General features: G+C 39.6%; 30 protein-coding genes and 1 long non-coding RNA gene across 63 annotated transcripts; 11 read left to right on the forward strand and 20 right to left on the reverse strand.

The window, feature by feature from the left end:
* Nucleotides 1-7,875: 7,875 nt before the first annotated feature.
* LOC135430982 (leukocyte receptor cluster member 8 homolog) lies at nt 7,876-13,487 on the reverse strand. Its single transcript, XM_064685842.1, has 6 exons — nt 13,273-13,487; nt 11,619-13,137; nt 10,499-11,240; nt 10,226-10,427; nt 9,405-9,612; nt 7,876-9,335 (listed from the first exon to the last, which is right to left on the reverse strand). Exons 2-6 carry the CDS (start codon nt 13,043-13,045, stop codon nt 9,182-9,184), a joined length of 2,733 nt encoding a protein of 910 aa, XP_064541912.1. The 5' UTR covers nt 13,046-13,137; nt 13,273-13,487; the 3' UTR covers nt 7,876-9,181.
* Nucleotides 13,488-13,782: 295 nt separating this feature from the next.
* aurB (aurora B) lies at nt 13,783-15,479 on the forward strand. Its single transcript, XM_064685843.1, has 3 exons — nt 13,783-14,093; nt 14,155-14,872; nt 15,258-15,479. Exons 1-3 carry the CDS (start codon nt 13,960-13,962, stop codon nt 15,399-15,401), a joined length of 996 nt encoding a protein of 331 aa, XP_064541913.1. The 5' UTR covers nt 13,783-13,959; the 3' UTR covers nt 15,402-15,479.
* On the reverse strand, nt 15,190-16,997 carry LOC135430984 (voltage-dependent anion-selective channel-like). Its single transcript, XM_064685844.1, has 3 exons — nt 16,489-16,997; nt 15,832-16,062; nt 15,190-15,773 (listed from the first exon to the last, which is right to left on the reverse strand). The coding sequence occupies exons 1-3, from the start codon at nt 16,938-16,940 to the stop codon at nt 15,476-15,478; spliced, it is 981 nt and encodes a 326-aa protein (XP_064541914.1). The 5' UTR covers nt 16,941-16,997; the 3' UTR covers nt 15,190-15,475.
* Nucleotides 16,998-17,582: 585 nt separating this feature from the next.
* Nucleotides 17,583-19,529, reverse strand: LOC135431046 (voltage-dependent anion-selective channel protein 2-like). The gene is made up of 3 exons (XM_064685952.1): nt 18,980-19,529; nt 18,144-18,374; nt 17,583-18,085 (listed from the first exon to the last, which is right to left on the reverse strand). Exons 1-3 carry the CDS (start codon nt 19,429-19,431, stop codon nt 17,788-17,790), a joined length of 981 nt encoding a protein of 326 aa, XP_064542022.1. The 5' UTR covers nt 19,432-19,529; the 3' UTR covers nt 17,583-17,787.
* A 1,612-nt stretch (nt 19,530-21,141) lies between these two features.
* On the reverse strand, nt 21,142-22,732 carry LOC135431021 (voltage-dependent anion-selective channel-like). The gene is made up of 3 exons (XM_064685902.1): nt 22,240-22,732; nt 21,692-21,922; nt 21,142-21,633 (listed from the first exon to the last, which is right to left on the reverse strand). Exons 1-3 carry the CDS (start codon nt 22,623-22,625, stop codon nt 21,336-21,338), a joined length of 915 nt encoding a protein of 304 aa, XP_064541972.1. The 5' UTR covers nt 22,626-22,732; the 3' UTR covers nt 21,142-21,335.
* Nucleotides 22,733-23,444: 712 nt separating this feature from the next.
* LOC135431053 (uncharacterized) lies at nt 23,445-25,074 on the reverse strand. Its single transcript, XM_064685962.1, has 3 exons — nt 24,531-25,074; nt 23,884-24,114; nt 23,445-23,824 (listed from the first exon to the last, which is right to left on the reverse strand). Exons 1-3 carry the CDS (start codon nt 24,965-24,967, stop codon nt 23,527-23,529), a joined length of 966 nt encoding a protein of 321 aa, XP_064542032.1. The 5' UTR covers nt 24,968-25,074; the 3' UTR covers nt 23,445-23,526.
* A 57-nt stretch (nt 25,075-25,131) lies between these two features.
* LOC135431057 (uncharacterized) lies at nt 25,132-25,932 on the forward strand. Its single transcript, XM_064685968.1, has 3 exons — nt 25,132-25,237; nt 25,370-25,640; nt 25,748-25,932. The coding sequence occupies exons 1-2, from the start codon at nt 25,197-25,199 to the stop codon at nt 25,590-25,592; spliced, it is 264 nt and encodes an 87-aa protein (XP_064542038.1). The 5' UTR covers nt 25,132-25,196; the 3' UTR covers nt 25,593-25,640; nt 25,748-25,932.
* Porin2 lies at nt 25,929-27,506 on the reverse strand. Its single transcript, XM_064685961.1, has 3 exons — nt 27,048-27,506; nt 26,765-26,986; nt 25,929-26,712 (listed from the first exon to the last, which is right to left on the reverse strand). Exons 1-3 carry the CDS (start codon nt 27,365-27,367, stop codon nt 26,379-26,381), a joined length of 876 nt encoding a protein of 291 aa, XP_064542031.1. The 5' UTR covers nt 27,368-27,506; the 3' UTR covers nt 25,929-26,378.
* Nucleotides 27,507-27,905: 399 nt separating this feature from the next.
* Nucleotides 27,906-31,456, reverse strand: porin. 2 transcript variants are annotated; one of them, XM_064685964.1, is made up of 3 exons: nt 31,311-31,456; nt 28,629-29,176; nt 27,906-28,554 (listed from the first exon to the last, which is right to left on the reverse strand). In XM_064685964.1, exons 2-3 carry the CDS (start codon nt 29,174-29,176, stop codon nt 28,254-28,256), a joined length of 849 nt encoding a protein of 282 aa, XP_064542034.1. In that variant the 5' UTR covers nt 31,311-31,456; the 3' UTR covers nt 27,906-28,253. The 2 variants fall into 2 exon arrangements, with proteins under 2 accessions (XP_064542034.1, XP_064542033.1); XM_064685963.1 differs by lacking the exon at nt 31,311-31,456 and adding an exon at nt 29,829-29,958.
* On the forward strand, nt 30,747-34,792 carry SmydA-3 (SET and MYND domain containing, arthropod-specific, member 3). 3 transcript variants are annotated; one of them, XM_064685960.1, is made up of 4 exons: nt 30,747-30,888; nt 33,354-33,683; nt 33,741-33,967; nt 34,112-34,792. In XM_064685960.1, exons 2-4 carry the CDS (start codon nt 33,409-33,411, stop codon nt 34,708-34,710), a joined length of 1,101 nt encoding a protein of 366 aa, XP_064542030.1. In that variant the 5' UTR covers nt 30,747-30,888; nt 33,354-33,408; the 3' UTR covers nt 34,711-34,792. The 3 variants fall into 3 exon arrangements, with proteins under 3 accessions (XP_064542030.1, XP_064542028.1, XP_064542027.1); XM_064685958.1 differs by lacking the exon at nt 30,747-30,888 and adding an exon at nt 31,946-32,413; XM_064685957.1 differs by lacking the exon at nt 30,747-30,888 and adding an exon at nt 32,625-33,002.
* On the reverse strand, nt 34,727-37,045 carry Dnz1 (DNZDHHC/NEW1 zinc finger protein 11). 3 transcript variants are annotated; one of them, XM_064685967.1, is made up of 4 exons: nt 36,626-37,045; nt 36,117-36,563; nt 35,750-36,047; nt 34,727-34,836 (listed from the first exon to the last, which is right to left on the reverse strand). In XM_064685967.1, the coding sequence occupies exons 1-3, from the start codon at nt 36,739-36,741 to the stop codon at nt 35,777-35,779; spliced, it is 834 nt and encodes a 277-aa protein (XP_064542037.1). In that variant the 5' UTR covers nt 36,742-37,045; the 3' UTR covers nt 34,727-34,836; nt 35,750-35,776. The 3 variants fall into 3 exon arrangements, with proteins under 3 accessions (XP_064542037.1, XP_064542036.1, XP_064542035.1); XM_064685966.1 differs by having other exon boundaries at nt 34,727-35,625; XM_064685965.1 differs by lacking the exon at nt 34,727-34,836 and having other exon boundaries at nt 35,659-36,047; nt 36,626-37,044.
* Nucleotides 37,046-37,332: 287 nt separating this feature from the next.
* Nucleotides 37,333-40,922, forward strand: Stam (signal transducing adaptor molecule). Its single transcript, XM_064685956.1, has 4 exons — nt 37,333-37,749; nt 38,583-38,860; nt 38,916-40,110; nt 40,172-40,922. Exons 1-4 carry the CDS (start codon nt 37,707-37,709, stop codon nt 40,810-40,812), a joined length of 2,157 nt encoding a protein of 718 aa, XP_064542026.1. The 5' UTR covers nt 37,333-37,706; the 3' UTR covers nt 40,813-40,922.
* Nucleotides 40,923-42,460: 1,538 nt separating this feature from the next.
* On the forward strand, nt 42,461-44,384 carry jet (jetlag). 2 transcript variants are annotated; one of them, XM_064685879.1, is made up of 2 exons: nt 42,461-43,466; nt 43,814-44,038. In XM_064685879.1, exons 1-2 carry the CDS (start codon nt 42,697-42,699, stop codon nt 43,995-43,997), a joined length of 954 nt encoding a protein of 317 aa, XP_064541949.1. In that variant the 5' UTR covers nt 42,461-42,696; the 3' UTR covers nt 43,998-44,038. The 2 variants fall into 2 exon arrangements, with proteins under 2 accessions (XP_064541949.1, XP_064541950.1); XM_064685880.1 differs by lacking the exon at nt 43,814-44,038 and adding an exon at nt 44,045-44,384 and having other exon boundaries at nt 42,476-43,466.
* betaggt-I (geranylgeranyl transferase type-1 subunit beta) lies at nt 44,263-46,896 on the reverse strand. 2 transcript variants are annotated; one of them, XM_064685878.1, is made up of 4 exons: nt 46,775-46,896; nt 46,468-46,579; nt 46,247-46,397; nt 44,263-45,537 (listed from the first exon to the last, which is right to left on the reverse strand). In XM_064685878.1, exons 2-4 carry the CDS (start codon nt 46,575-46,577, stop codon nt 44,629-44,631), a joined length of 1,170 nt encoding a protein of 389 aa, XP_064541948.1. In that variant the 5' UTR covers nt 46,578-46,579; nt 46,775-46,896; the 3' UTR covers nt 44,263-44,628. The 2 variants fall into 2 exon arrangements, with proteins under 2 accessions (XP_064541948.1, XP_064541947.1); XM_064685877.1 differs by lacking the exon at nt 46,775-46,896 and having other exon boundaries at nt 46,468-46,693.
* Nucleotides 46,897-46,961: 65 nt separating this feature from the next.
* Nucleotides 46,962-48,009, forward strand: mRpL24 (mitochondrial ribosomal protein L24). Its single transcript, XM_064685881.1, has 3 exons — nt 46,962-47,130; nt 47,243-47,396; nt 47,463-48,009. Exons 1-3 carry the CDS (start codon nt 47,047-47,049, stop codon nt 47,966-47,968), a joined length of 744 nt encoding a protein of 247 aa, XP_064541951.1. The 5' UTR covers nt 46,962-47,046; the 3' UTR covers nt 47,969-48,009.
* A 209-nt stretch (nt 48,010-48,218) lies between these two features.
* On the reverse strand, nt 48,219-50,055 carry synr (sayonara). The gene is made up of 5 exons (XM_064685882.1): nt 49,864-50,055; nt 49,502-49,798; nt 48,985-49,385; nt 48,531-48,716; nt 48,219-48,474 (listed from the first exon to the last, which is right to left on the reverse strand). The coding sequence occupies exons 1-5, from the start codon at nt 49,945-49,947 to the stop codon at nt 48,288-48,290; spliced, it is 1,155 nt and encodes a 384-aa protein (XP_064541952.1). The 5' UTR covers nt 49,948-50,055; the 3' UTR covers nt 48,219-48,287.
* A 2,207-nt stretch (nt 50,056-52,262) lies between these two features.
* On the forward strand, nt 52,263-53,330 carry LOC135431026 (beta-1,3-galactosyltransferase 5-like). Its single transcript, XM_064685911.1, has one exon. It carries the CDS (start codon nt 52,302-52,304, stop codon nt 53,328-53,330), a length of 1,029 nt encoding a protein of 342 aa, XP_064541981.1. The 5' UTR covers nt 52,263-52,301.
* Nucleotides 53,331-53,853: 523 nt separating this feature from the next.
* On the reverse strand, nt 53,854-54,606 carry LOC135431031 (uncharacterized). Its single transcript, XM_064685917.1, has 2 exons — nt 54,468-54,606; nt 53,854-54,405 (listed from the first exon to the last, which is right to left on the reverse strand). The coding sequence occupies exons 1-2, from the start codon at nt 54,469-54,471 to the stop codon at nt 54,050-54,052; spliced, it is 360 nt and encodes a 119-aa protein (XP_064541987.1). The 5' UTR covers nt 54,472-54,606; the 3' UTR covers nt 53,854-54,049.
* Nucleotides 54,607-54,669: 63 nt separating this feature from the next.
* MICU1 (Mitochondrial calcium uptake 1) lies at nt 54,670-58,076 on the forward strand. 3 transcript variants are annotated; one of them, XM_064685914.1, is made up of 8 exons: nt 54,670-55,019; nt 55,080-55,251; nt 55,794-55,956; nt 56,063-56,100; nt 56,161-56,275; nt 56,334-56,494; nt 56,929-57,388; nt 57,453-58,076. In XM_064685914.1, exons 1-8 carry the CDS (start codon nt 54,730-54,732, stop codon nt 57,605-57,607), a joined length of 1,554 nt encoding a protein of 517 aa, XP_064541984.1. In that variant the 5' UTR covers nt 54,670-54,729; the 3' UTR covers nt 57,608-58,076. The 3 variants fall into 3 exon arrangements, with proteins under 3 accessions (XP_064541984.1, XP_064541985.1, XP_064541986.1); XM_064685915.1 differs by lacking the exon at nt 55,794-55,956 and adding an exon at nt 55,429-55,588 and having other exon boundaries at nt 54,676-55,019; XM_064685916.1 differs by lacking the exons at nt 54,670-55,019; nt 55,080-55,251 and adding an exon at nt 55,571-55,588.
* Nucleotides 58,077-59,213: 1,137 nt separating this feature from the next.
* On the reverse strand, nt 59,214-62,514 carry LOC135431044 (zinc finger protein Xfin). Of its 2 annotated transcripts, none has more exons than XM_064685949.1 (3): nt 61,692-62,514; nt 60,761-61,520; nt 59,214-60,448 (listed from the first exon to the last, which is right to left on the reverse strand). In XM_064685949.1, the coding sequence occupies exons 1-3, from the start codon at nt 61,704-61,706 to the stop codon at nt 59,427-59,429; spliced, it is 1,797 nt and encodes a 598-aa protein (XP_064542019.1). In that variant the 5' UTR covers nt 61,707-62,514; the 3' UTR covers nt 59,214-59,426. The 2 variants fall into 2 exon arrangements, with proteins under 2 accessions (XP_064542019.1, XP_064542020.1); XM_064685950.1 differs by having other exon boundaries at nt 62,356-62,512.
* Nucleotides 62,515-64,002: 1,488 nt separating this feature from the next.
* On the reverse strand, nt 64,003-67,605 carry LOC135431010 (uncharacterized). Of its 2 annotated transcripts, none has more exons than XM_064685883.1 (3): nt 67,452-67,605; nt 65,914-66,873; nt 64,003-65,453 (listed from the first exon to the last, which is right to left on the reverse strand). In XM_064685883.1, the coding sequence occupies exons 2-3, from the start codon at nt 66,861-66,863 to the stop codon at nt 64,790-64,792; spliced, it is 1,614 nt and encodes a 537-aa protein (XP_064541953.1). In that variant the 5' UTR covers nt 66,864-66,873; nt 67,452-67,605; the 3' UTR covers nt 64,003-64,789. The 2 variants fall into 2 exon arrangements, with proteins under 2 accessions (XP_064541953.1, XP_064541954.1); XM_064685884.1 differs by lacking the exon at nt 67,452-67,605 and adding an exon at nt 66,939-67,081.
* A 505-nt stretch (nt 67,606-68,110) lies between these two features.
* Nucleotides 68,111-78,577, reverse strand: LOC135431011 (ubiquitin-conjugating enzyme E2Q-like protein CG4502). Of its 2 annotated transcripts, none has more exons than XM_064685886.1 (5): nt 78,264-78,577; nt 69,361-69,912; nt 69,170-69,293; nt 68,701-68,967; nt 68,111-68,544 (listed from the first exon to the last, which is right to left on the reverse strand). In XM_064685886.1, the coding sequence occupies exons 2-5, from the start codon at nt 69,768-69,770 to the stop codon at nt 68,509-68,511; spliced, it is 837 nt and encodes a 278-aa protein (XP_064541956.1). In that variant the 5' UTR covers nt 69,771-69,912; nt 78,264-78,577; the 3' UTR covers nt 68,111-68,508. The 2 variants fall into 2 exon arrangements, with proteins under 2 accessions (XP_064541956.1, XP_064541955.1); XM_064685885.1 differs by having other exon boundaries at nt 68,618-68,967; nt 78,264-78,570.
* A 1,955-nt stretch (nt 78,578-80,532) lies between these two features.
* LOC135431027 (uncharacterized) lies at nt 80,533-82,677 on the reverse strand (the record flags this gene model as incomplete). Its single annotated transcript, XM_064685912.1, is given in 1 exon segment — nt 80,533-82,677. A coding segment is annotated over 1 exon segment (2,145 nt), but the record flags the coding sequence as incomplete, so codon positions are not given.
* Nucleotides 82,678-82,689: 12 nt separating this feature from the next.
* On the reverse strand, nt 82,690-107,573 carry LOC135431038 (solute carrier family 66 member 2-like). The gene is made up of 6 exons (XM_064685944.1): nt 106,326-107,573; nt 86,046-86,176; nt 85,870-85,977; nt 84,407-84,571; nt 84,185-84,339; nt 82,690-82,842 (listed from the first exon to the last, which is right to left on the reverse strand). Exons 1-6 carry the CDS (start codon nt 106,526-106,528, stop codon nt 82,759-82,761), a joined length of 846 nt encoding a protein of 281 aa, XP_064542014.1. The 5' UTR covers nt 106,529-107,573; the 3' UTR covers nt 82,690-82,758.
* A 457-nt stretch (nt 107,574-108,030) lies between these two features.
* On the reverse strand, nt 108,031-110,646 carry mEFG1 (mitochondrial translation elongation factor G 1). Its single transcript, XM_064685942.1, has 3 exons — nt 110,483-110,646; nt 108,371-110,397; nt 108,031-108,310 (listed from the first exon to the last, which is right to left on the reverse strand). Exons 1-3 carry the CDS (start codon nt 110,552-110,554, stop codon nt 108,166-108,168), a joined length of 2,244 nt encoding a protein of 747 aa, XP_064542012.1. The 5' UTR covers nt 110,555-110,646; the 3' UTR covers nt 108,031-108,165.
* Nucleotides 110,647-111,035: 389 nt separating this feature from the next.
* Nucleotides 111,036-145,011, reverse strand: Ndae1 (Na[+]-driven anion exchanger 1). 20 transcript variants are annotated; one of them, XM_064685927.1, is made up of 13 exons: nt 144,325-145,011; nt 123,801-123,904; nt 121,562-121,753; nt 119,559-120,032; nt 118,119-118,292; nt 117,137-117,431; nt 115,933-116,878; nt 115,366-115,868; nt 114,993-115,305; nt 114,679-114,921; nt 113,007-113,263; nt 111,470-112,812; nt 111,036-111,394 (listed from the first exon to the last, which is right to left on the reverse strand). In XM_064685927.1, exons 2-12 carry the CDS (start codon nt 123,892-123,894, stop codon nt 112,611-112,613), a joined length of 3,693 nt encoding a protein of 1,230 aa, XP_064541997.1. In that variant the 5' UTR covers nt 123,895-123,904; nt 144,325-145,011; the 3' UTR covers nt 111,036-111,394; nt 111,470-112,610. The 20 variants fall into 20 exon arrangements, with proteins under 20 accessions (XP_064541997.1, XP_064541992.1, XP_064541991.1 ...); XM_064685922.1 differs by lacking the exon at nt 144,325-145,011 and adding an exon at nt 137,421-137,866 and having other exon boundaries at nt 117,137-117,374; XM_064685921.1 differs by lacking the exon at nt 144,325-145,011 and adding an exon at nt 137,421-137,866.
* On the forward strand, nt 135,056-137,063 carry LOC135431037 (probable cytochrome P450 313a4). Its single transcript, XM_064685943.1, has 7 exons — nt 135,056-135,254; nt 135,316-135,516; nt 135,578-135,763; nt 135,830-135,902; nt 135,966-136,092; nt 136,145-136,712; nt 136,808-137,063. Exons 1-7 carry the CDS (start codon nt 135,101-135,103, stop codon nt 136,966-136,968), a joined length of 1,470 nt encoding a protein of 489 aa, XP_064542013.1. The 5' UTR covers nt 135,056-135,100; the 3' UTR covers nt 136,969-137,063.
* Nucleotides 145,012-146,893: 1,882 nt separating the features above from the next.
* Nucleotides 146,894-149,682, reverse strand: LOC135431028 (eukaryotic translation initiation factor 4 gamma). The gene is made up of 4 exons (XM_064685913.1): nt 149,597-149,682; nt 148,431-149,539; nt 147,655-147,729; nt 146,894-147,585 (listed from the first exon to the last, which is right to left on the reverse strand). The coding sequence occupies exons 1-4, from the start codon at nt 149,680-149,682 to the stop codon at nt 146,894-146,896; spliced, it is 1,962 nt and encodes a 653-aa protein (XP_064541983.1).
* A 5,987-nt stretch (nt 149,683-155,669) lies between these two features.
* Nucleotides 155,670-185,267, reverse strand: Wnt4 (Wnt oncogene analog 4). 2 transcript variants are annotated; one of them, XM_064685945.1, is made up of 5 exons: nt 185,185-185,267; nt 182,378-183,048; nt 157,328-157,826; nt 157,029-157,256; nt 155,670-156,561 (listed from the first exon to the last, which is right to left on the reverse strand). In XM_064685945.1, exons 1-5 carry the CDS (start codon nt 185,194-185,196, stop codon nt 156,325-156,327), a joined length of 1,647 nt encoding a protein of 548 aa, XP_064542015.1. In that variant the 5' UTR covers nt 185,197-185,267; the 3' UTR covers nt 155,670-156,324. The 2 variants fall into 2 exon arrangements, with proteins under 2 accessions (XP_064542015.1, XP_064542016.1); XM_064685946.1 differs by lacking the exon at nt 182,378-183,048 and having other exon boundaries at nt 185,185-185,239.
* LOC135431042 (uncharacterized) lies at nt 175,425-184,685 on the forward strand. The gene is made up of 4 exons (XR_010436721.1): nt 175,425-175,515; nt 176,147-176,486; nt 183,763-183,956; nt 184,008-184,685. It is a non-coding gene; the product is annotated as an uncharacterized LOC135431042 (long non-coding RNA).
* Nucleotides 185,268-246,356: 61,089 nt separating the features above from the next.
* On the forward strand, nt 246,357-258,601 carry wg (wingless). Its single transcript, XM_064685845.1, has 5 exons — nt 246,357-247,137; nt 249,055-249,317; nt 254,178-254,479; nt 256,437-256,885; nt 257,006-258,601. The coding sequence occupies exons 1-5, from the start codon at nt 247,037-247,039 to the stop codon at nt 257,310-257,312; spliced, it is 1,422 nt and encodes a 473-aa protein (XP_064541915.1). The 5' UTR covers nt 246,357-247,036; the 3' UTR covers nt 257,313-258,601.
* The last annotated feature ends 8,823 nt before the right edge of the window (nt 258,602-267,424 follow it).

Genomic DNA, 267,424 nt, shown 5'->3' on the forward strand with positions numbered 1-267,424 from the left:
AATGAAGCGAACTAGTGAAAGATACAACCACTTACGCTTCAACACGTATTCCAAACCACTTAACACACAAGTGCAATGGCAGATTTTCTCAATCATCGTTTCAAATCCAATCAATTGCTTTAAAATAAACTTGAATACAATCAAAGGCGAAACGCAACAAAAGGACAAATGCTGCAAAGCCTGAATGCTTTTCATATTATCGCAAATGACAACACAGAAGCGACGAAAAATAAAAAAACAAAAAAAAAAAAAGCCACCAACTACATAACAAGAAATCGCAGCAATGGAAAGAGTCGCACAATTGGAAGACAAAAGCAGAGGCAATGCCGAAACAGAAGCTGGCAAAAAAAAAATACAGAAAAAAGTATCACAACCGGAATGCAAAAAAAAAAGAAACGAACAGAAAGTACAAATCTGTTAAGAAAATCCATTTAAATGTTTGGGCCAGAGCCAAACAGCGGTAGCGGTTGAATAAAAAAGTGTAGCATACTTTTGCGGGCGGGCCAGCAATAAACTGTTGCCTCCTCACACACACACACACACACCGACGCACACAAATTTATAATGCACGCCTGTCATAAGTTTAACTCCGGCCAGAGATCGTTTTCAGTTCATTTTTCCTTATGCAAATACACAAATTGAAAAAACAGCTAAAAAAAATGTTTCTTGCACATGTGGAGTGCGGCCGTCAAAAAATAAATAATAAAATTGTAAAGCGCTCTAGTGCTGGACTTTGAGTGGAAAGATATACACACATATATATATATAGATGGATAGATAGAGAGACAAGCTGGACAGCATGCCTTTGCCTGCGGCTTGCCCTTTTTTTCGCGCCCAGGTACACCGAGCTGGGCGACTAACTGACTAACTGGGTAATCCGCTGCACAGCTGGTTCAGCTCTCTGTGGGATTAACATATGAAAGGATGGCGCGCCAAAAGGTTTTATCCTTTGAAGGAGCACCGGCGGCTGCTGCTGCTGCTGCTGCTGCTGTGTGTTATTCACAAACAGCATCAAGTATGCATACTTGGCGCTGTAAAAAAGTTATACAAAATAAATATTCACACTTTGGCTTCGCATTCACATGGAAAATTCATATTTGCTTCGCAGTCTTGGATCATGTCAGTAGCAGCTGCGCCTGTTTTGCTTGCCCTTGTCAATATTTATATATTGTTATTATTCGAAATTGATATGTAAAAGCTGACTGGAAACATTCATTATACCCGTCACTTTACATGCTGCAAATACGGGCCGGTTTTTAGCCGGGCTAGGGCAGCTTGTTCGAGTCGAAATGTATTACCAGAAAAATCGCACAATATTGTGTAAATTATGCTTTTAAAAACCCATTAATAAATGGACACTAATTAACTTGGACATGATTTTATAAAATTAAAATTTTGTTTTTTTTTAATCATTCGGAATCCGAAATAAAAATCGGAAAAGTCGCCAAAATCAGCATTAAATAATAATAATATTAATAATAGTAATATTAATAAAATTGCTAAAAATATTAATACTAATAAAATCTCTATCATGCGTGTCATATCTCTTATCTCAGATCTCTTTTCCACTTGGCTTAACTGTTGACAGCTTAATATAATATTCAACCCTCTGTATATATTGAAAATAAATGAGAAAAAAACAAAACAAAACTCTGTTTCTTTTTGAAAAGATTCTTCAGTTCAATAAAAAATATATTATTTATTTTCCCTAATCTATTGAAAAAACACTAGAGACTTAAAGGCAACGCACAAATTTCTGTGGCACCTAATTATTAAATTTCCTTTAAAGAATATTGGAAGAGCTTTTCGTAAAATGGTATTAAAAACAAGATATGTATTTAATAACGCTTGCAACTCCAAGGGATCTATTCGACTGCGGAAAATCTTTAAAACTTTGCCCGAAAAACTTTCAGGTATTCCGATTTTGAGCTTGTTTTAGCCGACTAGGGGATACCCTGAACTTTCTTCTATCAACTTTAATAGTTAAAAAAAAAATAGAAGATACTTGATCTGTTCTTACCTCTTACACAACGGACGGACGGACGGACGGACAGATATACGGACATGGCTAGATCGCCTCGGCTATTGATGCTGATGAAGAATATATATACTTTATGCATGCTTCCATTTTAAACCATTTTTAATATAACCATAATAAACACAAACACCTTGTGCCGCAAATATGACTGCCAGCCAAATGCCTTTGAAATTTAAACTAAATTAAATCTAATGTCGACCACATTTTTGGTTTACTCACATGTAAATAACAAAATAATTTTCATTAAATATTGCAAACTATTTTTGTCTTTGTGGTTGACTACAATGAATAGGTTGAGCTTTTAAAGAATTTCAATTTTTTATGGGAAAATACAGAGGAAAATAAGTTTATTGTCAGTTAATGTTAAGGAGCTGTCTCTGGCATTTCGACGAACTGCGTAAGAACTATTTTTAATTTTAACTTAAATATACAACTGACATGCTCACATTGAAAGAAAGCATTTTTCATTTAAATAGAATAATAATCAAAAGACATGAGAGCGTCAAAGAGAGGCGCACATTTGGCACACACACACACGCACACACACACACACAGACAGCTGCCGTTGCGACAAAGTGAAGACAGACAGCGTGCCGCAAGGATGCGGAAGTGGGGGGCAGCTGCTGCTCTAAAAGTGGAGCAAACTTTGCTGAGTTGTCTCAAAAATGTAATGTGTTCTAATTGTTTTTCAATTTATTCACTGGCACTGGGCGCAGGGGGGAGGGGGGGTGGAAATCGAGTTATGAACAGCGCTCGGCGCGCTTCAAAGTTAATTATTGTTTTCATTAATGCTTCAACTCTTTGCTAAATGTTTTTGCTGATGCTAATTTTGCAATTCAATCAAAGGCCCATTGCGGCCAACAGTTAAGTGCTTGCCCCAGTCTGAGGCGCCCTGACATCATAATAAATGATTTATTTTAAACGTAATTAATTTGATTTGAAGAACAAAAAGTTAATTTGCATTCATTTGACAGTCACAGCCCTTTTAAAGCCCAATTCACAGTCTGGCCAAATTTCTATTCATTTCGTGATTTATTTAATTGGCATTGGCAACATTAATCAATTGCCTTTGAGGCTTAGTTGCACAGTTTGCGTAATTATTGCGGCTCAACAATTGGGCAATATTTATGCAATTATTATTAAATGTTGCACAATTTCGGGCTGCTTTACAGAAGCTTACATTTAATTGCTAGATCTTGTTAATTATTTCAACTATTTCTGCGAAGAAAATGAACATTAAGTAAACAAAGCTGGACAACCGGACGTATACTTAATTTATATATAACTTGGCAAACTTTAGCTTAAAACTGACTTGGCAGCTAAATTAACATTAAATAAACAGAAAACTCATTTAATGCTCAAACGATTTCTAAAATTGTTAAAATGCAAATGTTTTAATTTTATTTTCAATTGCAAGCAAAAAGGACTCAAATCAAAAGTCCAAAAGGATTTTTGAAACTTTAAAATAAATATGACATTTCGATTTTAACGGAATAAATGATTTATTTTATATATTTACTTAAATCTGTTTAAATTTGCCCTTAAAGTAACAAGAAGAATCACAAAATGTGCATTGAATGAAGATTATTTCTTGTTTATATTCTTATTTCTTCACTACAAAAAAATGTAGGTGTTATAGAAATTAAGATGTTTAAATATTTTTTTAGTTTTCCAGCTAAGTCGGCTTTTATGTATTTTAAGTTATTTAGCTTGATTTTATTTTCACTTGCTTTATCTTTCTTCAATTGTGTTTTTATTAAATGATATACTAGTTTCGCAAGTGCTTTTTTGTACCACTAGATAAGAGGATAAAAATATCGCCATAAAATAATATGTAATTGTGTTTTATACTGAACTTAATTGAAAAGTAATTTAAATTTTTTTTAAATTTTGAAATGTTTTAATGGTTTTTGAAAGTAGTGCATATTTTTGGCATTAATTTTATAATTACCTTTTAAGTTGAAAGAGTTAAACGAATAACCTTTTACGGACTCTATGCATCAAATATATTTTTTTTACATTTGCATATTTATTTCTAATCGTTATTTTTATAAATTTTTTTTTTTTAATATTTGTATTATATTGTTTATATTTGTTGGTTTTTTATCCCTTTTTTATATATGTTTTGATTTTCGATTTGTATCACTGCACTTACAAAGTTTTTGTTATAATCTATTATCTTTTGATTATCATGTTGGTCCAAATTGAATTTGAGCAGGAATTTGTATTATTAGACTTTTAAGCTCGATCCAACGAACTCAAGCGCCGCGCGTTAACTGAAGCTAAGGCAGCAACGCAGCATCCTTAAATAGTAGTCGCTCCCCCAGCACTGGCACACGGTCGTCTTCAAAGTCAACAACCACACACAGCATCCGTTCACCATTGGTGAAAGCTTTGCACCAACCCGACAACCACACGCACGAATCGGGAAAATCAACAATGGTTTGCGTCTAGGCTAAAGCTCTAGACTGGAATGTGCCTTTTGACGGCAACGTTAGCAACAGGTTATAGTCCCGTTGTTGAGGCCAATGCAACAGGTTGTAGAGGGGCTACTGTCCAAATCTAAGTCTTAACAGGGCCAGCAAGTTACAAGACATTTGTTAGTTTTCTGGGATAGAGGGTTCGAGGGGGGAGGGAAGCGCTTCGAACAGCTTAAACGTTGTACTACTTTTACAGGGTGTCGCTACCCTGTCGTTAGATGGACATACGCATCCACTCCTCGCCCAAGTTCGCCTTCAGCGATCGATGGACATCGCGGGCGTTACCTGCATGAGGTCTTATCAGAAGATTTTGTACACATTATTATTCGCATGTTTCATAGAGAAACTTTGCAATCATATGAAAATCATGTGAAAAGATCAAAGGTTCAAAAACTGTTCCAGTAAAGGGAGTATTTAGAGCAAAGGTTAAGTGCTTTATGCTCATGGAAGGATGAGGAGAAAAAGCGAAAGTTAATAAGTACCTTTCGGAAATTTGCCCAGTTTGCAAGGTAGCAGGACATTATGCATTACAATGCCTTACATTTAAAGGCATGAGCCAATAAAAAGGGCAGAAGCCGCTAGAAAGGCACAATTATGTGCAAATTTCTTAAAGCATTCGATTGCCAAGAGGAGCACACGTGAAATTTTATGTACAAAGTGCAAAGTACAAATCCCACCACACAAGCTAGTGAACAAGCCAGAGCAAGGAATATTATCGATCAGATCTGACTGTACAGCTAGAACGTAAGACAAAGTGTTAATTGACCACCATAAGATGCAATCGGAAAGACAAGAAGACATAGGAGAGGTAAAGAGATACACAACGTTATGTGGGATCCATTAACAGCAACCAAGATTTGTACTTCTTAATTAAGTAAGGAATCGTTAATGTTTATATTCATTTTAGTCGTAACTATTATTGTATATCTGATAAGAAAAATAACTGTAACTCTCGCTAAGACCCTCGGTAAAATGATATCACACCATCTTGTACTAAAGTGCAGGTAGCTGCATACAAGTCAAGATTGTATCGTGACCTACGCTAAAAAAATGTCATGTTGCAAGGCTAATTAAAAACAATAGTTTATGATCGCTGAGAGCACATTTGTTCACCGGGATTGTTCTCACCGGCGACGGGGCGAAGCCTCGTACCACAAAACTCCACACTTTAGGTTAGGGAAGGGGGTTATGTTAAACACAGATTATCTATGTAAAGGTCCTGCCACACTGTCTGGAGCCCTAGCGCTCCGCCGCCAATTAGGATTATGTCTACCACTTTGCCCCCCTTGACACACGTCTACTCACTCTGATGTTCGCTCCAGAAGTGCCGGCGCGCTGGCAGTCCAGCCGTGAGCTTGCCTCGCCCGCTTAACTTCGCCTCATTGAGTAATAAAGAGACAGAAGAGGCTTTTGGATCAAAAGCTCTTTTTCGAAACACTTCACGAGCGATAGCGAGGTTGCAAACACCATTGAGTATTACTCAATGAAAAATTGCAAACACAACACCCGGCTGTCTACAGCTACTTCTGCCGTTGCCCAAAAATCAAATACAACTTCAGAACATTTCCCATATGAACCAACAACAACCATAATCAAAACAAACGACTCGACAATGAAAAAAGCACACCCCAAATTCTGTCCCTGCTATCCCTTTTTGGTTTGAAGCTACAGCCTATGATCTAAGCTTCTACACTCTTCTAACTCATTGTTGTGGTTTCTAAGCACTGCTATGCCTTTAATTCGCAAAGTCATGTCTTCTTCTTCTCCACTCGCTTTCAACTTGCAAGCAGCCCGGCAGATTTTATAATTTTTCATTTTTCGATCAGCAAAATAGGGTATTTTAACTATTCATAAGTTCTGTAACCAAATAGCACTAACCTTCTCATATACACATTTTTATCTAATCTCTGAGAAACATATAATATCGTATTTAGTGTGCAACTATTAGTGCAATCAATAATAATTGTTTTCCTTACACATTCTATACCATTTCTATAAAAAAGGGTATCAATGCCTCGACGCGCCAAATAGTTGTTTGTGTGTGTGTCTCATCTCACACACATTGGCAAAAAATATGCATGCACGTGTTTTCCAAGCCAAGGGATTAAATGAATTTGAGAAGATTGCAACATTCTGTTGCGCATGTGACGTCACATGCTAGGGCTCGCAGCTCGGAGCCATTGAGTAATACTCTTTATTACTCAATGCTCAATGAGTAATACTCAATGGTGTTTGCAACCTCGCTATCGCTCGTGAAGTGTTTCGAAAAAGAGCTTTTGATCCAAAAGCCTCCTCTGTCTCTTTATTACTCAATGGATGTTGAGTAACCGATCAGTAACACACGGTTGCCGCGGCGGACGGCGGTTAAATTCAAATTTACATTATAACTTTATACCTTAACTTCATGCTTATTTTATTGCGATTCTATATATATGTATCTAACTATATATAGTGATCTAACGGCTCCTTGCCTTACTAATTACTTATACTGGGAACTCTGGACTCTGGGGTGGCTGATCCAGGTAGCCACCTGACAAGGTGTCCGGCAGAGAGTAGCGCTGAGGAAATCCGCTTCAAAATAAAAGTCAATCCGGTTTTTTTTTTTAATAGATTTTAAAAGCGCGTTTTTATTTCACTTTTTGCATGCAAAGGACGCATTTTTTGTGATAAGCTGCTGAAAAATGCGTTGAAATCCTCAATTGATTTCGATTTGGTTTTTTCAACATTCATCAAAATTAAAAGAAACTACAACAATTAACCTTAGCATAAATGAACAACAAAAAAGTTGTGCTTAAAACTAACCTAATCTATGTGAATAAATATATGTATATATACCCTACATGGCCCCCCACTAAACACAAATTAACTAATATAGCCAATTGTTATTGCTTTTTATAAATTTGTGATATCCATTTGGAATCTTCAATAATCTCACTTAACATACATATTATATTGAGGTTTTTTTTTGTTTTTGTTTTTGTTTGACAGGTTAAAATTGGAAGAGCTTACAAGTCCCGAGCAGTTGCGATTATTGCTGACGTCGACGTGATGATAGACTTTGGAATCCGCCGTATGATAGCCGGATAGTTGGGAGGTTGTTTTTTCGGCGCTTGACTCCATGCTGTAGCGATTATTGTTCTTGTTGTTGATGATGTTGGTTGGATGATGGTGTTGGTGATGTTGTATATATACAGGTATACAATAGAGAGACAAGACATTAGTGGAAACCTTTTTTCAATAATTTAAACAAATAAACGTTAAAGCTAAGGCTTAAAAATAATTCATTTAAATATGTTAAAAGGGGTATAAAAAAAAAAAAAAAACAATTGAAAACAAATATCGGCTTAGGAGCCAGCCGTAATTGTTTAGACTCTGTTTTGAGCCTGCATTTTTGTTTCTTGTGTTAATTGTTATTTGTTGCTGCTGCTTGTTTTTTTTTTTCTTTGTTAATATTATGGTTAATAGACTTTAGTTCACTTTTGCTTTGTTCTGTTCAGTTTTTAGATAGGTAAGGTTCACATTTTTATAACTTGCACTTGAAATTTTCATTGTTTCTTTTTATCTGAGAAACCCATTTAAAAGTTTTGTTCAACTAGGACGTTGATTATTATGATGGATTTCAATTTAGTTTTTTATTTTTGCTGTTTTACGGACGTTAGACTTTGGTAGGAACCACTCCAAAAACCTGAAAAGATGTTCCAGCGTTGTGCTGGACTTCAGTTATGAGAGCCAAACGGATGCCGCATTGCTAAATTGTTATTTAAAACGGATGAAGACGAATCGGCTAAGGCGTCGTTCAAATAATTGCTTGAAGCTCAACAACGCCCTTAACTGGACTGTTGATCGCGGCCTTCCTGATTAATACATAATCTATTTGTGGATATCAGCGTGCAGCGTTTATTGCATTGATCCATTTGTTGATCCTTTCTATGTATTTCAGACATATCCTGAGAATCTCTTCTGCTGATCCCAGGAGCCACGATCCTGTTGCCGTTTACTACTTTGAGTGCCGAGTCCCTGTTGACTTTGAGCATTTCCAGCATCAGCCGTTTAGCATTCACCTTAATCGCTATAAAACCGACGCGAAGTTCCAGGATGCTATCCATATGAAGATCATTAGATAATCCATGCGAGGTACTCGACGATGTTCAGCGAAAGCAGATTGTTGAGGCTGGACGTGGAATTTTGATGAAACGTTTAAGCGCAGAGAAGACATTAATTGAAAATCCATGAGAATGTGAACCGACGACGAATTGGGTGTGGTGTAAGAGTTTGCAGACACATTTGAGTTGGATTAAGGGGAGGGAAAACCGAACTGAGATACATTTTCAATCTAGAATGATGCATACATATAAAAAAAAACTTCCTAACATTAACGCAAGGCCACACGCACTAATAGATCGAATATATACAATGGTGCAAAAGGGGCCAGGCTAAAAGATAGATAGAGAGGGAGAGAGAGACAGGGAGGTAGCCGCGTCGATACCGTGAAAAATGCTCGTTCTGCTAATTAACAGTTGAAGAGCTTTTCAAACGGATATCGAGTATGGATCTTTTGTTGAATATTGTCTTTGATGGTGCGCTCGCTGCCAGCCCAAGCCGTCACGCTCCACACCTGTTTGTAGTTTAGTTTAAAAACGCCCAACACACTTTGTTAGTGGCTTCAAATGGCAATAGCAGCTGCATTTTTGCAATCAATTTGAGCGCCGTCTGCGGCATAGGGTAAACTGAAGGTGTCGAGCCATTCTTTGCACTTCTCAGTGCTATCAAAGGCCAAAACATTTGACACATATTCGACGCTAATGTTGGGACGATAACTGCAAGTAAACGGAAAAAGCATAACTTAAACACAAATAGCTCAAACATTTAGTTTATAGTTCACTTACGATTTAATAATTATGCGCAGTGCCGCCTTGCGCTCGCGCTCCAAAAACCATTCAATCATATGGCCCGACATGAGCGGCGCCCTTTTATACAGATCGAATAGTTTGCAATAGTTGCCCAGCGACCATGCGGAACGAAACTCTAGAGCGTGCGCAATGGCAGGATTCTCGTGCTGATCAGCTGTTATCGAACGCAAAACAGTTGTGATGTCTACAAACAAAAAAATTAAGCGTAGAATACAAAGAAAACATTAGTTGTGGGTAAAAAAAAATGTAATTAAGCTACAAATATATGAAATGCTTTTCTGATTCACTTTTTTGACGGACTATAAGTGGCTTATGGAAATATATAATGATTTGCAATTCAAGTTGAAACAAGTAGACAATTTTCTATAGTATTACAGATAAATTGACGAAACTAGTTTATAGATATTATTGCGCTACACAGATTTTCTAATTTAGCAATACAAATTAAAAATGAAATTTAATTGAATACATGGAGGAAATTGGTAAACTTGTGTTACTGATATTTAATATATACGCAGTTTTTAAATATTTATGTTCTCTAGTTTAGGCTCTAGTTAAACTCGACACAATCTTGTTTTAATGGTTCATTTACGCATTTCAAATTAATTTAAAGGGAGTCAAAATATAATGCATTACGGAGTCATCAAAATTGACAAAAACATAACATTTTGTAAATATTCTAATTAAATGAATATATCTTATAAAGAAATTTAAGCTTTCTAACCTGAAACTAAAATTCCTAATCTTGTTTTTTTTTTCTCTATTTTTGAACTCATATAAAATATATAAAAACTTACCCAAGGTATTTTTAGTAAAGATGTAATAGATAATGCGATAGGCCGTAAACTCGAGCGAATTGCTGCTGTTGCCCAATTCCAAGTAAAGCATCTTAAGCTGTGTCTGGCACTGATTGAACTCTTCATGATCGCCCTTCTCCATGGCAATGCGCGCATGCGTCTCATATACCTCAACGGTGAACTTATCGCGTATACCTTGGACCTAGGAAAAACAAAGGAATACCTGTTGAAACGAGTTTTTAAATGATAAAGGGGTTTAAATCCTGGACTTACAGTCAGATCCTGGCGTATGGACTTCAACTGATCACACGCATAATGATAATCCTGATTGGCTCGCCATTTGCCTTTCACATTAGCCAGCGAATGAGTGAGCACCTCAACGGGACGCACTTCGGATGGTGATGGCGCTTTGGTAAGGCGCAAGAATGACTTTTCTAAATCCCTACATGAGCCTACAATATGCAAATTGAGTAAATCTAAGCCCGCCGCACCCGCATCATCCTCGTAGAACATGGACGACGACGCTGAACGGGAAGCCGCCGCCGCGGCCTGCAATCTCTTCTTATGCTTGGCCGTGGTGAGACCAAACGGTGAGCTTGCAATTGCGACGACAGATTTCTTAGTCGAGCCACTGCTCGACTGTGAGAAACGTGCCGCACGCTGTTGCAAGCGCGCTGTGTCATCATCAACGGCACCGCCCACCGACGACGAATGCGTGGCATAAAAATGTGGCGTCTTCTTTTTGCCACCGACGGCGGCAGCGGCTGCACGCTTATTCCTCTTCATCAGCATTTTCTGCTGTTTCCTCGACAGATTCGAATTGATTGGTATAAAATCGCTGCCCAGTGAATCATTTAAGCCAGTCTTGCGGAGCACCTTACGAGCTGGTGGACTGCTGGCGCTGCTGCTGCGCGAACGCGAATGGGAACGGGAACGGGAACGCGAACGTGGCGAACGAGAATAACGTTTCCTATTGTTATATTTTGATGCCGAGGACGTGGACGACGTGGGCGAACTGCAAAATGCAAGCACATGTTAAAAATTGTTCTTTTTTTTATATATAACTATAATAAAAATAAAAAACTATAGCTGTATCTATTTCGAAGATAAATCGATATAAATAGATAAGTCCAATTTTAACAACTAAGCACTCTCCTCAAATAATCAAAATTTAACAATATTTTTTGATGAAATGGTAACTAGCAGTTCGGGTCTTACTACGCTTTTTAGTCATTCTACAATTTTGAGACCATTTCGACCATTTCATATATTTACATTTATGTGTTCTAACCTACCTAACTACCATTGATAATATAAAGTCGGAATAAAATCATGTATTCCGTATATATATTGTAATATGAGATATCTTTTTAGTTATTTCTTTATAACTTACCGTGAACGACTCCTAGAGTAGCGGGAAGACTGCTGCTGCTGCTGCTGTCCGTAGCCGCCATTGGCAAACTTGTTAAAGGCATTGCCCTTCTGTTTAAATTGATTTACATTTGGTGTCTTTTGACTAGGCTTTGGGGTTGTCTGTTGCAGCTGCTGTGGTTGCTGCTGCTGCTGCTGCTGTTCTTGCTGTTTTTTGTTAAAGTAGTTGCTACGTTGTGGTTGTGGAGGCGTTACATTACTTAGCACCACGTCTATGGCATCGCGCTCGCTGTGCACCGTCGGCATGGGCTCATTGTCCCAGTCGCGCGTCCAGAGTTCATTACGATTGGCGGCGGCAATAATTTTACCCTTTAGACAGATATCGATTTGATCCTTGTCCAAGTCGGTTGTACACTTGGAATAGCAACGGGCCACATACTGATTCAGAGAATCAGGCCACGAATCATTCGAGCCCATTTGGAAGCAGCTATTGGGACGTTTAAATGCTGCTGCTGCTGCTGGTTGCGGCAGTGCCTGCGACTGATTTGGCTGCTGCGGCTCCAAAACAGCTACCGGCGGCTGCGGCGGAGGCGACTGCTGCTGCTGTTGTTGTGGGGCAACAACGGCAGCTGCTAGTGCTGGTGTTTGTATTAAGGGTAAGGGGGGTGGTGGCTTGCTTAAATCCGGTGTGGACGGCACTGCTGGCGTAGAAAATGGATTTAGAGAAATGCCAGAGAATCCAGCAGACGACGGTTCATAGGCAGCAGTCAGCTGCTGCTGTTGTTGTTTGTTCATGTTGTTGTTGTTATTATTATTATTATTATTATTATTGTTTTTGTTATTGCGCTTGCGCTTCTTTTTGTTAGAATTGTTGTTGTTGTTGTTCATGTTATTATAGAGATTAAGCTGCTGCATAGCGTGCTGTTGTTGCTGCTGCTGCAGCTGCTGTTGTTGTTGTTGCTGCAGCGGATTTGGCGCATTTGCCAAACGTTTTTGATTCAAATTTAAATTAAAACGTATGCCACCAAAATTTTTCTGTTGCTGCTGCTGTTGTTGTTGTTGTTGATTTTTATTACCCGACTGTGCAGGTGGTGGTGGCGGCGGTGGCGGAGCCGTAGGTAGCGGCGGTGCCGCCAGCGCATTGCTAAAACCAGGCGGCGCATTTGACGAACTGATGGTCGATGTTACCTGCTGTTGTTGTTGTTGTTGCTGCTGCTGCTGGTAGCGCATATAATATTGATAATATTGTTGATATTGCTGTTGATAGGCAGCTGCGTTACTGCCATGATGATGCCACCAGGCGTAGTTACTCCATTGCTGCGCAGTAGCAGAGTTTGCCGCCTGTTGTTGCTGCTGTTGTTGTTGTTGGTGATGCTGTTGTTGTTGCTGCTGCTGCATCTCTTGCAGCTGGGGTATTAATGGCGGCGGTGCGCTCATCGCATCAGACATTTTTGTTGTACCGTTTCGTATGGTATTTACGTGTTATGTGTGAGCACCTTTACCTTTTGGAACTTACCTTTACATCAAATTGAGTGCCGCACCTTTTTGCGTTGCAAAAAAGAAAACCAAGAGAATGTGAAAATGCCATATATGGTACAATGTGCAACGTTCGTGAGTGTGTGTATGAGTCTGTGCTGGCATGTGTGCGAGTTTACGCCATTTTGTTTTTTGCTTACCCAAGAATCTTTCCGTGGCCTATATAATTGCAGTTTCACAATTACCGCAAGAAGTAGTTGAATTAGTTAATACACTTGCACAAAGTAACGCGCAAACTTTTTTGCTTGCTACACGTAGGAGAAAATATTGTTTTTTGCTCTTGAACACACAAAAATTAGATTTTCTAAATCATGTCTACACAATGTGAGCTCATTATTTGTGACAGAGACAGAGGTGTCCGACATACAACTTCGATAACATCTGAATGTCGATATCACAGAGTTGATTTAGAGGACTGTCGAATTATTAATATCGTTTAAAACATCTGCGATATGGCGCAATCAACTTTAATAAAATGTTAACAAGCCATTTTGTATTTAACGCATTATTCTAAATTTTCTACAAAATCTAATACATCCTAATATAGTTTGTAAAGTTTGTAGCATATCCGCACACTTACAATTACTCGAAGAATCAGCTGTAATGGCACAAGCACCAATAAAAGTGAACAGTCATCGATTGTTGGCGTGCTCTCAGAATTTCCTTTATCAAAATATCGAGTACAAATTAAAATGCAGCGAGTAGTATCGAAACAAATAAGTTGACATTCGAAAAAAACGCGCAAATAGCTGTGACGCTACATTGATAGTCGCAAAAAATATTATAATTTCACTGCTTTTAGAATATTAGTGAACCAGGAATCTGCAATGGCGTTTGTTCGCACGAAGCACGCAACACGAGACCATTTGCCGCATTTGATGAGCAATGTGCCAGAGGAACATCAAGACCCAATCAAACAAATGTGCCTCAAAATGATGTCGCATGATGCCTATGGGAAACCGTAAGTTTTTTGTTGAAAAATGTGGGAGGTGTTTATACGTATATTTGATGCCACATAACAGCTATCAGTGGAGCACTCGCGATTTCGAGTTGGGCGCGCCCTTGGGACGCGGCAAGTTCGGACGCGTCTACTTGGCACGCGAGCGTCACTCCCACTACATGGTTGCCATGAAGGTGATGTTTAAGGAGGAGCTGCGCAAGGGTAACGTGCAGCGGCAGGTGCTCCGCGAAATCGAAATACAGTCGCGTCTCAAGCATCCTAATATACTGCGCCTGCTAACATGGTTCTATGATGATTCCCGCATTTACTTGGCACTGGAAATAGCGTCCGAGGGCGAACTATTCAAGCACTTGCGTAATGCGCCCAAACATCGGTTCGACGAGCCACGGTCAGCGAAATACACCTACCAGGTGGCCAATGCGCTCAACTATTGCCATCTCAATAATGTCATACATCGCGATCTTAAGCCAGAAAATATCCTGCTGACGGGCACAGATGATCTGAAGTTGGCGGACTTTGGCTGGTCTGCGCATACGCCCAACAACAAGCGCAAAACCCTGTGCGGCACCTTGGATTATCTGCCGCCCGAAATGGTCGACGGTCGCTCCTATGATGACAGCGTTGATCAGTGGTGCTTGGGCATTTTATGCTATGAATTTCTGGTAGGCAATCCGCCCTTTGAATCCAACAGCTCTGATAATACGTATGAGAAAATCAAGCGGTTAGATATTCATTATCCATCGCATATGTCATCCGGCGCAAAGGAAGTTATTTCAGGAGTAAGTTGATTATTAAATATATCTTTAAAACAAGCCACATTGACCATGTCCATTATGTGAGATCCGTTTATAAATTATATAAACAGATGCTTATTCCTAATCAGTATGTCGCCTTGTTTGTCTGCTTTCGACCGGTTCGTTTGATCGTAAATTGACTTAAATGAATCCCAACTATGCTCCTAGCGCATAGCAGCATTTAATTCACGTTGTAAAACGAACCATTATAATCGTGCGAAGAGCCGAAAAAATATCGCACAGCCGGTTTATGCCTGCTCAGCTTTCTTCGGTTTTCCGAAGAAATTCGACTTATTAAAATATTTAAAAAATTATAGATGTTTTATTTTGCCGAAGACTTTAATATACAATTCTGTCACTCCCATAAAAGCTTTTGCGTCGACAGAGTCAGGGTCGCATCAGCCTGGTGGAGGTGATGACTCATCCATGGGTGAAGGATGGCATGGCCAAACGTGCTGCTCAGCTTCAACAGAGGAACAACGAACGGGGCAAGGAAAATCTGGTTAAAAATTAATCCAGCTCCACAACACTTCATTTAGATAACATATGAATTTTTTCTCTTGTATAAATTAATAAAAATGTTTCAAATTAAGCCTTTAGACTACACGAAATACCAACTCTATGCTCCCCCTTGATAGGATCTTTGAGCTCTAAGCCCACGTGATACGTAATTCCAATGTTTTCTGTGAGGTTTAACTGGTAGACTAGACCCAGAAAACCAGTGTCGCGCACCGTTGCCTTAATCAGCGAGTTATCATTGATTTGGTACTGGCCGCCAACTGCAAATTTTTTTGGCTGCTCAGTGTAAAGGTCCGCCTTGAAGGCAACAGCCCAGCGCTTTCCTAATCTCTGGAATATGGAGCCTCGCCAATCCTTGAAGTCCTCGCTGCATACGCACAACATTAAAGCTACTATTGGAAAACAATTGAAAAAAAGAATCTTACAACTTAAGGCCCAATTCGGTGCTTCCATTATAATAGCCCCCACATATTGCATGCTTATCAAAGGCCCTTTCTCTAAAGTTATAATCCATTCGAAATGCCAACAGATAATTCTTGGCGATATGTAAAAGCGCATAGCCCAAAAATCTTGGAACATTCAAAACTGGAATAATCAAATCAAACTTGATAGGCGAATGCTCGTAGCCGGAATACACTTGAAGCTTGACACCAGAGCTAAATAAGAAAAAACATGTTAGAGCCTTGCAATCGGATGCACCTGACTGACTATACTCTGTTCACAGCGTAATGTCACAAAGCGGCTAGTTAAGTTGGTTAAAGGATAAAAAATTGGTGGCTAGCTGAATAACTGAGGGTAATATTAATTTTCAACATTTTACTAATAACTGTAAACTTAAATATCAGTAAGATCTCTAATTATACTTATATTTATTTATCTTAGATATAAATTTATATATATAGGAATATATATTTGTTATTATGCAAGAACTTTTCCCTAAAAATTGCGTATTATATACGAGAACCTCAACTTAATCCCTCCTCCTATAGCTCCTATAGCCTCGGAATGACAAATTGAAGGACTTGGCTATATCAACTCAGGCCGTATTCCTGCTCTGGAATTTTATAAACATTTTTACTTACCCGTCGCGTGGATTATATATGGCCCACAACATAGCATTCGCCGTACCGCCAACTAATTTAGAGCGTCCACCAACCGCTCCCATTATGTTATCGGTCTGCCAAACCTGAAACATGTCGAAGATACCCCATTTCTGGCGCATGCCAACGCCGCCCCAAACATTGCGAAAAGCGGGCTTACCAGACCCATAACTAAATAAAGTAACTTTATCTTTAACATTAGTAGTGCAATCGATATGCCAAGTGCCAATTTTATAGCCAGATATCAGGCATTGCTTGGCCAATGAGCCGATGTGAAAAAACGTTGGCATATCGCCCTCCGCCGGAGGGCCTGGTATTATCTCCTCATCGTTTAAATATTTGGTCGTTTCTGATGCACTACTACCACCTTCCTCGGTTTGTGCACCAAGACCACTTTTCCTTTTTTTAAAGCTTAACCTTTGCTTTAAAGACATTACGATAAAAGAGAAAACGTTAATAAATTTAAAAAAAAAAATTTAAAAATTAATATCTAAACAACCAAATAAAGGAATTTTACATTTTTGTTTTTATTTAACAAAACAATTTTTTTTGAAATATTGTTCATGGTTTGCTAGAAGGCAAAATGGAAACAAGAGTCTCTAGTCGGGAGTTCCCGTCTAGATGATACCCTCGACGAGAGCATAAAGCGATCTGCTTCAGGTTATCTCCTAGTCGGGCAGGCCCGACTATATCACAGCGACCTTAATTAGTTCCAATGTATAACGATCATCCAATTAATGTCTGCATCGACGTTTAATCTTCGATAATACTAGGAAACCCTTGAACACCTCTCCAAATATTAAAATACTAGCGGGTATACCCCGGCCTTGCCCGTAATACGGGTATGTGTCTATATAGGATAGTTGAGGGTAACATTATGACATGAATTTTGACTAAAAATAATGTTGCCAGACTTAGATGCCAATTGGATCTAGAGGTGACCAATGGACAAAAAGCCAAGCCTTATAAAAATCGGATGAGATTTGACCGAGCTAGTTTAATACAGTTTTTCGCGATTTTTCCACACATGCGGTTTGGGCTGCATTTTATATATATAGAGATTAAAGAAAAACAACTTTGTTTTGCTGGCCAAAACAGTTTTAATGAACAATTTATCTTTCTTTAAAAAAGTTTCAGCACCGGCACAGTCGAAGCTGCATCAATCTGGTGGAGGCTATGGACCATCCATAAGTATCTGAAAACATTACAAAACGATCTGATACATAGCTACAACAACATGGTACACAAAATTTCTGATCTGAATTTAGTACACAAAAGGTTTCAACCCTTTATACTCCACGATACACCAACTTTATGGTCGCCTTTGATAGGCGAGCCGACTTCTAAACCAACGTGATACATAATCCCAATTGTCTCGCTGACATTAACCTGGTAGACCATCCCCAGAAAGCCATCGTCGCGCACCTTGGCCTTCAACAATGCATTTTCGTGGATCTGAAACTGGCCTCCAATGGCAATTTGCCTTTCATCGTCTCCGTAAATATTTGCCTTCAAGGCAACCGCCCAGCGTTCGCCAATGCGCTGGAATATCGAGCCTCGAAGTTCCTTGAAGTTCTCTCTGCGTGCGCACAGCATTTAAGCTAATGTTAGCAGTTAATATTGAAAAGAAATCTTACAATTTTAGGCTCAATTCGGAGCTACCGTTATTGTATCCCACACATAATGCGTGCACGTCAAAGCCCATATTGTCAAAGTCGTAGACCGTCCGATAGCCTAATAGATAGTTCTGGACCGGTTGCAGAACCACGTAGCCCATTAGTTTCGGTGACTTCAAAATTGGTACGATAACATCTAACTTGATCGGCGATCGCTCGATGCCCGTATGTAGATCAAGCTTTACTTCAGGTCTAGAGCAGAATAAAACAAATAAGAATGTTGAAGTCGGATGCAACCGACTGTGCTATACTCTGTTCACAGTGCGAAGGAATAAGGAGTAAAAGTAACGACTCGTTGGAAAGATCTACTTAGGCCGAAAAGATTGTGGGTAGACTTGGACGAAAGTAAGAATTTGTGATAGTATCTGAGGGGTATATTCGAGATATACTAAATTAAAGGCTTGCATATTAATTCATATTGCTCTTATAGAGAAAGTGAGAATCCTTTTTTACTTATAGCGTAATAGAGCATTGATTCCAAATGGGAAATCTTTAGTTCCAATAGGGGCTCATTCTAACGGACGGACTTGGCTTGATTTGGAATATAAATATGACCAATATACCTCCTCCAAAAACAATTTAAACACTAAGATGAGTAACGCCCACATACATTTCAATGCGACGCAAAATTTCCAGCCTGGCTTCTCATCTGGCTTTTCCCACTTCACACGAAATGCCAGCCGGACTGGCTGTTCGCTCTCCAAAAGCCAGACGAACGAATGCCGAAGTCGCGGCTTGCTGATGTCTTTGCCTCCTCCTTATGCCTTTGATATTCTTTTGCTTAGCAATCTACTTACTCGTCATGGGGACCGTATGTGCCCCGCAGCATGGCATTGGCTAAACAGCCGACGACGTTGGAACGCACTCCGAGCGCACCGACGTAGGCATTGGTATGATAGGCCTGACACATGTGGAAAATGCCCAACTTCTCGCGAAGACCGACTCCGCCCGAGATACCGTAATAGTTTGGCTTGCCGTTCCCAAAACTATATATCCCAAGCTTGTCGGTCAGTTGTGTGGTACAATCAAAATGCCAGGCACCAATTTTATAGCCGGTTATCAAACATTCCTTGGCCCATCCACCGATGTGAAAATATGTTGGCATTTCCCCCTCTAACGGGGGCGGAGGTATTACCTCCTCCGCTTTACTGTCATCATCTGATTTGGAGTCCTTTTTTTTTTTATCATCTGTCTCTTCGATCACTGGTTCCTCCTTCTTCTTTTTCTTGTAACATTTTCTTTTCCACATTTTGTATAATCTATTAACTGTTAATTTTTATAAAATATAAAAAACCAAAAGTATACTAAAATTTTTGTCCACGTTCTGAATTTATCACTACAAAGTCTATGAAATACTGAACATTGCTTGCTTAAAAGCAAAGCGATATCACTTTTTTTTCTCGAAAAATTCAAACTAAAATAAAGGTCAAGCTGAAAAGGTGACAGGTGCCTGTCATAGAAATGTCAAAAGTCGGGGCGATTTAGGTTTCGGAACGTGATGAAAAACTCAATACTAATATAATACAAAACAATAATTATTTTTAGCAAGTACTCCATTGGGCAATGCCCGACTTGGAGGTATGCCGAACCAGAGACAGGCGTCAGGCTAAGCCCATGAGCACGACGGACTTTGTGCGCGGGTTCGAGTCCAATCTCATAAGCACCAAGAATAAAGCAACGATCAGCTCCGCAAGGGCCAATAATTGGTCATCCCTTTCCAAAACTGTTAATAGATATAATTCAAAGATACGCCTCATTTGCATTCTATATAAGCAATGCACTTCGAGAAACAGCCCATCGCAAATTTATACAAAAAAAAAATATGATAACTGTCGAAAAAATGAAATGCGTGATATAAAAAATAATGATGTAATTACAAGGGAAATTGATTGTAAAATTCGCGTAAACATCAAATATATACAAGACTTCTCTTCTCTCTTATGGTCACGATGGATCCACATATTCATCATACTTCCGACTCCCAATTGTAAGCATGGAAAATGTCATGTACTCTGAGATACTATCCCGCTTCTTCACATCGCATTTAACAGTCCAAATGGGACCTTTTGCACTCTTTAAAAAAGCTCACATATTTTGTTAATTTCTTTTCCCGTGTGAGTTAAGAACCTAGAACATTTTGCTTACTTTGCTCGCAACAAACCAATCAAAAGAAAATATTTTACTACTATTGCTACTTATTTTTTTTGTTATTGCATATAATTTTCTTTTTTTATTAGTATTACTTTCTTCTTTGTAAAAAATATAAAAATAAATAAACAAAAATGTACAATTTCTGCTGAATTTGAACCAATTTCTGCTCTCTTGTCCGACGCTCGGACAGGTGTCAGAAGCGATTGATTTCACGTTTGTAAAGCACCATTCTTTTTTTTATGGTGTTCTTGAGGTTTTCAAGCAAAGTTTGAGCCACGTCCCGGAACAGTCGAATGAGCATGGAGTTAACGTACCCCCAGCACATTATGGACTCGATTTGGGGTTGGGGCATGCGAGCAGCCGGAAGACGGGAATATTAAGAAACTATGAGTGCTTCAATGAATTTTAACAGAAGTCTTTTCTATTGTCCAATTGATTCGAGAAAATTAAATCTGAGCCTCGAGGGGAAAAATAAGTTCCATTTTGTAATGGATTGGTATTTAATATATTGCTTTGGGAACAGGAGAAATTCTTATATATGTATATATTTTATGCTATTTTCATAAGAAAGCGAAAATGGGGGCGTTGTTTTATGTTATTAACAAATATGACGGCTTTTATCGGGAAGGGTGGTGAGGGGGGGGGGGGGGGAGATGTTGGGTATAAATGATGCCGGCGGCGTCAGATATTTTTAGCTTTATACATTTAAAAGTCTGTCTCATATATTTAGCATAAGAAACGGACCCTCACTCAAAGACAACTCGTCTTTACCTAATCATTTGATCAAATATTAATAACAATTAAACAATTTGTATGCCAGAAACACTTTAATGAACAATTTTATACTCCTTAACTCCTTACACACGAGCCTGGCGGGGACGACTCCTTCCATGCCCAGACTAGATGCTTGGCTACAGTAGAAGAACATCGTGCGGGGCAAGATAACTCTGGCCAGAACTCGATCCAGCCCATTTACAACACATTATCGTTTTGCGTTTAAATCTAACACCTAAGAAGCCAGGAAAGGCCAATTTTGTGGTCGCCTTTGATGGGATCTGAGACGTTCAAGCCAGCGTGGTACCTAATCGCAATATTCTCGCTGAGATGTACTTGGTAGGCCAACCCCAGGAAGCCGTCGTAGCGCACCTTCATCTTGAGCAGTGCATTTTCATGGACCTCGTACTGGCCTCCAATGGCAATTTCCATATCGTCTTCACTGTAAATATCCGCCTTCAGGGCAACCGCCCAGCGCTCGCCTATGCGCTGGAATATGGAGACACGCCAATCCTTGAAGTCCTCGCTGCATAAGCACAACATTAAAGCAACTATCGGAAAAGATATTTAAAAACGAATCTTACAACTTGAGGCTCAATTCGGTTTTGTCATTATTGAAACCCGCGCACAAGGCGTGCTTCTCAAATGCCGAGTCGTCGAAGTTATAGACCGTCCGGTAGGCCAACAGATAGTTTTCGGCCAGCTGGAGCAGCACATAGCCCATCAATCTTGGCACATTCAAAATGGGTATGATCATATCAAACTTGACGGGCGAATGCTCGTAGCCGGAATAGAGTTCAATCTTTGCACCATCCCTAGATAGTAATAAGACAGGTAAGAAAGGTGCAACCGACTGTGCTTTACCAAAGACAATATAAGTTTAAAGCTTTTTCGCTCAATGTACTTCTTTGCTGAAGGCAGGCTGGCGACTAACTTCGTTGCTCGTGTCAGCATTAGCAAGCCGCTACTACGGCATTCGTTCGTCTGGCTTTTGGAGAGCGAACAGCCAGTCGGCTGACATGCCGTGTGAAGTGGGAAAAGCCAGATGAGAAGCCAGGCTAGATGTTACTCATCTTAGTGTTTATATTGTCTTTGGCTATACTTTGTTCGCAGTCATATAACGTATACTTACTCGCCTTGTATATCATATATGCCACGTAACATGGCATTCGCCACGCCGTCAACTAATGGAGAGCGTAGACCAAGCGTACCCAAAATGCCGCCAGATTGCCAACCCTGCGACATATTGAAGATACCCACCTTCTCGCGAATACCCACACCGCCGGAAACATCTTTAAATTCAGGTCTGCCCGCACCAAAGCTATAAAGGCCAATGTTGTCTCCAGCACCAGTGGAGCAATCGAAGTGCCAAGCGCCAAATTCGTAGCCGGATACCAAGCACTGTTTGGCCCATCCACCGATGTGGAAAAATGTCGGCATTTCTGCCTCCAACGGGGGCGGAGGAATTGTCTCCTCTGGATTTGGAGGTTTTTCTTCGGCCTTATTAGAATCTGCCATTTTGACAAATTATGAACCGTTAATTTATATAGAAAATAGCTGGAGGACCACAAAACTGCAATTTAAATCTGTATTTACATTTGACATTACAATCTAACTGAAATTTGGTTCAACGTTTACTAGAAAGGAAAGCACAACCCAAGACCATAAAAATTGAGACATTCTTGTTGGTCAAATATACAATATTTTTATATACAAATATTTTTAAATGTTCTTATAAGAGCACTTTCTGCTATCAGCAATCAGACATGGTATAAACAATTATATATAATTTCATAGACCCTTTCAAGAAATCCTTTTTCATTGGATCAGAATAAATATGGAAGAGCATTGATTTATCATCATTCAGATTTATCAATAAGTTTTTTTTATCGGTGGTAGCCAACGTGGCTGACTTAAGCCCCATTAATCACAGACAATAGAAAATTGAAAAACTAGACACAACACACATTTATTTAAGAAGTTTACTAGAATAAATTACCCAGCATTGCTCGGTTCAAACTTTTAATCAATGGAGTCCGTAGGAACCATCTCTCCTTTGTACTTGCCCGATCTTTATGTGTACAGACCGATCTTTCAAAATGTTCAGAGCTTAAATATGACAAACAAGACTAGAAGACTAAGGGGATCGGGTCAGGTATTACATATATAATATAAATATAATACAATATAAATTTATTTTAATCCGAAAATGGTCAAAAAATGAATCTTATAATCTTCTATCGATTTCGTGAAAACAAGAGTTAAGGGAATAAAAGTATATATCCACAAAAATATAATTGAATGCAAATTTTAATTTCTTAAAAAAAAAATCATTCATTGAAAAATTGAGCCTTGCAATGCACTTTTATTTAAATTACAAAATTTCGAGCATATAAATCGATAAAAAAAAGTTATTTGATTAACACTTTAGACTCCAAGAAACACCAAATTTATGGCTGCCATCGAGAGGTGATTTGGCATTTACGCCAACGTGATACATAATGTCAATGTTTTCGCTGAGTACCGCCTGGTAGACCAGCCCCAAGAAGCCATCATCGCGTATCCGCATCTTGAACAGTCCATCATCGTGGATCTTGTACTGGCCGCCAACGGAAAAATGCCTGCCCTGCTCCCTATAAAGATGCGCCTTCAGGGCGAATGCCCAGCGCTCGCCTACGCGCAGGAACATGGAGCCGCGCAGTTCCTTAAAGTCTTCCCTACATGGCGACAACTTGAATTCTACTGTTGGTATTCAATTTGGAAAAGCAAAGCTTACAGTTTAAGGCCATATTCGTAGTTCTCATCTTGATAGCCCAAACATAAAACATGCTTCTCGAATTCCAGGTCGTTTATGTTAAAGACACTTCGGTAAGCGAACATGTACTTATCGGCCAGGTGGAGCAGCACATAGCCCATGAATTTTGGCACATTCCAAATTGGTATGATCACATCAAACTTGACCGGCGGACGCTCGTAGCCGGAATAAAGTTCAACGTTGACACCATCACTAGATGGGATTGAAACAAGTAAGAAAGTTGCAACCGACTGTGCTATACCAAAGACAATATAAGTTTAAAACTTTTTCACTCAATGTATTTCGAAAACGAAGCGACGCAAAGTACCATCGACCAGCTTTGCTGAAGGCAGGCTAGCGACTAACTTCGTGGCTCGTGTCAGCATCAGCATGCGTTCGTCTGGCTTTTGGTGGGCGAACAGCCAGTCGGCTGGCATTGGTGTGAGGTGGGAAAAGCCAGATAAGAAGCCAGGCTAGAAATTTTGCATCGCATCGCATTCTAATGTATGGGCGTTGCTCATCTTAGTGTTTATATTGTCTTTGGTTGCGTGCGCTCCGAGATGGATAGACATACTGGTGGACATAGCCAGATCGACATAGATCTCTGTCCCGATCTGGCATCTACTCACTTGTTCTGTGGAATATATGTAGCCCGCAGCATGGCATTTGCCAGGCCACCAGCTGCTTCGGTTCGTACTCCAATCGTGCTCAACCAGCCCTGAGTCTGCCATGTCTGGTACAGATTGAATATGCCCAGTTTCTCTCGAATGCCTACACCACCGGCAACATTATAGAAGTCAGGCTTGGCGGACCCAAAGCTATATAGGCCGAGCTTTTCGCTAACATTGGTAGTGCAATCGATATGCCAGGCACCGATTCCATAGCCGGTTGTCAGGCATTGTTTGGCCCATCTGCCGACATGGAAGAATGTTGGCATTTCGCCCTCCAGCGACTGCTTTGGTATTATCTCACCATCAACTGTGGTGTTTCGAGGTTCTTCTCCTTCTTCTGCATCGCTGCCTTCCCTCTTTTTTTTCTTGAGTGTAAATCTCTTATATACAGACATTGTGGTTAAAACAAATCCGTTAATTTATATAAAACGTCTAAAGGATACATAAAAATTTTGCTTTATTTCTTTTGTTTTCTTGTTTTTTAGAAATAATCTGAGTAAAAACTATTTGAAACTTGGTTCATGGTTTGCTAGCAGTAAAGCGAGGCACCAACTATCCCCAAACTATCAGAAACAAAAAAGTATAGAAGTCCGTACCGAAGATCAAAAAAATAAAAGATGTTCGATGGAACTGATCGTTATACAAATTTTAGTATTGAGGATTATGTTAGCTGTTATATATATTCATATAAATATAATATGCAGGACCAACTTTTTCACAAGCTGCGCTGCAAATTAAAAAAAAAAAAGGATTCTTAACACATTCCCTTCTACGCGATTCTCATGAATTCAATTTAGTCTCATAGGCGTCACTTCAAGTAGAGAAGGAGGCGGTTTCAACTATGCAGGAGACGATGGCTATAGAGGAGGCGGTTTCAACTATGCAGGAAACGGCGGCTTCAGTAATGGAGGAGGCGACAGCCTTATCATTGGAGGAAACGATAACGTGAGCAAAGGAGGAGGTGGTTTTGATATTAGAGAAGACGTCGGCGGTCTCAACCACGAAGCAAACGGAGAATAGGACAGTAGAGAAGGCAAATTCAAAGAGGAGGCCGTGGCGATGGCTTTGGTACGTATCATTAAAATAACTAAGACTTTTCATATTTAAAAAAATAGGTAAAACTAATACAATCGTATGCATGCCTGGTGTATGTATTTTTTAATAATTGCTCAAAGAATTTGTGGGCTTATTTTTAAGTTGCCTCCGATTGGCTACAAAGAACTATGTTTCGGCGATTTTGGAAATTCAACCCGCAATTGTGGAAAATTGGCGGAAAACGGTTGCATGAAAGATTCACCTTATACATGTTTCACACGTCGACCCCTCTGGGATAAAGTATACGTGTCAACACTGAAATAAATTTAGCGGGAAGCGTTTATTTCAGCTTTTGGTTTTTTAATTTATGGATTAAGTATTTTTTTTTTAACATTTTGTAAAATATAACTTTAAACGTGGAGTGCGGTTGATTCAAATTGAAAATAGCGGCAAGTTACTATAATTTGGTTTTAAGAGTCGGGCCAAAGTGCCAGAAATACCAGAAACACGGCCTTTGCAATATTTTCCATAAAGATATAACTTCAAAAATCGATTGATAAAAGAATGATTCTTCAATTGTTCAACCTGAAAATTATGCAATTTGACTGATTCCAATAATGAGGGAAGACGTCCATTTTTCAGAAGTATCTTTGACTTGTTTTAGTTGCCACATTCGCAGATATGCAGCACTATAACAGGACATCAATTTAAAACCGCGAAATGGTAACAGAATAAAAATAGTAACTAATTTAGTGGCGATAGGGACAACTGTTAACACTCCAAGGAAAGGCCAACGCCAAACTTGTGATTTCCTTCGGTGATATTTTTGCAATCGAGAACAGTTGATATTGACATGGTGATGCCTTCGCGTAGCTTCTGCTGGTATCCCAGGCCCAGTTCGGCATTGTTGTTAATTTTGGCACGTATCAGAGCGTCACCTTCCAAATGATAGATCATGCCCACACCTATGTTCAACTCACTCTCTACCGGTTCCTGGCCCTCCTCGGTTGCTTCCGCTGCAACTGGCTTGCCGATCTCAACAGCGGCATCTATTTGTTGGTTAGCCTTGTGGAATAGCGAGAGTAGCCAGCCCTCAGCATTTATTCTGCAAAAAGTTCAGATTAGCCGCATAATAGAATAGTTTTACATACACTTACAGTTCTGCGTGCAGCGTAGTTGTTTCATTGGTCCAGCCCAGCGCAACCTTCCAGGCTACATTGCCACCGTTTATATCGCAGTCAACGGCAGCTCCGCCCAAAAACTCTTTGTGACCAAGCACTAATGACAGACCCACTAATGGGTCTGACTTGATATCTATTTTGCCTAAAATGTTATAGCTCTCCTGGGCATAACGAGCCATAAATTTGCCCTCCTTGTCTCTGCGTAACAAAGACATTTACTAGATCAGCATGGGTGGGAATATATTGCAAATATACTTACCCCGATGATGGCTGAAAACGTCCCTCCAATGCCAGCAATAGGCCCTCGGCTAACTTATCCTTTTGCGCAATCTCGCCATAGAGTAGATTATCCGTGTTCCAGCGTTCAGTAAGCGTTATGCCATAATCCTCTATATTGTATTTGCTCTGCAGGGAGCCCATCACCTTGCTGGCATCTTGACTGGCAAAGCCAGTCGTGAAAAACTCGATGCCAGAGCTGGTCATAGTCTTGCAGTCCAACTGCCATAGACCAGGATGGTAGCCTCGCCTAAATAAGTCGCGGGCTAATTTGCCTAAATCAGTATAAACAGGCGGCCCCATTTTTAGCCAAATAAATAATTTGTAGAGCTGAGGCGAATTATATCGTTTCGGAATTTTATAAATTAACAGTTGTGTTGTATCACCAGAATTTCTTTGAATATGAAAACAATTCAGCTCTGTTTGTAACTCGTCGTAGGCTATCATCTATTGAAATGTGAGGCAACGTATGCTATGCTGACAGCAGCACTCTTTATCCACCTAAATAAATCTGATTAAATTTGAAAACTCTGGAAGCTTGCCTTTTAACGCCATAATCAAACATGACTTCAAATCTGGTTAAGCTGTTGAACTCAATTACCGCTCCCCCTCTCCTGAATCGTTTAGATCGCGTAGATCGATAGCCAGACGATAATATCCGAGACGTTGCTTCGATGGGCTAGCAGGACCGCAGTTCGAAATAAATGTTCTCCTGATTTGAATTTTAAATGCACACCGCAACAGTGTAAATGTATTTATTTGAAAAAAGTTTGCCTTCTATCTGGTGCTTTCTTTACTCACTTAACTTCTGTGCAAAAATAACGCAGAGCTTGTTTAACACTTTGTGTTTTTTTTTCGTTTTGTTTTAATAGGTAAATTATGTATTTCACTGTTTGCCAACAATAAATATGTATTTAGCTATGTACTAAACAAGACTACGTCCAACGATCGATATCAAGCTCCGATCCCGGGCCGATTTGTTGGCAAATGCTTTGCTAAACATGAAGATTCTTTTGTGTTTTGTGTATTAATTTTTGTTGTGTTTTATTGTTGTTACACTTTTAATTTGTTTCTTTTTTGTTGCTTGTTGTTCTTGCTGTTATATTTGTTGTTAATTTTTGTTGTTGGGTGTATTTAGTACTGTATGCATATTGCTGGCAGCGCATTCAGCTATTTATCTTGAACTAACTTAGGCTTCCAATTCGAGGCCAACGCCGATTTTGTGGCCACCGGCATTGAAGTTCTTGCCATCGACAAGCGTGGAGAGCGTCAAAGTGATGCCATCACGCAACTTCTGTTGATAGCCCAAGCCAACCTGGCTGGCATTGTTAACCTTGGCGCGCACGCTGGCATCATCGTCCAATTGATATTTGGCGCCAATGGCGAACTTGGTGTTGCTGGTGCCGCTGGCCCACGACAGCTGAACGCCCACATCCAGTTTGTCGGAAGTGCGTTGGAAGATTGAGCCGCTGAACTCCTGGCCATCATTCCTGCAACACAAAGTAAATAGCCAACATATAAACAATCGTAGCTAATTAAATCAAATGGCTAATAGTTTACTTACACGGCTGTGTGCAGGACAAAGTCCTTGGTGGAGTAGCCGAGGGCAAAGTTGTTGGTGGTCAACTTGGACTGTTGTGTATCGAATGCGGTCTGATAACCGGCCAACCAGCCCTGGTAGCCCAGCACGGCAGAGGCATTGATCAAGGGACCCTTCAGGTCAATATTGACATCCGAATCGGCCTTGACATTCTCATGACCGTACGCAACCTTGAACTTGCCGTTCTTGTTGCCCGACTGTGGCGCGAAGTTGCCTTCCAGCGACAGCTTGAGGCCCTCGAGCAACTGATCCTGTACAGCCACCTCAGTGAAGAGAGTGTTGTCTGTGTTCCATTTCTCCGTCAGGGTTAAGCCATAATCCTTGACCTTGTACTTCGTCTCCAAAGAGCCGAAGACCTTGCCTGATTCCTGGTTCGAATGGCCCGCTGTGTTGAATTCAATGCCCGACGACGTCTTGGTCTTCAGATCCAGCTTCCACAGGCCAAAGTTGTAGCCTTTGCTGAAGATGTCGCGAGCCTGTTTGCCCAAATCGCTGTATGATGGAGGTGCCATCTGTTAATAGTCAAATAACATTAATAAATAAAATGTACAAATGTCTGCACGTACATATAATAATGAACAATTTCATATGTTTAGTCTGCAATTGCGTGAAACTGAAGATTAGATTAGCAGGTCTTATCTTATCTCACACAATTGGGCAACAAACATTTCATAAAAGCAAATATTTGCACAGTAATAAACACCATTAAACAACTATTTGAGTAGTGCGAATTTGCGGCTTTCTCTCTTCCGTTGCATTTTTAAAAATAAACATAAAAGTGAAAGAACTTTTAAGATATTTTTACTGTACTTTGGCTAAATGTCAATTTCTTCAGCAAAACCAAACAGAAATCAAACGAAATTGGTTTTCAAGGTGAAAAGTGTATTCACTTGTTAAGTGTGCCCAAATTTGGCAAAGAAACTGCACAACTATCTCTACTCTCTATCGCATAATGCATGAGTGTTGTGTCTGTGTGAATGGGGGTCAACGCACGTCTTCGGTGATTGGATGAGTAAAATCGAGAGCGTGCGAGGCAAATGCTAGTGATCGTGCAATTGATGACGCACCGTGCGCCACAGTCGATTGAAAAAGATTGCAAGTAATTTCAACAGCCACAAAATTGTGTATGTATAGAAAGTGTATGTAACTGCGGTCTCAGCCTACCTCCTTGCGCCTAAGTTTCTCCTTCAAAACATTATAAGTCCAATACTTCTTGCCGTGATCATTCATTTTTCAAAAAAATAATTTTCGCAAATAGTTCTTAAAAAATTCAATTAAACCTAGTATGTTATCACTTGGCCTACTGTGCAGCATATTTTTGTATCTCTGTTTACACTTTGTTGTTGCTGCCGTTCCGTTAATTACTGTCAGCAAAACGTTCAATGACCACTTGACGTGCACACAAACATACATATATATGTACATACGTATGTACATATAGCTAGACAGTACATCGCTGCTTTGGTCTCATAGCTACTTGACGTCACATATGCAAGCATTCGCTAACAGCTCACAGGCATGGCGTAAATAATGATACATGTTCTAAGACAGCGGCAAAATATGAAAGGCAGGCAAAAGCGAAATCTTTTATTATTGGCGAGATTGGACAGCGGCCAAACGGCACGGAAATGACCAACAACATAAGAAATACAGACGGCGTGTGAAATCATGCGCTTTCCCGGCTAAGAGAAGACAAAGAATTTTAGCAAAAACTATGAACGCGGAAAAAATACATATGTACATGTGTCGTGATGTAATGGGTCAAAAGGATGGAAAGCAGAGTAGTTAAAGGTGTGTTCGGTTTGATTTCGCTTTGGGTACTTGTATTTCATCAGCGCGACCTTGACACGGTAGATAACATAAACAATTTATTCGCCTAAGTAGATTGCTTCTGCGTGCCATGGCTGAGTTTTCATCTTTGATTGTGGGCGTGTGCTGTTACGCAACACTCTCCAGAAAAAACAAGTTTATATCCGAGCATAAACCCACTGCACCAGCTAAAAGGTGTCACAAATAAAAAGCGATTTATCGATTTTCCATGATGTCACAATCACCCCTAACTCAAATTAAATAAAATGTAAAGTTGCTCCTCTCGCTGCTCACATGACCAGCGGCCAAAAAGCAAACAAAACAATAATAAAGCAAATAGCAAAAGTTTAACAAGCTAAAATTGATAAAACTGCTCAGACAGATGCATGTGATAAAGCAAGAAAGAAACCAAAAGGTAGGTTCCGAATTAATCAAAACAAATTTCAGCACAACGCAGGCAACATGTTACGTAACAGGAAAGTACTCTTTGCCGGCAGCTGCCATCGTTTAAATCAAATGTAAAACTCTATGGTCGCTTGGTGTTTCCATGTGTTTGTCTGCCGGTTGCTTTATTTATTTGAATGGACACAAAATCATTATCAATTAATTGATATTAAGAACAGTTCGCACAACCGCATAAACACGATGGAAACCCTTTGGGTGTATGTGTGTGTGCGTATATGTGTGAGGGCTTCGTGTCTGCTTGCAAAATTTTCATTTCGAGGTTATGAAATCACTTGTAACGAAAAACCATTTACACATACGGATATTCATGCACAGTTGATCTGTATGAAACCGGGACAGATTATTTTGATGTCCTGGATAAGTTTTACTTACTTTTTATGAGTTTAGTTAGATTTTAAAGTAATGCGAAACGCAGGAACAAGACGACCACGACCACACAACGTACACCACAAAATTGATTTGCAACTGAATGTCAGTGTGACCAGCATAAAAAATGGCGAAAATACGATTTCTCTTTGGGGGCGAATATACTGAACCAAGAAGAAACGAAATGGAGCACATTCACATTACTTGTTGTGTGTTTACCATGAGCCCATAAAATCAAAATAATTTTTAAATATTTTTTGTTTATTTTAACTTTATGCTATTTGCTCTTATGGGGTTATATACTAAGCCACTGTTAAAATGCATTATGAACGCCCATATTCATTAATTTAATATACATTTTTACGTTTACAATATAGTGTTTCTGATTTGCATACTATCCGTACGCGAAAAACGCAACGTTGTGGCGAAAGCATCGATACTTTTTTATCTATATGGTTTTAGCGCCAAACTGACTGTCCACGATTATTAAACCGTTAATTAAAAAATTTGAAGGCGTTAAATGCAGATAATAATATCAAATTAAAAAATTACAACTATGATTTGTTTAAAATAAATACATTATTTAAAGTAAAAATGCATATGCATCAAGTCAGTGAGCAGAATGCTTGTGTTGTGTATTATTTTTAGCTACGCCAGAAGCTCGCTGAAAACGTGAGAGCTCACGTTCTCTGTATTTAGATTCGAATCTCAATTGCATTTAATGAAAATCTCGCATTTGGGAGCGGCAGCGGCGACGTCATGTTGAAAGCGCGCTTGGAACACGACCCAGTCTACGGCCGTTGCCTGGCCACATCAGAGGCAGTGGAGAGTGGCGACATTGTTGTGGAGGAACTGCCTTTTGCATATGGCCCTAAGCGAGAGAGTGGAATTGTTTGCCTGGGCTGCTATCGGTTCCTGCAGTTTGGCGAGGACGGCGACTCGCTGGACCGCTGCGAGCTGTGCGACTGGCCTATATGCGGCAGCTGCATGGATGATGCTGATGATCATCGGGGCGAGTGCGAGGTCTTTGCCGCGGCACGTGTCACATTTGCCGGCAACGTCAGCGAGGATGGCGTCTGTCCACAATTAGATTGCATAACACCATTGAGGTTAGTTTGTGGGTGCCAACGGGGCAAGTGGTGAGCGGTTCACACAACTCAAAATCGCACAGAAATGTTGACAGTCGCAAATGGCCCAGCTGAACGACGGCCAACAATTTGGCCAGCTGGCCGACTAATGTACGCAAGTCAGCGGCCGTTCATCTTTGAGGTTTTGCCAAAATTTATTCGAATGATGACGAGCTGTGTGCGCATCGTGCCGGCCCATGTCAGTGAGCGATATGACAGCGACGCCGGCGCTCGAAGTCAATCGCACGGCAGTCGAATGGAGCCGCATTTATGGGCGCTATCTGGTTGCCAGCGAGCCAGTGCAGCGCGGCGAGCTGTTGCTGCAGGAGCAACCCCTTGCCATTGGCCCCAAGTGCAATGGATATGTACTATGCCTCGCCTGCTATCGCCCAGATGTTCAGGAGCGCTGCTCCCTTTGTGGCTGGCCCCTGTGCAGCATCTGTGATGGAAATGCGTCCAACCTACATCTGGAGCTGGAGTGCTCCGTGCTGCAGTTGGCCAAAGCGCGTTTCTATGAGATGCCCGCCGGCAGCCTGCATTGGCCCCAGCTGGACTGCATCATGCCACTGAGGTGTTAGACAGACGCATAAAAATAGATACACATTACTCAAGAATTGTGCCAACTTTTGTCATGCATACATCAAAAATGAATGTGCATACCAGCGAATGTTAAAGTGACGCTAACATTTGTGCATATGTTAGTGCATGACGCTAACATGAAGACAAAACCTTAAATGAATAACAGCTGTTATAAATTAACAACAATCCACTTTAATAATTAATTTATATGTTCTTTAAACTGCAATGTAAACAATTATGTCTATCTGAAATCTCTTGAAATCATATACGATTCATCTTTTCCAATACAAGGAACTGTATATCATGCCTTTATCTAATCCTGTTTTCCTTTTCTCCGCTATAGAGTGTTGCTGGCAAAGGAAGCACAGCCGGAGCGTTGGATCAACGAGGTGGCGCCCATGGAGCACCATGAGCAGGCACGCCGCGAGAATGCAGATGTTTGGCATGCGGATCGGGTAAACATAGCCCAATATTTGCGCGGTCCCTGCAAGCTGGCGGAACGTTTCAGCGAGGAGCTCATCATGCAAGTGGTGGGCGTGCTGGAAGTCAATGCTTTCGAGGCACGCACCAGCCAGGGCTATCCGTTGCGTTGCCTGTATCCATACACGGGAATTCTGGCCCACAATTGTGTGCCCAATACGGCGCGAAGCATTCATCCCAGCGAGGGCTACAAGTGAGTTGGAATTTACTCAGGGAAACGGGAGCCAAGACTAAGATTTTTTCTTTACAGGATTCGCTTGCGTGCTATGGTTGCTCTGGAAGCAGGCCAACAGCTCCAGCACAGCTATACCTACACCTTGGATGGCACCGCCCAAAGGCAGGCGCATCTGCGCGAGGGCAAATACTTCGCATGCAGCTGTGAGCGCTGTTTGGATGCCAGCGAACTGCAGACACACTTCTCCAGCATGAAGTGTGGCCAGTGCACGGAGGGCTGGCTGCTGCCCAAGCATCCCACGGGTAATTGGCTACGTTCCGCTTTCTATTACGTCCCGTATCAACTAAATGCAATTAATATTACTTTAAGGTCAAAGCTCAAACAATTAGCCACAATTTAATACTATGCTTAACTCATTTCGGCATCATTCCATTGTTTTTTTGCAGCTATGAACAGCAGCTGGAACTGCCGCGCCTGCGACCACAGCACAAGCAGCGAGGAGGTACGGCAAATTGTTGCCGCGCTGCAGGCCGAGGTGAATGCTGTACAAGCCCTCGAAATGGGTCCAAAGCGCCTGGAGGAATCGGAACGTTTGCTGCGCAAATACAAATCGCTGCTGCATCCATCGCATTACATAGCCACCAGTTTGCGGCAGTTGCTCATCGAGATGTACGGCCGCGTGCAGGGCTATGAGATGGTCCAGCTGACGGATCAGCTGCTGGAGCGAAAGGCGTCGCTATGCCGAGAGGTGTTACGTGTGCTGAACATCTTTGAGCCGGGCCTGAGTCGCGCGCGTGCTATGAATCTTTATGAGCTGCATGTGCCGCTGGTGCTGCTAGCCAAGAGCGGCTTCATAGCCAGCAAACTAAGTGGCGGCGAGCTGCGTGCCCGTCTAGTGGATGCCATTGATCTACTCAAGGAGTGCGTAGAGATACTGCAGCATGAGGATCAACGGTCACAGGAGGGCATCCTGTGCGGTGTGGCCAAGCAGGCGCTCCAACAGCTCACAATAAGCGTAGAGGGCTTGGGCAGCGAACTGGACTAAGTGGAAACGAAATCAATTTGTACTTATTCATATGTATATCATTAAATTTATTGCAAACTATACACATAGTTGAGGATACGCATATGTATTGGCTTTGTGGCTTCTTGAGACCATCGAGAGAGTTGCCTGTTCAATAGAAACAATTCGCTTAATTCTCAAATTGGATTCTTTGCTTTTTACATAATTGCATATTAAGGCGTTCTTTAGATCAGTTTCAGTTGGATAAGCTGCAATGACACTTGCTAGTTTTCAAATTCAATGGACAATTGAAAAAGTTAACATATTGTTCGAAATGTGGTATCAAAAAATTTGTAAAATTTATAAACGTATAATTGTTGTAGCACGACTCTTTTTGGGTTACTATTATTATTTCAATATGCATTTTTCGTACAGGCTAGTGTTCACACTTAATTGCGAGTGTCATTCCAGCATAAATCGAACTGTTATTAAAATATGTTGAACTTGACCGATATAAAATTAAGCGAATAAACAAAAATTACAATAGTTAAAACAACATATTTTGCATTGTTTACAATCAAACTAATTACGCCTTATAAATAATACGAGCTATTACCGCATACACAATTGCCTGGCATTAATGTTTATGTTTTTGGTATATGAATTTGTTTGCTCTTAAATGCTTGAATGTTAGTTTGTTATCTGTTTTTTTTTTACACACATTTATATATTTATATATAGCTAATTATCTGATCTACGTATGTTTATGAAAAAACTAGTTTCTTTTAAAAAAATATTGAGTTTCTGTTGAGTATGTTTTGGCTCGCCTGGTGCAATAATTAATTATTAACTAAAGTGTTAATTAGCCATTGGAATTTGCATATAATACACACAAGCAATTTTGTAGCTTGGAGTCAAGGTAAGAGTTATGGGGACAGCTGGGTGGGAGCTTCAGAACTTTGTAGATAAAAAAGAAATCACACGAAGATATAAATATAAAACAAAAAAGAAAATGATTTTGTGGGACTGTCACAAGTACGCACACGCGCTCGCGTACATAAAATACATTTATAATACATACAAAATAATAGTATTTATCACACGCCTTCTAAACATCGTGGCTGAGCAGCGGGGTGTCGTGATAGCGTGCGGCGTGATTTAGACTAGCGCAGGGCAGCAGCCAAAGCGCCGGATGGCCGCGGCCAAATACATCTGCCAACAGTTGATATTTACGTCGGTTCGGCCGATAGGCACCCTTCTGCTGTATCGCCTCAACGGCCGTCTCATCGTACAAAATGGCATGCAGCTGATCTACCATTATTGCTGTCACAAACAGTCCAAACAGCGCCGATTCCAGCAGCAATATGACGGAGTGAATCCTAAGTATAGGAAGAGTTTTTCAATCAGCAATTCACCCATCAATTGTGAAAGCGAGACTAAGAACTTACATGCGTAGCTGCGAATCAATTACATTTTGACTGCATTCCGTGCAGGGCGATACCCAAGAGCCGAGTATCAGCGCCATGGAATAAAGGGAAAGAATACCCACATAGACGAGAAATTGCAGAAAATACTTTTGATTGCGTTCGCCCACACAATTGTTGATCCACGGACAATGATGGTCCATACGGCGTATGCAGCGCTTGCATATGCGACAATGATGGGCCCGTGGTGGCCTGTAGGTCTCGCAACGGGTGCACACAGTCCATTCGTTGCCATGGCCATTGCCGGATATCTGTTTTGTACCGTTGTTCGTAGTATGTAGATCGGAGAAGTCCAAGCGATTGGCGGGCAGCGGCACAATACCCGGATCTGAGAAAACTGCCTTCAAATGCGACATGCCAAGCAGGAAGATGATCGTGTTAAAGAGCACAACGTGGAAGGGCGCCCAGATACTATAACCCAAATATTAAACTTCAGTATATAGTCGTCATCACAAGACAAGACAGGTACTCACCTCAGTGGCATGGTTGTCAGTATAATCCAGCGCATGACCACATAATCCGCATAGATAACAGCGCCATAGGTGAAAATCAGGCAGACAATGCCACAGGGATCGCGTATGAAAACCATGTCCAATATCGGCTTTTTATTTTATGTGTGTGTGCCCGTAATTGAATTACAAATCGAAGCTATCTCAGCCCTTGCCCCTTTCCATCTAACGTACCCAGTAACACTAAAGTTGCTACACTGCAGCTCAGCTGCTGGCAGCAACTCTTAACACTTCACACTTAGTAATTTTCACTTGCGATGGCTATGTGACGGTCAGTATAATTTAGTATCTCATTTTAATGCTTCCAAAAAGTTTCATTCATTTATTTGTTGCTATTTTTCGATTACAAATTTTTCACCCTAAGCCTCATAGTGGGCATACACGATACGACTGGTTGACAGACATAGTTGATCGGTCCTACACACGTCACAGATTGTTAGGTTCTCGCCCAGCATAGCTTGTAAGCAAATCAATTGGAAAAAAAAACTGAATGGGTCTAATATAAAAACGCTATATTTTCTTTTATTGCCATTGTTGTCCAATAAATCGCGAAAAACGTGTGAGGTCTGCATGATAGGCTAATTGTACATACGATAGACTGCAAAAGCAATACGATATTTGTAAAACATTTTTAATCGGATGTCTGAAACTGACACTACACATCGATAGCTGCCAAACATCGATATATTCATTAGTCATTTTTTACACAAAAGCAAAAGAAAAAAGGTGCAAGTGATTATTCAGCAATTTTATTGCAGTATTTCGATTTAACTAATGCAAATTACAAAAATTTCGAGTCACATTAAATCGTCAGCATCGTGTTGGCAGCTGCCTAATTAGGGAAAATATAAGAATATACGGGATTCTGTATGTGTGTTGTTGTGACGCATGAAAATCGATTGCGTAGCAGACGAAAACACCACACAAAAGTGCAAGTGCAACTACAATAACAACGAAAAGCATAAAATAAGCGAAATAATTAAACAGAATTACAACAATTACCCAAATAATTAATAGGCAGCTAAGTGCGCTTTTGGTGAAAGAGATGGGCATATTTGGGCAATCGTCGCCGTTTGACGCCGATGTGGGTAAGTTTCTATCCCTTCCTCCGGCCCCCAATTTCTCCCCTCTGCCATGACCCAACAATGACAAGTCCAATTGGTCGCAATACTGCCCGCTTGTAATTAGCAGCTGCTGCTATTTTGCTTTATCTTATCTGTTTGCCTTCGAACCACCCCCTGTCATCTCGTTAAGCGCTCAGCAGACACAAAGAAAACTGAATTCAAAACCGAGTCACATGCGTCGCTCTGTTGGGAAGCTGCGCAGCTGCTGCGTCTGTTTATTGAACTTCTTAAGAATTTTGTCTGCAGTCGCTGACCTTGAAGTCGGCGACACCACCCAACCCCCCACCTCCGGACACCCCTTGTAGTTCAGAAAATTTGTGCATTCTAATTCTCTTCACGGGGGGTCTGTTAATAGAGTTATTCCAGATACATATATGTATGTATGTACGGCTTCTTATTCTTATAAATGCGATCTCTATTCTGTTTATGCACAATAATTACGCAAACATACCTATAATTATTTAAATTAAACCAATCTAAGCGCAAAGTTCAACCCATTTTGCGAAATGAATTGCTGCATGATAAGCTTGTAAAGCGTATACATTATTCGTTGTTGGGTTTTCTCTTTTGCTCCACATTTTAATGCAATTTGCTGTATATTCTATTGATTTTGCTTTGCTTCTTTGCCACGCTTATCACACTGAGTCAGCATGCTGATTCTTTCCCTGCCAATGATAAGCAAATAGAACCGTATTTCAACCGAAGTCGTTGCTCTATTTGTTGTTTTAACTAGTTGATAGCGTGGCTAGGGCCGATAATTGTCATACAACTTATGAATGTTTGCGGTCACTCCACAGAAAAGGCCACGAGCGAGACGAATACGAATGATAACTGGTCCTTTATAATGGATGTATGCGACAAGGTGACAACCAATCCTCGTCTAGCCAAAGACTGCCTCAAGGCGGTGATGCGGCGCATGGGCCATGCCGATCCCCATGTCGTCATGCAGGCTATTACATTGCTGGATGCGTGCGCCAACAACTGCGGCAAGCCGTTCCACCTGGAGGTGGCGTCCCGTGACTTTGAGACAGAGTTTAGGCGCCTGCTGACCAAAGCACAGCCCAAAGTCTCATTGGTAAATGGCAAGCAAGGAACTAGAAATTCGAAATTTCATCGATTTTGTTTTGCAGAAAATGCGTCAAGTGCTGAAGAACTGGGCTGAGAATGATTTCAAGAATGATCCCGAACTAAATCTGATACCTTCGCTGTATGCCAAGCTGCGCAGCGAGGGCTACGATTTTAGCAATCTGAACGATAAAAGCAGCGCCAAGTCAGCAGCGGCCAAAGCGGCGGCCGCTACTTTGGCCAAGGATCCAAATGTAGTCAGCAGCCAGCAGGAAGAGGATGATATAGCGAAAGCCATAGAGCTGTCGCTCAAGGAAAACAAAAGCAGCCCCAAGCAGCAGCAACAAAGCGGTGCAGCAGCTGCTCCAACAACCAGCAGTGCCTATCCCTCGTTATATCCCTCGTTTGGTAGCAGCTCTGCCCCCACGCAAAGCAACGGGAATGGAAATCCCAGCAGTGGCAGCGCCGCCGTCGCCTCATCTCGCACTGTACGCGCCTTGTACGACTTTGAAGCAGCCGAGGAGAATGAGCTGACCTTCTTTTCTGGAGAAATCATACACGTGCTGGATGACAGCGATGCCAATTGGTGGAAGGGCTACAATGAGCGCGGCGAGGGTCTCTTTCCCTCCAATTTTGTCACTGCCGATTTGTCTGTAGATCCCGAACGCTTGGACATCAATCAGCAGCACAAAAACAATGCCCAGAAACAGGCAGCCGTCGAGGAGGAGGAGGCGCTGCTGCAACAAAAGACTGAAGCGGCTGCCGCACAGCCCGTCGAAATTGATGAGGCCAAAATTGATCGTTTGCTGCATCTATTGCATGAGGCCAATCCCGAGGATCCCTCGCAGGATAGTGACGAAATGTTGCGCTTGGAGCAGCAGGTTCATCAAATGGGACCGCTCATTGATGCCGAGCTGGAGCGTGTCGATCGCAAGCATGCACAGCTAACACAGCTCTCCAGTGATCTGGTGGATGCCATTAATCTATATCATACGCTCATGCGTGATGATCGTGCAGCTGCTGCACAGTTTGGCGGCGTCGCTGCATATATGCCTGGGAGCTTTCCGGGAGCTGCGGTCTACGGCGCACCTGGTTATCCCAGTGCTGCTGGCTTCCCGCCAGGCCAAACCTATCCGGGCATGCACTCAATGCCGTACACACCGCCACAGCCTAATAATGCAGCTCCACCCACGACAACTACGGCTTATCCGGGACAAGTGCCCATGCCATACCAAAACGGGCATGCGCCGCAGTTAAATTGTAATATAATTAATTTAATTATCATTGAATCATTTACCAATGCTATAACGATCTATTGCAGCTTTGCCGCCTCATATGTCCCAGTCGCCTGCAGTTGCTGTGGCTCCGCAGCCATCCCATCCAAGTCACCCACAGCCCATCTACAATGCCCAGCCCACTCCAGTCACCACTCAGCAGCAGCAGCAACCAACGCCTTCTAATTATCACATGCCAATGCCTGTTGAGCAGCAGCAGCAGCAGCAGATGCCGCCCTCGACGCTTCCGCCGCAATTTGCTGCCGCACCACCACCAGCCACACAAATTCAGCAACATCAACCACCGCCACATGCCTACATGTCGCCACAGCATCAACAGCCACATCCACAGCAGCAACAGACGGCGCCACCGCAGGCCTATTTACCGGCGGGCGCTACAGCGCAGCCGCCACAGTTCTTTGCACCAAACGGAGCTCCACCAGTTACACAGAGCTACATGGTGCCACAGCAACAGCAACAAGCGCAACATCCCCAACAGCAGCCACCACAACAGCAGCAACAACACAATCACAACGATCATTTCAGTCAGCTACATCAGCAAATGGCCGCCATGTCGATGGCGCATCTTGGTGGCATGCCACCAGCCGCAACAGCAGCGGCGCCAGCGTATCATATGCAAAACGATGCCGTCAAGAATAACATTCCTATCTATCAGCAGCAGCGGTAAAACCGTTAACTAATAAGCCCGCTGTCGTTTCCTTTACTTGGTTTTGATTAATTTGCCAACAAGTCTTTGTTTTCCAATTCTATTCTAATATAAACCCCATTGCAAACTTGTTTGAACTGGAATATTTATTTTTATTTTGAGTTTTTTTAACCGATGCATCAGAATTTATCTATTAACTTCCAGCCTTTATACTAAAGTTGATTGTTTGTTTATCTTTTGTTTTATTTTTGTTATTCGATAAGCTTTGTTTGTAATCTCTAAGAAAATGTCGGGCAAATGTTTGCATTAGCGCCAAAAACTAAGTTTTTAAATAAGTGAAAGGAAATCTATTTATATACCATATACCCTATAAATATTATATTATTATGTATAACTCTATATTGAGCGTGGAACGAAGACGGAAAATCAATCAGAATTCACTATCACTATTATGTATTATGTTTATTTTACTATTATAATTATGCGATGATAAAAATAACAAGCAAAACGAAAAAAAAAAAATCACATTTATTATGCAAACATTAAAAAGTTTGTCGGCCGCAAATGCTGATTAAACAATATAATATATAAAAAGTAATAATAATATAATTATAAAGAATTTGTTGTTTTAAATGCTTTTGGCTCAGCGCGTGCGTAGTTTTATATAGCGCCTAATGTAATACTCCTCATCGATCTTGTCCAGCATTAGCAGACGCAACTGGAGCATCTCTCTGCGATGTTGAGACTCCACTGCGCTTAGATTAGGCGCATTAAGCCAGGCTTGTACCTCCGTATATAAGTCAATATATTTGCGCCGAGCTTGTATGGCATATGCAGGTACTTCGTTCATGTTGTTTATTGACCGCGAGTCGTTTACGAACTGTTTTGACCACCTGTTCATTTTGTTTAAAAATCCACTTAACTAACTTTGCTACAAATTTGGCGTCTTGAAGTTTTATCGCAGAAAAAGTTTATTGTAATAGTTGACCACCTGTCAAACGTAACTTCCAAATGTAATGGAGTATAGTATTCATTAAAAATTAACTTCACAGAAAGCTCTCGACAAGCGAAGGACCGTAGACTTCCATGAAATATATAAAAACGGTTGGCGGCAAAGTTTGACATTTTGATAGTTATGTTATATGATTGCAATACGCATTCTAAATTTGCCGACGCGTCAAAACTTTTCTTTAATATGTGTTTTTTTCCCATAAACAAAATAACGAAGCTGGCATCGTAGAAAGTGCGCTCGCATTTTATGTCTTCGTCAATGTAACCACTGCGTATACGTAATGCATGGGTTTGCGGTATTGTGCTCTCACTCTTTAGTTCTCGTTGTAAAGCCGTGCAAATGCATTCAAGAAAATATTCATGCTGCTCAGTTATTTAATTGGACTGAGCTCCCCAGGTCTTAAATAGACATTATTAAAACATTAAACGCAAATACAAATATGTGGCACCACACAAGTGTAAAAAATAAATAATAATTATAATAATATTAATAAGAAAAGTGTCGCTGAAATATGAAAAATAACTAATTGAAAAGTTGACAACAAATATGCAAGCATTGTTTGCATTTGATATAATAATCTATTTCTTTGTTTGGCAGTTGCAAAATTAACGTATTCAATATTTCTTTTGACGATGTTTCGTTTTTTTTGTTCATTCATGGAAATATATCGATATTTTTACTAGTCGTTCCTTTGTGTTGCGTGTGACGTCACTGAACAATATTCAAGGTTTCTGTCGCTGCAGCTGCGTAATCTTCCAATTGCCATTGCTCTTGTGGCGGCTGCGGAATCAGCTGTTTGCATGTAAACAACATTCATTGACTGCTTGGTGGTTGTTGCGTAGAATTGTTAATCAGGCCATTGGCAAGATTGCTATCACGTAATCGAACACAAAATGTGCACGCTTCACATCGAGGAGGAGACTCATTTGGCTGCCATGGGCAGTAGCATCCGAACGCGAACGCCTAGCCCAATGCCAATGCTAAGGCCAAACGATGGAGAGCTTACATTATTTGACATTAGCTGGGATGATGTGCTCATACCAAAAATGTGCATCTACCTGTCAGTCAAGGACCTCTTCAATTTGCGAAGTTGTTCGCGCACAGCATTGCGCTTGGCGGAGGCAGCATTGGAAAAGCACCAGGAGTTGCATTTGTCGGGCAACAATACATGCAATATTGAGCTGGGTTTTAAGGTCCTGGCGCGCTGCTGTCGTCGCTTGGAACAACTGCATTTGGCCAGGTGCAAATGGCTAACAGATGAGCTGCTTCTGCCGCTGCTGGCGAACAACAAACAGCGACTGTTCGCCGTCAACCTGAACGAATGCGTCAACATAACGGCACTGTCCCTGCAGCCCATCATTGTCCAGTGCAAGGAGCTGCGCATCTTAAAGCTCTCCAAATGTCAGTGGCTGACCACAGGTGCTGTCGACGCTCTGACGCTGCATCAGAGCAAACTGGTGGAATTTGATATCTCAAATTGCGGCGCCATTGGCGAACGTTGTCTGATAATCTTCTTTCGCAAGCTCAACAAACTGACCGTCCTGTCGCTGGCCAACACGCCCAGCGTTACGGATCAGGTGCTCATACAGATTGGCAACTTCTGTCGCGAGCTGGAGCACATTAATCTGATTGGCTGTGCCGCCATCTCCGACTATGGTGTCCAGTAAGTACCGTTTTTTCATTGGCTATGAATTAGTGCATGCGTGTGTGTCAGTGTTGCCAATTCAGCTATTTTCTAGCTATGTGACGATTTTCAAAAGCCGTCAGCTGGACATAATTGGCATTTTGCACTGAGTTAGCTACTTTAATTAGCTATATTAACGTATTCAAACACTTAAGAACAGTATGTGCTTGTTTTATTGCATAACATTTTTAAATCTCTGGGCTGTGTTTAACGGCCTTTTTAACATTCGATTCAGTTGGCAACACTGGTGTTTGTGTGTCTTGTGTGTGGCGTCTCTTGGCTGCGACTCAACTGCACACAATACTCTGCATTTGCATCTCTTTCAGCGCACTCAGCGTGCACTGCAAACGTTTGCAATCGCTCCGAATCCAACGCTGCCATCGTATCACGGAGCGATCGTTGGCGCCTTTGCGTCAGCGGGTGCACATTGATCGACCACGTCCACGCCAGGATGCGCACAATGCCTACAACTTAAACGATTTCTATCCCAGTGATTTTCTTGTTTACTAGTTCCATGCCACTCTTTCTCTCTCTCTCTCTCCTCCTGTCGACTGCAGTGCACTGACCAAGAGCTGCCCACAGCTGCAGTCCTTGATGGTGCAGCGTTGTCCATTGGTCACCGAACGCGTGCTGGCGCCCCTGCGCGGACGCATGCACATCGATCGGCCGAGCATGGGCTACAATCTGCCCGCGCTGCAGCATCGCTTGTACCTGCAGGTATGAGATAACTAAATAACTCAGAGGCTGTTGAGGCTATCGTCAAGCGAGTGACATCTTTGTAAATATGGACGTAGTTTAATACAATTGTTTAGCTTAAGCTTACAGTTGTTAAAATTAATTTAAGCTATACAAGTACAATATAGAAACTAGTATTTTCTGGCTGAAAAGAAAGAATGATCCTTAATTGGTGTAACAAGCAGAATTGTATTTAAATATTGAAAATCATTAGTTAAAGTTGCTGATGCCATAAAAACAAGCTGCTTGTTGTTAAAGGTACAAGTTTGCGTTACCGGTCAATCTGCTTATACACGTTAAAATCCAGCTTATGTTTCCAACTTTTTACTTAAATACCAGATTTAAAAAGCGTTTTCAAAAAATAGCCACCAATAAGCGTACAAATACAAATTGTGTGCAGTTCCCATCATTGTGCTGATATCAGAGACGAGCTCGAGGTAGTCTTTGTGGCCGCTTCCGCGTTGCTGCCCACGGACAGCTTTAACTGGGTAAGGTCATGGGTAAGGCCGCTGCTGTTGGCTCGCCAGCGTTCGTGCAGTTGATTGAGATGCACATAGGCGGCCATGGAGATGTTCAGGCTGGGCATGACAGCGTTCAAGCCCGGCTCACCGATGAAGGCAAGACCGCATAGGCCCAGGTACGTGTGGAAAGGATCTGGCGTGGACTTTGGCCATTTGGCAAAGCCGCCAATTAGTTCATCCTGTGTGCTCAGTATGTATTCACGATTCTGAGCATAGTCGGTCAGCTCAAAGCCGTTTAAAATGCGCAACGCGGCGCCAATCCAAAAGGAATAACACGTATCCACCGGCTTGTTGGGTCGCCCCTGAAAGCCATCCATTTGCCGAAAGACAAGCCATCGCTTAATGCGCTCCACCGTCGTCTCGTCCAGGCGATGCAGCTGTCCGCTCAGCTCCAGTGCGGCCAGCGCACAAAATGTGGTGCCGCCGTGCGATTCGCCCTCCAGCTCCTGACTGAAGCCGTAGTCGTAGCGTAGGCTGCGCATTATAAACTGAAACATGGCCTCCTTGTTCACTCCGTCCCAGCAGTCGAGCATGTGGCAAATGGTGGCTGCACAGTACACAAAGCGCATATCATTCTCGCTGCCATCGATGGAGGCACTGAAGCTGCCATCCGCATGCTGTACCGCCGCCACGCCCTCCACGATGCTCTGTCGATTCAATCGCGACAGATCATCGCCCAGTGTCACCAACACTGCGATGCTGGTATATGTCATGGCAAGATGACCCCATTGATACTGGCGCATGCACTCCAGCAGCTCAGCGTCCTCCGTTTTCGGTAACATGGCGCGGCAGCCCTGTAAAAGATAGCCCACAATTAATTGTTATTGTCAATATATATGTGCTTGTAGCGCACACTAAAAGTGGTTATGCATGTTGCGCTGATAAAAGCACTTGACGTGATAAAAATGTGATAAGGGTTACGTTTCAGCCTGCCCCGCTTCCAGCCCATGAGATGCTGCTGGGCCAAAGCATGACCATGTAATTATAGAAACAGCGAACAATGTAAAACCAAACAGACCAGTTCCCGGTTTTCATTTTTGCGAGCATGAATTGGTAAATGGAAATTCATTTTATACCCTGTAGTCAAAAAAGCTGGTTAAGAAGGATTTAATTAAGTGTGCTAAAGGTTGTAATAATAGAAGGAATTTCTTTAACCACAACTCAAATCCGCCTCGGATCCGGATTGGACAATAAGCAAAATCTACATCGACTAATAATAAACACTAGTTGAATTCTCAGAATTCTAACTGATTTACAAAAGCTACAACTACTAAGAAACTTGTGCAGCTTACTTGGCAATTGTTGTTGTTATTTATATCTGTGTAATTTATAACATCAGCATTTGAGATGGGAAACGGAGCGTTTGTCGCAGTGGCTGCTGCAGCGCCACGTAAATAGATAAAGGCAGAGACAGAGACGTTTGTGTTTATTTGGCATTGCCTGGCTAGTTTGTTTATCAATCGTATCTGACTGACTGACTGACTGACAAGTATTTATGCTCACCATGAATCCACCGCGTCGCTTTTCGTTTTCGCGTGGCACCACAAGGCCGCCGTAGGTCCAGTCGATGATATCCTTGCGCAACTGTGGGGATATCAAGTGCAGCGAGTTGAGCACATCGAGGCCACAGACGGCAAAAAACACAATAGTGCTCCTGTTTCAAAAATTAAAAGCCAGTATAAGTAATTGTATTAGCTAAGTAAACAAATATTGAAGGTCCTTACCTGGTGTTGTCGTGCGAGGACATTCGCGCAGGCAACAAGTGCAGAAAGCGCAGCAGATTCTTTGCATGCTTGGAGTGCAGCACGGGCTCTAGCTCGGAGGGATCCGTCATATCTACAACATGGTAGGACATTTTATATTTATTTTGTTTCCCTCTTGCTATTGTTTATCTTTATCAGTGTTTGTCTGAGTGTGTTGGTTATGACTAAGCGTCGTCGTCTTTTCATTAAGAGTTGGTGTCCGCGCAACGGTGCGCTGGGTAATGACTGTGCACTGGCACGTGTATGCATTTAAATAGCCTAGCATTACCTTATTTTTATTATAAGCCGGTTTTTTGCATCGCTCTCAGGTAAATAGCACAAGAAAAATCCCAGTGCCGATGCTTCTTTGCGTATTTTATGGACGCGGAATATCGATAACTTCTCTGAATAATAAAATTATGCAACGATAGTTTGTTATTGTCACACCCATCTCCAATGTCGCCGAGTCACTGTGACTGTCAATGGCCAAACATCTGTTTTGATCCGCATTGCTTAGTTATTTTTCTGTGTAAATAAATTGCAATTATAAATAAAAGAAACATGCGTATAACACAATATTTAGCTAGTAAATTAAAAAACTTTTCAAATCTGCCCAAGGAATATATAGAGCGCAGTAAAAAGCAGGCAAGTAAAATGTTTTTCTTTAATCAACAACATTTGGCAGCTCACGTAACAGCTGAAGCTTCGGTGGCAAGTGCATGTTTTAATTCCCGTATTAATGTTTAAATCTTCTCAGGTATATTGGCAAACACCACGCGAAAAAAATTATCTACCAAGTACGGTTGAACGAAAGCGTTATCGCTATACCACAAATCGGTCATGGACAGGCCAATTCCGGCAACAGAATATGCCGGGCACGATGCGACGAAAAGTTTTTATGGAGCCAGTTGGTAAGTGAAATAGTATCTTGTGGATGCTGCCCCATTATTCATACATTTGTGTGCGTGTGTGTGCAGAGGATTGGAGCTTCTTCCGCGGCGATCGTATTGAAGTGCTTGTCGGCAAGGATAAGGGTAAGCAGGGCATTGTCACTCAGGTAATACCCGAACGAAATTGGGTTATTGTGGAGGGCATCAATTGGCATTATAGGCGCGTGGGAGCTGAGAAGGAATTCCCCGGCATAATCATAAAGTCCGAGTCGCCCCTTAATGTTACCAAAGACATACGCCTAGTGGATCCATCCGATCTGCAGGGCACCGAGTTTGAGTGGCGCTTCACGGAGGAGGGTGAGAAGGTACGCGTCTCGATGCGTTCGGGCCGCATCATACCCATTCCGGAGACAAATAACCAAACGCATGACTACAAAACACCCAAAGCCTACATTGAGCGCGAAAAGGATACACCAGCTGCCGTTGTGAGCGAGATTACCTTTCAGCCAAAGTTATCCACATTCGAAATGGATATCATGGAGGAAATGGACATAAAGGAGGACCGCATCCCGGCCAAGAGCTACTGGTACTAGACATACCTTGTTTGTTCAATAAAATTTACAATAATATGAAATGTGTGCATTTAATTTGCTGTTAGTTTAACATTGTGTTAATAACAGCGCGATTAATTCTGTTGCTTTGAAACCGTCTACGATTGGAGAAATAATTCAAATAAATGTTATCGATTTAATCGGCGCGTAATTCTGAAAATCAAATTTCCGTTAACATATCGATTTTGATCAAGTTTCAAAACTTTTTATTTTTAAACAAAGTTTAGTGTAAGCAATATTAAAAAAAAAATATTTTGTAAATTTTTAAAGCTAGAAAAATAGATGGTCTTTTAAAATTTGTTCATTTGCGTGCCGCACTAAAAATCTCCTCGCGATGCTCGCGCAGTGTTCGGGCCAAGCGTCGCACCGTCTCCTCCGCCTTGTCAAGGTCGCCGCGCAGTGTTTTATTAAATGTATCATAGAGCCAGGTACATGTCTTGGAAATATTCGATTCATAGCTGCTGAAGACGCGGCTCGTGTGCTCATAACTGTCGGGGAAATGGTATAAATGGGAAATTGAGAAAAATCGGCTCAGGGAACTTACCGCGCTGCATTGGCTATGTCTGTAATTAAATAGGTATTGCAATGATTAACCGCCAACACCTGGCGATGACTCATGTACTTGAGCTCCACATGCGGCAGTGCCAATTGCGCGGCCTCCAGGGACGTCAGCGATGCATGCAACAGACTGCGACAGTCCAAAGCTGCTTGCAGCTTTTGCTTGGGATCGCTGAAAAATACATTCTCTTAATTAAAAGAAAATCTATGCTAAATTAACATTTGTGCCATTTCCGCTTTGGAGTAATAACAAAATCAAAATGGCTGCCCGCCTATCGTTAATCGAACTTGTTGAATGTTCATCGAAGTTATCGGAACAAATGGAATTGAAATGTTAACTGAATTTAAGAAAATTACATTTTAATTAAAATAGAGTCAAAAGCAAATAATAATAATGCGAAATGGAAAATGAATGGTTTGTCCTTTGCGGACTTACTCACATGTGCCTGTTCAGATGCCGCCACTGCTTTAGGGCCTGCGTGGAGGAGTTGGCCGCGGCCCGTAGTAGTAGCCCACAGATGCGCCACTGCTCCAGGGCGCTGCCCAGCTTGTCCCGGGTATCGCGCGCCACCTCCAGCTGCTCGTCTATGCTCTCCTCCAGGCGCGTCATATAGGTGCCGCCGCTGATGTAAGCAATAATGCCATCCTGATTCACATAGAGCTCATTCAGCTCCGCATAGCTGGCGGCCAGTGTCTTGAGGCGTTGCTTGGTGTGCTCCAGGAGTTCGCCATAATAACGTATGCTTAGTAAGTAGAGCGCCGATTCGCTCAGGTTGGCAAAAAAGTCCTCGTGCATGGAAGCCTTGCGTGGATCAGCAATGACGCCTAGATTATGCGCCAGCTAAGGGTCGTACGGGTAATTATAGAACGAGGTCACAGCCATTATAATTCCAATGGCAAGCACAAATTAGGGCCTCAAGCATGGTGCCAAGCGTCTAATTGTCGGCTGCTACTCACCTGAGCCAAGTCCTTGGTGGGCGTATTGGCCACAATTTCGTTGCCCGCGCGCTCCCCACTCCCCAACGTCAAGGGGTAGCTGTTTAATTGTGGCGCCTCCGGTTCGCCCTCTGCATTTGTTTCCGTTTCCGTTGTTGGGCGTGCCGTGTGCTCCATGCCTTCGAGACCCAGCATGGCGTCGCGCCTGGCCTGCACATGCTCAATCCATGCCTCGACGGTGGCCATGCGCGGACCCGGGCAACTGCCCTCCAATTTGCTGATCTGCTCGTCCAGACGCACATATTGCTGCGTTACATGCTGGAAACATAAAAAAAAAAGAAGCAATTGACTCGGCTATCGAGGTCTATTGATTGGAAAATTACCGTTAGGTTGGGGCCGCCATTTTCTTGTAGACGCTGCGCGGCAGCACTTGTCGGTGTCTCCAGGGACGAACCGCAGCCCATCATTCAGCCCAACAACAATGATGACATTCTCGTCAGACCTTGCAATTTCATATACTCGACGTCGAAATTTGACGGAACGCCTAAACAATGTGTTATAAGTATATTTACGTCCGTAACGCTCGCCTGCCACATGCCGAATGCGCGCCATTGTCCGTCCGTTTCGCCTGCTCCACTTATGGAGGGAAACAACAACATTTTTGCGTGGACAAAAAATGCCACCCCCCCGGGCAGAAACCCGCCCATGCAGGCACCCAATCGTTCCTATACTCATTTGACCATTAATGCTTATTAGTGGGCAGCAGGCCCCAGGAGAAGGAGCAGGAGGAGAAGGAGCAGGAGGAGGAGAAGGAGGCGGAGTCAACAGCTTGTATTTGCTTTTTGTTGTCCGTGCATGTCTGTCCGGCGTGTTGTTATTGTAAATTGGCGCACATACTCAGCTGTTTATATAGTAAACAACAACAAGGAATAACAATAACAAAACCCAATTTATGACAGCTGCTTTTTAAGCTGGCCACCAAATTTATTGGGCACCCATTTATTCGGAATTATGCTGCAACAGCATGGTCATGGCATAATCTATCAACAGGATAAGCATCTTGATTTTGATAAATGAATGGTAAGTTTATTGACTAGTAAACACCCTGAAGTAGCGCTCAAAGCCCGCGTGCATGATATGGCTCACTTAGGTTTTCGTATAAATACGTATTCATTATTTTAATATTCATATTTAATGGATAAATAAACCAGTTTTATGCACCTCAAACATGTCATTACAACAATTTTTGTAATTCCACAATCGAAATAATTCCACAGATTGGAATTACTGTTAAAATTTAATGCCAAGAAGCAAGTTTCCATCTGTGTTTCCAATTTCACGATTGGAATAATTCCACGCAATGGAATTACTATTAAAATTTAATTACAACAACTTTTGCCAGAAGCAAGTTTCCATCCGTGTTTTCAATTCCACGATCGAAATAATTTCACAGAATGGAATTACTGTTAAAATTGAATTACAACAACTTTTGCAAAGAGGCAAGAAATAATTCCACAGAATGGAATTACTGTTAAAATTTAATTACAACAACTTTTGCCAAGAAGCAAGTTTCCATCCGTTTTTTAAATTTCCCGATCGGAATAATTCCACATTTGCCTAGTGAAATGTTTCTTAAACACTCGAACGTAATAAAATATTGAAGAGCACTTGTTTATTCCGTGGAGGGTTCAAGGTATTTGAACCTAAAAACATTTTCAGCGATTCATATTTAATTAAACCAGATGTCTGTTTGTTTAGTTGTGACCTGCTTCGCCAATAATTTGGCTGGGCGCTGGAAATAGGTAATTCTTTTCAGCATATTGATGGGGCTCATTAAAACCACCTGTCGTTCGCAGGTAATTGCTTGATTGAGCTGCGACAAGGCCATTTGGCAAATCCCTGAAGACAGCACATGTGCTCCAAGGCCTACGTTGTGCGGCCCGAATTTATATACTGTGGAGTCTAATCACTTTTTTTTGTTCTAAAATGATAACAATATATTTAATTGTCTTTTTGGTAAGTGGTTGAATATAACTGATTGCATAATTTGAATTTTTTACTGTGCGTGATTGTGGAAACAAAATAGATACTAATTTAAAAAAAAAAGAAGTTAAAAAATTGACAAAAAGTTAATAAAAATAAATGTTTTATATAACATATTAATTATTTGAAAAAAGAAGTTAAAAAATTAAAAAAAAATTAATACAAATAAAATTTAATATATAAAACATATTAAAACTTGCAGAGTTGATTAAATTCATGGGCTTTATTTATTTGAAAAAAGAAGTGAAAAAATTTAAAAAAAAATTAATAAAAATTAAATTGAATTAAAACATATGGATACTTGCAGACTTGGTTAAATTCCAATTATTTAAAAAAATAAGTTAAAAATTGGAAAAAAATATTAATAAAAATAAACTTTAATATATAACAAATATTATTGTGTAAATTACAGATCTCTGACGTTTGCTCGCAACAAAAAAATAAAAATTAACCAATAGAAACGAAATACAAATTTAATGCTTATCTGCTTAATTATATCAACACCTTTTTATATTCACAAATAAAACGAATTACATTAACCCAAGTAGCAACAAGTATTTGTAGCTTACATTAATTTTGAGCAATATTTTGGAATTCTGACATATGTACCTCATCTTATCAGCTCTTATCAAATATAAAAATGAGTTTATGTTATCTGAAGCATATGAGAACTGGACAGATAAGCCGGGGATTCAACCAAAATTTCTGGCAGTTATCATTTAACATATATAACGTTCAGATCACCGGACAATAAAAAACTCCAGCGAATTTTCTCCACATGTACCGGAAAATTAAACAGCTATTGGCAGCCAGTTCGAACATTTCATTATTTCTATGGGCAATATTTTGCCTGTTGATATACCTGTTCATGCCGGATAGTCCTCGCATTGTGCCACAGCAGCTAACCACAGTGGAGCTTTCCGCTGCGTACAGTGAAAACCCGCAGCAGTTGATCGATTTACACGATTTTGATTATGTCATTAAGCAGCCGCCCTGCAAGCCTCACACCCGGGCGCTCATCATGGTCCACTCGGCGCCGCTCAACATTGACAAACGGTCCGTGATACGTCGGACATGGGGCAGCCCGTCCGTTATATCAACCAGTTCTCCGCTGCGCCTCTTCTTTCTGATCGGCGCCGTCGGAGATGATGCGATGCAATCAATGCTGCTGGCGGAGCACACACGTCATGGCGACTTGTTGCAGGGCAACTTTCTGGATGGATACTTTAACCTGACCTACAAGCATGTGATGGCTCTCAAATGGTTCCATACGCGCTGCGAACAGGCCCAGCTGCTGGTCAAAGTGGATGATGACATTTACCTCAATACGCCGCAGCTGCTGGAGCATTTAAGATCTCCATTCCCAACAGACTCAATTTTAGAACAGACTCCATCGGAGAACCTGCTGCTATGTGCCATTAGGAACAGAGACCGTGTGATCCGTTCCTATTCCTCCAAATGGCGCGTAAGCTTCTGGGAATACTCCGGTCGTTACTACCCGCCCTTCTGTCCAGGCTTTGCAGTTTTCTATTCCTCGGATGTCGTCAGGCGGCTCTACTTGGCCGCCCAACGCTCCAGCTTTTTTAAACTGGATGATGTGTTCGTTACCGGCTTGCTGTCCAAGCGCAGCAATATTACCATAACAGACCTGACGCCGTATGTGTTGAGCCCAGAAGAACTTAACTTCCTGCTCAGCAGAGGCACTGAATCGGATCAGTTAAAGTTTTTAGTGTCCTGGCACGAAATGTCAGCGCAGCAAATTAATGGCCTTTGGCAACTGTATGACATTGATAATACAAGTTACTGACTACATATTGTTATAAATGTTAGGTAAAAGGCTAAAAGCAAAGCTCCGGTTGGAGCTGCGGCACCGTTCCATCATTATTTGGAAAGTAAACTGAACTGAAGTGTACAAATTACCGACGACTGATAGCGTGTGGCAGACATTATTCAACTGGCCATGTAAGTTCTCTAATACTGAGACAAAAAAGAAATATATCTCAGGCCCAAGAAAAAATTAAAATTTGTTGAACTGCCTCTTAAGGAATTTTTTTTATTTACAAAATCTAAATTGACATATATTTAAGCGTTTAAATATTAAATAATATTCTGTAGTTTAAAAAATGAAAACATTGGTTATACCCATTAAAGCAATATTTGTAATAAATAACGTATAATTTAAAAAAAAAAAGTTGCTGCCTTCTTTTTGCATGTAGTTTGTGAAAACTGTGTTGCCATATTGTTGTCTTACCAACTGTGCTGCCATACTGTTGCCATATCGCTTCGATATGGCAGCGTAGTTCAGAAACTGCATGCGAAATGCGGACAAATATTTTTCAACATATATTTTTTCCTTATTACCATACGCTTTAATAACAGTGTACAAGTTGGAAGGTGATCTGGGATTATTGCTATTTTTAGGAAATAGACGTCGTATATATGGGGAATATTTTGTACATTTACTTTAGCTATTGATTATTGATTTTTATTGATTATTTCTACTGATAGCGCTACTTGAACTTGAACTCACGGCAGTTCAATGATCTGGTCTGATTTCCTCAGGTCGCACCCAGAAGTAGCCAAAGGCAAATTCTTATCAATGTTGTCGATGGGTGCCTCCTCCTCTCCATTCTCGGATTCACTGTCGCTTATCTCAATCCTAGCTATAACTCGATAGTGCCTTTCCTTCAGTTTCTTAGCAATTAGTTGTTTTATCGTCAATGGCCGTTTCGCTGGCTTCAAGCTATACACTGCGCTAATAACCATCAGCGGCGGCTCTTCTGCACTCGCCTCCTCTGTGTCCACAAGCTTGACACTCTGTTGCTGCTCACAGCGCAATTCCTGTTGATGCTGGCCTTGCAGCTCAATCTGTTGCTGCTCTCCTATTTAAATATACACACATAAATATCGCAGCAAAACTCAACTAGATTTTAGATCAAATTACCCATTGCTTAGAATAATTTAAATAACTATGGGAAGACAATGTTTGCTTAGCAAACATTTTACCCAGTTCGCTGTTTTCCAAACAATAGACGCATTGTGGCATCAGCTGTGTTTAAGTTCAGTGTTGTTTAGCGTTCGAATTTTATTGCTCAAATTGAACTGGTTTGATTCATTTACAATTAACTAGTTCTCGAACGAATGCGAATATCCGCATAAAGTAAAAGTGCAAAAACGCAATAAACTAGAATAAGAACATTGGAAAAATGTCTGTTCTGCGCTTTCTGGTAACGCGGCAGGCGCTGGCGGTGCTAGCAAAGCGTCCAGCAGTGCCTACGCTACAGTATTGTCGCACAATTTCATCCTTGGTCAAAAACAACAAATACCAACCGATTTTGGCAATAAAAGCAGATGGTGCTGCGTCCCAGATCCAAGTGCAGCAGACGCGCGGTCACAAGCGTTTTGGTCACGGCGAGGAGAAAACTCCCCAGGTTACCAAATATTTTCACTTTTTGGTGCTCAGTTTGTTTGTCATCTCGGTGCTGGACTGGGGCAAGTGAGTAGCTTGGTCTAACCAACAAAAATCAATCGATATGTAAAATGCATCTATTTTTAGAGTGAAACGCTTGCTCATTCCCAAAGTGGACGCGGATGCTGGTCAGCGTCCATCCGATGCGGCCGGAGTAAATGGCGACAGCAGCTCCGATGAGTCGGACGACGATGAGGCACGCCTGAATCCGCATGATAGTAAAAAGATTAAGGAAAAAGTTGGTTTCCGCGAGCGCAAGGTACGCGAAACATAAATCGATGCCACTGAAAAACTTTTGTGACTCTACAATGCTGTACATATAAATATTTACCTATTTACTTAAGTTTTCTTATGACTTTCGTTTCTCTTTATGTTGCCCGTCACATTTTCTGTTGCCATTACACACATCACAACATCAATATACAAAACATCTTAGATAATCGAGTATGAGAATCGTATCAGGCAATTCTCAACGCCAGATAAAATCTTTCGCTACTTTGCCACGGTGCGTCTACAGGATGCCACACAGACAGTTGTATGCATGACACCCGAGGACTTTTTGCGCTCTATCTATCCGGGCATTAAACAACCAGATGGTAATTGAGTTATAGGCTTATCTAGACTAAATACTAACACGAACTGCTCATAACTGCGTCCTAGTTTTATGTTGGCGTCAGCGCTTAGTTTTTCAATTTCTGTTCCATTTCCAATCTTCTTCTGCACTGCCTGCGTTTTGATCGCACTTAGCTAGAACCAAACAAACAAAAGTAATTGTAATCTTCCTAAACGCTTATTGCTTAGATCATTGAGTATGAGAATCGCATCAGGCAATTCTCGACGCCAGACAAAGTATTTCGCTACTTTGCCACCATCCAAGTGCCGGTCGCCGATGATCGCCATGAGGTCTACATGACACCAACCGATTTTTTGACTAGCATGACGCCAGGCATGAAACAACCCGATGGTATGTGGCTTAAAACCTCCGACCCCAATTCCACATCGCTCTCCAAACTAACTACTCGCCAATTACATCTAAACACAGTCTGCCTAACGAAATTTGATTTTTACAGGTTTGGGTCTGGATCAGTATCGTCGCTATGATCCCAAGGTAACTACATTTAAATTGCTTTAAATGGCATCACTTGTTCTTACAACTCTTTACTTACAGTCTGTGGGGGAGCAGTTAAACTTGCAACTGGAAAAGAACAGCATATTCTACAAGCTGGGCTCCTATGGACTCATAACCTTTTCCGACTACATATTTCTGCTCACCGTACTCTCCAGTAAGTCAATAATGTAACTAAGTCAATTATTATAGTAAGGTATTTTTGCATCTTACAGTTTCCCGTCGCCACTTCGAGATTGCATTTCGCATGTTCGACTTAAATGGCGATGGGGATGTTGACTGCGAGGAGTTTGAAATGGTGGCGACTCTGGTGCGCCAGCAGACCAGCATGGGTACACGGCATCGGGATCATGCGAATACAGGGAACACATTCAAGGTAATTATCGTTTGAATGGACTGTGCGCTCCGTCAAGAGATCTGTGCAGCGAGCGGGCGAGCGAGTATTGAGAATGCCATACTAAACGATCTTTTGTATTGTATATTCTCTATGTCTTTTGGCTTTAATCCTTTTGAATACGCGTGTACGTTAAATGCGTGTCTAACTGTGTATATACATACTTCTCTTCCTTTATTTGACTACTACTTACAGTCCTTGAAGGTACTTTATGTGAAAACAACAAACGCTTTTAAGCTTTCATTTTGCTACCACACCCCTCTCACCCACACATTTACTCAACTAATAATTGCACATACTTTGCATCCAATCGAAACTACCTGCAAATGCACACACTTTTTTCTATTTGTTACAAACATAACATACCTTTGATTGTTGTATAGATTTCCACTAAAAGTATTTTCCGCATTTGCCAGGGTGTAAATTCGGCCCTGATAACATACTTCTTTGGGCCCAACATGGACGAGAAGCTGACAATCGAAAAGTTCTTGGACTTTCAGGAGCAGCTGCAACGCGAAATACTTTCTCTAGAGTTTGAACGCAAGGAGCCCAATGATGATGGCAATATAACCGAGGCAGACTTTGCCGAGCTGCTGCTCGCATATGCCGGCTATCCGCCCAAGAAGAAGCAAAAGAAACTGAAGCGCGTTAAGCGTCGTTTTCGTGACCATGGCACGGGCATATCCAAGGAGGACTATCTCGACTTCTTTCACTTCCTGAACAACATCAATGACGTGGACACGGCGCTGACTTTCTATCACATTGCTGGCGCCTCGATTGATCAGCAAACGCTGCAGCATGTGGCCAAAACTGTGGCCATGGTCAACCTCTCCGATCACGTGGTGGATGTGGTCTTTACCATATTCGATGAGAACAGTATGTTTTGCCATTATATTCAGTTTATTGAGAACTGAATTCTAAACTTTTTTGTACCTCGCAGACGATAATCAGCTGAGCAACAAGGAATTCATCTCGGTCATGAAAAATCGCGTGCAACGCGGCCTGGAAAAGCCTAAGGATACGGGCTTTCTCAAAATGATGCGTTCGGTCTTCAAATGTGCCAAAGAAACAAAGCCCGTACTTTTGGATATCTAGTTAGCTGCCTTCCACGTTATAATGGATTCTCGTTTGTTCAGTGCTCAAAGCACGCTTGTTAGTCATTTTTCTTACGCTTGCTCCTATTTATGTTTAGTTAAACTTTACTTTTAACGCTTTAGCGCAATTTAAAACGAACTTTTGGGCTGGTCAACTGCGCAATTTATTTGAGAATTTGATCCAACCAGTGTAAAGCCTCGGCTGTCTTCTAAAGACCATTATTAACTTAATGGATTAACTTATTGATAGTTTCTTAAAACGTTTTAAAAGTTCTACAAACTTTTTAAAGAAACTTTTAAAAACTACTCGACGAACTGCAAATAATTGCTTGAGGTATTATCCGTAGATTTCGCTTTGACTATCCCAAATGTAGATTTAACAAAACACTTTTCTTGTAAATTATAAACAAATTTCTTAAACATGTATTGTGCTCTTAAAACGTTTATAAAATACAATTATTTTATACGAAGGCGTATAAGTGTCATATATATGTGTGTGTGTTTGTGTGCGTGTGTATGTATGTATGTGTGTGTGGGTGGTCGTGTGTGTGTTAGTGTATGCATGCATTTATGTATATATGTATGCATGCATGTTTTTTTTCTAATATCAAACGCAGACCAAGCCTATTTGTCGCTGTGGTGCAAATTTAAATAAAACGAATTTCTACCAAGTGCTCTACTCCTCGATTCTCAAGAATTCAAGTAGGCTCTGAAGTTTTTTATGCTTAGCTAGTAGTGTAGTGCTTTTTGTTTTGGTTTATTTGTTGTTTTTTTTGTTTTTGTTGTTTCTTTTTTGTTGTTTTTTTTTTGCATATCTGTGTGTACATTTATATGTATGTACATATATTTGTATGTATGTATGTACACATATATGCATGTATGTACAGATGTATGTATGCATGTACATATATATTTATGTGGGTATGTACATATGTATGTTTGCATGAACATATGTATGTATGTATGGCTGTACGCATATATACAAACAAACATGCATACATACATATATATACAAACATGCATACATACATATATATACAAACATGCATACATACATATATATACAAACATGCATACATACATATACATATATAAAAACATACATGCATGTGTATTTTCCAACGAGGAAGCTTGGATTCTGCGAAAAGTGGGAAACACGTAGAAAGTGATTTTATACATGCATATGTATATACATACATAGATCCTTGGAAATGAATTTGAGCGCGAAACATCCCCCACCAAATTTTTGATTTTGCATTTTTTGAGAAGATCTTTAAAAGTGGTCGCTCACCTGATTGTTGGTAAGATAAATAATATGCTGACTTTGGTAAGTAAGTAAAAAAAATCACTTTAGAAATAACACTACCGTTGTAATATATGTTGCCTACGATCAGTTGATCGATAAATTTTAAGCTCGTTGATTTAAAGACACGACTGTTGCACAATTGAAACTTTGACCTGTGTTCTCCCCCTGTTCTCAGCAATATATTAAGTCAGAAAGGACACCATTTTCAGTTTGATTATGCGTGATGTACAACTAGAGCATATAGCATATATATAGAGCATAGTCGGGTAGTTTTGGGTTTGATAAAATCTTCTTTGCAGTACAAAAATATATTTCATGGGGCCTTAAAGCTACGCATTCTGCGTAGACATCTTATATAACAAATATGTATAATTTATATTCTTAATTAAGTTATTCCAGCATAGGGAAGTTCCTTTTCAGTACAATTTTTTCAGCTCTTAAGGAAAATGTAGGGCCAAGTTTGGAATGCAACAAGTTTAACAAATGGAATGTGTATATCTATAACTGATCAATATTAGGCCACATCTACATCCTGATCCTCATCGTCCAGATCGTCGACACTCAGGCCATACAGCTCCAGGTCGTGCTTCTTCAGATGCTCCGTATAGGCATCCAGTTGGGTGAAACGCAGCTGGCACTCGCAGCACTCCAGCCAGTCATCCACAGAGCTGTCGCCATCGCCATCCTCGCTCTCAGATGAACGCTGTCTGTGGCGATTATTTGTGTCCGTCTCCAGCTGCGTGTCCTGGCCATGCGTCGCCTTGTGCTCCGTGTAGTGCAAATAATCCTGATACTTGGCGGGACACCTGAGGCACTTGTACCAGCGTTCGCGCACATGGGTCACCATATGCTTCTTGAGGGTGGAGCACTCGCGGAACGGCTTGCGGCACTTGCTGCAGCTGAATGGCTTCTCGCCGGTGTGGATCATGTAGTGGCGCTTGAGATTGTGGCGCGTGCCAAACGGACGTTGGCACAACGGGCAGGGATAGGAGCGCCGATTGCGCGAATTTCGCGCCAACCTCCGTGGCGCCACATCGTTGCTAAGCGAGGATGAGGAGTTGGCGCTGCTGCAGCTGCGCGGCAGTGGTGGACGTGACGGCGGGGCGGGTGTGGGCGTGGCTACAGGTGCACTAACTGGTAGGGGTGGGGCTGGCGTGGGTGCGGGCACCAGCGTTACCAGCAGCGTGGGCGGCCGTGAAGCCATTACGGTTGCCACGGGTAAGGACGTAAATTCATTTACGTTCTGCTCCTCCACGACAAATTCCTGGTCCTGGTCCGATTCCTGATCGATCTCTTGATCCGGCTCTTCGTCCGGCCCCTTTTCAGTCTCCACATCATCACAGTCCTGCGGACCCAAGAGCAGATTCTTGCCCTCGCAATCCACACAGCGCGTAGAGTCCTGCTCCATGGGCGGATGCAAGCGACAGATCATGCATATATAGCGCGGATCGTTCATGTGTCGTCGGCGATGCTTCTTGAGGTCGCTGAACTCGCGAAAGCGACGTTCGCACAAATCACAGGGAAAGGGTCGCTCACCTGGTTGATAAAATAAAATACAAAATAACAGATTAGGTGGCTGGCAAGGAATATTTCTGAATATTTCTAGTCTCACAATATCGACATCTTTCGATATTGAATTGTACATTAAGGCGAAAGTAGTCCTTAAGGTCTGGCTTTAAACTAATCTATAAAGATTACAAAGATTCAATACATTCTGCAAGAATTCCTTTAAGAGTCAAAAATCCTATATACAATTATAGGAACTGTACCGAACATTTAAGGATATTTAGTGCAAAAGGAAGATTGGTTCCTTCAGTTAAAGACACGCTTGTTGCACCTGCGGCTCACCTGTGTGGATCATCATGTGGCGACGCAGATTGTAATTGGACTGCACCTTTTTGCCGCATGCCTGGCACTGGTAAAAGTGCCGACCGCGTCTCTTTATATAGGGTCTCGGTGGTCGCTTGCGGGGCGCAGCTTTAGTTGACTGTTTCTGCGGCTGGAGCTGCTCCTCCTCGTCCGACGGCAGCTCAATGATCTGCGGTGGTTCCACTAGCTCGCAGCTGACAGTAGCCAAAGGCAAATTCTCTTCGCTGTTTCTGCTCGGCGCTGGCTCTGTCGGTTCATTCTCGGATTCACTGTCGCTTAGCTCAATCCTGGCCACAATTCGATGTTGTCTCTGCTTCAGTTTCTTGGTAATTTGTTGTTTATCTGTCCAAAGGCGTTTCCCTGGATTTAAGCTTTGCGCTGCACTAATTAGCAAAGGCGGCGGCTGCTCCACGCTAGCCTCATCATCGTCCAAAAGCTCGATAATCTGTTGTTGCTGTTGCTGCTGGCGTCGCAGCTGCTGCTGCTGCTGGCGTCGCAGCTCCTGCTGCTGCTGCTGTCCAATCTGGAGCAGCAGGCTCTTTATCTTGGCATCGTCAATGGACACAAAGTTCTCTTCCGGCTCGTGGTATTCATAGTTATTGGGATCTGGCGGCAGCAGCTGGCAATTGACGTCGCAGCAGGCAGAATCGCAGCAGCCCGTAGCAGTGCAGCAAGTGGGCGCCGCGCTGACGCAGTCGCTGCAGCAGTCAGCGCAGCCAGCGGACGCAAGCTCCATACCCTAAAATGGAGTAACAAAGGAAGCGAAAAGAGAGAGCATGCTAAGTATTAAAAAAGAGAGAGACTGTAAATGAGAGAGTAAAGAGAGCTTTGCGCCTGTGCATATGCTATGCTTATTAAGCTAATTGCCATTCACATCCTTACGCAAGCATCAACAACAATAATAACTTACCTTGCCGCAATACATTAACAATCGAGGAACAATTTGCAACAAAAAAAAAGAAGAAATTAAAAAGAGGGAAAAGTAATTTGTGACTGGCGCTGATTTTTTGCCGTGGCTGTTTCGCGTTGTTAGCCGAGGCCGAGTGAAGAAGAAACTGGATTCGCAGCTCGCTTGCCCGGGCTCAGCAACCTCGACAAACGCCAAAAGTCGAGTTTCTGTCGGCCCGCTGCCTCAGTCGCTGCTCAGTCCGAATCAGCGAAGCGAGGCAACAACAACAAGCAGAGCAGCACAGCAGCAGCAGCAACAAAACAGCGGGCGCAACAGGCAAGACGGCATCGACGTCGACGCCAACGTTGAAGCGGGCTGCAGGCTTTTTATTTTTAATGTACGCGCATATTGAAAACAACAAAAACTAGCGTTCGCGACCCGGCAAACTGCTCCTCTTTGCTGCTGCCCCTGTCCCTGCCCACACCCTGTACCGTTGCGTGCGTTGGCTGTTAACTTGATTTTTCTTCAGGCGCGCACAGCACCAAACCCAAAACGAAAAACAAAGAAAATGCGCAGGGCGAACCAAAAGCAAGGCCCCAAACACACACAACACAACAACAACAACAACGATCGCGCATGGTGAGAGAAAAAGAAACCAGCGAGCGTCGCGCAAAACTCAACTCACGATTTTCAAGATTACTTCGAGCAGCAAACGGCGAGCAGTGAAGCAGACGCCGACAATAGGGGGGAGCGAAGGAGGCAAGCTCCATTAAAGCACGACCGAAACGAAGCGAATCGCGGCCCCAACAACAATGCGAACAAGAACAACAACAATAACAGTAACAGCAGAAGTGGCTGCCGAGCAGCGTGAGCTCCGTGCGCAACCATTTCTTGTCGCTCTTTTTCCTTTTTTGCCCAACAACAACCACAGACTTTAATTATTTGCCATGTTGTGTTTTGTTGTTGTTGTATATTCGTTTTATTGTTAGGTCGCTGGCGTCAGCGTCAACGTTGGCAGCAAAAAGCTACGCACATGCACATACATATGTATGTATTATGTACGTAGTGGCTGCGTCAGCCTTTTGACAGTGTTGAGCAACGGCACAAAAAGGGGGCCCTTTTACAATGGTTGTATGTATTTGGGTTGGCATGCCAATCATTCATTTGTATGTATTTAGCGTAGGTGGTTGATTCTGAGCTGATCGCACGTCGTACCAAACACGACAACATCGTTTGCTATTCTTTCTTTTTCTCCTCCTCTCGCCATACGACCGAGCGAGATGCGATCGTGACTCCAAGTACGAATCGACTTTAAGCGCAGCTATAAAACTTGTTTTAAATCAGCGCACGCCCACTCGGCCCCAGCCTGGGCGCCTCGTGCGCTTCTGCATCGGCACAAATAGACTCCATGAGTGTGTGCCTGCCTGCCTGCCGCTGGCTAAGTGGGGAGCAATGCTCGGCCAGTTGTTCGAACTTTTACTGAGCCAGACGGACGTGTATGCATAAACACAAACACACATACATACATATGCATATCTACAGTGCTCGGTGCTGTAATTATATCAGAGTTTTATATTACTAAAAATAAACATTAACCTGAAATGGGATGGTTTAGTATTACTGAGAATAATTAACCTATAGCCGATATATATTTATATTCTATATACACATGTGAGCGCAAATTAACTATCAAGTATTGCACAGTCCGCCGAAGATTAAATACCCTTGTATATCAGAACAGTGAAGCTCGTCAATGCTGAGATTGATTGAGGTAAGATCTCCTACTCTTCGACCGATCGCTCCTATGGAGCTTATGATATAGTGGTCCGATCCGGCCGGTTGCCAATTGACTTAGGCAAAGTTCAAAGGCGATAGCTTTTATAGAAATAGAAATAGACAGAAGGACATGGGTATATCAAGTCGGCTATTGATGCTGATTTAGAATATATATTCTTTATGGGGTCGGAGAAGTCTCCTTCTATGCGTTACACATTTCATGATAAAACTAGAATAACCCTTACAAGAGTATAAAAATAGGTTCCATTAAATTGTTCCCCTACAATAGGCGTGTTCTGCATAAAAATTAATCTATGATTCTAAAGAATTAAAGGCACGCGAGGTTTACGAACAGCACATACTCTGTCCCTTACGACTTTTTAGTATTTCTTCGAAAATCTTAACCCTTCAATTTTTTAAGAAACCTAAAACGGAAATACCCAAGTAGTGGGGATATTAAAAGGAATCAATCGTTTAAAATAAATATTAGAAATAAGGATTTCAATTAAAAATAAAATATCATACTTTAAACAACAATTGAAAAACCTCTTGACAATTGATATAAGCAAATAACAGACATAACACTTGTCTTTAATCTATTGAAAAAAACTTGTTTATTATGTTTTTGTGTTCATTTTAAAGTAACATCTTGAAGCTAAATATTTAAATTCGCATACGATGCTTGACTGGATCGTAAGACAAACATTTTATAATGTCGGATACACGCAGATATCCGTTTTAAATCGATCGAATTTCAAACGTGTCATATACATACGTACATATACATATAAGAAACATATTTGGCAAAATTGGATTGGTACTATAATCTAAGCGGGCTAACAACTAGGTGTACCGTAAATAGGGCTAAATATAGCAATGTATATATATATTAATATATATATATATAAAAAAAAGTGGTTTCTATTTCATAAGTATCATATGTCATCTATAGAAACGGCATTGGTAAAGAAAACGGCCTAATGAGACATATACATAAGATATCGGGTTATCGGTTCGCGCAATAAACATATTAAAAACACATGTTGCTAATTATATAAAGAATTACAGGGTATAGAAGAGAGGGTAAGTTATACAGATGATATGCAATGTATAAAAGATCTGGCGTTAAACAACTTAATTATGTACAGTACTTAATGCTAAGGCAAACTAAGTAAAGCTCGGGACATTGGGTGGGTGTTGGGTGTTGGGTTAGAATAACGCTCGATTGATGCCATGATTAGAGCTACGTATATAACTATGGCGCAGCAGCATATACAAATTATATAAGGCATACGCGGCTGCATTTTATATTCTATTGTACAATGCGCGATGCTTGCGATCGCTTAAAGCTTTTGCTGCACATCCTGCTTGTTGGCCTTGCTGGGGTCCAGAGATGTGCTCAGTTTCTCGTGGTTAACAATGAACTTCTTGGCCCCCGAAAAGCCCTGCTTATTAATATAGAAACTTTTCTGGGCCAGCGGCGAGCCGCCATCATCAACGGCCAGGCGATTTAAAAATGTGGCCGCCGCCCTGGCGCCACTGTCGCAGGAGGAGGATTCAATGCTGATTGTGGAACAGCCGCCAATCGATGACGTCTCGCTCTTGGCATCATCCATTAGCGTAGCATCGTCAACCATATCGTTGACCAGCAGCTGGGGACCACCCAACGCACTGCTCGACGAGGCCGTCGACAATATGGAAGAGGTGCGACTGCGACAAGTGTTTGGCTCACTTTCCGGTATGGAGATGCCTTCATCGATGCTCTGACTTTGACTGCCGCTCGTCAGGCACATGCCCTCCAGGCCATTGCCAGGTAGAATGCTGCTGGGTGAAGCAGACACGGGCGAGGGGCAGCCACTGCTACTGCTGTTATTATTACCGCCGGCATTGTTGTTGGTACACAGTTTCGATATGAAGAGCTTGGGCGTAATGCGTCCATCGTAGGTACCCGAGTCGGGACTGGGACACACGGATGAAGGCGATTGGCATACAGGTGATGAGCCACGGCTGCAATAGGCAAAAATTAAATGTTGGTCATTTATGTGGAAAAAGAAGGCTTTTCCGAGAGATTATAAGCTAAAGCTAAATCCATCGATAGTTTGTTCCATCGACTTGCAGCCCAGGCTTTTGACTACAACTATTTTGCTATTTGGGTATCTCTCCCTACTTCCACAATACAGAACATGTCACGGTCTTTGGTTTTGAGCCAATCAAACTCCACTAACTGACATTACCCGACATTATCCCCTTGAGATCTAAACTAACAGCTTTAAACCAATTAGACCATGCAAACCGGAGCCTCATTTTTAGAAATCGAATCTAGTTTACACCATTTCTTGTGAATCTCTCAGTTAATCTTTGGGTAATTTGGTAATATCACGGGCTGTTTCTAGTTCTTATACGTGAGCTTCTACATCCATAAGTAAAACTTTCTAATGATAATTACAGTACTGATTCCTGCACTCACCTATCTGTAAAGATCTTCTTGGGGGGCGGTGGCGAGTAGACGCTCCAGTTGCTGACGCCTGGATTGTTGTCATCCAGCTCGAATTTGCGTTTGACGGGGCCCAGAGAGGAGGGTCGCATTGCGATGGGCGACATGGAGCGCCGTGTGGCGAATGTGCGACGTGTCGGTGAGGGTGAGTAGGGTAGGCGCATGCCTGCGCGATTGCTTGTGGGGCTGGGACTGGAGCAGCTGGTGCTGTTGCTGCTGCCGTTGGGCAGCACCACTTGCAGCGGATTGGAGAATTCATCTGATTTGCAGGACCAGTTCTCCGCCACCAGTGTTAGATCCTCCCAGCTCTGTGAGATTTGAATTTCGCGATGCACCTCACGCTCGTGATTCACCTCTCGGCTATTGAGATCGGCGCACTCCTCCTGCCGCAGCTGTGAGACGCGCGGCGTAACACACAGAGCTGCGCCCAAGCCCGCTCCGGCACCATTCAGCGCTGGACTGTAGCTGGCCGAGTAGCGACGTGCACGTGGCGTAAACGGATTGAAAACTGGCGCCGGCGAGACTTCCCGCGAGCTGGGCTGCGAGCGTATGTGTATATTTTTGCCAAAGCAATCGATGCCCGCCAGTGTGTTGAGGCTGAAATTGGAGCCGATGCTGCTGACGATGGACTCGGGCCGCTGCTGCGGCTGCTGTTCCTTCTTCTTTGGTGTCTGCTCTTTGGCTGCCGCGGCAGCTGCTGCGGCGGCGCGCGTCGTCATAGGCGTCGGCTTGCCCGGCAGCGTGCGTATGATGGGCACGCTGAGGCAGCGTTTTAGCGTCTTGGAGTTGGTGCTGCCGCTGGGCGGCGGATCGAGGGTATCCATAGGCACGGAGGTTGCAGCCGTCTCTGCCTCGTTTGGTGTCTTGTTGGGCTGCTCATCGTTGCTGCCGCTGCTGCTGTTGCTGCTAGCGTTCGTGTCCATTGAAACGAGTCTAAAAATAACAAAAACTATGTATTTACTATTTTTTGCTATGTGCTGCGGGCTGCTGACGCTTACGGTGTGGGTATTTTTATGTTTCGTGGGTTTCAGTGCTGCCTGCCTGTCAACACACACATATACACACAGTTACTATACAACACGCAAAATCAACAACAACAACAGCTACACACACACATTTTGTTCTTGCTCGCTCGCTCGCTCGCATTCAGCTGGTGTGCTGGTTCAGTTTTGGGTCGATCGGTTCACTTGGGCAGCTCAAAATTCATGGGGCGCAGTTTGCCTGCAGATCCAAGTTAGGATTTGCCCCAAAATTCTCATACGGCCGTCAATGCAGCTCAACGACGCTGTCGACGTCGGCGTCGTCGTCGGCGTCACCGTCGCAGCTTGTCAATCTTTTTTCGCATCAACTGCGTGCGTTGCGAGTGGCTAGTTTTTTGCTGGGCTTTTACACCGCTTATTCACAAGCAACGCATGCAAATGTTGCACAAATTAGTTGGGCAAAAGTTTGTGGCAGCTTTTGTTCCGCATTTGCTACCTTAATAACTTATCTAAATGCTTTAATTTACTTACAAAGTTATGTCCTGTGATTACAATTTTCTGCAGCCAGTTTCAGTTTTTTCTTAGTGTTGGGTAACGACACTTACGCGGTAACCAGGCACGTTCAGACATTCAAGCAAAGTCAGCGCCAGCAATGCATAAAATAATGCTGTTCGAGTATACGCGACAATTATTTACAGCATTCAAACTACAAATATGTTCCAAAATTAACTCTCCAAATGGGCAGGCAACAAATTTTTCTGATAAATGCTTGTTAGCGGAATGCGTGGCGTCATTGTGATCGGCTCTGACTGACGAGTCGCATGTATATGCTTGACCAGCAATGCCGTCCGATTTGACGCTGTGCAACACTAAGTTCGCGCGCATTTTGAAATGTTCCGCTACGCCACGCTGCGCATATAATGTGTGTGTATTTAATTAAAAAGGCAATTCAAAAACACATAGAGACATTTAATATATATATATTTACTATATGCGAAACTTAAGAAAAGGTTCATACTTATATATGTATGTAGGCTAGATCTGTAATTTGGTTTTTAACTTAATAAAAATCACAACTAATTATAATAACACATTCCGAGATGCTTTCATTTAGTTTGCATTAACTAATATATGCTGTAAATAATATATATATGTATTAGTAATGTGGAACTTAAATAGTTTCTTCCAACTTAATGAAGTTATAATACTTTCTTTTTATTATTATTATTTTGTTTTTGCGTAATTTCCATGGGTGTTCTACAGCTAAATTACATTTTAGGCTAATTTCTTTGTTAGTTTCCTCTTCTACCTCTTGGATGGTATTCATTTGCGACAATTGAAATCGTTTACATGTTACTTAACTAAATTAAAGAAATGAAATCAATTTTCAGTATAAGCATCCTACAACTATTTTGTAGTATCGTAATGAGCGGTGTGTATGTTAAATGGAAATCGAGTTGCATTCATTTAGTTGACTAAGTTGGCAAACGCATGAGCTGCTATGGCGAGCGGCGGGCTTGTCCATCTGGGACTGCATCTTTAGCCATCGGCGAGAGCGGGCGTAACCCAGCCATACTTCTCGTGTGTCTTAACCAGCGACCGGAATGACTCCTCTGCCTGGCGGCTGCAAAAAGAGCGAAAAGTAATCCGAATTAAATCAAATGCTAGGAGGCAGTTGTTCTATACCAAGGACGCACCGACTAAACTCCTTTGTACTTTTCGGTTTGCGCGCAATGCGGCCCTGGCCCTTAACAACGCTGGCTGCAAACTGCATGATTACCGCCTCCACGGTATAGGCGCTGGCCCAGCCCCTCGGTGTGAGCAGCTCCATGCAAATGGCGCCGCCCTCCATCACGTAACCCTTCTCGATGCGCGGCTCCACAACACGCATAAATGGAGGCGCAAAGGGAAAGTTGTCGGGAAAACTCAAATGCAACAAAATGGCCGGCACATTCATCTCAACCATGTCGCGGGCCAGCGGTGAATCCGGATCGATGACATGCAAACGCACATGCCACTCAAACAGGCTGTCATTGACTAGCTCCACCTGAAATAGAAAGTTCAACATTTAAATATGGGAAAAGTTTTACCAAAACGTAAAGGAACTGTACATAAAGTTTTCTAGGCTCAAATCAAATTAACATCAAATGTGGATATCCATCTTTAACAAACTTTACGGTTTTTATAGGCCAGGTTAATAAGCTAAGTATATATAAATACTCTATATTGCTCAGTTCAATTTGCATTACCGTAAAAACGGCATCGTCCTTGGTCTGCAGGCGTTCCATTTCCCGATACTCCTTCATCAGGCGACGCGAGCGTATGCTAGCATCGGGTGGCATCAGCAGCGAGCGTCCAGTTGTTGGGGCCACTCTTTGCAACGAATAGGGTATATGAGATTAGCATATGAATCTCTCGACTCGTAATTATCATGACTTACTTGTGATCCTGGCGGCGACGTTTGCCCGGAGACTCGCAGACTGGCTGCTCGGCGGCGACGCGCACGATCGCATTCTTTGGAGTGGGCTGGCCAGCTGTGCCGCCTCCAGCTACAGCAGCTGCAGCTGCAACATCGTTTGCTGCCCCAGTTGCTGCTGCGTTGCCTGTGGCTGTGGATGCGGCAGCGACTTCATTGTTGTTGTTCAGATTATTGTTGCTGCTGGTGCTGTGCTCGGCGCCATCGACTTTATCGCTGCTCTTATCGTTGCTGCTGCTGCTGTTGTTGCTGTTGTTGTTGTTGTTGTTGTGGTTATTATTATGGTTGTTGTTGTTATTGTTGTTGTTGTTGCTGGACTTGTGGAAGATCTTGCGAATCGCGGTGACTACTCTCTCTTTGGAACGTGATGACATTTTCGCAGTGTTCTTTGTTTTTCTAGCGCTGGGTTTAATGTGTGTGAGTGTATTTATGTGTGCGTGTGTGTGTGTGTGTGTGTGGGAGCGTACTTTCTTCAGTCTTCTTATACAATTTGTCTATTGTGCAACATCAATCGTGCTGCAAGTAGAGAAAGTGAAACGAGAAATATAAATGTGTGGAATGTAGAGATAAGCACGTGGAATATAAGTGGATTGCAGGTGAGAAAGTTTCATGAAATGTGTAAATATTGCCAGCAGAAATGATTATATTCAGAAAAACACTATTCAGAGTCTTGGCACATCAAGAAATGACCCTGACCTAGGACGCAATTCATATTATACTTGTAAGTGAAGGTCACGATAATGAAAAAATAATATAATAAACGGGCTGCATGACTAAGAGCATACTCTGTAACCCTCACCAAGTTGAACGTTGGGCTAGGCTCTTATTTATTTGTATTTTTTATTTAACTGTTAACAAATGAGCTTGTGTCATATCTAGACTAAATGGAAAACGTTGAAACGCTTTTTATTTATGAATCGCCAAAGATTATATCGTTCCGCCAGCTCTGGTCGAGGGCAACCAAGAGCACGGAGGCACTTCACTGGCAGCTATAAATACCAGCACATCCCCGGACAACATCCTTGACAACATTTTGCAAGCTTATAAAAACAATAGCGATAAAAAAAATATATATGTATGTATGCAGCATACATATATGTATGTGTGTGTGTGTGTGTATACGTTAAATATTCGCAGCCAAGTACGAGCGAAGCAAAAGCGACAACAATAGCTCATAAAGAAAAACGGGAAAGGAAAATAGCGAAGATGACGATATAAACAAGAGAGCTTTCGGTGGGAGTGCCCGACTAGTAGATACTCTGCACGCAGTGGCTTAAATATACATAATCACAATACCACACAGACACAGACACACACACATATAAGCACGCATGCCGTAAGCTTCTTCTTCTTCGCTTAGCTTAAAACTATTGGTAAGTCATTTTAAAAAACCTGCGGTTTTTTTTTATCTAAATCTTCTGACATTTTCAAGCCTAAAATATGGCACCCAAATGTGTGTATATACCAAAGCCCCAAAGAGCTTTCCGAATATGAAGTTTCTACTTTTTATAGACTTCGGTTAGTTATGCCTAAGAAACTTTGTTTTTAAAGAAATATTTTGGAAGTGGAAGTAAATATCGAAAAGATACATGATATATCAGATATATATAATATAATTTATATTTCAAATCTCTAGCTCTTACAGTTCTAGAGATTGACACACATGTTTTGGAAAGTGGAGCTGATATCGAAAAGATATACGATATATATGATACATTAAATCTCTTACTCTTATTGTTCTATAGATTGATACACAGATGAAATTAGCTCAGCCGAGCTTGTCGTCCTTTTGCTCGTAACACACCTTTGCACAAAACCATTATACCCCTTCCTACTCAATTTGAATGGGTGCTGGGTATAAAAAACTTATTGCGACGCAGCCAACAGTTGCCAGGCAGACTGGAGGGGCTGGTTGCGGGATGTGGCGGTTGCACGTAGGATTTCAAGGGGGGATTTTAACTTTTATGGGTAAAAGTTTTGCGTCGGGCGCACAGCAAAGTGGATGCTGTGCTTGGATTTGCTGTAGGTGGGTGCCAGTTAGGTGTTGACCATGAGCCCAAATTGTTCCACTTGCGCATAATTAGCCGTTGCTAAGGAGACGTTCAGCAGGTGGAACTCAGGGTTCAGCTTGGAGCTCAGCCAGCCGCAATGTCCAAGGGCGGGCGGCATTTGGTATTATGCTTTGTATTTATGATTATTATGGTTATTATAAAATGGACCGCCGCGAGGTTAAACAGGCTTTCGGGCCACAAAGTAGCCTGAAAGCTGTGGAGGGGAGGAGATACATAAGTTACAAAATTCTCAATGCCTAATTAAATAAAAGTGTGAGATAATTTGTAAATCATAATTTAATATTACGAGATTCCATTTGAAGTCCCTTCGGTTGGGGGATTTACTTTTCACTTTCTTTTATTTTTCTTTACGAGTTTTACCCCCTTTATTTCCATTAAAAGTACAGTTGTCACTCGATAAATAAAAGTAAACCAGAGTTGCTTTTACTCGTTTTGTGATTTTTCGTTGCTCGACGCGTTAAAATTCGCAACAAGTTTAAGTTTGCGAAGTATTATGACTATCGAACCGAAAGCTTATGTGTTTTAGTAGAAGTTAGAATATGTATCCTAACTCTGTGTTGTAATCTTTCCAATTTGTTTCTCTAATTTTGTTTGTTGTCGACAACTTGTAGCAAATTGAATCAACAGCTGAAGTGATGCGATTCCATAGGTCGTATAGCAAATTATGATTGATTGATGTATCGCTTGACAGGCAAAAGCCCCAGCTATGGTCAACAGATACCATTAGCCAGTCAGACAGACGTCACATATAAGCTGAAAGTCGATTATTATTAATGGCACACAAAACTCATTACGTGCCACTGGATGAGAGAAGTTCAGTTAGGTTTTGGTTTATATCGATTCATTGCCGATTAAATATTTCCTGCTCAACGAGTATTTATAGATTGATGCAAGTTATATACTTTTGCTTTCAACCATAAACTGGTAGACAACAGAGAAACTGGTAAAAGGCATCAAGGCGCCAGGCCAAGTCCCAACTGAACAAGGAAACAAGTTCCACACAAATGAAACCCGCCAAGGGAGCTGAGGAATGCAGGCCAAGAGAAATGCTTACTAAGGCTAGCCAGACATTTTGGTATTGTCTCTTGGCACCCAGCTGCGATTCATTTCAAATGGAAACAATGCGGGCCATGACTTTGAGTATATATGTATCTCTTTACAGTTCTTCCAACTAAATGCAATTTAATTATATTGGCGCTACTTGACAGCTCTGAAATAATGGACGGCAATTGACTCGCAGTTTCGAAATTTGAGCTCGGCGCGGAATGTTGGGCGTGTATATCTAATCTTATCTAGCTTGGCGAAAATCGATAAGGCACCCTCCCCAAGCACTGACCTATCCCGTCGAGAAATATAAATAAAAGCCTGGGCATATTAATGATAATTTTAGATCACACACATGTGCAGCAGTAAGGGCAGGCAGTCATAAAATCAGTTCCAACTTGTGGGCGACTAATAATAAAGTGCTGCCGTTAAAAACAGCGCTATAGTTAAATTAGCTTTTAATTGAACTGTTCAATTTGCAATGGCATTGAAAACGCATACAGGGTGCCCTTAAGCAAATTACACCAGGGAGCCAGAGTTGGCAAACCCTAGCATTTTATATGATTGCTCTATCTATTTGGTGTCGACTATGCGTAGCCCGTTCTAATAATGCGCCATTAAGCGATTATAAATCGATTAATATATATATATATATATATATATCGGTAGGCTGCTTTTCAGCACTCCCAATAGATCAATTTGAGGCGTCTAGCAACACTATCAATTGTGAGCGTGGGAATATCAACAATGAACAACATTCTTTTCATTTTTTTTTTGTGTTATACTATATGCATATAAGTGTCTGTATTTTTGATTATTGTTGTTGCACTGGCATGCAAATTTATTGTTGTTGTGGCTGTTGCATGCAAATCACAAGCGTAAGCACACGAAACAACGTCATAATGAAAGCTGCTGGCAGGCAACACGAAGTGCAAAAAAAAAAGGAAGCAAAAAATCAAATGCTTAACCCACACAAAAACTATGTCAGAAGTAACTTCTTTGTACGACAACTCGTAAGTAATTTGCAGAATATTGATTTTAAGTTGCAGTTTTGGCGAGTTTTAATTGCAATTCAAATGATATGCAAAGTTTTGTACACGTCATTAATCAGCACTGTTGCCGGTCCGCACAAAAGCAAAGCTAAAGAAAACTTATTAAAAGCGCAGCAGAGCAATTGTATGCAATTTGCTAGGTACCAGAGAATCGAAGCGCGGCAGAGGAAGAGCGCGAGAGAGAGAGTGAGTGAGAGCGAGCTGGGCATTTGTTTGCTTGCTCAACAGTTTCTTTGTTTGGCTTTGACAGTGAATTTTTTTTGCAATTTTTTTTTTGCGTTGCACTTTGCGCCTGTCATGGCAATCAGTAGTTGTTGTTGCTGCTGCTGCTGCTGCCACGAGCCGTTGTCATGAGCCTCCTCTTTTTCACCCTCCCTCAATCAATCACTCTCTCTCTCACACATGCATGTGAGTGTGCCTGTTGCCATTGTTCTACTTGCTTCAGCTTTATTCTTTAATTTATAAATACTCGCTGGTTAATACAAGCTAATTGAATTAAGTACGGTTTAAAATGTGCATGCGCATTCGTATTAATCTGAATTCTTAGCTTCCTGGTTGCCTGATGCCCAAAAATTAAGTGCTCTGTTGTAGCGGGTGTCGCAAGTTCGTTGACTTTCGTTCAGTTTTTTTTTTTTTGAGTTTGAGCCTTTAGCAAAATTTATGGAAACCAAGTGTTGAGTTAACAGTAAAACAGTTAAGTCTATATTTTCTGCCCAAAGGGATCAGTTTTTAATTTCTCTCTGAGTGACTAGGAAATTTTATTGATTTGCGATCAGTTTTTTTGAGTTTGAGCTTCTAGCTTAAGAGATCTAATTCGATTTTATGTTTATCAAAAATAAGTGTTGAGTTTCGTGTTAAAGAGATTTCTCTAAAAACAGTTGAGTCTATATTTTCTGCTCAATGGGATCACTTTTTAATTTCCCTCAGAGGGACGACGAGAAGCCCGTTAAAGTAAGTGGCAAAAAGCTCTCGGTGTGCTTTGCCATTGACCTTGATGTGTGTCTGTTTATTTAACACGCTCTTGTGTGCGGCGCCATAGCTAAGGCCGCCACCTACGCTGGAATTTCATTTATGTTTATATTATTTGAACTGGGTTTCAGCACGTAGAGACAGCCACAGCGCCCGAAAGTAGGCAACACAATATGCCGTTTTATGTTTTTTTGTTGCGTCCTTTTTGTCTCATATTTTTGGTGTGAGCAAAGGATGCACGCTTTGGATGTATCTCTCGATGGCAGCTTTGCGCGTGTCCTGTGCGAGCGGAAGCCATTTATGAAATTGCTTTCAACAAGAGCACCAGCAACAACAACATGCAGAGGGCTTGGACTCGGGCGACATGTTGACGCATGTGTCATGTGATGACGGCAATGGGCGGCATGGCCCCCAGATTGGCGGCTCTCCTCTCGGTTAGTTAGCGGTTCGATTATGGCCCGTGTCAGATGTGAAGTGGTCCGTCGGCTGGACTGGGTCGGGTTTTGTCTCAAGGGCCATTAGGGCCGAGATGAGCTGCAAACGGTTAAAGGTGTGAATAGCCAGCCGAGAGGAAACGCTTTCTCGAACCAATTTAAGAACTTTAAGCCTAATTTATTGCATTTTCTTTGGAGAAAATAATCGTATATATCTGGAATAATTCTCAATTTCGAGTTTCAGCCATCTATATTAATGGGGGGAAAAATAAGAGTTTGTCTTAACAATGAATTTTCTGTTCCCATTGAAAATAACAGCTTTTAAAATCTTTTAAATGTTCTAAAGGTTTTCAACACTGGTTTTGTCCTTAACCTTTTCTTTAAGGCGCATATAGAACTAGAATAAATAATCAATTCCATCAAAGTATAGAAGTATTTTCCTTTATGCAAGCATGCAATTTACACTTTTGCATTTCGCAAGAAATTTAACCTTTGTCATTATCTTAACGGTAAACAATGCGCTTTTCCTAGTAGTTCTCGGGAACCACATGCTGACGTCAATAGGAAAGGTAGGTGCAAAAGACAACAACAACTACAGGTACTTGAAGACACATGCCTGACATATGGCTCATGTTGATGGAAATTGTTTATCACCTGGACTCATTCGTATGCTCATGTAATATTCATAAATTCTCTGCCCAACGCAATGAACCTCATCTAATCGGCGGAGCCTTTTCTATTTATAGTCCTCACACACCGGTAAACGCTGGGTGTTGGCGGGGGGGAGGGTAGGGGGGCGTGGGAGTGGGAGTGTCTGCGGGGCTGGCAATCATGTGCATGCATAATCAATTTACGACTGTGTAAATCGAGAAATTCATTTAAGCTGCCCATGAAAGTAAAATCGACTACTATGCGATATTATAAAATGTTTAGGCCAAACCCCACAGCTCAGCTCCATCTGATCAACTCCGATTTAAATGCACAACGCGTAAAGTCAACCCTCATTTTACCGTTGGGATTATTCATGATGTGCTTCCCAATAAAACAGAAAGTAGTTGCGAGTGCCCGACAAGATACCCAGCAAATACACACACCCCACACACACACACACACACAGATACAGGTGTGTGCTGCTTCTTCCGTCAGCTAAACACTTAGTTAAATTGACTTTTGAATAACTGTTGTGCCCATTTTCCGATTCTTGTCAGATGGGCTAGACCTCATCAAAATTATATTCAGGCATTTCAATAAACTTTTTGAAGAGGCAAAAATATACTTTATGTTCAGGACAATAATCTTAACAATTTTGTACTTAAATCAAGTACAATAGTTGCCTTATTTAAGAACCTCATTTAATCCTAAAGTTCCTAAACACAAATAATATTTTCTACTAATTCAACGGATCCTACTAATTGTGATACTCAGCATATGAAATGGAAACTAGAAAATTGTTAGTAATATATTTTTAAAAAGATCAGAAATCTAAGATACTTTAAAGATAGCTTGGATCGATTTTTTTAATAGATAGAAATATCGCCTTTTTAACTAGACATGAAAATGCTTAAGAGAAATGGAGAAATGGTATCCTGCCGTTTGTTACATGCATTTGCAAAACTTTATCATACCCTTTCTACCCATTTCACTGGGTACCGAATATAAACAGTTAGTCGGCAGCTGAAGCTGAAAGCAATGCCAGAAAAGATAGCATGCAAGTGTAGCTATCTCATTCGCACTCGTTTACACTTCCGCATTCCTTTTCGGAACGCGTTCGGTTCCATTCATGAATAACACACAATTTGGGGCGAACTTTGGCTTCTTGACGTCGCGTGTGGGCGTCGCAATGTCAGCAGTAAATAAAATAGGCGCGTATTCTGTGTGTTTATTGTGTATTTTTATGTCCAAATATCATTTGCAGGCCTTAGAACAGCTACAACAATACAATAGAATTTAAAGCAACAACAAATAGCTAAGCCTGAGGAGTTATATTTAATCTTTGTGGTGCTTTAAGAGTAGGAATTGAATAACAAGTAAAAATTAATTTGTATAATTAAATTGAATATTTATATACGCATCTATAGTATAGTGCTTTATTAGTGTGCAGCTTTGTTTTAAATTCCTTTGTTGTTTAATTTTGGCAGAACAAAGCTGAGATTAGCTACATAATTAAATGAGGGCACAAACAAGCTTCTTGATAACAAAGCACGAACATAACTATACTAACATGCATATGTTTATTTATTTATACTTGTGCGCTGATAAGAAAACCTCATCTGGGTTACTAACACCAAGCCGGCCCTTGCACAAGATGCTCGAACTGTAAACACACCTCGAGTAATTGTGACATATCGCAAAGAGTGCAATCACTTAGAGGTGCTCGTATATACATATATATATGCACACACACACACATATATATATACATATATATATATATATATATATATATATATATATATATAGCGTATAACCAATTAACATTTCTGATAGTGTTAATTGCTGGAGTCTTTACAGACCTTCTAACAGCAGTTTGGCAGCTCCATATTTGCAAAAATGGTTGCCTGTGAAATTCGCAAAAAATTTATTTTCGTTTTCCATCACACAAAATGTTTGTTTACAATTGAGCGGCTTATTGTTTTTGTGTGTGGAGTGTTGACATCTGGTTTGCATTTTTGCTTGGTGAATATATACATTTAGCTCAAGCTGAACTTTATGTAGGATATTGAACAGCACTGTCCGGTTTACAGCTTTGAGCCTTGGCCGTGGACTTTAGCCTTCAGACACACAAAAACCCCTCAAATTTTCAGTATCAAGTTCAATGAAAAGCTGACATTGAATTGACGGATATACTATGGGCCCCTGCTGACGCCCTTGGACAGCATGCAGCAGCTTTTAAAGCGTTGCAAAAAGCAATGTCAAAAGCTAAAGTGCAATGCAATAGAAAAACACACTCAAACTTACATATGTACATGTATACGCACACATTCAAGAGAAGGCTGCTTGTGAATGACAACAATTGCGCAGGTAGAGAGGTAAGTGTTGTCTCTATTGAATTTATTGAATAAGAATAATATAGGCTAGGCAAAAGATGTTTTCATGTCTGGCTGGGGGTCAAAAGCTCATAATTGGCAATTGATGCTGACAATTGTTACAGTTGCGGGCCGAAAGAGCAGAGCGGCCAACAAAGGGATAGATAACGGCACTCTCCCACACACACTTACACGCTCCACAAATATGTACACATAAACACACATACACACTCGCACATTTATTTTTAGGGCTCGCTGTGTAACACTTACCAGTCGCAATTTCAATACGTCTTAGCCGCTCTATCAGCGCGTTCTTATCAAGAAAAATAAAACCTTTGGTTTGTTTAAACTATTATTGTTGGTTTTGTTGTTGCTGACTGTTATTTCGTTCCTTTGTGTGCAATATTTATGTGAATTGCTGTTTGGTTTTCACTTTATAACTACCGTCGCGTTTTTTTTTTATTATAATAATTAGTAGTTAAACGAACGTAACCGCTAGCAGAACGTTGCTGCAACTCGCACGAAAAAAAACCACTAACAATTTTTTTTGTTTTGAGTTCGAGCGACACACGACATATTAATGTTAACGCTAGCAGGCGCAGTGTTTTGTTTCATGTTAAGATATATAAAATATCGATATATCGATATAAACTCAGCACTGTTGAACAGCTGTAAAGCTATTTGTGCAGTGTTGGTAAATGCACGCAAACTGTTTGCTCTGGGATATATTAAATACTTTAATTTACCTTATTTTTATTGTGCAAGCCACGACTACAAAAATGTTGTTTCTTGAAAAAAATCGAGCATAGCGAACACAGGTCCCCTGTTGTTAACATTTATATATTCAACCTGTTAAGATAATACGACGTGCTGTTAAGACAAGCAAGCAGTGCAGCTGTCAACTGCAAACTTCCAGAAATACTAAGCCCCTGCTGTTATTTTGAATTTGAATTTTACCCGCCATTTTTTGTTTTTTGTTACTCGTAATATTTTTATTGAATCTTTTACTGGAATAATAATTTACCGATTTGAATAAGAAATTTGAGTTGCTATAATTATATTTGTAATAATTCATTTAATTCAAGTTTTATGCAAATATTGCTTTAGTATTATATACTTAGTAATACGATAATATTATGAGTATATATGTGTATATATATGTATATATATGTAGAACCGTCTCAAGATGACGAAAAAGTTCCACATTGAAATGCGCACAATTTAGACATAGATCGTATAGTTTGAACATTTATGATTATGACTATTGGTTATATAAGTAATTCGTTACATTTGGAGTTATTTGATAGAAAAACATTTAGGTGGCCAACAAAGTGTGTGTTACCTGTAACAGGCGGCAACTCATGGTTTAGATACTCATACTTAAACTTTAGCATTAGAATCGATATATTTATATATATATATATATATATAAACGCAAACAAGACATCGGCTACGCACTAATCAACAAATTCTTAGGCAAAATCTTTAAACACATTTTTTATTCGTAGAGTTGGTTTTTTTTTTTGTTAGTAATTCTTAGTTTTAAATATTTTTGAAATATTTTCAAGCACTTGACGTATAGTTAAGCTTAAAAATAAATTAGATATTTGATTAATAAATAGTGTGTAGCATTTGTCAACGGAATCTCAATATTGCAAGGAAGATATTTGGCTGCGTTAGCTTTCTGTTTTAATCAACTAATTTCTCTTTTGGTATATATACGCTATATATAGTAATTGGCTTAAACGTATTCGACTTTATATAGCTAAGGGAATATATAGGTATAAGTAGGTGTGTGCAGTGCCATATATTAAAGAAAACTTGTGCCAAATTTGCAAATAGAAAATTAAAGTAAATAAAGTGAAAATCATAAATTCGTTTGTGGTTTTGGTTTTATTTTAATTTACACATAATTAAAGCCTTAGCTAATAAATTCTGCTAGAAAAACCATAAAGTGTATAAATGTATTCTTCTTTTTTCTTATTAACTTTTTAATATCGAGATTTGCTTTTATTTTTTTTACATTAATTATGCATGCTTCAACTTACTTGGCTACGAGGAATTGACTAAGAAAATTGTACAAACTGATTGGAAACAAGGTTTTTCCGGCCCCAAAGAGAGAGAGGAGAGTCCCTCCCCCCCTCAAAAGCCCGTTGCCAGCAGCATACGATAAAGTTATATATTATTTTTAATGAATGGATATGTCTGTCTCTTTAGCTAACTACTATGATTGGGCTATTGGCCAATTGTTTTGGGGGAGGGGGACACTCGCTCAGGTCGAGGCATTAAATTCAAATAGTTCAACTAAAATAATAATTACACACACATATACAAAAAGATATTGGCCAGAGGCTCACAAATAATATACTTTTAAATAATGTACATTGGGGAACCCCCGAATAACAACATAATCCGAACAGCTAAATAATTGGGTAAATAGAGAAAATCATCTCACGAATTGTTTGCACATGTGAATGCCAAAATGATGGACAAAATAAACTCTGTTATAGACACAGCCAAGCAGAGGTAGGGTCCAGATCTAGAGTATGATCTCCTGGGAGCGTCGCTGCAGCGGATCAGCCACCGGCGAGTACTTGCCGCCGCGCAATGTTCGCACAGCCGGCAGAGTTGTCGTATTGGTGATGCCGTTGCGTGTGGTCACAGCGGTTGGCTGCTTGACGCTGATGATGCTGGGCGTGAGGGTGGCCGAGGAGCTGTCGTTGCTGCCCGGCGCCGGAGGAGTTGGACGTGGCAGCTGGGGCGGCGTGAGCGGCATGCGACGCTTGACTGGCGTCTCCTGCAGCACCGCGGCGGTCTTGCGTATGGTCTGCTGCAGCAGGGCGTTGACATCGATGGCTGGCCAGGCGACCAGCGAGACGCTTCGTCATAAATGCGAGTCCATCGACGAGGAGCTCCGTTTGAGCCGTATATGCTTGCTCCACGGCTTGTTGGCATTGTTGTTGCCGCTGCAGCTGCTGCCTGCGGCCTGCTCCTCGGCTCCTCTGCCGACTGTGCCGCCCACTGCGGAGGAAAGTGAAAAGTATTCGGCTGATTGGCTTAGCGACGAGGCATCCGCATCGGTTATGGCATTCAGATCCTGCTCGGCCATTGTCTGCTCCTGCTGTGTGCTCAGCGGCGTCAAGGTGCTGCTGTGCGTCGGCGTGCTCACAATTGTGTGATCCGCGGCCGTGCAAAACGATTCGCGCTGACCCGTTGTCTCATCATCGTCGTCGTCCTCGACATCAAACTCCTCCTCATCGCCAGCAAAGTGGACGGCATCGTCGTCGTCGCCGTCGACGCCACAGCAGCAGCTGTTCGTGTGGCAGGAGCAGAAGCTCTTCAGGCTGCTGCCGGGTCGACTGTTGGTGCCCGCCTGCTGCTCGGTCATGCAGCGATGACAGTCGGCGGCGACGGTCAGCTCGTGTGCCAGATCCTCGTCCAGGCTGCTGCAGGAGCTGGTGCGCGCCTGGTCGCAGCTGCAGCTGGAGCAGCGCGAGCAGCTGCTGCAATAATCCTGCATGGCATCGGGCACGAAACGCTTGCGTTTAATCCGGACGCACTCGTTCCGCGGCGGCGCAGCGCCGGCAAAGGCGCGCGCCGTGCTGCTCGAGCTGCTGCTGGGCGGCACGGCGCACGTTGACGGCGTCAGATGCTCCTCATCTTCGGGCTGCACACCCAGACGCACATCGTCATCGTCCTCGTCATCATCATCATCATCATCCTCGTCTACCTCTTCGTCGCGCGATAGCTCATCCGTTTCAATGGTCGTATTGGAGTTGAGGGAGGCGCGTCGTCGCTGGCGATGCTTCTCGCAGAGCGGCAACAGATTCATGGGCGCGCCGCCGCCCTCGCTGGCCACCTTGTACGGGAAATTGGATGTGGCTGTGCTGCTGTTGTTCTCGGTCACGGTGGCCGCATCAATTTCAATGGCAATTGCCGCCGAATGCAGCTGCGGACGTTGCGGATCCTCGCTAGAGTCCAGGGAAGACTTGTTGTGCTTGGCTGGAAGCGGACTCGGCTTGGAATGCAACTTGTGACGCGGCGCATCAACCAGATGCTGCTGCTGCTGATGCTGGCGATGTTGCCGCTGGCGACGCCTGGCGCTGTCATATTGATGATGATGATGATGATGGCAATGGTGATGGCAATGATGATGATGCGTGGTCGTCACATGGCAATGACAGCCGCCGGCGGCACAGCAGCAGCGCTCCACGGACGTCTGCGTCGCATTGTGCCGCTTGCGTCGCTGACAGCAGCCGCCGCGCCCGCGACCATGACTGTGACTGTGCCTGTGCTCCTGGTCGGCCTGGAAGGCCAGTGACGCGGCCGGCCCATTGCTGAGCCGGGCACTCGGTGTATGCACAATGACCACCTCCAGGGCATCCAGGGCAACGGCCACAGCGTTATGGGATGCGCTGTGCTCGTGCCGTCTCTGGCTCTTGCCGCTGCCGCCGGGTCGTGGCAGCAGCTGCTTCTTCTTGTTGTTGTTATTATTGTTCGGGTGCTGAAAGGCGCGATTGTCGTGGCACTGGCCAAAGTCCAGGGTCTTGAAGTGCTCGTCGTCGGCGCGTGCGGTCAGCAGATGATCCTCGCCGCTGCTGCTGAGCGTCATTGGCAGCGACAATTGTCGCTCCTCGGAGAGCGAAATGTGCAAATCGTTTTGTTGTTGTTGCTGCTGCTGATGTTGTTGTTGTTGCTGTTGCTGTTGTTGTTGTTGCTGCTGCTGTTGTTGTTGCTGCTGTTGTTGTTCTTCGGGGGCAAACTGCTAATCGCCGCGCCTCAGGTCGCGCGGCTTCGTATTGTTCCGATAGATCCACACCTGCAGCAATATGGCAATGTCCAGGCTGACCTGCATAAAAGTTGAGCATTAGCTAAGGGCAGGGCAGGTGTTGCATGTTAAACACAATTAATTTTAATAAATCAACAACAACGAAATCTCCAGCAAGCCGAAGTTTAAATACCCTTCCAGACAATTAACTTACACATGGATATGTGGGAAGTGTAGCTCGTAAATGCATTGTTTGTAAGCAAAGTTATCTTTGATTTAATACCCTTCTTACATTTGCAAAGATATAATACCCTTTTTACATTTGCCTAACGCTTTTATAGATATGTGAGAATAATTATGCTCGTATATAGATTAATTTGTTTGAAGAGTCTTGGAAAATAGAATATTTTGGGAATATTAGGGAATATATTAAAAATTATATCAACTCGACTGTTGATGTTGATCTAATACATATTTAATTTATGGATTCGGAGATATCTTCTTCTAAGCGTTACACATATAATGACGAAATTACAATACCCTCTACAAGGTTTTAATGTTATTTCCTCTACATTTTTTATATGTACGACAAATCAGAGCCTGGGTTCATGTCTGGGGAAAAGCAGTTACATGAACCACAAGTTAAGGCAGGAAGCTGGTTCGCAGTGCTGTTAATTAACATATCTGCACAGCCTTAAATCGGAAATCAATTTATCATTTTTCTAGATATTTTGTATTGCGGCTTTAAAATAAAAAATATCACTGAAACTAATCTAGTTGAATAACTATTCTGTACAAAAAGCGGGGCTTCGATTTCTGATGCACGATAAATTATGACGCTAAAAATTATTTGATGCTCACTATATTTGTTCTCCTATATTATGATGTTCTATATACTATATAGAAAAGTGATCTTATTTGAAGATCTTGCGCGCCACTTTAAGATTGTTTACGCGTTCATCGAGCGTCTTACAAAAATTGTATTTCAATTTTGTTTCCTCCAAAACATGTTCGATTTCTTCTATTCGCGATTGGTTTTTGTTTTCTGAACATCTTTTCAATTTTATTTCGTTTTTACCCATAGTGCAAAATAAATGCATTCGTTGAACTTTGAGGCCATTAAAAGCAGTTTTTATAGCATCTAGAAATTTGTAACAAGTGCCTGAAAATAGCTCAGGTATTTCAAGAGCAATCGGAAATGCGGTGCGAATATTTTAAATTGAACTATTGAAAAGTTACAAATATATGAATTAAACTAAAGTTTTAATTTATTTTTCTTGCATTGATCTAAGCAAGGTTCACTTTAAATGCTTCAGCAACATTTTGTGGCGAAATTTGTTTGTTTCTTCTTGTTAATATTTTTAACATGAGTTTATTTTAATATTAGTAATATTATATAAATAATATCGAAACTTGTACGCACCTGCAGCGTGCCACATATCCAGAACTGCGATGGCGCATTTCTAGCAATAAAGTAACCAGTCTTGAACATATCACCGAGCGTCCACATGATCACCATGTGTATGCTCATACCATATGTTGATTTATTCTTAAAGTTGCGCAGAAACTGCGGTGCACCTGTCGATTGAGGATAAAGCAAATGGGTAAATTGGGAATTATTTTGTGCCTAGGAGAAGTATGTTACCCAACATGGCCTCTGTGAAGACGGCCACAAAGCCCATGGCCTCCATGAACCAGTGAACGGAGAGCATCAGATATGTGATCGCGGCGCCAACGGCCCAAACGACGAGCATCATGTCCAAATACGATTGAAAATCTGTCCAGTTCCAAAAGTATTTGAAGTCCAGATCTGAAATTGATGTTAAACTCAACTGTTATACAAGTGTTATATTCAGTTTAAAAAGTTTTCATCAAACAATGTCAAGTTTTTTATCAAAAACTTTTATATAGCTATTGGCTATATGAAACTGTTATATAAAATCGATAGGAATAGGAATCTTCACTTCAATTTCTAATAAGAATGTTATTTAGTATACAATGTTTTATTGTCAAACAACTCCTCATACTGTTATACAGCATAAAATGTTTATTATCTAACCAGTCCTTATAGAAAAAGAAGTAGGACAAGTGCGCGGCCATAATAACAACTTTTATATAGCCATAAAAAGTGGAGTACTGTGCTAAACAGTTGTAGCAAATTAGTTGGCAGTTGTACTTAAAGTAACAGCTAACTATTTTACTGTTATACAGTGTAAAATGTTTTTCTCAATTGGACGCTATGCATAGCTGTGTTAACTCCAATTGTTATACAATATATATAACTGTTATACTCAAAGAATGTTCAGTGATACATCTTTAGCTCCAATTGGTATATAATATGCATCATTGTTATACACTTACAATGTTCAGCATTAAACTGTTAACTTCAATTGTTATATAATATACATAACTGTTATATACGAACAAAGTTTGCTATCCCAATTACACTTATAATACAATATGCTTAACTGTTATACACGAACAATGTTCAGTATTAAACGGTTAAGTCCATTTGTAACACAAAATTTTTCAGATTATGCAATTTAACAGAGCGTGAATGTTGAAATAACTGTTATACTTATTTATTAAGTTTGTTATTTATATTTGAATTGACGCTTTAAAACTGGCAAACTTATTTTTAAATCAATTCTTATTATTGTTGCCGCCTTTTAGGCGCAGTGCACAACGTATACGAAAAAATACATTTCCCACAAAGATAACAAAGAAGCCCCAGGCGTGCCTCTATAATTAGCTCAATGCTGTGCCTGTGTCGGGGTTGTGGCCCTTGTTCATTGATCAATTTATGGGCCACGTTCCCGCCTCCTAACCCAATTTTATTATGTTGCCCTGCGCGAGGGCAGATTGATAAGGTACCGAGGCTAAAATACTGTAAATGACGCAAATAGATAACGAAGCGCCGTAAAAGTAGAGAAATAGAAATTGAAAACTGGAACTGGGAGTGTTATACTGGGCCATAAACTGATATATGTAGGGTGATATGGGTGGCTCTTTGGCTCTTCCACCTTAAGAAAAGCTGGCGGAACGGAAATTGCTGTCAGCTGTCAATGCGGGAGAACTTTTCAATGGCAACTTCGCCTTGTGACTCACCATTCAAATAATGCCTGGAACGTGCACGCTTCAGGACGCCCGCATCTGTGGATACGGAGGCGCCGGTGTCCGTGTCCGTCAGCACTTTTGGCAAGTGCAGCTCGTCGCCTTAAATGGAAAAGTATGTTGTCATTATTTAATCGAGACTAAGGTAAGAGAAGAAGACGTTGCCTTACCACGCAGCGCATGGTCACGTGTATTGGCATTCATGCGCTTCACCTTCACGCAAAGGTGTATCATTAGGAACATGGTGACATTCATGACGACGCTCTGCACCAGCAATGGAAGCTCATAGCGGCTGGAGAACCTGTACAAAGGATAAATAGCGTATTAGTTGTGGGTATACCCAGGCAGTAAATGGCATTATAATTGCCTTTGATTATGCACTTAGCCACAATTGAAGTAAATTAACTTCGTTTGGGGGTTCAGAAAAAATAGAAATAGAAATTTAGTGTTGCTTAGTGTTGTTAAATGATTTGTCTCCTTTGGGTAAACAGTGTTGAAAAAACACCTAACACACATCAAACATATACGGTCTAATTTTGGTAGCCAGTGTTACCAAAAGGCTCAAAGACATTTATAGTATTCATTCATTAATTTATAAGTATACTTTGAGTTGGCAGTGTTGTCAAATGACCCAAAACATTTAAAGTTCTTAGGCTACAGCTCTTTAGATAATTTGAATTTTTAATTTTGGTAGCCAGTGTTGTCAAATGACCTAAAATATTTATAGTTTTCAGGCAAACGACCCACAACAATTATACTTCGCAGGAAATAGAACTTTATTTAATTTAATTTTGGTAGCCAGTGTTGTCAAACGGCCTAAAACGTTTATATTTCTCAGGCAACAGCATTTTCGTTAATTTGTGCATTTAATTTTGGTAGCCAGTGTTGTCAAATGACCCAGAACATGAAAGGTTCTCAGGCAACAGCGTTTTATTGAATTTGTGCATTACAATTTCCTGCACAAATTGTTCATGAAATATTCCTCAATTTTGCAAGTTTTTGTATGGCCTTTTACAGCACTGTGCTGGCAATTTCCCATTTCCGTTTAATAATGAACATTTAATATACGAGAAAAAATAGCACAAGCAGCAGCTCAACGAAAATTTCAAGGATTTTTGAAAGATGAGTTTCAGATGAATAAACTTTGTGAAGCTGCAAGAGAACACATTTTCGGATAACAGAAATGAGCTTACACTTATTTTAGTTGCATTAGTTTTGCAGGCTCTTGAAAGTTTATAATTAAAATTAATTTGAAGAGCCAACAACTCTTCAGTCTTACGGACAGGATAAGAAATGTGTAGTTGCGTCCGTTGAATATATTTGCATAATTTTATTATGCCCCTTAAAGCCATTTTTATTGGGCACAGCAACTTTTTATCCCCTTTTTATTCCAAGTAGAATGCCAAAGGTTAAAATGCTTCAAGGGGCTTGCACATTTGTTTTCCGTTTGCCCGTATTCCATGAGGAAATTAAATTAAATTAATTTTGCTTTGCCAATCTAACTTATGAATTTATATACATTTTTTTTAACATGCTTGTAAGAAAAATTACTTTAGATATTATATAAAATCATCGCGCACTCATTTATAATACTTTTTCAAAAATTCCCCATTTGCCCAAAAACTTAATTTTGATCTAAATGATTAATGGAATTTCATGTTGGCGTTAAAGAACACGCCTTGCCCTAAATTATCAGTCATTTGGGAAATTATGATTTATGCACTGGCTACATACTGGCCTACAAAATCGATTATATGCCCCGACGTAAACATCTGGTATACGTATATAGCATATATATATTTAACTTGGCGCCAAAGAAGAGAACGTGCTGGGTGTCAGGCGAAACTGTCATAAATCTGACAGACGGCAAGTGGCAAAGGGTCCACAAACTAAAGGGCGAAATAAGCCAACACAATGAGACTGGAACGTGTTGAGCATTTGGCAAAGCACCAAAACTAGGCTGACAACAAAAAAAAAGTCAAGAAAATACGGCAAGTCGAAGACTAAATACGCTTTGCTTGGCAGGTCTTTTATGCCAATTGATCTTATGGCCAATTATCATGTGATATAGTTGTCCGCTTTGATGCGGGCTTGTAGATATATAAGCTATTGGGGCATAGATAAACTCGTAAGCATTTGCTTAAGAAATCTTGGAAAAGAGAAGAAGCAGAAGAAGTCCTTTATCTACCGATTCAGCAGAAATATATATATCTACGCACGATTTTGTAACATTTTGTTGAGATACTTTTTTGCATAGAACAGATATTGATCAGAATTTATACACTTTATAGGGTCTTCTTCTACGCATTATACAATTAGTGACAAAAGTAGAACACCCCATATATATACCCTATAAATGAAAAAAATGGGCAAGCCGAACGCATTTGTTGGGGATTTGTTTGTGTGTTTTCGTTGGGAACGGCTATTAAAAGCCTTAAAGGAATGTTTTGTGGGCTTATTTGCGATAAGTCTCTGCGCGCCGTTTAACTTGCTGTCACACAGTCCATAAAATTTAGATATACATATATATATATGTATATTTATGTATGTATTTCCGCGTCATCGGAAATGTCAGATATGGGCAGGCAAATGACGCGCGCACAAAAGTAGACAACGTTTTTCATTACGCCGATAACAACTTTGGCATCTAGTTTGTGCTGTGGTTGTGTTTCATTTTGGCAGTCATACTCTGTTGACAAAGTCAAAAGGGGTATATTGGTTTTGCGCATTGTCTGACTATCTTCTTTTTTATGTATGCTACTGTGTTCACCTCTTTTGTGGCTAGAAACCAACATAAAAATCTTCAAAAAGCTTTTCGATCAATTTTAATACATTAATTACAAGGCGAACAGAGCATTGCGCAGTTGGTTACGCCCGACTTGTTTATTTTTCTTCTTCCTTGTTGGCAGAACGAAATTGAATCACAAGTTGTGGCATTTAATGTCGTTTCATTTGGGCGCCAGGCCGACAAACACACAGATTGGCAACACTGGCGGCCGCCTATTAAATGACACGCCCCCAAAGGGGCGACAGCGCAAATACTCGCAAATTGTTGTAGTTTATATATAGTATATATGTATGCATATATTGGATTGTTGTAGCTTACGAGGCGAAAATAGTTTGACAACAATTAATTTTCCCAAAATTTGTTATTTGTATAACTGTCTATGATTGTGTATAACAGCATAGAACAATATAAAAGCTGCAAATTACTTTGTTTTAATTGTAAGGATTATCATTTGTTTGTACTTGTATAAGTTATTAATTGTTACAAAAGGTATCAACATAACTTTAAATGCTCTGTCGTTGGTTTGGTTACGAGTAAAATATATATATTTTATAACTATATGTAGTTAATATTTTTTTGCTTTGAATTTTGTTCATAACATATTTTTATAACAGTGTCAAATTTTGCTAAAACACCATTAATCATTTGAATTATGCTGAATCTGAGAAAAGAACTACTTTTGAATAATACAATGGATCTGTATAACAAGAGACCTTCAAAGTTTTCTGTAGGTACTTCATACTTTCACTGCTTTCAACAATTGTATACAATTACTGGGTTCTATAGCCATGGGTGTACTTTGCTTATGTAAGATTATTTTGAGTAATATATAACAGTTTTTATTTAATAGTAGGCAATAAAATCTAGACGACTCAGCTGGTTTTTGGCTATATAAGTTTATATTAGTTAAAATATCTCCCTATTTGCTGTGTGTAACAGTTGACACTTTCCGTCTGTATTTACGTATAACAGTTGCTTTCTATTCTAGAAAATGCAACAGCTGCCTTCTAGTCAAGTGGATCCTGCTACCTCGACAAACACACTTTATATTTATATTATAATACTTTGGTATAATTATCTCTCCATTTGCTGTGTATAACAGCCTGTATATATAGCACTGGTAGAAATTGTCTAACAGACTAGCTGACATGAATGTATAACAGTTTCTTTCTATTCCTTTGGAATAGACATAGACATACCTTGACAGACACCTTTTGTGGCAACAGTTTTATCTTTTTTAATCAAATTCAACTATTTTTTGTTGCACGTACTGTGATCCGTAAAAACAACAGCAATTTGCAGCTCTGTTGACATTTGCAATGTCAACGTTTCCACACTCATAACTTGACTCCAGCTGCACAAATGCCAGGCACGCCTCATTCCTTACCCCAAGAGTGTTTGCCTAGTTTTTTTTTATAACTTGTCGCAGAAGCTAGGAACATTAAAACTTAAGCTTTAAAGTGCAGTATGCGATAAAATGTCAAATAAACAGGAATTGGTTGAAGAAGATAGGATATAGGTTAAAGGTTATAGGCTATAGAGTATAGAGTATAGAGGATAGAGGATAGAGTATAGAGTATAGAGTATAGAGTATAGAGTATAGAGTATAGAGTATAGAGTATAGAGTATAGAGTATAGAGTATAGAGTATAGAGTATAGAGTATAGAGTATAGAGTATAGAGTATAGAGTATAGAGTATAGAGTATAGAGTATAGAGTATAGAGTATAGAGTATAGAGTATAGAGTATAGAGTATAGAGTATAGAGTATAGAGTATAGAGTATAGAGTATAGAGTATAGAGTATAGAGTATAGAGTATAGAGTATAGAGTATAGAGTATAGAGTATAGAGTATAGAGTATAGAGTATAGAGTATAGAGTATAGAGTATAGAGTGTTTTAGGGTATAGGGTATAGGGTGTAGGGCTCATTTCTTTTTTCCACTTTATCACGCTTAGCTCTTAAATTGACCAAAAAATCCAATAGCAAAAAACACACACACATAGACAAAGGGCAGTCCATTTAACGTGTAAAATATGTATGCAAAAGTCGTAAAAAATCGATGGAAATGAAAAAGTTGTGGGCGGCAATGGGGTGGAGTCATGCCTTCCCCAGGCTCCTCTTGTCTGGTTGGATGAGAAATGTTCGCGCTCAAATATAATGTAAATAATTTCAATTATGCAAGCCGCTTTGCTCGACTTCCGACTCCTGCCGCATGCCGCATGCCACACATGCCACTTGCCACATGCAGGCGCATTTTCAATGGCAATTTGTGTAAATAGCCGCAACGATTTGACTGAAAGTCCTGCGAGGGGGGGTGGGGCAAAGGAGCGGGAATTCAGCGCGCACAACATTCATCCAAAAATAAGGGAAAAGCTCACCAGTTGAGTGTTTCGACTAGCAGATGCCCTGTAGGCAGGACTAAAGGAGCTAAAAGCACGTCAGATACCCCAATCGTTATAAAATGCTCGGCAAAGGAAATAGCCTTGCCGAACTGCACGACTAGAAGATACCCTATTTGGAAATTTATAGCATATAGCGCTGCACAAAAGTAAGATTGAATCTTGAAAGATGCAATTATATTAAGTTTCTCTTTCGATATTTGAATTAATGTGAGCTCTGAATACATTCATTTGCAACAGGTATACGAGAATCTACATACAAAACTTCAAGTTGGCGCTCCTATAGTCTACAACTCTCATAATATCAAACAGCTTTATTGCAGCATTTTTACAGGGTATTTGCACAAATGTCACTTAATGCTGATGAAGTTTTTATTGATAAATTTTCTTGTTATTTCTTGTCTGTTCTCTCACTTGTTCGAGCAAATGAAGTCACATTCTGTTGGGTAATTTGAATGTTTGCCTATTTGTTAGGTTTATGTACAAAGCTCTCACTCAGTCCAGCACATCCTGCCTGTGCACATATGCCTGTGCAGGATGTCCGCTTGCAGACATACAGTGGCGGCCAAAATAAGCCGCACACTCACGTCTGCATTGTTAAAGGTAGAGTAGAATCCATAAAACGTATTTCTCCAAAAGCGAGGCATTTTTGGGATATAGAATCAGTATATGGTCTAAGGTATAATTGAATGTACCTAAACTTTAAGTTAAAGTGAACTTTGCAAAAAGGGAAAAAAATTTGAAAATTATGCAAGTCCAAGTCTTAGATTATCTTAATAAGTTATAATGTATTCGGTTCAATAAAGCGGAAATGTGTTATCGGACGGAAACAGAGGGCTCTAGAGGAGGAAGACCACATTTTAAGGAGCATCAGTGTCCGTCTGCAGACATCCTATATGTATGTGTGTGTGTTTATAATTAAAACTATGCCGGCCCCTTAATGCGTTAGCTCAAGTGTGTGCGGCGTTTTGTTTGGTCTTAAACACACGCACACACACGCACACGCACACAGCAATTTAATTTGCCTGGAAGTAGGCTACACTCAGACCAATTGAGTACATGCCATCATCGCCGCGAGCAGAGTACCCCTAACGAACAGAATGCACAGAAGCTAAAAGGCGGGCCCTTAAGCGTAAGGTCTATAAGGGATATGCATGTGAGTATGTGCATGTGCTGCATTGAATGCGTCCATTAAGCGGGTATATATTATGTACACGGCCAAGATTTGTGTAAATAAGACGATGTTGATGAGCCAAAAAGCATCGTAATTATCCTTGAGCTGGGCCGCTGAATGAAATCGAAAGGCGCGACTCGGCGGGGTTATGATGAGAACATTGAATAAGAAACTGGGTCGTTCGTTGTGTTTTGTTTGCTTTTCACTTTCATTCAAGCCTTACAAATGACCTTACAAGGATTTGGGCGACAATGGCAGCAATCGAAGGTGTGTAATAAAAGTGTTATACAAGTCGTTATAGCAGTGTGTAGTTTAACTTGAGGAATACCTCTAATGTAAATACTGCGATTAGCTTGAAGTTGGGCGCGATTACGATTAATTTATTTGACAAGTTATCGATAGAAAATAAGACAAACGTAGTTTTCATGTTTATCATCTGTCATTAGTTATGAGTTGTTATAATTTCAAGGTATGTAAATTGGAAGGTTAAACTGTAAAATATGTCTAAATACTAATTAAAACCCTAAGCTGGTGTTATAGAGGCAAATATTAATACACAATTTGTGGCAACAGTAAATTAACTGTTATACAGCTGAAAGATTAAGTAAACAGATATAGCTAGCTATTAATGTAGCTGGTAAGTAAACAGTTGAACTCAGTTTTACAAATTAAAGACTGCGTTTACACAAACTGTTATACTTTTATTCAGCTAAGTGTTTTTATACAGGATTATGGGATTATACTGTTATACCAAATCATATAAAAACGCAGTTATTACTGTTACGCCCACATGACAATACAGATAAGGATAAGCCCAACAGTTATACAATCTGTTATAACATTTATTTAACTTTTACGCGGCTAAGTAGCTTAGAAATCTGAAAGCTTTTATTAACCTGTAAGACAAAAAGGTTTTTCGATTAACATCCAAATGAGAGATAAAATGAAACTCATAAGAGCACAAAATGTATTACATTAATTTTCTTTATTCGCTCAATGAAAAAGAATATGTGGCCATTTGACAAGAGGTTCGCACATGGCGCTAAGCTGCCCATCAACAAGAGGCGAAAAAAATCTCAGCTGAGCCAACTGAGTGGTAAGGCCATTCCAATTTACGGCTCAGCGGCAGCAACAGCAGGAAGAGTCGGCAAACAAAGGCCCCATAACAAGACCACAAAAGAAAAATTCGCAATATATAAAGAAAACCAAAAAAAAGTAACAATGTCGCATTTGGATGTTGCCGGAGAGAGAGCACAGCGCAACTGAGTTTTGCATTTGGATGTTGCCGGAGAGAGAGCACAGCGCAACTGAGTTTTGCATATGGGCGCACACACAGAAATTGTTGGCAAGCCGATGTCAGATATGTCCTTGAAATGATTGTTGGTATACAAGTCAACTGTTATACACATCTAGGGAACTTTTGCCTATGAAATACATTAAGTAAGCACAGCTTAAAGCTTAGAGTTTCATATAAAAATGTTCCGGAAAATGATTTATTTACCAAAAAATAGCACTGCTGCTATACAAACTGTTATACACATATTTTTATGATCAAGAAAAATAAGTAGCAAACTTTTACACTGTTGTTTTAAGCTGCTGCTCCTTATTATTTTTGCTAGACAATAGCAGACAACTTACAACTTACAACTTACTATTATACTTTTATAGAGTTATACTGTTATATAAATATTTATACTGGTATAAAAGTCTATAAACACGCATACCAGCTGTTAAACATAGATACAAAAGAAAACACTATAAAACAAACTGTTATACATGTTAAGAGTTTAAAGGAATCAACAAATCTTTAGAGCACGCGAATATAAATATATGTACATAATACCAACTGTTAAATATTACAAAAACCAATATATTTCGAACAATTAGTTTTCTGTCTGCCCACTTAGAAAAGAACATAAGTTGTACTTTCCGACATCTGCTCATTTTCTTTTTGCCTATTAAAATCTTAAAGCTAAGTAAACACTTGCGTCAATCGGTGCGCAGGAGAAAGAGCGTGGGTATGTAAGAAACTATGGGTTCTAATTTTTTTCTATGGCATATCAGCAGTTGCTTGTTCGCTTGTGCTTTCATCAGACCGAAACTGTAAACACTGGAACACATTTCAATAGAAAGACGGCGATTGCGGGGGGTCTATGGGGATTGCTGATGTGGACGTAACTGTACTTGTTGTTGTTTTTATACCCTGCACCAGGTTGAAAATGTGTATTATGATTTTGTACAAATTTTCATAAAGGGTATATTTATATATGTATTTATATTCTTGATCCGGAGGATAAGCTAACTATATCCGTCTGTCTAAACGCATCGATTTTAGAAACTACAAAAACTAGAGACTTGAAATTTGAAATACGTATATATATATATATATATGTAGTCAACATAGCTAATTATAGAAAACAGGTTTTAGAAGCACATGGGAGCTTAAATGCTAAGGATTTGGGACATTTTATAGAGATCGGACAATAAACCCCGAAGCTATTCAAGAATGAATTATGCATAGTATAGGGCTACGCGGAGAAGAAGAACGCCTGCTTGTGCTTATATGTATATAATCACATATTTACACAAAATAACATTCTTTTCTTCTCGTGTGTTTTTCTGTATTTTCTTATAGAAGATATTTCGATAACTCGAAGCTGGGTACAAGGTATCCTCTGGGCGAGCACTCTCAAGAGTATTTTGAATTATTGTTGCTAGTTGTTGCCCTTGTTTAGACGTTTCGATTAGTTTTATGGGTCGTGTGGTCGGTAGTTGGCGCTTTTGCCAACGCAAGCAAATTAAATGCCGCACACTCAAATCAGTTGAGAGCTTAAATTAAAATTCAATTAGAAAAACGTCTCCAGCAAAACAAAGAATCAAATTGTAGAGCTTTAGTCCTGATACAATCCGCATTCCCACACCTGTGACCAGCAGGCAGTCCATGGATTGCAGCCAGGCACGGAACATGACGTGTTTTATTTTTGGAGACGCCCGTCTTCGGTCGACTTTCGCTTTTCCAGTTTTTAATTACGCAAAAGTCTTCTAACACAATTAGGAGCTGGCGGCGCTGGCGGAGATAAGCGCCAGTGCGATAGCCCCCCAGCTGACCTTTGGGCTGGGCCCACTGACCGCACCCAGGCTATCAAGACGAGAGACAAGAGTCAACGCCTTAAAAGCTGCCCAACTGAGTAATGCCATTAAATTGGCTGTACATTGAAAATGGAGCCTGAAATCGCGTTGACGATAACGCAAAGCGGATCAGCTCGGCGCTGAAATTATTTGAAATGTATATTGTTTTGCTTGTGTATAGATGGATTCAGAGATATTCATTTCAAAGTTAGCTTATAAATTTCCCCCCTCTCTCTCTCTCTCTCTCTCTCTATAGAGAATTTACACAAGATAGGATATAGTTTCAATAGTCTATATGAATATGCTAATATAGTCTAGAATATATTAATCAATCAGTCAATTTGGAATATTTGTTGGTTTATAGGAAAAATGTTTTAACTTGTTTGATTTGCGATGATCAATGCTATTCACAATTATCGATTATTAAGATAATATATCGATTTAAGGGTTATCTTGAGTTAAGAGAACTAAGAAATATTTTAATTTGTCAAATTTGCCATATTCGATCTACAACATACAACAAATCGATAATTTATCGATTGTATTTTAATTGACTTAAAGTGTCATCGTGAGTTCAGGCAAATGAACAATGTTTTAATATGCCAAATTTGCAGTTATCGATTTCATTTCTAAAATATCGAAAGTATATCGATGTATTTTAAGTATAATCTTGAGTTTGGGCAACTAAATAATACAGATCCGGGTTCAAATCCTAGTCATGTATATAAACGCAGTTTTTTTTTTAGAGCCAATTTATTTCAGAAATTTCAACTTTTCTTATTTTAATTTGCGTTTTTGTTCATTTTAAGGGGCGTATACTTTTTAAATGTATTATATATTAATCATCTTTTAGAGTAAAAATAATAAATAAATTAAAATTTCAAGTTTTAAGGACTGATAAATAGGTATACAGGTATTTAGAGGGAATTATACTCGAACGTTCTAATTTAAAAGGTGTCAAAAAATGGCCTTCATGTCATTTATGTTGTTTTTAGAATAGCGTACAAAAATGTTTTTTGCTTTTAAACAATTTAAAAATTCGATTATTTCCACACGTCATTGGAAGAAAATTTTTAAAATGTAAACTTACTAGATTTCTTAAATAGTTTGCTTTATAAACCAACTATAGTTATTTTTAATTTTCTAAAACTATATCAGTTTTTTTTTTTAATATAAATTATTATTTAGTATGAGATAAACTATGTTGAAATAGTTATAATTACAATTTTTTGAATATTTCCAATTTCGGACAATGCTAATAAGAACAGATTGTTTAAATTATTTGTTACTACTCAGTAAACTGAAAAGACGATGACAAATAAACTTTCTATTTGTCATACGGCTAATGAACTCTATTGTGCGAAAGTTTCAAGTTATTTTAAGGCATACAAAATTCCACTAAAGATTGTAATTCTAGCTTACAATAATAAAGCATGTAACAGCAAATAAAATCAAAGCATTGCTTTGTTTAAGGCATTAGAATAGTGAGTCAATAGTCGACATAACAACTAAAAAAGTTGTATAAAAAAAAGTATATAGGTATTTATATATATATAAAGAGAACCTCAAGCTAAAAAGAAGAAACCATCATCATCATCATCATCGTCATTCTCAAAAGCAACCGGTTCGAAATGTGTTAAACGATAATTTGCATGCAAAAGGCAACATCCGCAACAACAGAAGAAAAAAAAAACATTAACATTTATGGCTAAATAAGAATTTAGTAACACGTCCGCCACCTGCCCAGCTCCGAAAAACATGGAGCTGCCCAAAAAAAAAAAATATTAATTGCCATACCCCACGACAGACGCCCCAGAATCTACGGCAAACCGACCCCCGCCTCTCTCACGGGGCCCCGACCTTGGGGTATGTATTTTTAGAGAATTTTGTTTACTTTTGATGTTGGGCAGCAACTTTGAAGATATTAAAAATAAATAACATGTCTAAGTGGGTCAAATATTAAAAGAATTATGTCAACGTTTTTTTTTATGTGCAACGAATTGAAATACCTGCTTGTTCGCGTTCCGTTTATAGGGCAGATAAGATAGGTCGTGTCTTATTGAGGCAATTCACTTTTTTCCCCCCTAAGATAAGCAAAGCGTGCCGCATAATTCCAATTTTAACAATTGGCCTCGAAAATGCACATGTTTTTATTTTGTTAATGGCAGACAGACATAATAGAAATGATAACGAACACCTTATCTTGATCTTAAAGCAAATCGGGCAATATCTAAATATGCCAATCCACAATAACTCAATATTCCAATATTTTATCAGTTGTTTCTTCCCCTAATAATATATAATAATTAGTATAGCAAATGTAGGAATACTTGTACAACACTGAACGCCATTAGGCAACATTGCACAGCACTACTCAAAAATCGTACACGAACTTGTTTTCAACTGTGTGGCCAAGAAGCATGCAATACATAAATTCTTGCAACTACTTTGAAGTCCATGTTTGTGGTCACACTTGGTGGCGCCACGAGCTGTGCAATATTGGTTGTTAAAATGAGAAGGGGGGGGGGGGGGGGGATTTATGAACGGACTGATGCATGTGGCTATATCAACAGAGCTTAACGTTTGGCTGAGGAATATATATGCATATACTTTTAATAGCGAAAAGTTTCTTTTGTATACCCTGAAGCCTTTGAATATGGCTAGAAAGGGTATAAAAGTTTCGTGGGAAAGTATGTCACAGGCAGAAGGAAGCATCTCCGAACTCATAAGGTATCTCTGTCCGTCTATCCGTATGATTGAACGCAAGAGAGAGACTAGTGCTAGACTTTTGAACGTGGGTCCCCCCAGTGCGAGCGCAATATGAGTTTGTTTCCGATAATCGATAACTTGCCCCGATAAAAACTTGCAATCGATAAAAATCGCTATCGAAATCCTGTTTTTGAGCAAATCTCAAAGGTTTTAAGAGCTAGAGTATCCAAATTTAACATGTAACTTTTAGAATAGTATATACGCCAAGTACCTTTTATTTTATAGCTAACGAGTGAAGGGGTTATGAAATTTTATTTTTTTTATTTATTATTATTAGTGGTGTTGGAAGAAGTACGTATGCTATTCTTTAAATACCTCTGGTTTTCCATTATCAAATCACACGTGAATATACTTAATTAAATTCATTATCAAATTGTCTGTGGATAATATGACATCTGATATGTATTTATACCAATAATTGACAGTTATTAATTGCAAATTGGGCATGGGAAAATTACCTATTGAAATTGTTATCCACGTCTATATCACTTAATACGTGGTATATGTGAAATACTTAAAAACTACTTCGTCAGCTTTTGTTAATTTGAACGTAAATAAATTAATTGTCACAAGAGGCTTTAGCTATCTCCCTCAAACAGACTATTATAAGGAGTGGGGCGATAAGAAGAGCCCCTCAGCCCAAGCAAAAATTTAATGTGTGTGCTGTTTGTTGCTCTAAACAAATATCATAAAATGAATGGGGGCATATCAGTGACTGCGATTATATGTGAGACCGCGTTCGAGAGTAAAAACTTATCTGTTGAGGAAGCACAGAACGGCATTTTGTTTAAGTGGTCTCTTCCAGAGAATAAGCATTACATATACATACATATACTGATTAGTCGGAATGCGGACAACACGTAATACAACGATAACCTTAGATTAGGAGGTTCAGATTAATCGAAGGCTTGGAATTAGCAAAGGCGTTTCATGCGAAATATATTATGGAAACAGATTAACAATTAAACAGTTTATTTTTTCAAAGTCCATCTATTATCTATTTCATATATTATTCACTAATGGAGTTTTATAATAATTATAAACTGTTTGAAAAGCTTTTTTTTATCTGTTTTTATACCCTTGTAAAGCGTATTATAATTTTGTCATAAAATGTGTAACGCATAGAAGCAGACATCTCCGACTCCATTAAGTATATATATTCTAGATCAGCATCAATCGTCGAGTTGATATAGTCACGTCCGTCTGTTTGTTCTTATGCGAACTCAGTATTATCAATATCTACTATATCATATGGCTGCCATGGGTACGATCGGTCTAAGAGTAGGTTCATATATGGAAATATATTCGGTTTTTTAAGATACTTTTTCATATTTTCATATATCAATAACTTATATATATAACGTCTACAAGGGTACTAAGTCTTTGGATATCCTTACTTTCTTGTTTAATTAATAGAAACATAAAGCTTAAGATTTAATTTGTTAAAGAAAGTTATCTGTAGTATAATATAGACAAGATCTTGATCGTTTATTCTCTTTGCTAACTTATATATTAATATAAATGATCTGTAAATCAACATCTCTTATTCCACTTCTGTTTCTTTCATGGTCCTTATATACATCCTAATTTATGACAATTGTGTAATAATATTATTCGGAATTAGGTTACATTTTCGTACATTCTCACCAAGTCTCTCTCTCTCTTTCAGTTTTCTGTTTCTGATTAATAGAAATATATATTACTGTCAAACACAATTTCCGCCTTGCCAAACTTCTTCTACTTTTACTACTATTAGAAATTATATTTCACTTGAATGCTGCACACATTTTGAAGCTCGGTCGCATATAAAACTTGATTGTGGCATTTGCCACACGTCCCGCGATAACGTTCATTGAACCCCCCGCAAGACCTTTTCCCAAATTGCTGTAATATCAAATTGTTGGCAAATTGTGTGCCCTCTTTTGGCCTTTCACAACTAAAGCGGCTTTTAACTTTGAGCATTTGCCAACTGCCAACTGCACTCAAAATTTAAGTGGGGGGCGCTCGTGTACTTAAAAATTGTATTTATACAACGCACAGTTTCACATAAATATACACAATGTTAAATACACATAAACATATGCGAATATATAACAAAGTTTAAAGGAACTTGTCCAGAGCAGATACCCTGTACATAAGTCTAAGGCAGCATTATATGTTTTTGGTGTATTTTGATTCCGCTGCTTGATTCATTCATTAATAATAAATATGTTTGTAAACACATAAACAAACCTATTTTAAGAAAAATAGGCATTGTAGATATTTGCCCTTTGCAGATATGTTAGAATATGGAAGCTCTGAAATGCTGAGTATGATGAGAATATCTTGAAAAGCAGAATATTTTGCCATAGATATTCCAACTATTCGACTGATCTTTCCTATAGCAGCTATATGATATATAGACTTTTACTATTTCATCTTGGGTCTTGCCTTTACAAAACATTATCATACCCCATTTTACCCCTTAAATGTGTACAGGGTATTACAATTACACTGCGGCGGGCACTGTAATAAAATGTTCGTTGGCTCATTACTTGAACATTATTTTATTTTCAGACAATTTGTGCAAATATTTCCGCAAATGCGCTGGCTCTTCTATTTGGGATCAGTTCATACACACTTTACATACACTATATAGATAAATATATATGGCTAATAGGCGCTATTATTCAAATTAATTGTACTTCAATCGTCTGAATTGTGGGCAACTTGTTTAGTCACGCCTCGCATTGAGTCATGTACGAAGTGTGAATATGTTTTTTAGACCTTTGGCTTGGCTTCGCGTTTGTCTGGGCTCCCATTTCTGGAAATCCGACGCCCATTTACTGGGTTTAAGTAAATATAAAAATATGAATGTGTCAGCTATCAAAGCACGCTTAGCGCAAAACAAAACCTGATCTAATAGATTAAGTAAATTCATATATTGGGCGAAAACCAAAGCCAACTTTTTATCATGAAGCAGAAATATTTCTGGTCATGTGGCATAAATAAGTTTTTAAATGACTTCGATAGAAAGCAGTCGATGATGTTATCGATACCAGACATATTTGCAAATATATCAATATTGATTTATTTGATATTTCTTTGTTTGTTGAGCCCCAAGCAATGCGTTTTAACTAAAGTAGAAGCTGCTTTGTTTTTGTTAAGTACATATTTTAAGAGTTTATAAATCATGATCGTAATTGGCATGAAGAAGTGGATTATCTAGAAACAGTTTATGCAATTATGAAAACCGCTTAAAAGCTCGTCAAATATATGAATTGGCCTCTAGATCAATTTGGCATATAGATCTGGCAACATTATTTTTGTTTTTAGGTTTTGTCCGATCGGTTTTAAACTCATTTTCAAAGAGAATTTTAGAGAATTTTTTTGATAGGTTCCCGCTAGTATATATGTATATATATATATATTTTTATGTAAATATAGTCTTTAAAATATATATTCTTTTATTAGATATATTTCATTATTTTTATGTTAAAATATACTCTTTTAAATGTACGTAAGCATCAATTGCTTTTTTGTTAATAATACGTTAGCGTAAGCTTTTAATGGCTTATAAATATTCATAAATTTTTTTCCATCAACTACAATTTTTTCCCTTAACTACCTCAACTCGACAAGCTAAAAGTCAGCGAGCAAGCGCCTAAAAAAAATAGTTTACAATGGAAAATCTATAAAAAGTTAAGGTTTTAATAATGTTTTATTGTTATAAAAGCATTAGGTCATATTACATTATAATGAAAACTTATGCAATCTAATAAAAGTAAAGGGTATTGTTAAGCTTTAACTCTCAGTTTCTGTGCCGGTTTGTTTTGTTTTTGTCGCTGAACATGATTAATAAGAGTTGAATCGATGAGCTCATTCAACCCCTCGACCATCATGCATATATTACTTGAATATGCTGTGTGTGGGTGTGAAAATAATAAAATATACAATATATACCATATTATTATCAGACAATATTTAACATGCGACGAACAACAACAAAGAGAAAGTGACCGTCAGACAGAGTGTAAAATAAGTAAAATAGCCTCTAACACGGAAGAGAACACTAAAACATATTCCAACACTCGTCAATATTTCAATAATTGCATTACAAAGTCGCGTACTAGATAATTAAAAACAATTTTGTACACGTTTTTGATCATTTGCATTCTGAGCAAAAACAACAAATAGGAATTTGTAGGCTCCCGCTTGTACAAATCGTTGAAATGCAAAAGCAACAACAACACTTTTGTAAGTGTTTTTTTATTCCGCCACAAATTGCCCGGCCGTGCCGGCTGGGCTTAACCAATGCACTTGGGGGATTGGCTGGCGGGTGGGGCGGGGCTTTGTCAATGCGACAACGATTAGACAGAATAATGATAATTAACTTGTCAGTAGTGTGTTGTTCATTTGGCACAAGGCAAATTTGTGCTCGAAAACACAATGGAAAGCAATAATAGAATAAACAATTTTTTAAATATAACATTAACTTAGGGTATACAAACAAGTATGAGGTATATACAAATAGTTACTAATTTATTGCTTACTGTTTTACTTGAAATTTTACTAATTTTTATTTGCTAAAATTATCATAAACTGGAGAACGGACTTTGCAACAAAAATGTTTCTAACATGGCATTGAAACAACTTTTTCCTTTTGCAGTTTTATGTAGTTTTTTTTTTTATAAAAATGAATTATTATTCCTTTCACTTTCAATTTATTTTATGAAATAAGAAATCAATTACATTTAAAAGAACTGTTGCTAAAAATGTAACTTTATTTATTGATTGTTCTCAATGAAATATTCTATAATATTCTATAATGTTCTATAACTTTTCCTTTTTTGTGTTTTATCCATTTTCACCTAAGTAAAAAGCAATTCTCAACTTTTCAGTTCGTATTTTACACTGTTTTGATTACATAATCACTTTTAGTTGAAACTAAAAAAGGCATCATTATTCTGCTGCATCTCACATGGGAAAGGGATATATTCATTGGGCATATAAAAATAACAGAGTCTCAATTTATCTACCTCTCCCAAAGATAAAATCAAAATATCTTAACCAGCAAATGTGAAAGAGAATAAGTCAAAGCGATTGTTTCCATGTCTGACCCTTATTTTGATTTAAAATATATAAAAATATTTATACGGATTCCAAGTCCAGCTGTCATTAGAGCATGCAGTTTGTGGCAAATTTTGTTAATTATAGTGCAATCGCAATCTAAACCCTGGCCACATAATGCTGGCGCCTCCGTGGCCAACGCAATGGCGTGTTCCGAGTCGCCACCCGCAGTGCCAAGAGTCACGCTATAAATACGCAAACCAAGAAGGAGGCAAATATATGTGCCTCCAGCTTAACTATGGCATGGCATTGAAAGCGATTATATATATGTAAATAATATATATATAAATATATATACATATATATCGCAAACAGCTGACAAACAGTTTCTAGCCCGGTTTCTGGCTAAGCAATTTAATTATTGATTGTTGTTGCGCTCTGCCTCGCAACGTGGCAGACAAATTGACGACTGACACCAGTTGCGTCAGTCGCTCAGCTAGCTTCTTCTTTTTTGCATGCCCTAACGGTGGGTATTATAAATATGAAACGAGATATGTAACTCATAGAAGGAGGCCCTTTAAAGTATAGATACTATTGATCAGTATCAGCAGGCGAGTCTCTTTTTTAAGAAATCTTAGCATAGTTTAGTTTTTCTGCTTAAATATGTTGAAGTCGTCCGGATCGGTCTACCATATCATATAGCTGTCATAGGAATCGAAAATTAAGTTCTCGAATTGAATCCATTTATGTAAATCTACAAAAAGAGCCGGTTTTAGTATGAAATACTTTACTGTGAACCAAAATATCTTGACCAAGCCATAAATTAGGAGCTTCACCTAACTTGTCTGCAAACCCGTAGCAAATCTGACTTCTATATCTGGCTAAATCAATGGGATAAGATCACTTCTAAGCTGCATCTCTGCAAGGGTATTTAATCTTCGCCCTGTCGTTTTTCCTTTCTATTTCCCCCCAATAATTTATTTATAAGTTATTTATGGGGAGTTCGCCTTTGGTCTGTGCGCGCTCTCGGAAGTGGCATTAAAATTGAATACTTAATATAAAGCGATAGCCACATAGCAGCAGGTGGAAGTGGTTGACCCTGGCTGCAGCCAGTTGATGCCCTCCAGTTCGATCAGCTGTGTCCAATGGCAGCAAGACGTTTTTTTTTGTTTTGTTTTTTTTTGACATAAACAATTCCACAAAAGTGCTCAGAGATCAAAGAGAATTATTTACTCTTAGCCACGGAATCGAGCTCTTTTCAGCTGTGACAGAAAATGAAAATATTTGCACAAAAAAAAAATCAAAGACTTGGGTCGAAGCATTATATAAGCAAATAGTGGGCACTTTTAGTAAAGCTCTTTGAATTTAAAAATAGATGTTTTTCAATTTACTTTTGGGATTTAAGAAACAAACAAATAAAAAGGCGAAAATTTGGCTTAATAATCGAATTAAAAAGTTTTCAAATCAACTTTAAATATAAAGAAATTTTAAAATATGCTCAGTAGATAATATTCATAAAGTTTTGGTCTGGAATCGAACTGGTCTAAATTTTGACTTGTTAATGAAATAACAGATGTAGCAAACTATTGGACTCAATATTTTTAGCTTAAAGAGCATTATTTTGAAACATATTTTCGACTTTCACACTTTGTTTACACTCTGTGCTCAAATTGGATGAAAAGGCAGCTACAACTGGTTCGGCTGGAAGGAACCCTGACATTGATGGCCATTTGCGCAGTTATTCAAATTGAATTAAGATTTGTGTTTTGAATTTGATTCATTTGCGTAAACGATGAATCGACTGCAAAAGCCAATTAAATGTGTCATCGTTATAGCTGCAAGTGTGTGGGAAATAAATGCAATAGAGCTAAAGTATTCCGAGGGGTGTACGGGACTTTAACTAATGTAATATTATATAATCAGACATGTGTAGTGTTACACGTTTCCGTTGATTGTTTGGTAGTTCTCAAAGTTATCGAATTTAGTGTAGATATTATTTTACAAGTGGAAAATTCCGTACTTAAATAAAAACTGCAAAACTTTCGAAAAATAATTTTCATTGCCCAATTAATTCTTGACCTAATCGAATAAATTAAAACGCAAACACATTGTGGAATTCGCGTTATTTAATCATAAACCCCGCAAAGAAATCGCATTTAATGCTGATGCTCCAGAAATCGAATCAGCCGCACGGCTCCAATAAAGATATGGTGGCTTTAGCCCTTGGACAATGTAATAAATGGACGCGCTATCTGAGCTATGAGCCTGGCCAGAAACCGACCGAAAACCATGACATGGCTAGACATACGACATGAGATCATACGAGCACTATAAACATTGCCTGAATTGCCCGATAAGTCGTTGATAAGCGCCCGCCCAAGTTTATAAGTACCAAGCCGGTCCAGATAACAATGTGGACAGAAATTATTTGCACGCAGCGCAGGGTGCGTCATTTGGTTTATTGCATTTGGGGCGGGGAGGGATCTTGTAAAGTCTATTGTGTGCCTAGGTACTACTGCATAAGGGTTTGGATAACATTTTCTTAGAATTTTGTTTTAAAGATAAATGCTTCTATGTACTTGGGCATCACTATCTGCACTCAGAGAAAAAACCTACGAATTTTGATAGCTTGCACGAGGTTATGTGGAAATCCACTGTAGAAATAAAAGATCATAATTCACTGAATAAAATGTATTTTCCCACTCAAACCAGAACTTAAGTCGGAGATTTTCTCAGGGTTTTGACATAAATAAATAGTTTAATAAATAAAACCCATAAGAGTGGAATACTGTGGAAAGCCCTCAACTTTTGTTATTCCTTCAAACGGTTCCAAGATTTCTTTGGGGGGATTGAAAGTTCAAATATTTAATTTTCACGTAATCCACGACGGTAAATTATAAGGGCTATGAGTAAAAACTAATTAGAACGTGGAAAATGCACCTGCACAATGTCGAAAAATGGTCAGAAATCGAACATTATTTAGACATGTGTTTCTGCCATACTGATTTTGTCAAATCCATCCGCATGGATGAAACAAGTGACAGGTGAAATTCAAATTCAACACTAAACAACACTAAAATAGTGCTAAAATACACCCACATTTCAACAGGGCCAATTTGAATGCCCTTTGATTTTCACTTACCAGAAAAGTATTCTTAGCGAATTGGCCACCAGCAGGGCCAGGCAAACGTATAGAGAGAAACCCTCGGCGTCCTGCGTTTTCTTGATTTCAACATACTGCGGCACGTAGGGTATAACGCCGCCTATGACCATAGCGGAGGCGGCCGCCCAGCCGACCACGTGACCCACTGTCAGACCCAGTTCATCGCTGATGATCCAATCCATGTTGTTTTTTTTTTGTTTTTTATCGAATTATGTTATCGAGCCTAATAAAATGTAGTTAATTTGACGGATATGTTTGCTTAATTTGTTTTTGTTGCTGTTCGCCCTCTCTCCTTATGCAAAAATGTTGACTAGTTGAGACGCCAGCGCGCTGGAAGTTGTTTCTGTTTCTGTTCTTTTTGTTGTTATCTTTTGCATTCTTATGCGGCGGCGGCAGCGACGTCAGCGTAGGCGTTCTTTAATTTGCCAAGCAGAGAAGACCTGAGCGAGCGAGAGAGAGAGAGAGGCTGTCTGTCAGCTGCTGAGATGCTGCGTCGTCGTCGTTGGCACTCAGGTAAGGGAGTGTGTGTGTGTGTGTGTAAATGCGTTTGCAAATGCTCAAAGCGGAAGTCAGCGGTTGTGGCTAGTTGTTGTTGTTGTTGATTACCGTTGTTATTGTTGTTGTTGTAGCTACTATTGTTGTTTTTATAATTCACTTTTGAATTCCTCTTTTTGTGTTGTTTTCTTGCTACACTGGCACACACGTACACACACACGCACACATAGAAAGACACAGCTGCTTTTGCAAAATTTCTTCTCTTTCTCCTTTTCGTCTTTTTTTTTTGTTATTGTCGCGCCGTTTTGTATTGAATTTTCCACACTTTTTTGCCACGCCGCGCGCGCTCCTCTCTTACGATCTGTCCGCAATTTTCCTGTGCACACTTTTCAAGCAATATCCTATACTATAGCTACATATGAAGAGAAAGAAGAAGCACTTCGTTTCCATTTCACACGATTTGTTAGTCGATTAATTCGTTTGACTGACTGCTCTCTAAGTTTTGCTGCCAGTAATTTCGTTTCGTCTCTTTGATTACATTTTCATTTCGCGTCCGGAAAAACAAATCTGTTGCCTTAATTAGCTGTTGTTGCGTTGCTTTGCCTCCTCATTGCTGTCGATTTGATATACTTCGATTCTTGCGCATCTTTTTTCGCGTGCGTACCGCACTCAACGTTCGTAGATTTCTTTAATCTTTATTATTTATTTATTTCAATTTCACGCGCGACGTACGTCTCAGTCGCTCGACGCCAGAACAACAACAATGGTAATAACATGAAATTGTAAACCCAAATGTTATGCTCAAAATGGCGCTGTTAAAGTAGCAGACTGTTGCAACAGTGTGCCCAGCGTTAAGCGTGTTTACATAAAAATACCAAAAAGTGCAATGATATTTTCCGACGTTGGTTCTTCTCATAGCAGTAAAGAAATTGTTATTTGAGGATGGGTGTTTTTTTTAAAGTTATATTTTCCGATAATTATTATACTGTCAAACATAGTCAGATGTGGAAAGCCTGTTGTCATTTGTGAAAGGCTTAGATTGCCAGCAATGCTTTCAATTTCTGCAATTATATCATTTCGATACACCCAAGTATTCCAACTTAACGGTATTTTCCCGTTGGTTCGTCCAATTTCAACAATTTATTTTTACAATTGAACAGTTATTGGAAGTTTATTTTAGAAAAATCTGTACAAATTGTCATTGATTTTATTTTATGCAACGATTATCACAGTAAAAACTAAAGATTTTTGTATGAAATAAAATTAAACTATGCAAAAAACATTCGACTTTAACACTAAAATTTAATCTAAGCGAACGAAATGATTAATTTTTCTTCTTCTTCTTTTCGGGTTGCGTCAAGCCCAGGGATTCCTGATACTGGCGCACAACCTGTTCCTGAACTTCGGGCAGGCAAGGCGAATAGCGTGAATACTCCATGGTGAATTCACCCTTGCCCTGCGTGCTGGAGCTGCAGAAGAAACGAAGTATTTATCAGTGAGGACTATTATGGATTATCCCAGTAGCTTACCGCAGCTCGCTGGCGTAGCCAAACATGTCGTTGAGGGGCACCTCAGCGTATACGGTGAACCAGCCCTCAGTGCCTTCTGTGCCTGTGATGATGCCGTGACGCTTGCTCAGATGACCCATGACAGCGCCCTGGAACTCTTCGGGCGCAGTGACCTCCACTAGCATAATGGGCTCCAGTATTTGCCAGGAGCCGTTCTGGAAGACCTCTTTGATCGCGCCATGGGCAGCTAGCATAAATGCCAACTCACTGGAGTCCACAATGTGATGGCCACCATCCTGCAGACGGAAACGCACGCCGGACAATTTATGGCCAGAGAGCATGCCGCGCTCGCACATCTCACGAAAGCCCTTCTCAACGCCGGGCACAAACTGCTTGGGCACATTGGTGCCCACCGTTTCGTCCACGAATTCGAGGACCGTATTTTGATTGGGGGGCAGGGGCTCCATGAGTCCAATAATACGCGCATACTGACCCGAGCCTCCGGATTGCTTCTTGTGCAGGTAATCAAATTCGCAGGGTCCGACAAGTGTCTCACGGAATGCCACTTTGGGCTTGCCCAGCGTCACAGGGCAGCCATATTCACGCTCCATGCGCTGCGCATAGATCTCCAGATGCAGTTCACCCATGCCTGAGACAAGCGTTTCCTTAACATCATTATCAAAGAAGAAATGGAACGTGGGATCCTCCTTGGTGAAACGGGCAATGGCCTTGGAGAAATTATCCCGGTCCTTGGTGTTGTTTGGCTTTATGGCCATGGACACAACCGGTTCCGGCACAAATATTGACTCCATAGCCATATGATTCTTGGGATTGGTGGTAAAAGTGTCACCCGAAGCGCAGTCGACGCCAAAGAGTGCAAAAATGTCGCCGGCATAGACCTCGCTGACGTCCTCCATTTGATTGGAGTGCAGCCGGACGAGGCGGGCAATGCGCACCTTCTTGTTGGTGCGCGCATTGAAAATGTTGTCGCCCTTCCGGAGCACACCCTGGTAGCAGCGCAAATAGGTCAGCTGACCGAAACGACCCGCCTCCAGTTTGAATGCCAAGCCCATGAATGGGTCTTTGCCATCACGCGCCGGATTGAGCACAACTTGCTGTTTCTCCTTGCCCTCATGCTCGATAAAAGCGAGATTTTCGACTTCTCCTGGGTTGGGCAGATAGTCAATAATCGCATCTAGAAGCGGCTGCACGCCCTTGTTCTTAAGAGCCGTTCCCACCAGCACGGGCGTAAAGCTGCGTTTAATACATGTGCGTCGCAGCGCCGCTTTAATGTCCGCCTCCGTGAAAGGCTTCTCCTCAAGAAACAGCTCGCCAAGGGTTTCGTCTGCATTGGACAAATGCTCGATGAGCTCCTGCCGACGCTCCTGACTCTCAGTACGCATATCCTGCGGTATCTCGTCTAGACGCAGATCCATGCCGTGCTCGCCCTCAAAGTAGATGGCACGCTCCTGCACCAGATCCACAATACCTTTGCAGTTGCTCTCTACACCAATGGGCAGCTGTATGAAGGCCGCATTGTGATTTAACTTGGAGCGCATCTGTGACAGCACCCGATAAGGATTCGAGCCCAAGCGATCTAGTTTGTTGATGAACGCCAGACAGGGAACATTGTAACGCTTCATTTGCCGATTGACCGTTAGCGTCTGACTCTGAACACCACCCACGGCGCATAGCACCAGCACGGCGCCGTCCAGGACGCGCAGAGCACGCTCCACCTCGACCGTAAAGTCCACGTGACCGGGCGTATCGATGATGTTGATGTTGGTGTCCTTCCACAGCGTGTAGGTGGCCGCCGATTGTATGGTTATGCCACGCTGTCGCTCCAGCTCCATGCTATCCATCGTTGCGCCCACATTGTCCTTGCCGCGCACCTCATGCATCTCAGCAATGCGTCCTGTGTAGAACAGAATACGTTCCGTCAGCGTCGTCTTGCCGCTGTCTATGTGCGCCGAGATGCCAATGTTTCGAATGCGTTCGATGGGCTTGTGCTCCGCGTACTTCGCATGGGAGCTGTAGCCGCATTGCAGCTAAAAAGTGCAACACAAATTCAAATTACATAATGTGCCGATTGGATAAATTGGAAAACTGGTTATATATCAGTTCAATACTCACCTGACGCACAGTTTTCAACGCGCTGAGGCGCAGCGGCAGGTTACTGTTCAGCACACGTGTTATCAGCGTCATTTTGGCTGCTTTTTAATTAATAATAAAGTGAATTTTACTAAAAACACGCGCTCGGTGCCGCAACGACGAACAGCTGGTCGCGTAAAGAGTGCTGCAAAAGAGAGCTGGGAACAGTATTGGTAAGTGATCACATATCGATATCTAAGCAATCCATTATGACAGTCGGCGCGCATTTGAAATGCCCATTGAAAATTGTTTATTTGGGTGTTGGAAAATATCAATCACTGCAGTGTTAATATCCATATAATCTGATTATTTAACAATCGATTTTCAAAGATACGCGCGCAAATGAGTTGGATAAAAAACACTTTTTTGATGTTTACAATAATTTCGAATCTTTGATTACGTCGCAATATTATAATTTTTTACAATAATTTCGAATCTTTGATAACGTCGCAATATTTTTATTTGTATTCGAGTCTCTAGTAGTCGATTAGTGCAATTGAGAGCTGTGTGCGCCCAATTGAAATGTCCATCAAGACACATTTAAAACATTTATTCATAATAAATTCAGAAGCAGGTCGATTGAAGGGTTTCTGTTGTTTTTTGTATTGATATGTTAACATTGCAATAATTAAATTAAATGTTTGTGTATATGTGTATATGTGTGTTTGTTTGTTGCAGTTTTGTGCCATGAAAATGCACAAGAAATTCAATAGAGGGACGGTTACGCTAACGGTATACATATAATACCATAAATATAGACATATAATTGTTTTATAAATACAATAAATATTTTGATGGCGCTTACAGCCAAACTAAATCATCGATTCAAACGGATGTTTCCGTTGATGTAAGATATCCACGCCACAATTGCTTCGTCGTATCAAGTTTTGGGTTCTGAAAATATGAAATTCGGGTATTAATATTTGCCACAATAATCGACTTAAGCTCTAGGTCTGCCAGTATACATACATTACAAGACAAGATTGTTTACGAGCATTCTATGAAGTAGTTAGACATCAACACGATGCAAATGAGTTTTTCGATCGTGAATTGATGTTTGATTGATTGACTGATTGATAGATGCTTGATGGGAGAGCAGGCAGATACCAAGATTTAATTGGTGCTTTATGTATGTATGTACAATGTGCCACACTGAGAACTAAGCACAAAATACACTGAAACAAAACAGACTAGAACTAGTTTTTTTGGGGCGCACAAAATGAAACATACAGATATATAATTTTCACTTTTATTCAATATTTATACGTATATTTAACGTTTAGATGTGTGTGTGTGTGTGTGTGTGTGTGTATGTTTGAGTTTCAATCATAACTTAGTATACTGCATAAATTATAATACATTTGCTTACAGTTGTTTTTGGTTTATTTTAAGTATATTATTATGTATGTTCTGGCTAAATTTTTCTAAGACGGCCTTTCACTGATTCCTTCCCCCATACCCCGCTCCCTACAATAAGATCACAGCTTATCCAACCCATATTAACTAAAATCGAGCCTGCCAAATTGTAAGCAAACACATAAGAGAATCATTTTTTGTAGATAGTTATAGCTTGTTGATCTTGGGAGATTTCATGTTGAATTGACACTGTTTCGTGTGTTGTTGTAAAATTCCGTTAAAAAAGTGTATATATATAGTTTCTTTGGAATGCATATACCACTTTACGGCTTTTGAGCCATAAAATATTTTAAATTAATACTTCTAAAACTTGTACCTGAGCCCAAAATCTACGACAAACGCATGCTGTGAAATTTCTGCATATTTATCTTTTTTTTTTTCTTTTTACCGTCAACTATTTAGTTAGATGGTAAATGCTACGGGGACACTTAAAAATGTTTACCAAACTTTGTCATAAAAACCGCTACGAATAATTTGTATATATATATAATTAGTTATGATACTGGTATGTATATATTCGACATTCACACTTTGGATAGGCTTATGTACGTTAAGCTTGTAGTCCCATTCTGATACGATCTAATAAACGTTGTGCATTTGTTCTACGCATTTTGTGTTCTCTCTAACACCCTTTAGTTTAGGTAGTTTGGTATTTTGGTATTTTGGTATTACTGTGGTGCCCATGGAGCACCGCTTAGACGGGCGTTACGTTGGCCGGGGCTTGTGCGGCGGCAATGGCGCCACATTCTAGCTTGGCAGCCGCCTCCTTGCAGTTGCTCGGCTGCTGTTGATTCGCTGGGAGCAGTTGTGCTGGCGTCTTGTTTGGGGTTTCGTTATATTCATCGGCCTCGTGCATGGGCGATAGGCGTGGCGAAAGGGCGGCGTTTGTCGAGGTACTGAGGAGCATGGTCGAATGCAAATGAATGATATTTATATATATATATATATATGTGTCTCTTAAATGTTAAGTAAATAGTTATTTAGCTTGGCTTAAGAACTTAGGCAAATCTTTGGGAGCGTGTGTCGAATGATTCTCGCCTAGCCGCATAGAGTGAATACTCATTCTGGACTCAACTACGGGTACACTTACTGATTGCCATTGATTTGACGAACTTTAACGGTCACGGGTATAATCAGCTGCTCGGAGGTGCCGTCCTTGTTGATCTGTTTCCAGACAGTCGCACGATTCACTTCCACTGGGGGCACAGGTCCCGCCGCAGTGCTGCCCATTTTGTTGCCAGATAACGGTATGTGTATGGTTGTGGCACCCGCTGTTGCGTTCGCATTATTGGCATTGTAGGCAACACTTCCTGTGCCGGGCGGCTGTTGATGCTGATGATGATTGTCCTTCAATATAAGACATGCATTGGCAGAGTATGTTTTTTGTTTTCGATACGAAAGAGCTCATAGAGTATGTGGGAGAGGGAGAGAGAGAGAGAGAGAGAAACAGAGTGAGAGAGTGTGGGTGGAGGTGAGGTAAAAGAAAGAGAGGAGCTTGTGTAGGTGAGAGTATAAAATTCAGCTGCGTTATTTAAGTGAGCGAGTGCTGCCGATCTAAGAGCCAATTCGGTGTAGTGTTGTGTAGTGCTATAAATTTAGATGTAATTCCTTTCTTTCCATTTTTTTGTTTGCCAAATATTTGTTTTATTTTTGTTGTTTGTTTTTGGTATTGGCCTTTAAATTTACAACAATTTCTCCTAAAAATTTATTTTTGTTTGCCAATTTTGGTAGGTTTGTAATTTTTGTTATTGTTAGTTACTTGTACTATGATCTTGTTGTTGACTATAAAATTATTTAACATTTACATTTAATACATTTACACCGTGTAAACGTGTTTGCGCAGACTACTTAAGCTAGCATCATTAACATATACAAAGATATATATATATAGATATAATAAAGATATAAATACAATATAGTTATAGTAGTATAGTATAGTTTTATAATTGAATAATATATATGCACTAGGAAATAATAGAATTTCAGTTAGCATATAAAAATAGGGCCATGAGCTTAGGTACAGTTAGGCTTGGACTTCATAGCAATATCATAATAATTGAGCATTAAGATTGAAATGGAGAAACAGAACAGCATATTAAATAAAAGTACATAAAAGTTGTATAAGCAAAATAGATATTTAAAAATATGTATAACAAAATGCAAAAATTGCATGCTACAATATAACAAATTAAGGAAAAACATTTACAAAATACTGTTAAAAAACACAATATAACATTTGCACTCGTATAAAAACCCATGTATGGTATATATACATAGTAAGGTAATGCATTTTTATAGGACAGAATGCAAAAATCTCTAAGAATAATTTCCATTAGAAGATACCAACAAATTAGAGACTAATCAAATTGTTCTGTGGTGGATTGTGCAGCACTGCAAACGCAAACGAAATGGGCAGCACTTTTTCAATATAGTGTTTCGTTACGTGCTGCTCGAGTGTGACCAGATAATCGGCATGTTGTCGTTTTCAATAGTGATTGGTGTGTGTTGTGTGTTGTTTGCTGTGTGGTGTTTCCTATTTTTTTTTTTAGTTCTTTTGAGTGTTTGTGCCAAAATCGGTGCGGTGTTTAGTTTTTGAGCAAACTACTTTGTGCCTCGAACTCCTTCTCATTTGCATTTGAGGTATTGCACTTGATCAGAGCGACGGCATTGGTGCCGCCGTCCAAGCCACCATCGAGGCTGCCCTTTGGTTCGCGCTTGCCGCGACCACCGAAACAGGGTAAATATTTCTGACAAAAGCCCACCTCAGCGTCCAGTTGATGCAGATCATCCGCGGCCGCACGTTTCGTCATCTCTGGCATAATATCATCAAGTATTTTCAACTCACGTCGCGTGAACACAAAGTCCAAGGACTTGCGTATGCCAATCATTACCACCAGCATCAGCGGGAAGAGTATCGAGGTCTGCGAGAAGCTCTTAATCAGCCACAAGATAATCAGACAGGCCAACTGTATAATGGTAAACAGATGCACACGCTTGATGGGCACCTAAAAAGATAATGGGATCAATGGAAAGTTTTTAAGATTCCTTCAGCTGATGATTTGTTGACTCTGCTTACCTGACGCAGGAACATGTAGTCCGGCTGATATTTGGCTGGCATGAACATGATTAGAATGCGATCGAAGAACTGCAGACCCTTGAGCGAGGCCACGCCCATGTACAAGAAGACGCCAAAGAGCACCGGCATTGGTATGTGTCCGAGCAGCGGTGTCAACAGCACCGAACCGCCAATGGTCAGGAAGATCATGATGTGGGTCACGCGCTGCTCGCGCACTCCCAAGAACTGCGGCTTCTCGCCAGGGGCACTGCACTCCGATTCCAGTTTCAGCGAATTCACATGATTGATGCTCAGCACAGTGGCCGCCACGAACCTGTCAATCGAAAAAACACGCCGTGAGATTCTATAGATAAAGGGAGCTACCAGTACTTACCAGGGCAAACCCATTACACTGCAGATTGCAATCAGGCCGGAGAGCACAAACAGATCCAAGTGATAGCCGCAGCCCTTCTTCAGCTTGTTCTCCTTGCGATTGACAATCACGGCCGTTATTTGTTGATCCATAAAGATGAGTATAGTGCCGAGCAGTGCTGGGAATACCGCAATGATCGGCGACCACCAAGGATTCTTCTCGGTAAACGGCGGTATAAGCCAGCCACGTGTACTCAACGTGGGCTTCAGCTCATGGGGCACCTCCAGTTTCTGTGTGGGCACGCCGAGCGAGTAGTCGAAGAAGGTCATGGCAAAGATGGCAATCAGAACGGAGAAATCGCTAATGTATTGTCGCACAATCGAAGGGAAGAACAGGGCATTCTTGAATTCCTTGAGAATGGTGGAGAAGATAAATGTACCCGAGCACAAAACCACGGACATAAGGAAGACGTTCTCGGTGGGTGGCCGGCCGCAATCGGTGCCACTCAGTGTGCCATTGTAAGACTACAAAAGAAAGATAGGAGAGAAGTTATATTAGGAATATTGATGGGATTTCCGAGACTTTTACCTCACAGGAGTCCCATTTGTACTTGGCAAAGTCCAGGACGCTGGCATTACTGTACAGTGGCGGAGTACAGATGCAATCGTAAATGCCCTGATTGACCGGGAAGGTCTTCCCAATGACAAACACATTCTCGATGGCCTTGTAGACAAAGATAACCGCGATAAGGGTGGCAAAGTTCTCCTCGGTGAAGCGTGTTATATAGCAGACGAGCGCACTGGCATCGATCGCGGTCAGCACGACACAAATGACGGCGACCCACATGCCGATCCAGAACCGGAATGTCATATAGTCCCAACCCTGAGCCATCGAGAACTCATAGACAATTGACTCGAAGACCAGCACTGGACCGGTGGAACCCAAAATTGTTAACGGCTGACCGGAAAAGAAGCCATAACCCATGCCGCAAACAAATCCAGACACAAGCGACTCCATTGCCGCCATATTCTTGCCTGTGGCCTCCGACAGCAGGCCGCCGAACGTAATGATGGGGGACAAGCAGGCGAAATACAGGAAAATCCATGAGGCCACGCACTGCATGGAGAGCGCATCACGGTAATCGCTCCAGTACCAAGGCGCCTTGCGCTTAATATCATTGATCAGACCGCCAAATAGGCGACCCGTGCGCGAGAGTCCCGACTCTTCGCGCAAACGTTGCTCCTCCTCCTCCTCGTCGATCTCCTCCTTGGGCAGCTCGGGCGGTCGCTTGCGCACCTCCTGCGATGGTATAGCCGCCGGCGGCTCAATCCGTATGGTTGGATCCCATTCCCCTGGTGGTAATACTGTAACCGCATCCAGAAACTCATCCACGCCGGCGAGCAAATGATCCCGCTTGCGTGCCCTATAAGCAACTTCATGGAAGATCTCGTCCGACATCAGCGTGGCCATGGCACGTCCAATCTCATGGAAATTGCTCTGGCTGCCCGGCGGACCCAGCAGTATGAAAATGAATCTACGGAATAGTCGTGCGTTAGGAAGAACCTTGGGCTTAGTGTGTAATATTTATGGGGGTGGGGTTGGGAATAAGAACTCGATTTCTTCCGAGACTAGTTCAAACTATTCTAAACGAATCTCTAAAGAAAAAGACCCTAAAGCATCTTGAATATTAGTTTTCGGGTTCGGTACTTGGTCGACCTTCATATATTCCTTATTCCCATTTCTTCTTAGGAATTATCGTATGATTCTTAGTTCTAGTCTCTATGTAACTCACCTGGTTGGCACTGGCACCTCGGTCAGATCGCCCATGACTGCCGCCTGGCTGAGACGTATGAAACAGGAGAGTGTGCGCTCTAGGAAGTCCACCTCGCCCACTAGAATGTTGCTTGCCTCCGCTCCCGGTGGTATTTTCCGCATAAAATGCGTATTACCCTTGTGTTGTTGCTCGGCCAGCTCCGTGCCGCTGGTCTGTCTGGCCATCGAATGGCTGCTGGGACTCTTGACCATGTCCTCTGTTATCATGGGCAGTTTTTGTGGTGGCCGCAAGTTTTTGGAATTTGATTTTTTCTCTACATTAGTCAAATTCGGTAGTATGTGGTTCGGTGTGGGTTCGGTATTTGGTATTTGGTATTGGTTGGCAGGCGGTGCGGGTTGTTGGTGTAGTTGTGTGATGTTTATTGGATATAGGCATTACAACAACGTCAACGTCAATGTCAACGACAACAACAACATAAAATCATAAATATTTTATAGAAAGAAAAAAAATACAAAAAATAAGTGCATAAAGCTTAGTTAATAATTCTCATTTCAGGACAAAGAACAGAAATGATAGATCATGCTTGAAAAATACATCCTATTGAAGACTGTGAGTGATAGGCGTGCAGATATGTGTGTGTGTGTGTGTATTAGAATGTTGATGGATTAACGGTTGTGTATTTATACAGCAAAGTTGTTCACATACTTAGAGTTATCGGAAATCTGTAGGTTCCAATGTTTCGACAACCAACGCGCATGCAAATTTTCTTTCTTTTAATTTTCGGCTTTTATTAAACTATTTTTATTAGACTACCAAACAAAGAAACTAGATTTGGGTTTGAGTTTCGGCTACATGTTTGTAAGAAAAAAACAAAGAAGAAGACACGCAAACGAACAGTAACGGTAACGGTAACGGTAACTGTGACGATAACGATAACGATAACGATAACGATAACTTTTGATTCTTGATAGTTGGGAAGTTGTGGAGTTTGGTTCATTACCAAGCGTTCTGTTGCTGGGCTTGCCGGGCACCGTTAGAAAACGCCCCATTCCCATTCCCAATCCCATTCCCAGTGCATTGGTACTGCCATTGGTATTGCCAGGGGGTCCGGGCTCGCTGGCGGTCAGCGATAGCGGCGTGGTAGCCATTAAAGCGTTGCCAGACTGTTCTTCCACTGTAAATTTGTGTTGTTTTTGTTGATTAAAGTGGTTAAAAAAAAACTTAAAACAAAACCAAACGAATTGAAAACTAAAAGGATATCTAAGAATCTCGCGTTAAGTCGATTGCATCACGTTTAAATACTTTTTAATCTGGAACCCCGTTTAGTTTGTGTGTGTGAGTTGACAGCACAAAAAGGAGCTTACTATAGCATCTTGGAAAGTTCAGAGAGGGGTTATAGCAGATAAGAGATAAGAGTAGAGTAGAGTATCAAATAGTTTGTAAGAGTTGAGAAAAGATCAGAGTGAGTTTCAACAAAATCGTGAAAAAAGCTAGAAGTAATACTTGACAGAGAGAGAGAGAGAGAGATAGTTTAACTAGTTACATATCTTTGTTAAATAGAGCGTGCTTTGGTAGGTACACTTTACGCAAAGAAGTAAAACCATATAAAGAGTTTTGAATAGATCTTGTAAGGCGATTACTTGGCAATTGGCTCGTCGTTGGCTGCTGCAACTGTTGTCCTTGTTGGTTAGACGGGACATGCGAGGGCGATGCGCCCGCATGGAACCAGGTGGTAACGCCAATAGCGCCCATGTCGGCTATTGTTCAACGTACGTATGAGTAATGGGAGCAAGAGCGAGAGCGGTCGATGGTTAGAAGTTGTGTTAGCAAACACTTACATAGGACGTTGCACAACACTTCTTTGTGACTTACTTAACTAGTGTTGCGAGTGATCGATTGATGGATACGAGATGAGTTAGCTGATGTATGTATGTATGAGAGATATCGTATTCGGAGTGCATAAGCTGGCTTAGATACGATCATACTGAGAAGTAGAGTTTGTATTCAGGGGCAGAGTTACGAGTCTGCAATTTATATGGTAGATGGGTGCGTGCTCTCTATACAGCTGGTGTGGAACTGGAGAGTTTTGTGGTGCATTTGGAAGCAACTGAGTTGGAGTTGGAGTGTGTCTATACCTGTGGGAACAGCGAGATAACAACCACGCTGATCCTTACTGGACACAAAGACAGACGTCCCGGGTGTACGGCATCCATCCGAACCGAAAACAGGCGATGTGGCATGCAATGATTGCCCAGTTGCGTCTAAGCAACCCGATTTCAGTTTCATTTTTAGTTTTATTCGTTTTATTAAGTGGGCAATATTGAAGTTAATGTAGGTTTAGTAGGACAAACTCGACTCATGATGATTATGATGCGCAACAAACGAACGAGATGAGCTTAGAGTAACCTGAGAAATGGAGGGTCCGCGAAGGGATACTCACTTTTTGATGACGACTGATTGCGCATGTCCGCCAGGGAACGTATGATGGGCAATCGCGACTTCTTTGCGTACTCGTGCTGATGGCGATGTCGGCGCAGTAGCGCATCCTTTACCTTGTCCTTGACGCCGGCGGGCAGCTTGCCGCCGCTGACCAAATGATCGCAGACGAGATCGGCCACGAGCTCCAGATTATTGGCCTCCATGTCCAGCATGACGCTGCCATTGAGGAGCAGGCCACGCAGCTCGAACAGCGAGTGCAGCGAGAGCGTCGCCACATGGGGCTTGGACCAGCGATTGCCGCCCTCCTCCACATCCTCCTCGAACTTAATCCAGCGTGCCGTCTCCTTCCACTCAATCTCATCGCCCTCCTTCACCAGGATGCCCATCTCCGAGAACAGAGGATGCGACACATGCGAGCCATCCACATCCACATCCTCGCCCAATATAAACTGTACACGTTGTGCGGGCGGCGTCACTAAGAATGGGTCGAATAGGAAAACACGATTAGTTTGGCTAACATTTATAGCACTCAAGCAGTCGGCCAAAAGTCTGAGCTTAACCCGCTTAATTGGCCGCACAGCCGCGCGGGAATTGCTTTCGACCAGATGGCCATTTGGCTGTGGGTTAGTTGGTTGGTTGCGTGTTTTTGAAATGAATGTGAGGCGAAGGCTACGCCTGTCGTGATGCTCTATGATGTTGATTATAAATGAGATTGGACTTCGTGTTTACCAAATTAAACTACGATAGATCTGTAATGGATACCAGAAAGAAACAGCCAGTCGGGACTGATAAACGCTTCTACATCTTCCACAGAGTAGCATTTGCCTATCCATCTCTTTTGAAACTAAGTACATATTTACCTTGTCACTGGCATCTATTTATACTCAATGTTTTCTAAGTAAATATTTTGCTGATCCTAGTCACTCGAAGAGTTTACTTCGATAAGACATTTTCTCCTGCTAAGCTAACAACCACCTCAATTCTTTTATCTTTCTCTTGTTACCAACAAGCGGTCAAATTAAAAATAAGGCTGTTATCTTTTTCTTCACATACCTTTTCAACACTAGACAAAGAGATAAAGTGCTGGCAATCCTGCGTTGTAAGTGAGGACTATTGAAGTCTATCGATAACAATGCCTCAATGCCTCAGGTCTGGTAAAAGTTGCTATAAAGCTTAAATAGTTTGTATGTGACCATTAAATTTGACTTCTCGTCAATTTTAAATGGCTGTCAAACTGAACTGCTCGTTAAATTTAACTGTCTGTGAGCCAAGATAATTTGGGTTTAAAAATGAGCAATTGTTTAAAATGACTTGGGGCCAAGCATTTAAATTGTCTGCTCGCAGCTCAGACCACACATCGATTTCGAATAGGAGGCGCACAAGGACCTCCAGGAGCGTTAACGAGTTAATGGATAAACTGTTGAAGGTACTTACACACTCATAAACGTGCCTGCATCGATAAGAAAGTGTTGCCATAAACTCATTAGCATGCCATAAAATTCAAAAGGAATTCCGAAACACACGAATGGAAGTTTATGGGCAAATTTACCATAAATGCAGATTTGTACTATACCTAATTGAAAAAATGAACGAGAAGAAAGGATGACTGTGCTTTTTTTGATTGAAAATTGAATAAATCCCTGCTGCTACATTTTCTTTCAGTTGATAATACAGATCAGCTATAAATTTAAAATCTGTTCTCCATATAATTTACACCTAACTCCTGCTCCTTCTTGATTTCAATCAACCATATCCATTCACTGTTCCTGCACAAGCAGCTGTGATTTCTCAGATGACTTCAATTTGCGCATCCTGCTCGCAGGATCTGCACGCCCTGTTATTTAGCTATAATTTGGACTCTGTCACGTTGATTGGCCGCACATGTCAGCATGTGGGCGACACCTAACTCCCGCTCGCTGGCGGCGACCTTCGGCCTGTCCGAGGCGCGCAATTAGATTTGTCAATACACTCGGGGAATATGTCAGGGACTGCTGTGGCACCCACCTGGACGCTCCACTTCCTGTTGCTTGTCGCTGCTGCTGTCTCTGCCAGCGCCAGCGGCGCCGCCAACAGCAGCTGCTGCGCCCGCTGCGGCACCTGTGCCGCCGCCGCTGTGGTGATGCTTGCGGCGCCGCTGCGAATGCCGTCGTCCTCCCGGCACGTGCACGCCCACATAAACGGTGTGTGCGCGGTGTCCTGCATGCGTGGATACAAATTGAATGCGTCGCTTAATCGATTACAACAACAAAATAAACATGCATCGTTTCGTACGCACACAATGCCCAGGTAAATCTAACATATTGGCAAAGTCAAACAATTTCTATACTCGCTCGCAGAGTGTGAAGAGTATATGCGGCTTGTGCAATTCTCGTCTTGTTGTCCGGGCTGGATCTTGGCATATGTACTTGAGTATATCTTAGTTAGAAATCGAATCTTTATCTCTATATCTTCTATTTGTGGCCGTGATTGGACTGTGAACGAGTATAACGCAGTCGGTTACACCCGGCTATAAATCTGCCCAATAGGAGCATGGTAGATCGGAAAATGTTATACCTGCAGCTTGTGGCTGGCCTGTGAACGAGTATAACGCAGTCGGTTACACCCGATTGCAAAGTTCTTAATAGCTTTTTTTTAATGCTCGCGTGGCAAACAATCAAAATCAGTTTTAATGATTGATAAGAGCTGAGTACACGTTGAAAATTTATGCCGCTTGCTGCTGCGCTTCAATCAAGTCAAGTCGTGCATTGCGCATACGCCGCATTGACTCATCCCCTGTGTCTACAGCGGGGAAAGCGTTTTTTTTACTGCGCCTAATTGCTGTTTAATACGCGCACTTCCAGCGTCTAAATTTATGTACATTACTTATTTCCAGATCTCAATAATACGTGCCAGTAATTTTCCTAGTCCTATGACAATTTTCGTAACGACTTCGTCTGTCGGTCGACCTATTGTGAGATCATCTGTTTAGCTGTATCTCGGTTATGATCATAATTTAAATTAATTATAAGCAACCATTTTTTGAAGCCTCAACTTATAGATGTACAGACATATGTGTATCAAGGTTTTGTGGGCGTTTTTGCATGCTGCCGTTAATGCATTTAATTTGCAATTTGTTTGCGGATACAGTAGACATTGCTTACAGGAAACGCTGGGCAAACTGATTAGATTAGCTGATATGCCTTATGGGAGGGTATCAAAAGTGGTTTCAACTGGAATATTGTGGAAAGTGTGGGAAGACATGATGAAAGATGGGAATGGAAATGTGTGTAGGATAATGAATAAATCAAATGAAGCAAATTAATGTAAATAAATATTAATAAATATATATATATATCATAAACAGAAACAGTTGCAGGACTGTGAAAGGATATGGTTGGATTGGTTAACAGAGATTTGTGTGTGGGAAAATATTTTAAAATTATAAAAAATTACAAAAGAGACTTGAGAGAAAATCAATTAAAAGGAAAAATTCTTCAAAGTTGTAAATAATAAATTCCCATAATATAGCAGAAACTTTTTAAAATAAAGTTCATTGAAGCGCGTAAATTATTCAAAATTACTTGAGCTCATTTGTTTCGAACACGTTTCAAATGGAATAGTTTACGCTCCGAAGCAGTCAGTTATCTCTAATTGTCTCATTAGTAAGTATTTTAACACTTGGGCAAATAAAAAATTTGCATTTGAAAACAATTATTTAATTGTTTACATAAATTAGAATGATCTGTTAACAGACTACACAGCCATTTCCAACTAGAGCAAATAACTCCTGCTGTTATTAAGGTGCAATAAATTTGATTTTGATTTTACCAGGAAACATTAGGCTTTGTGCTTGGGAATTTGGATATGACTGCTCCAAACATTCATCATATCGTAATTTGACTGCATCGCATTGCACTTTGCGATGTTAGCTTTTGCAATTAACACACCACAAATCTGTTGGCTGTCATGTCGTAACGACGATTGTTCCAAGTCCAAGTCCAATCCACCCACACCCGGCGTGCTCCTGCCGCTTGGCAATTGTCGAGCTTTGTGAATGTTATTTGCCTAAAACTTGCGACTCGATTTCGTAACACGAGTTAGTTCTCAGCCTGGGGCCTGGGCAAAATGCGCGGGCGTGTCTGGCATCGCTGAGCGTGCAAACTTTGCATAAAGAATGAGCCAGCGGCAAAGTCAGGTTGGCTGAATTCCAATGCATTGCGTATACGCGGCATTGTGCACTTGAGTATGCGATTTGTTTACTCACCCTCGAAATCGTTTTCTGTAAATTGTTGAGTAAAGTCCTCGCCGCCGGTGCGCGGATCCTTGGGCGCCTCATCGTCACCACTCGAGGAGTTCATGTTCCAGGGCCTGAAAGAGCCAAAGCAACAACAGACAATTAGTTTTGAACTTGAGAAATATTATTTCGAAAAATTATCGAACTGTTCGCACTTTAACTTAATTGATCTGAAATGTTGTTGGACACAAATACAAACTCGTTAAACAACAACTTGAACTGCATTTGCAATCACTTAATCAAAATTCAGCGCCATAAACCAGGCCGCCGACTTGAAAAATATCTCGAAAAGAATTCATAAAATCTAAAAGAATATAAAAACAAACCTTAGTCGAGTCATTCAATTGAGTCAAAAGCACTTTGTGTTTGCACATTAGATCACTTTGACAGTGACTGTCACTAGCACAGTTACCGTCAATTGTAAACGACAAGATGAGTCGATTTGGAAAGTGCCTTCTCCGAGTTTTGCTTGTGCTGTGTTTACTGTCATTCCAAACTATTGTTTATATTTTTTTTGCTCAATTTCACACGCGATACAATTTATGAGCTATGCATCAAAATTGTTGCGCCTATTAAGCCCTAGTTGCCCCATAGATTTGTTGTTCGTATTTTTTAAAATTGTATGCATTCCATAAATACAGTAGAACGTGTGCATTAGTGCATTCTATACTTTACTTTAGGAGACACCTTTACTACATATAATAAATTCTAGAAGTCGATATAGATTTCTATATCTTCTTTAACTGCCTGTCATGGCAAATGCCTGAGTATTAAGTTGACTTTTCTTATACCTGTTTTATAGTAGCTTTAGAATAGGCTCATATCCTATTCTAGAATAAACTAAAACCCTAAGAACTTTTGTTTTAATTCAAGCCAATTGAAAATATCACATAAACAAAATATGCATTCATAACATTTGAAGCGCTGTTTGAAATGTTTTTTGTTTTTGCAGACATGCTAATTAAATTCCCTAGAATTAAGTTGAAATTTGCTTTTATATAATTTGTATACAAATTTAGCTCCAATATGGAGTTGACACAAGAGCGTTAATTAATAAATCTATATTTAGATCAACAATTTTTAGCACTTCATATGACAATTTTTAATTTTTGTTCACGTTTTCTTCAGGTTTTTCTTAGTTTCAGCTGTTGACAACTAGAAGGGACTAGAAGGGTATTTACAAATCGTATTGATTTGTGATTTTTTTTTTTAATTAATTTGTAGTCTCGTGCTTTACTTTTAAAAGTGTTAGGTAAATATTGCATTTAGCAGTCTTTTAACATATCTTATATGCTTTTGACGTGCTTTACTGAATTTCAAATTTAGTTAAAAATAATGCCAATCAAATGTATTCAAGTTGTTGAGAAAACAAAGTCAGCACCTTTAAAACTATAAATAACGCAATCTCGAGTTATTCAACAAAGCAGAAATTTAATTTGCACTAGTGCAAAGTTCAAGAAGGTATTAAAAATATAATATTTATATTATTATTTCGCATTCAGCAATATTTAAAAATTTATAATGCATACGAAAATACCCTTTATTTGAATATATCTATATAAAATAAATATACGTTTATCAAAACTTTTGAATATAATTTAATTTGCAAAGTTCAAGAACGTATTAAGAAAATAATATTATATTTTTTAAAAAACTCAGCAATATTTTAAAATTTAAATAAGTATTGGAAAATACTCTAAGACCTATTGGGGTTGGGAAAAAAATATAAATAAAATATATAATTAAAATAAAATAAAAATATATATAAACTAAATACGCGATTAACCAAACTCTTGAATGTAATTCAATGTAGACATATTTTAATATAGAAAAGTTGACAATTCTATATACATGAGATTTATATACGTTTGCACAATATTATTAGACCCTTTTTTAAACGCGTGTGTTTTATGCATATAGACTGTATCATCACGAACTTATGTATAGTCTGTAAATGTTTATAATTATAAAGTCTAACATCTAGAGTCAACGACAGCGCTATCAACAATCAAAAAAGCTTATCTATAAATATATATGTATATATATTAATATATGTACATGTGTCTATATATGGTTTACATATAAGCCTGTCCAACTGATAGACAGACCCTCCAAGCTGTCTGCCAGAATAAACTGGGTCGATCTCAGGCGTACAAACTGTTAACATTAAACCACTTTACAGTTTCCCAAGGCAAATCCATATCAATATCAAGTGAGTCACGTAGCGCCGGATTGTAAAAAAAAAAAAAACAGAAAAAAACTGACAGACATGCATATATTAAAGCCTGTGATAAGTATGCTCAGACAAGTGTTTGAATAAACTTTATGGAAAGAGTGTTAAACAAAGGGATAATTACTATATGATGTGAGATTTAATTAAGTGCATATATAGAACAATAAGATAATATTTTGCCTTTGTCCTAGGTTTTTTTTATGATCTTATTTATCGTTTTATATGCTTGTAGAGGGTACTACGATTTAATCATGAATTGGGTACATCATAGTAGGATATATACATATATATTCTTCTTCAACAGTGTCTGTAAACCTTGCAAAGATCCGTCTTTCTGTTGCATTCAGACGGGATATCGGAAAATTCCGCCTACAAGCGTGGAAAAAGCGTGAAAAACGTGTTTACTTGTCATAAATATATGGCATATGGTTTTGGAATATTCCGCCCACAAGCGCGGAATAATCGCGTAAAACTTTTGTAAAAAACTTTCTTGTCATATATATATGGGGCATAAAGCGTAAACAATTTACTCGAGAAACATTTTTGTTGTTTCTTGAAGTATCTATATATATCTACTATACTCAGCGCTAAGAAATATGACTACAAGGGTATTTAGACTTCGGAGTGCCGACAGTTGTCGTTTTTTTTTTTAGTCTGATAGCCAATGGAATACTTTGAGTGGCTTATTAAATACTGATTTTGTTTAATCTCAAGAACTTTTGACTTCAGACGTTACAGTTTATTACAATTATTTATATAGAATATAGTTGGAAATTATCAATATAATTTTTTTTTAATTAGCATAATACATAATATCCTAGAATTCGAACCCGGAAGTCCGTTCAATAACATTGGGTTATTTCTAAAGTGATTTGGGAACTTGTTTCACTCTTTACTTACGTTTCTTCGTCATTATTGTGGGCCATAATTTTTGGCTCCAATCTGGGCAAACACTTGCAACGATCTGGCGAATCGTTGTTCGAATTGCGCGTCTAATTTGTTTACCACTCGCCGATTATCGGTGCAGCCCGAAGCGAACTATGCGTATGTAGGCGAAGATAGGCGCAAAGCGTGAGTTAGCACTGGGGTTCAAAGTGTCTCTGTCTGTTTTGTTTTTCCGATCTGTTCTGTTGGGCTGTTTATCACGCGGTTCTAGCGACTCGCTTCGAGCCCGGGCGATTGCAGACTAACTGCTAACTGGCCGATCTTCAAAGCGAAGCAGCGTCGGCGCTTAACCCGCTGCTAGGCCTGACGCCGCTGCCGCTGTCGGCGCCGCTGCTGCTGCGATTAGCGCCGGCAGCGACACCGACACAGCACAGTGGTCGTTGCATAGTCAGACAACAACGAATTAATGTGTCGAAATTTACAATACAATTTTTTTTAATTTGCCAAATTTGAATTTTCATAACTATTATGGGCTCTTAGTACCTTAAAACCTTTTAATTAGCCAAAATGTGTACAACAAAAATGCATTAAGTTTCTAAATTAAGTAAAACCTTCATTAATTTTTTTAATTAGCTGTCATTTTTCATATACATTTTCATTATTAAAAAAAAAACAATTAAACTTTCGTTGTTTAAAAAAAAAGACCTACTGATCTTTTTTCCACTAAAGAAGAATTTATATTATATTTAAAAAATAAATTCTTAGGCAACTTTATAAGTTACATACTGAAATTTCTTAAATTTTGCTATTTTTTCATTACCTGCCATTTCTTATATAAACTCCGATTCACCATTTAAAAATAAAAATTGAATAATTTCTTATTTTTCTAATATTAAAAGTAAATTTTTATAATATTTTTAAAAACCATTTCTGTTGCACTTGCAATAAACTTAAAGTTTCAACTTAATATATATCATTTTAAATAATTTCCATTTAGTTAATACTACTTTTGTTCACACTACATAATTTTCACCCAATGCTCATGGCACAGTGTGTCACAGTGCGATGGAAAGTGACAACGTGAGCGCGTTGGGGAGAGCAAACAGCATACTTAGAACATGCTTGTACACAAATCCCAGAGGCTTCTTACAAAATATGTTTTTAAACGTTGTTTTACATTGTTGACCTTATCGATGATATTCGCCGTTTGCGTTCTTATCGCAGGAGTCCGTCCACCGTCGACCGTCGGCTCAAGGCCCGCTTATCAGTTGCTTTTCCTTACAAGTTGTTTACCTAAATTGCAATTAGTTTTATTCTGTGTTGTTGTTGTTTTTTACTTTTTTATTACAATATTTGCTAAGGTGTTCTGCTTTTTTATTGTTTTTGTTGTTGTTCTTGTTGTTGTTGCTGTGATTGTATTCAATATCAATGAACAGCGACAGAACTGGTAACAGCTGGCCCATACCAAAATTCGTAGGGGAAACGTTAGGCATATTAACTATTTGCTTCGAGCTCGTGGGTTCATTTGAAAACAATTTTTATGGCTAAATTATTTGATGTGTTCGTTTTTAATTATGGCGCCTAGTAAATATATATTGTGTTTTGTTTCCACATGTTGTGTAAAATAGTTAAATTGCTATAAAAAGAACACTTAAAATAGAAAAGTTTATAATAATAATAATCTATATTTATTTATTTAATTTTTGTTTGTTTGTTTATCGTTTGAAGTCAAAGGCCTTTTGGAATTTTTTACTATTTCCATTCATTGCTTGTTTATTGATGCATATGTATTATTATTATTTTGTTAGCTACTTTGCATAACTAAGTAGATGGATAATTAAAGCTGCTTCGGGTTTGTTAATGTTTTGTTTTGCTTTGTTTTGAGCGATTTGTTTACAACAATAAATAATATTGTCAAGGTGGACCTTTAATATAATTTAAGGGCAGTATTCCAAGCAGGTTTAATTTAGAAAAGTTTTCCATAACAAGGTTTTAACATTTTTCAAAGTGTAAAATAAGCATAAATTAAACACATTTAATATTTTTTGACAATTTTTGAGTATTTAATATGATATGATATATATTTAAGTTAGACGTTTCTCATTATAAAAGGCTTGTATTTCAGTTGATGATAAGTTGAGTTTTCTATAACGAATTTTGACACACAATTAAAAACAAAATGTATCTGTTCAACGTGTCGCAATTCGAGTAATTTGTGAAATTGAAAAATTTAACTGAATTTTTTTTAAACAAAGTGTGCAAATCGAAGCTAATTAAAATTCGTTCAAAATTATTTAAATATTATTTTCCTATTTTGTCACAAGTTGTTGATAAACAAAAATTGTTATGCTTGTGTGCTTTTTGACGTGGAGATTGTTACTGAGGCTGTTTGGCTGTTTAAGAGGTGTACAAAAAGTTAAAGTGAAAATGTCAACAGGATAAACAATACATTATTTAACAATATTTTGATAATATAACAATATTTGCAACGTTTTTGTGAGGCTCCCAAAAAATTATTATTATTATTTTATTTTATAAATATTATTATTATTGCCATTATTTGTTATTATTGATTTTACTATCAATATTATTATTGCAATTATTATTATTGTTTTTATTCTCATTATTACGATTTTTATTATTATTATTATCTTCTTGAGATTCTGTTTAATATTCATAACATATTTTAATATGTATAAATTGATTAATACTTTGAATCAAATTTTTTTTTAAATTTTCTTTTTCATTTTAATACTTTCTAATAGTTTTGGTATAATCGGCTTCTTAGAGGCTTATTAAAAAATGCATAAGAAATTTAAATATGTAGATAAATTTGAAAGTCTTATCTGATTTTACAGCTCTGCATGGAATGTGGGCTACCTTTTTTAAATAATAACACGCCGAACTGATATCTATGAAACATTTAGCTTATCACTTGGACAGAGGACACACAAAAAACAAGAAAATCTGAAAAACAAATTTTATACACATATATGTATATACTTATATATTGTATATGTATATAATCGAGAACGCATTGTGCTCTGCGGTTTTGAATGTGTTTCTCTTTGTCGCGGGGGCGACACCTTTCCGCCTATGCAAATTATCAGCTACTAACTGAATGGCCCCGACTCGTCTTTATATATATATGCATATATGTTTAGCGATATGTCTGTATGTTTGGTTACACTAATGAGTATTACCGCTACGAATCGGAAAACAGCTGTTTGCCGTGGCTAAATCAAAAGAAAACTGAACACAAATAACGAAACTTGAAGGAAAAACAAATACGTTCGGTGTGTTGTGTTGATTTTATATTGCCTGAGACTAGTACGAGTATATATTTAAATTAAATTTGCAACGAGCTGCCGGTGCTGGATGCGTAATGACGCCAACAGCGACGCCAGCTGCGACGTCGACTGCGACGCCGACTGCAAGGCAGCATTTGACCGGCTTTAACTGGAAAGCGGCAACCGCATCAAGTTTTGCCAACTTACCAAATGGCTTAGCTTATGTCTCGACACAGACTCAAAACTAACTGAGAATTTGGCTAACTGACTGATTGACTAACTGACTGACTGACTGACTGCCAGAAAGTCAGTTTAATTGAATTTTGTTTTTTTTTTAAATATTAATTACGTAGCATCAGATGCGGGGAACTTTGTAACTCTCTTAGCTGGGATTTTCAACAGATATTTTGGATTGTTTGTTTGTTTGCTTTGTTAGGACGCAACGTTGATTTCCGCTGAACGGCAGATTTGTCATTGATCTGGTATATCAGGTCATAAGCAATATATTTTTATTGTTTAATAAATTCAATCTAATTATCGCCAATTAACACCTGACAGCTTTAACATAAAATATTGATAAAACTAATGTTGATTTCGTCATAGTCAACTAGAATTATAAAACGTGCGGCATTTTGCAGCTATAATTTGTACAAATAAATACTTCAAAGATAACTTAGGCCATCTGTAATATTATTGCTAATATTAATAAGCTAAGCCGCATTGACGTCAGACATTTTTCATCTTATCGTTAAGCACTTGAATTATCATTGCGGAGAAATGTGTCATAAACAAGATCATTTCTATTTGACAAAACCGCCCAAGTAGCTATTTTCAGTTCGAAATTTTCTTGTTCTTGACTTATCGACAACCTCTTGAGATCGTGTACTTGGTAACTAAATTGTTTAATAAACGTGACAACCTACTCAGCAGAAATGGGTGCGTCATTGGGCTGGCCACTTGAAGACTCGCTCGATAAGGCTGCAGTCTCTGCCAATTGCAGATAATAATATTCCTTTTATTTCTTCTGACAACTCTTTTATTATATGGCACTGCTTGGTTTTCAAAATCGGTTTATGATTTTTGACGCATTTCATAAATTCGGAAATTATTTTTCAAGAGCTCTAATGAGTTTTTAAACGATAATAATGTAGATATGGTTGGATTATGAACGTACAAATTTTTGGTTTTTGGTATACTTTAGTTTATGGCACTCGTTTTGCAATTTGTTTATACTCAAGTGTCAACAAATGTTGGCACATTTTATGATAGTCAACAATTCTGATAAAAATGTAATTGCTCAATTAATGGCACAATTAGTGAAACGCTCAAATATCAACAAAAATGTGATACGCTGGAAATAAAAGCGAAAGAGCATTCGGATATGAAATGATGACAATATAATAGAGTAAATATAGATAGATAATATTACATTCATTTTGATATTTGTTCAGCGGAAAAGCTTTGATATATATGTCTAGTAAACAGCTGGACTAGTTTGGAAAGAAGAAAATATAGTATAGCGATTACTTTTTATATCAATTCTGACTGACATCTGGAGCTTGGCTCACCTTGACTTTTACCTAACACATCCGAAACACGAAAATATTTACAAACTTTTTAATTAAGCAGCTGTCTTGAATAACAATAACATAGCTGAGATGATTAGCATTACATTCTTAATATATATCACAATATAAATCACATTATCGTTTATTAAATATATGCTATCAACTCTTCCTTTAACCCATATAGAGGTTAACCCCAGACATTGGCTCAACAGCTACAAACTTAATTAAAGTTTTATAGTCAATAACAAGATACACAGAGTTTAAGCTTTTAAGCAATTTATTGACCCAAAGCCCTATTTATGGCTTAGCTGGTTAATTGGGCTAAAACCCGTTGCCAACTATACATACAAAATGTGTTTAAATTACAGCTTGGCTGCAAAAATTTGCAATTAAAATGTTTTTTTTTTTTGTTGAACAAAACCTTTAAGCCCCAGGATTCATAGATAATGAGCTGTTAATCCAATTAACAACTTCTTGAAAAATCTTTCCGATTGAATTACATTTTCTTAAAAGCAAATTTTCATTAGACTTCAAAAGTATATCAAAAAGGAATTTTTAATCAAATTATTAAAAAGGAAATTGAAGAATTACACAAGTATTGAGGATAAATGTAATTGAAGAAACACTTATAAATTATTTTGAAATTCTTAATTTAAGTTCTTAAGTCAGTTTGATTTAAACGCAATTGATATAAAGAGACTATTCCTTGAACTTGAACTTTGCTTGGACAAAAAAGTGCTGCAACTATAATCTAAACCTTAAATTCAAGTCAAAATTCAAAGTTCTTCAACTTAATAGATTTTGAATATGACAATCTTTTCAATATTTTGTAATGGTAAGCGACATCTGATGTCTAAGGTTAAATAATACATTTAACTAATGAATAATTAATGAGTTTAATCAATTGTTCTCTTGAACTGCATTCTAAAACATACCTAAAAATAATTTTTGTGAATTTGTGCAAGACTTAAGTCGTCACAAGATGTTGTCAAGGCCCTCTGACGTTATGAATCGCATACGGCTCAGGGTCGTCAGCTGGCAATTTGGCTTTCTTATTGCTAATGCTACCAGTTAAGTAAATGGGCGACCCCACCCTTGAACGCATTTAAACCAGCATATAATGTCATGCCAAAATGTTGTGTGTATATCCTTTAGTTCGGCTGATGTCATTGTTGGCGTCTGCTGCCAGTTTTATTGTCTTTGTGGGACGCCATTTAACGCGTTGAATTTCAAGCGTCAGCTGCAAGGGCAACCAAAGCCCTGCATATGACAAGGGTTCACCACAAAAAACAAAAACAAAAAAAATACAATTAAACAATAAAAGCACAAAAAGTTATTAGCGCAAACGAAATGTAATGTAATTGGAATAGTTTCATGTCTCATGGTTAAATTTCTGATGATTATCGCAGGCAAACAACAAATTTCGCAGATTAGCTGAGAAAACGATTTGCACCTAATGACTTGTTGGTTCGTTTTTTTTCTCAGTCTATTTGCAATTAACAGAGCGACAATTAAGTTGTGTTTATTGAAAATTGAAATATGTTTACGTTTAATAAATATTTGGCACTTTTGCTGCACTTTTGAGCTTGAGGCAATATGCAGTTCATATCTTACATTGCGGATGTGACATACACAAGCGCTGGGAGGCAGGGGCTTCGCATAGGCGTGGCCCAGCCCAGCTAAATGGGATCAATGTCCCCGCACAGGAGAAAGCGGCAAGCAAAACAGAAATGACAACTGGGGTAGGCAGGTGCCAGGGTAGAGAGAGATACGAGAGAGAGAGAGGGAGAGCGAGGTGAGAGAGCGTAGTTGCAAGAACTGTCTATTTGCTTATCGAATGCTTCCTGCCACGAACTGTGCGCACCTTATGATAAGAACAACAATAGAGTGCGCCCAGGCAGCCAGACAATGGCCCATCTGCACTTGCCATGTTATTGACCCAGTGCAGACGCCAACACACACACACACGCACACACACACACACTTGAGAATCTGTGCAAACAAAACGGAAAGTAAGCTACAATAGTTCGCCAGAAATGCGACAGTTTTTCTATTGTCTGTGCATTTTAACAACATTTTCTCCGGCATTTTTCCGACACAAACACTTGACGTTGTCAAATGCAACTAAAGCCTTTTGATTTTGATATAGTTGCATTTGTTTGCGCTTTCAATTAGACGCTATCGAGTTGAATTTATGGCCTAATCGCATTTTAATGACAACATTTTCGTGCCCGTCCATAAATTGTGGGCTCTATTTAAAGTATACGTACTTATTATAGCGTCCACAATGTTTGCTGGATTTATATAGCTCGGCTCGGCTCGGCTCGGTTTGGTTCTAGTTGAGCTGTGCGTGTCGCGGAAGTTTCCATTGTCACTTAATTGGGGGCACAACTCACATCTACATCTATCTGTAAGTAATGCCCCCACAATTTGCGTATTATGGAAAAGCTATTGTGTTTGCATTTCTTGGATTTGCCCCCAGTGCGTGCCTTTGCTGTTGTTTTTCTTGTTGTTTCTTTTTGTTTTTGTTGTTGAATTTGAATACTACAAAAGTCGCCTTCGTACATATACATATATTGTACGCTAGACTGCGGGGTCGGCCTTTCGGACACACACTTATTGTTAATTATAATTTAGTTAGAAAAAATAAAATACAACTGGAAAAGCTTAAGATAGCAGAACCATTTAACAGTAATATAATACGGTGAATATCCTAAGTACAGCTGGAATTTGATTTTCCTATTGAACATATTATTATATATATTATATATATTGTAAATAATGAATATATTTTTTAATAATTTTTTGTTTTTAATTGGACATTTATACTGAAATTCTGCAAAATTAGCTTGCATTATATCTGTTTAAAATGAAGAAATCCCAAAATATACTTTGTTCTATCTTTCGATCTATCAATTTTGTTGACTCTAGCTCCGACCCGAGTATACATAATAATTTTAAGCTCTGCATCTGTAGATTCGATAAATCGAGCAACTATTTCGAAAACAGCGTGTTTTGCAACACTGGTTCTATTTAAAATGCAGCGCATTCGTCGTTCACTAAGTGCAGCTGTTGCAATACTTAGAACTCACTTAAACGAACGATCTTTTTGTGACCCCAGAAAAGTTGTAGGTCATGAGTGAAACAAAAGGAACGAATTTGCTTATTAATATTTTATCGTTCAACTAATTGAAATTCAGTGTGCAGGGCAGAAGCGGGTTTCTATAAAAGCTCAAACAAACTAAAAAAGCCAAACAAACTGTTTGTTTATATTCACAAAAACGGTTTTAAGTCATGTTTTCTATTGAGTTGTGTATCAGCTATTTGCTAGTTTTGTGGATCTATTTTCTTTGGAAACGCCGCAAATTCTATCAACTAATGCTGAAAGTGCCCGGTCCAATGGGCTATCCCCTAGTTGGCATATTGCACAGATGTGTGGGCCGAAATGGTAAGCTAAACGATGCCTTAAAAGTGTGAACTTGATCTAAAGTATCGATACTAAATTGCAGCTCTCTTGAATGAGTTCGCCGTTGAAATAGAAAAGCGGGGACCTTTGTGGCTGAGCTGGTTTGGTCCAATACCCATGTTCGTTGTCAGTGATCCACAGACAATTCAGGATATATTGACATCGCCGCATGCCATAAATAAGGCGGACATAGCATACAGCGTAATGGAACAGATTGTCGGAAATGGAATAGTTGTTATCAAAGGTAAGAAATTGTACTCGAATATATTATATAATTACAGTAACAATCTGAGCAATTGAAATAGATCCCTTGTGGACCGTGCATCGAAAGAATTTAAATCCGGTCTTTGCACACAATGTTTTGCTCAGTTTTTTGCCCGTCTTCAACGATGAGACGGCCCTTTTACTTCAGGAACTGGATGCGTTGGTAGGCAAGGGAGCACAGGACGTATACGCAATATTGAAGAACTTTACGTTGAGAATTACAACACGTATGTAAGAAGCTTGAACATTCCCAAATCTGAATAATCTGATTGTGTACGCATTATTATCTACAGAAACTACAATGGGCAGCGAGATTAAAGAGGACGAATGTTATTCAAGTAATTCCATAATGACAAGCTATGAGAAGTAGGTTTATTCTCAGCAGACATTTACTTTTTCGTATACACCTCCAACTCCATTTTATTATAGCCTTTTTGAAGCTGGAACTGAATTGACCATATCACCATGGCTTAATAACAGATTAATGAGCTATTTCTATGGCTTTGTGAACATTGTTAAAGAGGAAAATGGTAGAATTCGGCAACGCATTAAAATGGTAATTTAATTAAATAGTTTTGATTATTTTAATAAATATATTTTGGTTTTAGCTGGTTGACCGCAAACTGAATACTGATGGCATATCTGACAACAACAACAATATATTCATTAAGCGGGCCATTGATCTGTTCAAAAAGAAGGTCTTCAGCTATCAGGATGTCGTGGATGAGTGTCACACATTCGTGATAGCCGCATTCGAGACAACTGCCATGACCATTGGCTACACTCTGATGCAGCTGGCCATGTATCCGCAATATCAGGAGAAAGTCTACGAGGAAATCAAGTCGGCATTTCCCGCTAGTGGTAACTTTGAAGTTCTCTATGAAGATCTATTAAAACTGGAGTACCTGGACATGGTGGTACATGAGAGCATGAGGCTGGCGCCTTTAATTCCAATTATTGCACGACAACTGTCCCAAGATTTGAAGCTAACAAATGGAGTCGTGTTACCTAAAGGTCTGCACACCTCGATAAGCATATTCCACACACACCGCGACAAAAATATATGGGGCCCCGAGGCAGAAATATATAATCCCGAAAATTGTAGGGCTCAAAATTTGCAGGAGAAGCATTCATACGCCTATATACCTTTCTCAAAGGGCAAGCGCAACTGCATAGGTATGGAATATAATCGTGCAAATTGAATAATATTGTATTTAAGACTAAAAATCATCTGAGAATAATAATAACTGTTTTCTAACTCTCTATTTTAGGTTGGAAATATGGTTTGATATCCCTGAAAATCACGCTCATCAAACTATTGAGAAATTATAGATTTAGCACCAGTTTTCGTGCCCAGGATTTGATTCTCGAAAATAATATATCACTCAAGTTTCAAAATGCTCCCTTTTTGGAACTAGAGCGAAGGCCTTGAAAAGCTAAGTAAAAATTTCATTCTATATTCGAGTAGGATATTCACTTCCTTTTACGCTCTCTAAAAATCGAATAAATAGTTACTTTAAAATTTGATTTCTTAAATTGATGCAGTTTTTAACGATTAATTGGTAAAAGGCCTTTTAATCGATAAATATTGAATCGAAAGTTAATAATAATAGTATTGTGAATTGATTTAAGTCAAGTTAAGTTAAGTTAAATTCAAGTTGAAATGTAGAAATTCAACTTGTTTTCAGTATGTAACCGTTACTTATGAATATTTCTCGATATTTTTGTAAAATCGATAATAATCGAAATTTCAATCGATCGTCCATAGCTATAAAGATGGCAACGAGCAATACTCTTCCGTTAGAGAGTTCTTAAACTCTTGTTTTCCGCTTATCGCGTTAGTTGTCTAGGTGAACTTAATTGTATGTTATATTGGTTGGTTACCTGCTGCTGTCGGTTGTTATCACTTTTGGCAACCTGCCATTTCCATTGATATGTTTGAGTTGTGCTTTTTGTGTTTGTGCCTGTTGCGGCATGCTGGCATCCACTTTGTCTTTAGTACCACAGCTGACCACAAAATTTTGCAAATTTCTCGATGCCGTTGTTTGTTTTGAAGCCATCGACACAGAGACAAAGAGGCGACGTCGGGTTATTGACTCGCCCGACAGCGACGTCGACTGCGACTGCGACTACGCCGCAGACACAAAGGACACACAGCAGCAACTGGGCGAAAGGAGCTGCCCCGTTTGTCAATGCCTTTTCCACAGAGTTCGCGTGCGAGGCGCAACCGGGCAATGGTCTGCTTTGGTCACAAATCAATCACTTTGGCAGCACTTGCCTTGATAGGCAGTTAATGGTTAATTGTTATTGGCTGGACAGCACTTTGAGCACTTTCCGTTTAACGGTAACTGCACCCGTATCCGCATCGCATTGAGTCGCGCGCCAGACTAATCCGGCCGGGGCCGGGTTAGCCGTAACGAAGTTTTCAACTCGCCGCAGTCGCTGCCAGAGTTTGCCTCGTCGCCGCCGGCTCAGCTGTTTGTAGTCGCTGCATTCTTCTCTCTCTCTCTCTCTCTCTCTCGTTCTCGTTCTCTTTCTGCAACTGTTGCACAGAGCGCGGCTGCATTGCATTGGCTGCACTCTCTTCAGCTCTTTGCCGGCGCTCTTCGGGCTGTTGCATTAACGCGTTTGCTTATCGGCTTCGCACATAATTATGCCGTTATAAGCACATTGCTGTGGGTGGGTGTCTCCGCTAGCGGAAGCCGGCCAGAGGATGCCAATGCGGTTCTGTGGCTGTGTGTGTGTGAGTGCGTGTGTGTGTGCGCGCGCGTGTTAGGGAGGTTTCGTGTTGATTTTGCTGTTATTGCAATGCAATTTAATTAAATTGAACTTGCTCAGCAATTTGCTGACAATTTCTAACGCAAAAAAATTACGTTTACTCAAAGTGCAGCCACTTAATTAATTTAATTTGGTTTTCGTACCAATTTCATGGTTTGTGAAAGCACATTTTCTAATACCTGGTAAAGGGTATTTGTACTTTGTCATAGGAGACATCTTATCATGTAATAACAAATGAAATGACAAGTATATATATTCTAGATCAGCATCAACAGCCGAGTTGATATTGCCATGTCCGTCTGTCCGTCTGTCTGTTTCTATGCAAACTAGTCTCTCAGTTTTAAAGCTATCATCAACTTTCCACAGGTCCGTCTCTTTGTACATATGTCTTGGCCGGCCGGATCAAACCACTATATCATACAGCTGCCATAGGAACAATCGGTCTAAAATTTAGTTGTTTTATGAAAAACTGTTTTGGTTTTCAAGATATCTTGACCAAACTTGGCATTTATAGGTGCCATAATGCACCCATCGAACAACAAAATAAAAAGGACAAGATAGAAAAATCATCGAATTTCTATATCGTGTAGACATAGGAATGAAGGTTCGAAAAGTAGCTTCTTTTATGACAAAATATTCTTTCTTTCAAGATAATTATTATCAAATTCAGCATTCACAAGTTTCCATATTCTCTCATAATTGCAAAAGGCAATTGTACAAGGGTATAAAGTCTTCCGCTTGCCAAAGATGTCCTTACTTTCTCGTTTATTATTTATTTTTTTGTGTAGTACATGAGTGCAGTTACTAGAAGCTGATGAAAGCATTATATTTTATTTATACATAAAAATAATTGTGTATATAAACATCGAGTGATTCTGAAAAGTTAAAATTAATCAACTTTGATGTTTATTAATATTTAATGTTATATTATGGGAACAGAGAAAAAATTGGGAGGTGGAAGTTAAAGCTCGGACTGAAGCTGTTTAAATTTGGAGGAATATTACCACATGTGGATTTATGAGAATGAATTAGGTACTGAGAATTTATGAAATGAGCAGGTAAATAAAAAAAAATTCAGGTAAATCAATACTAAAAGTATAAATTTATAATGTTATGTATAAATTTGCATTCATATTTTTTCATAGCAATTCAGCTTTCTGTTGAAGAGCAATGCACATTTTTCAAATCAAATTCTGGTTAAAGCAATTTCAACTTTTATTCAAAATGAATATGAAATTGAAGTTTGAACTTGTTACAGAGAAATGTGTGCTTAAAATTTAACTCGAAAGTAAATAAAAATAATTTGATATGCCACTGCAAATACAATCATATTATATTATGAATGTATTCACTGATCCATAAGGTCAGCCTTCAGAATTGTTAAATCAAATTTATGAATTTTTAAACTAGTTTATTTGCATTTTATCAGGAGATCAGAAGGAAATGGCATTTGCTCGCCTGTCGCGAGGTCCGTTCATATTTGCTTGTGTATTTATTTTATTTTTCATCAGATATATTCCCATTCAGCGCCATGCATTGCATTCAATTTTGTTATTTAACTTGACGTTTTTCTTTCGATTTTCATTCGATTTTCCTCTGAACAGACACATGGCGGATATGAAAATGGTAGCCAAGCATTTTGTAACGAACCATGTCAGCTGGCTTACGGGGAAAACCGGCCACGTAAAGCGTGCGAATGGCAAAGCGATTGAGCGGAGCGGGAGGTGGGCGGAAGGGTACCATCGGAGGTGGGGGCGGGTGCGGGTAAGAAGTGAATGTAGGCTGATTTGTGCCAGTGTCAAGTGTAAATGAAATTTTCAATTTCGCAGCGTGTGCAAAAATCAGCAAATGAAAGGAAAACGTTTTTGCTATTGATTTTCCCTTAACTATTCCGCGGAATATATTGGCTAAATAGAGCTCGAGGGCATCGGAGGCTAGTTAGTTATTCCCGTAAGGTCGCGTTTGATGTGTTGCGTAACTGTCGAGAGATGACAACAAAAGCTACAGCAACAATTAATGTTACAACCATCTACATAGCTCGAACGACTCTGTGCGAATTTAACCATTTGTCGCACAAACGCATTTTGCAGCAAGCGCTCATGCGGCACGCGCCGTCTCTAAATATAGAAAAGGATTTGTGTCAAAAGGTAAAGGGTTATAAAAATAAAATTAAACTTTTATTAGCCCTTATGTATCTCTTGGGGCAGCTTGAAACAGAGGCGTTTGCTTGAAAAGCATTGAGGCATGTTTCTAATTTTAAATTAAAATTGTGCCTTAAAGTGCTGCCAGAGTGCTGTGCGTGTTTTTCAACACTGTTAAGCAGTGCGTGGGCGCACATAATTGTCAGAATAGCTTTTCAGCCAACATAAATTAACGTTACATATTCATCCTGTCAAAGTTGACAGTCACATTATCATATTTTGAAAGCGCTTCATATAAAATGCAAAGTACATATCTCTGAAAGCGTTGCCAGATAGTTTCGCAGTGCATAAATAAGTAGCCTTGACAGGAGCTGCCATGGCGAATATCTGTATGCGTTGCCGGATAGTTTGACAATGTCTAAAATTAGCAGCCTTGACAGTAGCTGTCATGGCTAACAGAGCTGCTTTGCATATGTTACACTAGATTTTTAAAGTTGTTTTCAGGCTTTACAGTGTTGTTTAAGATCTTGTCAAATGTTAGTCTGAAAGATTGTGCATGCAGAGCCTTGACAGAGTTGCCAAATACAACAGTGCTGCTTAACACGGCACATATTCATATGTAAATTATTTAAACATTTGACTGCCAATATATTAAACCTATTCTCAACTAACATGTACTTTAACAGGCACATGGCAAGGCGAGCCCCTCGGCATATAATAAAGTCGCAAAGTTAATAAGGCAAAGCGTATGCGCAGAGGTGTAATCAGGTTAGCCTAGAATAAGTAGCTGTAGTCATAAATAGTACAAGCTGTCACTTGACATGCCTGGCTAGGAGGGTAATTACATTCACGATTACACACACACACACACACACACACACACACACACACACACAACAAGTAGACCTGGGCATTTGCTAATTATAGAAGGACTTTCTAGCTTGGTGACCTGCATATTTTGCAGATCCGAGTGCCATAGGTAAAGTACCTGTACCTGCTGCCAGGCATTTAAATTCCTTGCATAAGTTACACCAAATACCAATTACGCCAATGAATACGTAATGGGACACAGCAGGAGCCGACATGGGAGCCTAGGCAGCGGGTGCTCAGCTTTCGGGCCGCGTAAAAATAACCATCGATTCGAGTCAACATTTGTCGTATTCCTCTTCCTAATGTCCTTGTCCCCGAGGCCTTGCTGCATGTGCGAGCGCTTTGGGTCGGCTCATGTGGCATGTGTGTCATATAAATTGTGGCACACGCGTGTCCACTTATCCCCAACCAATATATATGCATCGAGAAAAGTTAAGAGCTACTGAACTTTGTCCAGCAAGTTATATTTGCTTCATGGCGCCGATTAAAGCTTAACTTGTTTGACTTGCGTGGGAAGGCGTGGCAAGAGGGGGCGATCCTATTTGTTCACCGTGGTTTCATGTTCAATTTCCAAGCAAAACAATTGCGTATTGTGTTTTCCGATAAGCGGCAGCAAAACTGAGTAAACTTTAATATGTTTTGATATTTATTTCCTTTTTTCTGCATAAATAATTAAAACAGATTGTTTGATATTTACTATTTCTACACATTTGAAATAATGTTAGTTTCTAGGATCGTAACAAAAAGATGAAAAATGCCAAAGTAGCCACAAAAAAATCTCTATATTATTTTGTTCTTGAACAAAGTATATTATAATGTCGTCTGTATCTGTGATCAAACTTTACTTCCTATTTCCGGAATTCATTAACTTATTATTTTTGAAGCTTATTGCTTTTTTTAAATCTAAAAAAATCTAAGAAATATAATAACTTTAAAGGAAATAACTTGGCTTAACGTTGTTCAGGACTTTGGTCTAAGCAAATGCTACATTATTTGATTTGTATTATTATTGAAAATCTTTCAACAACCATTGTCGACTTTTCAAGGGGTAAACGAAATCTACAAAAGCTACTTGCATTGTTTTTGAGCATTTTGTTTTCTTCGCAATAATATATTAAGTGTAAATCGTTAAGCGGCCAGAACAGTTTGAGGACAATTATGCCCCGGGGACATTGCATCTATTATTGTAGCTTGTAGCTACAAATTGTTGAAAAACCCACAAAAAACTTTCGTTTAATTACACATAACCTTTGCAATTTGATATTTAGAAATGCAATTTCAATATTCCATTTCAGCCCAGTTTCTCTAGTACCTGCAAACTTTTCTCAAAGATAATTTATTGATTTCGTTTATAAGTCGATTCGTTTACATACTTTGCCCGAACCCAATCATGGCTGGCAAATTATCAAGCTCGCCTGAGGCTCTCGAAACTTGGCAAGGAAAGCGCTGGCATATCTTAAATTTAGACTTCACAATCTTCAATTGGCAGAGCCGCCGAGAAGTGAAGCGCAATCAAAAACATTTGAGGGTAGAAAAACAAAAGCTGACCCCCTGACCCGCATTAACAGGCGACACGACCCATGCATGAACTACTTAAGATAGGACGAAAGAATAATATACCCTGTGGATAGTCTCTTTATATTAAACTGTTTGTCCCGACTGACTGACTAACCTTAAGAGTTGGGAAACTGAAAGTTTTACTGTAGATAAGATGGAGGTAAAAAATAAGTATTTTGGGCTTAAAAGTTTTTATATTTTTCAACAAAACGATAGCAGGAGAAGTAGATAAATATAATTAAATTGTTTATAATTGCTGTAACATTAAAAAAACGTGTCAAGAAGTTTAGAAATTGATATATCAGCTAGAAATAAGAGACTTTTGGTCTGTAAGACTCCTACTGCTAATATACCCCTCCTGACTGGTACGTATAGGGCATACAAACACGGCTCTAATAGCAAAACTCTGCCAGACATTGTGGCAGCAGCTGCTTCCTCTAAAAGCCACACAGCACAGTATCGGGTGGCTACTGCAGAGCAAGGCAACTTCCACGAATTTTTCTGCGATGTGAAAAGCTCTGTTTACTTCTCTGACCGTTTCACTTTACATAGGTACAAAAGTAGATGCGGTATAAACAACTGGTGTGAATAACTCTTTATTTTTTATTTGTGTTGTTCCTATTTTTTAACAAAACTTGCAAGTTAATCAGAAAGTAAGCTTCTGTGCTTGGCGCCACCAATAACCGAGAGAACGTTAAGAAAAACACATTGAGAAAAAAACCAAATCAGCAACAACATTAAAAGCTTGAAAGCAGTTGGGTTGACTAACAGTTACCCTGTACACATTTATTCCTATGAAATGTATATGAATCGAAAACGTACGTATTTGAAACATTTATATTTTATAATTTGTATATTATTTATAATAATTATTATAAATATTTAGGTTTAATTTTTTAAGGTATTGAAATCTACTATATTGTATTGTATTGTAAATGTTGGTGAAATCTCATCGTGTAATTAATATTGTTATTATATTTTGAGATCTTTTTATTATTTGTATCATTATTATTTTTGTCATAGTAATTATTTTAATATTATTATTATTGCTTTCATAAATAATATGAATAGCCTTTTAATTATTTATTTATTTAAATTTGACCCTGACGTAGGTCTTTTCTAACTATATACTGTGGAACTGTAGGCTTATGAGAAAGTACACCCACTGAACCCATCAATTTGGAATGCCAGATTTTGTATCTTCCATATCTCCAAGAATCAGTTTCTTGTAACTGTAGAGTGCATTCACTCAAGAAATAGGCATAATTATGGACATAGATTGGATGTTAATGCTTATCATAGAGTCTGTCTGTTACGTAAGTGTGCCTAAACTTATCATACCCCATTTTAATTGCTTTTAATATAGGGTAGATACAAAACTACTGTCAAATTGAAGTAAAAAGTTTGCTCAACACTTGGCTCTTTGGCTGAAAGTAACTTACCGTATTTGCCAGGAAGCCCTGGCTCGGGTTTTGAGGGCGAAAAAGTTGGCAACAGTAGCTGCTGCTGCTGCCTATTGACCCAGTTAGTTACTGCTTGTAGGCCCCTTAAATGCTGCTCATATAGTATTTATCTTCAGAATTGAAACGGTGGTTTAACTTCATTGGAATCGAGTTGAATGTTTTGCTCGTTCTTTGGCAGTGTTTGCTTTTTCAATAACGTTTAATAACTCTTTGACCAATGTGATTGTTGTTGTTGTTGTCACAGGTGTTGGCCCATAGGAGATGTTGGGATTTTATTTTAAAATTTTTTTTATCGATTTTGGCTCTGGTTTTGCTGCTGTTTCTGCACCTTTTGCTTTGCTTTAAGAGTTAGATTAAATACGGCTTGGCAATAGACATTTATGTTTGGCTATATATTAAGCTCTGTTTTTGCTACTAGATTGGTTTTAAATGCACTTCATTAAGGGTAGGGGACTTTTAAGACTAGGTACACACACGCACACTCACTCAACACTGACACACAAGTTAATTCACAATAAACAGATTTTCATTTAATTGGCTGCGTTGCATTTGGCTTTCTTATCGTTTGCTTTAATTGATTAAGTTATATGGTTTTTATTTTGTTGTTGCTGCAGAACGGTTTTTCTTGCAATTTTCTTCATCAACAGCTTTCGTGCAGGTTTCCGCCCGAACTGAAAAACACGTCCGCACTGTGCCACGAGCCAGGAGAACCTAAAAATCAGTACACATATTGGCCCATAGACCTAGACTCGGCTTGCTAAAATGCTCTCTCATAAAGACGCGCGCTCTCTTGCGCTCTCTCTTTGCATTGCTCTCTCTCTCTCTGTTTTGTTCTTGCGCCGTCGCATCACCCACGCGGCATCCTGTGACATTTACAATGTCACAGAGAGCAAAACAAGAGAGCGGGCGAGAGCGTGCACAAAAGTTTATGGCATGTCTGTGAGAACTGTAATTCGAGTGTGACCGCGAGTGTGTGGTGGGCGAAAGGGTGTATGCGGGGGGGAGCGGCAAGGGGGCTGGCTTGCCGACAATAATTTGTTTTCATTTTGTTCTTGCTTTGGGGTAACTCCTTTGGGGCTCGCTCTTCTGATTTTTTAGTGATGTGATAAATATGAATGTTTTGTTGCTCAATTTCGCACGGTCTGGGCTGCGTTATGCCATAAAGTACAGGGTATGCGACAGAGTCAAGGTCAGTTGACGATAAGCATTGTGAGCTACAACCCAATGATATGAAAGTTAAATAAAATAAAAAAAAAAGTTTAAAGTAATTGAAATCAACATTTTTCTGACAATTGTTACACATGACGAAGGCTGATAAAAACTTGATAATAATTGGTCATCAAGAGTTCCTTTGTGTGAATGAACTTATTGTTGCTCCCTAATAGAGGGCACTGTTATTTTGTGATCAAGTGTGTAACGCATGGGAGACGTCTAAAATTATGTGGACTTTAAGAAGTGACGCACAAAAAAAAAAACTGTCAGGCAACTAACATGAGCATTATCAGGTACATAAGCAAATATATTCCAAATTTAAGAATTAATTTATTCTCAAAAAAATTAGTTTCATTTATCTAAGTCTTAAGAATATATATATTTTTTTTGTACGTTGCTAAATGCTCATGTATTTGTGAGCTTTGAAAGCTCATAAGAAAAATTGATATCCTGCTGTTAGATTTTTAACATTTAGTTGAAAGTAAGTTATAGAAACCAAAAATAATTTAATTGTAGCACAATAGAGCCTATTCGACACTCACAAGTTACCTTCAATATCCACATTGATAAATTCTTTAAAGTTCATAAACATTTTTGGCATTCTGCTGTCAGATATTTAACATTGAGTTGCAAGGAGGATGTAAGCACAACATTAATTTGTGCTCATGTATTTGTGAATTTTTAAAGCTCACAAAAGAAATTGGTTTTCTGCTGTTAGACATTTAACATTTAGTTGAAAGGAGGATGTAGACAACTAAAGTAATTCAACTGCCTGGCAAAGAAAAGCTTAATGTCAACAGATGTATTCGAAACTTATAAATGTATCTTTTGCCTAATGCTCATGTATTAGTAAGTTTTCAAAAAAGGTTTCTGTTTGCATGTGAGGTGTGAGTGCGAAAGTACTTGAGCCTGGTTGGCTCGTCGTAATAAGTGGTTGCCATGTGCTCATCAATCACAGCCTTGGCCATATCATTAGGCCTCGCAACTTTGTCGACTCGTCTGAACAATCCGCACAGCTGTCTGTGGCGCTTCGGATATCACAATCATCAGGTGACCGACCGCCCAGCGGTGCCATTCGCTCATTACGGGCGCGTGTCTGCGACTCATTGACTGCCAAGTGGATGGGCGCCCCCATTGAGCTGTTCGGAGTCAATTGTTGACGTAGTCAAGCGGGCTAAGGAGCAGCGGCTGTTAGATTTGGACTCATCGCAGCTTTGAAGTTTCCTAATCACAGGGAGCAGAGTTTTTTGGTAGCCATCAAATTATTTGTGGTGCAGTTGTTTATTATGCTACTGTGTGCTGGGTAATGCTTTTGGCTTAGGCTATTATTATGTGGCTAGGTAAAGAAACGTGGCGACAGACGTTGCGGATAGTCCAGTAGATGCTCGTTGTCTCTGTCCCTATCACTCTCCCGCTCTCGCTCCCGCTCCCGTTCCCGCTCGCGCTGCCTTTGTCTCTCGCGGTTAATCTCCGCCTGGCAGGGATCCGCAGTGGGTGACGATACATGCAGCGGATGGTCACGTGGCCAGGCCAGACGATCGGGTGTGTCATCATCATAGTACTGATCGCTGTCGTGGCCGTACGAGTCCGGATCCTCGCCGGAGCTGAGTCCATACAGCGGATGACCGCGTCCGCGTTGCGGGCCCTGAGCTGAAGGCTGCGAGCCCAACGGCGCGTAGCCCCCCCCATTGCGTCTGTTCAGCCAGATACGCTGCGGCGTTGTGGTTGGCTTCCTGGATAGGTAGCGACTCGGCTGCGGCGGATGGGCGTGTGCGCCGGCCTCATCGCTGCACTTGAGTCCACGCACAATGTTGTTCATGTAGATCGAATGCGGCAGCGGCTGTCGGAGCTTGGGCCTTGGCCTGGGCATGATCTGCTTGTTGCTCACATAAAAATCTTTCCGCTGCGGTGGAAACATGCCGATCCGCTGACGTGGCTTGGCGAACTGACCCTCATACAGAATGGGCTCCACATAGTTCTTGACAGGCTTGCGATAGCGGCTTCCCGGCGGCATAAGTCGCATATTGGCTATCAATCAAATAATGGAATATTCATTTGTTGTTTATCAAATCGTTTAGTTTAAGCTTTTTCACTTACCCGCCTCCTCAGGCGCTGAAAACTGTGGACAAAGATTCGTATCCTGATCTTCGGCATCCTCACAGTCTTCGCTCTCTGTATTATTGGTGAGAATATATTTAAATTTGAAAAATAAATTCAACTTACATCTACGTTTGAGCTTAATAAAGTTATTATTTAGCTATTAGAAATTATTTTTAGTCTATATAATGTTCAAAACTATGAACCGTACGAAAGTTTCTATTGATGATATAAATAATTCAAAATTCAAAATTTTCAAAATCGCCAAAAAAAATTCGTTTTTTTAATATCAGAAAATTTTTATGTTTTCTACTCTTAGAAAAAGACACTCAAGAACATTTTTACCGTAAATTTCGGAAAAATACCATAAAATTTAGAAAACAACTATATATATTTTTTAAGTTTCATTTTATGGCTATTTTTCTAAAAGTTGGGTGTTATTCAGTGTACTAATTTTAGAAATTTCTTCCAGTTGTGTTTACCCATTTTTCTACACGTGGCTTCATTCACTTTAGTAACAGGCTATATTTAATCTGACTGATATCCTAATCCATTCCTAATATATATATTTCGATATTTTACTGTAGATAGAAACGAATTAACGAAGAACTGATTGTTTTTGTTTTTAGAAAAATCATAAATCCCACAATTAGCTCAAATTGAAAAAAATATTGGGCAATTAACGTAAAATAAGTGCAATTAGTCGAAAGTTCTTACGACTTTCTCTAGAAGTCTACAAGGCAAGCATATTTTTGACCTTTAGTGGCGCCACCTACCTTCAGTTTCTTTGTCTTCTTCTTCTTCTTCTTCTTGGTTTGGTCTGCTCTCAGCGTTTTCCGTTGCGGTTTCCTCATCGTCGGATGCTTCGATGCACTCGGTTGTTGTTTCACCTTCTGTCGATGCTGTGGCCATCGCTTCCGGCCGCATTGTGGTGGACTTGGGACGTGTTCTCAGCTCGGCGGCCTCTGTGGTCAGAAATACCGGAAACGTATCACTGGGCTGCATGGTGCCATCCAATTTGATCGTCGGCTTATCCGGCACCCCTGCCAACTTGCCGCGCTGCTGCTTACGGCGCTTGCCGCGCAGGGACTTCAGCTGGTTGCGGCGGGTGTAGACGACGGTGGTGCTGCTGCTGCTCGGCACAGTTGTGGTTGGAATCTCGTCGAGCGCCAATATGGTGGGCAGCAGCTTGGTTGTTGTGGTGCTCGGCGTTGTTGTTGATGTTGTTGTCGTCCTGGCTGTGGTCCTTGTCGTACTCGTGGTGCGCTCTGTGGTGCTGGTTTCCGCTGGCCTGCTCGTTGTGGTTGGACTTGTACTTGTTGTTGTAGTTGTTGTTGTCTCCAGTTCCGTGGTGCTTGTGGCTGGGCTTGTGCTGGAGCTGTTGCTGTTGCTGTTGCTGCCTGGCTCTGGTCTTGGCGTCGATTTGTGCATCTTGGATCTGCACTTTTTGCGCCTGGGCTTCATAGCAGAGGGGCTGCTGGTGGTCGTGCTGCTGGTTGTTGTTGTCGGCTGTGCCATGCCCAGGGTGAAGTTAGTGCACGGATCGTGCCGCAGCAGAGGCGTGCGCAGCAAGACGACGCGCACAAAGCAGGGATGCTGCATGGGCAGCATGGGCCGGGCGCAGGGCTCCAGGCCCGACTGTAGCTGTATGGCCTCGTGGCAGGGTCGTCCATAGTCGCCGCACTCTTCGCTCTCGTCGAGGTCCTCGTCGAACAGGCTCAGCTGGGCGCTGCTGTCCTCGGGCAGGCTGTCCTCGCAGGGCACCGACGAGGCGAACAGCATGGGACTCGAGCGCTGGCTGCGTCCACTCAAATCGGCGCTGTCCACGCCCAAAATGTTCTGCATCATCTCCAGCATTTGCAGCTCGCGTTTGGGCAGCGCCGAGCTAAGGTCGGAATCATGCAATTTACTTTGACTTTAAGTTTGGCTAGTGTCAACTTACCCGATGGTCGCGCCACAGAGCAGCACCCACAGCAGCAGCAGCCACAGCAGCATCGATAAACTTGTTGGCGGCTTGGCAGTTTCCATGGAAATGTTGCCGCAGCTCGGTCAGCGTTTGGCTTTTGTTTTGTGTGGCGGCGGCGTTGGCGGCGTCTCAAATGCTCGGCGGCACACGTATCTGTCAGATACCGACTGCAGCTCGAATGCAGCTCGAACGCTGCGCTCTCACTTTCGGGCAATTGAGCTGCACCGACCCCCCTCTCCTCCGCCCCATACCTATCCCCGTGCCCCGGCCAGCTTGATTTTGGGCTGCCCAAAAATCATAGTTTCTGGTCAGCTTTCTCATTAGAACGTCTCCGATCGGCCCGTCCGTCTGTTTCAATCTTTGCTTTCGTTCGCTACGTGACCGCACAGTTTGCCAATTTTTCTTCTTGTTTTTTATTTTTATTTTATTTTTATGTTTTGCGTTTTTCTTCTTTTTTGGCTTGTTTACTTTTCCATGTGCTTTTCGCTGTTGTTTTATTTTTCCACTCGATTTATGTCTCGTTTTATTTTTTATTTTAATACCCTGTTGGTATCAAAAATGGGTATAATGTGTGTTACAGGCAGAAGGAACTTTATTGAACTTTATAACGTATATAGATTCTTGCTCAGAGCGCTGAGCTCAGTTGGTTTAGCCATGATTGTCTGTCTGTCTGTCCATCTATCTGTCTGTGTGACTGTCTATCTGTCTATCTGCCTGTCTGCCGATATGTCTATCTATCTGACTGTCTATCTGTCTCTCTGTCTATATGTCTATCTGTCTATCTGATTGTCTGTCTATATGTCTCTCTGACTGTCTATCTGTCTGTCTGTCTTTCTGTTCATCCGTTCATCTGTCTAACTTCAAGACCTACATATATCAAACTTTCTACGAATTCGATAAAAATCGATTACAGATTGCTCTTAATTTTGTATGCAGATTCTCGTTTAGAATAAGCAGTGAAAGTGAAATAACTTTGTAACATTGTAAAAAACTTATTTAAATTTTTTTTTAAATAATATGTTTTGTTTTGCGCTAGAAACGATCAGTACCTTGTGATATCTACCAGGCGAATAGCCAAGGGAAGGACTAGTAGGATTTGAAGGACTAGTATGCAACTTATGTGAACTTATTTTTGAAGTTATTGTTGGCCTTTGGTATTTGGCTCACATTCGGACGCCATATTTATGCACTGAAAATCTCATAAAGATTGGGCTGCAATCATTGGCTCGGCACGTTGTATAGGGTATATCCTAGTCGAGCAGACTAAGTCTTGGCGGACTAACTCTTAACTTGTGTTCTTGTTAGCATTAATGTTACATGTCAGTCGCCTTGTCTCAGCTTTGTGTTAATCACTTTTTAGCCACTCGTTCGCAGGGCGAGAGGGTGCTGCAATGGGTGGTAGAGCGTGGGAGGGGGAGGGGGAGGGGGTACTCACTGTTGTGTCTGAGTTTCGCTTTTTTAATCTATGTGCACACAAGTGTTTTTTTTTTCGTGGTGGGTGCTCTGTTGACTGACTAAGTAAATAATACCGTCAGACTGTTTGCGGTTTCGCATAGAACAACGACATTAACAACAACAACCACAACAACAACAAATTGCTGACTACACGTTTTTGTTGTTGCCAATTTCTCGCATTCTCGTGCAACATCCGCTCAATTTCAAAGCGTTCGAGTTGGTTTTAGATCATTGCTAATTCTAATTGTTCTTAATGGAGCTCGGAATTGGCATAGCTAATGATTGGTTTTAATTTTCTTTGCGGTTCGTGCTTTTGTGGTGCGAAATGAAGATTAGAGCTGAGACGGTCGAATCACTTTAGGCTATTGTAATTTGAGATGAATAAATGCTGCATTTTTATTGAAATTTAAGGTGGGCAATTGAAAAACGGTTGCGTATCTCAGGTAGCACAGGTTTCATTTATTTCATTCTGCTTTAGAAAATAATATAAGGAAAATAATAAATGCTATCCAATCTTATCAACGATGAGGAGTACATAATATAACTACCTGGAATCCTAGGCTATATCTTTGCTGAACGAACTCTTATAACTATGTAAGGTCCTAGCCAGGATCCTCACGTTTAGTTTTTAACTATAATTAAATATCTAAACAACAAGGCACTAAAACTCTTCCAAGTATAAGACTTTGGATATCAAAATTCTTTTCACAAGCCAAACATTTTAATCAACAATTAACTCTATGGCTCTACAGAAAGTCGACTTGTCATGCTGATAAGAATAATATTCTTTATGGAATCAATAAGACTTTTGAAAACATTTTAATTTTTGCAAGGCCATAAAGATAGCCCCAAAGAGTTAAGTTGATATATAACTTTTATATAATAACAAAGAATTATGATAGACGGGATGATATAGAAGCATAACACGTCTGCATGCTCGACGAAATGCTTATATCTTGAGGAATTAGAAAGTCCGTATAAGACCAAAATATATATATTCGGGTACTCTAAAATTGTAGGTGCGTTAAACAATGTTTAACCTCTGTAAGGATTAAGTTCTAATGATTCGCTTAAATGGAATGAAATATCGATTTCGTTTTAACATCTCAACAAGCGAATTATTTCGTTGAAAGGTAAAGAACCTAAGCTCAATAAGGGCTTTAAGTCTTTTTTTCTCAGACTTTCTGTACATTCCTTACTTTATTGTTGTTGTTGCTGAATGTTGCCCCCTCTGCCCATTGGGGACTCAATGTAGCTGCTGCTGTTGCCACATGCCGAGCTGTCAAGTTGTCACTGGAAAAATGTGTTAGACAAATGTGCTTCTCTCGTGGATTGAAGAGGTTCGCATAATATTTTAAGTGCAAACAAATACAACTGCAAATGCTGTACTGAAAAAAAAAATGTTGATTTAGCTACATAATATAAAGTTCAAAGATTTTCAAGGTTTATATGAGCCCAACTTCAAATGTTCTACATGTTTTTCAACCCTTTTAAAAGTATCATGTTTCTTGGCAATTTACAACGCGTGCTTGAAATTTATTCATACTTCCAACAAAATTGTGTCAACAATTTGATTTTCCTTTATGCATTTATTTTTCTCAATCCCATCAAGTTAACATGACAAATATGATTATGCCCTAACAAAGGGTATTCTAGTTTTGTGAGAAAATGTGTAACGCACTGGGAAAGCAAAAGTATTAAAATTCTTAACTAGTATTAACAGCCAAGTTCGTATAAATAGCTTCATCCGAATGCCTACGTTGAATGTTCTATACAAACTTATCTCACAGTTTAAAAAATAACTTGATAAGATTTATTGAATGTTTGTTAAACTAATTTTTTTTTTAATTTAAAAGTTTTATTTCTGATATACGTAAAAAAAAAATTATTATTACTGTTAATTAGGACTACTTTAGCTGCCTTGTGGACATGAGTTAAACATTTAGTTTATCTATAAAGAAACTTTTTGCTTTTAAATCATATGATTATAATTATGATATATTTTAATATATTTTTTGTCAATATACTTCTATAATTTCACTATATCTTAAAGCTCATTTATGTTAGATACGATCGACAAAGAAGTTACATAAGCCAAAGCTCGGCTGAAACCACAATATTTTAGCGTCATTTCACATTAGAGAAAGGATATTAACTCTTCTTCCAGCTACTCTTTCCTTTTGTGAATTAAATATTAAATAAACCCACCGACAGACGGACAACAAATAGGGTGCTCGAGTGGTATTCAACGAAAGAAGAACCGTGTCATGTTGATGGATTCGTTGTTGTCGCACTTGGTTCCAGAATTTGTTGTGCTCGCCCTTTAAGAAATGTTTTCATCCAGGCAACAGTTAAACACGCAACACGCTCAACAATGTTGACAAAGCGTATCCGTATCGGTGTCAAGGCGGCAAGGGGCGGGGCCAGCGACAAAGTCCTGACTAAGGACTTAACCAACCAACACGTGGCACAAAGACAGCTGTCTACAACGATAACAAAATACGCACTCGAATTTACATAAAAGCATGCGATACATTTTTATAGCCATATCCATTGTTGACTCGTGGCTATATTATGTTTACGATATCGCACATGTGGCATATAAATATAGAGCGACAAGGAACCGTTTACTTGACTGTGACTTGGGTAAAATACCCTGCAATTATTGGAATATCTTATCGTAGACAGTTTTTTGAAATAAATGAATACACATATATATAACAAGAATAATGGTGACAGCTTTAGGTGCTAAATTGATCAAGAGGCCGAACCATGAACAAAGAGCCAAGCCTCATACAAATCTGATGACATTTGACCAAGTTATGGGGTTATGTCCATAAAGGATATTTAAGGGGAACCATGTTCACATGAATTTGGACCAAGAATAATGTTGCCAGATTTAGATGCCAAATTGAATAGTTATATATGTATGTATTTATATATGAATGTGTGCATGTGTATATATATGCCTGCATGCATGAATTAATGAAGGCATGTTTGAATGTATGAATTTGTGTATGTGTTTATGTATGTATGAGTGTGTGAATGTGTATGTATGTGTGTGCGTGTGTGTATGTATGTATGTGCGTTTATATGTATGTCTGTAAATTGTCTTATAAAATACCAGTAGGAGACCAATTTTTTTAAGAAAACGTATTTATTACAGCTGCCCTCCTCCTCGATTCTCAAAAATTTAAGTAAGGCTTGCCGGCTTCTCCTATGAATTAGGCGCAGGCGGCTTCAACGTTGGACGCTGAGGAGCCGGAGGAGCACCAAGGGGGCGGAGCTGGAGGCGTATGTATGTAGGTATGTAGGTATGTAGGTATGTAGGTATGTAGGTATGTAGGTATGTAGGTATGTAGGTATGTAGGTATGTAGGTATGTAGGTATGTAGGTATGTAGGTATGTAGGTATGTATGTATGTATGTATGTATGTATGTATGTATGTATGTATGTATGTATGTATGTATGTATGTATGTATGTATGTATGTATGTATGTATGTATGTATGTATGTATGTATGTAGGTATGTAGGTATGTCGGTATGTAGGTATGTATGTATGTATGTATGCATGTATGTATGTATGTATGTATGTATGTATATATGTATGTATGTATGTATGTATGTATTTATGTATGTATGTATGTATGTATGTATGTATGTGTGTATGTATGTATGTATGTATGTATGTATATATGGTATGCATGTGTGTGTATGTATGTATTTTCACATGAATTTTGACCAAGAACAATGTTGCCAGTCCTTGCCCGTGGCACGCTTAAAATAAATTCTCTTAAGCCGATCATGTAAAAATGGTACATTAAAATATCCTATGTAGACATAGGCCGCCATAACTCGGTCAAATCACATCCGATTTACACGAGGGTCTTTGCTTATTTATTTTAAACGTAACAGGGGCAAGACAGGCGTAGTATTATTATATAAATAAAGTTTCTTGACCTCAAAACATGTATCCATTATTTAGTACTTCGTTTTTGTCATCTCGAATTTGTTATCGATCAACAAGATGAATTCTAAATTTCCGGATGAAGTGGAAAATTTTAATTTGGAAATTATATTGAGAGTACTTAGAGGATTTAAAGCTTTATATTTTACATGCTTATATGAGCAGCCATTTCCTAGATATAAAAACTCGTGTTTGATCGGAAGTCAACCTTTGAATTTGTTTTGAATATTATTCGGAGACGACGTCTCCAAAAGCCCCATTGCCTAGTCTTGGGATTAACTGTAGCTGTTGCTAGGAAAGTGTGTGTGTTTGCTAAATAATGTCGCGTGTGAGTCGTGACTTTGCAATTTGAGATGTGAGATGGGATTGTGTGAAATGAAGTTGACAAAATACAAATATTTGCCTGCCCATTGCTGCAGTCGCCGGTTGGCCAGTTTGGCCCGGTTCATTCCTGGTGATTCCCGCCGAGACACGGTTTCGCGGCCGTGTAATCCGTGATTGGATGGCAGGCTGCCGAATTGCGGTAAATGTAATTAAAGCTAATCAAAGCTTCAAGTGCCCCTAAACCCAAATCACAGACTTTTGCGGCTTATGTGAAACTTTTTATTTCATTTCATTTTCATGTATTTGTTTTTTTTTTGTTTTTTATGTTTTTTTTTTGCATGTTTTTGGTTTGTTTTTATGTTTAAATACTTATTAAAATTATTTTTGTTGCGGTGTGTTGTTGTTAGCTTCTGCTTGTTGTTGTTGTTGTTCATATGCGTGATGGTGTGTGTGTGTGTGTGTGAGTTTTTTTTATTTTAGTTTTTTTTTTGCTAAATGAAGTTTTTGCCATTTTTTTGAGATTTTCTTTTGTTCTGAATGCGACGGCAGCTAACTGTTACTATATACGTTAATATCTATAATATAGATGTAGGTCTATGCTTGTATGTGTGTGTGTATGCGTGTATGTATGTGTGTGTGTGAGCGTGTGAGTGTGTGAGTGTAAGTGTGTGATCTTTTCTGAGTGTTTATATCGGTCTTTCATATCATTTTCGCGTTGCTTATCATTTTGATCAAAGTATTTTCTTTAAGTTAGGAATGGAAAAAATACAAGCCATAATCGAAAAAAACTTTACAAATTACATTTAAAAAGTACAAAGAGAGCATTCTATGTGTATGCCATGTGTGTATGTGGGTGTGTGTGTGTGTGAGGGAGAGAGATAGATAGTTAGAGAGAGAGAGAGAGAGAGAGATTTAGAGAGATAGAGCTGGGAAGGGAGTTGGTGGGACCCAGCCTTCTTATTTACAATAATATTTATTCTCATAGCGCTGACAGAAGTCACAAATCAGATCGCAGCAACGTCCATTGCTGAATCGGCAGCGACAGTTCTCCATCTTCTTGAGGACGCTCGTGACATAGCCACGCCCACAGCACAAGTTCGCACAGTTGTCGGGATGCAGACACTGGCGATTCTTGGTGACCGAGCAGTAGTTGGGCGAGGTCTCCAAATAATAGAGCGTTGTGTATTGTTGTTGCTGTAAGGTAACACAGAGAGAAAGAGAGAGAGAATTTTAATTGAGAAAAGTGAGATTGAAAGGATTATCCATAATATAATGTTATTCCTTAATTGGAACTGGTTCCACTGGGCAGATTTTTTTATGATAATTCGTTCTATGTCCATTCAAAATACATTTTAAGACATTTAGTTTAGTTGCGTAAAAACAAAAGAGAAGTATTTGATCATATTTACAATTTTCTTGACTTTTACAACACTATATTCAATATTTATTTCAAATGGAAACTAAAACCCCTTGGAATCTAAATGCTTGAACCTGTTCTGTGAGGCTCTAGTGTTTCGTACCGATATATTTTGTGTTTTCTCAGTGTTGCGTAACGATATGTATTGTTCGAGCCAATTGCACCACAATGCGCCAGTGCTGCTCAACGACTCGTTAAGTTCTTATCGTTTGCTTAGAGCCGAGCACTTTGGCATGAAACTTACTTTCTTACGTCGCTGTTTTGGTTTTTTCATGCGACTCGCCGTGGTCTGGCGCGTGTTGCGCTGATTGGTGGGCTTGCGTATGGCCTGGTTATACTTCTGGCGCAACAGTGTGGCCGTAGAATTGAAATCAGCCATCTTCTTCCAGCAGGTCTTCGTCGAACAGGAGCCAGAGACGCCGTGGCACTTGCACTTGTCCTTCATCAGCGTGGAGACGGCCTCGATGCCAACCTGTTTTAGAGAGTGAGAGAGGCAGGTTAATCCCTAGGCCAACCACTTGGTATATGCTTATCGGCACCCACCTCAGAGTCATGTCGCAATATTTCGGTAACCTCGTCTCCGTCGCTGGTGTGCAGCTCGAGAAAGTTGCGCGTCAGCCGCTTGCCGTGCTTGAGATTGTCGTTGCAACCGCCCCATTGAAAGTCCTGATCCGGACGATTCTGTTTGCGCGGCCCGCAGGTGCACTTGGTCATCTGGCCCTCGGCGCAGGCTCGGGCTATCGAATGGGTCATAGCGGCCGCCGTCAGTGCGTGTACAAATGCCGTCTCCTTGTAGAGCTTCTTGAATATGTTACGCTTGCCGCGCGTCTCGACGGAACAGTTCCAGCGATCGTAACGGAACTGATCCTCACAGTGGGTGGTGGCCAAGCGTCGTGCCTCGCTCAGCGCGCCGGGCAGACCGGTCTCCTTGCGGCACTGATGATTCTGCCGCCGTGTGGCGGGCATATAGCGGCAGGGTCCGCCCACCTGACCTTGTGATGTGAAAACGGCCATGACTGTGTGCTCCGAGATGAAATGTTCGCTGTAAAATGGAAAATCAAAGAAGTCAATTAAATCATTGCCATTTATTTTATAAACATTTAGTTTTAAAGTAGTTAGCATTTAATTATTTTTATCAAAATGTCAATTCGTTCAGTGTTTCGTTAAGCAGTTGCAAGGTTTGCGTCAGCGCTAGAGCACACACCTCTGCTCACACACCAAAGTTTCGTTCAGTTCAATTGATGGTTTCGCTTGCCTGCTCTGTGTCTAGGCTAAGCGTGTACACCAGTTAGCGGCGAATTTGTCATGTGCCCGCGCAGCGAGCTTTTTGTCGCGCTACCAAAGTAAACGTTTGTATTTGAAATTTGTAGCTGCAAGTGGAAATTCAGCAATAAAGTTGTGTAAATAGCTACAAAACTTTCGATTTCAACAGAAATCAATAAAAAACAACCAATTAAATATTTAATGGAATTATTTAGTGCAGAGAATTCTCACAGCTGATAAGCCAAAACACACCCATTCTTGTAATTGTCGTTGGTTTTGGTGTAACAGAAACTTTTGCTTATCAGCAATTTCGAAGAATTGCCCAAAAGAGTTTCTTCAGAGCTTATAAAAACTTTTATTTATTCCGCTATTTATTTGGGTCTGCTTTTATATGCGTGTAATATACGCGGCAGTTTCTATAAAGCCGCCGCACTTCCTGTCCAGCTTTGGGCTCTCTCTCACTTTTTGTCTGTCTCCCTCTCTCTCTCTCTTTCGCTCGCTCTCCGATTTTGTGATTTGCAGGAAATCTTAAATTCTCATAAAACTTAAGTGCACCGTAAATTGGCGTATGAGTAACGATCTCAGCATTTCTTGCCTATTTCCGTCTGCGCCGCCGCCTCGGGCACACACACACACGCATACTCACACACACTTACCTCTAGCCTCGACCCATAACCATTTGTATGCCGCATGCCCCATTTCCCCCTTCCCCTCTTTCAACCCTCCAGGCAACAGTTCCGTCCGCCCGCACCGCTCTGGTGTTCATTTTGATTTAAACTTTTGCCTGTTCATAATTTTGTTGTTGCGTGTGGGAAAAATCGCGCGCGTTTCTAATGTGAAATTAATTTGGCCAGATTTTTCGCAATTAATTAATTAATCAAGTGCTTCCAATTGTTTACAACTTGTTCGACTTCGCTCCACGCGGCATTCCGTTTGTTAGCAACTTGTGCCTCAGCGAATTTTTATCTATTTATCTCCCGCTGTTTTATTTCGATATTTGACGTAGTTTTCGATTTGATTAAATTATTATTCCCGCCGGCCAATTAACCCAAGAGATACCTGGGCTCGTTCTGTCTAGCTAGGATCCAATCAAAGATTTCGGTCTGGCAGAGATTTTCAAACTACTTGGCTTAAAATTCAATTACGGGCTAACTTTTAATATGAACCTGCATAAATGCTTAATAAAGGATTTGATTATTGTATAAATAAATAAAAAAATTAAGGTATTATTATGTATTGAGACTGTATTTCATACAAGGCGTAAAAATTGCCAGGAATTTTCGAACTTTTGCTCAGCCACAATTGTTCAATGAAAACTATATTTATTAAGGTACTATATATAACTAGAGTACTTATTTTGGAGCACTTGGAAACATACGTATATCAAATTCAAATGCGATTTTCATTGTGTTCTTATTCATGTATTTACCAAATAGCTGTTCGAGCTACTGAAACGTTGATCATAAAATATTTGATGTACGATCTAGGAGCAATGATCTTTATAGGTAGCTCATAAATTAGTTCGTTGGATTGCCAAAAACATTAAGACATATAATATAGTTGAAAATATGCAGAGATGAATGTGATCATGAAACACAGATGTGACGTCGAATATAGCGCTAAATTCCCGCTGGGCGGTTTGGTATATAATATGATAATATGCTAATATGGCATGTTGGGGAAGACATTAACAGCCTACAAATAATCGGATAATGCTCATTAAGTAAATAGGAATGGAAAATTCGAAATAAAGGAGGCATATGTCTACTTCCGATTCCATTTGAAGCTATATGTTCCACACTCGGTAATTTGGCAGAAAATCTTAATTTAATAACAATTATTAAGCGAAGCTAAAGTAATTTTAATAAACATAATAAAATAATATACATAGTTAAGCCACAGTACGCACTTGAATTGAACAGACTTTTTCTTAAACTCGATGGGCAATAGGATTTCGTATACATAATACAATTTCGGATTATTTCGGAATATAAATATAGTTAGAGAATTTTTAACATTAAAGTTTGCTTTACTGATATTCGGAATATATTTATTCTTCGGCTTGGTAGCTAAAAGTTTCATTACGTCCCTGTTTGACGCCTAGAAGGTTCGGACTACTATATTATATATCTAATAAGGGAACGATCAGTCGAAAATTTAGTTCTTTTATATCTTGACTAGACGCGGCATTTGTTATTTAAGCTGTGCTGTTTATGTATTTTACAGGTCTTCTCAAGATTGCACTACTTTTTATTGATCGGTCAACAAATTATTTTTGTAATATTATATTATTATATTATTCTGTTTTTTTAAAATCTTTTCAAGATTCACCGTTCACGCAAATGTCCACAAGGGTATTAAATACTCGGCGTGCCGAAGATATCCTTACTTTCTTACTTTTTATTTTATTTGACGATATTTATTTTAAATAATATATTGTGCCTATAATAACCTACTGGTTGAAGGGCGCCAAGGGTTACTAAGCTAAGGGAAGGCAAATTAGAAAAGTAATGAAAATTCAAATATATTAAATATATATTTACTCCTTAACTCGATGAGTATAATCTATAAATATATTTAAGCTTCTAACCATTTTTATCAATTGCAGCAACAACAATTGCTGCAGCAACAACAACAAAGGACAGTCTTCAATTACAGCTTAAAGCTCATGTAAGTCGTTGTGTAAGCTTACCCATTGTTGTTCTTGTTGTTGTTCTTGTTGTTGTTATTGTTGTTGTTATTGTTGTTGTTGTTGTTGTTGTTGTTGTGTGGTGCAAGTGCAATGCAAAGCGCATTAGTCAAAGCCCACACATGAGAAGCAACCCGCACGACCCACTCCACAGCCCACATCCCTCCCCCCCAGCCGGTTGCCCCTGCCCCTGCTCGTGTTACCCACTTCAAGCTGGTTAATGTGTGTCGCCTTATGGAACATGGAACATGTGGAATTACCAGCTCAGCTTCACTGTATGTGTGTGTGTGTGTGTGTGTGTGGGTGGGGGCGTGTCATTTAATCCTTTTGACAAAACGTTTACATGCGAAATGAAATACAATTAGCTATGCAGGTGGGCGTGGCAGAGTGTGACAGAGACAGAGCTGGAGCCGAGTCTCTGCGACTTGGTGTGCACTTTAATTTCACAAATTTAGCTGCCAGCAATTTGTATCTTTGAGATACAAAGTAGTTGAAAGCTATTAAAACGGCCACAGAGCAAAACAAACTGTAAAGAGTTGTTGTTGTCTTTGTTGTTGTTGTTGTTGTTGTTGTTGTTGCTAGGCAGGCCAAACAACAACAAATTGATAGGCAGACAGACGTACGGATGTGTGCCAGCAAACATGGCAAGGGCGAGACTGAGAGAGAGAGAGAGAGAGAGAGAGAGAGAGAGAGAGAGAGAGATGCAGGGAGAAAGAGTGGGAGAAAGAGGGAGAAAGGGGCGAGCGGCTATAAAACAAAAGTGTTGATGGATATTTTCCTCGTGCGCTGACTGACTGACGACAACGGCATTGAAGTTGTGCCTAGTTGTTGTTGATGATATACCCTGTAATCGACAAATAACTGCAAGGGGTGTAGTTAGAGTTTAAAAGATTGGGTATATAGAAAAACCTACTGGAAAATGGCAAGCAATAGACGATTTGGAATATATGAACTTCTTTATTGTTAACATATTTCCATTTTGCATTTATCATCCCAAACTCTTGTTTTTTGATTATATATTTATTTTTAATTGATTTCAAAAGGGATATCCAATTGTGTGTCGATAGCAGCTAGCATATCGAACTTATTATAATACACCCATTTTTATATATACGTATATAAAGTTCGTATATATATATTACAAGAATAATGTTGCCAGCTTTAGATGCCAAATTGATTTTGTATATATGTATGCATGAATGTATGCATGTGTATATACGCATGCATGTATGTATGTATATATGTATGTGCGTGTATATGCATGTATGTATGCATATATGTAAATTGTCTTATGAAATACCAATAGGAGAGCAATTTGTCTTGTTGCGCGGCAAATTTAAGTAAGAGAACGTTATTATTAAGGCTGCCCTTCTCCTCGATTCTCAAAAATGTAAGTAAGGCTTGTAGGCTTCACCATGAATTAGGCGCAGGCGGAAGCTGAGGAGCCAGAGGAGCATGGCGGAGGAGCACCAAGGGGCGGAGCAGGTATGTTTGTATGTAGGTATGTTGGTATGTATGTATGTATATATATGTATGTATGTATGTATGTATATATATGTATGTATGTATGTATGTATATATATGTATGTATGTATGTATGTATGTATGTATGTATGTATGTATGTATGTATGTATGTATGTATGTATTAAACAAAGGGTATAATAAGGTCGGTCCCTTGAACTTTAATTTACTTCTTTTAGTCGCAGTTGCTGTGGCTGCTGCTGCTGCTTTGAGTGCTTCGCATTTGTACAGATTCATCAAATTTTCAGAAACGTAAAATATTTAACACACACATGCACAAATACACACACACTCACACACAAAAATCCCTTTGTGCTGTGGCAAAAGCATTTTATGGACTTACAGTTTAAGTCGCCGCAGCAGCAGCCAAAGAGCATAGCAAATGTGCAGCAGCAACAGTAGCAGCAACAGCAGCAGCAACGGCAGCAGCATTTGCTGCTGCAACATCAGAAAGCGATTTGAAAGTAGTTCGAAATTGAAATCGAGGCAGGCACATAAAATCTTTTTTAAAGTAGCATAAGCATATGAACTGGCTGTGAACCGAGATGTGCTGCTTCTCTCTTTCTCTGTCCATCGCTCTTTCTTTTTTTAATGGACTTTTTACCATATGCATTTTATTGCCAAAACATAAATGCAGCTGATAGCCTCTAAGTCGATGCCGCCGACTGCAGCGCCGCGCTGCACTTTATTTATAAAACGTTGCACGAGCTGCCGATCTGTGCGGCGGGATGTGGTTCGGCTTGGGCAACGACTCCGGCGTGGCGATTGTTTGTTTTCTTTGGCCATTGCCTGTCACATAATTTGAACGCAAAATTTCAATTAAAATGCATTTGCAGCCAATTGGCAAGTGCAATCAACGCACTGGCCATATATTGAGAATTGCAAATTGCAAATGCGAAAATTGAAAATTGAAACTTAATCGCATTGTTTTGTAAATGGGCAAACGGCAAATGAGGCAACTGCGGCAAATGCCTCCAAGGCGCATCCACTTTGACTTGGGCAGACAGACAGCGACAGACACCAAGACATATACAACATATACAACATATACAAAGTCGGGTCGGGTTGACAGAGTCTGAATGGACAGAGTTCCATGCGACATATGCCCCACAGTTATGCTTGGCTTGCTTTAATTGATGCCAGTCTATTGGCAATGCAGAAGCCATTAATTGGAATGGAGGCTAATGAGCCAGCAAACTTCTGTCATGGCTTTTCCAATTCAAAGTTTTGATAGCCAATAATGCGTAAGGACAGCCGATTGTGGTTTTATAGAGTGGAAATAATCGTACAATAAAATGTTCTCAATAGACTATAACATTCTTAATTGTTAATGAATACGCAGCGGGCACCACACATTTCTTCGAATATTATTTTTTAATTTTAATGCGATTCTTTTATTTTCTCCAATATTTTATGTATGTTAAGAAACTATAAATTGTATCCCCTCTAAATTGAAATTAATTTATTTTTATCATCATTCAGTTTTGAGATATTTGAGATATAAAATAATTTATTCTATGAAAAATCGCGTCCATATATCTACATAAAGATTTAATAATACCATTTAGGCTAGACCAATTTGGCTTTATATTTATTGTGTTAAAAAAGGCTAAATAAATAATTAAAGCTATCAAATTTGTCATCGAACATTGTAGCTAATAATTCCCAACTGAAATTCAGTTTTCTCTGTTTTATCTTTTTGTAATACAACTTTTGTATCTTGCCAAGGCTTAAGTGTAATTTTAAAACCTGTCGGATAAGCATAAATATATATTCTTCCGGAATTGTGATTCAATGTACTTAAGTATATTTTTAATTTGAGTCATTTGGTGCCCCCGTTACGCTAATTGCCAGCTCGAATCTGCTGTGGCTCATTGTGAAAGCATTTGCCAATATATCAACGGCTTGGCCATCTGTTTTGCCAATCCCCCAAGCAGCTTAAGAGCAGCTTTCGGCTTTCAGCGTCCCCACAACTGATGGGCTCTCCCTTGGCTACCTTTTGTCTGAGCACAGTCTCAGGGTGCTGCTGTTCCTGTGCCCCCCTTTTGAGTGTACAGTTTTCCGTATTTTATGGGCCAGTTTTGCGACACAGCAAAACACTTCAAAATGCGCTGTAAATATGCGCTTAAGCTGTTAAATTGCAAGCCGCCAGCAGCAGCAGCAGCAGCAACAACAGCAGCAATGGCAACAATAACAGCAACAGTCGCTGACAGGCCAAAAATTGCAAGCGCGAAACCGCAAGACAAACGTCCGCCTTTGTTACGCTCCCCGGCCCCTTCGCCCCAGCCCCGCCAAGACCCACCTCCCGCTGGCAGCAACAACCCCACGTTTATGAGGGCGGTTGTTGCTGCTAAATGCTGATGTATGAGCTGATGCTGCTGTTGTTGTTTGTTGTTGTTGCTGTTGTTGCTGTTGTTGCTGTTGTTGTCGTTGCCCGATTTCGACAGCGTTAAAACATAAAATATGCTGCCGCTCATAGTCGTTTCACCCCCCGCAACCCCAACAAGCCGCAGCCCATGAATAATGTTGCAGCGGTTGGGGGCAGCAACAGCAGCGGCAGCCGGTGGTTGTTTGCCTCCTCTGCTGCTGTTGCTGCTGCTGCTGCAGCGGCGCTTCATCATAAAAAGCGCATCCTTGCCAGCGTCCAGAGTAGCTGCGCTCAAGATTATGGTCATCAATTTTGGCATCAAGCAACGACGACAAACAGTTGTAACCGTAAACATTGTCAGCTGCTGCTCGCGCAACTCTCCTTCCCCAACAGCAGCAACAGCAGCAACAAATGTGCCCCTCGAGAGTTGGCAAAAGCACGCGCGGCGGCGGGTGGAGGCGGCTGCGTTAAGGCATTTTTATGGGCTGGCTCATAAAATTTGTGCATGGGATTTGGTTGAACAGTAAGTAGACAATAAAATGACGTCGCTGCTTATGCCAAAATTTTTAATAAAAGCTCCGGCAAATGATTAAAACCCGGCAACGGCAGCAACATCGACTGCGCAGCAGCAACAACAACAGCAACGGCAGCGACAGTAGCAACAGTAGCAACATCGGCAACGGCAATCAATTTATGCCCACCCAGGCAGACGGGCAGGCAGTTGGCCAGGCAGTTGAGGCTGGGGAAACGAGGGTCGCTTCAGTACTTGCACACTTTTCTAATGCTCGATACTTTGTTTTTGTTTTTGTTCTTGTGTGGATATATTTTGATTTTTAAGCATTTTTACGGCTGTTGTTGTTGTTGTTGCTGCTGCTGTGGTTGCAACCTCGTCGTTTATTTACTCGAAACGCTTCTTGCGGCAAACAAATCCAAAATGCAAGCAACGTTAAAGTTTATCATTAAGCTGGCACAGCCAAAAATGCCATGTTGCTGTTGTTGCCGCTGCCGCTGCTGCTGCTGCTGCTGTTGTTGCTCATGTTGCTGCTGCGTGTGCGCCATAAAAATGCAATAAAAATCTTTACGACATATTTCGCCCTGCAACCCTCACACGGTATTTGTACACTTCACACCTTGCCAACGCATCTTGGGCGCTTCCTTCCTGCCCCCAACTTGCTGATGATGTTGCTGCTGCTACCGCTTCTGTTGCTGCTGTGCTGCAATTGCTGCTAACAGCGGCGCATCTGGCGAGTAAATTTAATGCGACCACTGCTGCCTGGCAGGCAGGCAGCCTGCCTGCCTGCGTGTGCATTTAACGCCATTACCGTAGCTCATTTGCCACGCCTCCGCGTTGAACATGCAGCTGCTGCTGTAGTTACTGTTGCTGCTGCTTTTGCTGTTGCTGCTGTTGCTGGTCACCCGCTGCTTGTGTCATCAGCAACGTTTTGTTTGTGCTGCATAAATTCGCTTGGTTGTTATGCTTTTTATTGGATTTTCATGCATTTGACAGCTTCATTTTCATTGTGCGCTGCCCGTGAGATGCATAAAAATTGAATTGTAATTGCCAGCAGCAGCAGCATCAGCAGCAACTGCTGCCAACAGCAGCAACTATTGTGCGCTGTCATTGACACTCGGCTACTTGTTCACATTTCTTGTTTTGTTTAGAGCTTTTTTGTGTATCAAGTTACAATTTTTCTGATTAGTTTTCAATTAATTTATAGGCATATTGCTGGCGTGCAACAGCAACATGAGGTCTAGATGTCATGTCATTAAGCTTGCAACTTTGTTTTTCATATGACGCTTAAATATTGGAAGATATTTAAAATGTTGTCGTTGTTCGACCTCTCATTACCCAGCAGCAACATTGCTCTTAACGGCAGCAACATTGCTCCTAACAGCAGCAACATTGACTTTAATTTACCTACTGTTACAGTTACTTTGATTGCACTTTTAGAGGCTCATAGTTTTGGCTAAAAGCCAACATTTAACTTTATCTAATCCGCCCATTCTGTCAGCTAACGCTTCTGGGCAACAGCAACATCATTTGCATACAACAGCAACTGCTTGATTGCCGCTGCTTTCAGCAACAATTTCGCTTGATTTGGCACTCAAGATATCATAGCGGGCTTTTCTTTATGCCATTGCTACGCCCAGCAATTTAGTTGTTTGCAATTTGACAGCCTCAAAACTTCTTCAAAATTAGTTTCATTATGTATTGCAGCTCACTCTTCACTTGGCAATGGGTTTGCCCTTTGGTTGCAGCAACGTTTCCGCTTTGTTTTGGCTGCCTGCTGCTGCTGTCGGTGTTGCTGTTGCATTGAATACATTGCCAAACTATTTTTCAGCTAATATTAGCCATTGTTGTTGCGCTTGTTGTTGCTGTTGCTGCTGCTTTTGCTGCTGCCTCACTCTCGTATTTGTTTCTGCTTCAGCAGCATTCCGGCAATTTGTCTGCATTTCTTTTCCAGCTACCGCATTTCGTCTGCCATTATATTCTTTCCTATAATTCTGTGGCTCGCCAGTGCATTTTACAACTATTTGTTGCCCTGCCACGCCCCATGCCCGACTGCTAATGTTGCGCGCTGTTGCTGCCGTCGGCAGAGGCAGAGGCAGATGCAGCGGCCTCTTCAACGTAAAATTTATCAGGTAATTTCTGAATGAGGAAGTTTCTTTCAGATCTCTCAATAAGCAGAGGCTGCTGCTGCTGTTGCTACTATTTCTGCTGCTGTTGTTGATACTTCTGCCTTCTAATTTTGTTGTGATTTAATATTGTCGAGGCATTTCAGTTATTTATGAGAGACCTTCTCTGACTGTTTCCACTTGACATTTCTTGCGCATCGCGTTTGCGGCGCATATTTATAGAAATGTCATAACATTTTCTTGGCCCTGCTGTGGCTGCGCTTTTACAAGCATTGGCAATTAAATTTAACTGCTGGAATTTGGAATTTTCTTCGACCCGCCCCCGACAACGCCACCCGCTCTGCCGCTCTGCCACAGAAACTCATCAAAATTGACAGCGCACACATTTAAATTAATTTTCTTGACGCATTTTCTTTTTAACATGAGCCGCGGCAATTAATGATTAATTTTCCCTGGGCTAAGGCTGGTCTTACGGTCACTTGGCTCAGCCCAGAACCTACGCGAGAGGCGCTGAGAGACGCATTAAAATTAAACATCAGCATCAGCAACAGCATCAGCATCAGCATCAGCATTAACGTTAACGCAAAACGCAATCAACATTAAAACTTTTGCTGCTGGGTTTATGTGTGCCCATTGACAGGGCTGGGCGGGGCACGTCTACAGCGGGGGGAGCTGTGCTTGTTTGAGTGTGTGTGTGTGTGTGTGTGTGTGTGTGTGTGGGGGAGGTATGTAAGTATTTTAAGCGCACTTTTATTTGCGTTCATAAAAAGCACGACTACGTTGTATGGGCCAGCGATAAGAAGGCCAAAATGCGTTTCGCATAAAATGCGTTTTTATGACCATGACGAAAATGCGAAACGCACCCAAAAAATAAAGGCGAACCCAAAAGCTAAGCGGCATATCGCACAGTCCAGGCACGCTAGGGCTAAGGGGGGGAGGGGGCAGGGGCAAGGGGAATAGGTAAGCCATAGGCTGGCTGAAAGGGAGTCATCATCACACACTCCATTCCCAATACATCAGCAACCAATTGGGAGCATGGGAAGCGATGATGTATTAATGGACGGTCACGTAGCATGCATAAGATTTCTAAAAGCAACCCTCGCAAATGCTGTGGGCCAGCGAGGGGTCCAGCGGGCGGGTGGCCTTGTGAGCTGGCATCGAGTAGTCGTTGATAGTATGAATACGAGTACGAGTACTCGCGTACGAGTTCGAGTACTTGTGGCTGTAGCTGTTGCAAGTTGAGCGAACGGACGAGCGAAAAAATGCCTCGACAGCTCTTCAGTTGCTCATTGAGTGCTAATTAGGCAAATGCCTGCTGTCCCGCCCCCTACAAATTGGGGCCAACTTGGCGCCACATAGATACACACACACACACACACACACACACACACACACACACACACACACACACGCGCACAACAGCTGATGTGTGAGTGTGTTAGAGAGTTTGAGTGCTTTATTCTCTAAACAAATCAAATGCTGCCAAGCGCACATTCAATCAGACAAGTTGATGTTGCTGCTGTGGCTGCTGCTGCTGCTGCTGAGGAGGTGATAAAACAAGTTCATGTTGCATAGATTGCTGCTGCCACTTACAAACACATACACACAAGTATTTTCACTTGCTGTTTTGTTGGGTTTACAAATCAAATTATTAGCTAATTAGTTAAAGACTCAACTGCAGCTACTCGCAGCATTTCTGATATGAAAATAACCCTATATCATGGCATTAAATTTAAGAGCTTTGTAAACATTGGAAAACTTCAATGCCAGGTGGATAAGCTTTTGTTAACTTCTAGTTAAAATTTAACGCATATTAATTATGGTTTTAGCGCTTCATAAAAACACTCATCGAGGGGCATCAACTGTAGATACTGTAGATACTGTAGATACATGTTGCAAGTATATTTATAAATACTTGTGCAATATTATTTATCAGTGCGTTGTCTGTTTGGATTTACATATACATACATATAAAGCATCTGTGTGTGGGTTGAATTCGGAGTCGGTCGAACGTGAACGTAATTAAAATTCCTCTAAAACATAAAAGTAAATCTATTTATACCAGAGTTCACATTCCCCATTCCGCATTGGAAAAGCGGATTTGAAATTTCATAAAAGCTGGCTTATGATTTCAAGTAAAACGACTTTAAATAAATTATCGAGCGAACGAAGGAAGAAAGCTTTAACAAATGTTTACGATTTCGACATCTAGGCCAGTCTAGAAGAGTCGAAGGCCATTAAATGGAATATATCGTATATTTTAGGTATAGCCAGTACTAGTTAGTAATAAAATAATACTAAGCTCAAATTAGGTATACTCTTTGTTGTTATTTTTTCCAATCTCTCTCCAAGCTATAAATATTGGCCAAATTGGAAATATTTAAGTTTAAGATTTGTAGCTGTTAAACCTTGACTATCGATTTTGATTGTATTTATCGATAGTTTTTATGCATATTTTCTGTTTTATTTTCACACAAACAAAATAATTAATATTTCTGAAAGTGTTTTTCTTTTATACATATTTACTAATTATTTTCATACAAAATCTCTTTCAAACTATGCAAACCACACCTAATTGGCATATAAAATTTCTCTATCGATCATATCAAAATGGCGACTATCGCCTATCGAATCTATCGATCTGGGCTACCAATCGTTCTGTTGGTTAGTTTACCAATACTTGAACGTATATAAGATCGGATTACTGGGCATTTCCAAGTTAAATAATCTTAACATTTTAAATTTATTTTAAAATGTTTATCAAAAACAAATTCAAATGATTTTCTAGCAGGTGTTTCCATAAATTATCGTTTACCATTATTTCATGGCTTTTTAATTAGTTGGATTGATCGGTTACATTTTCGGATAACTTATGAATTTTGATTTCTCTTATTTACAAACTCTGCTAGTTCTCTGTTTAACTAATCTTCACTTGTAGAATGTCACGCCAATTAGCGAGATCTGTCGGATGCTTCCGCAATACGCTTGTCCAAATATCATAAGTTCATAACTCAGCATTGAGTGCTCGACACAGCTGTGAGAATGGGCTGGCATCTAGCAATCCGTTGGCAACTTCCGTTTGTTGTATGCCGCATTTCGACACTCCAACAAATTTAAGCCAAACAAATGGCCAAACAACCGAAAAATGCAATCCAATTTGGCTGTGGCACGCCTAGAGGCAGTCAGATCAGAGAGAGAGAGAGAGAGGGAGAGAGTGAGGAACGGGATGTTGCCGCGGAGTGTGGCCACATAGTTGACTCTGGTAGGTGGCTCGGCATATTTGCTGCGCCTGTCAACGCCAAGATGCGCTTAAGCATTATTAATTGTTTATGAAATGAACTGCGCCGGCCACTAAACAAATGATAATGAGCAGCGAAATATGCAAACGCTGCCTAAGCAAAGTTGCAGCATGACCAAGAGTGGATGCCGCATGTGGCATGCGGCAGCAGTGAAGGGGCCAGCTGAATGCAGGCATGAATTCATGTGCGCATCGACTGGCCAGCCCAGTCGAACAGTCAGTCAGCAGGCAATTTTGCATAATTTCCGAAACACATGTTGCCTTCAATCATGCGCGAAGCAGCAACAGCCACAGCTACAGCCCCAGGCCCAGGTCAGAGATACATATAGGGGGCAGAGACAGAGACGGAGACAGAGAGACAGCGACGGAGGCGGAGCAGAAGCCAGTGCAAACGGGTAGTGAAGCCCTCGGGCCAAATAGACAAATTGACTAACTGACTAACTGACTGAGGCCTCCAACTCGAACCATGTTGGGGCCTGGCACAGGCACAGGGATAGAGACAGGGACAGGGAAAGGGATCGGGACAGGCACAGGGCCCTGTCGACTGGCAGAGCAGAAAATCAAGTGAAAATGTAGCGGAAAACATTTTAATACTAATTACAAAGAATTTGTGCCGCCGACGTTTGGCACTTTTCCTTTTTATTATTTTTCAACTCTCTGCATGGCCATACACTTGCTTTGAGCAACATCAGCTAGTGCAAAGTCTATGACATTATAAATATTTATATGTCAGGAGTTCAAGTTAAAAAAAATTGATGGACCTACTCGCATGCAAGGCAAACCTCTACCGAACAAAAGATCACGAGTTCAAGACCTGCAGCGATCATTATTCATAACGCAATAAATTATTGCTAATGAACTTGTTTTGCAATATTCGACGATTCGCTGTTTATCCTTCAAAATGAGTTGAAATTTATATACCTATATCTATAAATTGTTTAAGACTTGCTTTTGTTTACAGTCAAACTCCTTGCGAAGAATGAAAAATATGCAATTTCTAAAATTCCAAAGACAAATCGACCAAGTTTACCAGAGTTTTTCAAAAGCAATAGAAAGAATCAAAGCTCAGAGAAGGAATTTAGCAAACATTTTAAGGAAAGGGTATTCAAATTCAATGTTTTCTCTTCTCTACTTTGCTCTGATTTACTCTCACTTTCTGGGCACCACGCTGCGGCTCTCTTGTGGACTCCCCTCGATTTTTTTCGATTTCCGAAAATAAATGTTTTGGCAGAGAGCTGGCGGAGCAGGACGAGGAAAACAGCGATTGCGACTCCCCGACTGCATTTTAATTGGAAAAGAGGTCTCGTCCAGGCCGCAGAGTCAGCTGCTTGGCTTTGGGAGTCGCACGGCGGCGTTTTCGCTTTAATCAAATCGCTTTATGACAGCTCAGATATGCCGACAAATGACACACAAGACACATAAACGTCATTAAGTAAACACAAGACCCGGCACGATCCCCCAGTTCCCCATTAGGCAATGGGAATGTGAATGGAAATGGGAACGGGTAGCCACAGCAATGGGAATCGGAGAATTGGAGTCGGAGACGTGGTCGAAGCGATGCGGGTGGCAGGTGAGCTGCTTGCCTGACATTAAACGCGTGTTAATTTCAGTTAATTTGGGGCGTGATTCGCTTTGAGTCGGGAAAACAGCCAGCACGGCAAAGGCAAAGGCAACGCCAACTCGTCCATGCTCGTGTCCATCCATCAACACGCGCGCGCGTTCCGACAGCGGACGCTTCACTGCATTTGTCAATCAGCGTCTGCGGGACAGAGAGTAAAAGAGAGGGGAGGGGAGTGGAGTGGGGGGAAAAGTGAGTGGCATTTTCATGCTTGTGTTGCAGCCTCAAGGTCCATTTCCATCACTTGTCTCGCGCTTTTCGGTCTGGTTCTGGTGCTGGTTCTGGTTCTTGATCATGTGGCGCCTATCATAGCAAAAGTTTTCTTGCTCTTGAATTTCGCTCGAGAAAGCCGCCGAGCCAATCAGGCATAGGGAGTAAGAGCGGGGGAAAAAAAAAAAGAAGATTGTCTTGTGAAGTGCATATTCGTGCTGCAGTTGGTCCACAATATGGCACTTGTGCTGGGCGAGAGTGTTCAAGTGGGTGTGGGATCGTGAATCTATGTATGGATATGCAACTAAGTATATATAAATATTTGTTGATACATTAGATCATAAATGGATAGTGGAAAAAATACTAATAAAATCCATAGAAATAATATCAATAGAATATTAAATTATATGCTAAAGAAACAAGGAAGAGAGGGGAGTCAGGGAGAGAAGACTTTCATATACAAACTTAATTTCATGCTGATTTTATATATTATATAAGCTAGGAGCTAGGTATCAGATATAGCTTAAAGGAGCATTGAATTTTCCAGAAACAAATACAATACTTGATCGATTGGTTGTAAAGGCTTCTTTGGTAAGAAGAAGAATTTGTCTATATATCGGGAGCGACATAAATTATCCTTAAAAAAGTGCACTTCAATTTCATTGATGCTTCTTAAGTTATAACCATGATAGAGAGAAAAGAAGGTGAGAAGAAAAACAACTAAACACTTATTGCTATAACTACAAGCAGCACACACATACATAAACATTTTTAATTTTCTCATTATTTGTGCCTATAATTCTCAAGTGGTTTAAGCACAAGCAGATGATCGCTGGAAGGCGTCTGCTTGGATGGGTAACTGGGTAACTCTCGAAACAGCTGTCCAATTTGCACAATAATAGTAGAATGTAGTTTATATATTCAGCTGATTTACCGACTTTTTATCTTCCCATTCAAACTAATAAGATATTAACTGCTTGTTGACTAAGCAGAATCCTTTCAAACTCACACAGAACTATTTCAGAGCTGTAATCAATGTGTGTTATCCATTTCATCTTTCTCCGACAAGAAACCAAATTGAATTAAAATCTCAAACATGTTGGACTTTATTTTTATGTTTTTCGATATTGTGTCGGCATCTGGTTTTCTCTTCTCTTAACTCTGTTCTCGCCTCCCTGTGTTTTCCTCTTCATTTCCATAATTGTTGTTTTGTTGTCTGATTGTGAGTTGGTTTGCTTTGTGTCGCCGCCGCCGCCGCCGCCAGTTGTTGTCATCATTTCCATTGTCGCCGGGGTCTGCCTTTTCAGGGTCAAATTGCCAATTTATATCGATCTGCAGACAAGTCTCGGCCACGCCCCAAAAGCACCACACACACCCTGCAGAGAAATGCACATTAACACCTACACGCAAGTGGGCGAGGGGTGCCACATACGAGAGAGAGAGAGGCGCGACGGTGCTAACACTTTAAGCAACAATTAGGCTTAAAGATCTGCCGAATGCGGCGGCGCGTCTTGACTCTTGTCGCCAATTTGCGCAAATTATGTGCGGGCCTCTTAAAGTACCGCTAAGTGAGTGCCGAGCCGTGACAACGAAACGACAAAACGACAAAACAACCAGACAACAGCCAGGTAAGAACCAGGTAACAGCCAGGCAACAAACATAAGAACGTGGCAGCCCAAACTCCAATTATGTCAACAGCAACCGCAACAGGCGCAACATCAAAGCTCAGCCAGGTGCTGGAGCCTGCCCCAAGTGCTGTTGCCGACAAAGCAACAGTTGCCAGTTGGAAGTTACCTGGCCAAGAACCAAGAGCCGTGGTTTGCGCTTTTCTTTCCACATATATATATATATATATATATTTTTTTTTTCTATTTTTTTCTTTTATAGGTTAAACCGTTTAACAGGATGTGACTGCAATTTAACTGTTAACTGCGTGTGGCAAATGCGGCAAATGCGGCGGCTCGCTGAAACTCCCCACCAAGACGCTGGCCCCGCCCCGGCCCGCCCGCCCACTGCACACTTGCCGCGCCCGCTTTGATCTCTTTGATGTGTGCGTGGAGAGCGCCTCAAGGTCCGCTAGAACTTCAAGGTCCCCAATGCTGCATGCCACATGTGTGCGTGTGCGTGTGTTTGTCTTTGATGCAACTTCCTCAATGCGCTGCCAAACAGACAAACAACTTTGGCCAGCTAAAAACATTGCACAAGATCAAAGGCAACTCCAAAGCCAAAGCCATCATCATCATCAGCAGCAGCAGCAGCAGAAATGAAAGCGGCAGCGGCAACAGTTGCTGCATCCACAAATACATCAGCTATGACTCCTACGCCGCCTCCTTGCCTGATTGGAGTTTGTTTTAATTTTGACACCTTGAAAGATCTTTCAACATGTTTCTATACACTTTCATAGGGTAACATGAATTAGCCACAAAATATGCCACGCACTGAAGAAACATATTCGTAACCATAAGGCGTATATATACTCTTGATCAATAACCGATTCGCTAAAGCCTTGCTGAAAATTAATCCCCTATATTTTTTGCAGGCATGCATATGTCCTTATCGGCCCAATCGGAATAGTATATCATTTATAATATATAATAAATAATATATAAATAATATATATTAAAATACACAAATTAAGTTTTTATGCTCCCATCATTTGGGCAAAAGCTTAATACAATATCGCAAAGATATATCATATAACTGAGAAGAACCATTTCCGCAAAATCGAACAAATGATTTTGGTGGTTCGGTTCACGGTTCCAACCTGAGCCTCGCTTCAGGGTTCGGTTCGCGAACTTGTGCTCGAACCTTGATTCGTCAAATTTCTTTGAGTTTTCCACAGAAGTATTTATTTAATTCTGAATTAAATTAATTTCTCATTCATAAAATCATAAAAAATTTATAATAATATAAATATTAACATACTTTTATAGATTAAAAATCATGACTTTTTCTATATTTATTGATTAGGTTATGAGAAATATTTTAAATAGTAAGTTAATCGTTTAAAATTACGTCTTAGGATTCGGTTGTTCTGCATCTTACTAATCCTGTTAAAACTTCGGCTCTTGGTATATAAATCTTCGAAATCCTGGATCAAAACGTTTTGGATCATAAAAAAATTATGTAAGAGCAAAACAATCGTTTGAACCAGAAAAGTTTTTAAAAATAATGGTTGTTCTTTGCTATCATATACATATAAAAATTATAACTAAGGACTTGAAACTATTTAGTTCTAAATGGATTTTGCAGCCTTAATAGAAACATTTAGATGCCAATTCATTTTAGATCCGAATAATATTATACCATGTATTGCCGTCTGTGCAAGGGTAATAGATCGTCGGCTTGCCGAAGACAACTCTGCTTTTTGTTTAATTTCCATTTTGTGCATGCAACGCGCGTGTCTCAATCTCAATCGCAGCCTCAGCCTCAGCCTCTGCCTCGTAACGCAATTCTTTTGATTTGCTTAAGTCATTTTTGGGTTTTTAGGCACATTAATTGCATGAAAATGCATTTTATGTCATGGGAACAATCAAAATTTTCCATTTCTTTTGTTACCGACTGCAGACTGCAACCCTCGCTGTGCCTGTGACTCAGTCGCAGTCGCAGTCTCAATCTCAGTCTGGGCTTCAGTTTGAGTTTCGGTTTTATTAGATTCATCATATAGTTAATTTACGAGACGATTTTCTCTTCGGGTTTCCAGCTGCTATTTTCTATTCACCGATTTTATTTTTATTTATTTTTTTTTATGGCACAGCTTTGGCCAAGTCACAACAAAGGACGCTGCTGAAGGGAATTGAAACCAAACTGGATAAAGCAGAAAACCCCCGAGTTTATCATTAAGACAAAAACCACGAGCAAACGGAAACGTCAACGAGAGCAGCTGCTGAGGGGGAGAGGGAGCGGGAGACTGCGGGCAGTTAGAAATAAAGGCAACGGCATCATAAAACGCAGCCATCAAAACGACAAAATTAAAAAGTTCAAATGCCAAATAGAAAATGGCAGGCAAATTGTTGGCGGAAAAACGGCTAGAAAAGCAAATCATGTATGACCAAAGCGCCAGCACCGAAACTTGAATGAACTTCATGCGAGCGGGGGTAAGTGAAAAACCCAAATCAGTTTTGTAAAATTTTGAGAAATAAGAATTTAGTGGGATATGCAAGATATTTTAATAATTAAGGAGAAGTTTAATGAGAAACCGCATAGATCTGCAATTTTCTTACGAAAGTTCACAATTTAATTTTTATGAATTGTATTTTTATTATATATAAACAAGTATGTATTCCTTTTGATTCTCTATAGACATGTATATGAGTTCTACAGTCTGGTATTTTTCATTCATATTTCCGTCTGTCTAGCGTAATATACTGTGTTTTAAGACCTGCAAAGGTTTTAAGGTTTGGTGTACTCAAAATGTACAAAAATTTCTTCACTAATTTTGTGTTAAAAATTTCGAAAAATGGGTGGAAAACTTGTGATTATATCCCATTCGCTTTGAAATCGTACACAACTAATATTGAAAAAATTCGGCCAAATGGGGGGAAGATGAGCTGATATATACATATATAAAATTTAGGGTTTATAAATAGCTATTGAACAAATTTATTGGGTATAAATTAAATACATTTTATATTTCTTTATGAAAAAATAGGTTATTCTTTTAGCAAGAAATTATATTGAATTTCTTCGCAATACTTGAACTTGGCTTACAAAATCTCTTGACTTAAATCTAATCTAAATGCTTATATTGAAAAGTTATTTGTCGAATTTATAAACCCAGTTTCCCACAGTTTCTGAGCCCGGCCTTGTTGTGTGCGTCACCAACCACTTGACATTGTCGCCATGCCCCTTATTACGACCAAAATTAAATAAAAGACCACAATAGTAGAGGGAAAAGGAAAAACTTTATGCCTGCAATTTCATTCTGCAATGGTATTATGCCAGCGAAAGCGGAGCGAGGCCTGTCCAGAAATGGAGTAGCTATTCCTCCCCAGAGTCGCCTTCATTGTCGTCGCTGGCTTATTGAGACAAATAAATTTTTTTTTGTTTTTTTTTGTGGCTCGGTGGTGCCACATGGCGATGACTGCAGCAGCCGCCAAAGATTTCCCGCATTTCTTTTGCAGGGATATTTTTAATTTGGTGGCAACCAAAAAAAAGAAAGATATATATATATATGAAAAACAATACCAAAACTTTGCACATAATCGTTATCGTCAATTTGGAGGGCCCAAGTCGGGCACTCGAATCATCTGGCATGTAGCAGGGCAAACGCAGACTCGTAATTTGCGGCCTGTGTGCAACACAAAAGCCGTTCGTTGGCTTTTCTTTGGCGTGGAAATTAACATTTTTATGTTTCCGCACCAGGACGCCAGACACTATAGAGATACGGAGGAGGACTATATAAGTGCCCAGATACGGATACAAGAAGCAGGGTTCAACTTTTCTGAAACTCAAAGAACTCACATAGTTAACATTAAGTTGTTCTTTTGTACTCGCACTGCCAGCCCGGGCAACAGTATAAAGTAAGTAAGTTTTAATTACTGTTTGACAAATATTTAACATGCGAATGGGAAGGGAGTAGACACAGGGAAGGAGGAAGGAACAGGCTTACGCACAATTAAGCAGATTTTAGCCGCTTGTAAGGCAAATGAAATCACAGCAGGCCAAAAGGATTGACTCAAAGCGAGTTCCTCTAGGGGGGGTTGGCTCTCTTTCCTTTCTCTGGGGTGGCGTCGGCTTTGTTAAGCCCTGTAACAACATCGTTTTGCGCCGTATAATGTCATAAATGTCTGTTAACAAAACAACAGACGTCATAGAGCGACGGGCGCGGGGGGAAATGAGACGGGAACGGTTAGGGGAACGGGAACGAGACTGTCAAACATTATTACATTATTTGCCTTTTGCTTTGCCTTTCAAATGGCTGAAATTGAAACCAACCCTGCCCAACTTTGACCCCCTCCACTCCCTGCTGCCTAGTCCAATTTTCGGTTGCTTTTTTTTGGTTTTTGGTTTTATTTGACTTGGCTGCTGAGTCGCTGGTAGCTGCTGCTTCTTCTTGTTCTTCTTGAATTACCAGGCGCAACCCTGCGCCGAAGATTAATTGCGACTGTCGGGGGAAAAAGCGTTCTGGTTACGGAACAAATACGTGGCTTTGCCTATCGAGTGCCCAGAATGGCAATTATTAAATTTTCATTACATCCCCTAATCAGCTTTTCTGCATATTGATTCGTGTCAACAGGCTCTGCTCGCGGCTGCCACACACTGCGTGCCACATTTCTTCCAACTCGACTCTTTGCATATTCGGCAGGCTACTGAGATCGGATGAGGTTGCAACAGCAAGCGAATTGTTTAAGCAGGTGTTGAAGTACCCAATATCCAACTGGGCGGGACAAACGGAAGAGAGTGAGTGAGGGGGGGGGGGGGGTGGTATTGAACACCAAGTGGCCAAAAAGTGGATGCAAATATGAAGAAGTTAATGCCCGATTGCCGTTTAGGAAAATGGGCTTGAAAGAGGTAAAAACGCAATTTTAAATTCAAAATAAATAAATAATTAATTGTTTATTAATAATGCAACATATTTTTTTCTTGGATAAAACAAAAAAAAAAAATGTTCTAGATATATTTTTCATTTTATAAATGGATGTAATATGTATTTAAGATCTTTAGAAAATAATAAAAATGTGTTACTTAAACGTATTTTTCGCACGCTTCTAAAAGATAATCGCATAAGTATTTATAAATAAGAAAAAAGGATTCACTTTTCTGACTTAACATATCTACGTAATTTATCAAATTTTACTAATTTTGAGTTTCGCAACATTAACAAAAGTATGAACAACATAATCTAGCTCGAGCTTTAAGCCCATCAGCATCCCCTTGTCATAACTTTTTTGAATTTTTTATAAAGCAACGATTTAAAGTATGTGGAATACTAAGCTATACCTTGTCACTATTAAGACAAACCCTTGTAAGTTGGCCAATTTATTTATTAAATTAGGAGAGAATGTTGAAAAATATCGAAATGAATTCTTATATTGGGGAAAAATGCCTTCAAAACATTTTCCAAGAGTTACGTGTCGAAAAGTTTTTTTTTTGTAATGCCAAGATTTCTTAGCACTCACGAAAAATAAAAAGTTTCCGTTAACAAAATTATATTTAATTTAGATTTGATTTTAATTTGAATGTAGAATTGATTTTGCTAGATGAAATGAAATTTGTAAAGAAACTCCAATCTATTTTTATAAAATTATTTTGGTCATATTTTTCGTATTAAAATAATTATTTTTTTAGAACAATAAAAAGGGTTTTGAAAACAAATTAAGATGGATGAATAAAAGTTGAATCCTGCTAGGAGTGAAAATTTTTTACCCATTTGTTGTAAATTTGTGACTACTTCATCCAGCGATTTCTAATGCAGTCGATGCCTATCTTAGCCAAGTCAATGATATCTTTAAAGAAGTTGATGGCAAATTTAAAATCAATAAAATTGCTTGTTGCAACGCACCTGACGCTGAGTGCAGGAGAGTCGGAGCAGCAGAGAGTGGCTCATCAGCCAAATGGCAAATGGGCAAATGGCTCCGGCAAATAAGCCGATTAATTGTAATCAAGCGGCTCGAACCGTGGCTCGAACCGTGCACCGTGGACAAAGGCTGGCTAATGGGCAATAGCTTGGGCTTGTTGCTGTCTATCGATTTGTCTGGCCCGACGGTTGGGTCAACGCTTGAGCACAACTGAAACACTTTCTACCCCAATGCGACGAGCATAAAGAAATCAAATTAGCAAGGCATCAGGCGCCCATTTGGCTATTGTGTAATAAAAAAAAAATTGCTACCACTTTCACAGGAAGGGCCAGGACGCATCCAGCTCGAGTTGGAGCTAAAGCGGGAGTTGCAATTGTTGTTGGGTGGTTTGGTAATGACAAATAATAACCCTGCCACAGCAGGCCGCCCTTCTGTGCCGCCCCTCTGTGGTTGCTGCCCGTTGTCAGTGGGCAAATAATTGTGAAGTGTAAGTAAAATTTACGCTGCAGCCCGTTGCTGCTAATAATCATAAAAAACGGCGGCTCGCACATTTTGACAACCGGCTGCCGTCCGCAACGCAACGCGCAATCCTTGCAATAAAGATGAAAATGTTTTTGGCTGACAGGCGCAAAAAAGCAAAGCAAGTATAAATAATTTTAGTTTATTGTTTAAACGCGCCTCGGGGCGTGCCACACAGCTAGCGGACCGAACGAACATTGTGCCCCAAAGAGTGGCTGCCTACTAACCGCCTCTTCGACTTCTGCCTCGCGGGTTTTATGTTGCATTTGTCAGCATTCGGGTGGTCCTCGGACTGTTTGTTGCACATTTTCTTTCCATAGCTAAGTATTTATTTGAGTTGGCCTCAGCTAAACTTGGAAATCAAGTGTAAACAAATAAGTGCGACCATTTTTCGGGCAGTTAAACTGAAAAATTGTTTGGCAAACATCAAAGAACGAATTCGTTAGAAACAGAAAAAAAATCGAAACGTTAATTGGGGAAGTTTTGATGAAGTCATATTGAAAGCCAAAGTTTTCATTTATCTTTCGTGGAAATCTGATGTTTATCAAAATATACAATTGCTTCTATGACAGCAAGTCCATAAATTACAAAAAATCAATTTAAAAAAAAAATTAAGAAAAAATGATTTTTAAATAACAACACATTTTTGATAGCTGCTGAAGATAAAATTCTTTTGCAAACATTATTCAAATGCGCGATACATTTCTATAATTAGCTACGCTGCGTTGTTTTTAGCACTCAATTCAGTCCAATTTCTGCCGAGTGTTCTGGGGGAAAGAGAGGAAGGGAAAGGAAGGGTGCAACAGAGCCCTAATAAAGTATTCCCATGTTGCTGGGATTTTCTATATAATTTGATTGAATTGCATTTAAAAATCGAATTGAATACAATTAAACAAATTTGCAGTGGAGTTTGTAATTATAAAAAAAAAACAAAAAGCTCCCTACTACACGTATGTATAAAATTTACATGATATAGTTAACATTAATGCAAACAACATAAAAAATGATGAATTCCCTAAACTCGAAGATGTTTTCCTTAATAAGCATTAAATTCGTAAAAGAATGATTAAACTCTGTGTAAGTGTGAACAAATAATTCCACAAAGTTTAAGAGCATATAACAGAGTATATATCAGCATAAAAAAGAGAATATGAAATCATTTAAAAGAGAACCCATGAAAGGACAACACACTTATTATTCGCTAGATTAAAATTATTTATAAATTTAAATCAAAAATTTGTAATACTCAATTTTATAATTCAACGACTTGGAAAATCTATCAACAAAATCCTCCCATGTTTAGATTTCAGTTTATTAACTTGTCTATTTTTATTGTTAATATTATATTTCCACCTCAATTTTGATTTTAATAAAACAGGTTTTATTTCTAATCAAAAAAGGATGAAAGTTATATTTAACTATGCAGAAAACAAACCTTGTGCAGAAAACTTCAATAGGCCGTTTTATAGACTATAATTTCAAGAGCTCTCACATAAAGTCCTTAACTTTATGCTTGAAACACATACTAAATTTTGAATTTTATGGCTGGCAAAGGTCGATCTGGCGATCTGCAGTTCAGTCAAGGGTTAGGCAAGAGCTCAAGACATATTTTGAATGCCAGCGAACATATGTATATGCCATACAATTCGTTGCAATTGCCGAAGGGTAAAGAGTAAAAGTTGATTTGTGGATGGCTCAATCTGTAGATTGTGTGCCCAGAGGCAGTCGAGGAGGCGATTGCACACACACACACACACACACACAACATGTCAATGGCAATTGGCCCCAGGCCAGAGTATGCCATAAAAACGCATGGGATGCCCTCGGCTGGTCGGGGGCTACGTTAATAGGACAAAAGAATTTGACGAGCTGCCTCAATTGATGATAAGATTTTGCTTGGGCGCGTTTCCAATTAAGCGTGTGCTGCAATAACTGTTAAATGTACTCACTATGGACTCTGCATATCCATGCCGCCTCCCCCGCCAAGAGCAGTGCCTGTTGTCACAACGCTTCCTGTGGCGCCAGGGTTCAGCATGGTTCCTCCATAGCCGCCTTGCATGCCCTTGCCGCTCAATATCACGCCCAGATTGGCCAGTGTCGAGATCACATGTCCATGTGCGTGTCCTGATCCAGCGCCATGTCCGGCAGCGCCATGCATACCCGTGCTATGAGCCGAGCCATGGTTCATCACATGCCCATGTCCAATGCCACCGGCTGCCGGCGCGCTTGCCGTGCTGCTGCCCAGCCCGCCGGCGGGCAGACCGGCGCCCAGCTGATTGATCGCCGCACCGCCAGCGCCAACGGGCAGCTGCATACCGCCGCCAACAGCTGCCCCACCCAATTGGCCGGGGCCAGCGAACAGCGTATTGAACATGGAGCTGTTCAGGCTGGGATTGCCCAGGTGCTGCTGGTTGTTGATGTTGCTGCTGTGCAACTGTTGCTGTTGCTGCTGTTGTTGCTGTTGTTGCTGCTGCTGCTGTTGTTGTTGCTGTTGCACGTTGCTCTCGATGCTCGGCACCAACAGCTGCTGATCCTGGCAGCGTCCCAGCCGGCTGAGTAAGTGCAGTAGCAGCATCAGGCTTAGAAATGTTGAATGCATCTTGCAGTTGTTCTTCTTGTTCTTGTTATCAGTTATCAGTTATATGTTGTTATCAGTTTTAAGATTGGCTAAATGCTACGCTTGCTGTTGTTGTTGGATATCGTTTGGTTCCGGTCTAAAGTCTACTTTTTGGCGTGTTTTTGAATGCGTTAATGTTGTCGTAAGTACTTTGTAGTTAATAAATTACTAAGTGCTAAGTTCTAATAAAATATTGTATTTATTTTTAAATATATTCTCATAAATTTATTTGTATGCAAAAAATGTTTTGAATTATTTGCTGGGACTGCGTGATGTATCAAAAAATTAATTATACTTTTAATTGCTATTTGGATTATGTATATACTATATATATATTTTTTTAAGGGTTCCTATATTGAGATTATGCAACTTTGATAGTCGTGATATATGTTTGTGTATATTTTTTTTATAATTAGCTTGTTTCCAACAACTTTGTTTTCGTGTAATTTTTGTTGTTTTTTCAATTTTCCTGAACTTTTGTTTTTTGGACTACTTAATACTTTTCGTTTGATTTGCGCGCTTTATTTTTCTTGGCCGCTACATTTTGTTTTTTACAAACATTTTTTTGTTCCAGTTCACTTTTTGCATGATTCAATCAACTTAATTTGTTGTGTGTCGATTTTCACGTGAGCACTTCAAACGGTTTTTCGTTTTTTTGGTTTTTCGTGTATCTTTTGTTTTCACATTATCAAAAATGTTGATTTATTTGTTTTACAGCAGCAGCCGCCGCCTCCTGGCCGATCCAGTTGGCTTCCTGGAAACGTTTAGAGCTGCTCGAGGGCGCAACATCAAAAGGCCAGCGATTCCAGACAGATCCCCCGATCGGGCGCAACGAAACCCGTTTGAACAGACGACGCGCCGCGTCTGCCTCGATGCTTCACGCCGATCCATCCATCTAAACAGGCTTAAAGGTAGCTGGTTGTTGTTGTTTTGGTTTTTTGTATTTTTATTTTATTTTTTAGCAGATTAAAAGGCGCCGACTGCGTCTTTTTTGGTTTAATGCGCGATTGGGGGCCGGCCGGCCGGCCACGTCTCAAATGCGCCTTTGGCCCGAGATCGAACGCGCGCGCGTTCCGGAATTGATCACACGGAAGTTCGCGGAGCTTCCCGGTGTCAGCGGATGTGGATAAATTCGCGCGAGCTTTGCTTCTGGCCAGGGACTGCGACTCGACTCACTTGAGATGCGAATGGATTCTCTTTAATCGAATGTTTGGTTTGGTTCTGTGTGCGGCACACACGTGCGTTCCACAGCTCGTTCGGAACTCGACTGAAGACGACGACAGCGACGGCGACTGCGGCTGGCGGCTGGCGACTGGCTTCGTGCGCTCTCGTCTCGTGTATCTTTTGGATTCACAAGCGTCGTCGTTGCCCGCCTCTGATAGGCACAAAAACTGCGCTCGTTGATGTTGTTGTTGTTGTTGTTCTTGTTGTTCTTGTTGTTGTTGTTGTTGTTGGAGTTGCGCATGCTGAAGAAATTCACTGCTGCGCAGCTAGAGCCGAGCCAGTGGTAGCTGTCTGAGTTTGGAGCGCAAAAGATACAAATGTATCTGCAGGCTGTGCTTGTTCATTAATAATCACGACAACTTGTCAATGCTGCCGCGTTTTGACATGCATCTCCAACTAACTAACTAACTAACTAATCGTTGTTTATCAGCGCACTTTATGTTAAAGTGACGCTGTTAAGCGTGTGCGCCTAACATAACATGCAAAATGTTAGTGGAAAGGTGTGCTCTCAACTGATTGCAATTTGTTGATATTTCGGTCTGGGTGGTCTGCAATTCCAAAGAAATCGGGCGCAGCAATAGAGTTCCAAGAGAAATCTAAAACCATTCGGAATTGCCAACTATTTGTTGAGCAAACAATTTTTCAAATTTTTTACTCAATGAATATTTTAAAGCGACATTTGGTATGTGTTTTATCAGACTTTAGCTTTTGATAATCATGGAATTTGTAGACTAGCTTGATCAAATCATTTCGTAACATATTTTAAGTCAATTTTGATTAAACTTCGTATCTTTTAGCGCGCCAAAAGCTTTAATGTGCTTTCAAAAGCATTCTAGGCAGATTTATGGCAGATGGTAATATCATTAGGTCCTTAAAATGTTATGGGATCAATCAAATTGTAAAGATTACACTTACCATTTTTACCATTCACTGAGAAAAGTTTCGAATATGATTTGTAGCTTTAATGTACGCTCAAAGCAATTTTATGAAATGGCGAGCTAAAGCTTATGACAGTAAAATCAACAAAACTATTTGATTTTTGCTTTTTAGTAATACCTAAGAGAAAAACGTAGATGTGCAGAAAATTTAAAATAAGAGTATATTAAGTGACACGAATTATTAAATATTTATTTGTAACAAAGTACTTGTGAATTATAACCTTAGAGGCGGGCCACGAAGCTGGAGGACTGCTGTCTTAGAAGGTAAATGATAACAAAAACCTTACCACTTTTTTTAGACGTGTTATAATAATAATTAAATAAAAAATTCTTCTTAGGAAATAGGTATCTGCAATGTTTAAAAATGAAAGAGATTAAATATAATTCAACCTATGATATCTGTTAAAATAAATATATATAAACATATATATTAAAAAAATAAAATAAATCATATGCGTTACATAAAGCGACGACTAAACTTACAGGATAATATTATTAGCTGAATTTTATAGAAAATATAACATCGAATAAATGAAAGCTCACTTAAAGCTTCGCAGGCAGGCCTTTTTTTTCTCAATATTTGAGCTTTTTTTATATATTTAGAACAGCAAAACCTACTCTTTTTCTTTTTGTTTGTTATTTGGAACTTAGAATTATGTAATATAAAATTATTTTAAGCTATGCTCGAGAATTTAATACGCTTTCAAAACAGGTTTATCAATTATCATCATTTTTTAAATTATCAACTATATATATTAATAAATAATATATATATGTGTATATATTTTTTTGTTACCAATTTATTAATTAAATAATATTTGCAGTTCGTTCAGTTACTTAGATATCTAAATTTTTTTGGTTTTAATTGCGCAGCTAATTGACAGAAAGTATTTGTAATCCGTGCCTGCTGCTGTGATTGTATCTCTGCTACTGCACATCCCTTGTGTGTGGCACTGCATTGCATCTGTTTATCTATAGATAAACGCATAGTTGTGTGTGTGTGTGAGTGTGTTTTTGTTTGCTTGGTTCATCCATCCATCCATCAGTCACTCAATCTGTTGGTTACACACATTTCTCCTTAGGCAAACCCATATCCCAGCGCTCGCTCAGCAACTACTTTTCCACTTGTTGTTGTCTAAAAAACTTGAGCTGTTTGCTGTTTACCTTCTTTCTCCTGTCCGTCTGCTGCGTCAACACATTCCCAAAAGGGCAAGGCACTCCACAGCACCACAGCACCGCAGCACCGCAGCAGCGCAGCAACACGCGACTCCGATACCAGCTAGCCGTGGTATCTTCATGACGTTTTATGGGCCTGCAAATGAGGCAAAAATTGCAGTTACAACTTTTGACCCAAAACCGTAGGCGACATGGAATGCCGCTGTTCCGCCCTCGTCCCGCTCTCGGCCATCCAATATTTGCCCAAGGTAATTACAAAAGCAACAAAAATAGAACTCACATATATAGATGTATATATGTATATATGTGGAGTTGGTGCGTTTGTCGTCGTTGTCGATCATTCGGCTTGTTTATTTGTCCAAACATTTGTCAATTTCATTGAGCTCTGACCAGGCACATTTCCTCATGGGGGCGATCATCATCGTGCGGCAGAGTCGGCAGAGTGAGGCGTCGGCGAGCGCTTTGATCGGCTTCAGTTTCGGTTCAATTAAGATTCATTTTAACGTTCATACCACATGCTACTCATATACATACAATACTTGCCATGATTGTGCGTTTATCTAATTTACTTTTACTTACAGCACCAACTACACGAACATGTCGACTGCTGGGCGCCCGCTTGCCAGCTGATAAAAAAGTATCTGAAGATGGGCCACGGGCCATGGGAATGCGACTAGCTAGCTACTAATGCCGCACGGCTCTGGCCCTGCTTTTATTGGCTTGACAATGAGCCCGTGTCCCCTATCTCTATCTCGCTCCAACTCTCTCTCTCTCTCTCTCGCTGGCGTGTAAAGGTAAATTGTGAATGTTCTTTGAGTAGTTTTTTGTTTGGGCGCACTTTCAATCAGCATGAGACGCCGTCTCCGAGCTGTGCCCAGCGGGCACACAATGAATGAGTCTCCCCTAATGATTCTCAATGAGCTGAAAGTCTGGCCTGCTAATAGACAAACGACGCATTCAGATGATCATAAGTGCAAAAAGTTCTATAGTTAATGGCAGTAAGTACCTTGAACATAAATTCTTTAAAGGTATCAAGACATGCGTTGCTTAGCTGTGATATATTTATTTATAGTTTATATTATTTATTTCTCATATGAATAAATATCAATTCAAATTTGATTAACTCTCTTCGTAAGCGAACAAAATATGTTCACTTTTAGATATTTATTGATTATGAGATTATACAACACGTTCAATCTGGAGCATCAGCCAATTTATCCAAAGTTAAAAGTACATATTTAACCTACTTATAAAAGCTTTAATTAGTTTCACATTAGTGTTTTTTTTTTCGAAAATAATACTTTTTAGACTACATTTTCGCAATTTAATACTTTTTTATTTTGTTTTATACAATTGTTATCCCTATTTCAAGTCGTAAAATGCGAAAATGCGATTTAAAATTAATATTTACCCTGTCAAAAAGTATGCTACAAGAAATTACAAATATAATTTAAAGTAATTTAGATTTTAGAACAATTGTTTTCGATATTTCTTATGTTTTGATAAATATTTGTGAAGCGAGGAAATTTTAGTTGTGCTTTCTTGTGATGAAAAATGAGCAGAAGAAAAGTTCAAATAATTTATAATATATAAATTTGCTTACATACATACATATATTTATAATATATAAATACAAAAAATTGTTTGCATTTTTCTTCTAGCTCAGCCTTCTCAGCTAAGCTTTCTTATAATAACCAATAAGCAGAAGAAAAGTTCAACTAATTTGTTAAGTATAAAAAAAAAAACGAAAAAATGTTGTAATTTATATTTTATATATTTATATATTATACATTTTTTGTAATTTTTATCCGCTAATTATTCATTATAAGAAAGCTGAGCTAAAAAAAAGTGCAAATAATTTATAATAAATTAATTACACAATTATTTTCACTTTACTTCTGAGATGGAACTTTCATGCTTAATTTTATCTAAAGCCATTTTTACCCATATCTTCTTTGTAATTTCTCAACTTTACTATATCTAGCAGCAAACTAAGTGATTATATTTTCTGGCATATAATCATATAAATATACCTTTTTTTTAAATATTGAAAAAAATGTATAACTTTTTAATAGTTTTATAATTTAAGGCTTTCTAATATTTATTAAATTAAAACTCTGACAGATATATTTGTTATTCATTAACTTAATTTAGAATTGTTGTTCCCAGCTCTAAACAAATAACAGAACTCAATTTGTTAATTTCTTTAATTCCCATCATATATTTAATGCATTTAACTTAATTGGAAAATCAAAGATTCGTCTTTTAGCACATGCTTTGTTTGGTAAATAATTATAAAAGGTTAATGCTTAAATCTTTTAGCAACTAAAAAACATATTCACATTTTATTTTAAAATTAAAATAAAGCCTAAAAATCTCTCCTTCTTCTAGCTATAGTTTACCCTTTAAAATCGAGCCCTTGCTTCGATAATTATTAGCTGACCCCCAAGTAAATGCCACTGCAATTATGACTACGCATTGACTTCCCTCCATCCCTTGAGAAGGTCAGCGACATTGACCAGTTAAATTGACCAATGTTAAATGTAGCGTAAAATTGCATTGCCAAAACGTTGTCATTCAAATCACGCGTTTCGCATTTCCACTCCCCTTTCGGGGATACGCATCTAATGCGTCAATGGCATGCCAGAGTCCATTAGACGCTCAGCTTTTCAGCTAATTGTCGCCAACCGTTCAAACGGTCTTTGAAGTGACCCCCCTCCCTAGAAAACTGCCGCCCCACACCCCCCTGGAAATGTGTCCACTCGCATTGGGAATTTGAAAATGTTGCAGCACATTTCCTGTGTTTGCTGTCGGCTTTGAAAGTCTTCGGAAAAAGCGGAGTGCAAACATCCAAAGTTTTCTCATTGTTTATGAAAAAGCGATTTTCGGTTTAAAAAAGAAAAACAAGAAGAAGAAGAAACAAAATTTTGAAGATTCGAAATGCTGAAAAAGCAACACAAATCAAACACGGGCCAAGTCTAAACATTTTTACAGACACCTGCCACTAATGACGTCTTGTTTTGCTGTCTGCTGTCGGTTCTTATTATCACCTGTAAAGAAACTATCAAATGGGGTATACACACGAATTATAAGTGGATTAGCTACACATTTCAAAGCTATTTAAACTGTAATACTGAATGTGCAACAATATAGATTAATACGATTTATGAATAGGAATTTCGTGGAGTATAAATTTTGTGCCTATCTTACATATCCAACGGATTGGTTAAAGTTAATCATGACTTACGAATGCGTATTTATTAATCAAAAAATTTATACCTATCTTAACTATCTAATTAAAAATCAAAAGTTCTTATGAATTGAATAGAATTTATCATGGTAACATATGGCTATTAGTTCAGTATACAACTTTTACCTACTTATTCTCACTAAAATTTCTAACATATTAAATTCAATTTTAAATGGTTAAAAATGGCTAGTAGATATAAGATTTAAACCTATATAAACCATATAAAAGCTTAACATTTTTAGTTTCTATCAAGAAAGGAGAAAGCAATAGAAATTCTATCGGGTTTAATTTTTATATATCCAGGATAGAAATTGATATTTGTTAGTTATAAAATGTATGCCTGTCTAAGCTATACAACACAAAAGTGTAAATTTTAAATTTCTATCAAAAAGTTATAACGGATTGTAGTACCATTCGCTACTACGATAAATTCTATTAGTTAGGTATAATGTGTATACCTATCTCAACTATAATTAAAAATCTACGTTTCCAAATACTATCAAGAAACACTCTAGAATATAGAATCAAATCGGGATTTTCATGCTCTACAAATGGGTGTTTATTTGGCATGAGTTTTAGATTTAATTATTTAAATTAAAATTTTTTTTTATTTAACAATGGGAAAAATATTTGGTATAAATTTGAAACTAATCAAGACTTTCGACATAAAAAGTGTAGAAAACAGCAGCTTAATAGTATTTAAAATTGCATTTATTAATTAATTAAGTTATTGACAATTATTAATTAATTAATTATTAATTAATTATTGACAATTTAAACTATTTTTTTTTATTTGATTAATTATTTCGTTGTTTTAAATTATTTTATTTATGTTTGCTCAACTTACAATACAATATAGAATTCAAAATAAAGAGGGTATCTTATAGTTAATCAGTAAAAGATAAATTTGTTGCTTTACCTGTTATTGTTGCCGTTGCTGTTGTTGCTGTTGTCCGTTGATGTTGTTGGCCTGAATCGCTCAATCATGTGAAGTGGTCAACGTCTATTCTTGGCTCTTAATTGGCGACTAGGCGCCTCCTGATGCACCCATTATGATGCCCCAAGCTGCTGCTGCTGCTGCTGCTGCTGCTGTTGCTGCCATCTTTTAATTTGTTTCTTTTTTAATTTGGTGGCATTCTGCATTGGAGGCGCAGTCACATCAAAGGCGAAGGAGCCACCGAAATGGCTGCGACCAACTTCAAAGGGGGCAGCTGGCGATGGGGCTCAGGTGCACAGCTCGCGTACATTTATATGGCCAGTGAGTGCTGCGTACTGAATGGCGAGTACCGAGTACTGAATACTGAATAGTGAATAGTGAATAGTTGTTGTTGATGTTGTTGTTTTCTATGCCACACATGTGGAAGCGGGTGCTGCTCTTGTTGTTGCGGGTCGTCGCGTTCCATGCGACATTAACTTCAGTTCCTGCTTCTGCTTCTGCTTCTGCTTCGGTTCAGTTTTTGCTCTCCAAATTAATTTCATAGCCAATTGCTTTGTGCGCCATAAAATGCCATTAAATGCCCGGCAGGCAGGTTCTTGCAGCTTCCTCTTCGCTTTCAGATATTTTCGTTTTTATGGCACTTAGTCCCCAATTGGAAAACGCATCAAATAAACATTTTTGAGGCATTCGCTGCAATTAGTGCGTCATTTATATTTGCAATCCAAAACTATGTGGGAACATGCTGAGGCCCATCTCCACGTCCATCCCCATCCCCATCTCTATGCCCATCCCCATGCCCAGCTAGCAGTATTATTATAATGGACCCGCATACGCCAAGCGCTGCGGCTGTCAAATTTATGACAAGTTATGAGCGGCCGCAGCATAAACAAAGCCCTGAATCGCACTCATCATTCGGCCAGATGAAAATGATCTTCTACTCCAACTGCGGCTTAATTGCGACGCAATCCTCTGCCAGGGGCAGGTCGTGAGGGAGAGGGGGGAGGCATTGCCACTTGAGGCAAACTGTGTGTGCGGCTGCTAAGCAGGCGATAAGCTGCGAAGCTCTTTAAGCTGCTTACCGAACAGCCTGTAAGTTATGCCCAGGATTTTCACCTATTCAAACGCTTTTCATTCGAGATGGAATCAACGCGAGAGCCAAGCACGAGACAAACAAATGAATTGCTGAAGATTTTTATGCAAAAGTTAGCATTGAGAATTTGAGTAGAAAGAAAAAACTATTCAATTTTTAATTACAAATAACAAATAATTTTTAAAATTTAATTCTTCTTCACATTATCATCGGTTCGATTCTCTTCACTTGTTCAAGTCTGTAAATTTTCAGATTTATACAAAATAATAGTTTTTCAAATAGTTTTTATTTATTTTATTTTGTTTATTTACACTCTGTCTAAAGATAGTAAGAATAGTTAGTTACTTATAGCTGAAATTAACAGGAATTGAAATTGTAATTATTTATTTTATTTTGTTTTTTTAAAACATGTCACTTGCATTATGAGTTAAAAATAAGAAATACATTTCGAAATTTATCCTCTTTCTAGATAGTTTCATCTTTTCGATTCTATTGAGAATCTGCCTGAGATTTTCAACTATTCTAAACTCAATATACAAGAAAATTTGGCTGAGTTAAGTCTGAGAAATGTCTGATATTTCCATGATATATTTTTTATTAATATGTAGATTGTTATAATTTTGTCATGAAATGTGTAACGTTTAGAAGTAGACATCTCCAAACCCATAAAGTATATTTATTATAGATCAGCATCGACAGCCGAGTTTATTTAGCCATGTCCTTGTGTCTATTTCAATTAAAGTTATCACTTTAAAATCTTCTCTTTCTGTTGCAGGCATTATTTATGAAGGTTGGATCGGACTGGACCGAATCACTATATCCTATAGCTGCCATAGGAAGGATCGGTCACAAGATATTTTCAACAAACTCAGCATTTACGAGCTTCCATGCTTTCACATATTTGCAAAAGACAAATGTCTACAAAGGTATTAAATTATAATTCTTACTCTTTTGCTATTTTAATTTTTCTTGGGCGTACTCTACCTGATGAAAGTAAAAACATGTCAGTTTCAAAGACGCATTTTTTTATAATTACCAATTATTATTTATCAAAATTTGCTGTATGTTCTATATTCTAGGAAAATGCTTTTCAATCCCTTAATTTAAATATTCCTCGATACACATGCAGTAAAGGCGAAAGCGATTTCTGGAACACTTCGGTGCTTAAGCCAAAAAGTATGCTGCAAAAACACAAAAGACAGTCCTTTTTCGTGGCCTGGCATACTCGATATCAGGCAGGACAAAAGCAGACACGAGCACATCTCAAATTTGCGTGTGCAAAATGCTTGGAGAGCATTTCTGGCGCTGCGTCCCGCCTGTCCCGCCAGCTCACACCGCACATCAAAGTCGAAGGAGTGCTATTCAATAAGCGCAAACAATTCTTAAAGCCTGCCCGCCCACATTTTGGAGTCGGCATCGTTGACCCCAGCCGCAGTTACCGCTACCGGAAGCCGTTGCCGTTGCCGATATCGTTGCCTCGGCCCGTTCCTAAAGGTCAGCTTGTTTATGCGCCAAATATCCATAAATAGTTTAACGCTCTTACGGATACGCTGCGAAGTCGTAAGTGCGTCGGCAAGGATAAGTGTAGGTATAAGGATAAGCCAGGCGCAGGTCCACTTAAGGTAAAAACAGCCAGCGGCAACGGCAGAGGCGGCAGGAAGGCAGCTAGACACATTTGGGCAAAACTTTAGCTTCTTTCCAACGCAGGACTCTCCGGATTTCGACTGGGAACAAAGGGAACCAACAAAGGCGCCTGCCAGCTCGAGTACAGCTCGGCAATTTAATCAGCTTGCCTCAGAGAGAGGGAGACAGAGAGAGGGGGCGACTGCTGCCAATGATGTTGTCAAATGGGGCTGCCCCTCTCTTGCTCCCATCCCCATCATGCCCAACCCCCTTGCAGTCATCAGTTTGTGTTTAATGTGGCGCACGCGAAAAATTTGCTCAGCTACTTTTGCCTCATTGCCCGACGCCAACAGAATTTGTAATGCCTCTGCCGTAATATTGTTTAAATGTTGTTGAATTTTGATTCAATTAAAGCGGATTTCGAGTGCCACGGCTACGCTTAATTAGCTCTGCTTACTGGTTGGCAAAGGGAAGGGCCTTCCTGAAACAAAAAACCCGAGCTAATGGATGGGGGCGAAGGCGCGTGCAGCACTCCATTCACAAGGGTTAAGGGCGCAATGGGAGCAGTCGGTCCTCAAAAGACAATCGACCTGCATTTAATATATATTACGCAAAACCTCATTTGGAGCCCTTTGGCAATTAGTGGAAGCATATTAATTGAAGATTGATACGATATTCCCATTCTATAATTTATTAATTAATCAATTTTTTATTTATTTTGGAAAAAGAAACATCATAAATCCCCTTTTTGTTGTTAATAGAGTAGGTCAAATGTGTGATGCGGGCCTGGCGCCGATATTTATTTGTTGAGAATCGAATAGAAAGGCGATAACTACATAAGTGCTTTGTTTTTCTTTATTATCATGGACTGGGTTGATCACCAATGAGTTAGTCAGTAAGTTATTGAATTAGGAAACAAATTTTATCATCAAAATATTTAATTGGTTATCTCAAATCCATTAACTGTTGCCTAGTCTTTAGAGCCTTAATTCAATTAGAATTCCAGCCAAATTATAAAGTGCTTTAAGATGCAGCATACTCTTAAGCTGCGCACACAATTCAAGATAGTTGCCTAATCCTTTAAGCAGATGGCGCCAGCAACCACTGCAAATAGCAAGGCAATGTTAACTGCACTGGTTTGTGTCTTAGCTGAAATAAATGTTATTGTGTTTAAAATAACGGAATAATATGGTATTTAACAGAGCTAGTTGAGCTGTTAACAAGTTATTTGTGCTGTTGGAAGGACCACAATAGATGGCGCTCTTAAAATATTGCTAAATGATAAATGCTTAAATAAATGAATGAAATGAATATATGCTTAAATGATAATTTATCAAAATAATTGTTTAAAACAAAATTAAAAATTACAATAAATTTCATTTAATAAACATACAAAACAAAATGTATAAAATAAGGAATCTCTTACGCCAAAATAACAATTAAATTTAACACTCTTCTGCAATGCAACATCTGAGAGCCGGAAATAACATAATGTAAAATATTGCTTAAAGCCATATTATTAGTTTTTTTTTAACGTTTTATTTGATTTGTTTTGCCAGCACAAACTGAGAGCTGAAACTTAAAATGAATCTGGAATATGGGAAAATTTAAAGGCGCCAATTTCTAAGTCAAGAAGACATCACCGTTTGCTTAGCTTGCAACTGCAACGCGATGCAATTTCGTAGCCAGTTTCAACTGGCGCTGTGGATGCCCAACAATCTGTTCGTGGCAGCAGCAGCGACCATTTCAAGCGCACTTCGTGCCACAGCCATCATGATGATGACGATAAAGCTGATAATGATGATGACGATGGCAGCTGAAGTTGAAGGATGCGTGCGCCATAATAAGCCGCAGCTACAGCCACAGTCTATGTGTATGTGTGTGTCCTTGTGGATGCTACATGCGAACTGCCTGCAGGCGCTGCCAATGCAGCAAACACGAGAGAGAGAGAGAAGGAGAATGAGGTAGGCGTGGCAGGGGTTCGGCTGACTGTGCCCCGGTACACTTGACGCAATCTTAATAACCATGAAGCAGCGTGGCTAATTAGCACAAAAAGCTTGGCAATAACCATGCTCAATGAGGCAGGGCACCAACTGGGAGACTGGGAGACACAACAACAATGCCCCGGCGAGGGCGTGCAACACGCGTTGTATGCTCAACGAGCTCTGCCGCTGCTGCTGCCGCTGCAACTGCCGGTCGGGGTTGGAGAGGGGCCCAGGGAGAGGAGCTTGACGAGAGCGAGCCGCATTGCCGGGCAATCTGCTGCACTTGAGGCACAGCCCCGCACAGCCCCGCACAGCCCCGCACAGCCCCGCACAGGCCGTGCCCCAGCTGCAGCGCCTGCACTGCGTGTTGAATTTTGGTTCTGCTTTCGGTTTACATATCAAAACAATTAGCTGTATTTTTTTTCGTATTTTTGTTTTACTTTTTGCAGGCACTGTGCTGGGTTGCTGCCGCTTGGAGTGCATTTTGTGCGTTGCCCTCAAGGCCGCGCTGTGCCGCTGATGAATTGGCCAGGTCGGTGATGCCATCCCCTCCGCCTGCACGCCAGCCCGCCTGTTCGCCCATTGTTAGCAGAAGTAGCCCCGTCTTTCCACCTGGCAGCCCACTCAAATTGTTGCTCAATTGTTTACGTGATGTTTTGCCTAAATTAGAAACCGGCGTGCACGTCCAGTTCTATTGCGTATACGCCCAGTCGCCCGGCCGCTATGGGCTGCTCTTTTTGCCAGTTAACCAACTAGAAACAAGTGTAACTTTTGCCAGTTGCGGGCCAGAACCCTTCGCAACAGTTCGTCTCGCTCGCTGAGTCCTCGCCTCGAGCGTTTGCTGCACTTCCCTTGGCCCCATTAATTGGCTCGCATATTGCCAATTAGGTTGTTCGTGAAAAACGGAAAATTAATTTGGATTTGCTTCAGTTTCAGATTCAGTTTCAGATTCCGATTCAGATTCAGATTCCGTTGTCGATGCCCATTCAAATTCAGTTTGGCTAGCTGCAATGTTGGGGGTCGAGGCCGGCGGGGTCGAGATGCGGTAATTGAAAACTGGGCCCATTCCGGAGGCAGAGCCATAAATTTTCTGAGAGCAACGCAGCAACTCAGCGCTAATGGTAATGGCTGATTGGAAACTCGTTTCCAGCATTAACATAATCGCTTTAAAATTGAAACTCAAACTAAAATGCAGTTAACAACAACAGCAACAACAACAACAACAACATGAGGCACACACATCTCGCACACATTTGTTAACCAAAAGCGGACCATTGTTTAGGTGTCTTCTTCTTCTTCATCTGCTTGTTATTTGACAAAATCCAAAAATTAAAAGCCCTGTGCGCGCATCTAGCGCTCCATATATGCACGAGACATACTTCACAAGTTGGAAAGTAGTTAAATGGAGTTATGGGAAAATGTCGATTTTCAATAAATTAAAAATAACATTAATTTCCTCTCAACTTTAAGTATTAACGAATTTTTCCACAACAAAGCATGTTGCATTAATTTAGCTGGAAAAATTCTGAGTTAGAAAAAACACAGTAAATATATAAATAAATTTTCTCTCAAGCTTAAGCATCAAGCATTTCCCATAACAAAGCAAATTAATTATATTAATTGATTTGGAAAAAGTCAAAGATTATTTAAATATTCAAAATATAAATAGAATAAATAAATGCTGGTTTTGGCGACAATTTCTTGGAGCTTGAGCTCCAGCTAAAGAAAGATTTAAAATAAATAAATAACTAATTTTTCTCTTCGATTTATTTAAAAATATTTACAAAAAACTCCTTCCAAGTCTGGCGAGCCTTTAAATAACATAATACATAGATATATTAATGTATATAAATCTCATGTCAACATTTTAAATCTGCAATTATATCACAAAATATTATTATGGATGATAACTCTCAAGACATCTTCATATATATATACAATTAAAAGACTGCCTCCTATATTTGGGTGTCCATTAAGCAACGCCTTTATTCACAAAAAAATCTACTGATATTTGATATACTTTTGAATCGACCCTCGCTCGTATTTGGGGTATGCATTCTCTCGGGTGGCAGCGATATTAACATATCAACATTTGTTAAATGACGTTTGACTTTTGTGTGACAACGCGATATTAATTCAAAGTGGTCCCCTTGCTGGCTGCCCAGTGGCTGCCTCCGTATTTTTTTTTGGCCAAATAATATATTTAAATAACTCAATTAAGCATAAAACGCAACTGGTGGGCAAACTGCGAGCCATGGAATTCCCAATGAAATGCCATGATATATGGCTAAATAACAATAACTGTCAACCAACATTTTTTAATTAGCAGCCAAAGCGCCCAGCTCGCTATCATATGAAACGGAAAATAAATTAAATATGCAATTTAACCAAATAAATAAATAAACAAACCGAAGATGTCTGCGCTGGGAGAGGCCACTCAGACGACGACGACGCCTCAAGGTGTGCCCACCAAAGGTTGTTCTTCTTCGCCTTGTTGTTGTTGTTGCTGATATTTGTAGATATTTGGAATGGCAACGCCAAAAAAAATGGAAAGCTTATCAATATATAGAACACATTTGATACAACATTGATAATAATTAGGGTCATTTCTGCGGGTAGAAAACTTGCAAGATAAAGAAAAGCAAGGGAATAAAGGAATAGTGGACATATGTATAATATAATATGCGTTAGAGATTTCATTTCTTAAAAAAAATATAATACTTTCTACAAGGCTATACAAATTGTTGGCTTAAAATAATTAGATTTATCGAACAATTTTTAATATATGCCAGTTTCAAGTAGAGCTTAAGTTTAGCAGCTTTTCTGATATACAACAATTGACGACTTCCGATATTCTCCAACGCAAATTACAAGTTGCATTATTGTATTAAAATTTGTAAAATTTTGACAAACCAAGGCTTGAAGCACAAACTGAGTTCGTGACAAACCAGGTTTACGGACCGAACCTAAAGATACAGAGTTAAATCCAAGAGCGTGTTTTTACTTTTATCATTTTCAAGGCAACAGAATATTATCTATATATATTTAAAATTAAATAATGAAAGGCATTGAAATGTAATATTGAGAATTAAAACAGTAGTTCAGGCACAATTGAATGATAGACAATTAGATAATATTAAACGATTAATATTTAAATAATTATCTATTTATATATTAATATATCTATAAATGTTTCCCTAAATGTATCTATTAATATATATTTATTTATATATTTAAATCGCCATATCTTCTAACCGGAATAATCGTAGCTAAATAAGCCTAGTTCAACAATAATTTAAAACTAGTTCAACATCAATTTAGCTCCATAAGTTATTCATTCTGCAGGGCATTAGCTAGTTGTATATGGCCGAAGCCTGTTTTGCTAAGCCCATTTTCGAGATATGCTAACGATTACGATTATGGTCTTGAGGTAATCGTCAGCTTCATAACATTTCGAGCAGAGTTTAAAAAATTGCTTATTAATATGAAATAAATGCTTTGGGCCACCAACGATTAACGATAAGCGCGACTAAAAGTTTTTGCCATTTACATCTAATGAATATGCAAAGACATAAAAAGTATCTCTTCATCTAACTCGTCTAGCTGTATCTGTATCTGTGCCCCGCATTGGCATATTTGTATCTATTGCCTGCATTTGTGTGGGCTCGTTAATATAAACGCTTGTGCATATATTTTGTGGGCCTGGATGCCGGCCAAAGTGGGCACAAAATGAGCGTAGCTGTTGAAATAAAAACATTTGGCATTTTATTTGATTTCGGCTTATTAAGTTGTATGCATTTCATTACCGTCTCCCATCTCCCGTCTCCCATCTGCCGTCTCCCATCTCGCAGCTTTCGAGCGCGGAGTCGCCTCCACTTGGGGGCAACTTTATACGACCCCCAATTAAAGTATTTTCTGTAATTTTATGAATCAATTTGTGTCGATTTTATAGCTTAATTTAGGGAATTTGCTTATGGATTTCTAATTAGAAATCAAAATTTGGTGCAACAGTGCGGATGAGTAATTGTTTGTGTTGAGAAATCATTTTTTAAGAGGTTTTAAATAAACAATGGAAAGTTTCACAACAGCTGAGAATATGAGAATATATGTTCACAAATACATTTTGATAATTTAATTAATGCTCTTTGCCACAAATTATTTTGGTTCACATTTTAACATTTTACTTAGTATTATTTGAGTATTGTATAATGCTAAAAGAACCAATATTTTTAAAGAATTATGCTTCAGAATATTTTTCTAAGCCACTGTAAGGGTTAGTCTTAGAGGATTTAAAGAGTGAGATTTAATTAATAATTAATTAAAATAAATCTGGAGTAATTTGAAAGGAAATCTTTTATAAGTCAAAGACATGATCTTAGCATAAATGATCTATATGAATATACTTATAAGATATATTAGGTATGTATTCCTGTTCATAAAGATTTTCAGCATAAAATACAGATTTACGTCATCTGACTAGGCTGGACTCCGATTTAAGTCCGATGGGCAGCATTGCCATTTCGACTTAATTAAATTTATGGAGATTTCGACTCGAACTCATTTCTATTTTGACTCAATTCCCACACACAGCGCCTGCGCTGAAACGAGAGATCGCAGAAGAAGAGGAAGACATTGAAATAAAATAAATACTGAAAACGTTGGTTTAATCAAGTTATTAACTCGTGAAATATCAACACATAGACCCCAAAAGATTAAATTATAAATATTAAATGACATAGAAACGAAGCGAAGCCAAAAAATCAGAAGAAAAAGAGAAAAACAAATGGACAGCAAATAAATATATGCGATATGAAGATATTAAGACATGAATAATTAATATCACTGATGAAAACTTAATGAAGAAATAGAAACACAAACAGACAGACAGAGGGGGGCGGACAGCGGGACAGACAGCGGGTCAGACAGAGACAGATAGAGTCATAAATAAAGAGCCGAATCTCCAGCGAGACTTGAAATATATTTGTCATAGTTTCAACTGCGAAGCCGAATGCTAAAAACCAGAGGCCCCCAGCCAGATGATATCTTCAAGCCGAATAAAGCTCGACTAGGGGACCACACAGACACACGCACACACACACACAAGCAAGTTTTTTTTAAACTAGCTATTGGCAATTAATTTATTATTGGCAAGTTGGAAATTGATCGAGCCGAAGCTGCTTGGAAAACTGCTGGCAAACAGATGGGAAAAAAGAGCAGCAGCAATTTGTAGATCATAAAATTGGTTGACTGCCGCCGGAGCTGCTGCCCGGAGCCCGTAACTTATACAAATTTGACATTTTTACAGCCACGTATAGATCGGGCCGTAAGGGTAGCCGGCCCATTGATCAGCCGCTAACAATTTCGATCCATTAAGAATGAAGAGGCGAGTGAGCGGGCAGAAAAACTGTTGCCTCTAATCAGCCGGCCAAATAACAACTTAATTAAAGGCCGCTCTAAAAGCCAGCCTCTGTCCTGGCACATCTCCCCTCTCTTTCGCTCTGCTGTCTCTGTCGCTGTCTCTGTCTGCGTCTGTGTGTGGGGTGCACCAAAAAAAGCATTTCCAATTTACACTTTGCTGCTAATTTGCGTTGACGCTTTTAGAACCGCCCCGGGGCGCTCCACGACTCTGGCTCATCATCGCTCAGGTTAGGCCCAATCCCCACTTTCCACTCCCCGCTCCCCACTCCCCGCTCTTCGACTGCATCCTTCCGCGTTGCATTCCACGATGTTGTCCTCGGCATGTCCAAGTGTCTGCCTGTCTATCTGGCTGTCTGTCTGTCTGGCTGTCCAACTGTCTGTGTGTGTTTTATTATTATGATGCATGCGGCGGCGACGTCGTCAGCCTCGACGTCTCATAGCCATTGACATGTACCTTGTGCTCGTGCCCCATCCACGGAGCTGCTGCTGCTGCTGCACCTTGTTGTTGCTGTTGCTGTTGTCGCTCTGTTGTTGTCATTCAGCGTCATCGTCAGCGTTGAAATTGTTCATTTCGAAAATGCCTCAATAACAATAACAATTGTCGTAAAACTGCACAGGATACTCAGCGCGTATGTGTGTGTGTGCGTGTGTGTGTGTGTGTATCTGAGATTGTGTGTGATTATCTATAAAAGGATTTTGAGCAGATTAATTGCGCGTGATTGAAGCGCGCTGTTCGTGTTGTTGCACAGTGGCACCAAGCTATTTTTATTGATGTCCAAGTAAAAGCTCGCTGCTATGTCACACATGTGAAAGAGTTGCATTCTCTACAGCCCAAATAGTCTCGTATATCTCAGCACTTATAGCAGTTAGAGCTATCAAATTTGGTATGTAGGATCGTGATTATTATAAAAATCTTCTAACAGAAGTTCGCTTCGATTTGCACTCTTCTTCCTTAATTAGCAAAGCTTACTTCCCGCATTATTTAATCTAAAAACTAATATTATTTTGTTAAGAAAATGTATTCGGACTTTTAACTGAAGCCTTCGGCTAAGACAATACGACGCACACTTGCCATGGGATTCGTAAACGGGTCTCCCCATAATTAAAATTAACGGAAATATCCCTAGGCTCAATTAGCAAACTTGGCCAACAAATACAGTTGATAAATGAATTTCTTCCTTGTTGCATCATCGCCGCATTATCCGCTAATTTTACAGCACTTTCTCATTTGGCCAATTTGGTAACCACTGTGCTCTTTGCCCCCCAGCTAAAATCTTCAATATTCCATACATACAGATATACTTGTTTATATGTACAGATATGTATGTATGCACGTATGAACTCGCATCGTATTGCCATATAAGTTTGTTGTCAGCACGGGTGAGTGGTGGGGGCAGAGGGCGGAGGGCGGAGGGAGCTGCTGTGTCTGACTCTGTGAGCACGGCAGTAATATGAGCAGTAATAAAATTTGAATTTATGACGAGATTCCATTAAAGCTTCTCTTCACCACACTCATCACACACACTGCAAGGGAGTTCGTTGCTGCACGGGAGGGGTGTGTGGTGGTATATTGAAGGGGGGGGATGGGGAGGCATACAGTATTTGCCTTTAGTGCCTGCACAATGCGAGATAAAAAACTCATGGGGCAGGAGTGGGGTGGGGTAAAACAAATTCAGCGAGCAAAAACAAAAATCAACAAAAAAGCAAAAGGAAAAGAAAAAAGCCAACAAATTGAAACGCAGAAGCAAAAACAATCAAATGCAAAGATGAAGACGAAGAAGAAGAAGCTGCTCGTAATAATGTGATTTGATGCGGCAGCCAAACGATGACAACCGTTACTCCCCCCCAAATTCCCCTTGAACACACAAACACACACACACGCACACAACACAACACAACATTTGCACGGCAGCAGCTGGACAGGAACAACTTTGTCTGGCTTCGAGCTGGACAAGACGCGGCCAGATATACGCCGCATACACATACAATAACTGTCCCCCCACGGAGAATGATGGGTAAGGGGTAGAGGGGGATTGCTACGTTTATATGACTTCGATTTCATTACGCGTAAACGAATTGAAATGAATTTTTATTGCGCAACAACAAAACGAGCAGACGAGCAACATTGCGATGGCTGCTGTTGTTGTTGCTGTTGTTGTTGCTGCTGTAGCTCTTATCTTTTGTTTAATGTAAAAGCTTTGTTCAATTGAGCTGCGAAATTAGTCGTCGATTAATAATTTTGCACATTTCGATTAAGTAGTTGTCAGTTTCAATTTAAGCTTTGCATGCAATTAGCATGCGCTAATTAAATAATCACAGTCATAAATACCAACAGCTTGTAGATAGCAGGGGCGAGTTTTTTGTTGAGCTCCCACGCTGCGATAAGGAGCCAAAGGCCGGCTCCCACGCTATAGATACAGATACAGATACAGATACATTTACAGATACTGATACAGATACAGATAGGGAGTAATTGTCATTAAACATTTGTGCAGTTGAAAAGATACTCGAGGGTTTGCCGCAATGCTTTCCAGGAATTCACTGCAAGAGAGAAAAAGTCAACAGAAATTCTCCTTTCGCGGCGTTCCCAACAGTAAAAAGAAAAGAAAAAAAAATGGGAAATAAATATAGAGAAAATACATAAATATGCTGGCAAACAATAACAACAAATTGTTTAACAACAAAATATAAATCTTAATTGAATTGTGATACCAAACCGAACAAACTGACAGACAGACAGACAAGCGAGGGGGGGGGGGTCCCCCTCCGTACTCAGGTGGAGCAGCACATGGGTTTCTTGGCCCGGTTCTAGAGCTCCAGAGTTCGGGTTGCTTTGTTTTGAAAGTGGGTGTGTTCCACAATGGCGCATTCCTTACAAGACAGCCACATTCGACTTCAAGTTATCTGCAGCAGATACACAATACGCGCAGACACACATCCGTATCTATGGGTGAAGTATCTGTGCGCTATCTTTGCCTTTTATAGATGCTTGCATTTTCGAGTTTTACGACCGAGTACACATGTCTTTATTAATAACCATTATTGCCTGCGCACACAACTCGATTGTTTTCGTTGTTGTCAAAGCCGTGAAAGCTGCAAGTGGCCTGAAGCATGAACCTGGCCATAAATGACTAATTGCTCGGGGCTAGCGACTCGCGACTCGCGACAGTGGGAAAAGATAATATTTGGATTTAGCAATCATTTGCATGTTGTCACACTGTAAAATTAAACCAAAAACTTGCCTGGGAACTGGCAACTTGAATGTGTGCTCAGAAGGTGAATTCAATTCAAATATTGACATTATTCATATCAAAAATTAATTCCTGAATTCAATTAAAATGTTGACAATTTTCATATATGAAATATTAATCTTTCAAATTAAATGTGATTTTAGTTAAAACGTGGACATTTTTATATACAAAATTTACTATTTTAAATATATTGAATTTTTAATTTAAACTTTAATATGTATAAGCTCATGTGAAAATTGAATAAGGCGGGTATAAAATAAAAAGTTGCGAAAGTTTGGAATATGTGATAAAGTTTTATACTGCTGAAAAAAATTCGTAAAAATTCTGTTTGGAATTAACTAATTGAAGCAAAAGTAAAGCAATTTAAAGAAACTTTTTAAGGTTTAAATCTTAAAATATATTTAAACTGTTATATATCCAAAAACCTTTTTCAAAATGTTTACAATATCGCCATCATACACAAAATATTCGTAAAATTAGAAAACATATTTAATTAGCATTTTCGAATATATTTCTGCTTTAGCTAAACAAATAAAATGTATTTAATTTCTAATTTTCGAACAGCTATGTGAATGGAATTTCGTTGCCAAACTAATCTAAGGGTTATTATGATCTAAAAATCATTCCACATGCATATTTGTTCAGTTTTGAGATTCTGTTATAGTTAGTAAGATTAATCCTCCTAGATGCAAGGCTATATACTACGCGTTTTAAGCCTTTCAGGCGCCTAACTTCATATTTTTAAGAATTAAAGCATATAAATGTGTTTTTAAAGTAGAATATTATAATTTCATATTTTTATTATTTTATTATGTTTAAAAACATGAATTTTAAATTACTAAAAAAAATACAAGCAGTTTTATAAGAAATAATATTTTTAAAATTTAAGAAAATTAAGTTCGCTTAGAATGCGACAAGACTTGAATGGATATTTATGTTTGATGCATATTTAATGTTGGTTTGATTTATATTTTACGAGTATTTTATTTATACGTATGCTTAGTTGATAGTGAATCCATGGGTATTGACATATAACCCATGTATCTTACAACTCAAGAATTTAAAGAGCTTTGAAAATGTGTTTCACATAAATTTAAGCATTCATGTTTAAACAGCTTACCTTCAAACTCGTACAACATTTTCCTTTCACACAATTTTCATTTGAGTAGTGTTTTTGCAATTCAAGACGTTAATGCGAACGAGTAGAAAGAAATATGTCAAGTCTCTGGCGTTGTGCATATCTGCAATGAGAAGCTGCAAACAAATCGCGGATCGCCTTCGGCTTATACTCATGAAATAGGCCAATTTCGAGAGCCTCAATCCTTAAGAACTGATGCCCTAGTGCCAAACAAAACTAAATAGGGCGCAACGATTTAGGGCACAATGGACCAGCAGAGGCTGAGGCAGGGGCTGAGGCAGGGGCTGAGGCTGAGGCAGAGGCTGAGGGGTTAGCAGTAGCCTCTGCCGCTAACAGGCGATAACAATGAGCGCAACGTACACAGATTTGGATTTAAATTAAGCTAAATCCGCTCAAGCGCACAGATCGAGTGTGTGTTAATAGACAACAAAAAGGTACAGAAGATACAGATACAGATACAGTTGATGCTGCAAAATGGGAAGCGCTTACTTAAGTGCCAGAGTACAAGTACCTACAACTGTTGCCGGACAGCTCAACAAGTGCCGGGCCAGAAACTGAGTCCGAGCGATGGCCATAAAGTAGGCTAAAACCCACTTGGATGCTGCTGCATCGCCCGTTTCCCGGCTGCCCGTTGCCCGGCTGCCGCTTAATTTGCATAAAACTTAAGATACTTCTCGCTGCGAGTCGCGTGAATGAGCGACTGGCAGCTGCGGCTCGCGCGCACGCCAGGCGCAACTTCCTGGAAAAGGACCGCCAAAGTTGTTGCCGCTGCTGCTGATGCTGCCTCTTCTTCTTCTTCTTGCTGTTGTTGCAGTTGTACCTGCCGCGTGTGAAAAAAAATAAACGCAGGTCGGTACCAGTTTCTGAGCCGACTTTAGAGTTTCACCAAGTGCAATCGATACTTTTGCTTAGCACAAAAGATACAAAGGAGACAAACACGAACTCGTTCCATATATGTCATTGGCCAAACGGAGGCTGCCTCTCCAGCTCATTAAATCTAATATCTTGCTTATCTTTATGTATCTCAATCTATAGTTGAGCAACATTGTCAACTCTGTCGCTGGCCATTTTTATGAATGAGCAGCCCGAAAAATAAAATAAAAATACGGCAGATCGAAGCAGCGGCGATCAGCGCTTAGAGATAAACAACAGCATGATTTGAGAGAGGGAGAGAGAGAGTGAGATAGATAGAGAGAGAGTGAGAGTGAGAGGTAGTACAGCGTGTGTGTTCGCCTATCAATCTCAAATCTGAAGAGATCCCTTTCAGCCAAGTTAATCATTGGAAAATCACTTCCTGCTCAGCTCCTCTCGCTTTGCAGTTGCCTCTCACATGTGCGCGGAGATTAGTGCAAATTTCATTTGCCTGGCCAGCAACAAAGGCATCTTTCAAGTGCTGCCAAGCGTAATACAAAATATGTATCTTGTAGATACAAATGTATTTCCTGCGTGCACAACCACGCGCAAAGTGCTTAGCCAAATTTGCATAGGCATGGCATGGCAGAGCTGGGGGTAGTTTTGGGTATGCGTAACCCCCACCCAGGTGAAATACCACGTTTCGGTTGGCCACTTGACAGCTGTCAAAATGGCAGGCAAATATTTTGTCATGGGCAGGGAGGGTTACCAAAAAGGGATGCCTAATTAAGCCATTTAAGCAAATGCATGCAGCTTGTTGTTTTAACAAATTCCCAACCAAAATGCATATATATTCAAATATACAAATCCCTCTACGTCCGTCTATATGTCTACTTAGATTTTGTGGCATGTTTGCCGTGTGTCAATTTAAGAAACTCACGAGCGCGCGCGCCATCTCACATCTTAACCCTATACTGGGCTAGGGCTAGAGTTTGGGCTTGGGCTTGGGCCTGGGCTTGGGTTTTGGGCCAGGTAAGAGGCCAAATGCAGGCAAAAGGTTAAGAATGCATTTGGGCCTTTGTTTGCGCAGCGCTGCACACGCGTTCATAAAATGCATCAGCGAATTGGAATTGAGAAATGTGTTCGACAAACAAATCGATCCCGAGCTCGAGGCGGCAAAACGCTAGAATATCTTTAGCCTCTGTTTGCTCACATTCATGGGAATATGGCAGCAAGTGCCGACGCCAGTCCCAAGTCCCATCTCAGTCTCAGTCGCAGTCTCAGTTCCATGGCCCATTGAGCATCCCATTCGATCCTCAGCCAGCCCAATCCACTTGCCACCAACACAGCGCGCTGCGCACTTTACGATATTTGATTTCCTCATTTACGGATTTAATTTTCTTTCAAATTTACCGATCGACCAGCACTGCCTCAACCCTCAACCCCGTTCCTCACCCAGCACGTTGCACTCGCATCCGACTTGCCATCGACTCCGACATTGGTCTAGTCCCCCGGCTGCCTTCGTCTTGCCTCTTGCCTCTTGCTGTTTGCTTAGTTTTGGATGTTTTATCGCTTGATTGGTTCGGCTCGCTTCGCTTTGGTTTGCTGCTGCTGCTGCTTTTGCAGTTGCTGCCGATGTTGACCCAGGGCGTGTTGCCGGCCATGAATTGAATTGTGAGCGTTTGGAGCACTTAGCTAGCCATCAATTATGCTCCCCGACGTGCGCTGGGATCTCAGTGTGCTTAAACTTTCAAAATTGCTTCCAAATGTAGCTAAATTAAATGAGGAGATTCCCGAATCACTTGCTATATGAAAAATAAAAAGAATAACCTGTCAGGACACTAGCTTAAAACAAATGCAAATATAATATTTTTCTAAAACTGTAATGAACGCGCTAAATGCTTGTATTCACCATGAGTTGCTTTTATATGCTTTCTAACTAATTAAGAAAATAATTCAATTTCGAATTTTAATGTTTCTTCTACTAGGCTTGGGATGTAAACTTAAATATCGGATATCGAATTCAATTCTCTGTTTTCCCGATCACGTAACATATAATACCAGGGCTGCAAGAACAGTAAAACTTTTTGGTGGTTAGGTTTGAGGTTCAAACCCGCCCTCATAAGCCCAAAATGTTGAATCAAATCTCGATTATCTGATATATTTAGAAGAAGAGCTTCATTAATTACAAATTATATTTTGTTGCAATACATTATATATAAGTATTATTATTATTATTATTATTATTATTTTATTTTTTATCATTACGTTTATTATTATAGCTGTTATTGTTATTACTCTTTTTATATCCTAAATCCGTTAAAAAAGGGTAAAAGGAGTATAATGTATTTGTGCAAATGTATATTGCAGGCAGAAGGAACTCATAAAGTATATATACTTTTGATCAGCATCAATAGCCAAGCCGATCTGTCAGCATCGAAAATCAAAACCTTTGTGATATTTTTTTTGAATATCTCAGCCTAATTATGTAAGATTTTAGAATATTTTACCATTTCGGACTCGTAAGGATCAGTACCATAGATTGGCATCAACAAAGAAAAAAATAAATTTGACCAAAATCGACATATCAAAATCGGGGTCGGCTCGGAAATAACAATTTTTTGCTGATTTTTTTTGGAAATTTTGGCCCAAATCGGCAAAATGGCAAGGGGTTACATCACGTTTTTTCTAAAAATCGGGATCGGTTCGAAAATCAAAACTTTTTTGATGATTTTTTTTGAATATCTCGGGCAAATATAGTCAGATTGAAATGTTAAACCTTTTTGAATTAGTACGGATCCCTACTATCAATTGGCATTCAAATATTTCAAAAATCGATGGGCTAAAAAAAGTGGTTGTCTAAAAACCGATTCGTTTGTAAAGTCAACCTTTTTTGATCATTTTTTGGAATCTCTGCCAAATAATGTCCGATTTGGGAATTTTATACCATTTTGATCTCGTAAGGATCAGTACTATCGATTGGCATCCAAAAAATGAAAATCGAAATTTTGGCCCAAATCGCCAAAATGGCAAGGGGTCATCACGTTTTTTCTAAAAATCGGGGTCGGTTCGAAAATCAAAACTTTTTTGATGATTTTTTTTGAATATCTCGGGCAAATATTGTCAGATTTTGAAATGTTATACCTTTTTGAATTTGTACGGATCCCTACTATCAATTGGCATTCAAATATTTCAATAATCGATGGGCTAAAAAAAGTGGTTGACCAAAAACCGATTCGTTTGTAAAGTCAACCTTTTTTGATCATTTTTTGGAATCTCTGCCAAATAATGTCCGATTTGGGAATTTTATACCATATTGGTCTCGTAAGGATCAGTACTATCGATTGGCATCCAAAAAATGAAAATCGAAATTTTGGCCCAAATCGGCAAAATGGCAAGGGGTTACATCACGTTTTTTCTAAAAATCGGGGTCGGATGGAAAATCAAAACTTTTTTGATGATTTTTTTTGAATATCTCGGGCAAATGTTGTCAGGTTTTGAAATGTTATACCTTTTTGAATTTGTACGGATACCTACTATCAATTGGCATTCAAACATTTCAAAAATCGATGGGCTTAAAAAAGTGGTTGACCAAAAACCGATTCGTTTGTAAAGTCAACCTTTTTTGATCATTTTTTGGAATATCTCGGCCAATTAAGGTCCGATTTGGGAATTTTATACCATTTTGTTTTCGTAAGGATCAGTACTATCGATTGGCATCCAAAAAATGAAAATCGAAATTTTGGCCCAAATCGGCAAAATGGCAAGGGGTTACATCACGTTTTTTCTAAAAATCGGGGTCGGTTCGAAAATCAAAACTTTTTTGATGATTTTTTTTGAATATCTTGGGCAAATATAGTCAGATTTTCAAATGTTATACCTTTTTGAATTTGTACGGATCCCTACTATCAATTGGCATTCAAATATTTCAAAAATCGATGGGCTAAAAAAAGTGGTTGACCAAAAACCGATTGGTTTGTAAAGTCAACTTTTTTTCATGATTATTTCAATATTTCAAAAATCGATGGGCTAAAAAAAGTGGTTGACCAAAAACCGATTCGTTTGTAAAGTCAACCTTTTTTGATCATTTTTTGGAATCTCTGCCAAATAATGTCCGATTTGGGAATTTTATACCATTTTGGTCTCGTAAGGATCAGTACTATCGATTGGCATCAAAAAAATGAAAATCGAAATTTTGGCCCAAATCGGCAAAATGGCAAGGGGTTACATCACGTTTTTTCTAAAAATCGGGGTCGGTTCGAAAATCAAAACTTTTTTGATGATTTTTTTTGAATATCTCGGGCAAATATAGTCAGATTTTGAAATGTTATACCTTTTTGAATTTGTACGGATACCTACTATCAATTGGCATTCAAACATTTCAAAAATCGATGGGCTTAAAAAAGTGGTTGACCAAAAACCGATTCGTTTGTAAAGTCAACTTTTTTTCATGATTTTTTGGAATATCTCGGCCAAATAAGGTCCGATTTGGGAATTTTATACCATTTTGCTTTCATAAGGATCAGTACTATCGATTGGCATCCAAAAAATGAAAATCGAAATTTTGGCCCAAATCGGCAAAATGGCAAGGGGTTACATCACGTTTTTTCTAAAAATAGGGGTCGGTTCGAAAATCAAAACTTTTTTGATGATTTTTTTTTAATATCTCGAGCAAATATTGTCAGATTTTGAAATGTTTTAGCTTTTTGAATTTGTACGGATCCCTACTATCAATTGGCGTTCAAACATTTCAAAAATCGATGGGCAAAAATAAGTGGTTGACCAAAAACCGATTCGTTTGTAAAGTCAACCTTTTTTGATCATTTTTGGAATCTCTGCCAAATAATGTCCGATTTGGGAATTTTATACCATTTTGGTCTCGTAAGGATCAGTACTATCGATTGGCATCCAAAAAATGAAAATCGAAATTTTGGCCCAAATCGGCAAAATGGCAAGGGGTTACATCACGTTTTTTCTAAAAATCGGGGTCGGTTCGAAAATCAAAACTTTTTTGATGATTTTTTTTGAATATCTTGGGCAAATATAGTCAGATTTTGAAATGTTATACCTTTTTGAATTTGTACGGATCCCTACTATCAATTGGCATTCAAATATTTCAAAAATCGATGGGCTAAAAAAAGTGGTTGACCAAAAACCGATTGGTTTGTAAAGTCAACTTTTTTTCATGATTTTTTTGAATATCTCGGCCAAATAATGTCCGATTTGGGAATTTAATACCATTTTGGTCTCGTAAGGATCAGTACTATCGATTGGCATCCAAAAAATGAAAATCGAAATTTTGGCCCAAATCGGCAAAATGGCAATGGGTTACATCACGTTTTTTCTAAAAATAGGGGTCGGTTCGAAAATCAAAACTTTTTTGATGATTTTTTTTGAATATCTCGGGCAAATATAGTCAGATTTTGAAATGTTATACCTTTTTGAATTTGGACGGATCCCTACTATCAATTGGCATTCAAACATTTCACAAATCGATGGGCTAAAAAAAGTGGTTGACCAAAAACCGATTCGTTTGTAAAGTCAACCTTTTTTGATCATTTTTTGGAATATCTCGGCCAAATAAGGTCCGATTTGGGAATTTTATACCATTTTGGTCTCGTAAGGATCAGTACTATCGATTGGCATCAAAAAAATGAAAATCGAAATTTTGGCCCAAATCGGCAAAATGGCAAGGGGTTACATCACGTTTTTTCTAAAAATAGGGGTCGGTTCGAAAATCAAAACTTTTTTGATGATTTTTTTTGAATATCTCGGGCAAATGTTGTCAGGTTTTGAAATGTTATACCTTTTGGCATTTGTACGGATACCTACTATCAATTGGCATTTAAACATTTCAAAAATCGATGGGCTTAAAAAAGTGGTTGACCAAAAACCGATTCGTTTGTAAAGTCAACCTTTTTTGATCATTTTTTGGAATATCTCGGTCAAATAAGGTCCGATTTGGGAATTTAATACCATTTTGTTTTTGTAAGGATCAGTACTATCGATTGGCATCCAAAAAATGAAAATCGAAATTTTGGCCCAAATCGGCAAAATGGCAAGGGGTTACATCACGTTTTTTCTAAAAATAGGGGTCGGTTCGAAAATCAAAACTTTTTTGATGATTTTTTTTGAATATCTCGGGCAAATGTTGTCAGGTTTTGAAATGTTATACCTTTTTGAATTTGTACGGATCCCTACTACCAATTGGCATTCAAACATTTCAAAAATCGATGGGCTTAAAAAAGTGGTTGACCAAAAACCGATTCGTTTGTAAAGTCAACTTTTTTTCATGATTTTTTTGAATATCTCGGCCAAATAATGTCCGATTTGGGAATTTAATACCATTTTGTTTTTGTAAGGATCAGTACTATCGATTGGCATCCAAAAAATGAAAATCGAAATTTTGGCCCAAATCGGCAAAATGGCAAGGGGTTACATCACGTTTTTTCTAAAAATAGGGGTCGGTTGGAAAATCAAAACTTTTTTGATGATTTTTTTTGAATATCTCGGGCAAATGTTGTCAGGTTTTGAAATGTTATACCTTTTGGAATTTGTACGGATACCTACTATCAATTGGCATTCAAACATTTCAAAAATCGATGGGCTTAAAAAAGTGGTTGACCAAAAACCGATTCGTTTGTAAAGTCAACATTTTTTCATGATTTTTTGGAATATCTCGGCCAAATAAGGTCCGATTTGGGAATTTTATACCATTTTGGTCTCGTAAGGATCAGTACTATCGATTGGCATCAAAAAAATGAAAATCGAAATTTTGGCCCAAATCGGCAAAATGGCAAGGGGTTACATCACGTTTTTTCTAAAAATCGGGGTCGGTTCGAAAATCAAAACTTTTTTGATGATTTTTTTTGAATATCTCGGGCAAATATTGTCAGATTTTGAAATGTTATACCTTTTTGAATTCGTACGGATCCCTACTATCAATTGGCATTCAAACATTTCACAAATCGATGGGCTAAAAAAAGTGGTTGACCAAAAACCGATTCGTTTGTAAAGTCAACCTTTTTTCATGATTTTTTTGAATATCTCGGCCAAATAATGTCCGATTTGGGAATTTAATACCATTTTGTTTTTGTAAGGATCAGTACTATCGATTGGCATCCAAAAAATGAAAATCGAAATTTTGGCCCAAATCGGCAAAATGGCAAGGGGTTACATCACGTTTTTTCTAAAAATCGGGGTCGGTTCGAAAATCAAAACTTTTTTGATGATTTTTTTTGAATATCTCGGGCAAATATTGTCAGATTTTGAAATGTTATACCTTTTTGAATTTGTACGGATCCCTACTATCAATTGGCATTCAAACATTTCACAAATCGATGGGCTAAAAAGTGGTTGACCAAAAACCGATTCGTTTGTAAAGTCAACCTTTTTCGATTATTTTTTGGAATATCTCGGTCAAATAAGGTCCGATTTGGGAATTTAATACCATTTTGTTTTCGTAAGGATCAGTACTATCGATCGGCATCCAAAAAATGAAAATCGAAATTTTGGCCCAAATCGGAAAAATTACAAGGGGTTACATCACGTTTTTTCTAAAAATCGGGGTCGGTTCGAAAATCAAAACTTTTTTGATAATTTTTTTTGAATATCTCGGGCAAATATTGTCAGATTTTGAAATGTTATACCTTTTTGAATTTGTACGGATCCCTACTATCAATTGGCATTCAAACATTTCAAAAATCGATGGGCTTAAAAAAGTGGTTGACCAAAAACCGATTCGTTTGTAAAGTCAACTTTTTTTCATGATTTTTTTGAATATCTCGGCCAAATAATGTATGATTTGGGAATTTAATACCATTTTGTTTTCGTAAGGATCAGTACTATCGATTGGCATCAAAAAAAATGAAAATCGAAATTTTGGCCCAAATCGGCAAAAAGGCAAGGGTTGGATCACGTTTTTTCTAAAAATCGGGGTCGGTTCGAAAATCAAAACTTTTTTGATGATTTTTGTTTAATATCTCGGGCAAATATTGTCAGATTTTGAAATGTTATACCTTTTTGAATTTGGACGGATCCCTACTATCAATTGGCATTCAAACATTTCAAAAATCGATGGGCTTAAAAAAGTGGTTGACCAAAAACCGATTCGTTTGTAAAGTCAACCTTTTTTGATCATTTTTTGGAATATCTCGGTCAAATAAGGTCCGATTTGGGAATTTAATACCATTTTGTTTTTGTAAGGATCAGTACTATCGATTGGCATCAAAAAAATGAAAATCGAAATTTTGGCCCAAATCGGCAAAATGGCAAGGGGTTACATCACGTTTTTTCTAAAAATCGGGGTCGGTTCGAAAATCAAAACTTTTTTGATGCTTTTTTTTGAATATCTCGGGCAAATATAGTCAGATTTTGAAATGTTATACCTTTTTGAATTTGTACGGATCCCTACTATCAATTGGCATTCAAACATTTCACAAATCGATGGGCTAAAAAAAGTGGTTGACCAAAAACCGATTCGTTTGTAAAGTCAACCTTTTTTGATCATTTTTTGGAATATCTCGGTCAAATAAGGTCCGATTTGGGAATTTAATACCATTTTGTTTTTGTAAGGATCAGTACTATCGATTGGCATCCAAAAAATGAAAATCGAAATTTTGGCCCAAATCGGCAAAAAGGCAAGGGTTACATCACGTTTTTTCTAAAAATCGGGGTCGGTTCGAAAATCAAAACTTTTTTGATGATTTTTGTTTAATATCTCGGGCAAATATAGTCAGATTTTGAAATGTTATACCTTTTTGAATTTGGACGGATCCCTACTATCAATTGGCATTCAAACATTTCAAAAATCGATGGGCTAAAAAAAGTGGTTGACCAAAAACCGATTGGTTTGTAAAGTCAACTTTTATTCATGATTTTTTTGAATATCTCGGCCAAATAATGTCCGATTTGGGAATTTAATACCATTTTGTTTTCGTAAGGATCAGTACTATCGATTGGCATCCAAAAAATGAAAATCGAAATTTTGGCCCAAATCGGCAAAATGGCAAGGGGTTACATCACGTTTTTTCTAAAAATCGGGGTCGGTTCGAAAATCAAAACTTTTTTGATGATTTTTTTTGAATATCTCGGGCAAATATAGTCAGATTTTGAAATGTTATACCTTTTTGAATTTGTACGGATCCCTACTATCAATTGGCATTCAAACATTTCACAAATCGATGGGCTAAAAAAAGTGGTTGACCAAAAACCGATTCGTTTGTAAAGTCAACCTTTTATGATCATTTTTTGGAATATCTCGGTCAAATAAGGTCCGATTTGGGAATTTAATACCATTTTGTTTTCGTAAGGATCAGTACTATCGATCGGCATCCAAAAAATGAAAATCGAAATTTTGGCCCAAATCGGCAAAATTACAAGGGGTTACATCAGGTTTTTTCTAAAAATCGGTTCGAAAATCAAAACTTTTTTGATGATTTTTTTTGAATATCTCGGGCAAATATTGTCAGATTTTGAAATGTTATACCTTTTTGAATTTGGACGGATCCCTAATATCAATTGGCATTCAAACATTTCAAAAATCGATGGGCTTAAAAAAGTGGTTGACCAAAAACCGATTCGTTTGTAAAGTCAACTTTTTTTCATGATTTTTTTGAATATCTCGGCCAAATAATGTCCGATTTGGGAATTTAATACCATTTTGTTTTCGTAAGGATCAGTACTATCGATTGGCATCCAAAAAATGAAAATCGAAATTTTGGCCCAAATCGGCAAAATGGCAAGGGCATCACGTTTTTTCTAAAAATCGGGGTCGGTTCGAAAATCAAAACTTTTTTGATAATTTTTTTTGAATATCTCGGGCAAATATTGTCAGATTTTGAAATGTTATACCTTTTGGCATTTGTACGGATACCTACTATCAATTGGCATTCAAACATTTCAAAAATCGATGGGCTTAAAAAAGTGGTTGACCAAAAACCGATTCGTTTGTAAAGTCAACCTTTTTTGATCATTTTTTGGAATATCTCGGTCAAATAAGGTCCGATTTGGGAATTTAATACCATTTTGTTTTTGTAAGGATCAGTACTATCGATTGGCATCCAAAAAATGAAAATCGAAATTTTGGCCCAAATCGGCAAAATGGCAAGGGGTTACATCACGTTTTTTCTAAAAATAGGGGTCGGTTCGAAAATCAAAACTTTTTTGATGATTTTTTTTGAATATCTCGGGCAAATGTTGTCAGGTTTTGAAATGTTATACCTTTTTGAATTTGTACGGATCCCTACTACCAATTGGCATTCAAACATTTCAAAAATCGATGGGCTTAAAAAAGTGGTTGACCAAAAACCGATTCGTTTGTAAAGTCAACTTTTTTTCATGATTTTTTTGAATATCTCGGCCAAATAATGTATGATTTGGGAATTTAATACCATTTTGTTTTTGTAAGGATCAGTACTATCGATTGGCATCCAAAAAATGAAAATCGAAATTTTGGCCCAAATCGGCAAAATGGCAAGGGGTTACATCACGTTTTTTCTAAAAATCGGGGTCGGTTCGAAAATCAAAACTTTTTTGATGATTTTTTTTGAATATCTCGGGCAAATATAGTCAGATTTTGAAATGTTATACCTTTTTGAATTTGTACGGATCCCTACTATCAATTGGCATTCAAACATTTCACAAATCGATGGGCTAAAAAAAGTGGTTGACCAAAAACCGATTCGTTTGTAAAGTCAACCTTTTATGATCATTTTTTGGAATATCTCGGTCAAATAAGGTCCGATTTGGGAATTTAATACCATTTTGTTTTCGTAAGGATCAGTACTATCGATCGGCATCCAAAAAATGAAAATCGAAATTTTGGCCCAAATCGGCAAAATTACAAGGGGTTACATCAGGTTTTTTCTAAAAATCGGTTCGAAAATCAAAACTTTTTTGATGATTTTTTTTGAATATCTCGGGCAAATATTGTCAGATTTTGAAATGTTATACCTTTTTGAATTTGGACGGATCCCTAATATCAATTGGCATTCAAACATTTCAAAAATCGATGGGCTTAAAAAAGTGGTTGACCAAAAACCGATTCGTTTGTAAAGTCAACTTTTTTTCATGATTTTTTTGAATATCTCGGCCAAATAATGTCCGATTTGGGAATTTAATACCATTTTGTTTTCGTAAGGATCAGTACTATCGATTGGCATCCAAAAAATGAAAATCGAAATTTTGGCCCAAATCGGCAAAATGGCAAGGGGTTACATCACGTTTTTTCTAAAAATCGGGGTCGGTTCGAAAATCAAAACTTTTTTGATAATTTTTTTTGAATATCTCGGGCAAATATTGTCAGATTTTGAAATGTTATACCTTTTTGAATTTGGACGGATCCCTACTATCAATTGGCATTCAAACATTTCAAAAATCGATGGGCTTAAAAAAGTGGTTGACCAAAAACCGATTCGTTTGTAAAGTCAACTTTTTTTCATGATTTTTTTGAATATCTCGGCCAAATAATGTATGATTTGGGAATTTAATGCCATTTTGTTTTCGTAAGGATCAGTACTATCGATTGGCATCCAAAAAATGAAAATCGAAATTTTGGCCCAAATCGGCAAAATGGCAAGGGGTTACATCACGTTTTTTCTAAAAATCGGGGTCGGTTCGAAAATCAAAACTTTTTTGATGATTTTTTTTGAATATCTCGGGCAAATATTGTCAGATTTTGAAATGTTATACCTTTTTGAATTTGGACGGATCCCTACTATCAATTGGCATTCAAACATTTCAAAAATCGATGGGCTTAAAAAAGTGGTTGACCAAAAACCGATTCGTTTGTAAAGTCAACCTTTTTTGATCATTTTTTGGAATATCTCGGCCAATTAAGGTCCGATTTGGGAATTTAATACCATTTTGGTCTCGTAAGGATCAGTACTATCGATTGGCATCAAAAAATGAAAATCGAAATTTTGGCCCAAATCGGCAAAATGGCAAGGGGTTACATCACGTTTTTTCTAAAAATAGGGGTCGGTTCGAAAATCAAAACTTTTTTGATGTTTTTTTTTTGAATATCTCGGGCAAATATAGTCAGATTTTGAAATGTTATACCTTTTTGAATTTGTACGGATCCCTAATATCAATTGGCATTCAAACATTTCAAAAATCGATGGGCTTAAAAAAGTGGTTGACCAAAAACCGATTCGTTTGTAAAGTCAACTTTTTTTCATGATTTTTTTTAATATCTCGGCCAAATAATGTCCGATTTGGGAATTTAATACCATTTTGTTTTCGTAAGGATCAGTACTATCGATTGGCATCCAAAAAATGAAAATCGAAATTTTGGCCCAAATCGGCAAAATGGCAAGGGGTTACATCACGTTTTTTCTAAAAATCGGGGTCGGTTCGAAAATCAAAACTTTTTTGATAATTTTTTTTGAATATCTCGGGCAAATATAGTCCGATTTTGAAATGTTATACCTTTTTGAATTTGTACGGATCCCTACTATCAATTGGCATTCAAATATTTCAAAAATCGATTGGCTTAAAAAAGTGGTTGACCAAAAACCGATTCGTTTGTAAAGTCAACTTTTTTTCATGATTTTTTTGAATATCTCGGCCAAATAATGTCCGATTTGGGAATTTTATACCATTTTGGTCTCGTAAGGATCAGTACTATCGATTGGCATCAAAAAAAATGAAAATCGAAATTTTGGCCCAAATCGGCAAAATGGCAAGGGGTTACATCACGTTTTTTCTAAAAATCGGGGTCGGTTCGAAAATCAAAACTTTTTTGATGATTTTTTTTGAATATCTCGGGCAAATATAGTCCGATTTTGAAATGTTATACCTTTTTGAATTTGTACGGATCCCTACTATCAATTGGCATTCAAACATTTCACAAATCGATGGGCTAAAAAAAGTGGTTGACCAAAAACCGATTCGTTTGTAAAGTCAACCTTTTTTGATCATTTTTTGGAATATCTCGGCCAATTAAGGTCCGATTTGGGAATTTTATACCATTTTGCTTTCGTAAGGATCAGTACTATCGATTGGCACCCAAAAAATGAAAATCGAAATTTTGGCCCAAATCGGCAAAATGGCAAGGGGTTACATCACGTTTTTTCTAAAAATAGGGGTCGGTTCGAAAATCAAAACTTTTTTGATGATTTTTTTTGAATATCTCGGGCAAATATTGTCAGATTTTGAAATGTTATACCTTTTTGAATTTGGACGGATCCCTACTATCAATTGGCATTCAAACATTTCACAAATCGATGGGCTAAAAAAAGTGGTTGACCAAAAACCGATTCGTTTGTAAAGTCAACCTTTTTTGATCATTTTTTGGAATATCTCGGTCAAATAAGGTCCGATTTGGGAATTTAATACCATTTTGTTTTCGTAAGGATCAGTACTATCGATTGGCATCCAAAAAATGAAAATCGAATTTTGGCCCAAATCGGCAAAATGGCAAGGGGTTACATCACGTTTTTTCTAAAAATCGGGGTCGGTTCGAAAATCAAAACTTTTTTGATAATTTTTTTTGAATATCTCGGGCAAATGTTGTCAGGTTTTGAAATGTTATACCTTTTTGAATTTGTACGGATCCCTACTATCAATTGGCATTCAAACATTTCACAAATCGATGGGCTAAAAAAAGTGGTTGACCAAAAACCGATTCGTTTGTAAAGTCAACCTTTTTTGATCATTTTTTGGAATATCTCGGTCAAATAAGGTCCGATTTGGGAATTTAATACCATTTTGTTTTCGTAAGGATCAGTACTATCGATTGGCATCCAAAAAATGAAAATCGAATTTTGGCCCAAATCGGCAAAATGGCAAGGGGTTACATCACGTTTTTTCTAAAAATCGGGGTCAGTTAGAAAATCAAAACTTTTTTGATGATTTTTTTTTGAATATCTCGGGCAAATATAGTCAGATTTTGAAATGTTATACGTTTTTGAATTTGGACGGATCCCTACTATCAATTGGCATTCAAACATTTCAAAAATCGATGGGCTAAAAAAAGTGGTTGACCAAAAACCGATTCGTTTGTAAAGTCAACTTTTTTTCATGATTTTTTTGAATATCTCGGCCAAATAATGTCCTATTTGGGAATTTAATACCATTTTGTTTTCGTAAGGATCAGTACTATCAATCGGCATCCAAAAAATGAAAATCGAAATTTTGGCCCAAATCGGCAAAATGGCAAGGGGTTACATCACGTTTTTTCTAAAAATCGGGGTCGGTTCGAAAATCAAAACTTTTTTGATAATTTTTTTTGAATATCTCGGGCAAATATAGTCCGATTTTGAAATGTTATACCTTTTTGAATTTGGACGGATCCCTACTATCAATTGGCATTCAAACATTTCAAAAATCGATGGGCTTAAAAAAGTGGTTGACCAAAAACCGATTCGTTTGTAAAGTCAACTTTTTTTCATGATTTTTTTGAATATCTCGGCCAAATAATGTATGATTTGGGAATTTAATACCATTTTGTTTTCGTAAGGATCAGTACTATCGATTGGCATCCAAAAAATGAAAATCGAAATTTTGGCCCAAATCGGCAAAATGGCAAGGGGTTACATCACGTTTTTTCTAAAAATCGGGGTCGGTTCGAAAATCAAAACTTTTTTGATGATTTTTTTTGAATATCTCGGGCAAATATAGTCAGATTTTGAAATGTTATACCTTTTTGAATTTGTACGGATACCTACTATCAATTGGCATTCAAACATTTCAAAAATCGATGGGCTTAAAAAAGTGGTTGACCAAAAACCGATTCGTTTGTAAAGTCAACCTTTTTTGATGATTTTTTGGAATATCTCGGCCAATTAAGGTCCGATTTGGGAATTTAATACCATTTTGGTCTCGTAAGGATCAGTACTATCGATTGGCATCAAAAAAATGAAAATCGAAATTTTGGCCCAAATCGGCAAAATGGCAAGGGGTTACATCACGTTTTTTCTAAAAATCGGGATCGGTTCGAAAATCAAAACTTTTTTGATGTTTTTTTTTTGGATATCTCGGGCAAATATAGTCAGATTTTGAAATGTTATACCTTTTTGAATTTGTACGGATCCCTACTATCAATTGGCATTCAAATATTTCAAAAATCGATTGGCTTAAAAAAGTGGTTGACCAAAAACCGATTCGTTTGTAAAGTCAACTTTTTTTCATGATTTTTTTGAATATCTCGGCCAAATAATGTCCGATTTGGGAATTTTATACCATTTTGGTCTCGTAAGGATCAGTACTATCGATTGGCATCAAAAAAATGAAAATCGAAATTTTGGCCCAAATCGGCAAAATGGCAAGGGGTTACATCACGTTTTTTCTAAAAATCGGGGTCGGTTCGAAAATCAAAACTTTTTTGATGATTTTTTTTGAATATCTCGGGCAAATATAGTCCGATTTTGAAATGTTATACCTTTTTGAATTTGTACGGATCCCTACTATCAATTGGCATTCAAACATTTCACAAATCGATGGGCTAAAAAAAGTGGTTGACCAAAAACCGATTCGTTTGTAAAGTCAACCTTTTTTGATCATTTTTTGGAATATCTCGGCCAATTAAGGTCCGATTTGGGAATTTTATACCATTTTGCTTTCGTAAGGATCAGTACTATCGATTGGCACCCAAAAAATGAAAATCGAAATTTTGGCCCAAATCGGCAAAATGGCAAGGGGTTACATCACGTTTTTTCTAAAAATAGGGGTCGGTTCGAAAATCAAAACTTTTTTGATGATTTTTTTTGAATATCTCGGGCAAATATTGTCAGATTTTGAAATGTTATACCTTTTTGAATTTGGACGGATCCCTACTATCAATTGGCATTCAAACATTTCACAAATCGATGGGCTAAAAAAAGTGGTTGACCAAAAACCGATTCGTTTGTAAAGTCAACCTTTTTTGATCATTTTTTGGAATATCTCGGCCAAATAATGTCCGATTTGGGAATTTAATACCATTTTGTTTTCGTAAGGATCAGCACTATCAATTGGCATTCAAACATTTCACAAATCGATGGGCTAAAAAAAGTGGTTGACCAAAAACCGATTCGTTTGTAAAGTCAACCTTTTTTGATCATTTTTTGGAATATCTCGGCCAAATAATGTCCGATTTGGGAATTTAATACCATTTTGTTTTCGTAAGGATCAGTACTATCGATCGGCATCCAAAAAATGAAAATCGAAATTTTGGCCCAAATCGGCAAAATGGCAAGGGGTTACATCACGTTTTTTCTAAAAATCGGGGTCGGTTCGAAAATCAAAACTTTTTTGATAATTTTTTTTGAATATCTCGGGCAAATATTGTCAGATTTTGAATTTGTACGGATCCCTACTATCAATTGGCATTCGAACATTTCAAAAATCGATGGGCTTAAAAAAGTGGTTGACCAAAAACCGATTCGTTTGTAAAGTCAACTTTTTTTCATGATTTTTTTGAATATCTCGGCCAAATAATGTCCGATTTGGGAATTTAATACCATTTTGTTTTCGTAAGGATCAGTACTATCGATTGGCATCAAAAAAATGAAAATCGAAATTTTGGCCCAAATCTGCAAAATGGCAAGGGGTTACATCACGTTTTTTCTAAAAATCGGGGTCAGTTAGAAAATCAAAACTTTTTTGATGATTTTGGTTTAATATCTCGGGCAAATATTGTCAGATTTTGAAATGTTATACCTTTTTGAATTTGGACGGATCCCTACTATCAATTGGCATTCAAACATTTCAAAAATCGATGGGCTAAAAAAAGTGGTTGACCAAAAACCGATTCGTTTGTAAAGTCAACCTTTTTTCATGATTTTTTTGAATATCTCGGCCAAATAATGTCTGATTTGGGAATTTAATACCATTTTGTTTTCGTAAGGATCAGTACTATCGATTGGCATCAAAAAAATGAAAATCGAAGTTTTGTCCCGAATCGGCAAAATGGCAAGGGGTTACATCACGTTTTTTCTAAAAATCGGGGTCGGTTCGAAAATCAAAACTTTTTTGATGATTTTTGTTTAATATCTCGGTTCGAAAATCAAAACTTTTTTGATGATTTTTGTTTAATATCTCGGGCAAATATAGTCGGATTTTGAAATGTTATACCTTTTTGAATTTGGACGGATCCCTACTATCAATTGGCATTCAAACATTTCAAAAATCGATGGGCTTAAAAAAGTGGTTGACCAAAAACCGATTCGTTTGTAAAGTCAACCTTTTTTTATAATTTTTTGGAATATCTCGGCCAAATAAGGTCCGATTTGGGAATTTTATACCATTTTGGTCTCGTAAGGATCAGTACCATCGATTGGCATCAAAAAAATGAAAATCGAAATTTTGTCCCAAATCGGCAAAATGGCAAGGGGTTACATCACGTTTTTTCTAAAAATCGGGGTCGGTTCGAAAATCAAAACTTTTTTGATGATTTTTGTTTAATATCTCGGGCAAATATAGTCAGATTGAAATGTTATACCTTTTTGAATTTGGACGGATCCCTACTATCAATTGGCATTCAAATATTTCAAAAATCGATGGGCTAAAAAAAGTGGTTGACCAAAAGCCGATTCGTTTGTAAAGTCAACTTTTTTTCATGATTTTTTTGAATATCTCGGCCAAATAATGTCCGATTTGGGCATTTAATACCATTTTGTTTTCGTAAGGATCAGTACTATCGATTGGCATCCAAAAAATGAAAATCGAAATTTTGGCCCAAATCGGCAAAATGGCAAGGGGTTACATCACGTTTTTTCTAAAAATCGGGGTCGGTTCGAAAATCAAAACTTTTTTGATGATTTTTTTTGAATATCTCGGGCAAATATTGTCAGATTTTGAAATGTTATACCTTTTTGAATTTGTACGGATCCCTACTACCAATTGGCATTCAAACATTTTAAAAAATGGATGGGCTAAAAAAAGTGGTTGACCAAAAACCGATTCGTTTGTAAAGTCAACCTTTTTTCATGATTTTTTTGAATATCTCGGCCAAATAATGTCCGATTTGGGAATTTAATACCATTTTGGTCTCGTAAGGATCAGTACTATCGATTGGCCTCAAAAAAATGAAAATCTAAATTTTGGCCCAAATCGGCAAAATGGCAAGGGGTTACATCACGTTTTTTCTAAAAATCGGGGTCGGTTCGAAAATCAAAACTTTTTTGATGATTTTTTTTGAATATCTCGGGCAAATATTGTCAGATTTTGAAATGTTATACCTTTTTGAATTTGTACGGATCCCTACTATCAATTGGCATTCAAACATTTTAAAAAATGGATGGGCTAAAAAAAGTGGTTGACCAAAAACCGATTCGTTTGTAAAGTCAACCTTTTTTCATGATTTTTTTGAATATCTCGGCCAAATAATGTCCGATTTGGGAATTTAATACCATTTTGGTCTCGTAAGGATCAGTACTATCGATTGGCCTCAAAAAAATGAAAATTGAAATTTTGGCCCAAATCGGCAAAATGGCAAGGGGTTACATCACGTTTTTTCTAAAAATCGGGGTCGGCTCGAAAATCAAAACTTTTTTGATGATTTTTTTGAATATCTCGGGCAAATATAGTCAGATTTTGAAATGTTATACCTTTTTGAATTTGGACGGATCCCTACTATCAATTGGCATTCAAACATTTCAAAAATCGATGGGCTAAAAAAAGTGGTTGACCAAAAGCCGATTCGTTTGTAAAGTCAACTTTTTTTCATGATTTTTTTGAATATCTCTGCCAAATAATGTCCGATTTGGGCATTTAATACCATTTTGTTTTCGTAAGGATCAGTACTATCGATTGGCATCCAAAAAATGAAAATCTAAATTTTGGCCCAAATCGGCAAAATGGCAAGGGGTTACATCACGTTTTTTCTAAAAATCGGGGTCGGTTCGAAAATCAAAACTTTTTTGATGATTTTTTTTGAATATCTCGGGCAAATATTGTCAGATTTTGAAATGTTATACCTTTTTGAATTTGTACGGATCCCTACTATCAATTGGCATTCAAACATTTTAAAAAATGGATGGGCTAAAAAAAGTGGTTGACCAAAAACCGATTCGTTTGTAAAGTCAACATTTTTTCATGATTTTTTTGAATATCTCGGCCAAATAATGTCCGATTTGGGAATTTAATACCATTTTGGTCTCGTAAGGATCAGTACTATCGATTGGCCTCAAAAAAATGAAAATCGAAATTTTGGCCCAAATCGGCAAAATGGCAAGGGGTTACATCACGTTTTTTCTAAAAATCGGGGTCGGCTCGAAAATCAAAACTTTTTTGATGATTTTTGTTTAATATCTCGGGCAAATATAGTCAGATTTTGAAATGTTATACCTTTTTGAATTTGGACGGATCCCTACTATCAATTGGCATTCAAACATTTCAAAAATCGATGGGCTAAAAAAAGTGGTTGACCAAAAGCCGATTCGTTTGTAAAGTCAACTTTTTTTCATGATTTTTTTGAATATCTCTGCCAAATAATGTCCGATTTGGGCATTTAATACCATTTTGTTTTCGTAAGGATCAGTACTATCGATTGGCATCCAAAAAATGAAAATCGAAATTTTGTCCCAAATCGGCAAAATGGCAAGGGGTTACATCACGTTTTTTCTAAAAATCGGGGTCGGTTCGAAAATCAAAACTTTTTTGATGATTTTTTTTGAATATCTCGGGCAAATATTGTCAGATTTTGAAATGTTATACCTTTTTGAATTTGTACGGATCCCTACTATCAATTGGCATTCAAACATTTTAAAAAATGGATGGGCTAAAAAAAGTGGTTGACCAAAAACCGATTCGTTTGTTAAGTCAACCTTTTTTCATGATTTTTTTGAATATCTCGGCCAAATAATGTCCGATTTGGGAATTTTATACCATTTTGGTCTCGTAAGGATCAGTACTATCGATTGGCCTCAAAAAAATGAAAATCGAAATTTTGGCCCAAATCGGCAAAATGGCAAGGGGTTACATCACGTTTTTTCTAAAAATCGGGGTCGGCTCGAAAATCAAAATTTTTTTGATGATCTTTGTTTAATATCTCGGTTCGAAAATCAAAACTTTTTTGATGATTTTTGTTTAATATCTCGGGCAAATATAGTCAGATTTTGAAATGTTATACCTTTTTGAATTTGGACGGATCCCTACTATCAATTGGCATTCAAACATTTCAAAAATCGATGGGCTTAAAAAAGTGGTTGACCAAAAACCGATTCGTTTGTAAAGTCAACCTTTTTTTATCATTTTTTGGAATATCTCGGCCAAATAAGGTCCGATTTGGGAATTTTATACCATTTTGGTCTCGTAAGGATCAGTACCATCGATTGGCATCAAAAAAATGAAAATCGAAATTTTGTCCCAAATCGGCAAAATGGCAAGGGGTTACATCACGTTTTTTCTAAAAATCGGGGTCGGTTCGAAAATCAAAACTTTTTTGATGATTTTTGTTTAATATCTCGGGCAAATATAGTCAGATTTTGAAATGTTATACCTTTTTGAATTTGGACGGATCCCTACTATCAATTGGCATTCAAACATTTCAAAAATTGATGGGCTAAAAAAAGTGGTTGACCAAAAACCGATTCGTTTGTAAAGTCAACCTTTTTTCATGATTTTTTGGAATATCTCGGCCAAATAAGGTCCGATTTGGGAATTTAATACCATTTTGGTCTCGTAAGGATCAGTACTATCGATTGGCCTCAAAAAAATGAAAATCGAAATTTTGGCCCAAATCGGCAAAATGGCAAGGGGTTACATCACGTGCAATTTGTAATTTTATCATTTATTCTATCTTTTATATATATCTTTTGAATTTCTATCCAAAATCATCTCAAAATGTTTTACATAAATTTTTTAAATAATTGTAATAATCTTTTTAAACATTATATTCAAATACTATAGCAATTATGTATATTAAAAGTTATCATAAGAAAGTTAATGCATTTATTTTTATATTATTTATTTGTATATTATTTATTAATTATATATTATTATTTCTATATACATTACATATACAAATGAACTATAACTTAATTTGATTTCTTATTGCTTATTGTCTTCTTTCTTATTGCACAACTTATTTTAGGTCTCACTTAGAGATTTTTAAGGTCCACTCCAAGCACGCGATCTTTCAGGCGATGATCTTTGGCAAAGTTGTTGACCCCACGCGAGTCTCGACTCCAAATACGTATCCATGCCAACCTTTCCCAACAAATCTCGCCAATTCTGTTTAATTAACGATCCTGCCCGCTTGCCCCCGCTCAGCGCTCGCTCGATGCTCGCGCTCAGCACGCAGCGTGAGATCGTTTTGGTGGCCCATCCCCCAACGCAGGTTCCCTCATATACATAACCTTAATTTGTCGCCACATGTCACACCAGAAACGACGACTCCGTTTCGCTTTAGGCGCCACCAGCTGCTCTACACCCCAGCCGTACGCGCCGTGCCCCTGCCCCTGCCACTGCCCCAGCCCCTTTTTGGCCATTCGATGTAAACGTCCCGTTGATGACATCTTTGGCACTGGCTGCCGCCTGGCGTTTCATTTAATTGAGTTCACAGCCCAAAAACAATAACAATAAAAAATTAATTCAATAGCAACAACACCCTGCGATCAGCTACAACAACAACAACAACAACAACCTTTTAACCTTTTTGTTTCTTGGTGTCGCAGCACCCAGGTTCGGTTTTTGGGTATGGGCCTCGCTTTTAATAGCCATGGATCGAGGCGCTGAAGACCGCAGAGGGCACTCCTTGATCGGTTCTTCTGCTGTTGTTGTTGTTGCTGTTGGCGCTAGGCCGACGCCAACAGCAGCTGCCGTTTCATTTGGGTTGTCAATTCAATTAAAGCCTAGGAACGCACACGTTATTCAAGAAACCGAAACCGTAACCGAAGCCGACGCCGTAGATCGCCTCAATTAGAACCTCTTAGGAGCGTGCGCCCAAAACAAATTTAGAAAAAAATGTTTAACCAAAGAAATGTTACAAAAATTAGCCCACCATTTCAAGTTGTTGGCATTCTTGCGGCCGACCATTTGATTTTGTCGATCTGCTGATCGTGGTCTCTTGCGGTTGCCTCTTGGACACAGTCTAATGAAGCCAATCAACATCAACGCCCGCTGACTTGTTGATCTTTTGTCCATTCAGCGGTGCAATTAATGCATTTGTAGATTTATTAATACGGGGCTGCACTTCGTCGCTGATCGCCGATCGTTGATCGCTGATCGCTGATCGCACGATGAAGATATTTCCTTTCTCACACTTTCCACCAAAAACAAAAAGAAAAAGACGAAATGAGGCACAAAGATGAAAAAAGCGGCATGAAAAAGCATTCACCATACAAAACATGACACGATGACAAGCAAAAAGAAGCGCCAGGGCAAGCCAAGATCACTGATCGAGAGAGATCGAGAGAGATCGACAGAGAGAGAGAGAGAGAGAGAGAGAGAGAGAGCAAGATAGAGAAAGAGAGATCGAGCATTAAATTCGGTTCTGTTCTGCTCTCTGCTCTGCTCTGCTCTGTTCGATTCAGTTCGGTTTGGTTGAAACAGGTAAGTCAGAGCCGGGTCAGGGAAACGATCGTGTGATCAGTTGTGAGATCGTGTGGAGTTAATGCGAGTATTAAAACCTTTTAATAAAAATCTTTAATGAATCAATGAAGTCTGAATGAAGCGCAGACGCGTCTCCATGCTGATCCGTGGCAAAGACCAAGATCGCTGCACAATGTAGCTGGTAGATGGTAGGCGCTGATTAGGCGCATTAATCGATTTAAGCCACAATCATTTTTCCCCCCTCGGCGCAGCGCCCAAATCCCGAATGGAATGTGGGAGCCTCAGCCCGTAACTTACTTAGTTGTTGGCGTCAGCGCTTATCAAAGGGCATTCTTATATTTTTCTTTTTGTGTTTTTGAATAAAAATTAAATGAATTAAATTAAAGGCCATGCAACGGGCCAAGTGAGGATCACAGGCTGCCAAGCTGCTGGCAACTAAAGAGCTGCAATAAAATTGTTTTTAATCTTATCTGGCCAAGTGGACAGCCCAGAGCCTTTTAGTCCTCTCTCTCTCACCCCTCTCTCTATCTGTTTCCCCTAACCCATATCTGTGCCCAAAAGCATAAAACCCACTAAATATGCTCGACTTATGCCGCATTTTTCGCTGTTGCAGCAGCTGTCAACTGTTCCGCATTGCATACTCATATACAGAGTACCAAATAACGCCTATCAGTTAAAGTCGCAGTCATTTAGTTTTAATACCCTGTAACCATTAAAAAGGAGTCTAAATGTGGGCATAATAAAGTTGTACAAAAGACAATGGTATAAAGCGAATATACTCTTGAGCAGACCGTTCAGAATATTTCATAAAGCATTTATGCTTTTTGCCTGTTTTGACTGTGAGAGGTTGAGCTATCGTATTTGCTATGTCGTTTTTAGAGTATCATATGTAAATTAGGTTTTATTTTGATTTGGGAAATTCATTAATGACTATATTTATTAAAGAAGTTTATTCAATATATATTTTGCATATGGCATCATGTGTCTGAGTGCCCAAATCGTAAGGGGAGCTGCGAAACTAGGATCTTTGTTCAAATCCCAAGCTTGGATTACATTTATAGCATAGATTAAACCGAAGCTAAAGTAAAAAATAAACAAACAACATAGCAAGAACTCTCCTTTATAAGCATAGCAAATAATCATATATCCTTAATCAGAAAACTAGAATTTTTGAACTATATTTTTAGAAATTTTTGAATTTGTGAAAGGATTCTGGTTCAGTTCCTAAGCTTAGTCTTCATCACCTAAAGTTAAGATAAAATTTACAAGTGGGGGTCGAAAATATTTAAAAAAAATAAATAACTTTTTTAAAAAATCGGAAAGCTAAAACTATTTGAAAATATTTGTTAGTGTTCTTAATAGCTTAAGAGAATTAATAAAAGTAATATATTTGTATATATATTGTACAGAGTAGATACTGCTAGTGCTGTTCCTTCCTGTCTCAAATCGTAAGCATGTATTAAACATATGTAAAGATAAAATTTAGACAAAAAGATAGTAAGAAATATAAATATTATAAAAATAAGCATTTTTCAAAAATCACATCTATATAACTTTTTTGATATGATCTTTCAATTCTCCGAATATTTAATTATAATTTATTAAAGTAATACAGGGCATCTAGTAGTCGTACACTCTCGCCTGGAGCACACTTACGAGTCAATACTCATTTGACTGGGCTTGGGTCATGTGGCATATGCGGCGCCGGAACTTGGGAGACGAACGGAAGCAGCGGCACTTGAGCGAGCAGCTGGCAATTTTGCGATTAACCATCATTGGGACCGATGGATAGAGGTCCATTTATCTAGTCTCTGGGCGACGACAGCTCAAAGAATGCCATACACAACGGGCAGTCGCATTGGGCTCTGGCTCTGGCTCTGTTTCTGGTTCTGGTACTGGTTCGGTGCTGGGTGGTCGGGCTGTCGGGCTGTCGGTCTGTTTGTTGCACTGCTGTGCGGTTGGTCCTACCGATGGAAGCATGGTCGGACGCATATGTTGATGATGAGAGCGTTCGCTCTCAATCTTCAGCTACTGCCACACGCGGCATGCGGTCGTCAAAGAAGTGCTGGTCAAATGGCAGAAGCAGAGGCAGCAGCAGCAGCAAATGAAGTGATAAAGCTGCGCACGCCGGGGGATCCCAACGATCTTCGTCGCCGTCGCTGCGCAGTCGTCGTCTTGTGCGACATTCCCACCGTGGACCTTCGATAATGTTAATATGCAGCCTCATGTTGCGGCATTTGAATAAAAATTGTGTCATCTCCACGCAGCGGCAGCGGCAGCCGTTGCCTTATCAGCGTCTGGCAGACAATTGTGGTTCGAGCCGTGGAACGCTTTTGGTGGGCCCAATTCAGCTGCAATTTTCAACGCTGTCTTCATCTTTCTCTTCCTCTTCTGCTGCACCTTGGGCATCTTTTGGCCCAGCTAATATGTGTAAACCGTGTTAGTTACGCTTCAACAATAATGAAGACATTATTAACTTGTATTTTGGTTCAACTGTGTGCCGAGCCCTATCATTGCGTTGTTTCCTGCCGCAGCTGACAGGCATTTTACTTTCCTTTGGCTACTTTCACACACAAACACACTCACACACACGCAGGCACAGGCACACACACGTAGCTGCTTCTGTGAGCATTTGTTTAGCTGTCAGCTGAGCCTCTGCCTGCGGTCCTGTCTTCATCTGCAACAACGTGTGCGTTGAACAGTTAGTTCCTTTGTCGGTGATTTGTGTCGGCACATCCTTTTTGTGCCTCCTACTTCAATGAGGGTGGCCCCGGCAATTGCAATTCCCTAACTGCCAACTGCCAACTGCCAACTGCGAACTGTAAACTGCAACAATAAACTGTTTTTTAAACGCTTTGCGCCACAAGTGGCCTACGCTCAAATGGAAATCTTCTCATGCTTCTAGCTGGGCGACTAAATTGTCCCAGAACTGGAGAAAGAAGACATCCACCTGTAGGAGTTCCTGCTTTATTTAAATGTATAATATACTACTTATCAATATAACGAAGAAGTATGTAAGAAGTAGAGAAAATACTAATAAAAAAGAAATTTGATTTAAAACATTCCACCACAAGCAGGCTTTGCTATTGTCAGCTTTTCGAAGCTTTAACATGTTGCGAATTGCAAGCAACAAGCAACGAAGAAATGGGCAAAGCGAGAAAAACCAAAGCCTATTTTCTGTGTGAAATAGTTTATCTTGTCTACAGATGTTTTGTATATACAACATGCTATTTATGTTGTCCTAAGTTATAATACCCCAGAAGCTGCCAGAATTAGGTAGCAGATCACTTGTTGATATAAATAATTCGCCCGCTTCTTTCGTCTTTCAATTTCGCATTCATATTTGCGCTCTTATCATCAGCCATAACCTCACCCAATCCCAAATCGAATGGGCTTCATTATTGATGCGTGTCTTCATCTTTATTTTTATTTTTATATTTTGCATATCGCAGCGCCCATTAGCCCAGCAGATGCCACTGCTGGAGTTGTCGGATGGCCAGATGGCCCTCGCCTCATACTCTACATTTCAATGTCAATTTTCATTTTCGTTTCCAATGCCTTGGCAAATGTCTGGGAAAGCCAATAAATCGCATTCGGGAGATGTGAGGGTAAAGTGGCCACGTTGTCTGGCAATTGATTACGGCAGCTAATGGCGCGTGTGTCTGCCGCAATGTCTGCTGTTCCCAGCCCCTCCCCTTCGCCGACTCCATCATCATTGTGGCCAACATCAAATGTGGGGTCGGCTGTTGCCGTGGCCCAGAAACCAGATACGGGCTAATACCATTATGGCCAGAAAAGTGCTGAGCTACTTTGAATTGCGAAATGAAATGTTTGGGCTGAAATGGAATGAAGTGAGCAAAAGTACACACTCGATTCAATTGGAAAAGGAAAGCCAAACAAGGGATAAGATAATGTTTCGAATTGGAGATTGAGAATCACGAGCTGACAATCAATGCAAATAGTACACCCAATATATTTACAGAAATTTTTATTATTATTATTAAGATTAACTATAATATATTCATATTTTGAATAGTACTATAGTTAATTACAACAATGGAGCGCTAGCGTCCAGGCCTTCAGCTCTAGATATAGATATAGGTTTAGATATAGATATAGATTTTTTGATATAAATAAAGATATAGATACAGAGTTCAAAAGCTGAGTTTCTCGTATTTCACAACAAGTCTTGTGATGATTGAAATTTGATTGAATTTACGCATTTTGAAATTGTAGTTGGTCCCAGGAGTGCCTTCCGATCCGATCGCCCAAATCCATTAGATGAATCAAAAGCGATTTCTCAGCAAAATTATAGCAACAACAACAATAACAAGCACAATAACAGAATGTCGCTATAGAATGTGGAACCCTCGTTAAAAATGAATGAAAGCTTATTAAAAATATTTCTTTATTATAGCACAAAAAACCAAGAACCGAAAACCCAAACTTGGAAGCAGAAAAAAGCTACAGCAAAAAAGTAACAACAAAAAAAAACAAAAACAAAAAACAGGCGTACAATTGTTAAACATTTGCCACGATGCCATGACGAGAGCTGACTGCAAAGCGGGCCTGCTGAAAAGCTGACTGACAGTCCGTCAGTCAGTCAGTCAGTCAGTCAGTCAATGCGATCCGCTGCTGATGATAATGACAATGACAATGACAATGACAAACACGCATGAGTAAGGCCTGAATTTTTGGGGCGGATCTGTGCGCAGGATCTGCAATGCAAAACTCCCGAAAATGCCAGAGAGAAATCCTTAACGAAAGAAATAAATCTCGGAAAGCGTTCTAGTTTTTGCTCGCCTGTTGCCTGTCTCCGGAGAATTGCACGCTTCCCAAAATCCGACTGAAATCCATCGATTCGCTGGCGACAAAAACTATGCCCAGTTGCGTCTGTCAACGAGATGCGTACACAAAAATGCTTGCAGCCACATTTTTTGTTTCGTTCCAATTGATTTTTTGCTGTCAGCATCCGATTTTTTGTCCCTTTTGTTTTTTTTTTTTTTTGATGACTTTGCCAACTGTCACAAGAAGAAAGATTTTTTGGGGCTTTGCCGAGTTTTTGCGCCCAGCGCATATTTAAAATTATGGCCGCAACCATAGCTGAGAAGACACGGTGCGGACTTGGACTTGAAGTTGGAGCTGGAGTTGGTCTTGAACTTGGACTGCGTCTCAGCCATGGCCATTTAAAACGTCTTCGAAATTAATATTGGAAGCAAAAACTGTGAAATGCTGTGAAAAGAACGCAAAGCGAATCCCAACTGAACGTCGGCTACAGAAAAAGCAATTTTTGCACAAATCTCACAAAAAGCATACACACACACACACAGATAATGATCATGATGCTGATCATGATGATCATTGGGTGGAGGAGACAAGCGAATGACGAATAGCCCATTGGCCGTCGGAACGAATGTGAAATTTACGGAATCCGCGACGTACCACAATTCTGCAAGACGACAATTAAGCACGAACCGAAAGCCAAAAGGGCTAAATACGAATAAGCCACAACACACACAGAGAGAAAACTCCCACGGGCCCACCCAGTGCTACAATTTTCACTCTTTCCGACACTTTCCCAGACACACCCAGTGCCTGCAGAGCCTCTCAGAGTCAATACGAAAACAAAGAGCCAAACACAAAGCAAAGACAAAAGATCGGGGCAAAAAGAAACTATAAAATTCTGTAGCCAAATGAAACATTTTTATGTGCTTGTCCATCCGTCACAAATTATATAATTATCACCTGTATATTGGATAGGCCGCTTATCGTTGAATCTCTGAATCTGCCGCCGGCGTCGCAGTCGCAGTCGACGTTGACGTTGACGCTGCCGTCGCTGCTGGTCGAAATTTTCAATTTGTGACGCTTTATGTCTTAATTTTGTTAGTTCAGTATCTCGGAATGGGTTGGACTAGAGCAGCCCATCTGCTCACCTGTAGGCAACCGTAGGCAGTCTGCTGCCGTGTCCTCTCCGCTCTTTGGGTTCAGTTCGTCTTATCATTTTCCACGAAATGCCACCCAACATACTCATCTTTATATGCGCCGACAACGGGTCGTCCAAGCCAATGGGGGCAGAGGCAGAGAGCGCGCAGAGAAAGTGACGACGCGTTACTTTCATTCAAGACAAAAGACCAACAACAACAACAACAACGACTGCAACTGCGGCAACATATCCAGCATGAGACTATCTTAAGTGATTCGTTTTGCGATTGCTTCAAGGCTCAAGGATGTGTTGTAGTTGGGGTTTAACAAGAGAATAGGAACCTTTTTGATGCCAAAAAGTACTTAAATACCTTAATATATTTACATATTCTAAACTTATACCATTGCAGTTAAATGATATAGTTGTTCGATCCGAGCTAATATAACATAAACAAATGCTGATGAAAAGGCAGACCCATTAGAATCTATTGTCGACTCGTCTGTTGCTACTGATCAAGAATATATATACTTATTGAGATCAGATATGCCTTCCACTATGCGTTACAGATTTCATCACAAACTTCTGGCATCTTCTAAAAAATCATTTGTGTTTATTTTGTATTCAATACTCCCAGAATTTGAATATACACTGCGCGTCATCAGGTTGGCCCAGACCCTATCGTCTGTGTCAAACTGAAATAACAAATATTTAAAAGTTATTGTCGTTGAAAGTCTATTCAATTCTTAGTTAAATAAAACAAAAATTGTTATTCAACTATATTTTAATATTTTTTCAAATTTTTTGTAAAACAACAATTAAAAAGACAATTCAACTTTGGTCAGCAGGCATCAGCACATCCCATTTTTTTCAATATCTTAAAGCTTTTAAGCCATGAACTTATTTCTAAACTTATATATTTAATAATTGTACAATATATTTAATAATGAGCATACGAAGTTGACAAAACAGCTTTAATCTGTTAGCTGGTTTTCCACAAAGAACAGAACTGGATCAATTTATATATTTTGACTTGGGGTGCTAACCTGATGACGCGGAGTGTATATCGCCTTATATTATTCCTATACATTATATATCTTATTTTTTTGTCAAATTGTTAGTATATGCAAAAGATTAGCTATTAATTTATATGTTAAATTATGACAAGGTGTATAATTCTTGTCTTTGTATAGAATATACATAGTATGTATACATACATACTTTTTTAATTAACAGCCGCTCGTACTATATTAATTTTTAATTTTAGTCGCCGACTAGTAGCTTTTGGGGACTCTTCAACAAGTGCCACGCCCATGTGCTCAATGGCTTTGATGGCCATACCACGCCATCCGCTGACCGCAGAGATCTCGGTCTGCGTTGGGGCTTGGCACTGGCTTCTGCTTGTCTGTCACATCTCTCGCACCTGAAGCTGGGCGTGTCGCTCATCATCGTTATTTTTTTTTTCGTTTTTTTTTATTGGCGCCATTTTGAAGGCAATTAATTTAAATTTTCTGCGCGATAATTGCACAATGACAAAGCTGTCGCCAGTCGGTAGCCAACGGCAGCCGCCGCCTCATCTTTGTTGTTTGCGGCTCAAACAACAGTTAAAGACAAGTTGTTGCTGCTGCTGCTGACGCCTTGGCATGCCAAAAGCACACAAAAGGCTACTAGACACGGCCAAGTACCGACTTAGTGCTAGCAGCAGCAGCAGCCGAAAAATAAAACTAAAATCATAATATTAATATAGCAGAAATCGATGCAGAGTCGAGCCTCTAATACCCTAACTTAACAAAAACTCTTTATTTATTAAAATTAAACAAAAATAAACATTATTATATTTTAAGAAGTAATTTGATATGAACTGTTTATTTATTACTATGCTTCATGTGAAGTTTTGTTAGAGAAAAAATTGAAGCATACATAATTAATATAACATTTTTAATTCCATGATAACTAAATCTTATTACAAGGAATGTATAAAGTTTATATATTTTGTTTATTATATGTATATATTATATTTTATATATTTTACAGAAGTTATGATATAACATTTGGTTTAATTTGCTGTTAGGCACACGAAACAATAAAATAAAAACTAACCTTTCTTTAATCTAAGAAAAAAGAGAAAATATTATTACTATTATTAAATATAATAAATGTAAATATAATTGATAAAAATAATTTAAATAAAAAAATAAAGAAAATTTAAAAAAATGAAAAATGTATTGTTCCAATTGACAGTTCTCTCAATATTTAAAAAATATAATTTATTTGAATATTTCTTTCAGATAAAGGTTAGATTCCAATTAATTTAGATAAAGCCAAAGATGCTCTGAAACAGCTTAAACATGTTCATCTAAATAATCTTGCAAGCGACATGTGAAGCTTAGGCGACATTTTGCTGTGGAGAGTGTATAAAAACAAGAAGAGGAGCAACAACAACAAGTTGCTGGTGTTGGCCAAAAGCCACTCGGAGTCGTTGTTGGCAGCGACTGTTTGCCTATTTGTTTATGGCCTTAAGCTGCGCGGCCTGTCAATAAGTGTGGGAAAAGCTAACAAAGCTAGTCGCGCCTCACGCTCGTCACGAGATACGAATCGATCACACACTCTAATGCGAGAGAGAGAGAGAGAGAGAGAGAGTGTGAGATAGGGAGAGGGAGGGAGAGAGCGTAGCAGACCACCCAAAGGACTTTGGCTTCCTGGAAAGAGGACTATTGCGCTCTATATAGCCATGGCTAATTAATGTGTGGCCGCATTTTGGCACAATTGTTGCGCTACCGATCGCCGAGCCTTTCCAGGAATAACACACATCGCACACACACACACGCACACACAAATAATTAAGTTGTTTTCTGGGTTCATTATTTTTCACGGCTTTTGTCGGCACAAGTCAAACAACAACAACAACAACAACAAGAAGGACGAGGACGAGCGGGAGCAGCTGTCCACTCGAAATTGATTTTTGTATCCTTCCAGGCGCAACGAATTTGGCGTTCACTGAGATTCCCTTCTCTTCACCTCTCTTCTCTCCTCTTCTCTGTTTTTTGATCGAGCGTTCTTGTACGTGGCTCGCATTGTGCTTTGTGGCGGCGCCGGGTCAAAGGTCGGGCAGCTGATGGACAACTCGGCGTCAACGAGTCGCGTCGTCTGCCTCGGCGCCAAAATGTAAGTCAAAATGAATATAACCAAAACAATGGGCCAACGATTGGCACTCCATAAAGTGCACAATTTAATGTGGGGAGCCCAATACGGCTGCAGCCGACAAAAATTAATATGTGCAGGAAACGCAGCGCCACACACACAACACACAGATACACACACACACGGAGAGCCAAAGGTGGCGCCCGAGGTGTTTGCCCGTGCCGCCGCCTTTTGTAGTTTGTAGTCTGACGCAATAATTAAGTCATTTAAATTATTAGATGACAACAACTACAACAATTATAGACTACAAACAAAAACCACACACAGCCGCAGCTCAGCTCATTGATGACTTTCGACTATTTTTGGTTGTTGTGTCTCGCCAAATCCTCGAGAGAGTTTTCAGTTTAAGTTGTTTTTGGTGCCGCACAGGTTTTTCACACGTTCGCGTTTTTCCCAACGCTCACGACACCGGCGACAACTTGGCGGTCGGTCACAGATTTTGGGCATCAGTTAATAAGTTTCCACATTTTATGCAAGTGTCGTTGAAAATGTTTTCATTACGCGCGCGTATATATGTATATATATATTTTTTTTTTTTCCCCTGTCGAGCATCTGGAAATTTTACACGCTTAAGTGGCCCAGCGGAAAAACTGCCATGGGACTACACGTGCCCTCAGCCCCTGGCCACGGATCCGGTTCCGGCGTTCCGTGCATTGACTTTTGCCAGACACTGTTATCCCAAACAATATTCGTCTCTAAGTAGGGCTCTTCACTAAGCCCCTGTTTGCTTACAGCTTACACAGCGCGTTTTTAGTCCTCATTCCGTCGTCTTCCTCCTCCCGGCTGCATCGAAATGCAGCTCTCAAGTGCCGGCGTGTGGCGGACAACTTGAATCTCGAGCTGCATTCGAATCTCAACCGAAACTGAATTTGAGCGCTACACAAAGTGCCACACGCAATTGCTAATTGCAGGCACAACCAGTTGACTTTGGCATCGGGTTACGCAGTAGCGCATTTTATGTTAGCTAAGGATAATGGCAGGAAACTTAAAGCTTGTCAAGAGAAGTCGAAAAAATTTTAAAGTTGTACTATAAGCTCGGTTGTGTATTAGTTCTTATATACAAAAAAAGATATATATTTTAAAGATTTAAACCAAAAGAAAAGTTCTTGCAAAATAAGAGAGTTTTTAAACGAAAATATGGTAAATTTGATTAAAACGAGCTGCAAATGTTTCTTAACGTAGGCTTCATGTTTATATTAATGCTATTAAATCAAATCTAAAATTAAAGTTTGATTATAACATTCAAGAATATTTTTACAAGTCAATTGAAGCTTTTTTCTAATTATGTTTTTTTTTTTTAATATAATTTGGAAGAAATCAGTTCCTTCTGATCTTTATTTTTTTTGATTCCTATTCAATATTTGGAATCTGGTTTATCACCTGCAACATTATCATTTGATTAATTTTGTTAACTTAATAAATAGATAATCTCATATTTTTATTCAAATCTAGCTTAAGACATAATGACAATCTAAGCCTCTTTAAGAACTATTTATGGTGCGGCCTAAAGCAAACTTGTTTTTTATCTGGTTTTCTATATGTTAAAGTTGAAAGTGAATTATAAAAAATAAGTTACAGTAATCATTTGGATAAACTTTCAAAATGTTAAATAGTCAAAACATTTAAAGCTATAATAAAATAATTCTAAATTTATATTTTAATAAAAAGAAAATTTATATATTTTCCCTAACACTTTTCAAAACTTTAAATTCCTATAAAATTGCTGTTTACATAATTTTTTGATTTTTCTATAGAATTTCTAATATATAGTTTATTGTTCACATTTTTATAAGGAATTTAAAAATATGGTTTTTAATGTATATATATTTATCGATTTTTAAGGAGTAATAGGGTTTCCCGAAAAGAGGTTTATAAAACCAAAGTGTTCTATTTGCGAAAGTATTTCAAAAAAAATCCTATAAAATTCCTAGGGGGAAGTTATTGTATGTTTATAGATATTTATACATATTTTCAGGGAGCAAGATGTAGTGTATTTGTTTTTCAACCACCTTTAGACCTAATACCAACCGATTGTCAACTAGCTATAACAAGTCTGACTTTATGTTCCACATATCTATTGCCCTATTTCAGCATCGTAGCATCTGTTCTCTTATCTAGTTTTATTTGCCTTATTTCCGCCTGGTTATCAATAATTGTCACCACCAACAAAATGGCTTTCTCTTGCACCAACCACCACCACACGCTCCGGTGCCCCTCGCCCGATGGCCCTGGCAGCGCCATGTTGCCGCTTCGTCGACAACCAGGTCCAGAGGCATGGCTGGTCGAGAGCTGGCACTTCCGGAAGCAGGCAAACGGACCGCCAGCGTAGCCACAGCTGATGATAATGCATTATGCATTCCGGAGGTTTTTAATTGTTATTAGAAAAGAAAATCACTTTAACTATGCAGCAGCAGCAGCAGAGGCAGCGGCAGCAACAGATAAAGAGAACTTTAACACCTCTGCATTTACCTTTGCCTCTACTTTTACCCTCGCCCAAAATGTAGCCAAGCATGCGAAGATAATTTCAACATTTTAAAGGCACTTAACGGCTCCAAAAACCAAAAAACAAAAAAAAAGAAACTGAGACAAAAACTAGCCAAAAAACAAAAAAAAAATGCTCGCTCATAATTTTTGAACACACATATATTTCTCTGTGGCACGGGAAATATAAATTGTCGGCCAACGGCGGCAGGGAGCGAGTTTAGAGGCAAGAAAAAAATTCTACACTGTCATCAAAGCGTAACTAAACGCCCATTTTTCTCAGCTGCGAGTCGAAGCTGAAAACATGGAGCGGAGCTGAGCGAGAGTTTTGGCCGCGTCCATTTTCGGTAGTTATTAGTGGCATATTTTGGCCTAAAGTGCGTGAACCATGTCGAAAAAGTGGCCGAGCAACAAAATTTATTGTTTAGAGCAGCAGAGTTAACAACAAAATGGACCTCCCCATGAGTGCGAGCCCGAGTCCGAGTCCAAGACACGCAACATTCGGCGAGGCAGGCAACACAAAATATTAACGCCTCGAGCAACTACAACAACTACAACAGCAACAACAACAAGAGCAGTTGATCAGTGGTAACTGTTGTTTTGGTAGAAGCCGCAGAAGAAGCCAAACCTCTTACCTTATTGGCCAAGTCGACCACCATCATCGACAAACGTCTGGGCCTGGTCGGCGGAGAGGCAGCAGGGAAGGAGGGCCTGGCAGCCGGGCAGCCGAGCTGCTGCTGCTGATGATGATGGCGTTGATTATGGCTTATTTTCAAATCTCTTTTCATACCTCCTTTCCACTTCTTGGAAGTGGCCAAAGCAAATTATGTGGAGTCATCAATGGCAGCAGCCAGCACAAGATCTGCAATCGGAATGGGAGCAGAGCCGCAGCTCAAACAGCTAACAGCAGGCAACTTGGCCAACAGCCAGTGGGTGTGAGTGTGTGCATGTGTGTGTGTGTATGTGTGCTTGTGTGTGTGTGTATCCGGGGCTATTTCATACATTTTCCAGTTTCCAGATATCCAAAGATGGTCGGGGTCAGCGCGCTAATGTCGGGCATTTTGCAAATAGTAAAGTGCCAGCTATAAAAATTTATTATATTCTACTTGATTACATGTTAACTTAGTCTTAGAAATTGGCAAACAAATATTTACAAGAATTTATGTTTAGCAAAAATTGCTAAAGCTTATTGTTGAGCTGTTGAATGTTTCAATTGGAGTAATTATGTTTCGTGTTGGAGTGCTATTGGAAAATATCTTAATTTAATAGTTTATAAATAATCCTAACTCTTAATAATAATCATAATCACAATAATAAAGATAATAATATTAACAATTATATATTTAGTTAGCTGGCTCTTCTCCGAGAAGAAATATATTAAAAGAAGATAGTTTTCATTTTTAATTTTTAACATATTTGCTAATAAAAGATAAAAAAAAGGTTTTCATTTTTGATTTTAATAAATTGAACCCCGGAGTTCGAGCCAGCTAACTAAATATTTAATAAATATTTAATAATGGAAAGGTAAGGAAAGGAAACGAGCGTTAAACAATAAATATATATATCATCTACATATAAATATAAATATTAAAAAAAAGGCACCAATAAATTTTACTTCATTTTGTTATATGTTATAGGAGAGTTTATTTAAAGCCATAGCTAAGATAAATATAGCGCTAGCTGCGGAGGCCTGCGGCTAAACACAAGATCTAAGTGTAATTTGGGCTTAGATATTTATAAATTAAATTAAATTAATTTTATTGAACATACTTAACTATTATAATTTAAGGAAATCCTCGCAGCGCTAGGAATCAAGTAACAGATAAATAAGGTCTCATAAAAAATTCAATTCGAACATATATCTAAAGCTTCTACAACACTAAGGAATTGCGCATGGGAAACGACTGAACGATCATTGGACAATGGATTACCCATCATCAGCATCAGCTTGGCTCAGCTGCCAACTGATCGTGCTGATCTATAGTATAAACGCACAGGAATTAACAATAAATGCCAGCATAATCGGCTCATGTCATGCCCATTACGGGTTGCATCCACCCACAAGCTGCAATCGGCTGCTGGCATCGATCGCGCGCTCCAAGTGATTCCCAGATCTGGCACACAGATCGAAGCGTAAAATCGAGTGCAATAAACTAGCCGGGCAGCTCAGCAAGTGCCCAACTGTTTTGAATCAACTCAAAAATTGGCCGGCAACAAAGCTGCGACACGCTCGCTAAACGGCCCGAACCGGGTCTGGAGACCAGAGCAGCTCTTCGACGCGAGCTGCGCATGATCGCTGCGATGATCGGCGGATGCACAGCAGTTGGGCATTTTGGCAGGCAGCAGCGGGACCTGGTTCGGGCTCAAGTTGAAGCGTAGCGGAACTAGCTGCATTTTTGCACGGCGCATTAGCAGGCAGGCAGGCAGCAACAACAAGAAGAAGACAAACATTATGGCCCAAACTGGGACCGAGGCAACAGGGTACCGAAGTGTTGCAAATTTTTATTTGGAAGCAATTTTCACACCCTGTGCGACATCACGGCAGAGGCCCGAGGTCCGAGCGAACTGCAGGACATGCGCTGCTGCGCTGCTGCCGCTGACAGGACACAGCGTGGCGAATGCAACTGTTGACAACTTCATGGAGCGTTTTTGTGGACAGTTGCTGCAACTGATGGCAAATGATGCCAAATGATTGCAGACCATATAAATTTCGATTGTAGACGATCGCCAAGCTGAACGTGCAACCAGGTAAACGTGCAACATGGCCCGTACACGCCTACCCCCCAGGACAGAGAGAGAGAGGGAGAGGCGAGGGCCCGGCAAGAGTCAGCATTTTAGTTGCGCTTACCCAGCGATTATTTGCAATTATGAGCCGAGATTTTACAGTTAACAGCGACGCCTTCTGCCAGCTCTGGCTCTGCAGCCGTAACTCCCACTGGAATATGTTAATTTCCAACACGTTGACAGTTTGACTTTGTGACTTGTCTCATAATCACCTGCAATATGGAATGTAACCAAGACTTGACCTTGCCCAAAAACAGCCCAAGGACAACGCTGCCTTTGTTTAGCTGACCTTCAGGGTCGAGAGCTGTGCCTCGGGGGGTTTGTGGGCGCTGTGTGGTTGCTTGTGTCTTGTGTTTTGCTTGTTGTGGCGTTGCTTTGGTTGCTTTGGTTGCTGCTGCTGCTGCTGCTGCCGCCCCTGCTGTTGACCTTAGAAATTTGATGGATTACTTTCCCGTTGCCAGTCAAACTGAAGGTCGCGCCATTCGCCACGTCTCGTTGCGGCTAACCATATCGCATGGTAATACCAATTTATATAGCCTTCATTATGGCCAAATTAAAACGGCTCATCGGCCATTACTCAGCGACCAAATTGCGCGCCTTTATGAGCACACACACACACACACAGACAGATCGAAGATCGCGCATATAGCATATAGCGTGTAGCGTATTGCGGACTACCTACAGCGGTTTTTATGATTTGTTTACACGGCTGCCCCTGCAGTTGGCAGTTGCAGCTCGGTTCGGTGTGTGTTCAGTTTTTAAGGCAAAGACTATGTTTGAGTCTCGGTTCTCATCGTTTGGATTTTCCGCAGCAATAAAATTAATAAGAACGCGCTAATTTTGCAGCTCCGGCCCCCGCCCAGCCACGTCTACGTCTCCGTCCAGGTTAACGTCCACGGCTGTTGCCTAAGCAAATAGATCGCACTCACTCGTCTAACTCTTTTCCTGTCCCCTGTCCCACTGCCAGTTCCAGACTGTGCCAATATTTGCACAGGCTGCGGCCTCAGCTGGAACGCCATTTTGTGTGCCTTCCAGGCGCGCTTTAATGACATTTACGATCGCCCGAGGATCGAGTTGTGAGCAGCAGCAGCAGCAGCAGCAGCGACATCAGCAGCCGCCTTAAGCCCGCAAATAATGGCCCATTAATAGCTTGACATAATCTTTAAAAATACATTTAATTCATTGAGGATGCAACGACAGCAACAACAATACGCGCGCCAGAACGCAACGGCAATATGGGGAAATGAATAAGCTAAACGGGCATCTTTCCATTCACTCCGCACATCTGCTGTAAGTGCAAGCGGGCGCGCGCATGCCCAAAATGCAGTCGACTGTCCAATTAGTTGGCGCAGCCAAAGTAGAAACACGGAAAGAGCAAGAAAAAGGTGAGCAGCGCATGATTGCGCGTGTGCGCGTGTGTGTGTGAGAGAGTGTGAGTGCGTGTGAGCAAAGAGCATGAGTATTTAGTTGGCTCTGTATATAGCGCAGCGCGCACTCCGAAAATATATTTACTCCGAATAGCAAAGCGAATGGAAAATTTGCTTCTCGAACAATGCACAACTGAAATAGGAATAACGAATATAAAATAAATCAAATAAATTAGATAAATTAACAAATTATTTTAATAAATAGTATTAACAAAAGTATGACTAAAATAATATATATTTAACAAAAATGTTATTTATTTAATCTTTTTTAAAATTTGAATATTAGTCTTATTTATAAACCGATTAAAGAATAAATGTATATTAAGGCATACTTGAATCAATTTGAATAAACAGGAACTTTATTTTATTATTTCTTAAACAGAATTTGGTATAATTCTTTTTTGGTCTAAGCGTTGTGCATATGAGCACGTTAATTCAGATTCAAAAATTGGGTAATATATAATATATATATATATGTTTTTTAATAAATAAATAACATTTACAAGCTTTACAAATATAAGACAAAAATTAAAGTAAAATCCTAAATATCTGAAAGTAAAAAGTAAAATTAAATATTGCTTATAATGAAATATACATATAATAAAAATTGATATATTTGTGATAATGTGGTGCAAATTTTTCTGCATTTGACTTAAGATCTTGATGAAATATTGTGTGGCTTAATGTCTAGGACTGAATTCTAGCGGATGTATAAAAAGGAATTAATGGGAAAATTAATAAGAATATCAAATTTCGCCCCAGTAATGAATTTTCCCATAAATGCACTTTATATCTTAATATTGGAAAAAGAAAACAATTAAAATTAACAATAAGCAGGCATTAAAGTGATATTACGTATACGTAGTTTGAAGTATTTTAATGCTGTTAAGTCTAACTGTTTATACACTTAACGAATAATATGCAATATCAATGTTAAATTCAACCGAAATGTTATTCGAATAGGGTTCTATGATTTGCACTGAATGGGCCAGCCTAGGCTATCTTCACTGTTATACACATACATATATTTTCTGCTTTTAAGATAATAATGTTTGACTACAGTCTAAACAAAATAGCAATAATAATAATATTTATAGTGGCAATAAACATAAAATAATATTGCAAAGCACACATGTTCCGTAACAAAACATAAACTAAGTATAGCCCAGAGCTGTTGATATGCTAATTTACCGTTATTGATGCTTGTATCAAATTGTGGAAAATAAGTGTAATTAAATGCAGTTGGCGCACCCATAAATTGCAAACTCAACTAAAATAAATTCCAAAAATCTCGCAAAACGATCGCACCGCTGTGATACCGAAAAATGCACTCGCAATAATTTCCAATATTTCCGCCATTTCTTATTGGGCGCAGGCAGTCTATATACCACACACACACAATACTAATTCAACTGCCCACACATATATAGAGCGCCGCACACACAGTTACACGGCAGCTGCTCCAAGCGTTCGTCTTTCGTTTCTTATTTCCACGCTAGCTGCACTCTTCACACACACGCTGAATCAGAGCCGAGTGCGACAAGCACCGAATCGCTCCTCCTCCACGATCGTTGATCGTTCGACGGGCAGCAGAGCAACAGCAATAGAAACGGCAACACCAGCTGGAAATATGTGCATGAAAAACCTAGTGAAACACGCTGATATTGCCAGCAAATGATTTCTATGAGAAAAATTGGAGTTTAAAAACATTTGAATTGCATTTTGAAACCCATTTTAATAATAAAATGAATATTTTAATTATTTTAAGCCTATTTAAACGATTTGTAGACATAATGTATTTAATAAAAGACAATACTATATATTACTTAAAAATTAAAAATGTTATTATTTGATTTTAATTTGCTAAACTAAAAAATGTATTTAAAAATTAAAAGTCTTTGAGCTTCAAAATGCGTTTTTATCTAGTGGAGTAACTTTGGTTAGCATTTCCTGTTGGGTTGCAGCCCATTTTACATGCGAACACGAAGCGAGAGCTCGGCAATTCGTGTGACGACGACGACGTCGGCGACGTCGGCAACGGCGACTGCGACTGTCATGTCGAGGCTCGAGCCTTTCGAGTCTCTGGTTGGTTGTCTTCGATCTGTTTGTTGGCTGTGACTCTCGTCCGTCAGTCGCTCATTCGCCTCTCGTATTCGCTGTCGTCAACACACGCGCACGCAACGGCAACGGCAGCTGAACAGGTTTCAAAAAAAATCTATTTGTCGAGTCGAGAGACTCGATCGGTCCAGGTAAAAGAACGCGCCGTGTGTTTCAGTCAAGCGTTGGCACTGAACCGGGTAACAATCTTTCACTCCTCCGCTCCGGCACCGACTCTACGTACAAAATACTTACGTCGCGTCCACTCTCCCAACAGTGTAGAGCAAATGGAAAGTGCTTAGAGTTCGAGTTCATCTTCATTCATAAAACTGTTTCAAGTTTTTTACATGTGAAACAAACACAAACAACACAAGTGCCGAGCCGTGTGATCAAGCTATAATATAATATAGCAAATCGATAAGCTAAATTAATACGATGCACAACAAATCCAAATCAATATCAGTGCGTATGCTAATGATGATTATGCCTCATTTATAGTGCGCTAATTGAACGTGAAATTGCCATAAAAAAATAGCCAGGCCAAATGCCAAATGCCAAACTAAACAAACCCAGCAATTGACAAGCGAATCTAAGAATATAATCAAAAATCAAAATAGCAAATAAAATAAAACTGACTAACTGGTCAGCTCTAGTATACCCAACCGTATCAACAATAATATTTGTGTGAGAAAAAAATAAAAAACAAAATCAAAAAACTTTATCATGGATTTAAGTTATATATTTATCGTCTGCCTGCTGGCGCTATGCAGCGCCGACGCCGAAAGCAAACAGAAGTCGGGCAGAGGCCGAGGCTCCATGTGGTGGTAAGTAGCATCATGAAAATCCAAGGGAGACACACACATTTGACATTGAAAACGGGCAGCGAGCAGCTGATGTGATGCGCCCACGCAACATTTGCATAAATCAACAAAATTCCGCGGGGGGACAAACAGTTCAGGCAATTAGCGAGCGCCCGAGAAGAACAAGCGCAAACAGGCGACGGCCCAGCGCCGAGCGATGCGAGAGCCAAAGCCAAAGCCAAAGCCAAAAGTCACAGCCAAACAAAAGCAACAGCCAACTTTTGTGGCACAGGCACGCGCCAGCCGCTGCAACTGTTGAGAGAGCCACGAAAATTAACGCAACAGCTGAAACAAAATTTTCCCAGGCAAAAGCCAAAAGATGCCAAAAGGTCTTGGCTTTAATGTGACCAAATCTGTGGCTGTGCTTGTGCAGCACGCACAATGCGGAAGCCACAAAATGCAGCAGCAGCAGCAACTTTTTGTCTGATGAAAGCAATTAAAAATTCTAAGCGCGCATTCAACTTTTACCCCAAGGGGAAACGCGGTGGTATGTGCCAGTGTGTGTGCGTGTGCGTGTGTGTGGATGACACAGTTAATGTTGGCCAAGACATGATCAAAGTGTGCTAAGAATACGTTTTGTCTGCTGCGACGACAAATGCAACTGCTGCTGCAGCTGCGCTGCCCAAATCAAGTTCGTTGCCTAAGTCTTTTGATTTGCGCATAAAATTTGGCCCGAGTTCGATTCGAGTTCAAAGCACACACAAATGCGTGCCGTAATAACTTTTTATAACGGCATAAATTTCGCTATAAAGAACCGAAAGCAAACAAACAAAAAATTGTATAAAATGCTGCCTGTTTTTTTCTTTCGTGTTTTTTCCTGCTGTGTTTTTTCTGCTGCTGCGGCGATCGCATAAATCTTTTGCCATTGATTTTAATCCGCCTGGGAATCGCATCGATTGCGCTCTGCCGTCGCCTGTCGTTCCTTTTGTTTTAATCGAGTGTTTTTTGTTACACTTTCGTTTTGTTGTTCAGCATTACGCAATTGTTTAAAGGCAGCAACAAATAAATAAATATAAATAAAAAAAAACAGAAAACAATGCACGCAAAAATATTAACTTTCCCACCGCAATCAACGGCCAATTGAATTGGCAATTAATTTGCATACGCGCCGCTGTCAATAAACATTTGCTTATATTTATTTATTGTTGCTAAACACAGAGCACAACAACAACAACAACAACAACAACTTGTAACGAGAGCAACAACTGTAGCGAGAAATATGCTAAAGTATATACTATAACAGCTCGCTATATTCGTATCTATTATAAATGAAAACATTTTTCTGGGCAAGGCCGTTTGACAGAAATAAAGAAAATAAAAGATGACAGCAAATGGAAGCGAGTGCCGACAAGTGTCATCAAATATTTGTCAGTGTATGGGGTTGTGCTTGTGTGTGTGTGTGTGTTTGTGTGTGCTGCATGCATGAGTAACGCCGGCAATTGACGTGCTCAACAAAAAGGAAAAGCCGCAAGTGAAAAACCAAGAACAACAACAACAACAACACACACACAAACAACTCAACTCAAGTCAAGTGGAAATAAACATAATGCCAAAAAAGAAAAACAAAAATAACAGAAAAACCAAAAACAAAAACAAATACAAATAGAAATATAATGAAAATGTTGATCCGTCTTTGCGGCCTTTTCGTTGTGCCCTGTGCGTGCGTGTCCAGCTGCTCGAGATTTTCCCCCTGCCCCTGTCCCTGTGCCTGTCCCCGCCCCGCCCCGCGTACCACTTGTAATTAGGCGCAAAAACCAAGTCAAGCATTAAATAGTCTTGACACGCCCCCACGCCTCTCTCTCTCACTCGCCCTCTCTCCGTGTGTGTTAGCTCTATTAATTTGTGCCGTTTACCTTCTCTTCTCTGCCTCCCCCCGAACAGGGGCATCGCCAAGGTCGGCGAACCCAACAACATTTCACCCATCAGCACGGGCATCATGTACATGGATCCCGCCATACACTCGACGCTGCGCCGCAAGCAGCGACGCCTGGTCCGCGACAATCCCGGCGTGCTCGGCGCCCTGGTCAAGGGCGCCAACATGGCCATCAGCGAGTGCCAGCACCAGTTCCGCAATCGTCGCTGGAACTGCTCGACGCGCAACTTTCTGCGCGGCAAGAATCTGTTTGGCAAAATCGTCGATCGAGGTGAGTACAAAAAGAGTTTATATGTTTTCAAATTATATATATATACATATGGCAAGATCTGTGAAAAATATAGAAAATCGTAGCTATAAAACATTATATCCCTCTTTGGTCATTTGCATTGGGTTCAGCATATACAAACTGAGAAATTATTAGAGAACACAACCAAATAATATTTATATTAATTCAGTTTGAGCTCTGTAATATTATTTAAATCTATTTGTGAATAGTAAATGTTATTTAATATATACATTTTGTATTATAGCTATTTAAAAATCTTTTAAATGGCTAATTTTGCAAAATCTTAAAATTAATTTATATATAAACAAAAAAGGCGTTCATATTAAGAAAGCAAATCACAAAATTTAAAAGAGATACTTTATTTACATTTTAAAATATTTTTTGATATAACAATAATGGTTGTCCCATTGGTAAAAGAAACTATCGACTATCCTGACCTGCGGATTTCTTGATATAGTAGGACATAAAAATATCGATAAAATTGTATTAATATATAGAAAACCCCATTCAAAAACATTTATTTATAAAGGCCTGTTCCTTTGATTTTCTTACCTGCTGATTCCTTGATATAATATTCATATAATTAAAAAAAATGTTTCATTTTCCGATATTGATATACCAAAAAAATCGAAATAATTGTATTGATATACATATATAGAAGCCATATTAATAACATCATACTCGCCATTATGAATGACTGTTCCATTAGCAAAGAACAAAGAAAAAGTTATATACTTCGCTTACCTGCCGATTCCTTGATATTATTTACACATAAATACATATATCAATTCTGTCTGAACTCTCCATCATAATTAGCCAGCTGTGATATTTCATAGCATTTAATCAGCTTGGAATCTGTCGCCCATTGACTGGGCCAGATCTGGGCTACCCCTCGTGAAATATGATATGTGATCTGTCCGCCCCCCTACCCCTGCCCCTCCGCGGCGACATAGAATTTGTTGTCAACGCCCCTGAGCGCTGCAACTGGCAATTGCACAAATTGATTTGGTTTCAGTTTTTGTACTTTACTTTACTTTTGGGCACTCGCTGATGTCTTGTTGTGGTTCTTATTTATGTTGTTGAATGTCATGTGTGTGTGGGTTGCATGTTTGTTGTTGCTGTAATACGATCGGGCACTTGCCGCAACATTGTTGGAGACTGTGCCACATGTTGGGCCACTTTCGCTGTCGCGCGGAACAATGGAATCGCCTTGTTGCGCTTGTCTGCGGCTGCACTTGCTCCACTTGCGTTTCAGCATGTTTATGCTAATTGCCGCAGGTTGGCAGCACCAGAGAGACCTGAGCCAGCTCTGGTCTCTGGTCTCTCGCATTCAAATCAATCAAAAGTGCTTGTTTGTTCGCCCGCTGCGACAGTTGCCGAGGAGTAGTTTTTAGTTCCATGTCCCAAGCGACCATCTGAGCAGCACGGGCAACACTTTTTCAGCGCTCCCCGTCGTCGTCCGTCTGGGATCGTTCCCGTGCCCATTCCCGCTGCTCGCTGCCCGTTCCCGCTGCCCGCTGCCTGTTGTCAACAATAATTTTCATATAAATGTAAACAGGCAGCAGAACCCGCGGCTCTTCTTGTGAATTGCTTTTGGCAAAAACTTCTGACCTGCCGTTTTATTAGCTACTGTCTGTGCTACCTGGCACACATTACGATACGATACGATATATTCCCATAGAGTTCGCCCTACCTCCACCTCCTCCTCTAGGTGGGCGTGTGCTGTGCGTCGCGTGCGTCTGCGCCGAGACCTTTCACTCGTCGCCAGCTGACTTTTATAGTCCGGCTCTTGACCTTATCAACATCCTTTTTATGAGTTGCACTCTCTTGACATTTTATGGATTGTCGAATTGTTGGATTGTTGGATTATTGGACTGGTGACAGCTTTTTATCGCAGCACTTTCATCGCACAACCTTTTCCTTTTTTGGTCTTATATACATTTAATGTGCCCTTGGCCCTAATTAACACCTAGGCCATTAACACTTGGGGTTGCACCGCACAGTGGCTCTCAAACTGTGCGTTAATACCCTGGAGACAGCAGGGATCACCCTGTCAGGTCCAGCCAGCGGGGCACTTTATTTGTATTTGTATTTGTATTTATATTTTTTGTGTGTTGTCTGAAAATGAAGTCAACTGAGGGCGAAGACAACTCAACTCAACTCAACTCAGTTCAGCTCAGCTCAGCTCGACCCAACTAACTTGTTTTCTAATTGGTGACACCTTGTCAATTTGGCACGCCACACGCTTTAACAGGCCGACTCGATTAGTTGCCTAGGGTATTATGTGCTCTTGAGCTGATTTTTTTCTTCTCTCTGTTGCCTTCTTCTTTTTTGCGCATTCTAATCATGAAGGATGACGAATGGCAGCCACCCCAAGCTGCTGCCAGTGGCTGCCTGTGGCTTTTATATCAATGTCTAAACTATTCCGGGAACACAGAGACACAGACACAGGCATGGTCCTTTGAGAGGCATCCTTGCTAAGCAGCTTAGCTGAACTGTTGAGCTACCTGAACAGGGGCAAGACGCAGAAGCTGCTCTCAATTTCATCAGCCCGCTTGCCACGCCCAGCAGCAGCGGAAATCCGTTTAGCAATTAACCAAAAAAAAAAAAAAACGAAGGAGTTTAAAGAAGTCCTGAGCGTTTTAGAGAGGGGGGATCGGCAGCGAGAGGGGCACAACTCAAAGCTACTCGGATTACATGCATAAACATTTTGTGGGCGTTGTCCGCACACACACACACACACACGCACACACATTTGTTTGCTTTGGCAAATTAAAGAGTACCTGCGCCACACCCATTATCCAATGTGAATGAGTCGAATGGGCCGCATGAGTCTCTCATGAGCCACTCATTTCTTTCACCGCTTAATTGCTCAATGTTCGCCGTTTTATTGTCTTTTGTTCAGCGTTCTTTCTGCGAAACATTTGCCAAGCTATTTACACGGCGTAAAAAACAGTCCAAGAAATACCCACAAAAGGGAACACCACACACACACACACACACACAATATGCAGCACTTGCCACGCAATGTAACGCGAATTCTTGCTAAGCTAATCACCAAAAGTCAGAGTCAATGTGTTGTTGTTGCTTTTGTTGTTGTTGTTGTTGTTGATGACGACGTTTGCGCATGCGCCGGCCGCCTTCTCTTATCAAAGATTAAACATCGCACATATTTACCTTTTACGTGAAATTATTTAAAGAAAACAAAACCAGAAATGAAAATGAAACCAAGCAACACACACACACGCACGCACACACACATTTACACACAGACTAGAAACAAACAAACATTAACCGGGAATTGAACGAAATAAAATAAAAATTTGTGCCACAATTCCGGGAAATCGGGAATTCAAAGCGGCAATTTCGGGCGGAAGTTGAGAGCTCATTGCTCATAGCTGACACTCTCCATCGTCACCTGCCCGACAGTCAATCACAGTGGCATCAATCATCAGTCACATAGTCGTCAGTCTAGCCCAGACATCAAGTCAAGCCATGCAGACCTGAATCGTATCTATGAAGTAGAACTAGAATGAGAGAGTATATGATTAGAACAGATATCACCAGATCGATATATGTATAAGCTATATTATACTTAAAATAAGCTTTAATTTGAGTTTTATTCACTCTAAGGAAGGGGCTAAATATCATTGGATATAGTTGAGCTCAATAAAAAGGTCTTGCGAGCTTTTTCGAGTTAATATAATGGGTAATAGTTGGGCTTTAACAAAGTCCACTGCTGCTAATTTATTATTGGTAATTGGGTAATAGACTAAAATATACTTCATTCTCTGCCAGATATGAAAAATGAGCCCGAAATGTTATATGGCAATATAGGCTCTCTAAAGTAGGTCAAAGAAACTCTATTCGAATATCTAATTAATACTTAATGACGAATATTTTGCTATTCGTTTTATAAGTCTTTTTTGAGATTATTTAATATTAATTTCTAATTTAAATTGGCTTTGTTCAAACTATAAATATTTTATAAAAAACTGTTCGAATTTGGCAAATATTGTTAAAATTTAATATTTTAGGCAATTATTGTTGTTAATATATCTACTAGGGATTTTTCGCACTCTCAGAGAAGCATCCAAAGTTATAGTAACAACAATTGCAACAATTTCATTTGAGCTCTTTAAAAAAATATGTCATGTAATTCTCCTGGGAATACCAGAGAGTTGTGTACTCATATAATATATGAGTACAGGGCTACCTGACTGCGCTCATGTGTCATACATACGTACATATAGAGGGGCACACATAAATTCATGTATCTGTAGCTCTTGAGTTGTAGCGCAGGCACTTGAAAAATTATCTGCAACATGTAAATTCAATTTTCATTGTTCTTTATCTGTGATGGTCGCTCGAGCGGGCGAAACGGAGGCAGTTACTAAAAATAAAAATAAAAAAAAAGTCAAAAAATATGAAGAAATATATCTGTATATGAAAATAAAGTAAAGTTTTCTACAAGGGCCACTCGAGGAGTGGACGACTGCCGGTTGGCTGGTTGGGCTGTTGGCTTGTAGATGGGGCAAAGTGTTAAGTTGGAATTTATTGTTGAGCGTTTAATCTGTGTCAGTTTTGTGCGTCAGTTTGCAGCAGGCGGCACTCCGGTGCGGTGATAACTTGAAGTGTCATAATTGACCAGACTTTGGAAGACAAGTGCCATTATTCATAGGAAGGAATTTAACTGTTGCCCACGTCGCGATCACTTGAACAAGATTGAGATCTTGTCTTGTCTTGGGGGGTCGTGTCCAAGTGGAACACCCAGAAGGCAAACAAACAGCTCCAAGCTACACAAACAGTTGCTCATATTCCCCCCCTCTCTCTCTCTTACAGGCTGCCGTGAGACGGGCTTCATCTATGCCATCACCAGCGCGGCTGTGACCCATTCGATAGCCAGAGCCTGCAGCGAGGGCACCATCGAGTCCTGCACCTGCGACTACAGCCACCAGACGCGCTCACCGCAGGCCAATCACCAGGCTGGCAGCGTGGCCGGCGTCCGGGATTGGGAGTGGGGCGGCTGCTCCGACAACATTGGCTTCGGCTTCAAGTTCTCGCGCGAGTTCGTGGACACCGGCGAGCGCGGACGCAATCTGCGCGAAAAGATGAATCTGCACAACAACGAGGCGGGCCGTGCGGTAAGTAAACCAATCCTGTTATCGACTCCAATCGAATCAAGCGATCCTCCATTATATTTCTAATGCCTGTCGCGAGGCATCGCTTTGGTTGGCTCACAATTTACGACTTGCCTAATAAAAATCAACGAGTACTTTGCCGATTTCCGCCCCAATTGGCGACTCCGCTTGCTCTCCTCCCTCCTAGCTGCAGTCTGCTGTCCAGCGAGCGGGGAGCTTCAACAGCAGCCAGACCGGGATCGGGTACCGGGTACGGGGACTGTCTCTCAAGCACTCGTTTGCGCGCATGTAGCTCGTATATTAAAATCGTTGACAGCTTCCAGCTCCGTAGGAGAGCTACAAGAAGTAGTCCGCAGCTGCCGCAAGCAATTGCACAGTGGATGAAATTACTCATCAGATGATCATTTATCAATCAAGAGAGCTTTCCTAGCTAGATAAATAGATTTGATTTTACGGAGAAACTCTCCAAATCGCAGAGCAAACATTAGTTTCGATAAAGCTTTAGGCGTGTAATCGATTTATCGATCAGCTTAGGCACCTTCCAAGTTAATAATCTATTTTCAACTTTACTTATTTTCATCTATTTTCAACTTTACTTATTGGGAAACTAATAAGCTATCGATCATTGCTTATATCGATTTATTTTATTGGACATTTCAATGTTGAATAGGACCTACCGATTACATCCGATTTGCTGATATTCGTCAATCAGCCAACCTTCGACTGCCTCATTAGTCCACTAATTATTATCGATAACAATAACAATCGATTTACTTATCGATAGCTTATTTTATTTATTTATTTATTTATTTATTTATTAGTGGTCGACAAAACGAGTGTCTTCCTAATTATTCAATACATTATATTTACAATTATGAAATTTAGATGCTAAAAGCCTAGATAGAGAACACAAATTTCTAATAGCATCACCGACCGATGGAGGTGTTTTATTTGCCAGTCCGGCCAGCTGTACCCCTTTTCAAAGCTAATTTTGTCAGTGACGCTATTAGAGCCTACATCTAAGAAGAAGGGTGTAAGTAGGAAAAGTGCTCTTAAGAAAAATTAAAAATAATCTTAATTTGCTATATTATTTAAGAATATATCATAAATAGGAGAAAAGAAAGTAAAAATATTGTTAATAAAGTAAAGAACTGTATTATAAAGCTTCATCAATTTTTCCCTTCTCAATTCAGATCAACCTTAACTTATCGATAAATATATCGATATCGATTAACATTTCCTAACTCTCTGCCAAAATATTTAAATAACTTCCTCAACGAATTTAATTGTCCCTTTTCAAATCAGATCAACCTGAATTAAAGTGTCCCTTTTCAAATCAACTTTAACTTATCGATAAGTATATCGATATCGATTAAAATTTCCCAACTCCCTGCCAAAGTATTTAATTAATTTGCTCAATGACCACTGTACCGCTGAGCTATTGCCAGCTCCTCCTGTGCCGCCCAGTTGCTAGCTCCTCGCGGGGGCATAGAAAGTAGCACACTGAGCTCCAGAGCTACCAAAGCTCTAGTCTCAGTCCTGCGCTGGAGAGCCAAGATCTTTGGGGGCCACCATCTGTGTTATTATTTTATTACTTGTTATGGGCTACATCGATGATGATGATGATCATGTGCTGTGCTGTGCGCCTTGCTGGCTGCCAGGGCCCCCCAACTGCGTTGATTTCTTACTTTTGGTCAGGCCAATTACAAAAACAACTTCAGCAGCAGCAACAGCAGCAGCAGCAATAACATGCAACATGCGCACACAGCAAGTTGCAACAACATTTATTGATTTTTAATAACTGCAACAACGTGGCAGGCGGGCCGCCAATCGAAGCGAGCAAAAAACGGCAAAATAATTAAGTGAAAAAGATATTGGAGGCGCAGCAGCAGCAGCCTAATAAAGTCATACTAATGAATACCTCTCTCCCCCCTCTCCACTCTTCTCTCCACACTTGCAGCACGTTCAAGCGGAGATGCGTCAGGAGTGCAAATGCCACGGCATGTCCGGCTCGTGTACGGTAAAAACCTGCTGGATGCGTCTGGCCAATTTCCGTGTCATAGGCGACAATCTGAAGGCGCGCTTCGATGGCGCCACACGCGTCCAGGTCAGCAACAGTCTGCGGCAGAGCAGCAATGCCGTCGCCGTCGTCAGCCCCAATGCGGCGGGCTCCAATGGCGTTGTGGGTGGCGTCTCCGGCGGCGGCGGCAACGGGCTGCCAGCCTCGGTCAACGGCTACGACGACGAGGAGCGCATGCTCAACGACCACATGCCCGAGCTGCTGCTGGACAACAGCCATCCGAATAGCAAACAGCATCATCCCAATATGCCATCGCCCAACAGTCTGCCGGTGGCGGGCGCCAGAGCACGCGGACATGGACGCGGTCGCCAGGGTCGCAAACACAACAGGTAAGCAGCTGGCAATGCTCGAGCCAATTTTAACTAAAAGCAATTAGTCAAATATCAGTTAAATAAATTTATTATCTCAGCATAAACTAACCCAAGTTCTTTGTGTTATCTTCTTTGCAGATATCACTTCCAGCTGAATCCGCACAATCCGGAACACAAGCCGCCAGGTCCGAAGGACATTGTCTATTTGGAGCCCTCGCCCAGTTTCTGTGAGAAGAACCTAAGGCAGGGCATTTTGGGCACACACGGACGTCAGTGCAACGACACCTCGCTGGGCGTCGATGGTTGTGATCTGATGTGCTGTGGGCGTGGCTATCGGACGCAAGAGGTCGTCGTTGTCGAGCGCTGCGCCTGCACCTTCCACTGGTGCTGCGAGGTCAAGTGCAAGCTCTGTCGAACCAAGAAGATCATACACACGTGTCTGTAAGGGCCAACCCAATCCCGCCCCAAACTAGCCTGTCCCCAACCCCCCTCCCCTCCACCTTCCACTTTGTGTTATGTATTGTCTACGCTTAGCCTTTGTTATTAGAAGTTAAGAGCCTAGACTAAAGCCTAGTTAAAGTCCACGACCCGCCCTAATTCTTAGCTTACATAACAGCCTACTCTGACTTTTTAGCAGTATTACATACAATTACATATATATATCTATATCTATATATATATTTATATATATAGCAAGGATACGAGTTCATAGACACGACAAGAGAAAAGTGCACAACTTCGTTTTGCCCAGTTTTTAGTTCTATAAGCAATACGCAACCCTGGCAGCAAATTTTTTTTTGTAAATTACGTTTGCTGTTTTGTAGGCCCCGATATGAGTATATAGTATGTACATAAGTTAAGTCGTAGCTTAGACTTAGTTTTAACAATTTTAAAAGCGCGTTTAAGCCCCCCTTCCCCCTGCCCCCTTCCCTGACCTCTACCATTTCCGTTCCAACGAAAAAATTTTACGAAATCATTGAAAACAAGACTGAAATTCAATTGCGCGCAGCTGAAACTATCCCTCTCTCTCTCTATCTCTAACTCTCTCTTTGTATGTCTGTCACTCTCTAACAGCAACGATAATAACTGAAATCATTAGTGATTACTGTTGTTGTTTAGTTTAACAGCGACGTTGACGCTGGCAGCGCTGCTTGCATTCCGCTTTGCCCAGCTGCAAAACGCATGTTAAGCATACGCCGTGTGTACTCTACGTAACCAGGGCATGGGAAACGTTCATCGGAACGGAACCAGTTCGGCACTTGAACCGTGAACCAGCTCGAAACGTTTCTGCATGCCAGCGTATTTCATAAATATTGTGTACATAAATAAGTGTATTTAGTTTAATGAGTGTGTGTTTTTAGGTTAAGTTTTCGCTTGTAAGTAATTACAAAAAATGTACGCTAGATGGCGCCACACAAACAATTATTTTATTCTGTTATTTCTCCATGGAATTTATGAAATTTGCACAAAAGAAATTATATAATTTAACTATTTTTTGTACAACTGCCGCTACGAAATTACATATATCTATTATATATGTATGTTGCCCTTTCGGTTGTGCGTTCTAGGTATTACTAATAATTAATTAATTGGTAATTTAATAATTAACTAGCCGACTAATTCAAGTATTTTTAATTAATTTATATTAGCGCATAGACTACATACAATATTGTAAAGTATTAAAAAGATAAAGAGAAAAACAACAACAAATTGCAGCAAATGCAAGACACAAATCAATAAAACAACAAAACAACAAACAACAAAAATGAACAAAAATTTATACAACAACAATGTGGCATTTATTTTGTTGAGCAATTATTTGGTTCAAGTGTGCGGCAATTAGCCTGGGCTTGTGAGGAGTGCTGGGGGAGGGGGAGGCCGGAGGAGGCTGGGGGCTGGGGGCAACAAGGTGCATTGTCGCTTGGGTCAGGGCTGTGCGAGGTATTTCAATATTTGATTTAAGCAGCTCGGTGGCAGTTTCCCAAGCGCATTTTTTCTCTTGCTGCCTGTCAGCCTGGGCAGCAGCAACAACAACAACAACTGCAACAACAACAACAGAAACAACAACAAGTAACGAGCGAGCAACGACAGTTGCATCTTTTGTATAACGTCGGCGTCTCTTCTGCTGCTGCTGTTGCCCCTGACAATGCGAACGACAATTCCGCGCTGTCAGCGGCCAGCGCCGAACGGCTTTCAACTTTCAGCGACAATCAGCAGGTGGAGGAGGAGCAGCAGGAGCAGGAGACGGAGCCGGCAGATCTTGGACATGCAATTGCCGGGGCAACTATGCAACTGACAGCGACAGATCTAGACGAGGCGGCTGGAATCGGTATCGGAATCGGGGTACGATCTGGCCAGGCCTCAGCCCGTTCAGCCCGTTTACTCTCTGTTGCTGATGCTGGCTCGGCTTACATTGATCCTGATTCCAGCTACTGATCTGCCAGCCTCGAGTCGTATGTGCGCAAAAAGTGATCGTGCTACATGTGTCCACCTCAGTTGACAGTTTTGTTTCGCTCTTTGATACGCTGCTGCAATTCCCAATCATTAAACGGGTGGGAAACATAGTATATAAAAAACACAACCCGAAAACAAAACCAAAAACATCCGGAATGCAATCCTGTTGTGAGGAAGTCCACAAAGATTTCTGATTAGCGGCAACTGTTCGAATATCTTGACATTTTCAGCTATTTTTTAATTTGAATAACCTGAAAAATAACAAAATAAAGTTAATTAAATCAATTAAATTGTAAGTTCTTAAAGTATGAATAAATTACCCATTTTTTTTGGTTTGTTGAAAGGCAGCATAAAATAAATCAAATCAGTTACACAGATATATTGGATTAGATATTCTATAGTTTAAAAGCAAACTACATCATTTCTTGGCACCAAAATTGAGTAACAATAATCTTCGATATAACACCGAAAATGTAATCAATATTTTATCAAGTGATTAGTTTTAAGTTTGGCCAATTTTTCAACAAAAAAAAAAACATCGCATTAAAAATATAATTTAATTTATTTCTGGAGTTGAAATTGATACGTTTTATAAAAAGATAAAGCAGAGCATTTTTTATAGATAATTGCAGCAACCGCCAAAAATCCGAAACTATTTTGAAGGAGATTCTGTATAACATGTACATGATGGAATACTTTAATTTTCTATCGAAAAGAAGTCTAGAAAATTAATATAACACTTGCAAAACATTTTTAACGGAAACGCTCGAGCTTACGATTGGGTATTGTCTTACTTAACCAAAAAATTACTACAGATAATGTCAAATATTTGTACTTATATTATATGTCTTTATATAACAAGTAAGTCTCTATCTAACAAACTAATGAGAGCAAAAAAAATAACACTATATTCAAAGTAATATGCAAAAATAAGTAAAACTTATTTTTAAAAAAGTAGGTCAAAAATTCGATTTTTATCGAACTATCCAAAATTGGAAATACATTTTATTTACACATGTGGAATAGAGGAAATCTACATTCCCAATTTGAAAAGTCAACTTCTTATAGATAGTATAGTGTATTAACTTATCATCGATGCTATGTACTGATTTTATATGCTTTATAAAGCAATTTCTTCTGTTGTCTCCAGCAAACATTTGCACAACTGCAACATACCCTTTCACCCAAATTCAATAAGTACAGGGTATACAAACTGCACCATTAAACTATTTTAGATTGAAAGAGCTCGCCTCAGAGCTAGAATTGTGATTGTTTTCATTGGAATAACTCAAATGAATAAAGAAGTAAGAAAATATAACTACAACTATAATGTGCTAATTGGAAAAAGTAAAGACTATAGTAAAAAACCGTGCCGTAGCAGAGGCATCGCTGGTCTTCGGTTAAGACATTGCTAAATCCATACAATAGACAGAGGCTCGAAGCCGGATACTCGTTGTTTGGCTCACAAAGACAACAATTGAGAGCTGCAAATATTTAAACAAAACTTTTACTATTCAGAGAAGGCCAATCAATTAATTTGAAAAACCTTTTTCTAATGTTTGGCTAGAACTCGTCTTCCCCCCAAAGAGCCTCCCACACATTATGCCACTTGTGATTAGAGAACAGCTTCAAATGCTTGGCAAATGATTCACCGACTAAAGCCCATAACAATGGCTCACACACACACACACACACACACACACACACACATACACACGCACATTGGGCAGCTGAGGTGTTGTTGTTAGGCATTACGAATGGCAATAGCGATAGGATGACTATTACCCATTCTAGCCCCACGGGGCACATACTAAGCCAGGCTGTAGACGAGGCATTGTCTGTTGTGGCAAGCGCGGATGTCGCAAATATGGCACAGCGAGGCGACAATTGTTGTCTCCAAAGAGTCGTCTGCGACGTCGCGGTCTGACATTGCTCCTAATCAATAAAACTAACGAGCGGATTAAGATTATGTTGCACTCAGTGGGCCCACAGAGGCGGCCAAAAGCGGCGCACGCGCATCCCAAAATGGTCTGGCGGCCTAATGAATTGCAACTGGCAACTCGCAACTGGCAACTGGCAACTGGCAGCGTGCAACGTGCAGCGTGCAACGTGCAACGAAATCAAAATGCAGCCAACTCATCTCTGGCTGCCGCTGCTTGCTGGATGTGACAATGACAGTTGTTGTTCGTCATGTTTGGAGCATGTAGCTCCACTCCACTCCACTCGACTCGACTGGAGTCGCCTCGAGTCGCCTCTTTGTGTTGTAATTGCAGACGCCACACGTTTGCGCCGCTGTTTGATTTGGCAAATGCAACGGTTCGACATGGATATCGAGCCACGGTCAGCTCCAAGATCTTTTCCGATCACTTGTCATGCAGCTCACGCGCCAGAGCTGGCATGACAAAACTTTCAGCCCAGCCACTGGCTGCTCCACTCTCTACCCCTTTCCACCCCTCCTCTTGTGCCTGTACGGTGGCCGGCAAAAAGGGCCGAAATATTTTCGACACATTGGATGCTGGAGCTGTAGTTCGGTGTTAATTAAGTGGCAATTGTTATGCTCGAGGCGTGAACCGTGAGAATTTAATGGATTAGACAAATAGTCAGCTTTTGCTAGCCCCCACAAAACCAGGGCCCACAGCCTACAGCACCAGCTCCGGGCATGCCTACGGCTATCAATCATCAGAGGCTTTGGCTGTAGCTGCTGCGGCTGCTGCTGCTGCTGTTAACTGTTTACAACTGGCGACAAGTTGAACTACCAGGAAGCAATGACCAAGCAGAGACCACCAGGCGAGAGACGCAAAGACCCTCAGAGACTAGACCAGACGAACAGACAGTCGGCCAGCCAGTTGGTCGGTCCGACCTGGCCATGTAATTAACAGCACGCAAAAAGTGTTGGCAACACATACATGGACATTGGCACATCCAATGGGGCACATATCCACATTGGATGCCACGGCGACACGCATGTAAACATTACCATTTTTGGCTAAAGACGCGACAGCTGCCCAGGGCTGACCAGGGCTGAGCGGGGTGGGGTGTACGCAGACAGCTAGCTGGGTGGCCGCAGCTCATAATTGAGTTACAATCGAGTTCAAAGTCAAATCGAACCAAGTGCTCAACTTTCATTTATGTCTCTTATGCCTAATTAGCTTTAGTTTTTGTTTAACCTTTTCTTTTTATATATAAAGCACTTCTTTTATGTATTTTTACTTTTTCACTCTTTTGTTTTCTTTTTTTTGAGCATTTCTTGTGGCCGCGTAAAAAGGTTTCCCATCATTTGGCTTCCATTATGCAGCGTTCGCGGCCACCGAATTCCAAAGGTGCGTCGGGCTTGCCCATCGTCTTGTCGGGCAGCGAGGGGGGTCGGCCAGCGCCTGGGTGCCCACTACAAAATTCACAACACATCGGGCCAAAACGGATGCGAACATTTTCAGTTGTTGTTGCTGCTGTTGTTGTTGTTGTTGCTGTTCATTCAGCGCGCCTTTTGCAAGCAGCGGATGAGAGAATGAGGCTTTCGACTGCTCAGCGATCATCTCATCGGGGCGCTTTTGTCCTCCGTCCTCTGTCCTCTGGATACATCGACATCAACGCCGTCCTTTGTTTGCTGGCCCTTTAAGTGAACACGTTTTCTCCCCTCCCTTGGCGCACTCTCACTTGGCCTCAGCCAGAGGAGACAGCGAGATGCGGGGAGTTGGACTTAAGATTTTTTTCGGCCTGTGCGCCAACTTTGTTTAACTTTGCTTTATTGTCTGTTGTTGGCCTTGCCAAAAAAAAACTATAATAATAAAATAAAATAACAAATACAATAAAACAAGGAGCAAACATTCAAGACCAGGGGTCAATTATGGTTTCCTACTGACATTTAATGGGAGAATTGAAAGTTGAGCGAAAATGGAAGAGAAATGTTGCCAACTGGAGTTGCTTCCTAGTTTTAAAACGAGCATATTAATCAAAATGCTTTCACTGCTCAGAGTTGAGCTAGCTTAGCGAAATCAATATCTACATATCTAGACCTTGTAATTAATCGTAGTCGCAAACTCTACCGAGACTTTTGACGTAGTCTATTTGTTATATTTTTTTTAATGTATGCTTTCAGCAAAGTTTGTGCTCTATTGATTTGGCAAATAACAAGTTCAAAATTTAATTTAAATACATTTTTTTCGTGGAAGAAATTTATCTGGCGCAGCCAACTTAACTAGATAGATAGATACTAAGCGCTGCCAGATCGCTAGAAATTTTAACTTATTCAGCTCAAGTAACATTTGTATTGAAAGGAATATGAAAGATATTTATATACAATATGTAATATTACCTTAGAGAAAGCATATAAAACTAAATGGAGTATAGTTATACAATATTAATAATAAGTAGAAAAACAATATTTTTATATCCTTATAAAGACCACGAAAAAACGTTGCTGAAACAATCTGTAATTGAATATTAAAGACTTTTATACCTAATCCTCGCAATTATAATTAAATATCCAGCAAAGTAAACTATATTTGCATTCATCACAAACAAGCTGTATATTTAATTTTATTGAACCTAACTTAAGTAGGGTACTTTGAAACTCAATGCTTAACACACTTAATACAACTATTGTGAACGTCGACGCAAATTAACATGAATATATTGTGATAACATATAATATATAATATAATATTATAGTAGGGGCTTTGCATAGTTATCATAGTTAGTATTAATAATAGTTAGTATTAATAATATATTGGGCTGCTAATAGACGTAAATTACTTCTATAACTTTTGGTAGCAGGCGCGTAATTATCATATAATTAATCTCAATAAAAAAAGACCTACATTTTATTGAATAAAGTTATATATTTAAAAAATAAATGTAAAAATAGAGTAGGAAATTTAAATTTATAACTGTGGAGATTATATAAATGAACTAGTAAATTTAAGAGAAACAAAACAATAATATGCAAAAAGTAATAAATTGAAGAGAAGCAAAAAGTTAATACTTTTAGTCAATTTTGTTTGTTAAATATGTTTTATTTCTTTGAATATATATTTAGGTATAAGTATATTAATTTAGATCTGGATTCAAATTCATTACAAAACTTTCGAGAGATCAAAACAATTTATGAACATTTAGACTTAACGTTTGCTGTCGAGTATATAACTCGAATATGGCTAATTGAACGCGATCCCATCTTTTAGTAGTACACTTGTATTTACCTAAGACCGACGCGTCTTTATGGTTGCCATAAAATCCAGTTTATAATGCTTTCAGCACACAATATGCCAGAACATATATATATATATATATATGTATATGCATACACTTGGCTTGACGGAGCAGATAACGATCTGTTTGGGGGACACGCCCCAAAAACAAAAATAAAAAATAAGCAGAAGATAAACTTCAACTTGACTACAGGAAGTTTTACATATCTCAAACAAAAAGCTCTCTCATATCGGGCACTTGCCAGATCCATCCCGTCGTACAAGCGGACGACTTCCTTTCCTTTCGCCAGGGGCACTCCACTCCGAGGCACTTGAGACAGTTTTTTGCACTTGTTGGGCGCACACACAAAAAAAATATGAAAAAAAAAAAAATAAGAGAGAAGGAAACTTGGCGGTGGTGGCGGCGGCGGTGTCCGCATATTCTGCCTCTCTGTGCACCTTGATTGTGAGAAAGATAACAACAACGCGAGGAGACAACAACAACAACAGCAACAGCAACAACAACAAGGCCAAACAATGAGAAGGCCGCAGGAATTTGCGCGCAGAGATTAAGCCAGTTATGGCCAGGTGAGGCGGCAGACGAGGACGCGGCCTGGGCTTGGTTTGGCTTGGTTTGGTTTGGCTTGGTTTGGTTTGGTTTGTGGAGCTGCAGGCGCAGCCCGAACAGGTGCTGAGCAAATGGCAAACTATGCCACAAGGTATTGGGGCAATTAGTGCTCAACTAATTGATTTAAGGCATTTCCTTTGCCGCAACGCTAGTCCACGGACAATGGGACATTGGGGCAAGTCTCGCGATTTCCGCATGAGACAAAAGTCGTCGCCTTGTCTCCTGCGCAGCGGCATCTCTGGCATTTGGCCAGTCGCTTTTTCTCTCTCTGTATGTGTGTGTGTGTGTGTTGCAGCTGCGCTCTCGCTCTGCCGTTTGCCCCGTCCTGCTCTCGCTCTGCTGCGCTGTGGCAATTAAAAGCAGCCGCTGCACTGATTGCAACAATTTCAAGCTAAATGAACAGAGGCAAACGATCAGCTATCTCTGCCCGGCCAGGCTCCGTCTTCGACTGCGACTCCGACTTGGACTTGGCAGCAAGTTGCAAGTATTTAGTTTCAATTTGTTGCTTGGTTAGTGCGTGTTTCCAGATTTTTCATTTTTCATAATACCCTGTAACCAATAAAAAAAGCTAGGTAAGAGTATAATAGAGATTATCTATCCGTCTGTCTATATGTGCACTTCGATCTTAGGGATTAGAGTTGCCTTATCTAATCGCAATTAAATTAATTTCAATACTTTGGATAACTCTTCATGCTTTAACAAAATCCTCAAGCCCTCTATAACTATATAAGATATAAAAATCAAATAAATAAGTTATTAAATAAGTTAATTTTAAATATTATTTCAATTGTGTGCAGGGTATCTGCCAGTGGGGCACTCACTACCCAAGCACTCTTGCCTGTTTCAAGTTGTGGCTAGCTTCGGTGCACACTAGACTCCTGACTCCTGTCTACCTACTCCTTCTACCGCCCCTTCCAGCCCGCCGCTGCAACTGCTCTCCTCACCTATAGACTGATTAATTTTTGCGCTATTTACACGCTCGTTGGGCAGCCGGAGTGCAGCTTCAGTTGCCCAGGCGCTGCTCTGCTGAGTTGAGGCTTTAATTTTTAAAATTAGTCACGCGATTTTTATGTACTCCACAGTCACAAGCAGCAGGCGCAGGCGCAGGAGCTGGAGCAGGGGCAGGGGCAGGAGGCATAGTATCTGGTTAACTAGTCGAAGGTTCAGTCGTATGACAAATGATTTTATTAGCTTAGTTGAGTTAATCAATGTTGATGGTATTTATTAATTATGTTGTATGGCCCAGTCGAGCTCTTGGGTTATTCGATACTCGTTCGATGAACGCACATGAAGTTGCAAGTTGCAAGTTGCTGCTGCAAGCTGCCACGGCCGGAGGAAGGAAGTGCCAGAGCTGGCTACATGCAGCAATGCGCAGCATCATCATCATCATCATCAGAATCATCAGCATCATCAGCATCATCATGTTCATCATCTAGGGCAGTTTTGTGGGTCTTGGCAAATATTTGCTTGGCGGCGGCGCAACAAATTCGTATGCCAAATTCAAGGCAATGGCAAATTACACGCGCCGACAAAATTGAGTTTCAATAATAAGCATGAAGAGCAAAGCTGAGCCCTGGACACCAAATGCCGACACAGTCACGAAACGTCTTCATTCGCCGGCCAACTGCAGACCTCCGGATGCGTCTGCCAGTCCAGTCCAGTCCAGGTCCAGTCGAGGTCCAGGTCCAGATAGTAGTCATCAACACACACACACACACACGCACGCGTGCACACAGTCAGACAGAGCGAGTAAAAGATACAGATACAGCGCCCTGGGCGTTGATTGGCCATGCAAAAGAAGAAGTCTCTGGACCTGGGCATTGGTCTCCAGGTAGTCACGGGCACTCACGGCCAGTCACGGGTGGCATATGCTCAGCCCGAAGCTCCGAAGCGCCCCCGCAACTTCAACTCCCAGCTCCACAGAGTCCGCTCTCAATGCCGTGTGCCCGGTTCCAGTCTCAATGCCAATTTAACACACTTTGGCGCGTGAATTAGGGCCAATTTGGGAATTAAGTAATCTGGCGCTGGCCTTTGTTGTTGCCCTGCTCGATTTCGAGGCCTGGATCAGCAGCACTAATGTTTATTAGTGACACTTTGTGAATTGCTGGCAAATATTGAAATTAATGCCGGTATTTATGATCAACAATTTATAAGCGAATCGCGCTGAAATCAAAGCTAAACAAATTTAGCAAAATTCCAGCATGGAAATATATTATTTATATATTTTACAATATTCTAAGATTCTCCTTTGAATATTAAAATATGAAGTATCTTTTTCCTTTTGAGTTT

The sequence above is a fragment of the Drosophila montana genome, unplaced genomic scaffold (assembly GCF_035044405.1).
Source record: "Drosophila montana isolate Dmon_TW-CO22-7 unplaced genomic scaffold, ASM3504440v1 contig_3123_1, whole genome shotgun sequence".
In the NCBI taxonomy this organism is placed as follows: domain Eukaryota; kingdom Metazoa; phylum Arthropoda; class Insecta; order Diptera; family Drosophilidae; genus Drosophila; species Drosophila montana.

Excerpts from the sequence above, each read along its gene's own strand:
- LOC135430982 (XM_064685842.1), bottom strand. The coding sequence starts at position 13,045 with ATGTCTGATGCGATGAGCGCACCGCCGCCATTAATACCCCAGCTGCAA. Across the intron at positions 11,241-11,618 it reads TACTCTAGGAGTCGTTCACG|TTCGCCCACGTCGTCCACGT; the intron begins GTAAGTTATAAA and ends TGCATTTTGCAG. Across the intron at positions 10,428-10,498 it reads CCATACGCCAGGATCTGACT|GTCCAAGGTATACGCGATAA; the intron begins GTAAGTCCAGGA and ends TGTTTTTCCTAG.
- aurB (XM_064685843.1), top strand. The coding sequence starts at position 13,960 with ATGGCGTTTGTTCGCACGAAGCACGCAACACGAGACCATTTGCCGCAT. Across the intron at positions 14,094-14,154 it reads CATGATGCCTATGGGAAACC|CTATCAGTGGAGCACTCGCG; the intron begins GTAAGTTTTTTG and ends GCCACATAACAG. Across the intron at positions 14,873-15,257 it reads CAAAGGAAGTTATTTCAGGA|CTTTTGCGTCGACAGAGTCA; the intron begins GTAAGTTGATTA and ends CTCCCATAAAAG.
- LOC135430984 (XM_064685844.1), bottom strand. The coding sequence starts at position 16,940 with ATGTCTTTAAAGCAAAGGTTAAGCTTTAAAAAAAGGAAAAGTGGTCTT. Across the intron at positions 16,063-16,488 it reads ATATATAATCCACGCGACGG|CTCTGGTGTCAAGCTTCAAG; the intron begins GTAAGTAAAAAT and ends TTTCTTATTTAG. Across the intron at positions 15,774-15,831 it reads ACCGAATTGGGCCTTAAGTT|CGAGGACTTCAAGGATTGGC; the intron begins GTAAGATTCTTT and ends GTGCGTATGCAG.
- LOC135431046 (XM_064685952.1), bottom strand. The coding sequence starts at position 19,431 with ATGTGGAAAAGAAAATGTTACAAGAAAAAGAAGAAGGAGGAACCAGTG. Across the intron at positions 18,375-18,979 it reads ACATACGGTCCCCATGACGA|ACCTGAAGTAAAGCTTGATC; the intron begins GTAAGTAGATTG and ends ATTCTGCTCTAG. Across the intron at positions 18,086-18,143 it reads TCCGAATTGAGCCTAAAATT|AGAGAACTTCAAGGAACTTC; the intron begins GTAAGATTTCTT and ends GTGCGCACGCAG.
- LOC135431021 (XM_064685902.1), bottom strand. The coding sequence starts at position 22,625 with ATGGCAGATTCTAATAAGGCCGAAGAAAAACCTCCAAATCCAGAGGAG. Across the intron at positions 21,923-22,239 it reads ATATATGATATACAAGGCGA|GGATGGTGCAAAGATTGAAC; the intron begins GTAAGTATACGT and ends ATTACTATCTAG. Across the intron at positions 21,634-21,691 it reads ACCGAATTGAGCCTCAAGTT|CGAGGACTTCAAGGATTGGC; the intron begins GTAAGATTCGTT and ends GTGCTTATGCAG.
- LOC135431053 (XM_064685962.1), bottom strand. The coding sequence starts at position 24,967 with ATGTCTGTATATAAGAGATTTACACTCAAGAAAAAAAAGAGGGAAGGC. Across the intron at positions 24,115-24,530 it reads ACATATATTCCACAGAACAA|TGATGGTGTCAACGTTGAAC; the intron begins GTGAGTAGATGC and ends AATCCCATCTAG. Across the intron at positions 23,825-23,883 it reads TACGAATATGGCCTTAAACT|GGAAGACTTTAAGGAACTGC; the intron begins GTAAGCTTTGCT and ends GTCGCCATGTAG.
- LOC135431057 (XM_064685968.1), top strand. The coding sequence starts at position 25,197 with ATGGAACTGATCGTTATACAAATTTTAGTATTGAGGATTAT. Across the intron at positions 25,238-25,369 it reads ATTTTAGTATTGAGGATTAT|TCTCATAGGCGTCACTTCAA; the intron begins GTTAGCTGTTAT and ends AATTCAATTTAG.
- Porin2 (XM_064685961.1), bottom strand. The coding sequence starts at position 27,367 with ATGGGGCCGCCTGTTTATACTGATTTAGGCAAATTAGCCCGCGACTTA. Across the intron at positions 26,987-27,047 it reads CGTTTTCAGCCATCATCGGG|AGACAAGGAGGGCAAATTTA; the intron begins GTAAGTATATTT and ends TTTGTTACGCAG. Across the intron at positions 26,713-26,764 it reads ACTACGCTGCACGCAGAACT|AATAAATGCTGAGGGCTGGC; the intron begins GTAAGTGTATGT and ends AACTTTTTGCAG.
- porin (XM_064685963.1), bottom strand. The coding sequence starts at position 29,894 with ATGAATGATCACGGCAAGAAGTATTGGACTTATAATGTTTTGAAGGAG. Across the intron at positions 29,177-29,828 it reads AGAAACTTAGGCGCAAGGAG|ATGGCACCTCCATCATACAG; the intron begins GTAGGCTGAGAC and ends GACTATTAACAG. Across the intron at positions 28,555-28,628 it reads TTTGTCCTGCACACAGCCGT|GAATGATGGCCAGGAGTTCA; the intron begins GTAAGTAAACTA and ends TTTGTGTTGCAG.
- SmydA-3 (XM_064685957.1), top strand. The coding sequence starts at position 32,629 with ATGTCAGTGAGCGATATGACAGCGACGCCGGCGCTCGAAGTCAATCGC. Across the intron at positions 33,003-33,353 it reads GACTGCATCATGCCACTGAG|AGTGTTGCTGGCAAAGGAAG; the intron begins GTGTTAGACAGA and ends TCTCCGCTATAG. Across the intron at positions 33,684-33,740 it reads CATCCCAGCGAGGGCTACAA|GATTCGCTTGCGTGCTATGG; the intron begins GTGAGTTGGAAT and ends TTTTCTTTACAG.
- Dnz1 (XM_064685967.1), bottom strand. The coding sequence starts at position 36,741 with ATGGTTTTCATACGCGATCCCTGTGGCATTGTCTGCCTGATTTTCACC. Across the intron at positions 36,564-36,625 it reads CTGACAACCATGCCACTGAG|TATCTGGGCGCCCTTCCACG; the intron begins GTGAGTACCTGT and ends TTTGGGTTATAG. Across the intron at positions 36,048-36,116 it reads ATTGATTCGCAGCTACGCAT|GATTCACTCCGTCATATTGC; the intron begins GTAAGTTCTTAG and ends TCCTATACTTAG.
- Stam (XM_064685956.1), top strand. The coding sequence starts at position 37,707 with ATGGGCATATTTGGGCAATCGTCGCCGTTTGACGCCGATGTGG. Across the intron at positions 38,861-38,915 it reads CACAGCCCAAAGTCTCATTG|AAAATGCGTCAAGTGCTGAA; the intron begins GTAAATGGCAAG and ends TTTGTTTTGCAG. Across the intron at positions 40,111-40,171 it reads GCATGCGCCGCAGTTAAATT|CTTTGCCGCCTCATATGTCC; the intron begins GTAATATAATTA and ends GATCTATTGCAG.
- jet (XM_064685879.1), top strand. The coding sequence starts at position 42,697 with ATGTGCACGCTTCACATCGAGGAGGAGACTCATTTGGCTGCCATGGGC. Across the intron at positions 43,467-43,813 it reads ATCTCCGACTATGGTGTCCA|CGCACTCAGCGTGCACTGCA; the intron begins GTAAGTACCGTT and ends CATCTCTTTCAG.
- betaggt-I (XM_064685877.1), bottom strand. The coding sequence starts at position 46,598 with ATGTCCTACCATGTTGTAGATATGACGGATCCCTCCGAGCTAGAGCCC. Across the intron at positions 46,398-46,467 it reads TCCTCGCACGACAACACCAG|GAGCACTATTGTGTTTTTTG; the intron begins GTAAGGACCTTC and ends TTTTTGAAACAG. Across the intron at positions 45,538-46,246 it reads AGCGACGCGGTGGATTCATG|GGCTGCCGCGCCATGTTACC; the intron begins GTGAGCATAAAT and ends TATCTTTTACAG.
- mRpL24 (XM_064685881.1), top strand. The coding sequence starts at position 47,047 with ATGCGTATAACACAATATTTAGCTAGTAAATTAAAAAACTTTTCAAAT. Across the intron at positions 47,131-47,242 it reads TAGAGCGCAGTAAAAAGCAG|GTATATTGGCAAACACCACG; the intron begins GCAAGTAAAATG and ends AAATCTTCTCAG. Across the intron at positions 47,397-47,462 it reads AGTTTTTATGGAGCCAGTTG|AGGATTGGAGCTTCTTCCGC; the intron begins GTAAGTGAAATA and ends GTGTGTGTGCAG.
- synr (XM_064685882.1), bottom strand. The coding sequence starts at position 49,947 with ATGATGGGCTGCGGTTCGTCCCTGGAGACACCGACAAGTGCTGCCGCG. Across the intron at positions 49,386-49,501 it reads CCACCAAGGACTTGGCTCAG|CTGGCGCATAATCTAGGCGT; the intron begins GTGAGTAGCAGC and ends TACGACCCTTAG. Across the intron at positions 48,717-48,984 it reads CGGCATCTGAACAGGCACAT|CGATCCCAAGCAAAAGCTGC; the intron begins GTGAGTAAGTCC and ends TGTATTTTTCAG.
- LOC135431026 (XM_064685911.1), top strand. The coding sequence starts at position 52,302 with ATGTACCGGAAAATTAAACAGCTATTGGCAGCCAGTTCGAACATTTCA.
- MICU1 (XM_064685914.1), top strand. The coding sequence starts at position 54,730 with ATGTCTGTTCTGCGCTTTCTGGTAACGCGGCAGGCGCTGGCGGTGCTA. Across the intron at positions 55,957-56,062 it reads AGGCATGAAACAACCCGATG|GTTTGGGTCTGGATCAGTAT; the intron begins GTATGTGGCTTA and ends TGATTTTTACAG. Across the intron at positions 56,276-56,333 it reads TCTGCTCACCGTACTCTCCA|TTTCCCGTCGCCACTTCGAG; the intron begins GTAAGTCAATAA and ends TGCATCTTACAG.
- LOC135431044 (XM_064685949.1), bottom strand. Across the intron at positions 60,449-60,760 it reads CCACATGATGATCCACACAG|GTGAGCGACCCTTTCCCTGT; the intron begins GTGAGCCGCAGG and ends TTTATCAACCAG.
- LOC135431010 (XM_064685883.1), bottom strand. The coding sequence starts at position 66,863 with ATGGACACGAACGCTAGCAGCAACAGCAGCAGCGGCAGCAACGATGAG. Across the intron at positions 65,454-65,913 it reads AAGAAGATCTTTACAGATAG|CCGTGGCTCATCACCTGTAT; the intron begins GTGAGTGCAGGA and ends TGCCTATTGCAG.
- LOC135431011 (XM_064685885.1), bottom strand. The coding sequence starts at position 69,770 with ATGTCATCACGTTCCAAAGAGAGAGTAGTCACCGCGATTCGCAAGATC. Across the intron at positions 69,294-69,360 it reads CGTCGCCGCCAGGATCACAA|AGTGGCCCCAACAACTGGAC; the intron begins GTAAGTCATGAT and ends TTCGTTGCAAAG. Across the intron at positions 68,968-69,169 it reads AGGACGATGCCGTTTTTACG|GTGGAGCTAGTCAATGACAG; the intron begins GTAATGCAAATT and ends TTTCTATTTCAG.
- LOC135431038 (XM_064685944.1), bottom strand. The coding sequence starts at position 106,528 with ATGGATTGGATCATCAGCGATGAACTGGGTCTGACAGTGGGTCACGTG. Across the intron at positions 85,978-86,045 it reads ACGTGACCATGCGCTGCGTG|GCGACGAGCTGCACTTGCCA; the intron begins GTAAGGCAACGT and ends TTTCCATTTAAG. Across the intron at positions 84,572-85,869 it reads TTCCAGGCATTATTTGAATG|ATCTGGACTTCAAATACTTT; the intron begins GTGAGTCACAAG and ends CATCAATTTCAG.
- mEFG1 (XM_064685942.1), bottom strand. The coding sequence starts at position 110,554 with ATGACGCTGATAACACGTGTGCTGAACAGTAACCTGCCGCTGCGCCTC. Across the intron at positions 110,398-110,482 it reads CGTTGAAAACTGTGCGTCAG|CTGCAATGCGGCTACAGCTC; the intron begins GTGAGTATTGAA and ends TGCACTTTTTAG. Across the intron at positions 108,311-108,370 it reads GGCTACGCCAGCGAGCTGCG|CTCCAGCACGCAGGGCAAGG; the intron begins GTAAGCTACTGG and ends TTTCTTCTGCAG.
- LOC135431037 (XM_064685943.1), top strand. The coding sequence starts at position 135,101 with ATGTTTTCTATTGAGTTGTGTATCAGCTATTTGCTAGTTTTGTGGATC. Across the intron at positions 135,255-135,315 it reads CAGATGTGTGGGCCGAAATG|CTCTCTTGAATGAGTTCGCC; the intron begins GTAAGCTAAACG and ends ACTAAATTGCAG. Across the intron at positions 136,093-136,144 it reads TTCGGCAACGCATTAAAATG|CTGGTTGACCGCAAACTGAA; the intron begins GTAATTTAATTA and ends TTTTGGTTTTAG.
- Ndae1 (XM_064685921.1), bottom strand. The coding sequence starts at position 137,596 with ATGGCTTCAAAACAAACAACGGCATCGAGAAATTTGCAAAATTTTGTG. Across the intron at positions 121,754-123,800 it reads TACAGAAAACGATTTCGAGG|GACACCGCGCACACACCGTT; the intron begins GTGAGTAAACAA and ends CCACGCATGCAG. Across the intron at positions 112,813-113,006 it reads CGTCAAATCAATGGCAATCA|TACCTCGACAAACGCCGCCC; the intron begins GTAAGTGTACCC and ends CATGCTCCTCAG.
- LOC135431028 (XM_064685913.1), bottom strand. The coding sequence starts at position 149,682 with ATGGAAACTGCCAAGCCGCCAACAAGTTTATCGATGCTGCTGTGGCTG. Across the intron at positions 149,540-149,596 it reads CTCTGTGGCGCGACCATCGG|CTCGGCGCTGCCCAAACGCG; the intron begins GTAAGTTGACAC and ends TTCCGACCTTAG. Across the intron at positions 147,730-148,430 it reads AGAAGACAAAGAAACTGAAG|AGAGCGAAGACTGTGAGGAT; the intron begins GTAGGTGGCGCC and ends CCAATAATACAG.
- Wnt4 (XM_064685945.1), bottom strand. Across the intron at positions 157,257-157,327 it reads TATTGCGACATGACTCTGAG|GTTGGCATCGAGGCCGTCTC; the intron begins GTGGGTGCCGAT and ends TCTCTAAAACAG. Across the intron at positions 156,562-157,028 it reads CAAAACAGCGACGTAAGAAA|CAACAACAATACACAACGCT; the intron begins GTAAGTTTCATG and ends GTTACCTTACAG.
- wg (XM_064685845.1), top strand. The coding sequence starts at position 247,037 with ATGGATTTAAGTTATATATTTATCGTCTGCCTGCTGGCGCTATGCAGC. Across the intron at positions 249,318-254,177 it reads TGGCAAAATCGTCGATCGAG|GCTGCCGTGAGACGGGCTTC; the intron begins GTGAGTACAAAA and ends TCTCTCTTACAG. Across the intron at positions 256,886-257,005 it reads CAGGGTCGCAAACACAACAG|ATATCACTTCCAGCTGAATC; the intron begins GTAAGCAGCTGG and ends TCTTCTTTGCAG.